Raw genomic sequence first — 275,961 nt, forward strand, 5'->3', positions numbered from 1 at the left:
TTGCAAATATGACATTTTAACGCATTGCATAAAGAATGTCAATAAGAACAGTGGCACAGACCTCCGTGTAAAAATCGCGTTCCGGGGGCACATCGATATGACCACTTTCACGAATAAAGAGGCAAGGGCTCAAGCCATTTAAGGCAATTTAGAAATCCTGGACAGGACGCGTCCTGGGAGAATGGTGCATATGGTCACCCTACACCAGGGATGGACAACTCCGGTCCTGGAGGGCCAGTGTCCAGCAGAGTTTAGCTCCAACCCTAATCAAACACACCTGAACCAGCTAAACAAGGTCTTTAGGATTAGTAGAAAGTTATAGGCAAGTGAGTTTTTATCAGGGATGGAGATAAACTCTGCAGGACACTGGCCCTCCAGGACCGGAGTTGTCCTTCCCTGCCCTACACTATTCGTGCACACCCCTACATTAAAAATTGCTATTGTATTCTTCTGAACAAATCATCATATTAGATGATTTCTGAAGGATCATGTGACACTGTAGAATGAAGCAATGGATGCTGAAAATTCAGTTTTGCCATCACAGGAATAAATTACATTTTAAAGTATATAGAAACAGAAAACTTGTAATAATATTTAAAAATGTTTCTACTATATTTGTGAACAAATAAATACCATGGCGAGCATAAGAGATTTCTTACAAAAATATTAGACATCAAGACCTCAAACTTTTAAATGGTACTGCATAATATATCATATTAATATGAAAAAAACAAAAAAAAACAAACAAGCTATACCTGAACAGAACCATATGAGATCTCTCCTGACAAACATAGTGAGATAGAGAACTCCATGGGCTGCTGCATACAGCATCACGTAATACGGCCCAAGAGTTTCCTGCAGGCGGATCTCCCACTCCCTCCTGTGGATGAACATGAAGAGAGTAAACATGCTGAGCTTCAGGAAAAAAAAAAGCTGTGGAAAGCAAAATCTTACCTATCTGGACAGCCTTCCTGAACCCCTATAATGTAGACGTCCTGTGCAAAGTCTGTGTCGGTTGGGAGCAGAAGATCATCTAGGTTGTATGGAAGCCCCTAAGAACGAGAGTGAGAGCTTCGAGCTACAGCTGCTATGTACTTCAACAAACAAAACATGATAAATGACAGTATTGTTCCACACCTTCTCTCCCTGCATGTTCCATGTGGCGACGTAGATACCAAGTCGTCGCTCTGGGAAGTAGCGGTCTAGCTCTTCTGCCCCCAGCAAGGCGCCGTTACCCAAAACACTGCCCTCCAGAAAACTCCTAAAACCATATGCAGGTACATTTTCAGGAAAACAATAAACAAGAACAAGAGTTTTGAAAAATTCTCTTTCTATCATATGTTACAATGTATTCATATAAACTGCATTAGGAAGACTTCACCCAAATGTTTTTAATGGTCATGCTGCCCTTTTCCACACAATAAAAGCATACAGTGGCCAGGATAGACTTTTTTTTTTTAATCTAAAAAGTAAAAAAGTACCATAAGAACTGTAGATTGTGTGTGGCATGGGTAAACCCTACATTGTGGGAACCAAACCTCTCAAGTATAGTAAACCCTTGCAAATATAAATATGGATGCAAGATAAATCAGTACCATATTGTTTATTAGCCAACTTTAGAGAATTTCTAAAGTATTTGTACTGCCCAATTTTGGATATAGGAGTCGATAATTTGTGTGTTTATGTACCCGATAACCGATATGCAGAACCGATTACTGATTTATTTACTGTTCTACTTCTGTTTTTGACACGATTACAACACCACTGAACTAAACAAACCATTTCATTTATAACAATCACTGCATTGTTTTCTGCATAGAAAACAAAAATCTTATTTACACAACAATAAATAGAGGGGTCTGAAAGTGCAAAAAATAAGTGCATTGTTACTAAAATTAGTAGTCTTTCAAGATAATTTTAAACTTCATATTAAAAAAATATTTTTTATTTATAAAAAGCATTAGCAGCAACACTAGTGTTAACAATAAGCAAAATAAATGTAGAATGTCTAATATTTTCAAGTGGAGAAAATAAATTAAAGACAGGAGTCATATCAACTTTGCAGAAATGTAATACTTCATTTTAAACTAGTTTTAGTAGATTTATTAGCCGTTTAATAGGCTAAAAAGTGAAGAATGTTAAATAACTGAATAATATTCTCTGGAATATAACAAACAAAACATCGTATTTATTCCATTTCTCAACTGGTATGTTATATCAGAATTATTAATGTTTTTTTGTTCTAGATTATGAAATATCTGCTGACAATGAGCTGTTCATCTATGCATTTACACAGAACTATACTCAAACTGCGATCGCTCGCGGAGATTAGTTGTGTTTACTTGGATGTTTATTAGTGAATTAATGGTTATATAGTAAATGTTTATATAATTACGGAGTTTTAAACAAGTGAATCTTGTTCAAAGTTACATGCGGTGGCCGTGCTGGAGAATTTCCTGAGCATCAACCCGCTAAGTGAACAGCAAAATGCAGATGACTTCACGAGTCTAAAGATGAGCATAGACAACAGAGAGAGAATTAAATTCAGCGCTTTTATTTCCAACATGTGCTCATTCACGGCTGTATTATTTAATTCTCTATTTCTCAGAGACAAGCTGCATAAACTAGCTACATTTCACGCCGTTGTCACGTCTCCCCTCAGATGTGCTGTAATGGCGATCCTGCGCGCAATTCTCAAAACACCCCACAAGATGGCGGCATTTATTAGTAAATCCAATATTACAAAACCGATATGCGATTATGGTAAAATGCTTAAATATCGGGGAAAATATAGGTGAATCAATATATCGGATGATCTCTATTCTGGAATCCACTGCTGATTCAAAATATATACTTTTGTGTGATTTGTTGATTAAGTTATTAATATTTAACCGATTTGAATAACTTCTTCAAGCTTATGAGATTTAGATCGTTATAGAATTACATGTCCGTTCACTGGAATGTAGTCTCTCTTTGTTTGTGAGAGAAGCACCCAACACATGTTAAAACATATATTTATTCTTCTAGCTGACTATGACAGCCTAGGTCACTGGGGTCACTCAAGCCTGGCTCCTATGTGACCAATTCACAGTTAAAGCATTTACTTTATTTTTCATCTTCAATCACTACAGAATAGTGACAAATATTATCTGAACCTCTCACCGAGAGAAACTACAGCTTATCATTATGTTGTGTTAATGTTTCCTGAACAAAGTTTCCTGAAAGTGTGAACGCACCCTTAACTGTAAATCCCCCACAACACAGACTGGATATTTAATTATGCTTGCATCACATTAAGAATTTAAGTAATTAATTTTATTAATTCTTAAAACTGTAAAAAGTCATTTTTAATCTCAAAATAAATATCCATTTTTCATATTGCACATTATTGTTATGATTAAATATACTTGTAGCATTGTTTGTTTAGTTTTTAAGTGTTTATTTATTTAGTCAAAATAGTATACACCTTTAATACTAGCCATGACATAAAAGTAATTAATTATCGATAAGCAGCTTATCGGTATCGGATCAAAATTTATTATCAGTGCTTAAGATAGCTTTGTGTGAGCCCCTGGTCACAATATGATCTTTCTGTATGGAAAAGAACAGTGAGAACATTCTTATAAACATCTCCACTTGTGTCCCATAGAAATATGCGTTTGAAATTACATGAATTTCAATGAATTTCATTTCTGGGTGAACCATCACTTTAAATCAACACATTAACTGTCTAATAGTTAGATAGTGTATTTCATATTTTCCTTGTATTAGTCATTTCACTTTCAAGCAGAACATGAATGAATGGACTGTTACAGTAGGTGCTGAACAAGCATCTCACTGATCCATTAATGCCCTATGCATTCACACTGCTTCACCTTTCCTCTTCAATCTCTCTCTAAATATCCAGCTTCACTTTTCACTTCACACAACTAAAGCTGTTCAGGTGACTCTTTAAGTAGCGACTCCAAGGGCCTGTACTCATTCCTGCAGGAACATTATTCATGATTAACTTTCTTGTGAAACACTGAATTTGGTTCATGCATTCACACAAAAATTCTCACATTCTGCTTTAAACAAAGTCCAAAAAGCTCAAATACTTGAACTCTTTAGACATTCATGTCAGCACGTGATCATGCGATCTTAAAACAGAGGATATGCTTTAGCAGTAACTTCAAATAAGTTGCAGAAAATAAGAAATGAATGAAAAAACACAAGCTTCTCACCTGTTCCTCACATCCCGGGGTCTGATGGGGTTCAGAACACTATAGGTGGACTTCATGGAATGGACAGAGGTATTGTCTGACACCATGGTGTCCAACAGCCGACTATCGCTCAGATTCCTCTGAAGCCTCTCCGACCGCCCCTTTCTCCCCACCACGCTGTAATCCAAACAATCCTTGTCAATCCGATTAGTTGTCCTTAAGGACGCGGAGGCTGCACTGTTCTCCAGAGGAGGATATGTCCCAGTGAGCTGCAGTGGGGACAGAATAATTCTGGACGGTTTAATTCGCTCTTTGTTCGGATCAAAATGCTCACAAGGGGACATGTCAGTCTCGGAGAAGCTTCCGGTCCTAATCATGAATGGTGGCGTCTCCATGGCTGGGAGATCTAGCGGACGTCCAGATGCAAGGCCCTGGCCATTCACTGAGGTGGTGTCTTTAAGCGAATCAGTGGAAGAGCCCATCTCTCCTGGGTCCGTCAGACTCTCCTGGCTACTCCTCAATCTTCTCCCCCTCACCTTCTCCTCAAATGAGATGTTTTTACCCCCCATGCCCAATCCCGCAGGCTTCGGAAGAGAGGGAGGTCGAGGCTGATATGGACTAAGCTTGGCGTCCTTGTTATGCTCATCCTGAAGCAGTTTGGTACCATCATATGGCTTCTTGATGTCTTTGAGCTCCTCCCTGTTGCTCTTCTCTGTTCTCAGGTCTACACTTCGAACATTAATATCTGTTTTACAAGCCGATTCTCCTGACCTGAGTTCTGCAGGGTTAAACGGGACGATGCTGTCTCCATGCTCACTCATCCTACTGGCAAACTTGGTTTTAGATGTAAACAAGCCCCATGGTACTTAATTGATTACATCCTGTGGAGAAAGTGAGGAAATTATTTTATAGATAAATTCTGATCATCACATAATTTAATATTATGCGCAGGTCTATGAATTTTGTGTGGAAAAAATAATTTTAAATCTAATTTTAAATTCAAAGGATTAGTTTACTTTAAAATGAAAATCACCCCATGATTTACTCACCCTCAAGTCATCCTAGGTGTATATGACTTTCTTCTTTCAGACGAATACAATCAGAGTTATATTAATAATAATCACCCTGATGCTCCAAAGCTTTATAATGGCAGTGCGTGGAAACCGCCTGTTTGAAACTCAAAAAAGTGCATCCATCTATCATAAACATACTCCACCTGGCTCCGGGTGTTAAATAAAGGCCTTCTGAAGCAAAGCGATGCATTTGTGTAAGAAAAATATCCATAATTAACACGTTACAAAGTAAAATAACTAGCTTCCCCCAGACAGCCTTTCCATGCACTGCCATTATTAAGCTTGGCAGCATCATGGTGATTATTAATATAACTCTGATTGTATTTGAATTAAAGAAGAAAGTCATATACACCTAGGATGGCTTGAGGGCGAGTAAAAATCATGGGTAATTTTCATTTTAAAGTGAATTAATTATTTAAATCTATTTAAATCAAAGTTTTCTTTAACTTTAAGTTTTTTTTGTTTTTTTTTAAATATGCAAAGTACCCCTTCCTTATAAAAGCAGCTAGCTATACATTAGTAGCTAAACTTTTTTTTTTTTGCTCTTATTTATCATTGTACTAATTGTTTACTTATTATAACACTAACTTAAATTCTCTGTTTTAAGTTATCATTCTATATTTTATTTTTTGCAAAAATACTTACAATAGAGGGGCATAAGTAGCTTTGGATAAAAGGGTCTGCTAAATTAAAATGTAATTTTCTCCAGTAAATAAGTTTTGTTCTACCCAATATTAACTTTAAATTGTTAAATTTTAAAAATTATTTTAAATATATATCAAAAATGGTTCCAAACAAATTTACTTGGAAAACTGCACTACAACACAAGAAAGATAAGAAAGAAAAATGTTGTAAAATCTTATTTCCTTTGACCTGCCCATTGACCCGGCCTTACAGTCTGTAAAATGGGATAAATTTGTACATTTTCAGTTTGAAAACTGGATCAAATAATCAAACTCAGGGTACGTTAACACACGACAACGAAGCACTAAAACGTTTTTTCTTTGCGTTTTCGCGCACAGACGACAACGTTGACAAAACAAATTCGCGTTTTTGTGAAGTTTACACAGAGACAATAACTATATCCTTTTCAAAAACTTGCACTTTGAAACAAAAGTGCAAAAGTTCGCGTTTTCAGGCCCCCAAAACGCCATTATTGTGTAAATGAACGTTCAAAACAGATAAAAAGTTTTCAGTTTTTAGTTGAAAACGTGTCGTGTAAACCTGTTTGTTAACAGCTAACGTTAGTTGTGCAGAATTACATAATCCATAGACAATTAATCCTACGTAAGACTGCATGACAAACAACGGAAAAGTAAACAATAATTAATAATCTAGCGAAATGTTTATTTAGCAAAATACGTATTAAACGGACGTTGTAAATTATCAACAACAATCATTGTAACTTACTAGTAACAACATTACAAACAGTATCAACAAAAACATTACAATTATTAATACTGGTATCCAACTTTTAACTAAGACTAAAAGACATTAATAATGAACCATCATGATCAGTGATTACAGCTGACTGAAATCCGTCCCTCACAGCGATGTAAAACTCACTGATGCCACACGATGGTCACTCGCACATCTGTAAAATGCCGCGTTTTGTCTTTGCAAAATTTAAATTATGAAATGGTGGGATTAAAATATTAAGATACATTTGAGTGAAGAATAAATTGACGCATTCTGAATATGAAATAGCTCTCCGTTACCTCTAGTTTGCTGAAGAGGCAAACTTACTGGACTTCCTTAGCAACCAAAGCAACCAACAACTTCTCAAGAGGGTGTGCTGACAGTCCGCAGTAGTGTATTATGGAACAGCGCCATCGTGCGGTTTTTTCTCGAGTTGGTATTATTTTCACAAACAAGTGGCCAATTTATAAAACTATCCACAGCAATATCATTCAGTAATATGAGAACCAAATGTAATGTTTTAAGTATGTCACTGAAAATTCCATATTGATTACTGTGACAGAGGATAGTATGCAAATGTTCAGATTATTACACTGATCTGTAGCTTTATCATATGTCAGTGGAGTATTATTGTCCCAGATGTTTCCAATTTTCCCCAAATTTGAAGAACTGAACGGATAATAAATTATAAAGTAAAGCATTTACAGTTTTTTCCAATTGCTAACACACAATTTTTCAAACTAGTCTGGTTTTATCAAAACACTTAACACAATTCACAAAACCACACACCCAAACTGCAAAATACCTCATATATCCTGCAAAATGAAGCACTGCAACCGAAACTACACAGAGCATTATCAAAATCAAACTTTTGCATGAAATGGCACACACTTCATTCATATTACCAGATTTTTGCCTAACCACCTACACACTGTTGGGCATAATGAAAAGCACCCCCATCTTTAGTATGCTTTGCCATAATACTAAAATATGTATCAGATTGTTCACATGCACAGAAATATTTGCAGATACACACACATGCTGTTGCAACATTTTTATTTTTTTTCCTTCACTACAGTAAACAAGTCAGTACAACATAAGCACAGCAGATATATTTACATGGGACGGAACAAAAATATTCTTACAAAAAAAGTAAACTGAAAAAGAAAAATTTCTGAAAAAAAAATATATTACAGTAAAAAAAGAGGCAAGAAAAATAATTAGGCAGCATCTTGCCGCACAGCCGGGTCTGGCCACAACGCCTCGTCAACATCACAGGCAATATCTTCCCTTGCCAGACATCGAGGGAAGAAGCGCCTTGAGTGCCTTATCCATCCCTGAATTGCACCCACATCAATCTCATCACATGCCTCTTCCATGGCCTGCACAAGAGGCATGCGCACAAAGGGCTGCCGGTCGTATACCTTCCACCGCCATGCCGAAAGAGTTCTTCGATGGGGTTCAGAAATGGGGAGTATGGTGGGAGGTATTGCACGAGAAATGTTGGGTGGTCAGCAAACCAGTTTTGGACTGGGGCTGCACGATGAAAGCTCACGTTGTCCCATACTACAACGTACCGGTTTCTTTGATGGTCTGCATCATTCATACGCTCTGGTGGTATGAGAATGTTGTGAAGTCTGTCCAGAAATGTGAGAATATGGGCTGTGTTGTATGGTCCAAGTTTGGCATGACGGTGGAGGACACCATGCATATTGGAGATGGCAGCGCACATTGTGATGTTCCCACCACTTTGGCCAGGAACATCTATAATGGCTCTGTGGCCAATGAGGTTTCTCCCTCTTCTTCTGGTCTTTGCTAGGTTGAACCCAGCCTCATCTATAAAGATGAACTCATGTGGGATTGCATGAGCATCCATTTCCAGTACTCCCTGAAAACAAAGAACAAAAATCACTCAATATGGTGTTATCCAGTACACTGGGAAACAATGTTGTGTGTAGTGTACTGCAGTCAATATAGTACTTACATCCACATATGCTCGTCTGAACTCTTTGTTTCTTTGAGAGTTTCTCTCAAACGGCACCTTATAAAGTTGTTTCATTCTGATTTGGTTTCGCTTGAGAATGCGAGCCAATGTGGACAGACTAACTCGTTGAATGTTGTTGAATAAGGTGTTGTCTTGGATGATGTGGCTTTGAATTTCTCGTAATCTGATTTCATTATTTTCCAAAACCAAGTTTACAATGGCAGCTTCCTGTACCCCGGTGAACATTTGGCCCCTTCCTCCACCATGGTGTCGTCTCTCAGTCCTTTAGAAAAAATAAAATAAAAATATATATAGGGCTTGGACAATGCAGCCTAAATATTTTCCCCCACAGTAGAGTACATTGTACAGGAAACTTGTACAGTTCATGAATGGCTGATGTCATACACTAAGTAAACAGGTGTCACCCAACTGATACACTATGACATGGGGTATACTACATGTGTACTACATGAAATTTTGGTTACATACCTGTTCTCCAGTCTAAAGGTCCGGATGACAGAGGCGACAGTAAAACGGCTCAAGTTTGGCTGCACTCTCTGTCCAGCCTCACGCATTGTCAACCCATGGTTGATGACATGATCTACTAAGGTTGCTCTGATTTCATTTGAAAGTGTTTGTCTTCTTTGGCCATGAACTCCTCTACCTGCTCTACCCCTACCTCTCACTCTTCCTCCCCCTCTTATTCTCAACCTCCCTCTTCCTCTTCCTCTCTCTGCAATGTCTTCCATTGCTGTGGTCTTTCCATAGTGCTTACATCCTGATTGAAGTGTTAACAATTAACCACTGAGGTGTTTGGCCAGGTGGCATATGTAATTGGCCAATTAGCTCATGTAGTGTCATTTTGAATGGCAGTGTTTTGAAATGGCAAACATGTGACTTTATGTCAGATTGTTGTGTCTTATGCAGAGAACTGTATTTAGTGAATTTAAAAAGTGCTATTTTGAAATGCAAAATGTGTGTAAAACAGAAAAGGTGTTTAGACTTTTGGAGACTTGAGAAGAAGTTTTGCTCTCTGTGTGTCAGTTTAAATAATTGTGCTGTGCATGTCATTTTAGTGTGTTAGCAATTGGAAAAAACTGTAAACACTTTTGACTGCCTTGGGTATTTTATTTCAATGAATTCAAAGATCGTTGTCATTTCCACAGTGAGTGATAATCTGCTGCCCTCTTGTGTTCGGATCCACATCTTTAGTCTGAGAGTCATTCATGTTTTTTTTTATTTATTTTTTTTTTTTTATTATGCAATGAAGAACAAGTACAATTACAAAGAACACAGGACAATGAGGGTTACAAATAATACTTCAAAAGGAAATTATGCATAGCTTAAAAGATTTACACCATGAAAGAGTCTTACATGCAATAGAATTATTAGAGTTTTTTACGAATTTACATACATATCAAAGTCTTTCCTGAAAATAAAAAAGTAGGGAGTTTTCTTTGAAAATTTGCATTTATGAATGTAAAATTTAGCACAATAAAGCAATAAATTAATAATAAATTTACAATGAGAAGGGTCTAAATTCAAAGAATAACCAAAAAACACAATTTTTGGGGTTATACAAAAGTTTGGATATAAATATTTTTTAACAAAATTTGAAAAATCAATCCAGAAAACTTTACAGTAAGTACAGTCCCAAAACAAGTGATTAATCGTTTCTTCATACTGAAGGCAAAAAGAGCAATTGGGTGATATACTATTATTAAATTTAGCAAGTTTATAATTTATCAGATAACAATTATGAACAATTTTAATAGAGACTTCAGCAACTTTATTAGATAAGAAGAATTTTTGTGGAAGAAGCAAAAACTCTTCCCATTCTATATCACTAAATATGTTATTCCAAAAACTCACACAAGCAGGTAAAGAAATCTGAGATCTATTAATAATTGAACAAATGTTTGGTCAACAAATAAGTTAGTGTTGTCAAAAAGAGGAGTGTCTAAAGAGCCTTTAGGGCCAGACTTTACTAAAGGTATAATACAATCAGGAATTGCACCAAACACAATGGCATATTCTCTTGGGGGGACTGGAAAAGAAAATTCTTGCATAAATTGTTCATAAGTAAAAAGAACACGACAATCATCTAAACGTTGACTGACTAAAAGTATATTTTTATCAAACCAATTGTGAAAAAAAAAAGAGATTTATTTTTATATCTAATATTTTTATTATTGCAAATAAAGTAGCTATGTGGAGAAAAATGATAATTATATATAAGTGACCAACTTATTAAAGCCTGTTTATGAAAACAGGATAAAGATAAAGGTATTTTAGAGATGTCAAAATTGCAGTGCAATAAAAAATGTAAACCTCCAGCAGAATTAAAAATATGATTTGGAATAAAATTCCAACAGGATGTGGGGTTGTTTGAAAATGCTTTTATCCATTTAACTTTAAATGAATTATTAAGAGTAGAGAAATCTACTAACTCAAATCCCCCCATAGCCCGATCAGCTAACATAACACTTTTTTTAATTAAGTGAGTTTTAAAATTCCAAATAAAGTCGACTATAATTTTGTCCAGCATTCTACAAATTTCCATAGAAACATCCAGTACCATTGCAGGATACATAACCCAAGATAACCCATCTGCCTTAGAAAGTAACACTCTACCTGTTATTGACAGATCACGCTGTAACCAAGAATTTAATTTGCGTCGGATAGAGACAATAAGAGGTTCAAAATTAAGCCTTGATCTCTTTTCTGATCTTTACATATAATGATACCTAAATATTTAACTTCAGATTTGACTGGGATGTCACAAATTTTAATATCAGTAGAATCTTTTATAGATAAAAGTTCACACTTATGGATATATTAAGACATAAACCAGAAGCAGATGAAAAAAACAAATTTTGTCTAAGGCTAAATGAACTTGATCTTCATTTTTTAAAAAAAGAGTTGTTTCATCAGCTAGTTGACTTATTAATACTGACCGGTTTGCCACAGAGATACCTTTCAAATTACTATTCTGAATGTGGATGGCTAAGAGTTGCATAGGAAGCAGAAAAAGATAAGGCGAGATAGGGCAGCCTTGACGAATGCCTCTCTCTATGTTGAACCTATGAGTAGTACCATATTGTAATTTAATTGAAGCATTGGCATTATTGAGAGTCATTCATATTATTAGTTTGAGTGCCCCAGGGATGACGCATTTTTGTAGGCAAAACCCGGAAGCGAGTTAGCATTTTAGGACTTCCGGTTCCAACACCGTAAAGTCTATGGGTTTTTTTAATGGGTTTTTGCTAAATCGCCTGAAATAAGGTCTGTGGTTAACAAAGCCTCTAAATACTTTCATGTTTTGATCTATGACATAAAACACACCAGTTATAACCCACTTGTGATTTTTTAAACTTTTACTGTGTCTTCAAATCGTCGGTTGCTAACAAATTGCTAAAAGGGACTAACTTACTTCCTTTGGCGGGGACTTTAGACGTCATCATTAAAAACGGGACATTTGGCCAGCATTTCTCATGAAAAAGTGGATAAGTATTCATACACAGCGCAGATCATAATCAGCGAGCATGTTTTTAAATAGAGTTGTTTTCTAAATAAAGTTTGAGGACGCTTGGTGGTGACGACGTTGATCCGCGACCATGGTGTGCTGTAGTCCGTTTATAGCCTACTGTTAGCTTTTTATATCTGACGACTTTATTTAGGCTTCAAAATCTATAAATGTTGTGTTAACTTGTAAAGATTATCTTGATAGACAAAATGTGTAAGTGTCATAACCCTTTGTTAAACACAGAGCTTATTTTCCGCGATTTTCCAAAAGTCTGTGGGAAAAATGCATAGGCTTTCAACTGAGGGAACCCGTGCACCACTAACTTCCGGGTTGGCTTACAAAAACAGTGCCTAAGGAAGTCGACCAGAAGTTGAAGTCGGCCGCGTGCCGCCATCTTGTAGCAGAACTTCACTTGCGTTAGCATCCCATTGACTCCCATTCATTTTGGCGTCACTTTGACAGTGAATAACTTTACATCTGAGGCGTTTAAAGACTCCATTTGTCCATTATTTATTTCCAAAGATACACGACAATGTATAAAAGGCTCCATTACCTTCTATGTTACATTATGGCCCTGTAGAAAGTTTTTGTAAAAATAGGCTAACGATTGCGTCATAACCACTCGACTCTCTGTCGCACATTAGAGAAATTACCGTACAGACAGGAGGAGAAGCTCGCAGGCAATCGGGGAGATTATCTTAATATGGCGTACTGGCGTTACATTTTAAAATACTATACAAACTAATTAATCAGAATACTTACTCCTGCTCACTCACGCCAAAGAACTCCCCGCTCAAGCTCGCCGTCTCTGCAAGATTAACGATGGCAGTTTGCACGCACAGCTACTAGAAGATTTACATCTGTCAGACAGGTTGCTGACGTCATCAAGCTTAGTTTGAGTCTGCGCGTCAGAAACGGAAGTGCTAAAAATCACTAAAAATGGGCTTCACTTGACTCAATTGAGTTCCGGATCAACGTCGTCACCACCAAGCGTCCTCAAACTTTATTTAGAAAACAACTTTATTTAAAAACATGCTCGCTGATTATGATCTGCGCTGTGTATGAATACTTATCCACTTTTTCATGAGAAATGCTGTCCAAATGTCCCGTTTTTAATGATGACGTCTAAAGTCCCCACCAAAGGAAGTAGTCCCTTTTAGCAATTTGTTAGCAATCGCTGATTTTAAGACACAGTAAAAATAAAAAAAAAATCACAAGTGGGTTACATCTGGTGTGTTTTATGTCATAGATCAAAACGTGAAAGTATTTAGAGGCTTTGTTAACCACAGACCTTATTTCAGGCGATTTAGCAAAAACCCATTCAAAAAACCCATAGACTTTATGGCGTTGGAACCTGAAGTCCTAAAATGCTAACTCGCTTCCGGGTTTTACCTACAAAAACGCGTCATCCCTGGGCACTCTATTGAACTGAAGCCAAAATGGGCCGATGAATGGGCGCTGACACGTTACGCAATACGTTAAAAAAAAAAGTTTGGAGTTTGGAGCCTGGGCATGCGCAGAAGGAATCGTCAGTGGAGCCTGGAGGCGGAGTCGGGTATCAAACTTCCGCCCAGACGACTGCGTCATCATTGATGTATTTTAAATAGACTATAAAAATTATACACAATTAAAAATTCTATCTATAAAATAATAGGCTATTCTGTTTCTAGAGCAATAATATTTTTGAAACAGCAAATTCAGAAGACAAAATCAATATAATATGCCACTAGAAACAACTCTAAATCGTCAGAAACGGTCCTGCCATTTTAAATCAAGTTCAACGTTACAGGAGATCGATTGCTGTAATTAGAGTAAGCTATCATTAGTTATGTCCTGCTAATTATTATACCCATAAAAATAATAAGTAACTGGCAGATAACGATCACCTGCTTTTTCCCGACATGGTTAACATTAGGTGTGTTATCTTAACTAATAACATTTATTAATTAGCTTATAACGCCCACATTTGATGTTACAGAAAAAAAGTTCAGTGATCCGTCAGATCCTGTAGGTCGGTTAGTACAGTTTACTGCTGAACAACTAATTTTGTTGGTGTTAAATAACAAAGAAATCGAAAATTAACAGTTAGTTAATACATCTTCAATCACCCCTCGAAGCTCCGACAGTCCTCAGACAAGCTGTCAATCAACTTCGAATCATGACACGCCCCGTTTCTATAGCACCAAATTGCTAGCTAAAATCTAAATCATCACAAAAACGAACAATTGAATATATATCAGTGTGATAACAACTACCTTAAATGACCAAAACCATCTTTCAAATGTTTTATTTGAAGCAGAATTAATTTTTAAGTTTTCACTGAAGTCTCATTCGACTGCATTGAGAGGGCGGGGTTTATGACCTGTACTGCATCTAGCCACCAGGGGGCGATCAAAGAGCCCGCAGCTTAACTTTTCAGGACGTATGAGACACACCCGAGCGAGACGCTTCCTACATGTAAAGCAGGAGGAGTTGAATCTGGCTCCAACCTCGCCCCCTGGATCTTGTGTTCTGCAGTGAGAATCATCTCAGCCAATCGGCAGTTAGCATCAAAAAAGTTCAAACTCCAAATATCTTTATCTAAAGCCTGAGCTTACCTGCTCGCCGTGATGAAGTTTAATGTCGCCAACAGCCTCTGTAGTTCGATTTAGCGACTTGTTAGCAACCATCGTTTTCAAGACATGTAACAGCTTAAAAAAAAAATCACAGGTAGGTTAATAATAATAATAATAATAAGTTGTATGTTGTAGAATAAAACATGGAAGTATATTGAGATTGTGTTAACCATGGACTTTATTTCAGCCTTTTAACCAAAAACTCATTGACTTTTGACAATGGAACCGGAAGTGCTAAAATGCTAACTTGCTTCTGGGTTTTGGCCTACAAAAATGCGTCATAGTTCCACTACTCTATTCTTAAATCTTTTTCTCCTTTTCCCATACAGGTTGCACTTGCAATGACTTCAGATTGCCTCAGGAGGACTCAAATACTATTCACCTTTTCTTGAATAATGTTTACATATTAACACATGATTCTTCCCTTCTAGGTATTATTCACTTATTTCTTTCAGTTTACTCTGAACTGAAGACGAACCAACACTAGTGATACTCTGAGTTCACCTTTTGAGTAATAAATTCACGCTGGAAATAATCATTAAATGTAAATTACCTTATTTGGTACTTCCTGAAAATGATGCTATACATTTCCCTTCTTGTTTCAATTTGTAAAAAAAAAAATAAAATAAAAAAATATATATATTTACATATGATTCCCTTGACATCATTTTTAAGTTTTCAAAATGAGTTCTCTGAATCAGCCTTTGAAGTTTTATTAAAAAATGTATACACGGTTTATTCCGCGTAGTTAAGCCTGTCCTCCACTGATGGCCTCTGGTTTCCTTCCCTGCTTACCGCAGTGTTATCTAGCCTTATGCTTTTTCGTGTAAGGTTGCAGTCTTGCCTTTTATGTGGCTTTGAGTGGGCATTCAATTAACACTTTAGGCTTGTTCAACTTCATGCAGTGCTGAGAGCCTATAAAAAACAGACCCCACTTCAATGGTATTTAAAAAGTATAGGCTTATGCTGAATTTTATTCTTGTACAAACAGATGCTGTATAGACCTATGTTGTGTCTGCAAACAGCTATGACTTTTTTTGTGGGCGGAGCCTACCTGGTGGCAGAAAAATGACAGTTCTACAGTAGCAGTCTGTGGAAGCCACAGAATTTAATTATTTAAAAAAATGTAATATAGAGTTTATATCTCACAGTTCTGACTTTTTTTCTCGTGAATCTGAGTTTATATCTCACAATTCTCGGAATGTCTTTTTTCCTTAGAATTGCAAGTTTATGTCCTGATTTTTCCCCCCTCAGAATTGTGACATAAACTCACAATTGCGAGTTATAAAGTCTGAATTGGGAAATATGAAAATTATTAATATTGTGAATACTCAAATGTGAATATTAGACTTACTGTTTACATCAAATTAATGCTTTAATAATAGACTAATCATTGCAGGCTTCATCTTACAACAAAAACGTCTGTGTTTAGCTTCAACGGACGTCTTCAGCGACGGTATTCTATAAAAATGAAGACTATATTTTCTGCATTCCGATTCTGACATCCAAAGGCACAACAAAACATTTTTCTCTTATCCTTTGGATTTTGCCCATACCCCACCTTTAAGAATGGAAGTAAAGCGATGCACCTGATGCTGGTAGGTCACGTGAGAGTAACAACATGTATTACATCAAATTTTATTTATACTGCCCATATTCATATCATATAGAGTGTACTTTTTCATAAGGTTCATTCAAATTCAAATGTAGTTTCTACACAGTATGTGATTTTGTACACATGAAAGTCACAGCTAAAAATGATTGCAGTTTCAGTTATTTTATTCTGGAAATGAAAATGCACTAAACAACATTCTCAATTATCATTGGTCAGTTCTTCTGAGTACAACATGCTTTACTGCTCATGGAAATAATTACGTTCTGCTCATTTATATTATTCAATCACATCTTACTGTACTATTGATAACCGGGGTTACACCAGAAATATCACATGAGCAAAATTGCTATTTTCCCAAATATCAGCACGATTGCAAACGTAATTTTAATATTTTCATTTTAACACAACAGTTCAATAAACAATAAGTTGATATTAATTTAAAATTTTAAACAGAGCAATGTCAATTTTGACTGTTTTTGCTCTATTTCATGAAGGAAAATAGTTCTAAACAAAGCAGAACAGAAAGCAACAAAATTACCACATCTGAGGTTCAGAAAAGTAGTCAAGACATTGTTTAAATAGTCAACGTAACTACAGTGGTTCAACCTTAATCTTATGAAGCGACGATAATACTTTTTGTGTGCAAAAACAAAACAAAATCAATGACTTCATTCAATACAGCTGGTGTTTGGACGTAAACATGGAAGTCCTGCACTGCATTCACTTTGTCAACTGCGTAGGCGACTGACAGGGAATAAGAAAAAATGTTGAATAAGGTTTTTATTTTTGTTTTGATTTTGAAAATTCTATTTTAATGATGTCTTTAGTACTTCTCTGGACCTTGAATGTGGTAATTTCATTGCTTTCTATGGGAGACCTCTTGGATTTCATCAAAAAATATATTAATTTGTGTTCCGAAGATGAACAAAGGTCTTGCGGGATAGGAACAACATAAGGGTGAGTGATTAATGACAGAATTTTCATCTTTGGGTGAACTAACCCTTTATTTATAATATGTATAGCTTTTATATAGTGCATAATAAAACAAACTGAACATAATTTATTTCATTTGTGACCCGCTCTGGCGAAATGAGTCGGAAGTTGCAACGTTCTATTTTAAGATATGGGCCGATGATGTGGAAAAACAATGAAAAAAATTGTTTTGGTTTTTTGTAAGCTAAGTTCAAAGAACAGACTTTCAAAAACAATCTCCCAAAGATTCGTAGTCCAGATAATTGAGTAAAGGTATTTAAATGGCTATTAAAATTTGACATGGTTTTACTAAATTCGCTGGAAATGAACTTCTCAACTCCTCTCCTCCTGTGACTGATGTTGGGGAAGTTAATAGATTAATAATCTCTCTCTCTCTCTCTCTCTCTGACTCACACAGACACACACACACACACACACACACACACACACACACACACACACACACACACACACACACACACACACCTCTCAAGCAAAAATGTAGCACCTCTGTTCAATCTTTCTGATTTTAGTAAATCTTTGTAAAAGTGCCTTATAAAATATTAATTCAAATAAATACTTTAAAATAATTTGAGCTTCAGCCTGGTTTAATAGCATTTACTTATATAAAAATGTCTTTGGTCAAATTAAGCTGTAAAATAAATAGTTTATCCCTTTAAATGCAATGGATTTTGAAAGATATCAACAAAAAAACGGGAAAAAATCTTTAAAAGCGATTTTCTCAGGTTTTCAATTGGAAAAAGAGGGCAGACGACCATAATTCAAATGGGTATATCTTTAAAAAAATTCAAGGTATGACTTTGACTATGATATCATTTTAAAGCTTATTGTCTCATCAAAATCTCAGTTTTGAAATTTGGGTCACTGTGACTCATTTTGCTGGATCAGGTCACATTTGATCAACTTAAAAATAATAATAATAATAAATATAAAAGCCTAAGTTAATAATTAAACATCATTACATTATTTTCATAGGCTAACGGAAATATTTGGACAATTAACACTTAATTTAATACATAATTACATGAAAGATTATTGTAAATACATGTAGGATAAGTACAAATGCACATATAATCTAAGCTATCATGCTAATCAGGTATCTGTATGCTAGTACATAACATACTGGCAATTTCAGTTTTATATCATATAGCCTACAGAAAAGTATAATTTCATTTTTTTCATTTTATACATCTATATTCAAATGTTCACATTTAAACATTAATTTCATAAAATTTTTTCCTGCTACTGTAATTGCAGTGTAAATACATCTAAATAATAATAGTAAAAATAAATAGTAATTTCTGTCAGTAGTGCACAATATTGATTGTGCAAATTGAACAAAAAACACATTTATTTAAATAAATACATAGATAAATAAATATGAATGTAGCCTAATTTAAAATTGTATGTATTACATAACTAACTTCATTTTTTATGAGAAGGCATGCTTTTCTTCTCACTTGAATACCTGCCCCCCCAAAATGTATGCACAGCCCTAAAAATGATACAATGTTTAAATGTTCCTAGACACACGTAGTGCACTCAGTCTGGCACGTGCCACTAATTGATCAAAACAATGAACCAAAGCGCGAGCTTGACCCAGTGACCTTGCGAGGACCTCGGTCAAGCAAGATTTCCAGGGGGTCACGCAAATTAGACAGGTGTTCAGTGCCCCAGACAGACCGCATTCCTGTCTGGAATCTTTAGACGGTTCCTCTATAAATACTGATAAGGGGTCATGGGTGACACACACCTGACTGACCGACACTGGACATGATGCAGCCCTCCTCTCCGACCGATCTTCGCCAGACGATCCCCGCAGCTGACGACTTCCTCATGTGGCGGGACTATATGAATCTTGGCAGGACTCTATCCCAACTCTTGGAGGAGCATCGCGACGAAAGGCAAGCCGTAACTGCGCGTGTCCCCCCCGCGGAGGGATTCATCACGAGAACCGGCTCTTCCAGCAGCACCTCCAGCACCAATGTCTCTTCCTCTAGCCGGGACCAACGCCGTGACACCTGCGGCTTCTGTCTGCAAAATGGAGAGAGTGAGGAGGTGTACATGAGTCACAGACTGAAAGCCCGAGACGGACGGATCCTCTGCCCGATCCTGCGGAGTTATGTGTGTCCTTTCTGCTCTGCGACCGGAGACTGGGCGCACACGCGCCAGTACTGCCCTCGGAGAGCATCGAAGACCAGCAGAATGTAAACCGATGGACTCTCACATATATTCGTGTCAAACTGTAAGTCTGTGTTCGAACTTCGAAGTATGTTATGTTGTGAAAATATGTTCAGAAACGTTGTTTTTACACACTAACGGTTGAAACTTGTTATATGGTTCCTTTCAAAATAAAAATATTTTTCTAGTATATCTCAAACACGTTTCAATTCTTGTTGTCTTTGCATTTAAATACGTTCCCCATTGTTATGGTTTGGAATTTAAGGTATCAAATAATTTGATTTTACAATTTCAGGTATCAGTTTAAAATCGGGGGTGTTATAGGGTTGCTTTACAAAAGCATCAATTATGAGAAAACCTCCTGATTTCATCTGTCAGTTTCACAAGGTTAGAAAAACTATTTGACTTAAAACATACTACTATCGTTAGGCTGAAATATTCCGTTGTTCTGGTAAACTGCAGAATATCTTATAATAAACTATCCATGCTTAATATTCCTTTCTTGCGCAAGAAAAGCAAATGAAAATTAATTTTGGCTTAACTTGGCACATTATAACAAATGATGTCAATTCATGTATAGTGTCATAAATAGTTTTCTAAACATTTATTCATTCAAAATATAAATATAAAAGTGTTTACAAATATAAAAATATACATACAAATGATTTGTTTTCCTGGGGGTCCGTCCACACGGAGCGCATTTCTGCAGAACATAAGATCCCACTATATATATACCGCTCTCCTCCAGAAAAATCGGCATATTAGAGGTTGCAGGGAGTGTTCGCCAACGTCTACGCTAATCAATGTAAGTCCACATTTGATTAATAATAAAGTCGAGATAGATTCATAATTTAGTGTACGCCTGTAAATAATTATCATAATTAAATATATGTTAAAGTTTTGAAAGTGTCCATACTTTTTGATTGTACCAAGATGTGTTTGATAGTCAGCTAACGTTATCCATTAACGGTAGGCCGTTTAATAGCGCTAATCAGATAACAGCTAGCGCGCACATGTATAACCAAAGAATAACACATGACTTGTCACTCGAGGGTATTCGTCGACGTCACTTTCCCGCCGAAAGCGCGCTCCCTCAGCTGGACTGAGTGGCAAAAGAAGCTGCTGCGTGATTGGATTTAATAGAGGAAAACGCGAGTAAAACTAACGAATTACACTAAAGATTGGAATTAAATGTGTTCCTTACAACTTGTCAAATAAACCTAATCCATGGATATTGACATGAAGCCAGGAGTCGTGTTTCGTGACATTTATATGTGGCTTGATTTAGACGGCGGGGAAATACATAAAGCAAATCTGCATGTGAATATTTTATATAACTACAATATAGGTAACGTTAGGTTTAAATCCGCGTAATCACTTATATCAATGTTATATCGTCATATTGTCCAGCCCTAAAACATATATATATAGTTTTATAGTATAGTTTTTGTCAGTGTTGTTTATTTAAAAACACACAATTATGCAGAATATTAGATCGAAAAGATTTAATTGATGAGTTGTCAACATAATATATAACAATACAATATATACGGTATGATTTTACCTCAAAATCCAACATTTTGACACAAAAAAAGATGTTTCTCTGCCTGGAGTTCAGATGTTTCTGTGAATTGCAGTGATCCATTTGCTTTTTTTCTGTTGCTTTCTGATTTTTTTTTTTAAAATATGCCTCAGGTTTTGTGTCAAAGCTATTTGTATAGTCAATCACAAAGCTCTTTCCTGTTTTGGATGTGTTTTGTCTGTTTTTCGCGACATTCACGCTGAAAACCAATGCTGCCGCTCAGTCTTTTGCCTCTCAGTGGACGTGACCGCAGCCGTAACGGTCGACGGTGACGTCACTTGCATACCCTCTATCGTTTTGAATGGGAGAAAGTGTAACGCGCAATCATATGGCGGAATAAGTCCCGCCTTCTAAATAAGAGCCAATCGCCGACTGGTAAATTCTTCGCGTCACTTCAGCGGCCGTTAGAATCAGACGCGCGCATTCCAGCTTGAAAAATACATTTTTTTTGTCATGATTCGAGCATTTAGAAACTAAATTAATGAGCCCGTTGTTGTTCAATTTCATTGGTGAGTTCAAATATGAAATTTAATCATAAGGTTGGCGAACAGTTTTGGAGAATTTGATGTTTCCCCATTAAAAGAGAGGGCATGATGCCCAGGATGCCCGAGAGGCGTTTCAAAGATGGCCGCCGAGTGAAATGAATTGTCTTAAAGGTGATAGAGATTTTTTTCGTCGACTGAGAATCCAAAGACTGTTACTGAGTTTTTGAAATGAGCGCAAAGGAAGGCCTCCCACAACTGGTCCGCGAGTATTGGAACACGATTGTTTACCACCGGCATTCGCTGTGTCGTGTTGTGGATTCATTATGTCGGACTCACCGCAGGTAACTCATAATCTTTGTTATTCCTGTCTCCTGACAAACATTGCATGCAGTGCCTGTAGAGTGTGGAAAGTTACTGGAGCGCGCAGCCGGGCTCTTCTCTCACAAGGAACGTCATGGCAGTGATTGACAAGCCAGAGGGCCAATCATTTATGCGATGATCGCGTAAACGATTGGCTGATGTTTTTAAGGCCCTACCTCGTGCACAGATGATGTATATTAATATTATTACTTTCAGTGCACCTAATAAATAGTCTTTTATCAGTTAGTAAAGACAGTTTCAAGTAATATTGCAAAAATTTATAAAACAAAACATCCTCTTTAGCACCTTTAAAGGGACTTTGGTATAACGATGCAGAGGTGATTTATCTAATTATCTAGCTAAAAATCTGGTATGTTCAGATGTTAGGGTAAGCTAACATGTGGATTGTTAAAAAAACTGGTACAGCCAGGTAATGTTACCCAGATAGCAAACAGACGTGGATTCAACGTTTATTTTTGGTTGTAAAGATCAGTATCAGTCGCCGATCAAATTTCAATGTTGATTCAACGCTCACTATTTGATCGGTACATCAGAACGTTATTACGTCGAAAATATTTCGATTCAATGACGAAATGAGGTTGTTTCATCAACAGATAGCTATGCTGGCGCATATGATCGAAATTACAAAGTCTATATGTTGAAACTTGGTTAGAGGAATCGGACATTGCATGCACTATAAATCCCTTTTCAGACGGAATAGGACGTGCATGTCTTTTGACTTATTTACGTTACTGATATAATTTTAATTCATTATAAAAACCCTATTTAAGTAAATTAAACAAGTTTAGCAGTGGCTATTTATAATAAATCCACATAAATGAGCAAGCGAAATCTAGCAGGCTCTTACTCTGACACTGATAATATGAGCAGTCCTCAAAGTTTCCGTGATTTTTTTTTTTTTTTTTTTTTTGTCCGATGCCATCCATTAAATGAAAGCATAGCCTACCGAAGATTGCTCAAACAGTATCGCAGGCAGGTCATAAAACACACGAGAAGGAGCGTTAATGAAAACCATGCAACATATCTGAAACACTGTTAATATGAAGACTTCAGATGCAAAAGCCTCTAAGTGCCGTCTGAAATTTTCTTCTAAAATGAGCATTTATCAAGCCCGTAGGTTCAGTAATTTCACTTGAATGACAATTAATAGGTCCTTTTCATTACCATTAAAGTGAAATAACTGAACATAAACATATAAGCTTGAGAAAAATGCTAATTTTATAAGAAAATTTCAGATGGCACTTAGAGGCTTTTTGCATCTGACGTTTTCACACATATACAGTATATATATATATATATATATATAAAGACTTCAGATATATGAAGACTATATATATATATATATATATATATATAGATAGATACATACATAGATACATGCATACATACATAGACAGATACATAAATAGATACATAGATAGATAGATAGATACATAAATAGATACATAGATACGTAAATAGATACATAGATACATACATAGATAGATGATAGATACATAGATAGATACATAAATAGATAGATAGATAGATATATCATGTAAAAAATATATTTTGAGTTTTTGGGTGAAGTGTGACATTTTTTTGTGAGATTCATCCAAAAAGGTACTTCAATGAAGGATGTTAAAATTATTTTTCAAACAGCTATTGATCAGAAATCATAATTATCAGGATTTGTGTTATTTCACAGCATTTTTAGAAAATGACCAATCATTTCTCTAGATAAGACTCTTATTCCTCATCTGGGATCATGTAGAGCTCTTTGAAGCTGCACTGAAACTGACATTTGGACCTTCAACCCGTTGAACCCCAGTGAAGTCCACTATATGGTGAAAAATCCTGGAATGTTTTCCTTTTCAACTGAAGAAAGAAAGACATGAAGATCTTGGATGACATGGGGTTAAAGTTAGTTTCATGTTTTGATTTGCTTAACCAACACTGTAACTTTGGGACCAAAGAAAAGAGTCTCATTTCAGGCTGTTTGTCTCACAGCGCTTGAAGACGGTGGTAAAGCGTGAGGCGGATTTGAAGATGCAGAAGATCGCAAAATGCTTCCATAAAAGAGGGCAGGACATGTACAACCGTTCGGTCATGACTGAACTCCTGAAGGAAGAGGACCGGCTCAAACGGCAGGAGGAGAGGAGGCTGAGGGACATTGAAAAGGTCTGCTTCTCTAGAGCTAAACCACTGCTAACGTTTCCCTGTGATAAATATATAACTTTAACTTTATTTATTCATTAGCATCAAACAGACACTAAACCTGTTTGTTAAAACAGTTCTTTTTCATCCTCTAAGATTTCACGAATGTGTTTTACTGTGAATCAGCATGTAATAGTGCTGACTGATATTGACAATATGATTTGTTGTTTGTCAGCACCGGCAGGCGCGCAGAAAACAGAACGAGATTATGATTCAGATTCAGTCAGCTATAGTCCAGATCCCAAAGCCTCCATGCTCGCATGTCAAGAGCTTCTGAGAAACACCATCAGTTTTGGAAAAGCAAGAGGCTCAGGTGAACAACACTTTTGACATCTTTTTCATGATAATAATAAACATTTAGCCCCATAAGCACTCATTATTGGAATATAGTATAGCAGTGATGTTATTGTTAACTAAAACTAAACTAATAACTAACTAAATCAAAAATGGGAAACACTTTACTAAGGTTTCATTAGTTAACATTAGTTAACATAAACTAACAATGAACAATACATCTACAGCATTTATTAATCTTAGTTAATGTTAATTTCAGCATTTACTAATACATTATTAAAATAATAAGATGTATTTAGTTAAAGCACTGTGAACTAACTTGAAAAAACCGTGAACAACTGTTTTTATTAACTAATGAGGCCTTATTGTAAAGTGTTACCAAAAATTGTGTTCAGTAATTGAAATAAAGCTGAAATAAAATAAAATATGAATATTAGATCAAAAAAATAAAAAACTTCTTTTAGTAAGTTGCTGAAAGGCAACATTTCTAATTTTTAAGTTGAAGAATTACAAAAACATAAAAAAGATGAATGTAAATATAAAAAAGACAAAACACAACTTCTAAAATGAAAACTGAAAATATAAAAATAAAAGCAAGTTTAAAATATTAATGTATGTAAGTATAAATAATACTAAAATAACCTTGCAGTTCAGCACTGTGATGCATAAATGCATAAATACTGTATATCTTTTTTTACATTACAGTAATGAGAATTACTGTACCATAAGGTCATTTGGTACAGTAATTCTATGAAATTGAAATGACACACATGTTGTGATGGTCATATTTTAGAAGAAAACCGGAATTTGATTGTGTGATTGTGACCCTTTAAGATGAAGTATGATTTTCAGCATGTTCATCGTGAGATAGAACAGTTTGAGAAGCACCAGAAGAAGATTTCTCCTGCTGGCGTTGAAACCTTTCTCTACAGGTATGTTTGCATAACGCTGAAAATCTAGGAATACAAACCAAAAAACCACACAGAAGCTACAAACAGCAGGCTGACATACCGTTCACAGTTCCTTCACTGACCGTCTACGTCTTATTGCACACGAAACTGGAAATACTTTTCTGATTAGGTGAGCTCTGGGATGTAACATGTACCTTTACCTGGATTTACAGTGGTCGTGTGACCCAGCCTATGAGTACAGGTGACAAAAAACAGTGGAACAAGGATTACATCGAGAACATACGTCAGCGTCTGGAGGAAGACTCTGCTGCCCGGGAACAGAGAGAGATGCGGAGACGACGTTGGAACAACTCCAAGCCCATGAGGCTCAGCAGGTGACCGCTTATTTCAACCCTGTAAAGCCTACTGCATCATATTTGATACGCACATTTCTAAGGCCTCTAAATTATCAACATGATCAAAACTTTGATGGAAAAGCTGTTGAACACAATCTACTACATGCCTTCTGTCATCTGATTGATAGTTTATACTTTTTTCGCAAGTAAAAGGCCTTTTAGTATATTTGGAAAAACGTCCCCCTTCAGGTTGTGCTTCACATGTCTGTCTGCTGTGAAATCTTTAAAAAAAATTTAAAGAAAACTTTAATGTTGTTCGTAATATTTCAGGGTGAACACTTACTGGACTGAAGCAACTTAGGATTACTTGATTATCTAAGTATAATTTTTTAAGTATATAAGTATAATTTTTTCTAAGTATCATGTTAAAATTTGAGTATCAAATATGATCCATCATACTTTTGAGGAAGGTTTATTTGTACATCTCTCAGTCATCATTGTTATATGTTATGTTATATGTTTAAAAACTACAGAGCTTTAATCATAAAACTAAGCATTTTAAATATCATCTTACTAAGACATATTATTATAATACTGGCATAGTTCATTGGTTCATACAATGCAAAATACTATGTTTAGATTCTTAAAACACACTTAAAAATGTATGAATGTCATGTGAAGTGTCAAACTTTTGGCCAGCAGTGTATGTCTCGATCATATCTGGTTCTTGCATTGATATTCTTCCTGCAGGAGGTATTGCGAGAGGAACAGATGGTCAGTCGATTGACGCGTCAGACGCAGCAGGAGAAGAGGATCGCCGTGCAGCTGATGCAAATAAAGCAGCAGAAAGAGGTCCTTCGACAGAACCGGATCTTCCAAGAGAGACAATACCAGGAACGCCGCCTTCGAGACTTCCAAGAAGCCTTGGATAGAGAAGCTGTGAGAGAACATACACATATACACGCATGCACGAACAAAACAACCCATAAGGTGTCAGAAAAAGGTTTTGAGTGGTTCTGATTATGATTGTCCCATCCGCTGTCCAGGTTCTCGCCCAACAGGAACGTCTCGAGCGCAGTGAACAGATTAGGATGGAGCATGAGCTTCACAAACAGCTAGTCGCCGAGCGCGTTCAGGCTCGCTATCGCAAGCACTTTGACATCTGCAGAGGAATTCTGGGACAGATTGTTGATCTGGCTACCAAAGCTGGAGAATATCGGCTTCTCACATCCAAGTATTTATGTCCCTGATCACACTAAACAGCAGTCATGGAGTTAAAAAAAACTCATATGATGAAAAATAAAAATGTTCTTGCTTTTTGAAATAAAAAACGTGCAGTGTGCTATGTTAATAACTTTATAGTGCATTATAATAAAAATAAAATATAGTGCAATATAGTTACATTTTTTTTTATAAAGACACAACTGTATGAAAGTGTGGAGTCAGTAAGATTTTTTAATATTATTGAGAGAAGTGTCTTATGCTCACCAAGGCTGCATTTTTTTTTACATTAATTCTCAAAAAGCGTGATATATAGTCGCAATTGCGTATACAGTCAGAATTCAGAGTTTAAGTTTAAGTTTATATCTTGCAATTCTAACTTTATAACACGCAATTACTTTATGTCTCGCTTCTGGCTTTTTTCTTGCAATTCTGTCAACAACTCGCAATTATGACTTTTTTCTTGCAATTGCGTGTTTGGCTGTCAATTCTGACTTTTTCTCTGACAATTCTGACTTCAAAAAATTTAGAGAACTGAGAAAAAAATCAGTTGTAAGATATAAACTCGCAATTGCAAGAAAAAAGTCATAATTGTGAGTTATTATCTCGTAATTCTGACTTTATTTCTTGAAATTGCAAGTTTATATAACTTTATAACTCGCAATTATGAGTTTATATCTTGCAATTCTGACATTATAACTCACAATCACAACTTTATATTACACAAAAATAGTCAGAATTGTCAGATAAAAAGTCGCAATTATCGTTTAATTTTTTTAAAATTCTGTGTCGGAAACAAGCTTCCATAGTTTTCTATATGAATATATTTTAAAAACAAATTAATTTCTGTGATGCAAAGCTGAATTTTCAGCATCATTACTCAAGTCTTCAGTGTCACATGACATGACCCTTCAAAAATAATGCTGATTTGCTGCTCAACATCAATTACTTATTATTTTTAATGTCGAATATAGTTCAGCTTACATGTCTTTTAATCAAATCCATCCTTGCAAAAAATGAATAAATAAAATAATCTTACTGACCCCAGACATTGGAACGGTAGTGTGTGTGTGAGGAAATAATATGATAGGTAAAACAAAATGCTTTAAAAAAAGGTAAAATGCCCATCTTCACTCTTTCCCAGTCTGATACCAGTGAAGATGATGCAGGAGTGGATGGAGCTGTTTTTCAGTGGTAAGCCGCTGTATGAAGTGGCCAGTGTGCAGCCCACCCCTACTGACCTCACACCAGAACAGATCATTGAGCTGGAGAAGCTCCATATACTCAATAATCAAGACTACAATGAGTATGTGGTAAGGACAGTATGTTGAGTTATTGTAGATGTAAAGTATTAGTGATAGTGTGTTAATAAAATAAATGACACATTTCACATTGAAGTACATAATCTGTGATCAATTATTTGCCTAAAAACCCTGTAATTGTTTCCTGTGAAATAACAATCGAGGGATTTTTCTGATTAATCGCGATTAATCGCAGCATGCGCACAATTCAATAATGAAATCAAGAGTAGTGTATTGCGTAATTTTATTCTTTCAAAGTACTGCTGTATGAACAAAAGTGCAATAGAGAATACGAACCGACGTCACACCTCGTTGCATGCCGGGGCGGCGCCACCATTTTGACAGGATCGCCCTCTACTTGTACTGAAATTAATACGGATTCTTGCTTACCTTTTGTTTTGTTTCTGCCATTATTTGAACGTTAACATTTTTAATGGTATCGTTTGCAGGGAATAGAAGCTATTTTATCGCATCGCATGATCATTTTATTTATTTATTTATTTATTTTCACTGAAGTTTTGTAGAATTTCGTTTACAGTGTTGATCCGTTTACCGTGTCGCACGCTGGACGCTCACCGCTGCTTCAGCCATCGTATAAATATCAAAATAAATCTATGTAATTAACACACTGAGAAAAGTCGATTCATTTATTTGTTGGAAACGTTTAAATGATGCTTAAACGAGCATATTGAGTAGACCTACTTGTCATTGTAATTCCCCTTTTCCACGATCACAGATGAGGAGAATCAGAGATTATGGGTCAAATTCAGCGGACAGACGGACACGAACACACTGTATTTTTATATTTATTTTAACAAATGACAACCACACTAAGCAATTTCCTACCTTTATAAAACCGTTATGAAGAAAATTTATATTAAAGTTTATATTTTGGTGTCATCCGTTTTTCTGCATATGTGCTTTATTTGTAAATAGAATTTGGTATCTTTAATATCAGTCTAAGTGCATTAAGCGTTTTCTTGAGATGACATGAGAGGAAACCGTTTAAGAAACGTGTTGCATTCATATTTTGGGCTCATTTGCGTATCTCCACACAGTATGCTTTAATAAACATGTACGGAATTGTTGGTCACATGAAGCGTTTGTTAAGCATTTGAATGTCCCCGTCAAGTTCTGCTAATTCACGAGCGCAGTGAGAGTCAGACTCGCAAAGGTAATGTTAATTATTAAACCAAACGAAATCAAAACGTTCAAAAACACTTAGCAATGTGATTCTTTTATTGAGTGATAAGCAGTGGGTACCTTTTTCCATTTTTCTGTCCGCACCAGATATTTTCTTTTTCGCGCTGTAGCTCTCTTAGGCACACAACAAATGCTTTCATTGGTTGAGACGCGTGATGACGCTCATCCCAAGCAGCCAGTAGCCTACTGATAAACATCCCGCCCCTCCTGTGACCCATGGTTTGTGTTGTATTCGGTTGTATCATTACAGTCTATCTATGTGTATTCAAACCGATTCAAACGCAGTGAGCAACGGACTTTCAAAATAAAAAGTACGTTAACGCGCGATAAACTAATTGTCGGCGTTAATTAATTAATGCGTTAACGCGATAAAAACGCGTTAACTTGTCCAGCCCTAATATATATATATATATATAATTTTGATTTTTTTTTTTGCCCGAAATAACATTTTTATCATACTGCCAAGAGTTTGATGTCAGAGGTGATACCTGGTCACCACTTGTAGAGCTGAATATGTTCACAAGAAGGTCATGTTTGACAAAGTAATAAGGTCAAGTCACATTTATTTACATAGTGCTTTATACAGATTGTTTCAAAGCAGCTTCATATTTATAAACAGGAAAATAACAGTGTAACGTAAAATTCATCAATTATAAAACCAATTTCTGCTGTAAATCAGCTCTACGGAAGACTATAGTGTCATTATTCATTTAAAGTCTTTTCAACTCAACTTTGATTCAAATTAGTTCAATAACAGTGTCGATGTTGCAAAGTTAGTGTCATTACCCAGCCCAACTGAGTTCTCGTCCTATAGTGTCAGTGCAGTTAAATATTACAATAATATTACTGAATATTTATTGTCTTTCAAACATTTTACAATGTGACAACAATGTAGAAATATGCATAGTGTCTACTGTTGTACATACTCTTTTAAATAAACAGTAAGCAATATACAGTACAGTGTATAATGTGTAGTGAAAGTTGTTCAATTCTGAGCATAGACATTGTTTTTTTACAGTAAAGATGTTTAGATAGACTCTAAAGGACCACAGTGACATACTTGATGTTTGATGTGTTAATATATTATACATTCATATTTCAGCTCTGGTCCTGCACTGTTAGAAAAACCTGCAAAGAGTGCTGAAGAAAAAGAATCTGAAATGGAGGATAAGAAGAAAACTAAAGTGTATGTGTGCTTTTAATTTTTGGATGTGTTTAAAAATAAGCATATTTATTGAATAACAGGATATGTTTGTGCTGTCAGGTTTCCATTGGTTTCCTGCAGATCTCCCACTTCTGAGCTCCTCAGACAGATTCTGCACCATCCTGATGAGAAACTACTGCAAGAGTTCTTCCAGACAGCACTCACCGCCGTCAGGAGCATGGTGTGTGTTTATATCTGTGTGTTGATTATAAGAAATATACAGTATAATAATGTTTTTGTTGTTTAGCTTAAAAATATGGGCCATATTTGTTGTTACTGATATACACCTTCTGACAGACAAATGCAATTTGTTTATTTAAAAAAAACTTGCAGCATCTTTCAGTTAAAGCAAGAAATATTCCTCTGAACAACATCATGTTTAAGTAATGGTGTCACTGTAGACGTAAATCCTTGAAAAGCCCTTTTTTAGGAACTCAATTTCTAAATCTTTACAGATTTGTTCATTGATTTGAGTCAAAATGCAGATAACAGTAATCGGTAATCTATAATTTGATTGAAAACAGTGGTTTAATGCTGTAAATTAAAAAACTAAAACTAAAAATTGCATCAATGAACTCATAATCACATATTAAAAACAGATATTTTTAATTTGTTTTATTATAATGTTGATTCTTTAATCAAAAACGATAGTTCCTACTCAGAATTCTGTTTGGAAAAGCTATGAGTTGTAAAATGGTGAAATACTCCCCTGTGCCGGCACATCTTACTTCACGTGTGTTTGCACACAACTGTGTGTCAGGTGTTGGCAGAGACGCAACAGCGAGAAGAAGAGGAAGGTGATGAAGAACAGAAGCAAATGGAGGCACAGAGAGTGCAAACTTCAAACTCTGCTACGGACAATAAGAAAGCAGGGAAAAAGAAAGGTAAAGACCCTCTACTCAATCACATGTGTGAGTTTCAGCTCTGTTATGTGTTGACACAAGGGTCTGTGTGTTTTAGGTGCTCCCACTCCTCCTTAGGTCCTCTGCCCACAGTGGTGAAGAACCCTGAGGAGATCAAGAGGAGAGCAGAGAGGAAGAGAATCAAACAGGAGTTCACAGCCGCACTGAAATGTGAAGGTACGCCGTGAGCTCTTGGCTGACATTGTCTTATAGTGCCTGTTATATTGTGCTTGTATATCGTTGTGTAAACAGTACAGAGCTTCAGGATGTTTGTATAAACAATAAGAATGTGCTGTGTTTGTGTGCAGAACATGCGGTGAAGCTGCGTCTGGAGCTGGTGAAGGCTCATGCGCTGAGAACCGTGAGCAGTCTGCAGCAGAGAGCTGAGCAGGGCTACAGGAACATGGAGGATAGGCTGGGAGCTCGCTTCCTGTCTGAGATGAACAGGTGAGAGGAGAGGAGGGGGACGGACGGGTGACGGCAGATCAGGAGAGGAAGAGAACACTGTCTCTGCTTTCTTGACTGAAATCCATTTAGCTGCAGAGATGAATGTAAATGATAAATATACTACTAAAAGGCATATCAGAATTAGCCAGATCACTCTTGAAACCAGAATAAAAAGCAAAAAATCTTTTTTTTCTTTTAAGATTAGCATAAAATTAATTCAGTACAACAAAAACCATAGTGTATAAAATCTTGTTTTGCAAGTCTTAGTCAACTTATTTTTAATTTTAATACTCACCAAGTCTGCATTTATTTAATCAATAATCCAGTTAAAACAGTAATATATTTTTATTTCCATTTAAATTTTTCTATTTTAATATATTTTAGAATGTAATTTTAGCAGCCATTATTCCAGTCTTCAGTGTCACATGATTCTTTATAATTTTTCTTGAGCAGCATATTAGAATGATTTCTGAAGGATCATGTTACACTGAAGATTACATTTAAAATATATATAGAAAAAAATAGAAATTGTAATATTTCACTATATTTCTGTTTTTACTCATTTTTTATACATTAAATCAAGTCAGACTTTTTCTTCTTCTTCAAAAAAAATATATATATTTTATTATTATTCCAAACTTTTGATCAGTAGTATATTTGTAATACTTGAAATATATTTTCTTCTGTTCATTGAAAAATTTGAGTGAGTGAGTGAGTGAAAGAAAGAAAGAAAGAAAGAAAGAAAGAAAGAAAGAAAGAAAGAAAGAAAGAAAGAAAGAAAGAAAGAAAGAAAGAAAGAAAGAAAGAAAGAAAAATAAGTTGACTATGATATGACTGGGACATATGCTTATGTCTCAGGACATTTACCCAAAAATACCATATGTGCTTTTCATCATACTGTACACATGTATATGTGCATTAATACGTTTGCATGTGTTTCCAGTATCGACCAGCTGACAGAGTTTGTGCGGAAGCACATTGAGATTGGAGTTCAGATCCATCATGAGCTCGTTCTGCAGAGCGCTGATTTCTGTGTGGATGGAGACACGCGTGTCGTGGCGAGTCCAGCATCCGCTCCACGCCGATCCCTGCTGGAGAAGCCCAAGAACTATGGAGTCAAATTAATGCCTTAAAGTTTTGCACAAAAATAAAGTTTTGTAAAACACAAAAAAGAATTGAGCTATAAAAAAATGAGTTTTGCAAACAAAAATAATAAATTGCAAAATAAAATAAAGTAGTGCAAAAATAAAAATATAATCAATTACAAAAATCAATGACAGCTGTAATCCTATTTTATCTTTGCCACATATTTTTCATGCTCAAACCTACAAAATCATTTGTAACGCTCATTTTATTCTGTGTTTCAGTCAAGCATGCGCTCACGATACCGGTTTTCTTTTGCGCTGCACTTTTCTGTGCGGATCTCTTTATGGCACTGGTTTGACGTGGGGGTGGAGTCAAGAAACGGGGGCACGCCCCCGCGAAACACGTCATCGGCAGGAGACGCAGATCGCAACAGAACAGGGCAGCGTTTCCCAAAAGCATCAGCTTTTGTATGGGAAACCAATGGAGCTACGATCAACTTAGGCTTACGATGCTTTTGGGAAACGCTACCCAGATCAGATCAAGCATAGAGACAGAGCGCATTTATTATAATCTGAAAACCACGCCCACCGGGGGACAAACAATCCAACCATCTCCATTGACTTTGTATTGCGTGAGGCTGCCTTCTTGTCTTTTCTGACTCATTACAATAAACAGAACAATGCCTAAAAGCTGCTGTGTGACAAGGTGTACAGCTAACAAGCTAAAAAAAAAGAAATACGTTTTTATAAGCAGTCGACCCCAAAAAACGAATGTTTAAGGACACAAAAGTGGATACAGGCAGTGAGACAGAGCGCAACGGGTCATATTACCATAAGAAATGCATTGGAGGGGGTCGTAATCGGTGACAACATATGCTAAACAAACCAACAAAAACAAACCATTCATTATTTTTCACCATGTCAAAGAATTATTACACCTGTCGCCGATTACGTTCCCTTCCAATGTATTTCGCGGGGGCGTGCCCCCGTTTCTTGACTCCACCCCCACGTCAAACCAGTGCCATAAAGAGATCCGCGCAGAACAGTGCAGCGCAAAAGAAAACCGGCATCGTGAGCGCACACTTGACTGAAACAGAATAAAATGAGCATTGCAAATGATTTTGTAGGTTTGAGCATGAAAAATATGTGGCAAAGATAAAATAGGATTACAGCTGTCATTGATTTTTGTAATTGATTATATTTTTATTTTTGCACTACTTTATTTTATTTTGCAATTTATTATTTTTGTTTGCAAAACTTATTTTTTTTCCGCTCAATATTTTATTTTCCTTTGCAATTCTTTATTTTTGTTTGCAAAACATTTTTTTATAGCTCAATTCTTTTTTGTGTTTTGCAAAACTTTATTTTTGTGCAAAACTTTAAGGCATTAATTTGACTCCATAAAGAACAGCACTCTCACAGTCCAACAGCTGCACATCCTCTGTGCTCAGCTGCACAAGACCGCCCCCACTGGTCAGAATCAGCATTACATTTCTGTCATTAGTTATTTTTTGAGTGAACAATTCCATTAATATTGTGTGCTAAACTGAATAAACAGATTAAGAGATAAACAGAACTAAGCAGAAATTAACTGAATTGAACATGTTTGAGTTGAATTTAGTAACTTTTTTGTATTATGTTTAGGTCTGCTGTGCAGTAATGAGTTGACTGAAGATTATAAGGACACATGAATTTAAAAAATGATGTGCACAGATAAATCATTTATAATAAATACTGCAATATTCCATAAAAAATTTGAATTGTGGCTGGAATCTATTCATTTTGAAAGTGTCTTCATTGCTTTGGCTTGGCTTCCTGCTTCAATAGAAAAAGCATCCAAACAGAAGAAAACTGTGCTTGTCAAGTGATTCCACAGAGTCTATAAATTTAGACTTAATCTGATTATAACGATAAATGTCAAATTATATGTACTAATATCCACAATATATTTATCAAATATGATACACATACAATTATTAAAGACAAATTATAAATTCAAAATTAGTTTGGTGGAGCTTCACAATAAGACAAAACGTGAAGAATACACAAATTTGAGATCACCAAAGTTAATACATCGTAACTGACAAAAACACAAATCATGTCAAATGACGGATTAGCCTGTTTGTACTCACATGACAATGAATGTGCTATTGTGTGTGTGTGTGTGTGTGTGTGTGTGGGTTGAAGAGCTGGTGTGTGTGTTAGCTCAGGGCTCGGAGATGCTGGATTGGCGTCAGTTTCTGCTCAGTGCTGCTCTGCCGTGGCCGTTTCCCTCTCAGATTCAGCTGTTAAAAACCCTCCAGCGCTTCAGAGCCGTCGACACTGCAGGAACTGGACTCATCACACAACAACAATACACACAGGTCTGTTAAACTCACACACAAACACATTCATACAGTAGTACAATCACTTCCACAGTTAATTTTATTTCAATTGCATACTACTTCTACAATTAAAATCAATTAAAACAAACCTCAAATATATTATTGTTCTACATTTCTATGTGTCCATCAGTTCAGTTTATCATCTGTTTTGTTCTGTGATCAGGTTGAATTGTGGTTTCCCAGTGAAAGAGATCTTCCTGTCCCAGATGATCCATCTGAATCTCTGCCCTAAGACAGACTAGCCAACCTTAAGAAGGTAATGACACATAAAGGATTTTTTACATTTTGAAAAAATTCACAAAACAACTGGCATTGATGTGCTTCTCAAACTGTTAGAAACAGTCTTCAGCTGTTAATTTCTAACACTGGGATCTTTCTGAGGTGCTGAAGCTCAGAAAGAGTTATTTTTGCTGATCAGTTTCAATAAATGTGCTTTTTGAGGAGAACACTTCTGAAGTTCTGAAGGCTGATTCCTCATGATTTGACCCTTTTAACGCTTTGAGCAGTAAAACATCACTTAATGCAGTAAATGCATTAATATTGATGGCTTTGAAACTTTGAGACTCTAATGTTTCTCTGATGTTCTGATCATATAATCTGTGTATGAACATGCATATGTTTTTTCCTTCTTTATATGTGCAGTTGTTCTTCAGTCTGTTTGCGAGCTCACACTCATCCCCGCTGATGCTGGACTATCTGAGAATGCTGCTGTATTTCTGCTGCCATCCTGAACCGTCTCAGGGCTTCACCAGAGCGCTGGGCCTCGTGATCAGACACACACTGCACTACAAACACACCGGCCCCCTTACAAAGGTAATCACACACATTTGTATGGCTATCTTTGTGAGGATATTCATTGTTATAATGCAATCATTATCCCCTTACCCTAACCTGAACTATAACAACTAAGTGCCTAACCCTGACCTAATTCTAACCTTAACCCTAAAACCTTATCCCTTTAATGGGGCATCTGAAAAAACTAGCCAAAACATCCTCACTTTACTCACTTTGTTCTCCCTCCAATGGTCTACAACTCAAGCTGGTCCTCACTAGGGGTGGTGAAAAAAATCGATTATTGATTAATCGCGAGTATGTTATGGACGAGTATGAATCGATTATTACATTTTCAAAAATCGATTTTTTTATTTATTTATTTAAAAAAAAAAAAAGTTTTATTTTGTAGAAAATGTTATACCGGGAGTTGAACGTCACGAACGCGCCCAGTTCCATTTAGCAAGCGCGTGTAACGGCAGCCAGAGCAGGTGTGTAAAATGGAAGAACCAGGAACAAGCAACCAACCGATCCACCCAGCTCCATCTGGGCTCAAAGCAAGTGTGTGGATTCATTTTGGTTTTCATGGCAGGAGCTCTAAACATGTTGATAAAACCAACACGATCACATGAGAATGCGTATCAATAGTACGAGTTTGTAATCTCGTAGAATATATGGCGTGCTTATGGTACGCGGATTTTTCGCGTGCATATGATACGCACTTTATGGCATGTATATGATACGCTCTTGGGTAGGATGGGGGTGGGGTTTTCGTATGTATAATACGCCATAAAGTGCGTATCATATGCACGTGAAAACTCATTTTGCCGTATATATTCTACGAGATTACAAACTCGTACTATTTATACGCATTTTCTTGTGATCGGGCTCGATAAAACGCATGCCGTCTGTCGACATTGCCACACTAAACTGAAGTACTGCGGCAATACGAGCAACTTGAGGGCCCACATTTCCCGCTTTCATCCAGAGGAGGCAGGGTGGGTTAAAGACGACCGCCTGAAATCTGTCATCCCACCGAATCAGCGCACTCTCCACGATATGACAAAATTGTCAGCACAATGGAGAACACTCACGCCACAACATGTGGACCAGCTGGTCTTTCTCCATAAGAATCTGGTCATTCCAGAGCTATGTATGTTTAGTACAACTTGATTGCTCACAAGTTAGTGTGTTGCATTTTGTCACTGTGTTCTACAGTACAGTATATAAGCTAAAGCTACAGTAAGTTGTTCAAAAATGTTCATTTTGTCTTCTTAATGATTAAATTGGACAATTTTCTTCTAGAAAGACAAGGTGTTCAGGTGGAGAAAACTTTTTCTTTACCTTGACATGTTTCGACTGCAACCTGCAGTCTTCCTCCACCTGAACACGTTGTCTTTCTAGAAGAAAATTGTCCAATTTCTACAGTATGTTGGTTCTGATCTACTTCCTAATTTATTTGTTATTGTTTAGTTCAGCTTGATGAGTCACAACACAATGTGATGTATTCATTTCTGTGTTCTACAGAACATAAGCTACATACAAATAATTCTGAAGTTATAACTACACGACACAGAAAGTGCTTTGAGTTGTTGTTACTCAATGAAAGAGTTAAGTAATTCAGTAGCTGACTTTTTTTAATACTGCAATCACTTTGTAGTGTATTTTCGTTTACTGTTGTGAAATGGAAAATCAATAATCGCTAATCGAGAATCGTTAATAATCGAAAATCGACTGTAATCGAATCGGGACTTCAATAATCGTAATCGAATCGAATCGGGAAATCAGACAGATTAACCACCCCTAGTCCTCACAGAGATAACTGTACAAACACAGTTAACAGACTATTCTGAGCTGATATTGGTTGAATTTCACAAAACCTGTCAAGACCTTGTTGGGGTCATATTTTATACCAAAATCAAAAGAGAACTTTTTATGATGATTAAGATTTTTGGCATCATAAGATTTTTATCACAATTAAGCTTATTAATCTTGCTTATTGTTTTCTACTTCATTACTGTAATGTGCAAAAACAATCTATAAATTACTCTTGTACTGGTTCAAACCACTGTGTTTCTGCTGTAGTCTGTGCCGTATATGGAGGGCGCTGTTGTTGAGGAGTGTGACGCTGCTGATGAAGAGGAGAGAGGGGTGGAGTCTGATGAAGTGGGCGTGTCAGTTGATGATGTGCTCAGAGTTCTGAGTCATGGAGATGATCACGTCTCTTCACATCTGAACCGCTTCCAGCCGAACCGCAGAAGCAGAGATGAATTCAGAGAGGTACAATATAACAACTCTGATCCAAAACTAAAAAGATCCATCAGCCAGTCCTCACCCCCATTTCATGTGAATTATTTTAATTCAAAATATAAACAAATGAGGAACTTTTCGATTTAAAATAGCAAGAAAGATGACAAAAATACTTAACAAATCATAAACATGATTCATAAACAGCTAACAATTATTAACCATAACCAGCAATGTGCATGTGTCAGTCACTCTCATAATTGTCTCATAAATGTAGGGCTATTTTGTGACATATTTGTGTGTCCAGTAGATGTTTTGAAGCAGAGCAACATAGTCTGTTGTTGTGTAGATCAGCAGATGATCCAGAGAGTCTCTACAGGACTGTATTCAATGTGTTGTCATGTGTTCAGGAGCTGCTGAAGGTGTTTATGGAGTTTGGTTTTAAGGGTGAGGAGAAGACACACTTTCCCAGCATCCCTTTCTGCAGGATCTAATGGAAGGATCTTCACAGTACCTGCTTCCTGTGAGTACAACACACAAACATGTGATCTCACACACACTACAGCAGAGCTCAGTGGTGAGAGCTAAATACTGTTCAAATTAAAATATAAAAATATATAATTTTAGTGATTTAATCAAGATTGCAGGAACTAAATGGATAAATTCTGATTCCATTAAAACACCCATTGAAACATTTTCAGAAGGTTTTGTGGCTTTTATTCCATGTTTCATGCAAACTTCCTTTCAATAGGAAATACATCAACACTGAACAGGAAAAATTCACTCGTCAAGCCTTTTGATTGGATAATTATTGTATTTTATTATGTGAAATAAAAATGAAGTGTGTATTTTTGCTAAAACATAAATGTGTTTTAATTTATTGTGATTATATGTCTTCTTTATAGGACATTCACAGAATTTTCCAGACCCAACAAACTGAACATCCTCAAAGCTTCTCAACATGATCAACACACACCAACACATGAATCACACAATGTACATGCTAATGCTAAATTCATCATGAAAGCATGAAGAACAGTGATCTGCTGAAATGACTTTAATAAACCCTAAATGTTTCTAATTGTATTTACTGTAGTGGAGATACACATTTGATTGTAGCTGTGTATTCTTGTCTCATATTACAGCGATTCTTTCAAATCGAATAATTTGGTGTATTTGTGATTCAGAGATGATTGAACATGATCTCTTACAACAAAAGCAAAATAATCAGATAAATCAATGTAAAATCAGCAAAAAAACTCAAAAACTTATGTGAAGTAAAAAGTAGATATTAAGAATATATAAATGAAAGATTTGTTATATGAATGTTAATGAATGTATATAAATACACAAGTATGTATGAATAACAATGTAAAGAAAATCTAATAAAGAATGAACTATAAATATATCTTTAGTCTATGCTAAATGAATAATATTCACTGTTCTGCTCTCTTTGCACAAGTCAGACACAGAATCACCTTTAGGTGAGATACATGACTTGACATTTGTCAAAAATAATGAAAACAGATTGTAACTTATGCTTTAGAACACAATCATTTCTAAAAAATTACATGAAAAGTAAGACCCCATAATGAAAGTAAATAATTTCAGTCTGATATTTAGGTCTCTCAGAATAGAAGACTTTGCAGTCTTCCCAAAACAACAAAACAAAAAAAGCATAGACGTGTGGACAGATCCATTCAAGACTCTTCAGAGTCTTCGGCATCATCCATCTCCGCGTCGGTCTGATTCTGTTTATCTACAGCCCTAGACATGTTGCTTTTATTGGTGTAGCGCTCTAAGATATTGACAATATGATGCAAACCTTTTATCTTAGCCTGTGCTTTGATGTGTTCCAGGATGGGCTGCATAGTAAAGCCATATTCCATAACGCTCCAAGTTTTTTTTTGTTTTTTTTTTTGTACTCATAGCCACCAGTGTGTATGCCAATCAGATTGCAGTCTACATCAAAAACTGGAGAGCCAGAAGATCCATGAAAGAAACAAGAGTCATAAGTAATCTGGTTGTCAAAAAAGTCCCATTTCTCTTCCACAGACTTTTGTGTCATAACTTGAATTAAATGGCTATTCTTAGATTTATGTTTGTTTTCAGCCTCCAGTCGTTTCTCTTTCTCAATGATGAAGCATGGGTCCATTTTCTTGACCCCCTCATGTGGATGTCCCACAATGCAGATCTGACCACTGTTAATAGGCAGGTTTGGACTGTAAAAACTGAGCAATTCAGGATACTCTGCAATTTCATCATCAGCATCCAACTCAAGAAGAGCATAGTCAAGATACCTTCCACTCTCAACATTTCCATAAGAGTAAGCTGCGAGTTGTTTAAATGGAATGCGTTTGATCTGTGAATCCATGGAATCTATGTCCATGTCTTCATAGTCAAATACAGCGGTGTACTGTGAAAAGTTAACTGTCGTAAGGTCAATCGATTTCCCAATAACATGAGCATTAGTGAGGATGAATCTGTTGAAGAGTAAGAAGCCGGTTCCAATGGCAGACTCCCCGACTCGAATCTGACACACAGAGTCAGAGAGTTTCATGAGCTTCTTCACTTTCTTCACCTCCAAGAAATTCTCAACACTTTTACCATATTCTGCTCTGAAGAACGTTTGGACCTCAGACTTGTTTTTTAGGTTCGCTCGCTGCTTTAATGTCTCCAGTAAATCTTTAAACTGATCACGCAGAATTCCCAGAATCTCTTCAGATTTGTCTATGGGTTTAGCTACATACTGCTTAGTTGAGGGATTGACTGACTTTGTTGTGTTTCCATCTTTTTTTTCTTGCGCAGTGTTGATGGGATTCTGGCTTGGGCCGGCATTTTCTGCCGCATCAGAATCTGAAGCTTCATTAGGCTCAGTTTTGACATGAGTCTCATCATCCTGACTGTCTGACAGATTGTTGTCACTGATAACAACTACCTGGAAAGACTTTTCGTTAAGCATTTTTGTTACAGGCATTGACAATTCATGGTTTATCTTTGGACCAGAAAGTGCACAGTGTTTCTTGAAAATTACTTTGTCGAATCGTCCATCACGTTTAAGAGCAGTTTTGATTTTCTCTCCTATAAATGCAAACACGCAAACATAACGAACATTTTTCCTCAAAGCTTCGCTCTTCAGTAAACATGTCACTCCCTCTCCTCCTCCTTTTTCAACCAAAAAGATGACTAATGTTTCAGGTTGACTTCTTTTACTGAGGAGTGAAGGATCTGCAGTTGTTTGTTGATTTGTAGAACTATTTTCATCCTTTTTGATGAAGGTTATATCTAAGGTTTCATCTTTTTCAATAAGACAGCAAGGGAAATCTGTCTTCACAGCAGCTCCATGATGGTCTCCTATGGATCTAAGGATGAGTATTTCTTTCTGTATGTTCTTTTCTTTTTCGATCCTGAAAATTTTTCTTGAATTAAGAGCCTCAAGCACAGTCATGGATGTTTTACATGTCACTGAAAAAGGCTGCTTCTTAGAGTTTAAACAAAAAATGAAAGAGTGCTCTTTCTCTTCGACATCCTGTTAAAATGAGAAAAAAAAAAAGTTATGTACACAAACATTCAAGTGAATTCCACTGAAGAAATGTTTGTAATGTATGATTAATTATGCATATATGTGTTACAGTCAGTGATCTACCTGCTGCAGATCTTTTAAGGGTTCCTCTTCAGCTTCTTTCTTAAATGATTGAGCCATCATTTTCTGGGAAAATGTCAACAACAGTGAAGTTAATGCAGGATTACCACTGTCTACATCTTTCTACCATAATTTAAATCATGAAAAGGACAGGTAAGTGCACAGTTACAACTCTATCACACCAAACATGATGCAAAAAAGAAAAACAAAATTCTTTTCACCCTGAGAGGGAAATGAAAATATAGTATACAGAACACCCAAAAACATCTGCTGTAATTGACGTTGCAATCTGTGATATTTTATTACAGTTCAAAGGGAATATTATTGATTTGTTACCATTCCATCTGTGACTTTTACTTTATATTTACAATGATAGTTGAAGAACAATTATTTCTATAAAATACTGTTTCCTAAAAGAATATCAAAAGTATAAAACCTAAGGAATTAACAGATATACTGTAGTATGGTTTATCAGTGTGTGTCCCATGTAAACACAGACACTGCATCCGAATATGCCTGCTTCTATACAATATAGTAGACAAAAACAGTATGTGAGCCGAGCAGTAGCCTATGTCCAAATTCATAGTTGTCATAAAACAGTATGTGAAAAGTACCCAGTGACCTTCTGAAGTACACATTCGATGAACACTTTACTGTCCCATGAGGCCACTCGAGAGGATTTGTGAATGGAAATGAAGCAATGTAACAGATGGTGTAAGTCAAGACAATGACAACAACATGGCGGATGTAGTACGTCCAAATTTAATTCATTCTACACACATTCATACTATATAGTACATCCTTTTTTAACGGTCGCAAATGAATGTTCAAGCCAATTTAGTATCTAGTATATAGTATGCAATTCGGATTTCGGATGCATCCAGAATTACATATTTGGTTCCTGGACATGGAAAGTTTAAGAACATCTGGTCTAGAGCACCCTGTTCTCTAGGGCAGCATGGGACACTTCTTGATCACAGCTTTTTTAGAGGAGTACCTTACTTCAGATCAAATGACACCTTTCTCACAACAACACTGCTCAAATCACTGATGCAGCTTCCATCCCAACTTGGTGTCATTGCCACTGTTGAAAAAACTGGAATTCATTATTATTTTATTGTTCTAAGCTAAAACTGTGCCGTTTTGCTGCTGTACAAAAGACATTAAAGTGTGTTCTAGATAATGTGGCTTTTTTATTTATTTGTGGCATAGAGAATTTCAGAAAACTTTAATATGGTGGCATTTGGATTTGGCTACTGATTACATTTTTAGTAAGTAATTGCTGATTTTATAGCCAATTTGGAAAGTTGATAGCCCTCAGACACTAGTACAGAATAAATTGTGACAAAGCTGTTTTGTGGGCCTAAAACACTATAAATCAAACATCAAATACACTATATTGCCAAAAGTTTAGGGACGCTTGCCTTTATGTGCACATGAACTTTAATGACATCCCATTCTTAATCCATAGGGTTTAGTATGGAGTTTGCCCACCCTTTGCATCTATAACAGCCTCAACTCTTCTGGGAAGGCTTTCCACAAGGTTTAGGAGTGTGTTTATGGTAATTTTTGACCGCATTTGTGAGGTCAGGCAGTGATGTTGGTGAGAAAGCCTGAGAGCAACCTATTCTTTCACAAATGTTTGTAGAAGCAGTCTGCCTGCCTCGGTGCTTGATTTTATACACCTGTGGCCATGGAAGTGATTGAAACACCTGAATTCAGTTATTTGGAGGGGTGTCTCAATACTTTTGGCAATATAGCGTTAACAGCTCTGATCCAAAACTAACCAGGGGCCTGTACCATGAAGCCAGATTAGCTGGCTAGCCAGATAAGTTTCAGATTAGTTTGCACCAATCCTGGGTTTTAGGTACCATGAAAATGACTTGGCTTTTAGTGGTGTTCATCACCATAGTAACTTGCGCTCCACAGCTAACCTGCTCCAGGGCAGGTTATGTTCTGGATTAGAGATCTCAAACGGAAATTGGACCAATCAGATGTGAGCAAAGTGATAGTGACACATCCAACGCAATAAAGTCACTCCGCCAGTTTCTCTTCCTCCAAATTAAAAGGTCACTATATAGTAAAAACAAATATTTAAAGATAAAATTGATAATTGGAATTATTTTATGATTTATATAATTAGTATATGATCTATATTGTTATTAATCCAGTACACACAAGCAATTTTAGTTTAACAGTTATTATTAAGCATTTAGTTTAAATGAATATTAATATATACAGATAATATGTAATATAAATGAGCTGTATATAAACTTTAAATATAACTACATGTGACCTTACATGTCTCTATCACTATATATTATCGACTAAATAAACTAACTTCACAAGTTTCACTTGCACTGATATAGCAAGATAATTTATTTTATTTTCTTCAATATAAATTATTTTAAATTCTTCATTTTGTTCAATCTCTTATCCTTCAGCAAACGAGTTTTGAATCGCGCTGGCTCTCTCGCGAGAAGCGAATCATTGTTTCTCTCTGTTGAAGGCATGTGATTGGCTGTTCACCACTGATGTCACGCAATAATGTGCACGTGCTCCACAAACTCAGGATCAAAGCCTGAGTTGACAGAGAAAGTTGATGATCAGCATCATGGTACCAACAAAGCCGGAGTCGAGTGGTTTGGTTTTGTCAACTCGAAACTAATCCTATAACCCTGAGTTTGTTCATCAACCATCATGGTACAGGCCCCAGATCTATCAGCCCATCCTCATCCCCATTTCATTTGAACAGTTTTAAATCAAAATATAAACAAATGAGAAAGTTTTAGATTTAAAACAGCAAACAAGATGGCACAAATACTTAAATGCATAAACATTGCTAACAATTATTAACCAAAGCCATCAATGTGCATGTGTCAGTCACTCTCATAATTATCAGAGCCATTTTGTGAAATCTTTGTGTGTCCAATATATGTTCACTGGAAAGTATCTGAATAGATTTTGAGCAACATAATTTGCGGTTCTGTAGATCAGCAGATGACCAAGAGAGTCTCTACTGGATTGTATTTCATGAGTTAGCCTGCCAAGTTAGCCTGAGTTAGCCTCGAAGGAGGCTCGAATAGAGGAGGAGATGGGGAGGAGGAGGGATGCTGAAAGAATTGTCGCTGGGATGACGCAGTGACTGCTGCTCATATATGCTCATAATGATGATTGACAGGACTGAATGTTTAAGCTCCTCCCATTTGGAACTACATTTAATGTGTGTTCAGGAGCTGCTGAAGGTGTTTATGGAGTTGGGTTTTAAGGGTCAGGAGAAGATTGATTTCTCCACACTTTCCCAGAATCCCTTTCTGCAGGATATAATGGAAGGATCCTCACAGTACCTGCTTTCTGTGAGTACAACACACAAACGTGATCTTACAAACACACTACAGCAGAGCTCAGTGGTGAGAGCTCCATGCCAAACAATGTTCAAATTAATATATATTTTAGTGATTGAATGATATCAACATTCCAGTCACTAAATAGATCAATTAAATTTAAAACATCCATTTGATACCAATGTCTTTAAAGTCACCATGAAAAACTTTTTCTCCCATGTGCCTCATAATTTTTAATCAAATAACTTTCCCCTCCCTCCTTCAGTGTCATCTTTTCTGATGACGTGTTTACTGGCATGAGGGCGGGGCAACCTGTCACTCACATGAGATCCACCAATAGCAAACAACAACATCCAATCAATTCCGCCCTACATTTTTTCTTGTTTGAGAAGCAATTTTACTAAAATATACGTCACAATATTGAAGACTAACTTCTGTCCAATAAAAAAAAGACAAAGAAAAAACAAATCAAAAAGGAATTTTGTGGCTTTTAATCCATCTTCCAGCCAAACATATGTGCTGCGTCCCAATTCGCATACTATGCGTCCTAAATAGTATTCGAAAAAAGAATTAGTATGTCCCAAATCGTAGTATGTTGAAATGAGTATTCCAAAGATACCCGGATGGTGTACTTTTTCCGGTTAGAATTCGAAGTACAGATCCGTGCACACTTCTAACGGCTAATATTGCCCATAACACATTGCGCTGTGGACGAGGATTCGATTAGAACTACAAATACGAATAAAAAGTGTTTAAAAACTACAAACATGACGGACGTGCGAGGTACGACGGTTAAGATAAAGGGGCTTGAATGATTAATAAGCAGTGTCTAACTTGACAAAAAGATATCTATTAAATGTTATCCACATTATATTTCATCTGCAACAGCATTGTGAACTTTTATAACGATGTGTTTGGTCATTAACTTTTAAATGCATCATGCAAAGATGAGGAGAGTTCTCTGCATGAAAGACCCATGACTGGCAGATCAACGTGCGACTACATTTCTCTCCGAAACGGTAGGATAATAAATTTAATTCAATGTGGAGGATTTTAACTGTGACAAGATGATTGACAGGACAGTTTAAACAGTTACAGGTTGAGTAACTAAGCAACAGAACGTCCGTTAAAGACGCTGTTATGACGAGGTAGTATGTCCCAAAACTTGCATACTCTTCTACTACACACTCAAAAGTATGTACTTTTTCTTTACAAAAACAGTACATACTTTTAGGACGTAGTATAAGTAGGCGAATTGGGACGCAGCAATGGTTTTCATAAGAAATATGTCAACACTCATCAAGCCTTTTCATTGGGTCTTTATTGTAATTAGTATGAGCAATGAAAGTAATTAATAATTCTGATTACATTTTTTCTCTACAGGACATTCACAAAATTTTCCAGACCCAACAAACTGAAGATCCTTGAAGCTTCTCAACATGATACACACAAAAACACTTTGAATCACACAAAGTACACACTAATAAAATAATAAATGTAAGTGTAATCAAAAGCTTTGGTTTTATTTGCTGCAGTTTACATCTAAAGTCAGCATGAAAACACAAATGAGGGAATTGCCCTTCAATAAACTGAAAACAATCTCCTTCTTAATGTATTTATTGTAGCAGAGATACATATTTGATTGTAATTTGTATTGTTTTCTCTCATTATAACGGTTCTGTCAGATCGATTGTTTTGGTGTACCGTACTTGTGTGAATCAAAGATGATTACAATGAAGCTTAAACATGATCTCTTACAACAAAGTAAAATATTAAGATGAAGTCAATGTAAAATCAGTAGAAAACATAAAAGATGTACAGTTAAAAGAATATATAAAATGCTTATAAAGAATATTTGAGTGAATGATTTGTTAAATGAAAATGGAAATATGAATGCACAAGCATATATGCAATTATAGAAAATAATGGCCTATAAAGATGGATTCCTGATGGATTGGTGGGATCTTCAATTAGGACGTAAGGCTCAGGTGTCTCTAATTTTCTTCCATTTTCCCATCTTCACTCTGTTGTTCTTGCTTAATGGGCACATTTGCTATGTATGCATCCTCAGTTTTTTTAACTGCTTGTATAGATGGAAATTCAGAGAGTAATTCTAAGATGTCACTTCTTGTGCTGACCTGTGTGACAATACTTTCCAGGATGGGCTGCATAGAATATGAAAACTCTATAACACTTCTAGTTTTTTCACCTTCTTTGTAATCAAAGCCACCAGAGTGCATGCCAATCAGATTACAGTGTTCATCAAACACCGGGGAGCCCGATGATCCATGAAAGAAACAAGAATCATAAGTTATCTGGTTCTTGTATAGATACGGCCAACATCCCCATGATACATATGGACAGGAAACATTCTCAGATATGTGTTTGTTTATACTCTGTAGTTGATTCTCAATCCCAATGATGAAGCAGGGGTCCATCTTCTTAACCCCACAACCTGGGTGTCCCACAATGTAGATGCCACCACTGTTAGGAGAGGGGGCATGCTTATAGCAACTGAGCAATTCAGTACAGTTAGCAGGTTTAACTGTGTTCAGTTCTAGAAGAGCAAAATCATGGCACCTGAGCTTGTCGTCTTTTTCATATCTGTAAGCAATAAGGTCACTCTTTACTGGCAGAGTGTTTGCCTCAGATCCAAAAACTTCATAATTAAACACAGCTTTCAGAGTCCCTGAAAGCTTAAGTGTGCGAGGAGCCTCTTGTGGGGAATAAACAAACTTCTCAACAACATGAGCGTTAGTGAGGATGAATCTGTCAAAGAGTAAGAAGCCGGTTCCTCTGGCAGAATCATCAACTGCAATCACACACACAGAGTCCGACAGCTCTATGATCCGCCTCACTTTGTTCACCTCAGTGAAACACTCAACAACACCTTTATCATAATCTTTTTGCAAGAACTCTTGAACCTGGGGGTTCTCTTGCTGATTTAGCTGATCCAATACATCTTTACACAGAGTCTGCAGAATGTTCTTAATGTCCGTGAAGAATGAATTTCCAGAATCACCAGAAGAATTTCCAGAAGTAGTCTGAGTTGCGTGCCCTTCAGTTGAAGGATCTGTGACCTTTGTCTTTTTCTCTTGAATTGTTTTTTGTTCTGTGTCATTAGGCTGAACAGACTCACCATCCTTCTTGTCACTACGTAAAGGCGCTATGTTAAATTTACTTTTTAACTCAAATTTCTTGCCAGCATGCAAATCTACAGTCAAATTTATTCCATGGTTGATTTTATCATCATCAACGAGATTACAATCATTGTTACAAATGCCATCAATAAATCTTTCATCACGCTGAAGAGCCTTTTTAAAAGTGTCTCCTTTGTGTGCAAATACACAAACATAGTCAATGTTTTTGTCTGAAAAAACACTGCTCTTCATTATTTTTTTCCTTGTCATGCCTCTCGTCCTGATGTAAAAGGTGACTAGGCTTTTAGGGTCAGTATCTGTAGTTGTTTCCTGGTTTGTAAATGCACATTTTTCAACTTTGTAGAAGTTTATTTGTAAGGTCTCATCCTCTTCAATGAGACAGCAGGGGAAATCTGTCTTCACAGCCGCTCCATGGTGTCTTCCTTTGGATCTTCGGATTATTATTTCCTTCCCCTCCTTATTACAACGCTTAAATTCCACATTCTCATTAAGTGCTCCAAATACAGTTTTGGATGCATCACAATCAACTTTATTTATCCCTCCACTTTTGATACGGAACAGGAAAGTGTGGAGTTTTCCTTCTGCATTCTGTTAAATTCAGAAAAATTATGTAAAAATAATTTTACCATCTACCACTAACCCATGTATATATACACAAACCAAGTAAACTAAGAACTTTGTAGTAGTCAATAAGGTTTATTTTGGTCAAATAGTTTAGTCTAAGAAGAGAAGTTCCATACTAGTGATGCGCGGGTCGGCTTTTTTTCCAACCCGCGGGTCCCGCTTTTATGAAATTATTTGGCCCGCCCCTGCCCGCCCCGCACCACTGTATCCATTTTTACAACCCGCCCCGCCCCGCCCCGCACCCGCAGCCATTAAATATACATACTAGTAAGGTGACCACCCGTTCCGCATTTCGCGGGACAGTCCCGAAATTGGGAGCTTTGTTCCGCGTCCCGCAAGACTTAAGTAGTGTCCAGCATTTCATTTACGTCTGTAGTTTTTTTTTTTTTTTTTTTTTTTTTAATCCCTGAAATTACAACACAACAGTAAGAAATATAATAAAAACTATGACTGGCAGGCATTTAAAAATCTGTTTGTGCAGCCGTCATATTCTAGCTGTGAAAATAACTAACCAATGCAATCATAGAGAGAGTGGACATCAACTCAGTTTACTCAGTAAACATCCAGCAAGGATTTATCTCACATAGCCTACTAGATAAGAACCTCAGGAGCTGCTCAAAGCTGCCTAAATCGATGATTTAAAGCATGTAATCATCCATTCTGATGGCAAATATTTCCAACGAACGGCAGCGATCAAGCGCCACACACGGAAATGGTCGAGCACCTACGGAAAAACGAGATGTTCTCCATTTGTTTTAACCAATACAAAATTGCGACGTTCAGACACGACTTTCTTCTCACGTTTATAGTTCATTTAATGCGGGTTATATGGCGTTGTTATAATGAAAAATGTTGAGAGCGCAATATTGTATCACGAGAGCGCATCAAATGCACGAGCGATCTCCGCTCACAGGCGGATTAACTGGACGCGCCCGCGCTCTCTCTCAGATATTACATCTGCGCGCTCAAAATTTGTCATCCTGCATGTGTAGCCGTGAATCTAGAATTTTATGTTGTATTTAATGTTCTGTTGTATTTAACATTAAATTCTGTTGAATTTAATGTTGCCATAAGAGCAACATTGTAGTGTGGGCACCCAACGGCAGAAACATTAATCGGCGCGTATGCCAAGTTTGCCAACAAGTGTAAATCACTATTTACATTTTAATTCACAAATGTATCTGTCTCACGTGGTGTCTCGCATTGTCCAGCAAAATCACATCTACTGTCCTGCAACAGATCAATAGCCAGGTGGTCACCCTACATACTAGGCATTGCAATATAAATGAAAACAGCCTTTATTTCAGCCTGAAAGTGCTTGGAAACATCGCCCTGTAAACAGGCAACAACACACGATTATGAATATGAACCATAAATCAGGTCATATTAATAACAAGATAATGATAAACATTTTCAACATTTACAAAGCAGCGTCTGTATTCATCTAACAGGCTAAATAATTTTTTATTTCAAATTTGTATTGGCCAACAGTTTACAGCTACATAACCACTGAACTTTTGTTTTATTTAACACACGGAAAATATGTCTTGACATGCTGGAAGTGCTCATTTTGTGGCTCTCGTGTTTGCATATTTTTTTCACACGAGTTTCACACGAGTTGCACTTCACGTCGTAGCGATAGCTACTGTCTCGATTGTCTCTTGCTGCAGCTATTTCTGAGAACCGGTCCCAAACATTAGATTTAGCAGCCTGAATTTTTTTTCTTTTAATTATGTAAATTCCCGACCTCAATTTCTCCCACACCTCGTCTTCCATCTGCACTTTTATTTCTCCGTTTTTGTTGTCGTGGCTGGCGCCGGGAGCTGCTTGGTGCGCCGCTTTCATGACGTGACGCCAAAGGTTTGGGGACATCACGCAAGTTATGTTGCTACGGCCTTCGTATTGTAACCTTATCAAAGAACCTAATAAAATATGAAAATCGATATTCCCAAATATTTAATATAGGCTATAGGGAATTGCACGCAACAAACATGGATTCCCATACGGTAAAAAAATATATTTTATCTGGCCAAAATATATTTTAAATATATGGTAAATATATGTAACAAACAGTGAAGTTCAATGAAATATATTTTTGAAACTGAAAATATATTTTGTTTCAACCTTCATATACTTAAAATATATTTAAACATGTATTTCAGGGGCAGGAAAAATATATTTATATATAAAAATATATTTCAGGGCGCAAGAAAATACATTTCCAATCTTACAGTCGACAATGCAAATGTGCGTGGAAGAAAGCCTTGCGAACAAAACTATCCATTATGTTTGAAGAATTATAAACACTTACAGAAAAACATGAATTTCCACATATTTTCCACATTGACACTTTGTTCACATATCTTCCCAAAAAATACAGATAGTGATCATGGCACCTCACAAATGTGTGTTTTAGTCTATTACTTATTAATTAATTCATTTATTTATGAATTTAATTGTAATTTATTGTCAGTGTAATATAGCGTTTAGATCTACATCAAATACAAATAAATAGATTAATAAAATCGCTAGATGTACGATGTCATCTGTGACGTAATTTGAATGGGAAACCACTAGCAGCGCTCACGGACTTCTGGAGTACTGCGCATGCGCGTCATTTTGAACTGTAACGGTCGTCAGTCAACCGGGAGTTCTCGGAGTAAAAGGTAAGAGCTAACGTTATAACTTTATTTTTAGTCGTCATTTTTCACATATGTAATGTTTATTGCTACTTTGAATGTATAATGTTTTATTGTCAAGGTTTTTTTTTTAACTTTATTTGTCAAATTAATGCCCCGTTTGTTTATTTGCTCACATGAGACGCATTTGATATTTTCAGATTTCCGTTTTAAAGTTAGTTGTTTTTAATTTGGACACTAGTGAAAACTAACGTTACACACAAAAAATGTTTAATATTTTTTTTAAATTTCAGCTGTAGAGTGTTTGGGAGACCGTGCTGCCTGCTGTTGTCGATCTATGATGCTGATAGTGGAGCCTGTAATGTAAGTTTTTTTTTTTTTTTTTCTTTTGCTAAATTTAATGTTTTACTAAACTTGTTAATTAGGCACACGTTATTTGCTCGTTATTAAAGTTCAGGCATATGCTGGTTTGGCATTAATGGCATTTCATACGCTCAATTTTTCTACTATTATTATTATTATTATTAATATAGCCTTACTATAATATAATTTTTATTCACTTTCTGCTGAATGACAAGCTGTTTTCGATTATCCAGTTGAGCCAGTGATTCAGTAAGTTGCTTGTAACAGAAGATGCTTATTTGTCACGACTTACAGGTTTACATGTGTCATTCATTACTGTAAAAAAAAATCTACTTTTTATTTTCAGTAGCAGAAGCAGAGACGGTATGTGCAACAGCAACAAGGTGAGAATGATGAGACACTTTTTAATTAAGCACTGTTAAGCAAATTATATTATTTTATTTGTGTAATTTATGAATTGATATGTTCTCTGCACTTGTGTTAATATCTGTTTCTGTCTGGAACAGGTGCGGGTCAAAACCCATCTGTCAAGACGCTTGTCCACTTGCTGTCCGCCCCACCAGCCCAACGATTGTGCTGGAGAACCACAAGTCACAGGTACAGGATAATGTTCATAGTCAAGTCATCTTCATTTCTGTGGCACTTTATACAAAACAGCTTCACAGTAATAAACATGAAATAGTCAACATGACCCTAGTTGAAGTGAAACACTAGGTGTGTGTTAGAAAAATACTAATATTTTAAAGTCTGTACATCCAAATGATTCCTCAAGCTTTAAAACACATCACAAATTACAACATGTTGACTTTGAGCCCATATTGGACAGTTGGCAAATCTGTAATGTAACAAATTTAACATAACAGTATTTTTCCAAAAACACACCTATTGTTTCACTTCAGAAGAAGTTGATTAATCAACTGAGGTCATGTGGATTACCGTCATGTTCACTTTGGTTTTTGACCTTCTTGCGTGAACACACAGAGATGGATTATTTTTCTAAATATCTCTGTTTGTATTCCACAGAAAAAGAGAATGTCATAATCAACTGGAACAGCATGAGGGTAAGTATCCCTTTGTTAAGTTAGCTTAACTGAGTGACTTTGTGATATTCCACTATCCCTTCATTTGTAAAAGTGAAAATGCAATGCAGAAGTGTAAAGAAAGGCTAATTCAACCTCTCCTCAATCATCAGTTTCTTTACTGTACTGTCTAAAACTATGCCCATTAAATATCTTTAAAATCCAGTATACCTGTAATTGTTTTAGTTCCAATGTAAACAAAAATATCAGGAAATCCAAAACTAGTTAGAAGACAAAGTGCATGCCCTCTGTACCTGTACTGATGTTCAGTTATTGTGTTTTGTCTTTTGTAGGAGTACAGTGGTAGAGACAGAGAAGAAGTGCCCTTGATGAGGAAACCATGGCAGCCATATATATGGTAAGTCAATACTTAGTGAAAGGAAAATTTACTAGAAACATAAAGTTAAAAAAATAACTGATTTTTGTCTCACAGTCAAGAAGAGATTTCCAAATGTGTCCAAAGAGGCTTTGAGGATTTGACGTGGGGAAACTGAGACTTCTTGAAAGCAAAAAAGTTATATTTGTTTGTATATTGTAATTTTTTGAACATTGTAAAGTATGTTCCTTGCTGATTATTATTCAAATGTTCATGTGTTATAGACAACAAATAAAAGTTTTTCAAATGTGACATGTGAATGTATTTTCTTGGGTTGAAATATATGTAGGGCAAAATATATTTTTAAATGCTTTTGTAAAATATATTTTGAAAATATATTTTTAAAAAATATACAAAAAATGGCCAAAAAATACATTTTAGGAAAATATATTTATATAAATATATTTGAAAATATATTTTTTAAAAATATACAAAAAATGGCCAAAAAATATATTTTTAGAAAATATATTTATATGTGAAAATATATTTATAGCGAATATATTTTTTGGCCAATTTTTGTATATTTTGAAATATATTTAAAAATATATTTGAAAATATATTTTTTTACCGTATGGGTTTATTTATTTATTTTGTTTTTAATGACCCGCCCCAACCCGCCCCGCAAATAAAGTGACAATTTCTTTACCCGCCCCAACCCGACCCGCGGGTTACCCGCGGGGTCCGCGGGTTATGTGACGACCCGCGCATCACTAGCGTACACCCCGACTGTTACGTATCAGTCGTATTATGTTGAGATTCACCTGTTCTTCGGAGGTCTTTTAAACAAATGAGATTTATATAAGAAGGAGGAAACAATGGAGTTTGAGACTCACTGTATGTCATTTCCATGTACTGAACTCTTGTTATTTGACTATGCAAAGATAAATTCAATTTTTCATTCGAGGGCACCTTTAAGACTTAATTTGTGTAGGGTGAATTAAGTCTTTTAAAGACCTTTTTAAGACCATCAGAAACCCTAGCATTATATTCCAAGTTTTCTAAAGCTATACACCTCTTGAGGCTTCAGGTTTGAATGTGTGCCAACATGAATGAATATTGAGATCTATACAGCAGAGTGGAAGATGTTGAGTCTGTCCCTCATCTATTGTATGACTTCAGAAGACTTGTGTAATAATATAAATGTATATGACCTATATAATAGCAAGTATAAAAGTATAATCAATATAAATGTTCTCTGCTTATAAAAGATTGTTTTTAGACCTGAAATTGGCATATATTGTGTTATATACTATTTATGTGATTTTAATTTAAATCTTAGATATTGTTTTAATGCAACCCCTACAAGATATTGTTCATTAAACTGGTGACCAGAATAGCTGTTATCTTTTTCACATTATAAGACTGAAATAGAAAGAAAAGTAAAATAGAGCATAATGGAAAACTGTTATATACATATTCTGTTATGTTTTGGTTTTGTTTTCACTCAGTTTACTCTGTTCCCCTTTGCCTGTATTCTGAGTTTCTAGTTAGTTTTCCTAGTTGTTAATTAATCCCACATCTGTTCTGTCTTGATTACTCCTTGTTTATTTAAGCCCTTAGTTTTGTCTTGTGTTAACGTTATATTCCAGTACATACTGCTTATGTTCCTGTTGTCTCTTAAAAGTTATTTGATCATCAGTTCTGCACTGTATTTCTCTCCCTTGTATCTGCACAGTGCATATTGTGACAAAAATGTACAACCCATGCAATTTGGTTAGACAATCTGGTCACATTTTGGTTTAGGGTCAAATTCTCACTATTAACTAATTAAGCTATTAACTCCAACTTTTGACTCAAACTCCTAATTACTGCTTATTAAAGTAGTTGTTGTTTAGGTATTGGATAGGATTAAGTGATGTAGAATATAGTCATGCATTAATATGTTCTTTATAAGTACTAATAAACAGCCAATATCCTAGTAATATGCATGTTAATAAGCAACTAGTTCATAGTGAGAATTGGACCTTAAACTAAAGTGTTGCAGACAATCTATAATATTAAATTAATTTTAAATTTAAATTTATTAGTATATGTTAAGTGATCTACCTGCTTCAGATCTTTGGAGGGTCCCTCTTCCAATTCTTTTTCATACAAATGATCCATTGTTTCCTGAAAGAATGCCAACAGGGTTTAAATACATTCCTGAAAGAATGCCAAAGTTTATGTATACTTTATTTATTTTTGTTGTTGTTGTTATTGCTGTCTAGGGCTTTCTATCAAAATTTTAGAGCAGTAAAAGAAGTTTAGTGTAAGATTAGCTTCTTTGGTCATGAGCTACATCAGCCACTATGTGAAATGTGAGCTTTGTGCAATGCTTGTGAAGAAACAAAACAAGAGCCTTGGATAAGGTAAATGTTCCCAAAAAATGTGACTGGGTATCCTTAAATTATTTTCATTTGATGTTTATTCATGTATGGCATCTATGCATGTAAGCCTATAGATATTTGAGAGATTTGCTGAATACCTGCCCAAAGTGCGAAAGCATGAAAAGACAACAGCAGATATATATATATATATATATATGAAAACAAATGTACAGAATTGTTTTTATTTATACATTTTTAATAAAATAAATGTTTTAGCCCAAAAATATCATCAATATATAAATTAGGCTAATCCCCCGACATGAAATTCAGACAAAGTTCTGAATTCATGTTGAATTCGAGGCTTTGAGAGACCCAGTGTCCGCGACACCAAATGGAATATCTGCTGGGTTTTAAATTATTATCCAAATAGGTGAAATAGCCGAGGCTACAGCCTAATTTTATATTTTCCACTAACAGAGCAAATGAGGGAAGCATCCCAAACGATTAATGTTAATGGGGCAGTCAAGCAAGCAGATTAATCAGGAAGAAAGCGGACACAAGGTAAACAAGCAGCAAAATTAGAGTTTGGAGCTTCAGACACGTTGAAACCCATTGGACTATAATATTATTATCAGTTATATTAATTTAGTCACCATTAACTTTTAGTTTGTTCAGTTCTCCCGCTCCTCATTATTAGATCATTTCGTTCAGATGCGCATCATTAATCTTGTTTGAGTCATATAAGTTCTCCCGACATTGTCATAGACCAGAAACCTTATGTTTTATCTTTTAAAATTATGGAAATTATTTTGCACTATCCTTCAAAATTCGGTTAACGGCTTTGTTCAGACCGAACTTCTCCCACAAACGGTCGATTTTTTTCAAGTCATTTGTTTTACTCTAAACTGGACGATCGAAAGTGCAAAATATTTTAGTACAATAATATATTGGATATGGCGAAATGTATTAATGTTTGAATAATGTAATATGATGTAATATGACTAAACACAAGTAGCAATTGTTTAAATATTATTTATTTAAATGATTATGGAAAGAAAACAGCAGGAGTAAGAGATCATAAGATGCGCAATATGTCAGGAGACATGGGTCAGACATGATATTGACCATGATATTGATCAAGTTTTGTTTTGTAGAAAGCCTTTCTTTAAAACTAATTTCGTCAAGCAAATAGCTAGCTGACAAAATGAGCCTAATCATGACATGGAGGCGCCGGCGGTCACCTTTGTTGCAAAAGGAGCGCGTCTCATAAATGAACCGAAACTCAGGAACTGTGTGAGAGAATAATCGCACAGGTTTTAGCCAGATTGCAAACACGACTTGCTGGCCCTCCAAAACAATCCTCCTCATTGCAGACAAAAATGGTCAGAAGGCTAGCCTATGCTGCAGGAGATATTGCTGCACATCTTCATTTTAGCAATCATAGCACAAATTAGAAACAATGGTCTCCACGATCAACTCACGATGCTTTTGAGAAATGCAGCCCAGAATAGTAACTTGATACTTATTTTGTATAGCCTACGCCTGGATGAGGTCATCCTCTTCAGCCAGCAACTGACCAAGTGACGGATGACACCGTCTCCCCAGCTAACAAATGGTTACCAGAAGGTTCCCTGCACGTTAATTTTTGGTTCCCAGAATGTTAGTTTTTGGTTCCCAAAACGTTTTTTTTTTTTTATTATTTTGTTTTTGGTTAGCTAGAAAGGTTTTCTTAATGGATACATAACGTTAGGTTTTTTTTGTTGTTTTTTTTTTTTTTAAATAACGTTATTATTTTAAGATTGCAAATGAGTTTTATAGCTCAATCAGCTGGATGTTGTCTTTCGATGGCCTTTGTATATGTTTATCATAAAGAATAATTACTAAGACATTTTCTGATATTGACAATGCAACTGAAACACCAAATTCAACAATATTTCGATACAACAAGGTGGATATCGTAAAAAAACTAGCTTGCAAAAAAAAAAGATTAGGGTGTTTTTTTGTTTTTTAACAGCAAGTACACTCTTTCAAACCCTGCTACATGCTTCCATGCATGCTGCACAACTTTTAAACACTATATCGCTTCTGTTAGGGACAATTCCTCGTTTTGGAAATATTACTAAAAGCTAGTGTTCAGTTTTTTTTACTAGCGTGAAAAGTATCTGGGTAATAAGTTGAATAAATGGGTAGCCTATCGCTGAACACAAATCTTAGTAAAGAGGTGCGATCTTTAATTAATATGTTGTTAGATGAAAATATCCACAAAGTTATAGGCTATTGTACATAAATATATCCTATCAATTCATACTCTTGGCTAAAATGATCCGTGCTGAATTGGTCTGGTCTGACTCAGTTACCATTGATTAGGTGAAAAACATTCAAACCTACTGGCTGTGGAAATCATGGGCGTGTCTCATTATACTATAAGCAAAACGCCATAAAAGACGCGCGCTCTGTGCAGCCAAAACGGCGTTTTTTACGGCGTCATATGGCAAGATGGACGGCGTAAAAAGCGGCGCTTTTCATGCACACTAAAACGCCGTCAAATACGGCGTCATTGACGTATTTCGCGCGTTTTTTACGGCGTTTGTAATTACAACGGCGTATTTTGCGGCGCAAATGCTGTTTAAAACGCCGTATTTGACGGCGTTTGATTGTAAACGCGATTAATAGCGTAATTCTGAACCTTTTGGCTTGCCATACAAAACAGTTCAACTTTTCGCCGCTGAGCTCTGTGACGATTACCCGCGCGGTCAATAGAAACGGGGCATCATATGACTAGATCTAGAACTCCCGCTAAAAGTTTTGAAAACTTCGCTTACTTTGCTCTGGCCTCTGGCCAGCTTAGCGCAAATCGCTTATATCTGAAGGCTTCGCTGAACCCAGCGGCCAGCACAGCAAATTCCACGTCCTGTGTGAAAAGGCCATAACGTGCATTAGAGATCGCTTACCATGCGTTCACACCGCCACCGGCCAGAGCTTCAAAATTCGCCCTGGCTGCCCTGAACACATGTTCACACCGCCGCCGGCGAGAGCGTCAACATTCGCCTTGGCCGCCCTGCCAACAACGCTGTACTGTTCATTCAAACCGCCGCCGACGGGAGGGTCAAAGCAGAGCCAAAGTAAATGACAAGTCGCGTCAACCAATCGGAAGCCTCTCAAGCGAGGACCTCTACATTCTAATTGGTTGCCGCCGAACCGCGTCATAGCTCATTACCATAAAGTTAACCTGATTTCAACTCTCCTCGACGCTCTCACCGTCCAAGACGCGCCGCGCCGCTCTCGCCGGAGCTCGCCGCCGGCTCTCATTGAAAATGAATGACTAGCGTCACTTTGACGCTCTCGCCGCCGGCGGTGTGAACACATGCGTTGCTGAGACGGTGATATTAAACGTTAAGCATTTCCTTTATAACGGTTTTCTACGGCAGGAAAATACAACGTGTATTTAAACCTGTTGCGTTCATATTCTGGGCTCATCTGCTTATCTGCACATAGTAGCCTATGCTATATTTGTATAGTGTTTACTGAGTTTGGTATTTTAATGCCACCTTATAAGCCGCGTTAAGCGTTTTCACGTTAAGCATTTTAGAATGTCCCTAATTAAACGCATACCTAAATTTTCGTGACATTGGTACAACTTTGCATTTTAAACCGGAAGAATGAAATAGCTCAGGAAAAAAAACACTTTTCCTTTAGTAATAAACTTAGCCTAAGTGATATTGTTGTTTTCAATGATGTCCAACCTGTACATAGGCTATAGTTAACATCCAAAAAAAAAAGTTTTATGGTTTCATGACCCTTTAAGAAGTTCCAAGACATTCCAAGTTTATATTCAAAATAGTGATCATGATTAAAAGGAAACCAGGAAATCTTACCTTGTCCAAGTTAAAAGAGAATCTTGTCGTGACTTCTTGAAGTAGTTCTTCTCAAAGTAGTTTCTGTGTAGCTACTTCGGTCCTCGCTCGCTTTTATCTGTTTTCCTGCTCCTCAGTCCACGCCCAGTTAAGGTAATCGAAAGTACTAGAATTTATGATGAAACAAAAGTTATTCACTTGCATAAAGTGGCAAGGACGAAGCTATGCCTAAAAAGTCATAATAATGGGCCTCTTCCTATATATTTGACACTAGTGATTTAAATAAATAAAAGCTTTATAAGGAAAACTATGCATGTTAGAATGCAATAGACCTATAACAGAATAAATTAATATAATGTACCCTTTATTGTGGGGTTTTATTTTTTATTTTTTTAATTCATGTGGGTTAATTGTAATCATGAAATAGTCCACTCTAAGAAGAAAAGGTTCAAAAATGAACCTTTTGAGGTTCCTGGCGATTGCAACTGTGGGGGAACCTTAAAAAAAGGTTCTAATTGGAACTTTCACTTAAAGGTGCATTAAAGACCCATTAAGGTTCCATTTTGAACCTTTTCCTTTTAGATAGCAATAACATATTAATAATAATTATACATTAACTATATGTCTTATATATAATTTATATAACTATCTTAATCCCATTGCACAATATTGAATAAAGAACACAATGTTTGTCTATAAAATGTTTAATACATACATATAAAATGTGAGCACAGGCACCAATGGACAGAGATTTGCTTGAAAAAAGGAAATGTTTTTTATCATTCAATCAAATAAATAAATAAACAATCAAATAAATTAATTCATTCTGCCATGTGGTGGTAAAAGGACTTTGCTACAGCCCTGTGTGAATGCCTACTGAAAGCACTTGAGATTTTGAATGTCAGAGACATTCTAAAACGCTTAACATAGCTTAATGTACTAAGAAAGTGACATTAACAGACCAAACTCTGTAAACATCATACTTATAAAGTATATTATGTACAGAAAAGCAGTTGCGCCCAGAATGCAACACTTTATTTACACGATAAGTGTTTTTTTCCCCTAGAAAACCATTGCTTAATGTAGCCTACAAATTCTGCACAAACCAATTTTTCTGTGGAGTATGCTTTATTAGTATAGTGTTTACTGAGTTTGGTCTTTTAATGTCACTGTTTTAGCACATTAAGCCACGTTAAGCATTTTCTTAATGGGAGGCTATCCTGTCATATTTTATGTTTACAGTCTGAAAGTGCTTATAGAGTCAAGAATGAGGCCAATCTTTTGTTAAGCATGATTATTTAATATAGAAAAAATAAGGCACAAACTTAGAAAAAAATAATAAGACAAAACAGATTTATAAAGAGATATACAATGTATATGTGGCAGCTGTAGGCCTATTTCTGTACAAACATCTTCAGAACTGAACAATGATGGAGCAAAGATATTTAAGAACAATGTTGAATGTTGTCTGTTTTCTTTCTTTCTGCGTTTGCTCAAAGTCATGCAGGTTTGAAATGATATAATGGTAAATAATTCATGACAGCATTTTCATTTTGTGTCTATCACTTTAAAATATTACATTAAGGATTTCTGGAATTGAAGCAGAATATCATTTATCCTTTGGAATCATACAGACACAATATAACAGATATCATGATGTAGTTTTCTGGTTGCTCCACAGCATATTAAACATACATGTTACACAAGGAACAAGTCAATAGACAATGACAATAATAGTGACAATGAATAGACACATTTACCTATGGAGTCACCCAGGATCATACAACTCTACACATAATTGAATGAAATTGTATATTAAACATGCACCCTCCAGAAACTTGCGTTCTGCAAGTGAACGGCGCCTTGTGGTGCCATCACAAAGGGGCACAAAATCACGGACCTTCTGTGGGTCTGTTCCTGGCTGGTGGAATGACCTACCACGCTCCATCCGAGCAGCCGAGTCACTATTTTCAAAAAAATGCTAAAGACGTATCTTTTTCGTCAGCACTTTGATTTCTATTCTTTTTCCATCTATTTGTGTATTTATTTAAAAAAAAAAATGCTTGCTACGAGCACTTTAATGACGGAACTGTGACTTCACACAGCACTTAGGCCTACATATGTTGTTCTCATGTTGATTTGATTGATTTTACTATTCTCATTTGTAAGTTGCTTTGGAGAAAAGCGTCTGCTAAATGACTAAATGTAAATGTAATGCCTGCATAATACCTGAAGATATATGAACTTTTATATTGCAGCCAACTAGATGCAGAGCACAGTAATTCAGTAGGCATTGATTGAGGACACGCGTTCATCCGTCGTCCAGCAAATCCTCATTCACGAAAGCCATTCCGCTCCGCTTCCCATTGTTCGGACGCTTTAATTCATTCATGCATTCAAGTCCAACTAATAATTTTCTCATTCGCAGCTCGCAGTGTTTGAATGCAGGGAAAACCCCGCCAAAGCGCCTGATTCGTCACGATTCGTTCACAAACGAAAAACCACTAATCCAAACACCTTTTGGTATCATCGGGTTTTAATCTTTGGAGATCATAGATACACACTACAATGTAAGATTTTTGGTATGAAAATTTATTCACAAATACGTTAAAAGAACATTTTATCCTTAACATAATTTGTTCGTTTTATTTACCAGTGAAAACACTGAAGTAGGCCAACATGCGTTTGCAGTAAAGTGTATGTTATTAATATTTTTGAGATAACCGAAATCATTCATGCTAGAAATGTATTATTTTTTTTAGATATATTTTGTCTTGTTTGAAAAAGTTACCTTATGTGAGTTAAAATAGCTTAAGCAAAAAAAGTGTGTATCGTCTGCTTTCCTTTCGGTGCGTTCCAAACGGGATATATCGCCCTTCGGAGTGAAAATAATTATGGCCGCCATATTGAAGGGTCGTTCCAAACCGAAGTGCTCAAAACTGGCCACTTCAAAGGGCCCTTCGGAATGAAGGATTTCAAAGGGTACGACTGATGGACACTTCATAAATAAATAAAGTAACGTTAAACAAAGGGCGCAGCTTGCACAATCTACTCCTCCTTGATTGTCTCGTTAGATGACGCTGAAGTGCGTTCCAAAAGAAGAGGGTGTAGTTTTTTTTACCCCTACATCCCTTCGAAGCTCTCACTCCGGAGGGTAAACCCTTTGAAGGGATTAGGGCATAGGGATGAGCCCTTCCGAATGGAACGCAGAGCCAGTGTATTCTGATCTCGTGCAGCACGCGCAAAAGTGTTCTTCTAGTGTTTTGGCGGGTTACAGACCATTCAAAAGCTGCCTACTGCCACCTACTATGTTGGAGTGAGTGAATGGTAAAATCAGAGAACAGACTTTGGTAAAATCATGGCTTCATTGATTTCTAGACCAGTGTCACGTAAGGCTAATCTTCTGTTTCTACCAATAAAGGTTTTAATTTTAATATATTTTTAAATATATTGTAATATTTTATTTAATGCAGCACACAACTAAAAACAAATAGAGACACATGTAAAAGATTTTGAATAAAAATACCATACAAATATAGCTAAAATATAGCAGAAATAGTCACAATGGATGCTAGATGCTTCACATACACTTTGATTAATAAAGAAATATATTTTTCTGTTGATCACTTGGCAATCAATAAATACAGTCCACTTTGATTTGATGAATTATGTTTTGTTCACCTCATAATAGAACAACAGATCCAGATGACTAAATAACACATTAGATAAATACCCATATATTGCTTCATATGTGATTATTTTACACATGAACCATGTGTAAAATAATAGGATAGGATTTGTACTTAAAAGCACTTGAGATTTTGAATGTCAGAGGGAGCACAAAAATAGAAATGGCTAAAAAAAAAGACAAATTCTATCCTTTATATCTCAAACTCTGAATTATTGTGAGTGTGAGCTGATTGATGACACCATTGCCATTTTTTATTGTGTTCTTTACAAACACACAAACCTGCCATTGAGCAGCATTAAAATATCAAGACATTTTTCCTCATTCAGTTATTCACAATTGTACAGAAAGGTAATTAAGATCTCAGGAATATTTGAGGTATTGAGGAAATGCAAACTAACAAGAACACAAATAAAAGAAAGAAAATGATCAAAACAGCTGCTATACAGATTTGTGACATCAAAAAAAGAAAAAGCACAAATTGTCCTTCAGTCAGTAGCTCTGAGCAGTTATTTAATATTAATTCAGAGACATTTATAATAAATAGAACATAACTGAAATAGTAAAACAGCATTCTTGTTATATGCATTCACTTTTTGATGAAGCAGATTTGAAGTTTACAGTACAAAACATGAGCTGAATAACCAAAATGAGATATTTTCTTCATGTTTTTATCAGTAACTTTAAAGTCTGAGCTGTTAAATAATGAACAATTAAACAAAATACTCAAACAAGACAGAAGCATTCCTCTAGGTCATTTACTGGTCAAACAAGTTCTCATCCTGAAAGTGAAAGGTCAGAGGTCAAAACTGAATCTTTAAACTTAAGATTCTAGAACTAACATGACACTTTTTCTTCCCTTTTCAGCCACATATTAAATGTTCCTCTACATGAAAAGCAACCGTCACTGCTGTGAAGATGCTGTACCTTCAGTGCACTGCAGTTTGTTGTTATTTTGGCTTCATCTGGAAGTAAAGGGACATTGGGAGGTAAGAGTAACACACACACACACACACACACACACACACACACACACACACACACACACACACAAAGAGAAACACAGAAGCATTAAAGCTCCTGTCCCTCACTGGCCACTGCAGCGCTATCACAAAATGTATTTAGCTGTGCTAATTAATTATGCATCAAATATTAAACATGAGAATATGCATTATAAAAACAATTCAGGCAAACTAATTAATAGGTGAAGAAAATCATAAGTGTTGGCACAATCTTTTCAATCTCTTTCTCTTTTCGTGGGTAAGAAGTGTGAATAAAAGGAAAAAAAAATCAGTAATACCTAAATATAATCAAAATATCTGAGGTTCTTAAAACTGTTTGTTGTTACGGATGATCAAAAACTGTTTTGTTTTTTTGAAAGTAAGTTCCTTGTTTATCCTGAGCAGTTACGGTTTTTCTCAATTGATTTGACACATTTCTCCAAACTCAGGTCACTGTTCTCAAAACAGATAACATAGTAATCTGAACACTTTGTGATTGTCCTAAACAGGTTATACATTTTCCTTCATTTCATGCAAATTTTAAATAATGCATCATTTTTTTCAAAACACTGTGCACAAAATTCCCAAATGTTTTCACAGTAGTTCATACATCCAACCAAAACTTTTATATATCAGGTGAAAACCATAGCAGCTCTTTTTATTGGTTTTACAAAAATCACAATCATTTGTGCACCATTTTCCAAACACAACAAACAAAACTCCATTATTTGTTTAAATCTCAGTATACTTGGAATGTTCTCAATTAGCCCCAAATAAATATCTGCTGAGTTAGTGATACACACAAGACAGAAAATGCACATTTCCTAATTGTTTACACAGCTATCTCAATTACAAAAACTATAAAAAGGGGAAAGAAAAATAACAACAACAAAAAAAAAAAACGCTGTACTGGGGCCGCACAACACAGAAAGGCTTCTAAACTGTTTAAACTCCCTCAATGAAATCAACTTTCTACAGGGTCATCAGGAGCAAACTGAGCAAAATTCTGTACTTTCACCATTCAGCACCAGTAAGAGTGGTTTGAGCATCACCCACATTTCAGGATGGTGTTCCTTCCAGCATATTCTTCTCTTGGATATGAAAAGCATATAATCACAACCCTTACAACCAAGTAAGTCTTCTTCAAGTGATGGAAGAGGCTTGTGGAGAAGTTGAGGCACAAGGATGTCAATAATAATCATGAAATAATAATCATTAATGCTGTATTTGTTATATTAAATGGTTTTATTCATTGTATTTGACATCTACATTCATCAAGAAGGTATAAAGTGACAAAAGATGACAAAGATGACGTTCTAAATGTATTTATTTTAGTGGAGATATATTTGATTGAATATCATTACAGTGATTGTCAAATCAATTAATTTGGTGTATTTGTGATTCAGAGAGTATTACTGTTAAAGCTTGAACATGATCCCTTACAACAAAGACAAAACATTCAGATAAATCAATGTAAAATCACTATAATACATCAACAGACATAAAAAGTAAAAAGAATATAAAATGCATATAAAGATATGAATGATTTGTTGTACGAGTGAAATGAATACGTATGGATATATGAATACACAAGCCTGTATGAATAACAATGTAAAGAAACTGTAAAGAAAAAAAAATAACAGATCTGCCAAATGAATAATGTTCACTGTTCTGCTGTCTTTGCACAAGTCAGACCCACAATCACCTGCAGGTGACATACATGACTTTACACTTGTCAAAAATAAGAGAAACCAAGCGTAACTTCTGCTTTTGAACACAATCATCTCTAAGAATTATATGAAAAGTGAAACCCCATAATGACAGTGAATAATGTCTCAGAACTGAAGGCTTGTTGTCATGTTTTTCCAAAGAAATGGAGATGTGTGGATGCCTTCAATCTTCCATCTCAATGTCATTCTCATTCTCTTGATCTGCAGTTTCATACTCATAGCTTTTATCGCTGTAGGCCTCTAAGATATTGACAATCTCATGCAAACCTTTTATCCTAGCCTGTGCTCTGATCATATCCAGAATGGAATGCATGGAATAGGCATATTCCACAATGCTCCTAGTTTTACCCTTTTCTCCTTTGTACACATATCCACCAGTGTGCACACCAATCAGATAGCAGTCTTCATCAAAAACTGGAGAGCCAGAAGATCCATGAAAGAAACAAGAGTTATAATTAATCTGGTTTTCATAAAAGTCCCATTTATCTTCAAAACTCCTCTGTGTAATCACATTAATGAAATTGATATTCTCAGATATGTGTTTATCTGCAGCCTCTTGTAGTTTTGTTTTCTCAATGATGAAGCAGGGATCTATTTTCTTGATCCCACCATCAGGATGTCCCACAATGCAGATCCCACCACTAGGAAGGGGGCCAGGACTAAAATGACTGAGCAACTCAGGACGGCCTGTGATTTCATCAACAGCATCCAGTTCAAGAAGAGCAAAGTCAAGATGACTTTTATTGGCATCTGTTATGTAACAGTAAGCAGCAATCTGTTTCTTGACCGGCACCAGGTTCACTTTTGAGTCCAGACGTTCAAAATCAAATGCAGCTTCTAAAGACTTTGTAGAAGAAAGCTTGTCTGGAGATTCGAGAAATTCCCTAACAACGTGTGCGTTAGTGAGAATAAATTGCCCAAAGAGTAGGAAGCCGGTTCCTCTGGCGAATCCCTCCACTCGAATCTGACACACCGAGTCAGAGAGTCTCATGAGCTGCTTTATTTTACACACCTCAGAGAAACTCTGAACACTTTTGTCATATTCTGCTCTGAAGAATGTTTGAACCTGAGATTTGTTCTTTAGGTTCTCTCGCTGCTTTAACGTCTCCAGTAAACCTTTATACTGGGAACGCAGAATTCTCAGAATCTCTTCAGAGTCAATTACTTTCGAGTATTTAGCTGAAGTATTTTTGGATTTCTTTGCGTTTCCCTTTTTGGTTTCTTCTGGTTCAGTGTTGACGGGATGCTGTTTAGGATCAACATTTTCTTTCAAATCAGCGGCTGAAGTTTCATTCATTTCAGGGCTGACGTCACTCAAGAAGTCATCTTGGCTGTCTGGCTGGTTTTTGTCACTGATAACAATGATCTGAAAATACTTTCGATCAAGATGCTCTACAGTGCTTGACATTACATGGTTTATCTCGCTCCCAAACTCACGGAGTGCACACTGTTTCTTGAATATTACATCTGTGAATCGTCCGTCACGGCGAAGAGCAGCCTTCAGTTTGTCTTCTTTGAACGCGTACACACAGACATCCTCAACTTTCTTCCTCAGCTCATTGTTTTTCGTTAAGCGTTTCACTTTCTCCCCTCCTTTTGTTTTAATGTAAAACATTACTAAGTTTTCTGATTCGTTGGAGAATGAAAGTCTTCCAGTTGTTTTTTTCTTTGTATCAACATTTCCAGTATTTTTGATGAAGGATATATCTAGGATCTCATCTTTTTCAATAAGACAGCAGGGGAAATCGGCCTTCACAGCAGCTCTAGGAACTTCTCCTTTGGATCTCTTGATAACTATTTCTTTATCCTTGTTGTCTTCTTTAATCTTCTTGAAAATCTTGTTTGTATTAAGAGCATCAAGCACAGTCTTGGATGTATCACATGCCACTGCATGTTTCTTGAATTTGTAGCGGAAATTGAAAGTGTGGCTTTGCCCTTCATCGCACTGTTAAATTCAAAAGAACAATAATACAAAAAACATTTATGAATAAAAGGTTTTCATAAAATGATTAGCAATATTGCATTATATTGAAATATATACAAATAATATATAGCAGGGATGCAGATCTGCACAATTTCCCAGATTTAATTTGGATTCACAAGTCACTGATCACAACAGTTCATACACTTTTTTTTTTTAATTCTTTAATTTAGGTGTATTTTTCATGAAGTAGAAGACTAGCCCACTGATTCGACAGTGATCTGCAGGACAGGAGGCTCAATACAGGTAAAGGCATATCAGTTGATAAGTACCAAGTATCATTAAAATTCACATACCTGCTGCATATGGCTTTTTGATGGACCGTCTTTAACTTCATCATTGAAAATTTTGTTTGTCCTTTCCTGAGTAAATGTCAACAAAACTGCATTGTTAATATGAGTCCACTAGTGCACACGGGTTTACTATCAAATTGTAAACTATAAGCACTGCAAAAAATGATCACTGTAAAAAGATATGGATTTTTTTGAGCAGCTATCATGCTTTGTTTTTTCAAAATGTTTTGGCTAGAGAAATTCCACACACACTTTTTCACAAGACCCTTAAATAATATTCATTCAATGATACAGATATGTCACTATTAGGCCGACCGATATATCGCATGCGATTGTCACGCGCATTTCGTCAGTAAAGCCGGTTCCCTGATTACCGCTAAATCGCCATCACCTGCTTTCAAATGGAGCGGCATTTAATAGACAGAGCCGTGGATCACTGACAAGCCACGCAATATCGCGTTCAATATCGCAGATGAATCGCCTTCGATAATGAACGCGATATTGCGTAGCTTGTCAGTGATCTACGGCTCTGATGCCGCTCCATTTGAAAGCAGGTGATGGTGATTTAGTGGTAATCAGGGAACCGGCTTTACTGACGAAATGCGCGTGACAATCTCCTGCATGCGATATATCGGTCAGCCCTAGTCACTATGCAACAAACCTTTAGAGGATCACGGCCATTGTTTCCTTTTTTCTTCCTCGTAAGATTTATTCTTTCCTAGAAAAATGGCACAAGTAACATTAAAATAGCATATTATTATTATAAATAACTGAACACACCTAAATACAATTTAGGACATTACCAAAATAGATTGAATGTTATGATATTGATACACAAATTAATCATAGACGAGTAAGGAAGCAGTGCATCCTCAATCCGTGACTTTTTGGCACGTGGCGAATGTGGATGGTGGGGCTGAGGAAGCATAGCATCACTCACTGCCAAACCGCACCTGATATGGCTCTGAGAATGAGGAAATTGCTCTTTTATTGTGAAAGCAGGCAGGACAGAAGTTGTCTCTTTTAGAGATAACAAAAGATTTTCCATACAGCCCTCCTCCAGGGGATGCAGCCATGCTCTCATGTCTCCTGTAGAGCAGCTTCCCTCATCTCTGGGCTGCCCATCTCAAGGCCGCTTAGATGGATGCTTGGAAGTCAGCAGCGGTGTGAGGGAAGGGCTGTGTTGCCTTCCTGCAGGATTCTCAACGTTGCGGCCTCTCCGGAGCAGGTGTAGACACTGCAGGGGGATGCCCTCAACAATGAGCAGACTGGGGGGAAGCCCACAGCGGCCTGGTGGCAGAGGTGTCACGCCAGGCAGGATTTGCTTGATGGTCTCTGTCAACTCTGCATCTGACCCAGCATGAGTGAACTCACCCGAAAGGGGGAAGCTCAGCATCATCTTCTGTAGAGGACAGTAGCCCGCTCTCCAATGCAGCCATCGATCTTCACCTAGAGCACTGAATGACATGCTGGGTCCCCCATGAGAAGGACCTGGCATCACCTGGCAGTTCAATGGCACATGAAATGGCAGAGGAGTGGGAGGTCAGTGGGGGCTGGCCTGGCGGAAGCTCTCCCACTGTAACCCTCAGGTCTCCAAAAGTGTTAAAGGTGCCGTGTGTAATTCATCTAACGGTGATGTTGCCAATTGCAATATAGAGAAGCTAAAGTGGCCAACACAGGACAAATATGTCCTCTGAGACAGCAGAGAGTAGCTTGTCAATCAAACTCACTCTGTAGAGCAGATTGTCCGTTTTGGGCTACTGTCGAAACATGCCGGTGCAAAATGGTGACTTAACATGTAAGGAGAGCCGCGGTGTATGTAGATAGAAATGGCTCATTCTAAGGTAATAAAAACATAACCGTTCATTATGTAAGGTCTTTATACACCACTGAAAACATACAGTAGAAATGTATATTATATTGCATTTCTGTCAATAGATCCTCCTAAAACATTGCACCTTTAACCATGCCTGTGGCTCTGCATTGTGCAAAGGCAGCATTCTGGGTAACAGCAGAGGGGACTTGTTCCTTAACGAGGAAGGTGAGTCTCGACCAGTGTCGACATAGTCATTATTCACACAATGAGGACATAAATTATCCATGAATGCTGTCTTAGTATGCTCTCGGACCAGGCATGTGAGACAGTGATCGTGGCCGTCAGATAAAGACGGGAACCTACCTTGTTGTCTGATTTGCTCTTTTAGAAAAAAAAGCCCTTTTTGACTGAAGCACCCAGGGGAGAATCACTGCACTTATCAATGCACTGGCAAAAACACCACTGAATGTGCCCTCTTCACCAGTCCAGAGAGATCCCCACACTGCAACTTTTTTCCAAGCTGATTTGGAAAGAGTGATCACTGCTGCAACACTTGGCTCTGAAGCAAATATCTCAACGAGTGGATGTGAGCCGCCATTTTAAGGGACTTTCACACCGTTCTAGGAACTCAGTTATAGGAACTATCCACAAGGGTGGTTCCCTGAGAACTAAATATTCCTCTAGGGCCATTTTCCTGGTTGCATTCGCACTGCCAGTAGTAAACTCTGAGGTGACGTAATCCATGCTTGTTGTGACTTTTATTTTGACTGTGCTGAGAAAGCTAGAACCTGAGCACACAGCGCTCCTATTCTCCATCTTCATTAGTTTATAATCTGTCTAATTGTCCTGTCAAATAGAACTGTTATACAGAGAAAGTAGACATCCAATCTCATAGGTGACCTATTTTAATCTCAAAAAGGTGAATTCTCACCATGAGGAGTTTGCATCTGTGACAACTAAAGTCTTTCCCAGTCTCTGCGGTGCATACATGCCAAAAAGTAGGTACTTCCACCATTAGTTCTAGGTACTATGAAATGGTTCCTCTGGTGTGAAAGCCCCTTTATATAACCGTATGTACCAAGGAGTGGATTGGCATACAAATTCCACACAAAAATAGAGGGTATGCACGTGACGTCACCGTCGACCGTTATGACTGCTGTCACGCCCACTAAGTGGCAAAAGACTGAGCGGCAGCATTGGTTTTCAGCGCGAATGCCGCGAAAAACACACAAAACACATCCAAAATGGAAAAGGGCTTTGTGATTGACCGTAAAAATAGCTTTGACACAAAACCTGAGGTAAAGACTGCCAAAAGCTACAGAAACAATCAGTGGCGGACTGGGACAGTAAATTTGACTCCACCCCAGGCCACCTCTGCTGCTGCAGTCACCACCACCAAATTCATGTGTCCACCAGCCTGCTAAACTTATAGGGTAACCCTATTAGTTGATGTAACAGGTAGAACTAAACAGGTAAACCCTCAAAAACTCACTAGGAATAGACCATCTATACTACCACACCAAAGACAAATATAAAATTGGCTTACACATTTTAAGAAGGGATAATAAAAGATACATATTCACATGTTAAAATATTTATATTTTATATATTTCCAATGCTCAACTCAAGTATATCAAAAGTATCAGAAACACAAACAAAAACAACACAAACACAAACAAACGGTTCGGGTTTGTTTCATAGTTTTAGAGTCACGGTTTCGGTACCGTTGTTACAACGGCGTTGTATGTGCTATATTTATCGGAAAACTATACTTTCAAATATATATATATATATTTTTTCTCATATTATTTAGAATATTCTAACTACAAAAAACAGCACAATTAAATATAATAGATTAAAGATACAAATAAAATAAACTGACTTAAGTTTTTTTTTTAGGGAGGTCTAGCATTAGTTTTTAGGTACAGAAATTGAATAAAGTAATAATGTAAAACAGCATTGCATTTTGGACTATACATTAAAGATTATTCTTTATTAAAGTTACAAAAGCTTTTTAATCAAGAGCAGTGAGTGATTTCTTCGTTGTTGCTGTTCAATTAAAATAAAGACTGTCACTTTAAGAGAATGCACTGATACAGTGTTCGTATTTAACAAGAGTGAATGGTTTGTCCACGGTTTTATTTATTTTTTTCATCGCTGTTGTTGTAATGTCTGGGAACCCAGAATGTTCATCCATCAACAGAAACATATATTAACTGAACCCTGATTGTTTTACGTGTTATTTATATTAAACCATATTACAGATGCTTCGTCAGATTTAAGTTGAACAGCGGTCCGAGCGCGTGCCGAACCGAGTGTGGAGAACCAAACGGATCGATTTTTTCCCCCACCCCTGGTAAATATTATGTAAATGTAATTCTGACAGACCCGTTCCCTTACCGGCGAACATGGCTGGGATTTTGCAGCAACTTGCTGCGTCTGTGGCCAGGGCTTTTCTCCTTTTTATGCGTTCTCTCTCTGCTCCTCCTTTGCGTTTACGCTCCATTTTTTGCACTATTTTTCAAGATAAAGCCTGCCTCTGGGTATAGCCGATTAGGCAGTGCTTCGCTGATGTTGGGTCATGTGGTGGTGTCATTTTCACTCCGCGATCGCCTGATTCGTAGATTCATAAGTGCGTCAATTAATTCGCAGTTGCATACAGCCTATTGCACGTCAGTCTGATCGACAGCACAGCGGCAGCCGGCAGGCCAGAATGACCATCAGGCCACCGGGAAATGTCCCGGTGCTCCCGATGGCCAGTCCGCCCCTGGAAACAATAAGCAAATGGATCACTGCAATTCACAGAAAGAGAAACATGGATTTGTAGTTATCATTTTGTGAAATTGTTGGATTTCGAGGTAAAATCATACCATATATATTGTATTGTTATATATTATGTTGACAACTCATCAATTAAATATTTTCCATCTTATATTCTGTATAATTGGGTATTTTTAAATAAACACTGACAAAAACTATACTATAAAACTATATATGTTTTAGGGCTGGACAATATGATGATATATATAACATTGATATAAGTGATTATGCGGATTTAAACCTACCTATTTTGTATAAAATATTCACAGGCAGATTAGCTTTATGTATTTCCCCAGCGTCGAAATCAGGCACATATAAAAGTCATGAAACACGACTCCTGGCGGCATGTTTATATCCATGGATTAGTTTATTTGACAGGTTGTAAGGAACACTTTCGAGCCAAACCTTTAGTGTAATCATTAGTTTTACTCGCGTTTTCGCCGTTTCCCCTATTAAATCCAGTCATGCAGTAGGAGTAGGTTCCTTTACCACTCAGTCCAGCTGAGTGAACGCGTTCTGGCGGGAAAGTGACGTCGATGCATGCACGGTTATTTCCTGGTTGTCGTTAAGCCAGCTCGGGCATTTCCGGAGAACTGTTCATTATGTACTCGTTGCACATCGACACAAAACCATCAATGGTTGACTTTTTAATGTTGTATTTATATTTTAATGCATTTATCACATTTACCTAATTTGCCAATAAACAGTTTTATGATTTCAATAAAGATGACGCTATTGGGACCATTTAAAAACGCTGTGTAGACACACACGCATTTTTCCCCCAGCACTTCAAATGTTGTTTTTAATGTGATGACCACAAACATTTGTTCATCCTTCTGAGATTGTCCTCATTGTAAAACCGAACGTTTAAAAAATGTAGGAAATTCAACATTTGATAGAAAACAGAAAACACTTAAAAATAATTACCACTTTAACCAGCAGGTGGCGGCAAAGCATTTATTTGCGCATATATCAGCCATTTAATCGTTTCTCAGCCTCTAATCGTTTTTCACTACGTTTTTGACTAAATATTAAACATTATAAATAACTAGGTTTAAAAATACATTTTTGTCAATGTGAAGTGTGAAGTATGAAGTACTCACAAAATCTTATAAAAAACAAATTTTCTTGTGAATGAATGACACAGAAAGCGATCACCACGTTTCCCTTTGTAAACACAGAAGCTGTCAGTCAGTGCAGCGCAAGATCAATGATTTCAGCGCACTTGTGAAAACACACATTTTGTTGAATTAATCTAATTAAAGTGCACAAAAAAATATTTAATTTTTGAAGCTTTTTTCACATAAAAGTGTGAAAACTGATGGGCGAAATGAATTTAGCCGAGGAGGAACACTAAGGTACGTCTTTATTAATTTATTTTTATGCTGTCTTACGTTTGAATAACTAAATTAATGCCATTGAGTTTAAATTTAAGTGACTATATTCTGATAATAAACTAAGTATTACACTACTGATGCTCAACACACCGGCAAATGTCATCTCACCGGCTTATATTAATGCGGAAGTTCTAAAGAACACTCCGTGGATATAGTCCATTCCATTGGCCGTTTTTATACAATTCCGAGGTGATTGTAATTCCCAAGCGAATCTTTATTTGTCAGCCAACAACATAAAGTCGAACGTGAGTGCCAGATAGGGAACTTTATTTCTTAGACCTGAATCCTTATTTTTATGACCTTACCTGTACATTATCACCAGTTTGTGATGCCCTTCTGGCTCCACTGTTGCGGTCAGTCTGCGTTTTCTAAAATAGACATTCCACAATCTTCACCATAAGCATTTAGACTTAGGCTAAACATTTCAAAGCAATGAAATGTTTAGCGCAATACAAAACATATAGAATGACAATAGCCAAGTTTAGAAATGTGAAAATCATGTATAAATCAAGTGCATAATATTTTGCATTTTGTCACCGGAAAAAAATCCAAAATGCTTTTGTTAGGCCCACTCATTTTCTTCTCTGGTGTTGATCAAGAAAGGGTGATGTTGGCAATTCAGCGTTTCTGTGAAAAGTACAAATGATGAACTCAAGATTATCTCAAAGAAATCTGATTAAAATCTATACTACATTACTGATGTATGCCTAGAGGAGCGTGGGGCACAAACTAACGGGGTTAGTTGTAACACACGTGGTTTAAATACTTCCACACACGGATGATACAACTGCCATTATCAACTTTTATAGATGTCTGCTGAGAAACCATGGGGAAAAGGTGAATGAGAGGAAGAGCCTGAACATTCAGAAAATATTATTTCAAGAAATGTTCAGCATTTGTACCTACTGGCTCGCCTATTTATCTCGTGTTCTTAGTGTTCACTGTCAATCCACAAAATTATTTAAATTTAAAAAAAAAAAAATCCATTAATTTATATGAAAGAAATAATAATTGTCTTATTGACAAAATATTTTAGTTTGTCATGTATATTTTTTAAATTAATTCAGATAACATGCTGTCAACCCTCCCGTTTTTTCCGGGTTTCTCACGTTTTTTAGCTCTTTTCCCGCTGTATTCCCGTAAAATATCCCGTATTTTTACGCTCTGATTGTGTTAACTCAGAACACGCAACTATCTGTCTGTGAAGTGGCTTGCACTTGGGTTGCTACACCTCCAGTCAAGCAGGTGGCAGTATACAGACAGTAGCTTAGGCTACTATCGAAGAAGAAGAAGACAGCTGCAGCAAAGGGCGGGAGGAAAAAGCAAAAGTAGCGGGAACTGAACTTCAAGGAGAGTAGAGTAACGTAGATGAGTGTGATGTGTGATGATAGATCAGGACGCCGACGGCCAAAATCACATACCCACCAACCAAAACCGAGGACATTATGCCGATATTTGACTAAATGGGAGACCACCTTCCACTACCTGACAAGCAGCCATGTAGGTCCAAATTATGCCTCTGAAGGGTGACAAGGTTGTCTTTACTACCTCTTTCACACATTCTTTCTGTCTGTCTCTTTCTCTGTTGCTTTCTCACTCTTACCCCCAACATTAAGCTAAAACATATTGTAGCAAATGAAAATGTGTAAGTAATGTTCATTTTGTTCATAAATAAAGCACTTTAAACGTATCCATTGGTCTGCCATTCTTTAATATATATTGTGTAGTTATAAACTCTAAGCACTAATCATTAACAGTCTTTTTTTTTTTTTTTTTTTAAGTTTGTGGGTAATAATCGTGCAAAAAAATCCCTTATTTTGGGGATGGATTCCGGGAAATCTCCCTTATTTTCAGTGTTCAATGTTGACAGCTTTGGGGCATGCTGTCACATTTCCCTTCCCTTCTTTCGGGGTAAATAAAGAAAAACGTATACACTGTATTAATGAAACAAAGACACATTTTTGTACCAGACACATATGAAATTAATGTGGAACAAATGAAATTCTCTGAACCCTAAGAACACAAACTGAGAAAGTCAAGCGTTAGTTTGTGCACCGCGCTCCATAATTCTCAGGTTTATATATTTGGATTATATATGCATAAAATGAATTTTCCACACAACCAAATCGCAAGATGATATCCGGGATGCTAACGGGAAATTTGCTGAATTATCAAGCAACGCGAGGAGATTATTTATAAAACTACCTTTGGATTAGTGTTTGCACTTAATATTTTTGAAAACAGTAGGTAAATTAAAGCTTGTACTGCACAGTATTCAGTAAGCATCTGATTGCAGACACTTTCGTCTCGTTCACCAAAGCCGCTCCGATTCCCATTGTTCGGTGAAGGACGCATTCATTGATTTAATGTCCAACCAATAATAGCCTATTCCCTTTCTAGGGCGCAGTCTTTGAGAGCAGCGGGGAAAAGCGCCTCACAACAGAGACGACCCTGATAGTGATTCGATTTGTTCACGAATAATAATCTAAACACCTTTTATGTTCAATGCAAGTTTTTTTGGGATTGTAAATGCTTTCACAAATAATCCACAACGCGCATTTGATCCTTTACATCATTGGTTTGTTTTATTACCATGTGAAAACATATTATAAGCTAGGTGTTTGCAGTGATTTAGGTTTAAATTGTTGAGATAATTGAAATCATTCGAGAAAACATTCATGCTAGAAATGTATTAAAAGTTGTAGTAAACATCTAGGGTAATAGTATTATATTTTGTTGAATATGATATTTTGTTACCTTATGTAAATGAAGCAGGAGAAAGTGCGTATCATCTGTTTTCCTATGAGTGCGTGATCTAAGTGCGCGCAAAAGATTTCAAATTCTTCTTGTGTTTTGACGAGTTACAGACCATTGTAAAAGCTGCATACTGCCACCTATGTTGGAGTGAGTAAAATCAAAGAACAGTCTATCTCTAGACCCGTGTCACGTTGAAATAATCAATTTCTACCTATAAAGGTTTGTGTTAGATTTTCCATACACACCTGGTCAGACCAGGTGTGCCAGACACCTATGAATTTACAGGTGCTGGTCATATAATTAGAATATCATCAAAAAGTTGATTTATTTCATTAATTCCATTCAAATAGTGAAACTTGTATATTATATTCATTCATTACACACAGACTGATATATTTCAAATGTTTTTTTCTTTTAATTTTGATGATTATAACTGACAACTAAGGAAAATCCCAAATTCAGTATCTCAGAAAATTAGAATATTACTTAAGACCAATACAAAGAAAGGATTTTTTAGAAATCTTGGCCAACTGAAAAGTATGAGCATGTGCAGCACTCAATACTTAGTTGGGGCTCCTTTTGCCTGAATTACTGCAGCAATGCGGCGTGGCATGGAGTCTATCGGTCTGTGGCACTGCTCAGGTGTTATGAGAGCCCAGTTTGCTCTGATAGTGGCCTTCAGCTCTTCTGCATTGTTGGGTCTGGCAAAATTGCATCTTCCTCTTCACAATACCCCATAGATTTTCTATGCTGGCCAATTAAGAACAGGGATACCATGGTCCTTAAACCAGGTACTGGTAGCTTTGGCATTGTGTGCAGGTGCCAAGTCCTGTTGGAAAATGAAATCTGCATCTCCATAAAGTTGGTCAGCAGCAGGAAGCATGAAGTGCTCTAAAACTTCCTGGTATACGGCTGCGTTGACCTTGGACCTCAGAAAACACAGTGGGCCAACACCAGCAGATGACATGGCACTTCAAACCATCACTGACTGTGGAAACTTTACACTGGACCTCAAGCAACATAGATTGTGTGCCTCTCCTCTCTTCTTCCAGACTCTGGGACCATGATTTCCAAAGGAACTGCAAAATTTACTTTCATCAGAGAACATAACTTTGGACCTTTTTGTCTTTAGCCCAGGCGAGACGCTTCTGACGCTGTCTGTTGTTCAAGAGTGGCTTGACACAAGGAATGCGACAGCTGAAACCCATGTCTTGCATACGTCTGTGCGTAGTGGTTCTTGAAGCACTGACTCCAGCTGCAGTCCACTCTTTGTGAATCTCCTCCACATTTTTGAATGGGTTTTGTTTCACAATCCTCTCCAGGGTGCGGTTATCCCTATTGCTTGTACACTTTTTTTCTACCACATCTTTTCCTTCCCTTCGCCTCTCTATTAATGTGCTTGGACACAGAGCTCTGTGAACAGCCAGCCTCTTTTGCAATGACCTTTTGTGTCTTGCCCTCCTTGTGCCCCCTAAGGTGTCAATGGTCATCTTTTGGACAACTGTCAAGTCAGCAGTCTTCCCCATGATTGTGTAGCCTACAGAACTAGACTGAGAGACCATTTAAAGGCCTTTGCAGGTGTTTTGAGTTAATTAGCTGATTAGATTGTGGCACCAGGTGTCTTCAATATTGAACCTTTTCACAATATTTTAATTTTCTGAGATACTGAAGTTGGGATTTTCCTTAGTTGTCAGTTATAATCATCAAAATTAAAAGAAATAAACATTTGAAATATATCAGTCTTGTGTAATGAAAGAATATAATATACAAGTTTCACTCAATTAGTGAAATAAATCAACTTTTTGATGATATTCTAATTATATGACCAGCACCTGTATACTCTACTAAGCGTACTTCAATACCTGTTCAAGCGGGCTGACGTCTCCACCAGTTTTGGGGCACTATCACCTGGTACTAAGCTCTTTAATGCTCCTCCACTAAACCCTATCACTTGAGAGTATAGAAGATCTCTAGTGCCTATTCTGCAGCGCTGCTCAATAACCAATGACTCCAGTTGTTGTCCTTACATGCTTTTAATCAAATCACGTCCGGAAGAGTTCTCATCAATCTCTCTCCAATCAAAGAATACAGCAGGTTTATAGGATTTCAGGTACATCTCACAGTCCCATGATCTATTACTCATAATCATTAGTCTTAATATTGGTTCAGATTTAAGAAAAACGACTTCCTCTGCCATGCTTACTGGCAGAGTAGCTAAATTTAGATTACTGAATCACAGGATCATCAAAAAAAAATATCACCGGGTTAATATTTCACTGATTACTCAATCAAAACAATTTTCATAGACTATTTTTTTATCTCTAGAAGGATGCGGTTTAGCCAGCACAGCAGAATTCTTCCACTTGTTACAACACACAGTCCTAGTGACTATTTCTCTATTTCAATGTAAGCTTGTTAGGTGTGTAAGAAAAAATAAATGTTAGACAAAAAACGTTAGTTCATAATTTATTAGTTCAAAAATAATAATATTAGTAGTAATATTAATAGTAATATTCTATAACTTTATACCCGATTATTTTGCCTCTTTGTCTAAGTTGCTTTTAATTAGTGATTTACCTTCATTTTCCCAAGAAGAATCTCTATTTTATAATTATATTTCAATGATATAATTAGTTAATTTGTCTATTCCATTTCCTTGCATCCCTGTATGTGCTGGTATCCAGCAGAATTGAAGCTAATTTATTTTTATTTATTGCAGTTCACAGCTCAAAAACAAAGAGACACATGCAAAAGATTGTGAATGAAATTACTAAGATCTGTTTTTGTACAGGCCTTATAGAAAATAGAAAATAAGGCAGAAATATAGTAATCAAAATTGATCCTAGATGCTTCACATACATATTGTTTAACAAAAAATATATATATTTTTCTGTTGATGACTGGCAATATATAAATAAAGTCTACTTTGATTTTATGAAAAACAGAAAAAAAGTAAATGGTTTCTGTAGTCAGGTTTTGTTGAGCTCATAATAGAACATCATGTAGAAAAACATATTCAGTTGACTAAATAATACATGAGATAAATACCCATATATTGCTTCATATCTGATTATTTTACACAAGATCCAGGTGGTGGTAAAGGGACTTTGCTAATGTTTTGTGTGAATGAAATTCAAATTATCAAGTACTTTATAGGCAGAGGTAGAACAAAAATAGAAATGGCAACTGAAATGGCAAAAAAACAAACAAAAAAAAAACTATGATTTTTAAACTCTGAATTTTGGTGTATGCAAGCTGACTGATGATACCATAGATTTTTTGTGTTCTTTAAAAACACTCAATCCTGCCACTAAGCAGCATTAAAATATCAAGACATTTTTTCTCTCATTCAGTTATTCACAAAGGTAATTAAGATCTCATGAATATTTATTTGAGGTATTGAGTAAATGCAAACAAACAAGAACACAAATAAAAGAAAGAAACAACTGCTATACAGATTTGTGACATAAAAAAAAAAAAAAAGCACAAATTGTCCTTCAAAATGTCAGTAGCTCTGAGCAGTTATTTAATATTAATTCAGAGACATTTATAATAAATAGAACATAACTGAAATAATAAAACAGCATTCTTGTTATATGCATTCACTTTTGATGAAACAGATTTGAAGTTTACAGTACAAAACATGAGCTTAATAACCAAAATGAGATATTTTCTTCATATTTTTTTATCAGTAACTTTAAAGTCTGATCTGTTAAATAATGAACAATTAAACAAAATACTCAAACAAAAGACAGAAGCATTCCTGTAGGCAGAGATGGGCAGTATTTTAATTAAATGTATTTAAAATACGTATTTAATTACTTTTGTAATTTGTATTTTCCTTAAAAAATCAAATGTAATTTGTAATTAAATACTTTGAGAGACAGTATTATGTATTTAAAAAATTTCAAATACATTCAAATATATTATTTTATTCTCGCATACAATAACTTTCATCACCAGGTTTAAGGGTAGGGAAGGTCATTTTCGGAGAAGCTAGCAATAGCGAGCTAGCTTTGCAAGCATAAGAATCCCAACCTCCCTTCAGAGCGTCTCCAAAGCCACGCCTCCTCCAAAACACATGAACACGCACAGCAGTGCAAAAGCGTCATGAGAGACTGCGTAAAACTACTTTATGTCTCAAAGCACATAACATTACAATAATAATGAACATAAACAACTTAGAGAGCACAGACCTGTAGCATCTGACTGCTGCACATTCATTTCGGCATTGATAGCGTTGCCATTGAAACGCAGTCACAAACCACTCTGAGTATAATGTCACGGGTTGCCATCTCTTAATTACAGTAGTTACGGCATGAACGCATCATAAGCTCATTGTTTTGTCTCAGGAGGAACTGTAACGGTGCAGTCACACAGGACATTGGCGTCAACGCTAAGCAATCTGATTGGCTGGCGCTTGCGTTGGTGCTTGAAAAGTTGAGAAATTTTCAACTGCTGCGGTGAGCAACGCGAGTCAAGCGACCCACAATTCAGTTCGGCAACACATGACATCACCCATTCAAAGTAAAAGAAAAGTGTTAACGCCTACGGCCTGTGTGAATGCACCGTAAAACGCGGCTGCTGTTTCGATTGTGGAGTTCATGAGTGATGTCTGTCTTACTTTGCATAGCAAGTAGGGCTGCACGATTAATCGCATGCGATTGTCACGCGCATTTCGTCAGTAAAGCCGGCTCCCTGATTACCGCTAAATCTAAATAGACAGAGCCGTAGATCACTTACAAGCCACGCAATATCGCGTTCATTATTGAAGGTGATTCATCTGCGATATGAACGCGATATTGCGTGGCTTGTCAGTGAACTACGGCTCTGTCTATTAAATGCCGCTCCATTTGAAAGCAGGTGATGGCGGTAATCAAGGTCAGAAGCAGGTAAAGAAGCTGCTTTTGTGCTCAGTCAAACTGCTTTAAGGTAAAGTATCTAGTAAAATATACTATCAGATATTATTCACTGAATTTTAAAAAGATTAACGCAAATGGCTAGAACTTGTAAATTTACTTAGACTGCTAGCTAAAGCATGACGTGCGCTGTCTAGCGATGCGCGGATCGCAGTTATATCCGCAGGTGAATTTCTTAGAATTTCTTAATTCTACTGTTAAATAGTTGTTAGTGATTTTGAATGCTTTGGCTATACATAACTGAGAGCAACTCTCTCTTACGTGTATCTAACTGCACTGTTACTCTCGCACTTGTGATTGTGTGTGAATTTTGTTTGTATTTTTATATTTTCAAATTACAAATTTCTTGTATTTTCACAGCAGTATTTTGTACTTTATTTAAATACATTTGATGAGTAAGTATTTGTAATTTGTAACTAAATTTTTGATATATTTGTGCCCATCTCTGCCTGTAGGTCATTTACTGGTCAAACATGTTCTCATCCTGATGGTGAAAGGTCAGAGGTCAAAACTGAATCTTTAAACTTCAAAATAAGATTCTAAAGAGACTAACGTGAGACTTTTTCTTCCCTTTTCAGCCACATATTAAATGTTCTTCTGCATGTAAAGTAACCGTCACTGATGTGAAGATGCTGTACCTTCAGAGCACTACAGTTGTGTATGTGGGGTTTGCTATTTTGGCTTCATCTGGAAGTAAAGGGACAATGGGAGGTAAGAGCAACACACACACACACACATACAGAAAACTCATACAAAGAGACACACAGAAGTGTTAAAGCTGCAGTCTCTCACTGGACACTTCAGGAAGAGTGTGTAGATTAAAAAGTGCAAACAGTTTCCCTTTATTGTTTTCTTTGTTCTCATACATCATCAAAGATGCGGCTACGAGATGCAGAGGTCGAGAGGTAATGTCCTCCAGCATACCTACAGAGAGACAATGACTTCCATTAACAATGAGAGAACTCCATGTTCTTCAATGAAATACTTGAAAATGCCTAATTTCCTAACAGTTTCTTCTTGTAACTTATACTTGAAATTGCCATTGTGTGCAGCAAATATCAATGATCTCATGATAAATAGCTTGTAATATTAACCATTTTTAAGTCACTTTCTGTAAAAGCATCAGTGAGTAAATGTAAATCAGCAATGTCTGTAGAAATCCCTGAATGTCTACTTAATATCACAAAAGGTAATTAGCTGAGTTATATAATATAATATATATATATATTATATTTTATATATACATTTACACACACATTTAATATACATATACATTTAAATATAGAAAAAAATTCTTGAATAACCAATTAATATTTATCTTAATATTCTCACCTTTAACTTTAAAGTCTGATCGGTTAAACAATGAATTATTAAAGGTGCAATATGTAATATTTCTGTCCGCTAGAGGTCGCTAGAGGCCTATTCAAAACAAAGGCGTAGCTTGATGACGCCAAGTTTGAGCGAGAAATCTTGGGTCTTCACATCACAGCCGGTGGAAATAATCGGAATAGGCCTTGGGAAGAAATCATGTTCATGGATGCGATTATTAACATTACTGTAGTATGAAGCAGAGCAGGAGCGAGTGTTGTGGAGCTGAACGAGGAGCTGGAGCGATTGCGCGACACTCGCCTCACGAGCAGCGGGACATTTATTATGACACAGTCGCCGGCGCCGCTTCCACTTTTCCAGTCATGAGTATGAGGTAACGCAGCTCTGTTTATCATATTAGATACATTTGAGAGTGTTGCGTTCGCTCGGCGGCTGCTGTGAGACTCTGTTACACACTGCTGTAAGATAGATCCATTTTACAATATCATATTAAATGCTGGATGACTGTGTTGATAAATGGCATGCAATTAATTTTAAAACGTATTGTATGATGGAGAAAATTCTGTATTACTGTTACTAAAAATAAAGCTGCATCTGATTATGCTATGTTAGCTATTTCACAAAACTTTTTCTCTGAGGCATGGTAAAGCATGGTACTCGCAAAAAAATCAAGAGAATTTGATTTAAACAATAAGACTAAACGTGTTGAGATATATAACTATAATTCGTTTTCTGTCTATAAATATATCAAAACAGTTGTTCCCTTGTCTATTAAAACATGTAATATATTAAAGCGTCTTTGGTGTTTCCAAGGTTTCCACAAAATAAAACCGGAAACTGAGGGTAACGCGATTGACAGGCAACTCCTCACACGTCCCGGAGCCTTGGTTAAAATTGCAATTTTCTCACAGTTGACAAATAGTTGGAAACATTTGGGATATTGTAAGTACTCAAGTGAACAAAATATAGAACACTTGCCTAGTGGTTTCTGGATATTTTACTGCAAAAATCTTACATATTGCACCTTTAAATAAAATAGTCAAACAAAAGAAAGAAGCATTTCCTGTAGGTTATTTACTGGTGGGTTTACCTTCTTTTTTACATGGGTAAAAAGTGTTGTATAAAAAATAACAATTTATGAATCCTTAAATATGTAAAACATTTAAATTTAAATATATTGTCAATGTCATATACCTATGGAAGCCCGTTTCCGCCACTAAAAAAAAAAAAAAAAAAAAAAAGCCACTTAAAAAAAAAAAGCCACTAAAAAAAAAAAAAAAAAAGATTAATTGCGACTTTTTATCTCAGAATTGCGAGTTATAAAGTCAGAATTCTGAGATATAAAGTCGCAATTGCGTGATAAAAAGTCAGAATTCTGAGATATAAAGTCGCAATTGCGTGATAAAAAGTCAGAATTCTGAGATATAAAGTCACAATTGCGTGATAAAAAGTCAGAATTCTGAGATATAAAGTCGCAATTGCGTGATAAAAAGTCAGAATTCTGAGATATAAAGTCGCAATTGCGTGATAAAAAGTCAGAATTCTGAGATATAAAGTCGCAATTGCGAGTTATAAAGTCAGAATTCTGAGATATAAAGTCGCAATTGCGTGATAAAAAGTCAGAATTCTGAGATATAAAGTCGCAATTGCGTGATAAAAAGTCAGAATTCTGACTTTTTTTCTCGCAATTAACTGATGGTCAGTATCTATGGAAGCCCGTTTCCGCCACTAAAAAAAAAAAAAAAAAAACGCCACTTAAAAAAAAAAAAAAAAAAAAAGATTAATTGCGACTTTTTATCTCAGAATTGCGAGTTATAAAGTCAGAATTCTGAGATATAAAGTCGCAATTGCGTGATATAAAGTCAGAATTCTGAGATATAAAGTCGCAATTGCGTGATAAAAAGTCAGAATTCTGAGATATAAAGTCGCAATTGCGTGATAAAAAGTCAGAATTCTGAGATATAAAGTCGCAATTGCGTGACAAAAAGTCAGAATTCTGAGATATAAAGTCGCAATTGCGTGATAAGTCAGAATTCTGAGATATAAAGTCGCAATTGCGTGACAAAAAGTCAGAATTCTGAGATATAAAGTCGCAATTGCGTGATAAAAAGTCAGAATTCTGAGATATAAAGTCGCAATTGCGTGATAAAAAGTCAGAATTCTGAGATATAAAGTCGCAATTGCGTGATATAAAGTCAGAATTCTGAGATATAAAGTCGCAATTGCGTGATAAAAAGTCAGAATTCTGAGATATAAAGTCGCAATTGCGTGATAAAAAGTCAGAATTCTGAGATATAAAGTCGCAATTGCGTGATAAAAAGTCAGAATTCTGAGATATAAAGTCGCAATTGCGAGTTATAAAGTCAGAATTCTGAGATATAAAGTCGCAATTGCGTGATAAAAAGTCAGAATTCTGAGATATAAAGTCGCAATTGCGTGATAAAAAGTCAGAATTCTGAGATATAAAGTCGCAATTGCGAGTTATAAAGTCAGAATTCTGAGATATAAAGTCGCAATTGCGAGTTATAAAGTCAGAATTCTGAGATATAAAGTCGCAATTGCGTGATAAAAAGTCAGAATTCAGACTTTTTTCTCGCAATAAACTGATGGTCAGTGTCTCTGTCTATAACAGTGCATCAACGATAGCTGTGCTGCCGTGAAGTCTGAAGCTGTTGGTGTATAAAATGTGCCACTTCAGCTTTGTCTGATTTATTGCGCCTCCGCCACAGCTGATTCTTCTTCTCCTTATGATTATTATGATATTGTTATTATCGTGCAAAATTCATTCGCAAAGTAAGAACTGTGAGAAATAACGTTTCACAGTAGTGAGAAAAAGTCAGAAATTCTGACTTTATATCACGCAATTGCGACTTTATATCTCAGAATTCTGACTTTTTATCACGCAATTGCGACTTTATATCTCAGAATTCTGACTTTATATCACGCAATTGCGACTTTATATCTCAGAATTCTGACTTTATATCACGCAATTGCGACTTTATATCTCAGAATTCTGACTTTATATCACGCAATTGCGACTTTATATCTCAGAATTCTGACTTTATATCACGCAATTGGGACTTTATATCTCAGAATTCTGACTTTATATCACGCAATTGCGACTTTATATCTCAGAATTCTGACTTTATAACTCGCAATTCTGAGATAAAAAGTCGCAATTAATCTTTTTTTTTTTTTTTAGTGGCGGAAACGGGCTTCCATAAGTATCTCTGTCTATAACAGTGCATCAACGATAGCCGTGCTGCCGTGAAGTCTGAAGCTGTTGGATGTATTAAAATGTGCCACTTCATCTTTGTCTGATTTATTGCGCCTCCGCCACAGCTGATTCTTTTTCTCCTTATGATTATTATGATATTGTTATTATCGTGTAAAATTCATTAGTGTATCCATTCTGTTAAAAACAACTTTTATTGTCCAAATACCTCGACTGTAATTTGCAGAATTGCATGATTCTACCCTTGAGTTGCAAAGTTAATGAAACATGATAGGTATTGGTTGTTTTAGTATTAAGCCCACTAGATGGCAGTAAAAGCTGTTTTTTTCTCCTTGAAACGCTGTGTACAAGGTTACCGTGGAAACATTCTATATGCATATATTCCTGCATAATGCATATGTCCGGAGACTAATCTTTATGTGTCTCCTCCAGTAAAATCAATATTTCTTTATTGGTAAATCGGCGCTAAAAATAATCATTTATGATGTCCTCTATTTTATGTATAAAAATAACAAAGCAGCAATCCTGATGGTCTATTTAATGTATAATAATAACAAAGCAGTAATCCTGATGGTCAGTCGCAATGAAAGGAAACGCAAGCAAAGTAAGAACTGTGAGAAATAACGTTTAACAGTAGTGAGAAAAAGTCAGAAATTCTGACTTTATATCACGCAATTGCGACTTTATATCTCAGAATTCTGACTTTATAACTCGCAATTGCGACTTTATATCTCAGAATTCTGACTTTATAACTCGCAATTGCGACTTTATATCTCAGAATTCTGACTTTATAACTCGCAATTGCGACTTTATATCTCAGAATTCTGACTTTTTATCACGCAATTGCGACTTTATATCTCAGAATTCTGACTTTATAACTCGCAATTCTGAGATAAAAAGTCGCAATTAATCTTTTTTTTTTTTTTTTTAGTGGCGGAAACGGGCTTCCATATATACCATACATTGTCTTTTAAAAAAAAGAGTTCTGAGTGACAGCATAAAAATGCATGAGAAAAACAGTGTTCTCAAGCTATTAGTTCCCATAACTGAAAGTATGTGTTTATATTGTGAGATATAGTACTACAGACCTCCTGTTATCTGTTTCCAGCGGTTCTTCTCCAGTAAAGTCCAATGGTTCAACGTCTTGTAGTAATTCGACCTTGTCGTTTCGATCTCTACGAGACTGAGCTGCACACACACACAAACCCAACGCTCTTTATCACATCTGACCGAGAAGTCAAAGCAGGAGTATTTTCCAGTAAGACTAACAGAGTGAATCCTCCTCACCTCTGCCAGAGTCTGTGCTGGAGCCATCCGTGTCCTTCAGCTCCGAGTACACACTTCTGCTCCTCCCGGCATATCTTTCCCTCTGTTCACTGTAGCGTTCCCTCCAATCCTGACAGACATATAAACAGGGTTCAGACAGGTACAATATCAGTGATTACCAGGGAATCATTACCCTCATCATTAACTGTGAGGCAGTTTAGGCAGAAATAAACTCACTCTCCGTCTGTTCTCGCCATCCTCTGTCCTCTGCCGTTTTCTTCTTTCTGAAAACCAGAGCAACTATTAGAGCATTTTAAAGACAATGAAATTATAACATGATATATAATTTTTTTTATTTGATATAATTTACAAATTTAACCTATAGTACCTCTCCGGATGAGTTCTCTCCCCTCGTCCACCAGGTCAGAGGTCAGATCATTCTCACCCATAAACTGCTGGAAGCCCAGCAAATTCAGACAGCGTGTGCCCAGACTAGAAAGAACAAAGGAAAAACAAAGAGCTAACAGCCTTCCAACAACAACAATCTCTATAATATTTCAAAGCTTAATATTTTATTGGAGTTACATCTCACCTGAAGTAAGTTGCAATGCAGAGCAGAACGATCAGCATAGGATAATAAATATAAAATCCATTAGCGATGAATGACAGGACCTGCATGGATCCCATTATCTATCATAGAGAGAGAGAGAAAGATTTGAGAGATGTGGCCTTAAGTATTAATGCAGCTGGGTGATATACTGAATATATATGATATAAAATAAAAATTAGGCAAAATAATTAATGTTGTTTTAAATATGCTTTTTATTTGGCAAATTACTTTTCCTATAGACATATTAGACAAAGATATTTTAATAGCATCTCTGACTTAAAGCACAGTAGCTAAAATAGTGGTCAAAACACAAATTCAGCCTTTTGTTTGCATTATCAATAAAAAGAGTTCACAGAAGTCGCCATATTGCCTTTCTAGTAAATTATGGTTTAATTTAAATGTAGTAAAATAAATATTGTTGTTTATTACCAATTATCGTTACATGCATACATTTAAATAAATCTAAAATATATTATTCATTTATGTTCTCATTTATAAACACCATTTTAAGCTATTTCAGCAAAATCATGAAGATATACTTTAAATAAAAGGATGAAAATATTAATCTTATAATTATTATAGTAATATAATCCAGCAAATTAAAGTCTTACATGCTAGTTGTAGATATGTTATCATATTTTCCCATAAGAGTGGTGTGTGACTCACTGAATTGTACGCTGTCTGCTTTCTCTCCTGATGGGAGATGGTGGAGTCCATGTGAATCACACCCAGAAAGTTCAAACACAGCGGAGGTGTCAAACGGCAAAACAACCTGTGCATCAATCAGAATTATATGCTGAATACTGATACAGAAACTCATCAAAACAACCCAAGATGGTTTTTGTAACAGTCACATGGTGTTTCGTACATGCCGCTGAACTGCAGGCTGTAGGCGTCCGTCTGGTGGTGAGGGGCCAGGTAATAGTAGTTAAAGACTCGGATCCGGAACACAGTGGAGTACACGCAGTAACACAAGAAGAATATGGTGACAAAACAAGCCATCTAGAGGACAAAGAAGATGTACAGGTTGTAGTTTTTTTTTTCTTTCAACCTCACAAACTACTTTTCACTAATAATAAGTCAACAATAAAAAGACTTATTTTTCTGATTCACATTATAAATGTCACATTATGCAAGTAAAATGGCTTGCAAACATCATTTAAGTGCAAAAATTTATATTCGCAAAGCACCAAGTAGACCTGTCTGTCACAATCATGAATTTTGTGTTGATAATTAATTGTCATTCAAATAATTGTGATTAACAATTTAATTCTGTTTTGTTCATGTCACTTACAGTGTAAACCAAATGTTTTTTTTGTTTTGTTTTGTTTTTTTACAAGGAATCATACATATAATAAAATTAAGAAATAAGCCCTAAGAAGCCATGGTTTACAGTGAATTTAGAGCAGCTAAGGGGCGTTGTTAGGCATGACACGGAAAGTTTATTCCACATACCTAGCAAGGTTTCATAAAATAAACATAAAATGTAATGCTATTGATAAAAACTATTATTCTTCCGCCAATGTACTTCTTCAGAAATGGAATGATTGCCAAACAAACAGACGCAGTGGCAAAGTAATATTGATAATAATGAGGACACAGGTGTATGTTTGTAGAGTAATTTACAACGGCTTCGAACGTGGCTCAACCAATCAGAATCGAGGACTAGAACTATTTTTATAATTTATAATAAAATAGGCCCATTTGATTTACTTTAATGCTGTAAAAAAATTAATATTATTTAATTTATTTAATTATTTATAATCTAATTTAATATAATATAATGCACTCTGATTAAACCCACAAACCTTTATTTCTTAGGAAGGACGATATTTGACTATCTCTGTGTACTTTAAAACATTATTCTTTACTCCCTGCCAGACTACCCTGATTACAAACTACACTGGAAAAGGAGACACCACGTCAATTATTGCGCTTATCTCAAATAATTGCGACTAAATCAAATAAATACGATCAGATGATTAATTGATAACTGCAACAAGCCTAGCACCAAATTCAAGTAAAAATGGGCTCTAACTTTTACCTCAGTGGATAATTTAGCATCAAAAGTACATCTAGGATGCCTAAAATGTAATTAAATATATTTGTAGTTTATATATTTATTAAACCTTGTTCTATATTGTTACTGTTTGCAATTGAAAACAGCTAAATAATCACACTGTCATAGGCTCAAATATTTTTTTAATAAAAATAATGCAAAATGTGGTTTTAAAGCCAAAACACTTGATGCACGTGGCAAAAAGCTCATTTTCCCAGCCATGCTGGAGCCAGTATGCAGTTTTCAGATTGGCTGTATACAGCCTTCTCCATTATGTGTGTAATTGTGCTTGTGTCCCTCACCTCTATGTAAACGTAGTTGTAGTCTCTCTCTGCGAGCTGGATGAAGACAGCGAAGAGAGACAAAACGGGCTGTGTGCTGAAGAAGGTGCATTCAGACCAGACCACGGCTGCAGAGAACATGCATAAAAGCACAGCCAGCACACGATAACACCAGCGCCGGAAAACACACTCCCAGTACCACTCTACAGGACAGAGAGAGATGCATGAGGTTATTACCTATACAAACTGTTCCTCTGAATCAATATCATAGCTTATAACATTCATTACTTAAGGTTAGTGATTTAAACAAATTCTTAACCTTCAATATAAATCTTTACTGTGCAACGTTTGTGCTTCGGACATGAATGAGACCTCAAATTGTGCAAATGGTGATGAGGTGTTCTGTTACTATAAGCGATCAGACTTGGATTACAAAAATCCTGCAGACCTCCATTGACAGAGGGGTCTGAGCCACTGAGAACAACTTAATCGCATATCAACGGCCAGAATTTCTCTTTGTCCTGTTCACGGGTAGTTGACAATAGTGATATGTGTGCTGAAATGAGCTAACCATTCCAAACATAAAAACTATAAAGAGTCTTTTCAAAGAAGCTTGACATTTGATAAGAAAACTATTGATATTTCTGTCAGCATTTGGCAAAAGACTGTTCTGCAAATATTGCAGTCTCGCTAAACTTGTGTGTTTTGGTGGAACAGTCTGGTCGCAGACCCAAGAGCATGTTTGACTGACATGTAATGCAACCAATCACAGTTTGTTTTGTTCCGCGTCATGTTTAGGGGCGTGAAAATGTAAAGTCGATGTCTCTGCAATAACAGACGTGCGTGAATCTATAAATTCAGAACGTTGTGCAAGTTTACCGCAACAATGGAACCACAGATTACAAATACTTTTGAAAATCCAGCGTTAAGTTGATCCTGGTTCCTAAGTGTTTATTGTCACAGCTGTAAACATGACAGCTTTCTTCTTCCATGAGGGGGTCTGGCATCACAGCATTTGTTTCTGGGACTAAACTAAAACTAGCTCCCAAACCTAGGACAGCTTAGAAGTCCTCTTGAGGTGAAGCCAAAGCATTTCAATCACCCCCTGGTGGCTGGCAGCAGCATTGGTCATAAAAACCCCGCCCTCTCCATGTAATCAAATAGGACTCAAGCCAAACTAAAAAATCCAGTTACACTTCAAATACTTCTTACTCCAAAGATCGTTTGTCATTTTAGGTAGTTCTTATCATGCAGATGTGTGTTCGAGTGTTAAATTTTTCCAGTATGTTTGGTTTTAGTTAGTTATTTGATGCTATAAAAATGAGGTATAACATCATGATTGACAGCTGTGCTTGTATTTGAGACTCGGGCTTCGAATAATGTAATCGGCAACCACCATTACTGGGATATTTTGGCTTAATTTTTCTACAGTGGAAGGAAGCGGAGAAGCGCTGTCCCATCTTTTTTAAAAGTCTATTGCATTATCACATGGAAATGCTAAAACCATGTTTTTTAATCACTCAAGTAATGTTAGTAAGTTTGTGCATGCGTTTATGAGAACTCTGGGAGCCCAAGGTCATGAAATATCTGGAAAAATTAAGAAAAACTAAATTATCATTTACAGGCCTGGAAAAGTCAAATGTTGCAAATGACGTCGTGATAATAAGAGAAGAAACAGTCTGTAATAGCACCCCTAATGGTAACACTGAGAATGTGCATTTGCATTACATTATGAATTGCATTTCGCATTACATTTTGGAACAGCATATGAAATTGAAGAAGTGTTTGTATTCACACATGCTTGCACAGAATTTGTTTGTGGGGTATTATAGACAGGATCGAGTTTTGGTGCACGGATACATATGACTAATGACGCATAACTGCTGGAATACAGATGTGTTTCTCACCCACACTGAATATATTGTCAGCGTGAAAAACATTTTAAATTGCTAAAAGGTCAATAGGAATGCATTGTTTTAAAGTCTTTTTATAGGCATGCTCATTGTGAAAGGGCCTTTACTCTGTTGAAGGATTACAGATCTCTATCGCTCATAAAAGGTGTTATTGTACTAAGAGCAGAAAGGTATTTTCGACTACAAAAGAAAGTGAATGTATTCACAGGTTTCCTCACCCACAGTGGGTGTGTACAGGTACTTGCTGATCCATCCAGGCGGTTCTGCAGAGGGGAAGCTATGAACAAACTGGTGGGTGGAGCTTGTCTCATTTTTGGCCACATCCTCTAAGTGAAAAGCCTCGTCCAATAGAATCTGCCACTGAACTTGTGTGCGGTTATGCCTCTGAACAGCATAGATCACCTGACAGGAGATATTAATACAATGCATAAGTCTCAATCATGAGATATTATTATATATAGCTGCAGTGTTTTTATTACCTGTTTATGTAGTTTCACTAAACTCTTTTTACTAGGATAAGGGTTTCCTTTGTCATCAAAATCCTCATAATCATCCATGTTTCTGCCCAATTTTTCCTGGTATTCTACAGGACACTGGGAAAGACATGAGGGTGTTAAGGCTCCACATTTACATCCGCACAGTCAGTAGGATGACGATTACATGAAACTTACCTTTCTGAGAATAGTGTCAATGCATTTGCGTAGAGGATGATTGTATTTGATTGTTTCATTAACTGTTCTGACATCCTGTAAAAGAGCGGACATTTAAGTGTGCATTTATTTTTTTATAAGATAATGCATGAACTTTGATCAAAGAAATGACAATCTCTCACCTCCATAACATCTTCCAGGTTTTCTTCGGCATCTGCTTTTTCCGTCATCAATTTTGCTGCTTTAAAGTACGTCTTTGCCAGCAGCTGCCCGTGGCACGATGCCCTCCAATAGGAGCGCGGGATTTCTACCAGGCCGTATCCCAGCAACAACACCAGCAGGAACAGCCCCCAGGTGTTGGCGGCGGTAATGCCAATCGTCCGCAAGTCAGACCTTTAAAAATGCGTTTAGTTCAAATATGTCAATTAGGAAAGAGAGATGTGCATTGGTCTACAAATGAAAGGAGTATTGTGATTGGATGAAGGGGAAAGAAGAGAACAGAACACTGACCAGGAGAGGTGCCACTTCGGAGTGACGGCGACGTAGATGAGCAGGGAGCAGAAGATAAGCAGGTATGTGCCATAGTAAATGGCGTTTTCTATCAGGGCTGTTTTTATTTTCCCTGAGATGGAGAATCCTCCTGAGCGTGCATACGACTGCATGAAGGGAATCAAGAGCCTGAGCACAGGGGAACAAGACGTTCAGTAAGAGCAAAATCTGTCATTGAATTTGTAATTAAACAAGTGCCATAAAAACAAAATGACCTATTGTCACTAATGCTACTGTTACTGGTCTGTCAGTAGTTTTTGTTATATGGAACACAACCCAGTTATTTCAGCAGCCTTGGTTCCAGAAGTATTTTCCCCATTTGTGTTCTTAATAGAATTTTTTAAGGTTCTATACTGTAAACCAAACTAACTAGCTGATTAATCATTTTAATTCAAAGTACCTGAAAATATATACTAATTTTTTTTTTTTTTTTGTGGGCATGAAGTACTCATTCAATGAAGCATAGCAAAAAACTAAACAAAAAAATATAGTACAATACCAAATTAATGACTGTAGTCATTAAATGATAAAATGTATTTATTTTTTTTATTTTTTTGCAATATTTTCAATTGCACAATATTTAAATACAAATACAAATATTGTATATACCTGACTGCATGATTTGAAATGCATCAAGTGACTGGGCTTTCACTTCTGAGCTTATTTGAGGTAATGTTTATTTCTGGTACTGTTCACATGTCGGTCAAAAATGACCAAATTGTTTTTATTTCAATGAAATGATTGTACTATATTTCGGTCTGTTTATTTAAAATTTTTTACTTTTAGGGGATTTTATGGTATTAAATGTTATTTATGCAGTAGTTATAATCAATTTATTCAATTTTTAATCTTTAATGATTTGGAGCAAAGACTTCAGTTTGGTCTATTTTTAAAAATGACACTTGGCAGATTATTGCTGAAGTGAAAATAACTTGAAAAACGTTTTTTGTAAGTTCATTGTAAAATTTTACATTTATTGTTATGAAAAATGCAAAAAAATACTATTTTGAATTTTTATATTTAATATATATTTTCCATTTTACTCTGAAACTGGGAAAATAAAAGCCATAAATCTAAACAAGCTGCGTCCCAAATTTGAGCTTTAGATCTCAAAAAATTAGCTCTCAGTAAGATTTTGTTTGGGCGCAGTACCAAACACTTCGACTAGATGAAATTTGCCTCATATTAATTTCCAAAGCAGTCCTTTGACCATGAACAATACATGGGACTATTTTTTTCCAGGACCGTTTAACCTTTTCAAATCATGTCCATGATTTTTTTTATGTGTTCGCATATCAAGTGCCAAAACCTTTACCGAGTTTTGTACCATTCCGCTGAAATAAAAAATTTAAAAAACAAAACGTAAAACTTTTCGGTGAAAAATGACCAAACAGCACCAAAGGGTTACTTTTTTGTTTTAATTGAGAGAAAATATTGCATTGTAGCTTAAAGGATTAGTTCACTTCAGAATTCAAATTTCCTGATAATTTACTCACCCCCATGTCATCCAAGATGTTCATGTCTTTCTTTCTTCAGTCGAAAAGAAATTAAGGTTTTTGAGGAAAACATTCCAGGATTTTTCTCCATACAGTGGACTTTAACAGTTACCAACAAGTTGAAGGTCCAAATACGTAATCACGTTGGAAAGGTCACGAGTGACGTAGGCGGAAGTACCAATCCAGTGTCTACAAAGCGAACGTAAAAAGACTAAGCCAAACGCCCTTTACAAAAAAACGAAAAAACAACGATATCGGACAATTTTGAACTTGGAGGAGAAAATGAGATGGAGTTTTTAGCCCTACTTCACGCGTGACCTTTCCAACGTGATTACGTAATGCGTGATGCAGAGCAGTGCGAGACGAGCATTTGTGGTTAAAAAGTATATACTTTTTTTTTTTTTTTTTAGAAAATGACAGATTGTCTCACTAGATAAGACCCTTATTCCTCGTCTGGAATCAGGTAGAGCTCTTTGAAGCTGCTCTGAAACTGACATTTGGACCTTCAACCCAGTCCACTTTAAGGAGAAAAATCCTGAAATATTTTCAAAAACCTTCATTTCTTTTCAACTGAAGAAAGACATACATAAAGATCTTGGATGCCATGGGGGTGAGTAAATTATCAGGAAATTTTAAATCTGAAGTGAACTAATCCTTTAAAACATTTAACAATATCAGAGCTCACAGTAGATCTGTCTCGAAAAGATGTTTATTTGCAGAACCCTTACTGTTGCACTCTATTGTGAAGAAACACAGGAATTTCTCTCTCACCATGTCAGAAACTGTGACGTCCAGTACACCACCCTCCAAAACACGGGAAGAATTCCATCTGGGATGTAACTCCAAGGCTTATGGCAAGACTTTGAGACCCTATAATCAGGAGAAGGTGGTGTGATGTTGATAAAGTTAATGTATAACCATATTCAGCATGTTAACTAAACATAAAAAGTCTTAGCACTATTTGTACAACAGTGTTTAAACAAATTTCAAGGCTTTATTTCTAGAGCTATTCATTAGATCAAAGCAAACCTCTTTACCTTTGTGTCGGAAATACCGAAGCGTTGGAGGAATTATCACGGATGAAAGTGTTGCTCGCCACAAGGTGGACCTGATTATCAATCTCACACTGGTTATATATGGTCTGCAGATGCACAAGGGAAACAAAACATCACAGGGGTTGAGAATAAGACAACAGATTTAGGTGTTTATAGTGTTTAGTAAGTGTTTCTTTTACCCGCAGGAAATGTTCTGAATTGCATGCTTACCATCTGTTGATCATGGCAGTCATGCATACACTAAAGCATGTTTTGTAAATGGCTCAGATAAGAGCATATGTCAAATGCCTTAATTATAAATGTAAACATCATTCCCCATTCTAACTCTACTTTACAGCGTTGTAAAGAGAATTTACTATAACTTTTCCCATTAAATTCCCAGTTATACTGCATAAATTTGATAAAGATTGCACAAAAATATATATATTTAAATGATTTCCCATGACTGCATTTAGCTCACACATACTGAGAACACTTGCAACCATTCAGTTGCCAACTACTAAACCACACCACCTCTAACTACGGTCTGTAACTGCTTTCAGGGATGCATCCAGAAGGTCTCACCGTGCTGACGTCCAGCGGGAGGATGAAGACGATGAGGAAGCACAGGAACCAGGCGAGGAGGGTGGCAAACAGGACCATCCGATGCTGCTTGCGAAAATCTCCATAGCGGTGCAACAGGAAGAGCGCGAGGAAGAACACCACCACCACCTCCAGCGCGAGCGCCACGCCACTCATCCTGACTGCTCTCTCTCTCTCTCTCTTTCACATGTAACCCGTCAAACTGGCACAAGACACGCCATTGACACAAGCACTGTTTGGATAGAGCAACTTCATCAAGATTCGTACATCTAATATTGACATTAATAACAAGTTAATCTAAGCCATAATAGCTGGAGTGTGTTTGCCAATGAATCAAACAGGGTGAATCTCACAAAGGATTTCCAAGGATAAATTTTACCCCCAAAGCAAAAGAAAAAATAAAATATTACATTTTAAAATGTATAGTGATACATAATTGTTTATCTGTGAATTCAGGGTGATTGGGACACTTTTTGGACTTGGAAAAAGTGTCCCAATCAACCTGAATTCACCCTATATATCAGTAATGAGAATTGGGAGGTTAGGATGCTTTATTGTTACTAATATAAATTAATTTTCTTTTTAGCAAATGAAACATGATTGAAATATTCTAAAATAAAATATGAAATAAATTAAAATTATAAAATAAATTTATTATTATCAATTAATTATTTACAGTCAAAACAAAATGTTTTCAGACACCTTGAAAATTGCATTCATTAATTCAGTTTATTCACTAAAGTTAAAAAAAAAGGTAATAAAATATGACAAAATCTCAGAGTTAAACTGTCAGAAAAAAAATAATCTTAATTATGTCAGATAACACTTAAGCAAAACGTGGTCATGTCAAAGTGTGAATAATTTTTGGTTCCAAAGTTTTATCAATTTTACTGGTAGTCCACTGTATGAAGAATTTTTGGGTATAATATGTCACAGCTTACTTTATTTTGCTATCCTATTTACATAAATGAACTATAGTGTCCTACTAGTAAAAATATATAAAAATATAAAAAATGTCTGAATAAGTTTTGGTTTGACTGTATATATATATTATATTATATTATATTATATACACATACATATATATTATTATAATTATATATATAAAGACATATATATTTAAGTATTGGAAAAATTATTGCTCTTAAATCAATTGTTAATGATTAAACGTGAATTATTAAAATATAAAAAATAAAATAATTCAAAGAAGTTTAATCATTTTAATTAATAAATAATAACACTAATTTACACTAAATTAATAACTAAACGCTAATACAAAGAACTAAAAAGAAAGTATCCAGAAACACAAGTTAAAACGGTGTCAAACTACTGAAATTACTATCGCTGTAATATCGTTTGTTTTAAATTATTTCGTTAAGGTTGAATAGCGAAAAATACCGGTCACTAAATGTATTTCGGACACGTAATCATTGCGCAATTAATAGTACAGAGTCAAAGAGCATCTGTTCTGTCACATCTATCGGAGGACTTTTCCGACACAACTCATTCTCTGACCGTCAAAAAACATTATGGAAAGACCTGGACAAATACTTACGAGTTTAACAGACTGTCAGGACGATATCTGAAGAAAGAGCTTAGGTCCGTTCTGAGTGAATGATCACATCTCGTGATAGAAATTATGCTGTCCGTGATATTTGTTTACAGAACCTCTTGACGTGACACGTAACTGAGCAGTGACGCGCTTCCTGTTCGCAGGATGCATTATGGGAAATGTAGTTTTTCACAGGTTTATATAAAGCCTAATTTTGTGAAGTAAATTTTTTGATTTAGTAACATGGAAACACGAGGTGATTAAAGATTCCTCCATCTATTATATTTTATATTACTGTATTTATATTAAATTACTTTTTTTTTTAATTTAAATAATTTTTGTTTTAATAACATGGAAACATGGACATGAAATGTGTTTATTTACATTGATTTAGGCCTATATTTAAAAAAATAATAATAATTTTGTAAAGTAGATTTAGTTTAACAAAAACACATGGAGATTTAATGTCCTTCAGGTTATTTTATTTCACATACTGAATTCAATTCAATTCAATTTAAAAATTATTTTTTTTTTTTTTTTTTTTTTACAATTTTGTGATGTAAATTTTAGTTTTAGTAACAAAATAAACACAGTTTAAAGGTCCCAGTTAATTTATATTTCAAGTGTTTTAGAAACATTTAAATGTCACCAACAAAGAAATGATATATAGAGTGACAGCTGATTTACAGATGCCAATCATTAGCCTACATGGAGTGCAAACTAGTCAATTTTCTAGACATTTTTGACTTTATACATCAAGAATAATTATTTTTTATATATAGGCCGTATTTTTGAATGAAGTTGAGCAAAATATGATGATAAGAGAAGAGTCAGAACGCTTTTCTGCATTGAAATCCTCTGGAACATTGTTCTCCGTTGCTTTGTAGAAGTTACTTGAAGGTCTAGATGTAGAAAAAAGCCCAGGCCGAGAGATCATCTGCCCACAGCGAGCCCAGAAAATGAGCACAAACTGCTCGGTCTTCCAACAAACACTGCACTTGACCGATCAGATCCAAACTCAGGTTCTCCAGTAATCTCAGACACAGATCCCAGTCCTCCATATAGTCTGTATTCCCCAGAGAGTCCAGCAGCAGAGAGACCATCACGTCAGCAGACCGGAGCCAGTCCTGAACGTTCATGTTCATAATGTATGTTCAGTACGTCCATGCACTGTCGAGCAGTAAGGAAAGAGTCAGATCAGCATTTCCAGTGGCCGCAGTTAACAGGTGTGTGGATGCTAAAGCCATCTGCTCCTCTGATCTTAAACCCCTTAACACCACACAAGGAAGCGCTTACTGGATTATGATGTATATAATATGGCAAAGGCATATTATCAGCATTTTATTGTTTTCCATTTTTATCTATTTTGCAGTTTGTTTTCCCTGCATTACTAGTATAGTAAATTCACAAATTATGTAATAACCATGATATATATAGGGGGACAGTTTTCCAGTCATCTCAATGGCAAAATCAACCTGAATTCACCCTATATAAAATAATAAATGTTGCCACTCATGAACAATATTTATATATATATATATATATATATATATATATATATATATATATATATATATATATATATATATATATATATATTATATTCTAGATTATTAGACATAAAGTAAAATATTTCAAGACTTTTTTGTTTTCATTTTGATGATTACAGCTTGCTGCTCATCAAAATCAAAAGATCAGTATCTCAAATTATTAGAATATTTAATTTCAAGTTCTTTTAAATTACCATTCTCGGGGTATAAATACTGGGTTTAGGTCAATAATCCCAACAGCAGTCATAGCTGACTTGACAGTTTTCTAGAAGACGATCATCAAGACCCTCTACAATGAGGGTAAGCCACAGAGGGTCACTGCTGAAAGAGCTGGCTGTTCGCAGAGTGCTGTGCCAAGACATATTTATGGAAAGTTGACTGGAAGGAAAAAGTGTGGTAGGAAAAGGTGTACAAGTGAAAGGAATGACCGCAGGCTTGAGAAGATTGTCAGGCGATGCCGATTTAAGAACTTAGGAGAGCTTCAAAAGGAGTGGACTGAAGCTGGAGTCAGTGCATCAAGAGCCACCACACACAGATGTCTTCAGGAAATGGGCTACAACTGTCACATTCCATGTACCAATCCACTTGTGAACCAAAGACAACGTCAGAAGCGTCTTACCTGGGCTAAGGAGAAGAAGAACTGGACTGTTGCTCACTGGTCCAAAGTCCTCTTTTCAGATGAAAGTAAATATTGCATTTAATTTGGAAATCAAGGTCCCAGAGGAAGAGCTGGAGAGGCACAGAAACCATGTTGCTTGAAGTCCAGTGTGAAGTTTCCACAGTGATGATTTGGGCTGCCATGTCATCTGCTGGTGTTGGTCTACTGAGTTTTCTGAAGTTCACAGTCAACGCAGCTATCTACCAGGAAATGTTAGAGCACTTCATGCTTCCTTCTGCTGACAAGCTTTATGGAGATTCTGATTTCATTTTCCAGCAGGATTTGGCACCTGCACACACTGCCAAAGGTACCAAAAGCTGGTTCAATGACCATGGTGTTACTGTGCTTGATTGGCCAGCAAACTCGCCTGACCTGAACCCCATAGAGATTCTATGGGGTATTGTCAAGAGGAAGATGAGAGACACCAGACCCAACAATGCAGATGACCTGAAGGCTGCTATCAAAGCAACCTGGGCTTCCATTACACCTGAGCAGTGCCACAGGCTGATCGCCTCTATGCCACGCCGCATTGATGCTGTAATTCATGCAAAAGGAGGCCCAACCAAGTATTGAGTGCATAGAAATTAACATACTTTTCAGAAACCTGACATTTCTGTTTAAAATATCCTTTTTTTATTGATCTTATGAAGTATATTAATTTTTTGAGATAGTGAATTGGTGGGTTTTTGTTAAATGTGAGCCAAAACCATCACAATTAAAAGAACCACAGACTTAAAGTACTTCAGTCTGTGTGCATTGAAATATTTAATACATAAGTTCCACAATTTGAGTTGAATTACTGAAATAAATGAACTTCTCCACAACATTCTAATTTATTGAGATGCAGCGTACAGTTGTGGTCAGAATTATTGGCACCCTTGGTAAATATAATCAACGATGATTGTAAAAATAAATCTGCATTGTTTATCCTTTTGATCTTTAATTAATAAAATTAGCAAAAATCTAACCTTTCATTGAAGGAAACTAATTGGAAGTGGGGGGGGGGGGGGAATCACATTATGAAATAAATGTTTTCTCCAAAACACATTGGCCACAATTATTGGCACCCCTAGAATTTTTTATGAGTAAAATATCTCTGAAGATTAGATTTTTGCTAATTTTATGAATTAAAATCAAAAGGATAAACAATGCAGATTTATTTTTACAATCATCTTTGATCATATTTACCAAGGGTGCCAATAATTCTGACCACAACTGGATATATATATAGAGTCATATTTTATATATAAAATATTTTAATATATATTTATAAAATAAAAAAAAAACTATTTAATTATATATAATATAATAAATATTATACATTATATATAATATTCTTTAAACCACTTCATGAGGTCCATTCTGCTTTTTAATCACTACTGAAGGATGAAATTAACATTTATTGGCTGATTTTCCTTGACCATTCCAAATAATATATACATTTTCTGCTGGTACAGTGTTCTTTATCCACTAGGCGGCGATATTTGGACTAACTCTTGAGTACACATTTAATCGATAAAGTTTGGACGCGAATGCCTGCTTTGTCCACCAGGTGGCGCCTTTTAGCTTTTTTCCCTCGTCCCAAATGACCGTGCACAATTCAATTAAGTTGCGTGTCTGTTTTTTTATTTTAAAAAGTAATTGTTTCATGTTCAAACTCAACAGTGACTTTGTAAACAATTCACCCGTGTAGTTGGTTTTGTCCTTCCCACGGCTGGATTTCAGGTCGTCTCATGCTGTGCTCTGATGAATGACAAAGAAATCAGATGCCTGAGAAGATCCATAAAGTGCTATTGTTACACCAGCAGCCTTTTATATTCTCTCCATTATAAACTGCTATTGTTAATCTTGGCTTATTAAATTCGTCAAACCACATCATTTAAGAATGAAAGTCGCTATTGGACTCTTGTTAGAGAGAGAAACCTAAAACATGCGGCGCACAAAAGCTGTGGCAAACTGATCCTGATTCTTCCCTTGGCTCCAGCCAGGCTGATCACAAAGTCTGAGCCTGTAGAGCAAACCACACAATAACCACCACAAACCCAGCCGGATCACTGCTTTACTAACTTATTTTGAACTATTTTAGACCTTATTAAGTTTAACTTATAAACATCTCCAGCTGTTCTAAATTAATTTGCATGCATTATTCAGTTCAGTATTATTTTAGTTTTTTTTTTTTTTAATATTATTATAGCTTTCAATAATGCTTTGAAATAGTTTTTATTTATACATTATCAGTTTTCTTTTTTTATTGTTAGTAATTTTGTTTTGTGCTTTTTGCCATTTTATTAGTTTATATTATGTATTAAATATATAGTTATATATTAAACATTTAAGCTTTATTTCAGTTTTAGTCCGTTTTTAGTTTTTATTTATTTAGCTATTTCCAGTTAGTGCTTCAACTTAAATAGATGACAAGAAGGCGTTCCCCATTTTTATTAATATTTTGAATTAGATTTTAAAGGTACAATATGTACATTTTTTGCAGTAAAATATCCAAAAACCACTAGGCTAGTGTTATATATTTTGTCCAGCTAATTACTAACAATATCTCTAATGTTTTCAACTACTTGTAAATCATGAGAAAATTCCCATTGTAAACGGTGACACGGGGCAGTGCAGTCGCCTGTCAATGACGTCAGTTACCTTTGTTACCGCCTTTACTGACGTAGAAACCACATGACAACAGTGCCGTGGACAAAAGCGGAAGTAGTGACTAGCGTCCAGCAAACCACTAGCTTGCTTCAAGCAGTTCCTTATTTACTTCTTGCACGTTTTATGGTGGATTGTGTTACTTATTTATGAAACATAATTACTGTTTACCATCTGCCGCTGGTTCTGTCCACAAAGACAGCTCCCGTAAACTCATGACCGGAAAAGCGGAAGCGGCGCCGGCGACTGTGTCATAATAAAAGTCCCGCTGCTCGTGAGGCGTGTGTTGATCAATCGCTCCAGCTCCTCGTTCAGCTCCCGCAACACTCGGTCCTGCTCTGCTTCATACTACAGTAACGTTAATAATCGCATCCACATGCATGAGTTTTTCCAGACTCCAATCCCTATTCTTTTGCACCGTCCGTTGAGATGGAGACCACATGTCCCAAGTTTCCGCTCTAAAACATGGCGTCATCAAACTACGCCTTTGTTTTGAATAGGCTTCTAGCGACCTCTAGCGGAAAAAAATATCACAAATTGTACCTTTAATTTGTACATATTTTTAATTAAAATTTCAAATTTACTTTCATTTTTAAGTAAATTTGCTTTTGTCATTTTTATTAGTTTTTGTTATTTTATTAAATATTAATCTATGCTGCACAGACCAATCGGCCTATGACATCAAAGTACCGCGAGAGCAATTGGAGAGCGAAAGGAAGATGCGACAGAGCTCGTAATAAAACAAGAATCAACATTGGGAAATGGCGAGAACTGAGGGATCTGATGTGCAGAGATGGCGCAGAGATGGCGTTTTTATTACTCAGCAGGTGAGTAAGGTATTTTATTGAACGCATACATTTAGCTCTCTAACAGAGTTCATTGTAAAGCATTATCTATTGTGAAGACTCATTTCATTATGGTTGTTGTAGCGCTGTGCTGGAATATATTTTCAAGGTAGTACCTTGTCTATTAATGAGTAAAGCTACAGTAATGTCTTCATTTCGCCAGCTTGGTTGGCCAAAGTTTAATGTTTCTCATCATCTTCAAACATCTAATTTACAGTCAATGCAAAAATGTTTGAAATTAGCTTTGTAGATAAACATAAACTGTGCTTATATGAATTTCGTTAGAAAACTAAGACTTTAAATAACAATACATATTAGAAATTGATGATTTTGTTCCAGAAAGCAGCCATCAAGTGTGAATCATACATGTTGCTCCTTGAATACAGTTTAAAAAGCATCCCAGGATGCACTTTATCATGTTTATTTAAAGGGATAGTTCACCCAAAAATAATGTCATTTATTACTCACCCTCATGTGAGTAATAGTACCGTTCCACACCCCTAAGACCTTTGTTAATCTTCGGAACACAAATTAAGATGTCTCTCTGAACCTCTCAAAATCATAAAGGTAAAACATATTATGTTCATGTGACTACAGTGGTTCTACTTTAATATTATAAAGTGATGAGAATACTTTTTGTGCGCCAAAAAAACAAAATAACGACTTTTCAACAATATCTCATGATGGTATCTTTTGTTTCGAATAAGTGATTCGGATCTCCTATCTCCTAATTCCTATCAAACAGCTGAAATCACGTGACTTTGGTGCTCCGAACCACTGATTGGATTCGTAAAGCTCTGAAGCAGTGTTTTGAAATCGGCCATCACTAAATATTGTTGAAAAGTCATTATTTTGTTTTTTTGGCGCACAAAAAATATTCTCGTCAATTTATAACATTAAGGCAGAACCACTGTAGTCACATGAACTGTTTTAAATATGTTTTTAGTACCTTTCAGTGGCTGTGCTCTCAATGGAGGCCTCACTGAGCCATCGGATTTCATCAAAAATATCATAATTTGTGTTCCGAAGATGAACAAAGGTGAACAACATGAGGGGGAGTAATTAATGACATTATTTTCATTTTTGGGTGAACATACTCATCCTCATGTTATTCCAAACTCATAAGACTTTCGTTCATCTTGGTAAAGCAAATTAAGGTGTTTTTAATGAAATCTGAGAGCATTCTGTCCCTCCATAGACAGTTATGCAAATGAAACTTTGATGAAACATAAAACTAATCCATATGAATTGAGCGGTTTAGTCCAAATTTTATGAAGACACTCGATCCCCTTACATGAACAGACTGCATTTAGGCTTATTCACATGTAAATATTCATCAACTCACACATCAGTTAAGGTAAACATAAACTCAAGCATGTTTGCTTGACACGAGAGAACCAATGAGATTCATTCTCGTGTGTTACGCAGCACGTTCAAGCTTCCACAAGAGATTTGTTCTTGTGTGTCAGGTTTGGTTGAGCTTCTGCTTATGTGAGTATAAGCCTAAATTAAATCTTAAAAATCATAAAAATTATTTGTGTTATTTCATTATTTTGATGACTAAAACATAATAATGAGTAGGTGTGTCCAAAGCTTGTTTAAGCACAAACACATGTGAATGCATAAGCACCAGATATCTGACAGGCTCATAAAGAGATCATATCGACAGCATACCACAGTCTTCTGACTTGGGATCAGCCGTGTTTCTTTAATTCAGTTCATGCATTAGCGTGACCGCAGGTCCAGAAGCAGTGTTTCAGTGAGTATGGCCCTTGATCTCCCTCCTTCTATTCAGAGCGAATGTACTTAGGCCTCCTTGTCCTGCGAGTGCAGCATAACAACAGTGCAGCAGCATGGGGAGGTTACGATTGAAGTTTGATCCTGGGAACCCCTTTGCACAATGCCATAGCTGCACAAAGCCGGCCCACAACTCCCTGCGTTCCCACTGTCTCTGTTCTCTGGAGGGTAGAGAAGAGAACGGATCGCATCACCTGCCCCAAATACAGCCCTCTCCCTTGGGAAACCCCCACCCTGTCTCACCAGTCTGAGATAGATGCCCATAATGCAGCAGAGAGGTAGACGGGTTATAAAAGTCTTCTTGGAACGGATGGACGGTGAACGAAAGTGATGTAATGTTGCCTGGGATCTCGAACAAACCTCTAAGTATGTACTGTTTGTGCTACAGACCTTATTGATTGAAGATGTTAGATTTATGATTTTCACCTGGTGAACGATACAAAAATGTAAAACTTTATTTATTATATACAATTCTTAAAAATATAATGAAAATTGTATATTATATTATATATATTTTAAATATATATATATTAAAAAAAAAACATTTTCATATTTTTCTGTTTTATTGTGGTGCTTCCTGAGTGCCAACATTAAATATTTAATAATATAAAAATATGATAATATATGTATAAATATAAAAAAAAAAAAATACAAGAAATTTTAAATATAAATTAAAATATAAATGTTTAAAAATACTTTAATATTTGAATTGTTTTGTGGCAACATTTAATTTATATATATATAATATTAAATATATATCTATTTTGTCATATTTTATTACAGAAATTTGTATTATTTTTCTTTTTTGATGTTTTATTGTGGTGATTCTTGAGACTGCCAGAGGAATCAGTCAGATCACACTGTTATGAAAATGCATGACTTGAGCAGATGCACATCATGCATCATTTACACCGGAAAATTAGCCAAAGTCATGTGATAAACACACTCTTAAATGATGTCATACTTCACATACATCCCCTGCCCTAAAACAGTCAAAGACATACTCTTACCTTATTTTAACCTCACTTTATTGATTCACCTGCAGGGACAAATCTATAAAAAAAAAACTGGTGACACTGCTGACACTTGCTGTTACAACGAGTACGGAAATTCTGAAATAAAACTACTATGAATTGGTTCTTCTCGTCTACATTCAACAAAAGCTGAAAAAAGAGCAGACACAAGCAGATGTTTCCCAGTCGTGCCTGTCGTTCCCAACCAGTGTTTCCATGGAAACTCCAAATCGCAGCTCCTAATTCAGACATCCCTCTTTTGTCATTTCCCAAAATGCCCTGACCCGCTGTGTGCTTGTATGGGTCCCTCAAACACTTTACAATGGCACACTCTATCAAAATGACTTCCTAACCCCTCGTTCACCCCTCCACCTATAGCTGCCTTTACTTCAGGGTCAGAAATAAGCTTTTTGTTTTTTTAATGACATTTACCACCCTAGAACTGAATATCAGAAGGTTTTTTTTTTATGAGGATTTTTTTTAAACATAATGATCATTTATGTCAGATACTTGAACAAATGAACTGAAATAACAATCTGAATAATTATTGTAAACTTAAAGCTGCAGTATGTAAGATTTTTGCAGTAAAATATCCAGAAACCACTAGGCCAGTGTTATATATTTTGTTCACTTGAGTAATTACAATATACAAATGTTTCCTACTATTTGTAAATCATGAGAAAATTGCAATTTTAAGCAAGGCTCCGGGACGTGTGAGGAGTCAGTTGTGTCATACCCGCATTACCCTCGGTTTCCGGTTTTATTTTGTAGAAACCATGGAATCACTAAAGATGCTTTAATATTTATGTTTTAATAGACAAGGGAACAACTGTTTGGTTACATTTATGGACAGAAAACGAATTATTGTTATATAGCTCAACTCTAATTCTCTTGATTTTTTTCGAGTACCATGCTTTACCATGCCTCAGAGAAAAACACTATTTTGTGAAGTAGCTAACATAGCATAATCAGATGCAGCTTTATTTTTAGTAACAGTGATACAGCATTTTCTCCATCATACAATATGTTTTAAAATTAATTTCATGCTATTTATCAACACAATCATCCAGCATTTAATATGATATTGTAAAATGGATCTATCTTACTGCAGTGTGTAACAGAGTCTCACAGCAGCCGCCGAGTGAACGCACAGAGTAACATTATAATATTTTCAACACACTCAAATGTATCTAATATGATAAACAGAGCTGCGTTACCTCATACTCATGATGGGAAAAGCAGAAGCGGACCTGGCGACTGTGTCATAATAAAAGTCCCGCTGCTCGTGAGGCGTGTGTTGCACAATCGCTCCAGCTCCTCGTTCAGCTCCACAACACTCGCTCCTGCTCTGCTTCATACTACAATAATGTTAATATTGCATCCATGAACATGATTTCTTCTCGATTCCTATCCTTCTCGATTCTTTTCCACCAGCTATGAGGTGAAGACCACATGTCCCAAGATTTCTCGCTCAAACTTGGCGTCATCAAGCTACGCCTTTGTTTTGAATAGGCCTCTAGTGGAAGAAAAACTACATATTGCACCTTTTAACATACAAAAATACAAAATATCACAATAAACACTGCTAGAATACAGTGTCTAGTAAATGTCCGGTCTTTTATGTTAGAATAGATACAGCTTTACAGATTTTGATGTAATCACTGATTTAAGTTTGTACTCTTGTAATTTACTTCATATTCAGTGTTTGTTCACACTGCGAGCCTTAATGCTCAATTTTTGTTCAGATTTTTTATTTTTTTTGTATAGCTGTTCACATTTTTGTTTTAAATGTGGCCAATATCAGATTTCCAGTGTGAAAAGACCATGATTCTGAACTGACCTGCATGAGAACGATACAAACGGGGCTGCCAGGTTTTTACCACAAAATATTGATTGTAAATTCAAAAATCACGTCATATTGCAAAAATCGTGTCATACGGAAGTAAACGTAAAAATTGATCTGATGATTCATGAATGTTCATCTTGAATGACGTAAATAGCAAAAATTCCGATATGACTGTTCACACTGGGGTTGCATTAGAAAACATCAGACCTGTATGGGATTTAGTACCAGATAAAGAAGTGGCACAAATCGGAATTGAAAATGTGGTTTGCACTGTTCACACTGTCATGAGGAAAACAAATACGAGTCACATGTGAGCAAAAAGAAAAAATCTGATTTGGGCCACATTTACCTGCATATATATTTATTTATTTATTTTTGTAGCTTAAGACCATAATTTCTTCAAAAGAATATTATGAAATATGTCAAATGATTCAAAAACAGAATAATTATTTATTTTTCAGTTTCCACTCCCACATGTGCAATTATGTAGTTTCTGTATCACCAAATTACAATTGCAATAATAATAATAAAAAAAAATAATAATAATAAATTAAAGATTCACAAAGCCACTATTTACACTTATCAGGGAAATCATCCATCGACCAACTTATTTTTTCCCTCTGCATATTAAGCAAGCCGGGATAGGAGAAAGTATTTTAACATGAGAAAAATACCACACTTCAGCAGGCTTACATTTGCCTAAAATTGTATAAAACTATTTTTTAACCATTATATCCATTGTAGAATTACCTGATACCACCATCAAAATCATCAGCTCATTGAACGTAATTGTGAAATAACTAAGGATGTTGCTCAGGGTTGCCCATCTCTTTGTGATGAGCCCCTTTAGGGCTTTTAGCAGACAGCGTTCAGGCTTATTCTGCTCACCTGAGCTTGTTTTTCTCCAGGTGAGGCAGAAGCTGCTGAAAAGGTGCTGAAAGTAACTGTGAGTATTTGGACGCACACACCCACACACACACCCACACACACCCACACAACCACGTTGGGTTTTCATGTTTTATGGGGACATAATGATTTATACTGCACAAACTGTATATTTTATCCCCTAACCCTAACCTGAAACCTACCCATCACAGAAAACTTTCTACATTTTTACATTTTCAAAAAAATCCCCATCATTTATTATGATTTATAAGCTGTTTTCGTCATTGGGAAGCTAAAATGAAGGACAATGATTTCTATAATTGGCATCTTTGTTTGGAACATTTTGTCCTTATAATGTGGGTTTACCTGAAACACACACACACACACCTACAAACACACACACACACACACACACACACACACACACACACACACACACACACACACACACACACACACACACACACACACACACACACACACACACACACACACAGAGATGACTTCTCTATCTATTCCAATTTCCAGCACTCTTAAAACACCAATGTTCCCTCAATAATCAACATGAAAAGATTCGAAACACAATTGTGATCACAATCAAAATGTAGCTTGTAATTATTTTTTATTGTCACATTAACCACTTGAGTCTTTTGTGCACTCAGAGTGTCTATTCTAACCGTAGAGAGTTCCTCTGTTATACTGTAGGTTCCCTTTTCACCAAACATATGATGAAACACTGTTGACTTCCTGGAAAAGAAAGAGACGGTGCAAACGGAGGCGGGAAAGAGTTATTATCTGATCAGCGGCCCAGATTTCACTCCAAGTCACACTGGGTGCCAAAAGCTAAACCACAGAATGTCACAAATCATCTCATTCAGCTTGATTGGTGAAGAAAGCTTTCAAAAACACAATAAAACCTTACAGAAAACTTTATAAACTTTTAAAAAATCTTTTTAAAACTATATTTAATTTTTGCACATATAGGCCACATGAGCATGAACTCATGTATTAAATAAATAACCTTTTTCTTTTTTAATATTTAATGTTTGGTCATACAGGCTATAGTTTATCACAGCAATAAACATGTTTTACATACATACATACATTAATTAATTGGTTAATTAATTAATTGAATAAATAACTTTTCTTTTTTACTTTTTTAAATTTAAATATATTTAATGTTTGCTCATTCAGGCCACTGTTTTTCATCACAGCAATAAAAATGAAATAAATAAACAAACTTTAATTTAGAACATTTTTTGTAAACTTTTAAATTAAAAAAATATTTAAAAAATATAAAAATATTTTAAAAATTTATATACATTTATTTTTACATTTTTTAAATATTTTTTTAATTTAAAAGTATATATATATATATATATATATATATATATATATATATTTATTTATAAAAATATAAAAAATAAACATGTAGGTCTATTACTTGAATAACACTGAATAATGAAACGAATAACAATTCTTTTTTAAACTTTAAAAATATGATATATTGATAAAATCAAGTCACTCCTACATTTTTTTTATTCTGTCGAATAACTTCTTTCACTAAGGAAATATGTCAAATTATAGAATAAAATGGGCTGTAAACAGCATTTTAACATCTACTTTAATGACAGCTTAGACTAGACCAGACATGAAATCCACAAGTTCATACAAAACCTGCAGATCATGTTTTGAGATCAACATGATCAACCTGATACCCAAAAAATCATCTTGGGCTTCAGTGGAAGAACAGTGGAAGATGTTTTATACACAGAAGTTCACATGAACAATGTCCCAAATTTGCTTTTTTCCAAATAATCACCTATAGTGGAGAATCTTGAATCTTTAATTTTATGTCCAAATCTTTAATTTTAGTCCAAAATGTCTTTCCACTTAATTTTTCTTAGAGCGGTCTTAGACATTTGGAGCTTGCTGCAAGTGAAAACAAACACATGCTTTTCCCTCCATCTCTTCATCTAAAGGGGCAGGAGGTCTTTCTGAAGACCCTCCCACAGTTGAGCTGGCAGTTCCTCCTCTCCCGTGTGTGAAAGAGCTCTTCTCTCTTTCAGCAGGCTCCGCCCCGTCTCATCTTCCCTCCACTCTGTTATTGGTTCTTCCCTGTCCTTCTCACTCACACCCTCCACGCTTGCTGTTCTTTTCCTCCAAACTCTTGCGCTTTTCTTTCTAAGTACACACTTCTCTCCGGTCTCTCAGCGTAGAGGATCTTTGTCACAGGAAGGGTTGGACTGAATCCTTTATTTTGACGTGAGTACACTACGCTGCGTGTTATTCTTCTGAATGTGGGTGTGAGTTTTCTCTGACCATGTGAGTCCAAGTGTGTGAGAGGGGGAGCAGTAGTGTTTGGTCTGGCTGTTTTCCTAACACACGTGGAAAGATAGCTGCAGTTCTCGGTAACTTGTTCGGGCTGTGTGCAGACGCATCTGGCTGCGTTTCAGAGACCTGTGCTGAAGTCCCTTCTAATAGTCATTTGCTGACACTGTTATAGAGTGACTGTGTGCATGCAATATGGTAAAACAAGTCCTGATTGAAGGGGACTTTAGTCAGATTAACAATTCCAAGGAAGCTTTAATTGGTTGAAAGGATCCAAACTTTGGACATTGGATGTGTGTCTTCCACACAAACCCCAAAAAATATCTAATGCAAATGTTAAAAACCTACAACAAATTTAGATTAGATTTAGGGTTTTAGTTTAATGCAAGCATCACCATTCTTGTTGCTCATCCTTCGGTGAATGTGATGTCACCAAGTATGGTACATCTTTGTTGATCCTGGATCAACATTCCAATCGACCAATCAGATTTGAGGGACAAGTTTACCATTTATGTCAAGTTTAGGCTTACATTATTCACATATCTTTCCCCTCTGATTTTAGGGATAAGTTAGGACTAAGTTTAGGGTGAGTAGGGTTAAAACTAAATTTTCAAACAGGAATGTGGTTCCAGGTTCAAAAAAATATGTTGATCCAGGAACATGTCTTACCTGGCAAAATCAGTGACCCTCCTCCTTCAGGTCAACGATTTGAACAAACCACTAACCCTAATTGTTATAATTTGTCTAGGTTTGATACCTCAAATCTGTTGAGAAGAAGTGTGTTATTACTTTTCTTAGAGATTTGATTAACAGTTTTCACATGGTAGATGAAAAATCTTTTAATTTAGTTTGATTTGCCACCATCTAGTGATGCAAACACAATTGCAATTCCTCACAACAACATGGCTGCGGCACGAGCAAGCGCCAACAAAACAATATTTACCTCGGTTATTATTACGATGATGGATATTGCATTAATGACGTTACCTATATGTTGTTCTCCGCAGTTACTGCCCAGAGCGGAGTGTTTCCCATCAAAAGTTCAGCGGCGTCTGGTGTGTCCGGTGTGGCGCCCCCTCCAGGCATGACTCAGAGTAACGGGGAGACGCGTCTGCAGCGCAGCAGAGTGCAGCAGCTGCGGGACGGCATCACTGAGCGCTCGCTGCGGGCCCGAACCTCCGTGCAGAACATCACCACTAATGACATCAAAGGCTTCTTCATTCGGAATGCTTTCGTCATCCTCACAGTCGTGGCCGTCATCATTGGTGAGATGATGTTTGATCTTATTTGTGCTTCCTACCCTGAAAGTGATCTTAAAAGTACCGTTTTTCGTGTTTTTTTGAAGCTTTGATTGTGTTTATAGTGTGCAATATAACATGTGTTCATGTTTCGCGTTTAAAAAAAACACAGTATTTTTCACATAATTAACTTATCTGTATACCGCTGTTTCCACGGTCATAAAAACGGGCTGATGACTTCCTTGTTCTATGAAGTCCATCCTTCAGAAATACGTAACGAGAATGCCAGCGGTTCCTGTGTTGTGATTCGACAGCAGCTTAGCGCTCCTTGCCCGGAAAGGTCACGCCTCTTACCATAACGTGGAGAAGCACGCGCTCAGAGTTATTGTAAACATGTCTTTAATTTTACCCTATTAATTTGAGCCGGAATCAGACCCGGTGATTGGACTGCGGGATGAAAATAGCAGCGTTTCGACAACATGGCGACAAACACACTCTACAAACGCAACTCTTGTGTATTCCTGTGGGCGGAGGTTAGTCAAAAAACTGTTTTAGTGACGTCATTAAAGAAGGAAGTAGAGGGATGTAGTCCAAACTGGCCGTTCGATGTAGGCGACTTCTGTTAAATAAAATATCTCGCTTGGCATTGAACTTTGAGCTTTAAAATTTTACAGATTTTATTTATACTCTAACAACAACATTACACACTAACTAAAGTTTGAAACATGGGATCACGAAGAACGGGACCTCTAAACAACAATATTATAATTGAATAAAATAAATAAATAAATATTAAATAAATAAAAATGTAATAAAAATACAAAATATGGAATATCAAATATGAAAGTGTATATATATATATATATATATATATATATATATATATATATATATATATATATATATATACACACATTTTTATATTTGATATTCCATATTTTGTATTTTTATTACATTTTTATTTATATATAGGCCTATACAGGGTTTTTCCTGCATAGAGAATTACGAGGCGACCACCTCTGTCACTTCGTCAAATTTCTTGCCGCCTCCGGCTGTCGAGTGTTGACAAAACTCAGACAGCCAGTCACATGCTCAGATACCCCTTTACCATGGATATGTTGCAGTTTCCCGGCCTGTGTCCATTCTCGAACCATTCCGCCCATCCCCATTGTAGAAAATGGGGTTCTGTGCCGAAAATATTGCTTTCACTCAGGCCCTACAACTTGCTGGCCTCAAACGGAGCTGCTCAGGACATTCTGTGAGAGCACACAAAAGTGATGCACGGATCGTGGTTATATCCACACCAGATAATCCGTTGGGTTAGGCAGGCCAAGTAATACAAGATAACGTTCCAAGTAATTGCAGGTGGATGAGAGATAAATCATTAAAGGAACACTCCACTTTTTTTGAAAATAGACTCATTTTCCAACTCCCCTAGAGTTAAACAGTTGAGTTTTACTGTTTTCGAATCCATTCAGCCGATCTCCGGTTCTGGCAGTACCACTTTTAGCATAGCTTAGCATAGTTCATTGAATCTGATTAGACCGTTAGCATTGCGCTTAAAAATGACCAAAGAGTTTTGATATTTTTCCTATTTAAAACTTGACTCTTCTGTAGTTAAATCGTGTACTAAGACCGACGGAAAATAAAAAGTTGTGATTTTCTAGGCTGATATGGCTAGGAACTATACTCTCATTCTGTAATAATAAAGGAATTTTGCTGCCGCTCCATGGCTGCAGCAGTGCAATAATATTACGCAGCGCCCGTGAGCCCCTGCTTGCACAGGGAACGTGCCTTGTTACCATGGAGACGTTTGTGAGAGACGCTGTGTAATATCATTGCACTGCTGCAGCCATGATACGGCAGCAAAGTTCCTTGATTATTACGCCTGAATGAGAGTATAGTTCCTAGCCATATCAGCCTAGAAAATCGCAACTTTTCATTTTCTGTCGGTCTTAGTACACGATTTAACTAAAGAAGAGTCAAGTTTTAAATAGGAAAAATATCAAAACTCTTTGGTCATTTTTAAGCGCAATGCTAACGGTCTAATCAGATTCAATGAACTATGCTAAGCTGTGCTAAAAGTGGTACCGCCAGAACCGGAGATCGGCTGAATGGATTCGAAAACGGTAAAACTCAACTGTTTAACTCTAGGGGAGTTGGAAAATGAGCCTATTTTCAAAAAAAGTGGAGTGTTCCTTTAAATGTGTTGATTTTAATAAAGACACTGAACTCTGATTTGGTGAAACGCAATGAATGTGCATCACTCTTGTACTTTTCGTTTTCAACATATTTCTGTTCAGGGAAAACCAATCAAGGAAAGCATATGCCTAGAGCACCTCCTAGTGGTCATTATATAAAACACAAAGGAACCCCCCCCCCATGAGATATTGCTTAAAAACTTAACAGCTTTAACTAAAAATATACACAGGCTTAACAGAAATTATTCTGATGAGTGTTTCTTCAACAATGATCATTTTAGTTTGAAGGGAGGGAAACCTATGTTTATAGGCTATTAAGGAAATGTAATTTTGCCAAAGAAGAACTTTTATTTTAGATATTTATTTAAAAGCAACCTACTTAAGTGCAATATGTTATTATATCATTATGCTTAACACTGAGAATTTGAATAATTATTTTGTGATGATCAGGTGCAAATATCTAAAATCAGAGAATATCGTAGGTTTGGGAAGTTGACGGGTGGATGATTTATTTTTAACAGCGGATTTGGGTGATGTTAGAGCTGATCCGCACATCTCTAGCGCACAAGCCCTATAGACTTTTTCTTTGTTCAGTTTGCAAACTGAACATGGGTTGAAGCTTTTAATTTTGAACTCTCAAAGTGCACCAAAGTGCATTCATATTAATGAATTTATCTTTAAAATGTAAAAAATTTTGTATGCCCCCGGAACCCCCTATAGGGACAGAGATACAACCACCATGGAAAACACACAATCCTGTGGGAAACACTGTATGATAAGTGTTCTCAAAATACAAATCTTATTCTCTTAATATTAAAATACCTAAAACACGTGCTTGTAAAAGCACTTTAAGCTTTATTCAGCACTCTTTATATATACTCTCTATACTTGGAAATGAAATTCCCAATAGTTTACTTGTCAATTTAACTTTCCTTAGTGATTTCTTCTGAGACTCGAGCATTACCATACCAGCAACTCACACAGAATGTCATGACGCTTTCAATAAAAGTCCCTTAAAACATCAAAAGCATTCTGCTATGGACATTAAAATACAACAGTTTCTTCTAGAAATACATCCTCTGTTGTAACTTCTTACTTAAAGGATTAGTTCACTTTCAAATTAAAATTAGCCCAACCTTTACTCACCCTCAAGCCATCCTATATGACTTTCTTCTTTCTGACAAAGACAATCTGAGAAATATTAATAAATATTCTGATGCATCTTATCTTTACATTGTTAGTGATAGGGTTCAATGAGCTGAAGAAAGCGCTTCTATCCACATCCATCCATCATAAACGTACTCCACATGGCTCCGGAGTGTTAATAAAGGCCTTCTGAAGTGAAGCGATGCGTATGTGTAAAAAAAATCCATATTTAAAAAAGTTATGAAATCGAATATCAAGCATCCGCCACACCGCTTTCCGTATTCAGCGTACGCAGAAAGTGTAAACCTCTTGCAGTTCAAAAAGCTTACATTACATTATGAGCCTTCCCTATTAAACTTACGAAAAAAGTGTAATTGACACGACGCCAGTTTACATTTTCTTCGTAACTGGCGGAAGCCCGATATTCGACTTCATAACTTGTTATATTTTTCTCTTTAACTCTAAAATCATTAACCATCTCCTTAGGAGGCATTTAAAAGGGGATTTGATTTCACCAATTTAAAAAAAATTGTATTGAAGGCTCACTAAAGCAGTATCATCAGCGTACTTAATGATGTATCTATTTAAAAAAAAAAACTAGAACATGAATTAGTATATAAAATTAATAATAATGGGGATAAGACACATCCCTGAGGTGATCCAATCGAAGTAGTCATTTTGTCTGAGATAGACCCTCCTAACTTAATATGCTGGGTTCTACAACTAAGAAAATTGATCACCCATGTAAACAACTTACTATCTAGTGAGAATTCTTTTGCCAAGGTATCTGCTATAGTGTACTAGGGGAAATACAGTTAAAGGCAGATGAGAAATCCACAAATAGAATTTTAGCATGAGTCTTTGGTTTCTCTAGATGTAAATGCAACAGATGCAACACTGTTAAAATTGCATCCTCTACCCCCCTAGAGGATTGATATGCAAATTGCAGAGGATCAATGAGATGTTCTGTTTCAGACACAATGTACTTTTCACTAAATGCTTAACTTTTCATCACTAGTGACATAAGTGCTATTGGTCGAAAATCATTTAATTCTATAGGTCTGGAAACTTTTGCCACTGGAACTATTTTAGATGTTTTACATAAAGCAAGGACTATACCAGTATTGTAGGAAGCACTAAAAATATCAGTAAAAACTGGTGCTAACTGAACAGAACAGTGTTTTAAAACATTACCGCATATCTTATCCAGACCCGGGCTTTTTCGGGGAAAAAATTACATTTCTTAAAGATCTGACTAACCTATAAAAATGAATAGGAGATATAGTCGTAGGTGATTGTGGTATCAGGACAGCATCATCGCCTCCCCAATCAAAACAACAGAAATACATATATCTTTTTCATCTACTTGCTTCTTCTTCGTCGTTTTAGGTATCAGTGTGTGCTCGGCAAGACCGTTTTGTGCTTGAGCGCCACCAAGCCGTGTTTTCCTGTAACTTCAGCAGCTCCAGGCACGTGTACAACACATATTACACATTATACCCACATATATTAGGCAAACTCAAATTTTATTTTATATGCGATTATTCGCGATTAATCTGTTGACAGCCTTAATCTTGTCAAATCGCTGGAATGTTTTATTTAAAAAGGCTAAAAAATGTAAATGATGGAAATAGGGAGGACAAAAATGAAAGTAAGGGCTTGTCTGCTACAATATGAGCGAACAAAACAGTAAACTTGCCCATACAAGGTGTAAGATGTGCAAAGCTTCTTCCCATTGTCGAATCCGTTCAGAAATATGATCTTAACTCAACATATATCTCAACATAACTAGGTAGAATGACCATATCTGTTAATCAGCCAATCAGGAACTGCTATTAATAATCTCAAAAATGCGTGATTAATTTTAGGGAACATGTTTAATACAATGTAATACAGGAATATTTAGCAAAAGTATTATGTTATGCCATCATGTATTCAACATCTTATATATTCAATTTCAGGAAACCTATATTTTTCAGTATTCTTATACATTTTGATGTCATAACAGAGGACTGAACCTCACCCATGTCATGATACTAAAATAATAACATAAAAGAATACTATTAAAGACGGCATAAATTAGAAGTTGCAGTCATCTTTTTTGCACTATATGATATATATCAGAGTGAATGGCTTTTCCAACAAGAAAAAATGTAGGGCGGGGCTTGATTTTCTCCATGGGAATTTGATTGGTTGGTTGTGGTTTGCTATTGGTGGATCTCATGTGAGTGACAGGTTGCTCTACCCTCACTCCAGTAAACACATCATCAGAGGGAAGGGGAAGTTATTTTGAAAGATTATTAGGCACATGAATTTAAAAAAATAATGATGTGCAAAATATTCCATTAAAAAAATAAGAATTGTCCATTTTGATTTCATGGTGACTTTAAAGAATTCCAAAAAGGAACACTTAAATGGAATTTCTATAGTAATTTGAAACCAATATGATCCAACTGGATAAACTAAAAAAATCTATTTTTGTAAATGATCCCATCAAACTGGAACAGAAATTCCATTAGCTTTCTTTTAGATTTGTTTTGACAACGACAGTACTGTGCCATGACATCAGCAGCAACACACCCAATTTCACAATCGTGACATTTAGTTTTTTCTGTCTCAGAATATTAAAATGTGTTACATAACAACATAAACACTCCAGTTAAAAAAAAAAAAAAAATATATATATATATATATATATATATATATATATATATATATATATATTTTTTTTTTTTAACAGACCCATTAAAGCTGCATTTGTGTTTCTCTCACAGGTACAATTTTGGGATTCGGACTGCGGCCATATAAAATGTCATATCGAGAAGTTAAGTACTTCTCCTTTCCCGGAGAGCTGCTGATGAGAATGCTGCAGATGCTGGTGCTCCCCCTGCTGGTGTCCAGTTTAATTACAGGTACGGTTCCACCGTGGCGCCACCAGGCACTGACCAGACATGGGCAACTCTGCCAGCTAAACCCAGAACAACATGAGTCTGAGATAAGCACATGATGCAATGGAAGGGGAAGGGCTGAATGTGATCTGGTCAAGCTCAAATGGGGCGACAGATTGATTTTATGTCTCACCCTTTGTTATGTCACTGGGGCAACTGAAGCAATTCAGTCTGTTTTTGCAGCTGTAAATGTATTTGTAAATAGATTTTTATAGTTGGTAAAACTTTATATGCATATGAAAATAATAGTTTAAGAAGGATTCAGTTTAGTTTTGAGATATTCAACAAGGCTGATCCTATGGAAGCTTGTTTCCACCACGGAATAAAAAAAATAAAGGATAATTGCGAGTTTATATCTTGCAATTCTGACTTTATAGCATGCAATTGCGAATTTATCACACAATTGTAAGAAAAAAGTCAGACCTGAGATAAAAAAAAGTTGCAATTGTCCTTTTTTTATTGCGTGGTGGAAACAAGCTTCCACTGATCCAACTTCTACACTGCTAAAAATATTTTCTTATTTTGTATTTTTGTCTTATATAGACAAAAATATGTCTTATATGTTTTGTTTTATATAGAAGTTATAAAGTCCAGTTCTGAGGAGAAAAAAAGACTGACTTTTTTTCTCAGAATTGCTAATTTTTATCTCCTAATTCCAACTTTATAACTCACAATTCTGACTTTATAATTGCAATTGCGAGTTTATATCAAGAAATTCTGAGAAATAAAGTCAGAATTGTGAGATTGTGACAATTGTGAGGAAAAACAAAAACAAAATTGTGAGACAAAAAGTTGCAATTACCTTTTTTTTCAGTGGCGGAAACAAGCTTTTTGTGTCTATTACAAATATATAAAAATTCTTAAACCAAGATACATTTACTTGAAGGAAAATGATTAAAGATATTAAGTCTCGTTTTCTGAAAAATTCTGTGAGTTTATGCTTAATTTAAGTGAGTTTAATGCTAAAATTAATTGTTTGTAACAAGAAATATCTGTCAGTGGAGTAAGAAACAATCTTGTTTTCCCTTTGAAATAAGTTTATTTTTCTTAACTCAGTGACAGATATTTTTTCTTGTTTCAAGAATAAAAATTATTATTATTATTATTATTATTATTTTTTTTAGAAACGAAGACATTATCTTAGTCGTTTTGCTTTTTTTGATTTAAGAATGTTTCAATATTTGGACTGGAAAACAAGACAAAATACTGAGTATAAAATCATTTGTTTTGTTTAAAAATAAAGGAGAATCGTAAGGAAGGATAACATAAGCTCTTTGAGGGGTCTGACCGGTTAAGGAAGTGGGAGCAGGTGAGAGTGTTTGTAAGGTCAGAGCTTTGATGGTCTTTTTCCAAACAGACAAGAAGTCAAGGGTCGAAGTGACCATACAGAGAAACGAACAAATGCTTCTTTCAGTCACCTCTCTCTCACACACACACTCTTTCTCTGTGTATAAATAGCATTTGCTGCCTTCTAAATAAAGACACAAACTGTTTCTAGACAGATTGATGGCTGCTGTGCAGCTTTATAGATTGACTATGGAACTAACACAGCTTATATTGAATGAAGAATACAATACTTTTAGTTTTTGTGTATCTTTGAAAGTTAAATAACTGCTTTAAATCTATAGAGTCCACATGTAACAGCTTTCACAAGCCATTTTACATACATAATTGGACATATCTCGGAGTGAAAATGTATGGCAGGACTTGATATTATCCATCAAAAATTGATTGGATTGAGAAAAGAGGATGTTACATACTAGAATGGAGTCAGATGGCTGAAGTGGAGGGGTTAAAAAAAGTTAAAGATATTCATAATGTCACCTGAAAATGAAAGAGGTGGAGCAAATTACTACATTTTGATGTTCACTTCTTTGGAATGACATTTACAATAAGACCTGAAATGTGTATTAATAGCCTATTTTGATTTCATATTGAGCTGTCTGTAAAGATCTTTTCAGATGAGCGATGTTTGTTTCTCTCTTGTTCTCCACTTGCACAGTCACAAGGCTGAACACCAATGACACAGTAGAGGCCTGTTCAGATCAAACGCGCAGAACATAAACATGCACATAAACACACGCACGTGGTGCATCACAGCTTGTTGTCGGGTCAGCCAAATCTGTAAAAGCCAAAACAACGACAAACTGTTCAATGGCTGCATGGTCATACATTTACTCGAATGTAAATACACTGTGATTTAAAGTGCTGTATATTGTCACTATAACATACTGTTTAATAGTAAGAGATAAAGAAATAGTTTTTATTGCTGTATAATAATAACCTGAGGGAATGAACTAAAAAAACAAGATCTTTGCATTTTCCGAAGAAGCTTTATTTTACAGTAATGAAAATCTAATTATATATACTGTAAATGAAAGCTTCTCTAATAATGAAAATCTGAACAGTATTGAAAATGTGTGTGTGTGTGTGCGCGCATGTATATATACATAAAAATGATATACTTAAACTTTTATGTTAGATGAAATTAATCATGATTAATCGATTTGCCAAAAGTTTTGTGACGCCTGCCTTTACGTGCACATGAACTTTAATGACATCCCATTCTTAATCCGTAAGGTTTAATATGGAGTTGGCCCACGCTTTGCAGCTATAACAGCCTTAACTCTTCTGGGAAGGCTTTCCACAAGGTTTAGGAGTATGTTTATGGGAATTTTTGACCATTCTTCTAGAAGCACATTTGTGAGGTCAGGCAGTGATGTTGGCGAGAAGGCCTGGCTCACAGTCTCCGCTCTAATTCATCCCAAAGGTGTTCTGTCGGGTTAAAGTCAAGAGTCAGTCAAGTTCCTCCACACCAAACTCCCTCATCCATGTCTTTATGGACCTTGCTTTGTGCACTGATGTGCAGTCATGTTGGAACAAGGAGGGGCCATCCCCAAACTGTTCCCACAAAGTTGGGAGCATGAAATTATCCAAAATGTCTTGGTATGCTGAAGCATTAAGAGTTCCTTTCACTGGAACTAAGGGTTCAAGCCCAACCCCTGAAAAACAACCCCACACCATAATCTCCCTCAACCAAAATTTACACTTGGCACAATGCAGTCAGGCAAGTACCGTTCTACTGGCAACCGCCAAACCCAGACTCGTCCATCGGATTGTCAGACAGAGAAGCGTGATTCGTCACTCCAGAGCACACGTCTCTAACTGCTCTAGACTCCAGTGACGGCGTGCTTTACACCACTGCATCCCAATGCTTTGCATTGCACTTGGTGATGTAAGGGTTGGATGCTCGGCCATGGAAACCCATTCCATGAAACTCTCTACGCACTGTTCTTGAGCTAATCTGAAGGCCACATGAAGTTTGGAGGTCTGTAGCTATTGACTCTGCAGAAAGTTGGCTACTTCTGCTCACTGTGTGCCTCAGCATGCGCTGACCCCGCTCTGGCCTACCACTTCATGACTGAGTTGCTGTTGTTCCCAATTGATTCCACTTTGTTATGATACCACTAACAGTTGACCGTGGAATATTTAGTAGTGAGGAAATTTCACGAATGGACTTATTGCACAGGTGGAAACCTATCACGGCACCACGCTTGAATTCCCTGAGCTCCTGAGAGTGACCCATTCTTTCACAAATGTTTGTAGAAGCAGTCTGCATGCCTAGGTGCTTGATTTTATACACCAGTGGCCATGGAAGTGATTGGAACACCTGAATTCAATGATTTGGAGGGGTGTCCCAATACTTCTGGCAATATAGTGTATATATACATACACATTATATTACAAACTTTTGTTAGATGCGTTGAATTGTGGGGACATTCTATAGGCGTAATGATTTTTATACTGTACAAACCGTATTTTCTATCGCCCTACACCCCTAAATATCACAGGAAACTGTGCACATTTTTACTTTCTCACAAAAACTCATTCTGTATGATTTATAAGCCTTTTGAAAAGTGGGGACATGGGGTAATGTCGTCATAAGTCACCCTCTCCTTTTAATACCTATGCCATACCCGTGTCATTATACACATTTATGTCCTGATATGTCACAAAAACGTGCACTCACACACACACTTATAAACTTTTTTATGTTAGATGCAATTAATCACGATTAATCTATTTGACAGCACTAACACAAACACACACACATTGTCAGCACTAACACACACACAAAGGGAAATCTAATGAGAAAGGCAAACTATAAACTTTTTTTTTTCTTTTGCAGTTAAATGTGACCTGTACATATTTTCATGTTTCATCCTCTGTGGTTGCTAGGGTGTTCTGAGTGGTTGCTAGGTGGTTGCTTACAAGTCTGTGATAATTCTGGGTCTGTAGAGGTGCGTTCACACCATGTCATAAATACCGTAATTACGAGATTTCAACATGTAAAAAGCATTCACGTCCTTGTACCACCTGACCGCTGCAAATTCATTTAGGCGTTGATGGTGTTGCCATAGGAATGCGTAATTGACAGTTGAGAGGTCGGCTCAGAGTAGAATTTCCTCTCGAAATTACAGTAAAGTAGTTTTTCACCCTTTTTATTGTTCACCAGGTGAAAATCATAAGCCCAATTGCTTATAAAGTAGTAACATGTTTTTCCTTCAAATTTGAGGAATCATTCATGTGTGGATGCTTCAGTGTTAGAGCCTTAAATATTTGATTAAACAGCTACTTGATGGAACATAGATTTAGTTTATCAACAAAATCTGGCCGTTCACAGACGGCCATGAAGAGTGTGCTCTCATTAGATGAGAATTTCTTTGTGAAGGGGTCGCACACAATTCGTCTTTGAAGACTGTGTGTGTGTGTATGTGAGGTAATTACTTTGCGGTATAGGAGAATAAGACTTTATAAGACTCTTGCAGGGGAAGTCATCGTTACCATGGAGACGAGAACTAATGAGAGCAGCAGGAAGAGAACATGACCTGTGCAGAAGGTTCCCAGGCCAGTGTGTCTGTGGGTGCTGGGGTGGAAGCTGAGGGGCTTTATGGGCTCAGGGGCAGTGAGATCACTACTTAGATCACACATGCACACACACACACACAATAATGGAAGACATACATAGTTCAATACAATGGCTGTTCAGTCCTATAGAGAGAAATGTTGAAGGGCAGTCGTGGTCTGTGACCTTTAGGAAATATACTGTTTTACTGCTATAGAGTCTATTGTGGTTGAACATCAATGTAGCTCTTTCTTTTTTTCTTTCTTTCTTTCTTTCATTTGTTTATCGTTTTGTTCTTTTTTCGTTTGTTTCGTTGTTTCTTTCATTCTTTTTCAGTTTTTCTTTCTTTCTTTCTTTCGTTTTGTTCTTTCATTCTTTTTCGGTTTCTTTTGTTTGTTTCGTTCTTTTTTGTTTGTCGTTTTCCTTGTTTCTTTTTTATTTGTTCTTTCACTCTTTCTTTCTTTCTTTCATTTGTTTATCGTTTTGTTCTTTTTTGTATGTTTCGTTGTTTCTTTCATTCTTTTTCAGTCTTTCTTTCGTTTTGTTCTTTCATTCTTTTTAGGTTTCTTTTGTTTGTTTCGTTCTTTTTTGTTTGTCGTTTTTCTTGTTTCTTTTTTATTTGTTCTTTCACTCTTTCTTTCTTTCTTTCTTTCTTTCATTTGTTTATCGTTTTGTTCTTTTTACGTTTGTTTTGTTGTTTCTTTCATTCTTTTTCAGTTTTTCTTTCTTTCTTTTGTTCTTTCATTCTTTTTCGGTTTCTTTTGTTTGTTTCGTTCTTTTTTGTTTGTCGTTTTCCTTGTTTCTTTTTTATTTGTTCTTTCACTCTTTCTTTCTTTCTTTCTTTCTTGCTTGCTTTCATTTGTTGTTTTGTTCTTTTTTCATTTGTTGTTTTGTTTGTTCTGTCTTTCTGTCTGTCTTTCATTTGTTTATTCTTTCATTCTTTTTTCGGTTTCTTTCTTTCTGTTGTTTATTGTTTTGTTCGTTCTTTTATTTTATTTGTTGTTTTTGTTGTTTTCATTTGTTGTTTTGTTCTTTCTTTCATTCGTTTCTTTCTTTCTTTCATCTGTAGTTGTTTTGTTTTTTCATTTGTTTGTTTCGGGGGGTTTTTTCGTTGTTTTTTTTCATTCATTTGTTCATTCATTCGTTCTTTCTTTCATTCTTTTTCTGTTTCTTTGGTTCTTTCATTATTTCTTTTATTTCTTTCTTTTGTGGTTTCTTTCATTTGTTTGTTTCGTTCTTTTTCACTTGTTTCTTTTTTCCTTCTTTCTTTCTTTCATTCGTTCTTTTGTTTGTTGGTTTGTTCTTTCTTTCTTTTGTTTGTTCTTTCTTTCGTTCATTCTTTTGTTTGTTCGTTCTTTCTTTCGCTTTTTTCGTTTGTTCTTTCTTTAATTTATTTCTTTAAATAAATTGTTAAATAAACAAGTAGGTAAATCACCTATCACCATTGATAAAATATTTCACGATTAGTCATTAGTTTTACTTTCATTTTCATGGACTTTTAGTTTGTTTCCTTTGTTTCATTTTCTTGTTCTTTGTTGGTTACCATGGTTTTTGATTAACTAGCACACCTGTTCATGTTTGAGTTCATTATCCTTGTGTATTTAAGTCCCTCAGTTCATTGTCTGGTGCTGTTTGTGCCATGCACGCTGTTTTGCTGTGTTTGCACTCGTTTGGAGATCTGTTTTGATTTCTTTAATAAACCAAGCTGCTATTTTGAACTACTTCGCCTATAATACTTTGCCTATGTAATACTTACTGTTTTACTATATTTTTCATCTAATAAATGCAGCTTTGTTGAGCATAAGAAATTTTTTTATTGACCCTAATCTTTTGAAAGCTAGTGTAGAATGAGCAGGTGTGTGCAAACGCTTGACTGTCACTGTATGTCTAGTATATGCTGTTGCTCACAATACTATATGTACATGCATGCACAGAATCATGTGAAACTAACTCATACTACAGTCTAATGTCACCTGTGTGCAGGTATGGCCGCTCTGGACAGCCGAGCGTCAGGGAAGATGGGTATGAGAGCTGTAGTGTACTACACCACCACCACTATCATCGCTGTAATCATTGGGATCGTCATGGTGCTCATCATCCACCCAGGAAAAGGCTCAAGAGACGAATTCAAAAAACACGAGAAAATAGAACAAGTCAGTCCAGCAGATGCCTTCCTCGATCTCATCAGGTATGATGAAGTTTATTTCTATTTCTTTTTTTTTTTTTTTTTTTACAATTTATTATATCTGGGGTTTTTATTTTTTTAAACTTTATATTATTTTTTGTTTTTTAACAGAAACATGTTTCCTCCTAATTTAGTGCAAGCTTGTACGCAACAGGTACGTTACTAATGCACGGAAAACACTAAAAATCTAGTTCCATATAAGATGGTAAAACCAAGTAACCGTGTCTATTCTCTCTACCTTCCACAGTTTAAAACACAGTATGCCAAGCGAGTGGTCACAGTTAAAATTCTGGTGAACGACACATTGTTCAGTTTGAATAACGGGTCACAGGAACTCAAACGTGAAGAGATGATACCAGTGCTGGGAACAGTTAATGGAGTCAATGCACTCGGACTTGTGTTCTTCTCCATGTGCTTTGGCCTCATCATTGGAAACATGAAGGAGCAGGGCCAACCGCTACGGGATTTCTTTGACTGTCTGAATGAGGCCATCATGAGGCTAGTTGCAATTATCATGTGGTGAGTGATTCAAAGAGGGAAAGTTCTCAGTTTTGAAGAAATGAAACTATGATGACCTGCCAAGATTTATTTTTATTTATTTATTTTTTTTCAACTTACTGGAACATGAAACAGAAAATGAAACAGAATTTATTGGGAAGAGTTGAACTGCTTTGCTTTTAATTTTTAAGTTCAACAGAAGTCCATCTTTTCATTTATTTATTAGTTAACATAATAATATAAATAAATAAATAAATAAATATATATTATATATATTTATTTATTTATATATCAGATATATATGTATATACACACATATATCTGAAAGATCATGTGACACTGAAGACTGGAGTAATGATGCTGAAAGTTCAGCTTTGATCACAGGAATAAATTACATTTTAAAATATTTGTTCAAATAGAAAACTAGAGTTTCATAGAAATAATGTTTCACAATATTACTGTTTTCATTATTTTTGATCAAATAAATGCAGCCTTGGTGAGCAGAAGAGACTTTAAACATTAAAAAACCTTAATGTTTCCAAACTGCTGATCGATTCAAATCAGTGAAGAAATAATTTTTTTTTAACAATTTTTTTTTTTTTTTAAAACACTTTTTGATCATTAACTTGAACTGATGTTCATAATACTGGAATAATACTTACTTTTAATAATCATAAAAGTAATTCATTTGGAATTTTTGTTGTACTGTATGTTTTTGATTCACTAAAAGTATTTTTTTCATTTGTTCCTTAATCGGACGTGTGTGTTATTTTGGTGTGCAGTCCACGAGGATGTCCTGTACACTGTTTTCTTTGCATCACATTCAGTATGGAAAGTTCTCAGTTTTGAAGAAATGAAACTATGATGACCTGCCAGATTTATTTTTATTTTTTTTATTTCAACTTACTGGAACATTAGCAAATGAAACAGAATTTATTGGGAAGAGTTAAACTGCGTTGCTAAGTTCAGCAGAAGACATTGCCTCCTCTCACGTGAGATACCCAAATTGTCCCTGCGTCCCAATGTCCATACTATCCATCCTTAATAGTATGTGAGATTAAAATAAGTGTGTGCCAAAGCATAGTATGTTGAAAAGAGTATGCCAAAAGTCCCCGGATGGTCTACTATTTCCGGTAGATTTTCGAAGTGTGGATCCGTTTTTCATCTGCAAATACCAATGTGGACTTTTATAAAGATCTGATTGGCCATTAAGTTTTAAATGCATCTTTATGCATTAATATGAGGAGAGTTCTCCACATGAAAGACTCGCGACTGCAGATCAACGTGCTGCATTTCTCTCCGATACGGTAGGAAATTAGCTAAATAAAATGTGGAGGATGTAAGATGATTGACAGGGAAGTTTACGGTGACTGGATGCGACAGAGAGCAAAGACTCAACTGTATGACGTGATAGTATGTCCCAAAGCTTGTCTAGTCTTTTGCTACACACTCAAAAGTAAGTACTTTTTGTTCACAGAAAGAGTACATATTTTAGGGCGTAGTACTATAAGTAGGCGAATTGGAACGCAGCAAATGACTAAAAAGTAATCCACCATTTTGTCCGACAAAGCAGATAGGAGTTAGAAGATTAGCCTCAGTGGAGTTAAACTTTTGTATATTATATTTTGTATATTGACATCTTTCCGCGTTTGAAACAACACTGATTCTCATGTTCATTCATGTTTATTTGATGCTATAAATGTAAGAGATGATCAGTTTACGAGCCTCTTGAGCTGAGGCGCTACAGCAACCTGTCACGACCATGGTCACGACACATTAAAGAAAACAGGTTTTATTGTTTGAATTTCTTAAAAAACTACAGTTTTAAAACTGGGACTTTGTTAAATATCATAAGTTACCTGCTTTGTCTTGTCAGTGTCCTCTTTGCTCCGTGATGCATTTATCACTGTGTGACGTGATGGGCCTGACAGCACCAGTCGACCAAAGCAACAGTAACTAGGGGGGGCTGGTCTTTGAGAAGGGTCAGTTCGGCTAGGTATACATCCGCGCTAAACTATCAAGGTGAAAGTCATCATAGCTTGTGTAGTATAGAGCCATCTCCCAACCCAACTTGGAGAATAGATTAACGGCGATATTTTTTTTATCGCGCGATAAGAGTCTCGCGTTAACGCAGCACGTTAACGCCGATAACGGCCCACCACTAATATATATATATATATATATATATATATATATATATATATATATATATATATATATATATTTATATATAATATGTGTATATATATATATATAAAAAAATAAAATTCAAATGTCAACCCAGGGTGCTTTTTCAGTTAATTTTAGCATACATTTGTTCCAGTTTGTTGCCGTCACTCTGGTGATCCTAATATTGCACTTGTGCCACATATATCACTCTGTTTTGTAAGAATTTTTCTGCCTGTCCTACCTAAAAAAACAAACAAAAGAAAAATCAAAGCACAGTTACTGGTTCATTTCGAATCAACATTGCGGGTGAAAAATAAAAAAAATTTAGTAAGGAAATCAGGTGGGAACGATTCACTGACTGTTTTCACACCTCAGGTACGCTCCACTGGGCATATTGTTCCTGATTGCTGGAAAGATAGTTGAGATGGATGATATATCAGAAATGGGAGGCCAGTTGGGAATGTACACCATCACAGTCATCATTGGCCTACTGATACATGCAGTCATCGTACTGCCCTTGCTCTACTTCGTTGTGACGCGTAAAAATCCATTTGTGTTCATCGCTGGACTTCTGCAAGCCCTTGTCACTGCTCTTGGTACCTCTTCCAGGTGAGCTTTTACACCCATACTACTACTTCAGCTTTGTTAATTATAATTACAATAATAAATATATATATATTCTAAGAGACTTCTTTCAAAAACTTTAGAAATTATATATATATATATTATTTTTAATGTTTTTGAAAGAAGTCTCTTAAAAGTATTTTTTTTTTCATTTGTTCATTAATTGGACGTGTATGTTATTTTGGTGTGCAGTCCATGAGGATGTCCTGTACACTGTGTTCTCTTTGCATCACATTCAGTACTGACCGGAAACTCCCATTCATAACAAGTCAAATATGATTTCTTTTGCCTTGGCGCTCCACCTTTTTGCGCAACATTTTCCTTTTGTGTTCCATGGAATAGTGTTATGTGTTTGGAACAGATGAGTAATGTTTAACAGATGAGTAAGTGACAGACTTTCAAATTTGCCATGTCTCTCCATAGCTCTGCCACTCTGCCCATCACCTTTAAGTGTCTAGAAGAAAATAACCATGTGGATAAACGAATAACCCGTTTTGTGCTGCCCGTGGGAGCCACCATAAACATGGACGGCACAGCTCTGTACGAGGCTCTGGCTGCCATCTTCATCGCACAGGTCAATAACATGGAGATGAACTTTGGAGAGATCCTAACCATCAGGTACAGATAGATATCATTTAAAAAAAAAATCTTTTATGACAGCATTTATTCAGTTAAGGCAAGGCACCACAGGTGAATAGAGTACAATTTGTGATCACCATACTTTCCCCAGTTAATTAACCACAGTATATCAAGACATGTGTAATACACATTTGAAATGTTGTTTAGATATGCAAATATCTATTTTTAAGATCTTATTTAAAAAAAAAAAAAAAAAACTCTAATTTGCATACTGGGCTGGAATTGGATGCACTGGAATTGGATGCAGGTTCTCATTTTACCACTCCATAAAACAGAAATACTGTCAACAGTCTGGAAAAATATTGTTTTCAGGAATAAAATGTCGATGTATGAACAAACCCTATATGAAAAAAACAGAATATAGATAAAACAAGTTTGGTGTACTGAATTGGAGATTTCTCGCTCAGTGCATGAGGGGAAAAATAAAAATTGAGAGAACTGCCTTTATAGATATTTAGTCTAACTGAAATCTACAAATGCAAATAGATAAAGTGTAATAATAATAATAATAATAATAAAACAGTTAAATGTGTATTTTGGATGTTTTTTTTTCCCCCTTCATAATATCAGAATTGACCAGTGCATGAATTTCTTTCTCCTGTTATATCTTGCCTTTAACGTTAACTTCTCACACCATTCAGTATTGTGTATATATAATGAAACCAAAAATTTTAGAATACATGCTTTGTGTCATTTTTAAAGCATCACAGCAACAGCAGCCAGCATTGGTGCAGCTGGAATCCCTCAGGCCGGCCTGGTTACCATGGTGATAGTGTTGACTTCCGTGGGATTGCCCACTGATGACATCAGTCTAATTATCGCTGTTGACTGGTTGCTGTGAGTACTATGTTTTTGTATTATAACAAATGTTTTAAGTATTTTAAGTAAGATTATCTTTCACAAGGCTCAATACATGCATGGCTTACTTTACTTAAAGGGTTAGTTCACCCAAAAATGAAAATGATGTCATTGATTACTCACCCACATGTCCTTCCACACCCATAAGACCTTCGTTCATCTCCGGAACACAAATAACAGGGAGTGTTATTGCTGGCGATGCAGGCCTCACTGAGCCATTGGATTTTATCAGAAATATCTTAATTTGTGTTCTGTAGATGAACGAAGGTCTTACGGGTGTGGAACGACATGTGGGTGAGTAATAAATGGGTGAACTAACCCTTCAAGTTTTGCACATCGGCCTTAACAAACAGACAGGGTTACCGCTGGAAATATTGAAGAATTTTCAGATTTATATTAATCTGTATAGCATTTTTCACAATACACAGAAAATGTGTTTATAATGTCTTAATATCTTCATGCCTTGTAATCACATTTAGCAGATTAGAGCTGGGTGATAATATAGTTTACAGATGTCTTCAGAACATCACAAGTTGAAATTCTCCCGTTCAGGGTTCCCACAGCTTTTGATGAGTGAATGTCCATGACTTTTACAGTCATGTTGGATTATGAATACTGACATTTTAAAAAAAGTAAAAATGTAAAGCAACATATACTGAAGCAAATCTCAGCTGTGTGCTTGTTTATATCATTGCAAAAATATTATTGCACATCTCTATATATAAAGTTGGATATCCAACTGCATCCGCATAAATACAGTACACTCACATAAAGTGATATACACTATATACTGTAGCAAATTTTCATTGCAAAATGTAACTTATCGTCTAGCTCTTTATACAAAGTTGTATATATAAGCATGTTCAACTTTATCTGCATGCATACAGTATACTTGTGTAGGGTGATATATACTATATAGCAAATCTCAACCGCTTGATTGCTTGTATCATTGTAAAATGTAAACTATATTATCGCCCAGCTCTAATCTGCTAAATGCGACTAAGGCATGAAGATATTAAATGGGCATAATTCACTTTTGTAAGGTGTTTAAACACAGATGTGTGTCCACAGTGTGTGTAAACAAGCCTATAATGGTAAAAAATCCACCCACTCCTTTTTTTATTATCCCTATAAATCATAAACAGTCTCTCTGAATAAGCGGTTCCAGATTTCCCCTTCTCTTACGTAAGAGTAGAGGGAAACTCCACCCATGACTGGTGACGATCTGCCCTATTAGCTTAGCTCCTCCCCTGAGTGAGCTGTACACAGTCCACCATGTATATCTCCTCGCCAGATCATTTAACAGCAGCATTCAAGTAAGAAATGTATTCTTATTAAAGCTACTAAAGTTATTCACTCAAGATGTGAAAGAACTTAGTTTAATACTCTCGGGACGCGCCGTCTGACATCCAGCTTTCTGTGCGCGTGCTTCAGATATGTGCATTCAGAAAACCATATCATAAGTTATGGCTTTAAAACGCATGCAAATAATTAACTTTCATGATGATGAAGAACAGCAATGTCACATGAGCGTGACCGCGATAGAGATTTTTTTGGCAGAGTATCCCAAGGCACAAGCTGTACAGGCTCTGCCCTCTTCTGGAAAGTGGGTGGGGAGCAGCAGCTCATTTGCATTTAAAGATACATGCACTAAAACAGCATGTTTTTCCTTCCACTGAAAAATGGGCATTTACAACATGTATAATAAATTATCTGTGAGGTATTTTGTGCTTAAACTTCTGGGGACACCCGAGACTTAGGCTACGTCTACAATAATCCGGATAAATTTAAAAACTGAGTTTTCGTCTAAAAACGCTCCGCGTCCACACTATCATTTTCAAACGCTTTCCAAAAGTTGCTCATCCACACTGAAACGTATGAAAACGCTTACATCCCCCTACTGCGCATGAGTAAAGCTTCGACCTGCGTCATTCCCGCTAGGTGTTTAATTTCTTTCCGGCTCTTTGAAACTTTGAGGCAATGTCGAGGAAAGGCACTGAGTCTTTTAAATGGACCGACAGTGTGGTGGAGTTGTTGCTGCGAGTAACACAGGAGTATAAAGTGGCCAAAGCAAGCGAGAATGTAGAATGGGAGACGTGTCTTGGCTGAATTGGTCATATGACTGCATCACATGAAAAATGCGTCATCATATTCAAAAGCCTCCGTTTTCACAGTCGACACTACGACGCGAAGACGGCATTTTCAAATTTATACGCTTTGGAGAGCGTTTTCCAAAAGCTGTTTTCGTTGACTTAAAACGCAGTCTCAGTGTGGACGGAAGGCCAAAACGGAGAGAAAAATATACGTTTTCAAACGAAAACGTATTAGTGTGGACATGGCCTTATATTACATCTTGTAAAAAGGGGACCCTTTAAGATATAATAAACATTAAAGCTGCTTTGAAACATTGCGTATTATGAAAAGCGCTATACAAATTGACTTCACATCTGAAGGCGCTTTGATGTAATGTTCCTACATGCAGACAGAACTTCAGGGCTGAGCAGGAAGTGAGATATTCCATCTTTCACATTTCATAACCCATAATCAAATGTACATATCCATGTAGCATTTGCTTCCAATGAGTTTTAGGACCCATTGAACAATAACACTCATATCCGATAGCATGTTCTTGACCTTTATTCCCACCACAGTCACAGCAGTCAGCCAATTCAAGTTCTGTCAGGGACCTTGTTGTCAGATTATGTGCTGGTTAAAGTGGAGTACAGAACAGAAGAGGCATTGTGAGGAACGTTCATGCTAGGAAAGACGTGTCAGGAAAAACACCACACAAGATGGAGGGACTGTTTTTCTTAAGAAGAGGCTACATGAGGCCCTCAAAACACAACAAAGTCTCAAGTGACATAGCGATCCAGATGTGTAAACATCACTATTGATAAGGAGATGACTTTGATAAGATTTTCTTCCAGCAATAATTCCAGCAATAATTCCTAAATCTGTTTGTTTTCATTGGCTATTTCAGAGATCGGCTGCGCACCACCACAAATGTTTTGGGCGACTCTATTGGTGCTGGCATAGTGGAGCACCTGTCCCGTCACGAGCTGCATTCTACCGATGCCGAGATCGGAAACTCCGTGGTGGAGGAGAATGAGACCAAGAAATCATATCAGCTCATCTCTCAGGAGAGCGAGTGTGAGAATGCCAAGAACCCTGACAGCGAGACCAAAATGTAACTGCTTGTTTCCTGAGCAGAAAACTGGATTTTTTTGTACAAATATTAGTGACTTAGTCAGACACTTATCTGATATTCATCTCAAATCTTTTTATATGCTTGTCAAAGACATCCAAATGTGATGAAGTCCATTGCACAAGTAGAGATGGACATGTGTGGTTCACAGCGGTCCTCTTTGAACTGTTTTATTGTAGAGTAAATGGATTAGATTGGTAGGAATCTGATTTCATTAAAATCTTATCAGATTGAATAATTTTCTAGATGCAGGTTTAGTTTTGTTGATTGTACTTGGGCTGGAAAAAAATACATTGTATTTAAATAAACAATGAATTACTTCTGATGAAATGAAATGAAATTTCTGTTTGTAACTGTGTGAGTAATGCTGAAAAAAGAAATAAGAGAAGCATGTTTAAAAAGGTTATGAAACACATGGGATGTTTTGGCAGCTTAAGCTGGAAAGTGAGGCAGTGAGTCCAGAAACAACAGTATAGTACAGTTTTCATGCTACACGATTTCAGCGGTCTTTATCTGTGAAGTCACTCTGACCATGCATGAATTGTTTTTGGACAAACTGTAAATTCAACTGATGTAATCATCTTATTTCAAGGCTTTTATAGATGACTGCCAGTCTGTACAAAATAAAGAAAACTATAAATAAAAAAGAGCATTTTTGGCCAGGACTGCTCACATTGCCTGTGTTCTTCTCAGGACGTGCCCTTAACTACTACTACTTTTTTTATTTTACACCCAATTTATTACAATGGCTCTTCATCTCTCAATCACTCACTGTAATCTACTATATTATCAAGTACATGGTGTTACCGTCTTAGAAAGAACATGTGATATGATCTCTGTGCATATCAAGACCTTGTTGACACAATTTTATCATCTCCTCCTTGACCTGTCCCAGCAATTTTTTTATTTTTTATTTGAGGTGAGTATAATTTTGCATGTTTAACTGAAAACACTTTAACACAATAAAGGTTCTTTATTGGCACTGATGGTTCCATGAAGAACCTTTACCATTAATGGAACCTTGACATTCCACAAAATGTTCTTTTAGTGGAAAAAGGTTCTTCACTCAAAAATGAACCTTTACTGTTGTTAGTGTTACTCAAACCATCCTTGTTCAAATTACTTAAAAACTCAACTACACAAACTTAAATTCACCCAAAAATGAAAATTTTATGTTTATCTGCTTACCCCCAGTGCATCCAAGATGTAGGTGACTTTGTTTCAGTAGAACACAACTGATGATTTTTAACTCCAACCGTTGCGGTCTGTCAGCCGAATAATGGGTGTAAATGGGAACTCCATCTATAAGAGTCAAGAAAACACGCACAGACAAATCCAAATTAATGCATTGCAAGGGACTGCATTATGAGAATTTAGGGATTAAAGTGTTATTCTATGTGTTTTTCAGTAAAGGGAAAGATGTTGTTAGTTTATGTTAGTGTTTAATGATCAGTTATGTTGGACATTTAGGAGTTTCTTTAATGTTTTTGAATTTTGTAGTTACCATCATGCAGAAGAGTGGCGCATGAGCACTCAAATACGCATCTTTATTGGATGGAATTCCTGCTCTCATTTTAGTTATTTTTTTGGAGTGCATATTGTTGAGCAGATAGTTAATTTAATAAGGTAAATTAAGTCAATAAATGTGTTCACCTTGTGTAATAAACTTATAAATTTAACATTATTAATGGCACATAAATATTATGTAACAGTGACAAATTCAAATGATTTGCATTTACTCAAAGAAATTTTGTCAGCTGTATTTGAATTTCTTTTGTTCATACAACTAAATTGTTATTTGTACAAATTACTCGATATTGTTGCTTGAAACCACTTGACACTTATTTTTTTTACTGTTCACAAAAAGGTTCTTTGTGGAACCAAAAATAGTTGAAAAAGAAATAAAATTAAATACAAAATCTAGCAGCACATAATCTATATTAGAGTTTTATCAATAGATTGAGCAAACACTGGCCCCAAAATGTGTTTGGACACTTATAGCCTACCTCACTAAACAATGTATGAATGTTACAAAATATCTAGACAAAGCAAGTTTATTCATATACACATAGTGTATAAAAAATACTATACATAGACATTGTAAGGAAAGAAGAAAAATAAAAACATACAATTGCCCATTATAAAATAAAACTTTTATATGTATGCATTTTGCACATGCTTTTATCCAAAGTAAATAATCAAATGAATAAAATTGAAGAAAAAGTAAGCATAAGAGAATATAAAGTTTAATAAATGAATGCAATCAGAAGAACAGTGCTTTCTTGAGCAAATGCACAGGCATTTTCATTCTGGACTTGAATACCATTGGGATAAATATGACATTTAATGGAAGTCATGCTATTATAAATACATATTTCATACAGCTACACAGAATTATTTCACTTCAAAAGACCAATAAATCCAAAGAAAGTAGTTAATAAACTACAGATGTGCCCGCTAGCTTTAATCGTTATACTAAGTCGCCACCCAGTGGTGAGAAGTGAAGATACAAAGGACAGGGCTCTATATCAAGTTACAGATAGACCCCTAAGTTCCTACAACGCTGAAGACTACTACCGGTTCCCCCAGTGTGTGTGTGTGTGTGTGTGTGTGTGTGTGTGTGTGTGTGTGTGTGTGTGTGTGTGTGTGTGTGTGTGTGTGTGTATGAGAGAGAGAGAGAGATTCTTGATTATTGATTATGCATAGGATGTTTAAGGCGTTCCAATATTCTATTCAATTATATTCTGTTCTAATATTCTATTCTGAGATTCATATAAATTATACATTTTGCTAAGGAATCCCATTATTTTTTTATATGCATCATACTTCATTTGTAATATACACTACCGTTCAAAAGTTTGGGATCGGTTAGATTTTTTTTATGTTTTTGAAAGAAGTTTCTTCTGCATTTATTTGATCAAAAATACAGTAAAAACAGTAATATTGTGAAATATTACAATTTAAAACAACAGTTTTCTATTTGAATATATTGTAAAATATAATTCTGTGATCAAAGTGATTTATCTCTGTGAATTTTCAGCATCATTACTCATTAACTCATCAATATGCTGATTTGACAACATAAATGTCTTTACTGTCACTTTCAATCAATTTAATGCATCCTTGCTGAATAAAAATATTAATTTTCTTTCAAAGCAAAATTCTTACTGACACCAAACTTTTGAACAGTAGTGTATAATGTTACAAAAGCTTTCTGATAAATAATAAATGTTTTTTGAGCAGCAAATCAGCATATAAGAATAATTTCTGAAGGATCATGTGACACTGAAGACTGGAGTAATTTTTAAAATGTATTCAAATAGAAAAAAGTTACATTGCAATAATATTTCACAATATTACTGTTTTTACTGTATTTTGGATCTGTCTATAAACACACACACATATTTTTATGTAAAAAAGATTCTTTTATTTTTGTTTTACATCCACATCAGTACATTTTATGTAATAGTGTTATTTACAATACATCATACGGATACATAAAACGTGATACATATACATTACATTTATATATATCACGTTTTATATATGCGTATATATGTGCATGTGTATATATAAAAATATACATAATTATATAATTTTATATATATATATATATATATATATATATATATATATATATATTTATATAAATAAATTATATATATATATATATATATATATATATATATATATATATATATATATAAATAAATTATATATATATATATATATATATATATATATATATAAAATAGTATGTGTATTACTTATAAAGTATATTGAAAATAACACTATTAATATGCCCTGATGTGGATGTAAAATAATAATAATAAAAAAATCTCTTGAATAATTGCGGGAAAAAATAATTACGTTATTAGTATTTGTATTTCCGGTCAACCTACAATTCCCTCTGACTAGCGACAAAGCATCAGTTGTGGGGCTTTTTGTTGCTAAACAAAGACGCAAGAAAATGTGTTTTGCGAACATTTACGCGATTAGTTAATAAGGAGCTGAATTAAACTCTGCTCCATGATGAAATGTTTTTAAAGTGTGATCAGAGACAGCCTGACCTCCCCCACCCCAGATAAAGATAGAGTTGGCTTGTTGTTAGCTGGCTCGGCTAAACAAACCCCGCTAGCCCGCGCTGATCTTTTTATAGCAGAGAGGGGGAGCCAGAGACTTACAGCAGACCGACAACCAAGCTCTCATCCCAACAACAGTCCCCTTATTTTTTTCTTCTTTGAAGTTACCCCAAGCTAAGGTAAATATGAAACCCTCTCACAATTCCTGCTAAGTCTATCTTCGCGTTCCCTTACCACATTTCGACACATTTCCATTTTGTTTTTCTCGACGGAACGGCTCTGAGGAGACGAACGTCGCAACGGCTCGGCTAGTCGTTCTCCTCCGGCGCGCCCCCGTGGCGGGAAGCGCGTGACCCGGCGTCGCGCTCGTGCGTAGAGTCCGAGGCTTCTGGGGAGCTCGCGGAGGCCTCGCGACACAAACACGGGCGAGTGTTTTTGTGTGGAAACTCAAACGGATTATTTACAAATATCCCACGCGCACTGTGATGACCGAAAACGTTTTGTCGCGCGACGTACAGCGTGAGGAACGAATGGAGGAAAGCAAAAAGTGTTTTTATTGTTCGCGAAGGGAGACAGAAAGATGTGCGTAGCCGAACTAGCTTTCGCGAATGTTTAGCTTAGCCGAGGCTATCGATTGTTAAGACTAAATGACTAAACTTTTGACAGAAAATTGTATATAAAATAACTGAATTTGTTATTTGAATAAGTAAGGACACAAGCGGCGCGGGTTTCTATAAAAAATTCACCTTTCAGATCAGAGCAATGCTAACTAGCGAGCATCTGCAAGGAATCTATTAAGTCCCGAGCTAACGCTTTGCTAATAGTCAAAATCATCTCTAATCATCTTTTATTTGCCCACGAACGGCTTGAATGCTTGTTATGGTAAATATTTACAATCTCTGGTGTTCATAACTTCTCTATGTTCGTCATGTTTTGAGTCATTACGGCTGAATAAACGTCAGCGAAACGCTTTGAGGATGAATGGTTCCTCTCTCCAGCGATCGACTTGTCAACACTGTGTTTTGGTCATTTTGTGACACCGTGTTTGTACAGATGTGATGCCTCACTCCACTGTATGACCTGCCAAATCCTTTAATAGCATCTTGCATCAACGATTTAGCGAATAATAACATAAATTAGTCACCGTCATAATTGCATTTAGAACTTAAGCAAACTGAAATTGGTTTTCACCTTGTTTTCGATATAAAATACACATATGTGATCGCTTTAGACGTTTTGATTTGTGTAGTTTTATTTTCTAGAACAGGTTTGATTATGAAATTATGCATTATGTGCATATCGCTGCCGAGTTGTTGTCATGAAACCTGCATGCATGCAAGCGATCGGAATGGATTCATGAATATAAATAAGTCAAGTATTGACATTTAAAGGGACAGTGCAACAGAAATGCCCGTTTGCATTTGTAATCTGCCCGTCAGAGATCATCTCTGGACTGTTTACCTTCCGAATACCGTTTCACATGTAAATGATTCATGAATATTAATGTATTCTAAATAGCCTGGATGCGGAAATGCATTCTTGGGATCTCCTTTTGATAACATGGAAGAGGTTTTTATGATTGTTTTATTTGAAATGCATTTAGCATTTGTTTTAACACAAACGAACGCAGCTTGTTGTCTTCTGAGCAGCGATGTAGTATATTGTTTTGCTTAAGTGTAAAATGTGTTTTTGTTAAATTATGTGAGTTCTGCTTCTTAGCATCTCCTCTTTTGTGCTTACTATGTACTGTCAGTCTCCCAGCTGTTATTGGTCCCTTCGGGAGACAGGGTTGGGCTTGCATATCTAATAGAGGGGTGTGTCTTCAGTCCATCCTCTGTCAGTCCAGAGTGGGTGTGTCCGTCAGGCTGTCTGCACTGTTTGTAGATGTTATCTCTCTCACATAATGCTCCTCTACATGGTAGTTGGTGTACATAGAAATCAATATACCTGTTACCGACAGTAAGTCTGAGTGGACTGATTCTGTCAGGAAGCATAGTGTCTGTTTTGAAACGAGTGTGTAATTTATGTTGATCTATTCAAGTCAATGCACAGAATTGTTTGAAAAGGCAAACATCCCATTCATAACCTCATGCAAACCCTCTTTCTTTTTGTAGGATTGAGTGAGATGTGAGGGATGGTCAGCGTATAAATATCTCTGTGGAACTCTGTGTGCATAAGACTTCTGTGCCCAGCCGTCAGTATGAATGGGGACATGCCACATGTGCCCATCACAACCCTTGCTGGGATCGCTGGTCTCACTGACTGTAAGTACACGCATCACAATACTCATTCTTCACTCTCCAATGGAGCACAATGGTAACTGCCCACATTTTCAGTGGATTTGGTTCTAGAATGATTTTTCCCATTCATTTTTCTGTAGTGATTTTACAAAAATTATACAATTTGGAGTTATAAGCCATGAACCAATATGCAAGATGAACCACAACACAAAAATTAAATTCTTTTGTCTGTGAGTGAACAATTCATCCCATGAGGCATTGCAAATTAGGTAATTGGGAAATAAAAATTAAGGTCAAATATAAAACTTGATTGATTGATTTTATTTTTTGTACTTACCAGTGACTACTAGGGGTGTGACGATACACTTGGCTCACTAGATGATAAACAATATTGGGTTCAAGAGAACGGGACAATATTTTAACACTATTTTTAAGAAATCTTCATTGACGAAATGTAAGACTGGAAGAATAGTCTTTTATTTGACTGAAGGTCACAATATGCAACACAATGTGGGTGTATTTTGAAATTTTTTAACTAATCTAGGGCTGTCATCAAAGATTATTTTGCTAATCAAGTAATCGGTTGATTATTTTGATGATTAATCGTGTAATCTGAAATTTTTTTGTGGTAATAAAACCAGACCCAAGTAAACAATAGCCTTTAAAATGAGTTAAAATACATATATAATAACAATGAGGCATTAATAATTGGTTAAAATAAAGTATCAGAAGCAAGTAATTGTATAGTTTTATTGAACAACACTGTTAAAATACATAATGTATTAATATTTAGCTTATGTAGGTTATGTGTTATATCTAGGGCTGTGCCGGTAAACTTCACAACCGTCAAGATTTTTTTTTTTGTATGCTAATGCTTTGTAATGAAGCACAAAGCTTTGTTTACAAAAGAAATAATAGGTTAGCAATTAAATGTTACATCACAGCCATGGCTGAATGAAAGGTACGTGAGCCTATAAATTTAAGCTTTGTCGGCTTCGTATTCTGTTTTGCGATCTGGACGCCCAGTTATCAGCTAATTTAACAATATTCCATTAGTTATTCCACTGGACATTTAATCTCTTGTTTCTTTTCCCAAATCTTCATTTTCACAAGGGATTATAAATGTTTCTTTCTTTGGTTTGTTTTGAATTAGGCCTTTTTTATTTGCATTCTTTACTGTGTAAAGTAGAAGAAAATGCTGTAGAACAGTTACCTTTTTGCTTGCATGTAACATTCTATTTAACACAGTTTGTGCTTGTTATTAGACTTGGTAAGGCACGTCATGTTTATTTGTATAGTGAATATCACACACGCTGGTGATTTTAAGTTTCGCTTTCTCTGGCAGCCCAAAATCAAACATAGCCTAAATGTCTTGGACCTGCAGAAGATAAAATTTACTTTTAAGACCTTTTACAACAAGTGTCAGTTGCTTGTAACATCAGGAGAACACATGAAGATATTAGAAATAAGATGGTCTCTTTCCTGCTCGTGTCCCACATCCCTCTCAAAGCACAGTGGTGTATGATGCATCTTTATTATTTTGTGTGTGTGTAATATATATATATATATATATATGTATATATATATATGAGAGACACACACACACACGTATATCTATATACACACACATATATATATTTATGTGTATATATAAATATGTGTGTGTATATATATATATATATATATATATATATATATATATATATATATATATGTATATATATATATATGTATATATATGTATATAATATTATATGGTAAAAAAAACTGCCACCGTCACAGCCCTAATTATATCAGATGTCTGCAGAGGGTGTCAATGGACTGGTGATTGTTATTGTTGTTACTCTTTACAGCATGATCAAATCCTTGTTTAATATTGGCCAAACAACATTTAATTCGAATGTCCATCTATCTTTAATGTTTGGCCACTTCTATACAATAGAGATGGTACAGCTAGGGCTGTGATGGTAGGCATGACAACCGCGTCGTGGAGTGTCACCAGCGGTAGCGTGACGTGTGTGTGTGTGTGTGTGTGTGTGTGTGTGTGTGTATATATATATATAATATTTATATATATATATATATATATATATATATATATATATATATATATATATATATATATATATATATATATATATATATATATATATATATATATATATATATATATATATATATATATATATATATATATATATATATATATATATATATATATATATATATATATATATATATATATATATAAATATATATATATATATATATATATATATATATATAAATATATATATATATATATATATATAAATATATATATATATATAATATATATATGTATATATCCACTCAGAGTTCGTGTTAACTGAAAATTTTCCATCATTTATGGATTTTTTTTTTAGCAGTGAAGGAAAAAATCTGCAGCCCATCCTTCATTTTGACAGATTACTGAGACGACAAAACATTGCAAAACATTTTTTAAACAGAAATGGTGGTGCGTTGAACACCCTGTTCTGATGACGCAAGAGTTGCGACTATGGCAGCTGAGAAGGCCATTCTTTGTGTTCTTTTTGAAGACTCTTCGGAGTCTGATTAAATCGCTATAAATACGTGTTTAATACTACAAAATGCGCTCAATGTTACAGTCACTGCCCTTGCCGTCCAGAATAAAAGAGAACATCCCAATTGAGTAAAGGGGAATTTGTGGAAACTTCTATTATTGTTATACATTGGACTTGCACTTCATGATGAAAAGACAAACATTTCAGGTGAAGGTTTATCCACTTCTTACCTCAGAGACTGTGTTGATCTATATTATTTTTATTGTGAGTATTAGGCTTATCATTATTGCTGATCACTGTTGTTGTGCTATATATAAGATATTGTAATATTTACATTCTATACTCCTCTGATTGTGTAAAAGTTTATTAAAGTGTCACTTCACAATACAGTAGCAAAATATATAAGTAGGTCTATAGTATTTTTATGTTACATTAATACCCATTGTGCGAGTTATCTCTTTAATACCGCATGGTTTCTGACACACCCACCAAACGAGAAAACGTATCTCAAACCCATTGCACACCGTTTCCAGGAAACATGTCGTTCAACCCGGAAAACGTAGCAAAATGTTGCGCACCGGTTTGAGCTTAAACGTGCCCCTGATGTTGCTTGTATTAACTTTAATTTCCACCCCGTCCAGTTTTTTGCTGACTATAAGTTTATGGTCAATGAATCGCTTTTCTGAGGTATAATGTTACTAGACATTGTTTGCAACACTGATTGAACTGACGTACAGATTTCGGTAAGCTACTGTATCTTTCAACATATTTTTTTATTTTCATTAATGTTTATTTCATTCTGTACAGTAGTAAAGAGGAAAGGATGTCCGTGTTCACTCACGATCCGTGACAAAAACTGAAAAATGACGCAGTCTTTAACTTTCTTTTTCTAATATAAATAAATGCATAGCCTATGCCTATTTGCTTATCCTGTAAGTTTGTGAATAAAAATGAAAATGTGGACAAAATCAAAAGTTATTTTTTTTATGATCCTGTCCATCTAAATGTTGTGAAACGCAAACTCTGATATAGATATATATATATATATATATATATATATATATATATATAATATAATATAATATAATATAATATAATATAATATAATATAATATAATATATATAAATACAGAGCTTCTACTTGCGGTGGTAGCTGGGTGAAAAATCCTCCTATTACCCACGGCACAAAAATGGTCTACTACATGTGACAAACAAATAATGTGTGATTTTAACAGTATTTTTATTTATTGAAATGAAGTTTAATTACATAGCATACTATTACATTTAATTACATACTAATATTATGCATTATTATGCATTGTAAATTATGCAAAATTGCAGCATTTAAATGGTTTTCCTTTTTGCTATGTTCTCCTTGCTGTCATATAGTGTCTCTCTCAGTGAATGGGACACAGATTTTACTAGTAAAATTTATAAAATGAATAATATATGTGTCAAATAATGTTCTTAGTCTTTTTTTTCTGTGGGGGAGACTACAATAATTTACTATGAATTAAATGGAAATTAAATTAAATACAATTTATTGTGTAACCAAAATACCAATAATGTCCAAAAGAAAAAACTTTCTTTGACTCTTACTTTGACTTTTGACTACTTGACTTTTAATTATAAACAACCCCGAAATACACCAAGACTTTTATTTTGAAATTTCTGCACTATTGCAGGCTGATCCTTCAGATTCTTACAACCGTATAAAACATTTTATACAAAGGCCATGAAGTAGACATTGTAATAATTTATCAACTTGAGTTCATTAGCAATAGCTTGGCATAATTCTGTGCTTTTCACTGATTGAGAATCACTTTGAAGCAGTCTGAACTAGGGCTGCACGATATATCGCATGAGATTTTCACGCGCATTTCGTCAGTAAAGCCGGTTCCCTGATTACCGTTAAATCTCCATCACCTGCTTTCAAATGGAGCGGCATTTAATAGACAGAGCCGTAGATCACTGAAAAGCCACGCAATATCGCGTTCATTATCGAAGGCGATTCATCTGCGATATGAACGCGATATTGCGTGGCTTTTCAGTGATCTACGGCTATGTGTATTAAATGCCGCTGCATTTGAAAGCAGGTGATGGCGATTTAGCGGTAATCAGGGAACCGGCTTTATTGATGAAATGCGCGTGACAATCTCATGCGATATATCGTGCAGCCCTAGTCTGAACATAGAGTCTGATGCGCTGTTGCGCGAGCTTGTAGAACACGCAACAGCGCACCCTTGTGACTTTGCAAAATGCAGCGCCCGTGGGAATGTCAGCGGGAGTAAACAGTTCTGATGCACACATAACGAGCAGGTACGAAATGACTAGCTATTCGATCGCGGATGGTTTCATTATCTTGCGCGGATAAATATTATTTAAATAAACATTCGTTTTTTTTCTTTCCACACAAAGATGCGTCATATAGCCAAAGTCCCGTTATTCTATAGTCTTTGATGTTACAAGCAACTGACACTTGTTGTAAAAGGTCTGAAGAGCGAGTTTTATCCTCCGCAGGAGCAAGACATTCAGGCTATGTTTGATTTTGCACTGTCAGAGAAAACAAAAGTAAAAATCACCAGCTATACAAATAAACTTGACGTGCCTTATAAAGTCTAATAACAAACACAAACTGTGTTGAATAGAAATTGACATTTTTTCCTGTTCTGTCCTACAGTGTCTTTTTCTACTTTACCACAGTAAAGAATGCGAATAGCCTATAATAGGCCTCAATGTGAACGAAAGAAAGAAATGTTTAATCCCCTGCGTGAGTGAAGATTTGGGAAAATAAACAGATTCCATGTTCAGTGGAATAATTAATGGAATATTGTTAAATTCTCTGATAATCAGGTGACCAGATCGCGATTCGCAAAACCGTATACAAAGCTTAAATTTATGAACTCATGTATCTCTCATTCAGCATGAACCAAAATATTTCCATGTCACATTTAATTGCTAACCTATTATTTCTTTTGTAAACAAAGCTTTGTGCTTCGCTCGTGTCATATTCAAGTAAATAATGCCACAGTCCTATCAGTGGATACCGAATATACCCGGGTTCTCGGTACTACCCATACTACAGAAATGCTGGTATCGTCACATTTTCAAAATTTCAGTACCGAAGTACCAGTACTTTAGACAACACTAATACCTTGAAAAATATCGACATTCGATACCATTTCGAAACCACAGGGAAAACTGCCATATATACCACCATACAGATAATTTATCATCTCATAACGTTTTGATAATTTGGGCAATTATGTTGTAATAGCTTACATAAAGCACAGGGAGGCTTTATTTGAACTACATTTACAAGAAAAAAGACAAGTAAACATTCAAATAAGCAAATTACAAACGACAGCACAAATAAATACAATAGAATAAAGAGACCATCCCTAATATATAAACAATAACATTATTCTTTGGGTGCCATGTAGTGTTATCCAAAGAAACAGGTGTTTTGCACATGGGTATATATATATATATATATATAATATATATATATATATATATATATATATATATATATATATATATATATATATATATATATATATATATATATATATATATATATATATATATATATATATATATATATATATATATATATATATATATATATATATATATATATATATATATATATATATATATATATATATATATATATATATATATATATATATAATATATATAATTATAAACCATTTTGTTTGCATATTTTCAGCATAAATAACTGCATTGTTGTTTTTACTATTACATTATATTGTTATAACATTTTGCTCATACTGTCCACTCCTTCCTAAAAGCTCATTTATATTATTTTATTTGTTTTAACGTAAATTTGCAATTAATGTTACTTTTTGGTCCTTTTTAATATAGAGTATTTAATTTTCTTCTGGTTTCAGAGTTTTTTTTCTTCTTTTCCTCTAATTGCTGATAAGAAGTTGCTTTCATGGACTATAAAAAGGGGTGTTTTACATTGGGTGCATCAGAACATCTCTGACTGCACTATAGGTGCCTTTTAGATTTTTACCGTGGGAGATCTTGTAATAAAGAAAGCATGGCCTTATTGCACTCTGTTTTTGTGTACAGTGTTGAACCAGCTGCCCCTGCCCTCCCCTTTACCGGGCACCACCACTAAGAGCCTGCTGTACAGCGGGCGTGTAGCTGAGGAAGTGGGCCGTCTGATGGGCTGCAGGGATGAAACTCTTGTCTCTCAGCTTGCCAGCAGCCTCAACCAGGTCTCCTCGGAGCACATGTGAGTTTCTGCTTACATTTGCCCTGTACATAAACCACACACCTGCATGCTTCCTCTGTCTCTGCCTATCTAAAGGCCTTGGTATACTTAATTTTCCACGCTCTGCTCCGTATTATGCACGGTTATGCCCACACAGCTTTCAAAGTGTACTCAACAGCGGATGGACGCGTTCGACACATGCGCAGTACAATTGCTTTTTTTATACTCTACCAGACGTCAGAGGGCAGAGTCGTGTCATTTTCAGGATGTTCACTCGGCAGGATAGAAGAAGAAAAGTAGCTGATCTGCCATTGCATGCGAAGTTTAGAACAAGAACCAAAACAGAAACGATGGAGAAGGATTTGCTGCTTTATTTACCGTTTTGTATCTCTTTATGGACTCTTATTGGACTACTGTACAGTACATCACAACTGTGTATATTGCCACCTAGTGGGTGCGTGGACAACCGTGGACCCCCGATCAAGAAAGCTACGTCATGTGGATAATGCGTGGAGTGTCAGAGAACGCGGACAGCCAAAACATACTTTGGGCTTAAAGGATTAGTTCACTTCAGAATTCAAATTTCCTGATAATTTACTCACCCCCATGTCATCCAAGATGTTTGTCTCTCTTTCTTCAGTCAAATAGAAACTAAGGTTTTTGAGGAAAACATTCCAGGATTTTCTTCATATAGTGGACTTCACTGGGGTTCAATGGGTTGAATGTCCAAATTTACACGATCCCAGACGGGGAATAAGGGTCTTATCTAGTGAAACGATCGGTCATTTAAAAAAAAAAAAAAAAAAATGTATATACATTTAACCACAAATGCTCAACTCGTAATCAGGTTGGAAAGGTCACGCTTGATGGAAGTACCACGGTAGAAAAACTCCTATCATTTTCTCCTCCCAACTTCAAAATCGTCCGACATCATTGTTTTACCTTTTTTTTTTTTTTGTAAAGGCCATTTCACTTAGTCTTTGGACATTTGTTTTGTAGACACTGGATAGATACTTCAGCCTACGTCACTTGTGACCTTTCCAACATAATTACATAATGCCTGGCAGAATAGCAGACTATTTAGATAATTTATTTACATGGGGGTGAGTAAATTTTATTTTTTCCCAAATTCATTGTTCTCCATTTTAATTCCTCTGGACTTTGATTTTAATGGTTTAATTAAATTTATTTTCAAAATCAAAATGGTTGTCTAATCATTTGAATTTATAAAACTTTAACAATATAATAGTAAGGGCTGGGAAAAAAAAAAATTGATTTCTCGATTTTAATCGATTCTCATTTTTACGAACCAATATCGGTTCTTAAATCCCAAGAATCGATTAGTCTAGTCTGTTTTCAGTTGATGAATAAGCAGAATATGTAGCGCCTCCCATCCAATAAATCGCAGTAATCTTTGTTACTTTTGATATGAAGCAAATCTCAGATTTCAAATGACATCCATCTTCTTACGAGATTCAAAAAATAAATACCGTTTTGGCGCTGTTTAATGTGACGTGACTGATTGCTTTAGTGCCTCAGTTAAAGAGAAGCGGCAGCACGAGTGCATGTGAACTTCCTCTCCTCCGCTTTAATACCAGTTACAGCGCGAAATAAACATGAATAAACATCTGAAGGTATGTTAAAATATACAGTACAACTTACCAATCATATCCGTATCATGTCTCGTGGAATAGCTCAGCCTCGGAAAGACTTCAATAAAACCACTTGTAAACAATGTCACGTAATGTCACATTTACCTCAGAAAAACCTATTCAGTGACCATAAACTCATTAGTCAGCTAGAAAAGTGTACTTTAGAAAGTAACATTGTAATAAATAGTTATATATTCATTATAATTTCATTATAAAAGTTCTTCAATATTTAATGCATGTTTGAATAAATCAGTTATGACAGCCACAATTTAAATGTTTGTATTTCAAAAAAACAAATTTTGTTTTATCAGTAATGTTTTAATAAACAGGAAGTTGTTTTATCAGTAATGTTTTAATAAAACAGGAAGGACTGCAGTTTAATATTAACAGTAGTCCATTTTACATTTAAGTGTACAAAAATTTGCCAAACTTTGAGAGATTCCATGTTATACGGAAAATTCAATTTTTATGACTGGATTCTGAGATTTCATCTGCATTTTCTGCTTTGTGGAAATCATGTACTCTGTCAGTGGTCTGTGTCTCAAATCTGATGTTTTCCACAGAGAGCTGAAGGACAGCCTGGGCAGTGATGATTTGGAGGGAGATGTTCCAGTTCTGCTGCAGCTTTTGCTGTCCAGGAACCCCAACATTTTCAGGAATAAGACTGCACCCAGCACTCCCCAGTATCCGGCCCAAGCAGGTAAGAGTCATTTTAAGCATATAGGGAAACTGATATTACTACAAGGTTAACAGACTGCACTTGCTATCAGTTCAACCTGAGGAAATGGCAGTTTTATGTACAAAACTGTGCTGTGTTTGCTTTTGTAATGCAGCATTCACGCAGGGTGTCGGCATTAACGCTTCTCGTTTACTTTGAATGGGTGACGTCATGCATTGCTGAACTGAATTGTGGGTTCCGTCGCGTCGCTTTACTCGTGTTGCTCATGGCAGAAGTTGAAGATTCCTCAATTTTTAAGTGCCAAGGCAGGCGTCAGCCAATCAGATCACCTTATGTAAACACTGTAGAGCAGTCGCTAATTGCATTCATGCAACACCGAAACATGATTGGCTGTTATCACTATAACGGTCATGTCAACACAAGCTTCAGACACGCCCTCCGTCAAGCGTTGATGCTGACGCTCCGTGTGAATGCAGCGTAACAATTCTAACTGATGGGTGCATGTGGTGGAAATTCACCTGTAAGATGAAGTCAGGTCACTCAGTAGTAAAAATCAAGCAATTTTATTTTTCTCATATGAGCCCAGATAGTCTTTCTTACAAAGTATTTATTTAGTACAATCATACATTTTCATTTAACATAGAACAAAGACTATTGCATTTGATTGGTTAAGTAAATGGATTTTCATCTACTCAAGTCTTCCTCTCTTCATCTTTATAAATATCATTACTCCCACCCAAGCATGTAATGATATGTGTGTCTGCCTACAGAATGTTTTATTTTCTCTCTACAGCTTGTGTCCTTCTGATAAGACAGATTCTGCCTCCCTTTTCTCTCCCAAAACATAGTTACCATTAGGACTACAGAAAGAGGCATTGTTTTTATGACCTTGTGATGTTCCATTATACTAAGAAAATAACTTTGAAACAACAGAGAAGAAAACCAAATGAATTATTTCTCCATAACATAACCGTTATTTTGTTAGTTGTGTGTTAAAACCATCAATATATAAATAAATGTTTCCACATCCAATATACTTGCCACTGCTCCATTTTTCAGTCTGCATTACATTGACCACATCACAGAACAATCCATGCTGATATGCGTCAAAATGTTGTGTGCGAAAGTTATACGTTGCAAACTCATCTATTTTAAAATATCCTGTTTTATGTTCTGTGACTTCATTGCGATGACATGACTGATTGATGTCATTCTTTCCTACTTTAGAAGCAAAGCTAGCCATATTTAAACATTTAGTAAACATACCAAGTAGTGTTTTGTTGTTAGAGTTTTGCGTTCCTGTTTGTGTTTTTACTCATCCAGGTCGTCATTCACATTCTTGTTTTTCCGCAGGTATAAGTCAGCAGTCAATGGCACCGCCGTATAAAATCACGCATGGCTCCATGCAGGGAAGCCCAGCCTCTGCCAATTACCAGCAGGCCTCTATGTCCCACAGCCCCTCTGGGTGAGCCTGCTTTCTAATTCAGTTTTCATGTGAAGGACTTGATTGTGCTTCTATTTGTGTCACGTCCAGTTGCGTTTTCTTACAAAACAAACCAACAACTGCTGTTATTTACTATTATAGCCAGCATCCAGCATTTTCGATAACAATGTTACGTGTGGGGTTTAATGCGGGATTTATTTCAGTATTTACACATTAATGCTATGCTAAGGAAAAAACAAATATAAATGTCAACATTGATGAGTCTGCTTGGCTGCTTGATGAGTCAGAATAAAACCTAAAAAATTATTGCTTAGTGTGAATATCAAATCTTGAAGGCTGCCTTGAATTAAATACATAAATGTACTGCATGTTTCAGAGTGAAGCGTGGCAGTGTTCATCACATGAGCAGCTCATGATCCATTGTTTTGCTGCTCCACACAAAGTTTGGGTCACTTGTACTGTGCATTTAGAGATGCAACAAATAGCTGCTTTTCCACTGTCGGGTCGAACGGTTCTCAACTTGTAATGAGAAGTTCTTCTAGACCAGCTGTTTTCAACAAAAGAGAAACTTTAAGAGCTCCCTGCAGTTTCACAACAAAATAAAAGTTGTAATATTTATTATTTTAATTTAGTAATTATATTGTAGTAATTTAATTTTCTATTAAAAAAAGATTATTGTTGTTACATTTTAATTCAAAATCACAATTTGTATCTGAAAAAAATCCCAATTAGATTTTTTTAACATAAAACATGATTAGCTTGATAATCATACATTTTATGTGTCTACCCTTTCATTTTCTTTCTTTTTATGAAGAAAATTGATTTAGAATAAATAATTGATGTTCATTTTTTTTTTTTTTTTTAATGGTTCAATTTTGGCAGGTAGGTTTAATAGTCTCTGTTGACCATGTCCTCTCCTGTTCCTTATGATAGGCGTTTTGTGTCGGGGCAGCCTGGTTCTGGTGGACGGTTTCTGCCTCAGCAGAGCAGCCCAGTGCCCAGCCCATATGCCCCCCAGAGCCCTGCTACTGGCTACAGACAGTACCCACACCCTCCAGCCTACAGTCAACACCAGCACCTACAGCAAGGTCTGCACAACATACAACCTTTACAGCAGCTCTTCCATGCAACAAGATCTTTCAAAGTTTTCTGGCTCATTTAGACTTCGTTCTGTTTTTTTCCAGGTTCAGTAGCAAGTCCGATGATTCCAGGAGGCATGAGAAATGTTCATGAGAATAAGGTAGAAATTTTAGGGGCTGTCACGATTACGAAATTTGGCTGACAATTAATTGTCTAAGAAATAATTATGATTATGATGAATAATTGTCAGTTTTAGGGCTTTGTCATACATTTTGTGTGCTTCATTTATTACATTTCAGAAATCATAAACTAAATCCTTTGGTGGTCATGTGCAGTGATTAATAAGAAAATAAGATTAATAAACTTGACACCTTTACATATTAAAGTAATTTATTCAATTCTGTAAATAATAGAAACCATCACAGTAGACTGATCATCACAAAAAAGGCTGTAAATGTTCTTCCCAAACAAAGCTCTCTCTCTCTCTCTCTATATATCTATCTATCTATCTATCTATCTATCTATCTATCTATCTATCTATCTATCTATCTATCTATCTATCTATCTATCTATCTATCTATCTATCTATCTATCTATCTATCTATCTATCTATCTATATATATATATATATAGATATATATATATATATATATATATTGCTTTATATATATATATATATATATTATATACACTCCACAAAAAAGAGAAACGTCCTCCCAAGATGCATTTTGGTCGCTCATATCACAAGTGGACAACTCTAAATATAGGTGTAAACATAGTGTGAAACATTTTAAACTTGTCCGCTTTCGACTACTTCCATTGGTAGTCGAAAATGCATTCGACTGGATTGCTTTCATAGTGGAAATGCTCAATGAATTCGAACAGCCACAAAAGACTGCCTACTGACCTAATGCGACATTATGGCCACTAGCCAGACGGGATTTAAACTTTTTTTAGGCTGAAGACCCAAGTTTGGTTTGAAGATGAAAGCACAATGTTCTCTCATATGTTTTCCATCATCATGGGCACATTCGTATGTAAATTGTGTGAGCTTATTTTGTCCATTAGCTCGAAAGATCTGAAAAAACAAACAAACATACATTTACCCACCCATAGACCCTCCCCTCAAAGAAATCAGGACAGAAGTGGTTGAAAGTGGACAAAAGAGGCACTAGGTGTAAAAACACTAGGTGTAAACGGGTATGTGTCTCCCATCGACCAAAACACATCTTAATACCAGCTGGAAATGGTCAAATTTAACAACGTTCACAAATATTTGACAAACAGAAATGGAATAATGAGTCCCTGAACAGAGCGAGGGTCAATATCAAAAGTAGCATATGGTAAGTAGCAGTCAGTATGTGGTGTGTCCACCATCTGCTTTAAGTGCTACAGTGCATTTCACCCTTATGGACTGAGAAAGATTTGCCATCTCTTGCTTTGAGATGTTACTCCACTCTTCCGCCAAGGCACTTGCAAGTTCTCAAATACATCTGGGGGTACATATGGTCACATTTGGTTTGGCACTGCAAGGACGATCAGCTGTCCTTCCTGTCTCCCTGTAGCATCTGGTGTCTTGCATTACGGACATTGCAGTTTATTGCTCTGGCCACATCTGCAGTCCTTATGCCTCCTGCAGCAGGACTATGGCATGTTCACACAGGTGTTCAGGGACCCTAGGCATCCTTCTCCTGGTTATATTCAGACTCATTAGAAAGGTCTCTTTAATGTTAAGTTATTGATGTTTAATGAAAGTTATTGGAACTGTGACAAGGACTGTTCCACAGGTGCATGTGCAAAAATTGTATATGGTTGACTGAACAAGCCTGAAAAACTTGTTTAAACACATTCCAATTAAGATCTGCAAAGCTTATATAGCTACTGGAATTAAAAGTGATTACCTGACCAAATTACTGGGAAATCAGCAGAGCAACATTGTTTGAACACAATAAATGTGCTTATCCGAAATACCCGTGGTTAAATCAAATAACCATGATCAGATAGTCTGTTCTCAATGTAACAGTCACTCCTTAAGAAGCTGTTCTAATTGTGTTATTCTCGGTAAACCCTTAGGATCAGATGAGGACGGGTTTCACGTCTCACATACTGCAGTCATCTCCACCTTACACCCCTCCTTGTGATGGAGCTCAAGACTTGCACCTGGGCTCCCCGGAAAAGCTACGCGGTTTAAAGCCTAATGAGGGAGAGCGGGACACCGCCGATAAGGCTGCAGTGTATGATATGGTGGGCTCACCGTCAAAAGACACACTAACTCACACTAAGCTGATCCTGAGGCAGTCACGGACGAGGCCAGCGGAGGTGGAGCTTGGGGGAATGTACCCGGGCTCAGACCCAGAAGGAGAACTTGTGGAGGCTCTGGCCGCGATAGAAAGAATGGAAAGTGAAGCGGCCATGGAAACGGACCGTGGCGCTAAAGAGGTGCAGGACAAAGGTATGTCATTAAACCCTTTGTCTTTAAAACTAATATTTGCACTTTTTTAATATTTGAATCTTCTAAAATAAAATACTTAAATGATATGGCAAATGGTTACTGATATATCACACATCCCTGAACTCTGTTCAGGCTGCACAATCAATTTAGCAAAACACTATTGTTAAAATTTTTGAAAGAAGCCTCTTATGCTCTCCAAGGCTGCATTTGTTTAATCAAAATTACAGTAAAAACTGTAATATTATGAAATATTATTACATTAAAAACTTTTAGTTTTCTATTTAAATGGGTGCTGTCAATAGATGAAGAAAATTAACTAATCGCACATTTTTCTGTAATTGATTACGATTAATCTCACATAAACATAGCTCAAAGCTGGTTTCTGTTTCAGTTTAGTTTTAAATGAATTAGTTTTGGCTCAACGTTTATATAGCTTTTTTTTTCTTTTCTTTTTTGTGGAGTGAGGGGAACTAAAATTCCTATAGCTATGTTTATAGTATAATGTTTGTAAACATTTTGCTTTATTTACCTGTAATTTACAATATTTATGAATGTAATAATAAAATGTGACTCATATGCTACTTATGTTTTTGTTTTGTTTTGTTTTTTTTCTCTTAACACTATTTTATATGGGTAGCTTATTTTTTAACCATGCAGCAAACGTTTTAAAATATCTTGAAAATTACTTTAATAATGTCTTATTACTTTTTAAGCCATTTAGCTGATATTAATCAGTCAGAATTCTTAATGTCAGTTAACCAGTTAATTGAGCATCCTTAACTGTCACGTATTATCAATTTAATATGTCCTTGCTGAATAGAAGTATTAATTTATTAAACAACAACAACAACTTTACATTGGTAGTGTAGCTGCAAAAATGTACAAATGCAAAATCAAATGAAAGAAAGGAGAAATTGAATTTTGCAAAAAGAAAATTAATTCTGTTTTACGACCTTGCTGTATTTTGACATTATTTTTGAAAAAATTCATAATAAAAATAACTATCACAGTAATGTGAATCTGAGAATCACCGTTGACAATAATAGGAATTATTCTCGTTATTATAGTGGACATTACTGTAATGAGAATTTGTGGGTAAAATATGACCTGGACACGTGAGATTCAATGTCCCGTGCATGTTTCTCTCTGTAGATAAGCCTTTGAAGAAGCGTAAACAGGACTCCCATCCACAGGAGCCTGGTGCAGCTGGCACAGCTGGTTCAGGCTCTGGGGCTCCAGGTGGGGGAGGAGGGGCTAATGCTGGGCACAGGCTGGCCCCTCAAGAGGCCAGTGCTGCGGGCACCAGTGCCAGCCGCCCGGGCCTGCAAGTGAGTTTGGAGCAAGCGGGAAGAGTGGAGGACGCATGCATGGGCATGCCTATCCCTGCCAGCGAGGCTCAGCGCTGGCCTCAGGAGCCGCAGGAGGGCGTCACCCCGAAGCCCGTCAAACACAAGCACGACCATGCTCCAGAACACCGGCATCGCCATGATGACAAGCAGCCTGATACCCCGCGGCAGAAACACAGACCTGAAGGTCGGCACGCCGACGTCAGCACGCAGCGTGAAGCTCAGTCGGGGAGTAAACCGGTCGAACTTCCTCCATACATGCTGGGTGAAAACACCAGTTCGGGAGCGCTTAAGAACTTCACCATTCCCAAAATCAGAAAAGGGGGAGATCACGGAGGCGGAGATCTTCCAGAGGGCTGGAAGCAGCCGTGTGTGCGGCTTGAGAGACTAGAACCTGAGATGGACGTGAAGAAGAGCGTCAAGCCTGTGGTTGTTCTGCAGAAACTCTCCATAGATGAAGTGCAGAGGCTCATGAGGGAGAGAGACTCACGTGGCTCCAAGTCCGGCAAGAACAGACTCTCCTCTGGGAGATCTGGGAAAGGTAGGGGAACTCCTTTTATCTTTGTCTCATTCCAGTTTGAACGACTTTCCCACTTTGAGAACATCATGATGTATTTTTTTTTTTAAATTGGACAAACAGCCTGGCAGGGAGAAATATTGCTTGGCTACTTGTGTGAGGGCAGTTATGCACAATGTTTCTTGGGTTTTCCAGCTGGTAAGAGCTGAACCATTACTGCTTTGGTTTTTTTTAACACTTTGAAATGGCTCTTATAAGTGGATGTCAATGACTAGTGTCTCATTTATATAGCCAGACTTTGTTGTGTGATGGGTAAGAAATGTAGAATACATAAAGGAAAATCGGTTGTAATAGTACTGTTAAATAAATGGTTGTATGTAGTTATTTATGTAGATATCTAAAAGTAATACTAAATGCGTAAAAGCTGATATTGTTGAATTGCTGTTGGTTTGATTGTCATGAACAGTGTTATTTTAGTGTTTAGCATTTATTAATATTTTGAATTAGCTTTTATTTTTATATTTTCAGTATGAATTTTGGTTTTAATTTTATGTGCTTTTGCCATTTTTATTTTTTCTTAATATTTCTATATAGCTTTAGATTTTATTTCAGTTTTTAGTTATTTTAATCCTTAAACTTAAATTTATTTTAATTCCATCATATGCCAAGGCATAATTTCTAATTTTATTTTACAGTGCCGTAGTTATGTTGTAATTACTCAAATAAACACTGAGTAATATTAATTAACTATGTGTACTTACTATAGAGTTACAGTTAGGGTTATGGATTGGTTTAGTTATGTGTAATTCCGCATAATTTACTGTTATTACAGGAGTAAGTACATGTAGTAACGTGTAACTACGGCACTGTAAAATAAAGTGTCACTGAATTCGGACCTAACAAAAATACAAAAAACTGTATTTAAAAACATAAAACATTCACACACATCATGTAACCAGTCCTACTCAACCCACTCCAAGTGGGATTCGAACCCGTGTCTCAGGCATGGGAGGTGGACTCACTGACAAGGACTCTAAAGACCACAGTCTCTAGTGTCAGTCGTTAGCGCACCTCTTGAGGACAGAGAAGTGATGTTTATTTGCACATAAACCATTGACTTACTAGCTTGCCTTTAAACATGCATATCAGGCTGTCATCACCTACAGAAGATTACAGTTATGGCCGTTTAAGAGCCTAATGATTTAACTCAACTATTTTGTAGTAAACAACCATCCAGATTTGATGGCCAACTTAATGAACAAAAACTTTCGGGTCTTTCTATATTACCATAATTATTGTAACAGACACACACTAACAGGGTTTTTCCTAAAATCCTGATCACAGCAGAAAAAAACACTTTAACAAGCACCTGTTTTAGGTATTTTAATATTAAGAGAATAAGATTTGTATTTTGAGAGCACTATCATATATACAGTGTTTCCCACAGGATTGTGTGTTTTCTGTGGTGGTTGTATCTCTGTCCCTGTAGGGGGGTCCGGGGGCATACAAAATTTTGTACATTTTAAAGATAAATTCATTAATCTGGTGCACTTTGAGAGTTCAAAATTAAAAGCTTCAACCCATGTTAAGTATGCAAACTGAACAAAGAAAAAGTCTATAGGGCTTGTGCGCTAGAGATGTGCGTATCAGCTCTAACATCACTCAAATCTGCTGTTAAAAATAAATCATCCAACCGCTCAAACCTACGATATTCTCTGATTTTTAGATATCTGCACCTGATCATCACAAAATAATTATTCAAATTCTCAGTGTTAAGCATAATGATATAATAACATATGACACTTAAGTAGGCTGCTTTTAAATAAATATCTAAAATAAAAGTTATTCTTTGGCAAAATTACATTTCCTTAATAGCCTGTAAACATAGGTTTCACTCCCTTCAAATTAAAATTGTTACTGTTTCATTACATTGTTGAAGAAACACTCATCAGAATAATTTCTGTTAAGCTTGTGTATATTTTTTGTTAAAGTTTTTAAGCAATATCTCATGGGGGGGGGGGGGGGTTCCTTTGTTTTTATATAATGACCACTAGAAGGTGCTCTAGGCATATGCTTTCCTTAATTGGTTTTCCCTGGATAGAAATACGTGACACACATTCCTTGTGTTTTACCTAGAGATCGACCGATATATAGTTTTACCGATATTTTTCCCGATATTTAAGCATTTTACCATAATCGGTTATCGGTTTTGTAACATTGGATTTACCGATAAAGGCCACCATCTTGTGGGTGTTTTGATAATTGCGCACATGATCGCCATTACAGTGCATCTGAGGGGAGACGAGACAGCTGCATGCACAGTAACACTGCTTTGCTGTAATTAGTAAACTTTATTTAACATAACAGCCATTAATGCACAAATTAGATGTTACATAAATGCCTGAAATGTAGCTAGTTTATGCAGCTTGTCTCTAAGAAATAGAGACAAGCTCACAGAGTCGCATAAAATAATCCATCAAGTCCTGTACCAATAAAGATGTAACTTTGCATGAATTAAATAATACAGTCATGAATAAGCACATGTTGGAAATAAAAGCGCTGAATTTAATTCTTTCTCTGTTATTTATACTCATCATTAGTCTTGCAAAATCATCTGCATTTCGCTTTTCACTCAGCGGGTTGATATGAAATGCTCCAGCACGGCCATGAAACTTTTAACAAGATTCACTTGTTTAAAACATGGTTATATTGTAAATGTTTATATAATTACGATTTAATTCACTAACAAACATCCAAGTAAACACAACTCTATGGAAATTAATTATTTATTATCTCCGCGAGCGATCGCAGTTTGAGTATAGTTCTGTGTAAATGCATAATCTAGAACGAAAAAAACATTATTAATAATTCTGATATAAAATACCAGTTGAGAAATGCAATAAAATACGTTTTGTTTATATTCCAGAGAATATTATTCAGTTATTTCACATTATCCAGTGAATTATTCTTCGCTCTTTGCTATTAAACAGGTTATAAATCTACTAAAACTGTAGTTTAAAATTAAGTATTACATTTCTGCAAAGTTGATATGACTCCTGTCTTTAGTTTGTTTTCTCCTTTTGAAAACATTAGACATTCTACATTTGATTTTGCTTATTGTTAATATTAGTGTTGCTGCTGATGCTTTTTATAAATACAATTATTTTTGTGATATGAAGATTAAAATTAACATGAAAGACTACTAATTTTCAACAAGACAACGAATCAGGCTTATGGGGCAGAATGCTGAAAGACTTTTCTACACTACAACCTAGTTCTGCTCAACTGGGAGTATTAAGCTACATTAAAATTTCAATGCTGTTTTTCAGGTGGTTTAGATTGTTTTATTTATTTATTTATTTTAATTGGTTAGAATTACTTTTGTGCTTTATTTTTTTTATACTTTTTTTTGCCTCATCGAAGCTTTTATTTTTTAAACAAAAACAGTTTAGTAACAGTGCACTTTTTATTTTTTTGCACTTTCAGACCCCTCTGTTTATTGGTGTATAAATAAGATTTGTTTTGTTTTCTATGCAAGGAGGGAGTGTTATAACAGTAAGTAAATATCGGTTCTGCATATCGGTTATCGGGCACATAAACGCACAAATTATTGGTATCGGTTCTAAAAAATCAATATCAGTCAGTCACTAGTTTTACCAAATGAGAGTTCCCTGTCTTTATTAAAATCAACACATTAATGATTTATGGCTCATCCCCCCGCGACCCACCCGCAATTACTTGTCCAACTCGGTGGATTATCTGATGCGGATATAACTGCGATCCGTGCATCACTTTCACACGCTCTCGCAGAATGTCCTGTGCGGCTCCATTTGAGGCCAGCAAGTTGTAGGGCCTGAGTGAAAGCAATCTTTTTGGCACGTAACCCCATTTTCTGCAATGGGGATGGGCGGAACGGTTCGAGAATTAACACAGGCCGGGAAACTGCAACGTATCCATGGTAAAGGGGTATCTGAGCATGTGACTGGCTGCCTCGTAATTCTCTATGCAGGAGACTGCGTGTTGAACTGTTCAAGTATAAAATGTTGTATGGTGCTGTTACTTAAATTGAGATCTCATTTTGGTTTTAGGTATTTTCTTTTGCTTGCGTTCTCTTTTAAGCTCCTACTTTTAAGCTCCTACTAAGGGGGCTTTCACACTGGACAAATCTGAGTCTGAGCGCAATTGTTCCTAGTCAGGGATCCAGACTGCGACCAAATGGTCGCATTTTGCTCGTTTTGCTGCACGGACCATTTATCTAGTTCAGAGAAAAAATAGCGTGGCGGGAGCTCAGAACAGGTACTCGATGGCTGATCTTGAGCATGTGATACCGTTGCTACACAGCGCTAGGAGACCCAGTGAGAAAGCAAAATTCGCTGCAGAATTAATAACATTGAAGGCTTTTCAATTCACAAATCACCAACATTCACCATGAATTTAAAGTAGCAATGCTAATTGAAACCATGGTATTGTGGCAGAAATGTTTTTCATTATTCTCAGGGTTTGTACAACCTTTTGTTCATACCAAACAAACTTTTATTTAAAAAAATAAAATAAAAGACATAAATTCTTCACTATAACCATTAGATGATGGCAGAAGAGCACTTACTGACTTATTAGCCATTTCCACTCCCTAATATATGGAAAAGTAGGAAGTCACAAAGTTTTATAAAAAAACAAAAACTTTTCTTCAAATTGTGACTAAATTACACAAAGCAAGTAAAGAGTGCTCCTTTTTATATTCACTGAAGCTGTTGGTCAGTTCAGTATGATACTATAAAAGAACAATCGGATATTTAATAAGAGTAGAATATTTAAATTTTCCCTATAAAAATTTGTTTTTTGCTCATAACTGTTGTTAATAAATGTTAATTTTATCTGCATCTGAATTCAAGATCAGTGCTTTTACTGTCAAATTTCCAATAAACAAATGTAATTTTATTAGAAACTGCACTTATTAATGCAAAACAATAGTAATATTATGATTAAATTAACTTTGTGATTAAAAATCCCCCCCAACACTACCAAATTAGGTGCTGGTGCCACCATCTGTAAAACTTAGTGGCACTGTTGCTACTGCTCTTCAAATATTAGTCTGGAACCCTGCCCCTGCTTCATTGGTCTGATTTCACACTAAACTTGATTTTATCGAACCCTGGTGCATTTGCTTTTATCTTGCACCATCACAAACATGCATGGTGCATGATAGAAAACGGGTCAATATATTTTGTTTTTTTATTAATTTGGTGCATTATGTGCAGAGTGAATCACGACACAGTTCCAGTGCAACCAAACTCAGACCACTTCCTACAGGTAGTTTTAGGTTCGGTACCCCAGTGCTCTCCCAGATTCACATGACAAATTTCACATTACCAATTTTTCATGTGAACCATGTACTGTCCCGTTTCAAACTGAACTGCCAGTGTGAAAGCACCCTAAATCAATGTGACAACAATGTAGGCAGTATAAGTTGAATGTAAGTCTTTGTGCACAGGTGGAATAGACCCGTCCGTGCTGAAGGATCTTCCTCCTGAGCTGCTGGCAGAGATCGAGTCCACCATGCCCCTGTGTGAGCGGGTGAAGATGAACAAGCGCAAACGCAGCACTGTTAACGAAAGGCCTAAATATGCAGAGGACAGCTCAGAGGATGAGGATTTCTGTGAGTAGCACTTCTTTCCACCACTACATTTGTCACTGTCATCTCCCGCACAAAGACGACTGCCAAATCAAGATACAGTGCTTAACATTACTGAACATTCTCTTAACTAAGTTAATGAGGTGCATCCTGAGATGCTTTGTAAACAGTGTTAATGGCCGTACATGGCAGATTCCTATGTAATAATAATTTCACCCATTTAAGCAAACTGATTGCTTATTGATTGGAGTAGAATTTAATAGTCAAATTTACAATAAATTTCCTAGTAAAATTGTTTTAAAAAACAGCAAGTAACACATTAAATTAAATTTGAAATTTTGATGTTGATAGACTGAAATATTGTTCTTTTAAACGTACTTCAGTAATCTTTGCTTTATTTACAACTTTAAAAAAAAAAAAATTTTTAAGTATGGAAATTCATAATTCTAAATCACTCACTTTCTCAGTCAAGTCAAAAAAAAGTCTGCCACTGTTTTCTGCCCCAGCATCTCGTAAACGTCAGAAGAAGGATCGTGATAGAACGTGGGAGTTTGAGGATCGAGATCGGAGGAGTTCAGGAGAACATCGAAGAGGAAATTACGACGCGCGCAGAGGCTCAGGCAGCCGATACGACGACTCTGATCAAGATTCTCCTCCTCCCAGCCTTAGCGATGGTTAGCAGAAAACAATTCTGTCTTCTGTCTGCACTTTAGTTGCATAATATACACCTACCATTCAAAAGTTCAGAATTCTTTTATGCTCACCACAACTGCCTTCATTTGATCAATAATACAGTAAACAGTAATATTGTTGAATATATTTTAAAATGTAATGTATATTTGTGATGCAAAGCTGACTTTTCAGCAGCCATTACTCCTGTCTTCAGTATCACATGATCCTTCAAAAATCATTTTAATATGCTGATTTGCTGCTCAACATATATTACCAATGTTGTGCTGCTTAATATTTTTGTGGAAACTGTGATACTTTCTCTCAAATGCTGTTCTTTTGAACTTTCTGTTCAAAGAACTCTGTGAGACAGAACTATCTTATCACATAAATATGTTTAATGTCACTTTTGATCAATTTACTGAAAAACAAGTCAGTCTCCATTACAATTTAATAATTAAATAAAGCCTCTGCTCCAAATTTTAGTGAAGCTACAGTGTCATCATATTATTTGAGATTTTTCTGAAATGTCCATTAGTGGTTGATTTGGCGATTTTTTTTTTTTTTTTTTTTTTTTTTTCCAGTTGCAAGACGTTTAAAGACGAAAGAGAAGCAGAAGAAGAGGAAAGCATATGAGCCTAAGCTAACACCTGAAGGTAAACCCTTTCACCTCCCTCATCATTGTTTTTTCCCTGTCAGAATGAAACTCATTAAATACCACTTGATTTTCCCACTTTTTTTCCCCCCAGAAATGATGGACTCATCCACTTTTAAGAGGTTCACGTTGAGTATTGACAACATCTTTGAGAATCTTGAGGATGTGGACTTTACTGCTCAGGGTACAGTCAATATGTCTCTTTTTTATTATATTTTAGATTCTACACCAAACTCTGTCTGTTTTTGAGTAAGGTCAGCTCTTACTCCGTGTTGATGTTTGTGTGTTCTCAGATGATGATGAGATCCCTCAGGAGCTGTTGTTGGGGAAACAGCAGCTAAATGAATTGGGCAGTGAATCTGCTAAGATAAAAGCCATGGGCATCACTTGCAGGGTAAGAGATACTCTTTTATGCGGTAAAAAAAAAAACCCATGAAATTGCACTCAGTTTTGTGGGTTTTAGGCTAGCCAGTGTCTATGAGCAATCTATATAATAGTGCATCTATAAAGGCCATCTATAAGAAAGTGCACTAAAATTTGAAAAACATTTAGTTTACAGTCTGTCTCTTGGTAAAATTGACCCAAAATATTGATGACTTATCTTGCTTGAAGGGAATTATTTTTGTAGAATGAGAATGCCCCTTCCCCAACACTGACAAGCTCTTTATAGGGTCTTTTCTGCCCTGTATTTGTATTATATTCAGTGTTTCCCAAATAGAGGTATGTGAAGTGACAGAGGGGGTGCGTGAGGAAAATGCTAAGTTTTGCTATTTATTTAATTCTACCTAACCTTAAAATAACATTAAATTCAAGCATGTATTTCTTCCATACCCCCAAAATATATATTTTTTTCTTTCTGATCTGAAAAATAATCAGGCTACATTACTGTCATTCTCGAGTATGTACCTTTGTAAAAGGGGGGTTTTTGCACAAATATATATACAAATATTTTATATTAATATAAATATACAACAAACAAATATAGGCAACAGAATGTGCAATAGAGATTTGATTTGAGTCAAACTCTATTTGATACAGAAACGTACCCTGTGTGAGTTCTATTTATTTGAACAAAATTATTTGACAAAAATTACAGTAAAAAGAAATATTTTGAAAAAAAAAAAATACAATACAAACTTTTCTGTATTGTAATGTATTTTAAAATGTAATTTATTCCTGTGATCCACAGCTACATTTTCAGCATCATTACTCCTGTCTTTAGTGTCACGTGATCCTTCAGGAATCATTCTAATATGCTGATTTGCTGCTTAACATTTCTTGTTACCAACAATACTTTTTTCAGTGTTCTTTGAACGGAATGTTCAAAAGAACAGCATTTATTTGAAATGGAACTCTTTTATAACATTATAAATATCTTTACTGTCACTTTTGATCAATTTACTGAATAAGTGTTCATAAAAAAAAAAAAAAATCCCCAAACTTTTGAACGATAGTGTACTTTTCTCGATTGTTAGTTTTTTATTGACCATTTTCTATCTTAACCAAATATTGTTAAGACTTAATCTTGTGTAGAGTATGTTTATTCACTACACATAAATCACTACACAAAAATTCCTGTTTTCTATAACATGTCAACTTTTGCTGTACTTTTATTCTGTGTTTTTTTTCATCTAATGCCCAGATTCCTTCTGATAAACTGGTGAAACTGTTGAACATCCTGGAGAAGAACATTCTGGATGGAGCCAGTCTTTCTACACTCATGAACCTTGTAAACAGAACTTTATTCCTTTTATTCATATTTGTCTCTCGGGTGACACTTTCATACTTCAAATGATGCATTTATTTTTGATCCTCTGCTTTTTCTCACTTTTGTCTCCTCTGCGCTTCATCAGGATAACGAGGGAGAGGACGAGGAGCGACTCTGGCGGGATCTCATTATGGAGCGGGTGACCAAATCAGCCGATGCGTGTCTGACAGCACTGAACATCATGACATCATCACACATGCCTAAAGCCGTGTACATTGAGGATGTGATAGAGAGGGTTCTGCAGTACACTAAGTTCCACCTGCAGAACACTCTTTACCCGCAGTATGATCCGGTCTACAGAGTTAACCCTAAAGGAGGTGAGACACTTAACTTCTGCTGAAGTCTGATGTCTAAATGGAACAAAGTTCAAATAATCACAAACAATTCATTCAGGCATGGAATACAGTGAATAGGTTTAGAGCAAAAAATTGTTTGACAAATGTATTAAAAACAGGTTCCAAAGTCCTTTTCAAGGGAAGTCTGTTCACTCGGCATCCATATTTGCAATGCCTTCGAGCAACCAAGACCAAGTACTATCTATTTGAATGGGGGAATCCTGAAATGTCAAAAACCACTTGCAGAACTCACAATTAAATACAATCTGACTTGAACTTTCCCATAAATGTTGTTTTTTATGCTCAAATGGCATTAAAAAAGCTTATTTTTTAGGCTAGACCAACCAGTGCGCATGTGCAGTCATAAGTGCACTTTTCAGAACGATGACTTTCTATACCAGCCAGAGCTTCTTACAGCAGCTGCAGTGACACGATGACCTTATCAATCAGCAATTGGCTCTTTTATTTAGAAGGCGGGACTTGTTCCGCCATATTGCACATTGCACTTTCTCACATTCATAAGTAATATGAGTGCACTGTCTTTCTGTATATAAACAAAAAGTCAGTATGATGCATTAATTGTTTGACATCTTGATTATAAAAAATAATCTCAAATAAAAATGTAAAAAATCATCCAAGTAAAATATTTTGGTTCAGTCTGATGGAGTTTTTAGAGATGTTTAGAGATCTTTTTAATTTTTTTAATAATAAATTAAAATTATACATTTTAAAGATTAACAATTATTATTACTAAAATAATAATGGTAATAATAATATTATTTGACATTTTCCATTGGTATTTACTGCCAGTGTTGTAATAAATAAAATTAAATGTGTTTGTAATTGTAAATTAACTACTAAATAACATCATCATCATCATCATCTGGTTACAGGTTCCTTGCTCAGCTCCAAGGCAAAGCGAGCCAAGTGCTCCACCGCCAAGCAGAGAGTCATCGTCATGCTCTATAACAAAGTGTGTGACGTAGTCAGTAACATCTCAGAGCTGCTGGAAATTCAGCTAATGACTGATACAACAATATTGCAGGTAGGAAATGATCGGTGCAGTGTCCTTGTGTATACTCTCTACGTTTTTGGCATTTATTCAATGTTGTATCACTCTATGATTTTGATAGTGTTTTTGTTCTTCTGCAGGTCTCTTCAATGGGCATCACTCCGTTCTTTGTGGAGAATGTCAGTGAGCTGCAGCTCTGTGCCATAAAGCTGGTGACGGCGGTATGTTTTCTTAGATTAGCAGCAAAACCCTGTGCATTCAGTCTATCATGTACTGAATACATTCTCAATATTTAAGATAATAGGGAAGAAATATTGCTCACCAGCCATTAAACTATTTTGCATGATTTCATTACTATGACAACAAAATTGTTTAGCTATTACAAAATCACCATTTTGAATTTGCTCCTTAATTTTGTCTTAATGGCAGGATTTTCTTTTCAACTAAAGAAAAAAAATCATACTGTTATTTTTATGTTGCAATATAAACCGTTTATTCTGTTGCAGTTTCTAAGAAAAAAATGTAATACATCCTTAAATTTGAAGTATGTAAGATAATTTGTTAAAATACATTCTCTTAACATCTATCACTATGGCATTCATGGATTTATCAATCACTTTCCAGCTCAAACTATAGCGAGAGTTTGGCTACTGTAGCAGGTGGAGTCGCTCGGCGTTTGCTCTAGACAGAGCGTTAGCCTGCTCAGTTGCTTACTTATGAGACATAACACAGCTAAAAGTATTCCTAATATGTTGGAGTTTTGTTGAGTAGCCTAATTTTGCATGTTGTAGTTCGGGTAGGTGACACTAGTGACACAAACTATATGCTTCACCTTCAACAACTGTATTATTTATTCGTTTAAGGCCAGTATATGTTTGCATTGTAAATTTTGTTTCCTGCTTGGTTCACATGTATCTGTATTGCAAAACTTGACACTAATGGAGGCATTTTGCTTCTCTCTGTGGCTCAGGTCTTCTCTCGTTACGAGAAGCACAGACAGTTAATTTTAGAGGAGATTTTTACCTCTTTGGCCAGACTGCCCACCAGCAAACGCAGTCTCAGGAACTTCAGGTACTGATATGACCACTTGTATTTGGATTGCAGCTCTGCCTAAACTGATCTGTGATAAACAAGCTTTTCCTGCATGTCGATTCTGTCTGTGTGTTTAGGTTGAACAGTAGTGATGCAGAGGGTGAGCCCATATACATTCAGATGGTTAGTGCTCTGGTGCTGCAACTAATTCAGTGCGTGGTCCATCTGCCCTCTGACAAAGACTCTGAAGATGATCACAGGAAGGTACTAGTTACTCACCCAACACCTCTTAAACTAGTCTTGCATTTTTACTATCACCATAACAGGCTACATTAACAATATGGATTAATCCATTTATCAGGTTGACGACGATGTGTTTATCACCAACTCCTATGAAACTGCCAGACGGACGGCTCAGAACTTTCTCACTGTATTCCTCAAGAAGTCAGAACATTCTTTCCGATATCTATTTTTGCTTTATGATATGTGTGCATTTGGTTCTTGCCGTACTCAACGTGTGTTTCTGTGTTGTAACTACATCTCAGGTGTGGCAGTAAACAGGGTGAGGAAGACTACAGGCCACTGTTTGAGAACTTTGTGCAGGACCTGCTGTCTACGGTTAACAAACCCGAGTGGCCCGCCTCTGAATTACTGCTGAGTCTTCTGGGTAGATTACTGGTAAGAACAGATTGAAACCAATCACATTGTCTGCACAACCTCCATCCATGCTAAACATGAAATTAATGCATATTTATGAACTCTTAGTTCATAAGTTTATAATGGAGTTTTGGGTGATTTGAGATTGTCATAACAAATATATAATATATATATATATATATATATATATATATATATATATATATATATATATATATATATATATATATATATATATATATATATATATATATAATATATATAATATATATATAATATATATAATATATATATAATATATAATATATATATATAATATATGTGTGTGTGTGTGTGTGTAACCAAAATATCTAATACAAGATGTAATATGTCTCGGGTATCCCCAGAATGTGTCTGTAAAGTTTCAGCTCAAAATTCCCAACATTATAGCATACTCCCCGTCCCTTTTCAGAAGAGGGCTGTGCCTTTACAGCCCGTTCTTCAGATACTCAGGCAACAACAAAATGGAGTGTCACACAGCCATAATGTCTGAAATTGTCAATACCAGTGTTCAGCCTTATACGTTTAAATCGGAGTCGGACATTGATAGAAAGACTTGAGAAGTAGTAATAACTTTTTGAATGCAACATGGTGTTTTTGAATGGTTAGTTGGCAAATTTATATACATTTATGTCAACTAACATCCTTTGTGTTACTTGTGTCGATGCCTTACTAGCAAATAAACATTCCTCTCTTAGTACAAATCTCTTACATTTACAGAAAACATAAACAGTTTGAAAAGTCAATCACCTTACTGTATTGTGCATAACAAAGGTACGGTGAGTGTTTTCGGGTTAAAAACAAAAATAATGACAAAGCCCTGGTCTTTGTGAATGCAGTCAGAGACAATGGTAAATTTAGCCACATTAGCCATACAAAGTGCTAACAAGCACATTCAGAAAAGCGATTTGCAAACATTCACAAAATATATAGTGCGATACTTGCATGTTCTGAATATTAAGTTGGATTACGAACAGTTGGTATTGATCCATCTTTGAGAATCAACTTTTGTGCAAATCCTGCTTTGTACGGACCCTCATTTGCAAAACAGTCAGGTATAAAATATATATAATATCATGTGTAAAGTTTGTAGCATTTATTTGTAAACAAAAACAATTTGAGTAACATAAGAAAATACCACAGTAGTGTTTCAGTGAAACATATACAAAGTTTATTTCTCCTTTAGTGACCCTTGAGCCTTCAAAATCTGTCCCTAGGTGCACCAGTTCAGTAACAAGCAGACAGAGATGGCACTGCGGGTGGCATCACTGGATTATCTGGGTACCGTAGCAGCCAGATTGAGGAAAGATTCAGTCACCAGCAGGATGGACCAGAAAGCCATTGACTGCATCGTCAGAGAGGTATATGCACCTTATTTCAAAATAAACATGCTGGTGCCTGTAGACTACATCTAATTAACAATTCACTTTACATTGTTTTATTAAATGTGTCTTTAGGGCTCAGAAGGAGATGAGACTCAGCGGCTGCAGAAAGCTCTGCTGGATTATATGAATGAGAATACAGAAACAGACCCTGCCCTCACTGTGAGTCCAACTAAGATGCTTTTCATGCCCAGTTACTTGTGTAGAGTTGTGTTCAGCCGATATAAGTTTTTCTAAGGTCAGGTGTCAACTAGGGGTGGGAGAAAAAAAATCAATGCATCCTGATTATCTCTCCAACGATTCTGGATCAATTCTGAGAATTTCAGAATCGTTTCTGAGTTTATAGTTTGTAACCGCAGATGTGCAATGACACTCTGTGTTTTAGAAACACCCGTGTTCTGCTTGCCAGTTCCTCATACACAAGAACCACTCAAAATAATCTTTCCTAAAGTTCAGAAAGGTTGAAGCTAATTACAAGGATGATTGCTTTTTTGCACAGGATATGTGCTGTGAGAAGTGTGTGCTTTGCTTGCTGTTATGCTTGTATGCGGTCTCGCCTGCTGGTATTTTCCTTACAAATGCTCTATGAAGGCATAATTTAATTTGGAATGCAGTGGGCTTATATATTAAAAATATGAAACTCACTGACAGAAGTCTGCTTTCGATTTTGAATGCTCACGTGCGCTTTGTGAAGAGTGCTCATGCCTGTGGCTGTGTGCGACTGTGTAATTATTTAAATCTACTTGTATCTCAAAATGGTTTTATAATATGAAAATAATGTAAACACAGTCAGTTATGTCTAAAAAGATTAAACGGAACAAAACATCTTATATTTAAAGTGATATCTGTGCAGAATGCAGCTTATTGGATATCCCGCTGTTTGTCATAATCAAACAACAGTGAAGCTGAGAAAAAGAAAAATCACAACTCATAGCTCTTGAATATATTTTATGTTTTGAAACTATATATTTAGATTTCTTAACATACAATTGTTTTCATTTAAATGTTTTAATTTGTAATTATTAAAAAAAAAAATATTAAAAATTACATATGTAATTTAAATAAAGGGATTTAAAACTTTTAAAGATTAAGTTGGTAAATGAATGAATGAATTAATAATATAAAAGTAGATCAGTGACTCCTAGAATCAGAAATCGAATCGAATCGGATCAGATCGTGAGGTGCCTAAAGCCCCGGGTATACTTCACTTTCCGCGCCCGGATGTGTCAGGCACGTCTTTCAAAGTATACTAACCAAGGATGCGCGCGGATGAGTTGTGCGCAGTGCAATTTTTTTCTATACTATTACCAGACAACCGGACATTCGCTAGGCAGGATCGGAGAAGAAAAATAGTGCAGCCACCATTGCAACATAGTTCAGAAGATACACCAAGAGAACAGGAATCAAAAAAGATGGAGAAGGCATGCTTTTGAGTTTACTCGTCTTATTTTTGAATCGTTCTTTACACACTCTTCTTCAACGACTGCACATTGTGCTCAGTACTGTGCGTATTGCCACCTAGTGGACTCTTCTTTCCTGCTTGCGCATGGACTGTTGCACACACACCGTCTGCGCGGTCTCAAAATTTGGGTAATTTTTGAATAATTTTCGTCATGCAGATGGCTGCAGACGAACACGGATGGCTGAAGTATACCCGGGGCTTAAAGATTCCCACCCCTAGTGTCAACATCTAGCAAGGTTGCCCTAATCAAAAGTTTAGACATGCATGACAGATTTTTTTCCTTATGATTTTTACTTTGTAAAAATCTTTAAGCTTCTGCTTAAATGTTTATAAGTAAAATTTGATGTAGATGTAAGAGAATTTTGATTTGTTTCATGTTTCATATATTATAATAATAATAAAGTTATTATTAATAGTTGTAATAAAAGAGATGCAAAAATTTATATTTTACTGAAACTGAATATCACATTGTATCACTGGTGAATAGTTTTTATTAAGGTAAATGATCTACTGCATGCACTTGCTCTGCGTTTTTTTTTTTTTTTTTTTTTTTTTTTTTTTTTTTTTCTCTCCTCAATCCTGATTTTGTATTATATCTGATTTTGTATTGTAGTTTGCACGCAAATTTTACATCGCTCAGTGGTTCAGAGACTGCACTACGGAAGCTGAGAAGGCCATGAGGACTCAAAAGGAGGACGACTCAGAGGGAACGCAGCACGCCAAAGAGCTCCAGGCTACCGGAGACATCATGCAGCGTGCCGAAACTCGCAAGAAATTCCTTCACTCTGTCGTCAAATCAACTCCCAATCAATTTACTACTCTCAGGTATTACCACACATGAATTTATGCTTCAATTATGTTATTCCTGTCTTGATCAAGACTATATTATAATGATTGGATTGTGGTATTAATGAAAAATAAAACTTTTGACAGGATGAATTCAGACACTGTGGACTATGAAGATGCCTGCCTTATCGTACGCTACCTGGCCTCCACCAGACCCTTCTCTCAGAGCTTTGACATCTACCTGACACAGGTGAGAAGATGATGGGTCTAAAATGTAGACGCAATCAGTTTCCACCTGGTATTAATGTACCTTTTGTGAAAAAGTACTAAAAAGCTAAGTATTTGTAAGTAACCTTGTCTGAAACAACTTAGTTTTTACCCAGTCTATTTAATCTCTTTGAAAGAGGGATAAACATCTATGAGTAGTGCAGTGATGAATTATTTGCTAAAACAATTCAGACCATGTGTGTGGAGCAGAATGCATTTGGATATGCATAGAGTGCATTTTCATTTTTGTATTTTTCTTTATTTTAGATTCTGAGAGTTTTAGGGGAGAGTGCCATAGCTGTCAGGACCAAAGCCATGAAGTGTCTGTCTGAGGTGGTGGCTGTTGACCCCAGTATACTGGCCAGGGTAAGGAATGCAACTCAAGTAAAACTGGCAGCACAAAACTTTAGGTAATTCTGTCAGAGTTGACTGTTCATGTCTTTGGTATGTTTGTCTTGTGTAGTCTGATATGCAGCGTGGCGTTCATGGGCGGTTGATGGATAACTCCACCAGTGTGAGGGAAGCAGCGGTTGAGCTACTAGGACGGTTTGTGTTGAGTCGACCTCAGCTGACGGAGCAGTACTACGACATGCTCATCGAGAGGATATTGGTATGATTTTAAACCAATACCTGTCTGATAGTTAAAGCAGCACAATGTAAAGTTTTGGACCACTATTCATATGGAACAATGTCTGTATATGTATTTGTATACACCACCGTTCAAAAGGTTTTATTTTTTTTGTGAAAGCTATTAATACTTTTATTCAGCAAATATGCATTAAATTGATCAAAAGTGACAGTAAAGACATTTATAATATTGCAAAACATTTTTATTTCATGTAAATGCTGTTCTTTTGAACTTTGTTCATCAAAGAATCAATAATATATCAGTTTCCATAAATATATTAAGCAGCACAACGGCTTTCAACTTTTTATATTAAATGTTTACGCCGATAGCCTAGTGGTTAGTGCAACGACGGCGACCCGAGTTCGATTCCCGTCTCGACGTTCTTGCCGATCCTGCCCCCCTCTCTCTGCCCAATGCTTTCCTGTCTGCTCTCTACTGTCCTCTCCAAATAAAGGCACAAAAAGCCCATAAATAAAAATTGTTAGAATTAATGGTGACCCATATGTACTTTTCCTTAACACTTTCATGTAAATTTTAGCCTGAACCCTTGATGTTAAAAATATGTACCATATACGTCTGGGGAACATTCTGGGGTGTTTTTCTGCTGTTTTGATTATTGTACATGTAATCCTTTAAGACATTTAAAGTGTTTGTTTGCGGTCTCTTCAGGACACTGGTATCAGCGTGAGGAAGAGGGTGATCAAGATTCTGAGAGACATCTGTTTAGAGCAGCCCAACTTCAGTAAGATCACTGAGATGTGTGTGAAGATGATCCGCAGGGTCAATGACGAGGAGGGCATCAAGGTGCAGTCATGTTCTCTGTTTTGTTTTGCATGAAAACCGCAAAGCTGAACTTTGTTGTGATAGGTTTGTCCTGTTAATAATTAAAGTTTGAGCTAACAGTCTTTCCCTCCCTGCAGAAACTGGTGAATGAAACATTCCAGAAGCTGTGGTTTACACCCACAGCCAGCCATGACAAAGAGACAATGAATAGGAAGATTCTCAACATCACTGATGTGGTCAGTATTTTTCACACTTTATATATATATATTATATGTGCGTGTTTGTTCATTTGTACGTTTATATATATATTTATTTACATGTTTATAAATGTTTATATTAGTGCTGTCAAAAATAGCGTTCTAACGCATGCATTATGCTTTCAACTTAATTGTTAAAAATATTTAATGCAGCATCCATTTTTTGTCATAATTTGGCTAGCGTTACATTATATGACCATGCTCTTATTCTCGCAAATGCTTTTAAACCATTCAAGCGCCACAAGACAATCAAGAACACGCTGTCTGTGAATGCGTAAAACACACAACTCGTGTGTACAGAAAGACGCGCACCAGTATTGAGTTATCTTTCGCGCTTGAACAAACAAACAGAATTATGCTAAAATGCCCGTTTTGTCGAGTATCCTCGAAAGAGCAGTCTGAAATGAGTTAAATAATGGCTTAAATGAACGCGTCAGATCCGTGTCATGTTCGGCTGTGTCATGTTCGGCAGTGGCAGCTCTTAAAGTCACAGCAGCCTAATAAACCAGTTGCTGTGATGGCTATCATTAATGTTAATCAAAGAACAAAGGTAACAGAGAAAATTGTAAAAATTGAGAAAATTCCTTTATGCATTGATGACTGTGAAGTGTTTGATAACTTTATTCAATTTCTGTATTTCCTACCTGTTAGACAGAAAGGCCACAGGTAAATGACATTTATTAAAATGGGTTTATGTGAAGATTGTTTTAAATTCACTTAAATTAAATATTTTTATTTTATTTTTTTAAAGCCTAGTAAATGCTGAAATTGATAGCTTTTAGTTATACTGTAATGTTGAATGTCTATAATTAATGTTTAAAAACAAAATTCATAGAGACATAATATTAGTGTCGGTACCAATATTAGCATCAGTGATAATGGCCTTCATTCATAAAAAGATGGCATTAAATAAATATTTAAAATATGCTTTCTTTAAGTTGTTTCTTTGAAGAACTCCATTAAAAAAAGTTTAGTCAATAGCAGTAAATGATTTTGTCTTTTGTTCTTTGATTAACATTAATGACAGCAGCAGGTTTATTAGGGTGCTATCACTTTAAGATCAGACGCACCTGATGCAGATCTGACACTTCAGATGCCCTCAAAACCCTTTATGATCATTTAATGACAGTCCCATATGGACTTTATTTAATTCATTTAAGATTGTGCTTATGAGGATACTCGACAAAGCAAGCATTTTGGCATACTTTTGTGTGTTTTTGTCTGTTCAAGCGCAAAAGAGAACTCAATGCAGCTGGTGTGCTGTCTGAAGCAGCTTTCTGTGCACATGATTCATGTGTCTGTCACAAAGAAAGGAGATTCACAGACAGGGTGCCAGTACAGATTTAAGTTATTTTTTGCAAAGTTTTTTAGCTGCGCTAATTGCGTAAAATATTTTTAACGTCTCAAACTGAAAAAAGTCAATCGTATATGTTAACGCGAATATTTTGACAGCCCTGTTATATGTATATATTTATATATTTGTTTGGTCTGACCACAAGTTTGATTCCATCTCTACCCCTGCAGGTGTCTTTTTTTACCTTTGTATTATTTGGCTCTAAATCACAGTATGTTTGCATCATCAGTGTGAGAACCCCCTGGCAGCTGTTTGTTGTTGTAGCTAGGTATCACTGGAGAAGGCATGTTTTTATTTCTTTGGCTTTACTACCAAAACATCAGACGTTCTAGTGGTGCTTGCATCTGTCTGGAACAGATGCTTTGCAAGATATGCAGAAAATGTGAGCTGCTCCCTGAAGGCAGTTTCTACAGAGACATCAGCAACGAGGAAATGCAATTGCTGCTCTTTTTGCAAGGCATCAGTTTCGCTTTCCTGGATTCGTTCATATGAATTGTACCCTAATGCTTGTTTTCAAGTGGACTTCAGTTTGGTTTCTTGGTGCACACTGAAATTAATTAAGCAGCTTTCACATAAATCAATCGGATAGATGTCAAACGGACTTGTGTCTGAATCAAAAGCTCTAGTGTGAAAATGCCTTTTCTTTGAAATATGCATCATCCCGAAGCTGATCTTATTCTTTTCTGTGCCTCAGGTCGCTGCCTGTAAGGACACTGGCTATGACTGGTTTGAGCAGCTCCTTCAAAACGTAAGTGTTTCTGTGACAAATACATTTACATCTGCCCGCCTCTACTCTGTAGCACTTCAGTTCACTGTTTTATTTTCTCTAGCTTTTAAAATCAGAGGAGGATTCGTCCTATAAGCCAGCCAGGAAGGCCTGTGTGCAGTTGGTGGACAATCTTGTGGAGTACATCCTCAAATATGAAGAGGCACTTGCAGGTATGCACATACTGCTGGACTTGGGAAATCTGATTTGTTACCATATCAGTACATTAACCTGCAAAACCAAAAAATGTCAAATACAATTTTTTTTACAAAAAAAAATACAAAAACTAAATCTAAAAAAGCATGTATGTGATTTGCAAATGTGTTTTTATTGAGGATCATATTTGATAAATCAGGCTTTTATGCCTCGTATAGTATGATATAGTGGGAATATGGAACATTTTTGGAGTCCCAAACTCAGCAAAAATTTGAATTTTGATGCAGTTGCTGATATTTATATGGCCAAAAGTTAAGATTAATTTTTTGTTTTATTATTAAAGCTCTGTAGTTTTAATTTTGTGGGCAAACATAATGCAGTGCAATACAATGATGATGTACCATACTAAAGGCATTTTACTTGTTGAAAAAGTATCTATCAATCAGAAAACAGAAGGTATGTAGTAGATTGTGTGCAACATGTTTTTCTGCAGAGTTTTGATCATGTTTTTAATGTAAAATCCTTAAATTTATGTAATTAAATGGCTTTTTGGGGTTAAAGTAGTTCATTTCAATTAATTGATTCAAAAACAAAGTAACTTTAAATTTAAGTGTTAAGTGTTGCTTTTTTGTAGTTTTCATTTATTTTCAATAGGGTGTTTGTTGCATTTAATGCAATTTTTGTTTAAATACTAAATTATTTAATAGATAGTTAATATGTTAATGTAATGCACCTAAATTCACAATCGGTTGATCAGTCATGATCTGTCAAGTCAATAGAAAGAACTTACCCTAGAATTTGTTTGTGATCTTAAATTTGTTCTTAGTAACTTTCCTAAGTTAAAATTACTTTAAGTAATTTTTACAAAATAAATTAATTGGCTTTTGTGATGCTGTCTGTGTGCAGAGCATAAGAGTGTGAACTCGACGCGGTTGGTCGCATGCATCACCACGCTGTATCTGTTCAGTAAGATCAGAGCACAACTGATGGTCAAGCACGCCATGACTATGCAGCCCTACCTCACCACCAAGTGCAGTGTAAGTGCACACTTCCTCTCTGCAAGCGGCAACTGCTAAGCACCACTTTCTACAGTGCAATATTTGAGGTCATTCTGCCATCTAGTGGCCGTATATTCCTAGTATTGTCATATTGTGCCAAGGTACACGTGTCAAAAGGTTTTTATTTATGTGTGTTTATGCATAATGTATTTTGTCATTTTCACAGTCTCAGAGTGACTTCATGGTGATTTGTAATGTTGCAAAGATCCTGGAGCTGGTAGTTCCTCTGATGGATCACCCCAGTGAAAGCTTCTTGACCACCATTGAAGAAGACCTGATGAAGCTCATCTTAAAATATGGCATGACGGTAAGTGATGTGCACTCTCAAACTTGTAAGCGTAAAAAAGGTACACACATAAGTATAGTAAAACTTGCTGTTTTTTTAAGTAATGGTGAAAATGTTAATCTTAAACTGGTTTAACTACTGGCTTGCTGTTCATTTGTATCATATTTCTAAACATACCACTAATTTCTTTCTCTCTTTCTTCTTTTTGCACAGGTTGTCCAGTACTGTGTGAGCTGTTTGGGTGCAATAGTGAATAAAGTGACTCATAATTATAAGTTTGTATGGGCCTGTTTTAACCGTTATTATGGAGCACTGACTAAGCTAAAGTTACAGCATCAGGAGGGTACGAACAACATGGCACTAGCTGCCACCAAAGCAGCCCTGCTCAGATCTCTCTTCACTGTGGGAGCTCTCTGCAGACACTTTGATTTCGACCTCGAGCAGTTCAAGGGCACCACTAAGGTATCGCAACCTTTCCCCATATGTAATTATACATGATTTTACATAAACCTGCTTGTACTTTACATGCAGCTGTGATTGCCATAACAACACAAATATTTCACTTAAAACAGCACTATATAAAATGTGCATTCTAAGAAAAAATAAAAACATTAATATTTGCATTATTTTTTATTTTCAAATATTAATCAAAATTACAAAAATGTGTTTTATTAAGTTTATTATGATATTAGATGATTTAGTTTAATGAGGTATGTTTAACTATAACTTTTATTAAACCTGTAATCTTGCACTGTTATTGGCAGGTTGTGATAAAGGAGAAGGTTTTGGAATTATTACTGTACTTCACTAAGCATGAGGATGAGGAAGTCCGATGCAAAGCCATCATTGGGTTGGGTAAGATGACTCATGTTTTTTTGTTGTTGTTGTTGTTGTTGTTTTTTTTGATAGTAATTATTTAAAATTCACATATACATATATATAATGTGTGTACATTCATACATTCATACATACATACATACATATATGACTAAACGCAACAAATCCATTTTATTTCATTAATTTGAATAAAAAATGTGTTTTCTTTACCAAGAAAGTGGCCAGATGAAAACCACTATTTTCTGATTCTAACTTTCACATAGCATCTTTTGGTTATAAAAACATAAAAGATTCAAATCTAGATTTTGATTTTCAAAGGTTTATTATAAAAACAGATTATTTTCCCCCCAAAATGCAATAAAACATGACAATTTTTTTTTTTTTTTTTTTTTTTTTTTTTCAAAATGCAACTAATCAATTTTTCTGTTTTTGTTGATCACAAAGTACAAAATAGATAAGGAAAACTAGGATGCTGGGTGTATTCAGAGCTCCGGCATTACTGTTTACAGTGCGTGGAATGGTGCTCTGTGATTGGTTGAGCAGATATATCAGAAAAATGACGGAAAAAACATGACAGACAACACGACGGATATCGCAATTTTGTGCAAAATTAATAAATTACATTTCAATATCGACCAGATACAATACAATAAAAAAAAAAAAAAAGCCCTTTATCGTGTTTTGGAACTTTTCATATATATATATATTATATAATGCACACATGGGTCATTGACGAATAAGGTTTTTTAAAGTGTAAAAAAAACCATAATGGAGATAAATTTAACACTTAGAAAAACTTCAAAATTAATTATGTCACTAAAAAAGTAATTTGGTATAACCAAATCTAGTTGTGCTACCTTACATACTTTGGATGTCATATCATTGTTTTTTATTATTATTAAGGCCTTTGGACAAAAAAATGACCTGTCGTGTCATTGACCCCCCCCCAAAAAAATAAAATATATATATATATATATATATATATGTATATATGATTTTTTTTTAATACAAAACTACCTGCGCAACTTTAGGCAAGTTTACATTGCTTAATCATCTAATATATATTTAATTTCAACTTTATTTCAATTACCGAAACAGTAAGGTTTAAAGGGACTATATGTAAGAATTTTCACGTATTAATTTGCTTTTTGTATTGCCAAAGTGTGAACCGCTTGTAACGGAACTTAAAAAATGAATCCTTCCCTGACTTCCCAGGATGTCTATGAAAGCCTGTAGACTGATTTGGATTTTTTTTTTTTTTATGCGAAGGACTCGGGCCAATTTCACTGGGATAATCCAAAGAATGTGACGGTTATGTGTGCTCCTGAGAGGCTCTCTTCCGTTCTGACACATGAAATGAATAAACTTATGCAATGTTCAGGATAAGGCCAAAAGAGCTATTCTGTACTGTAATATCAATGTGTCAGGCAAAGTAAAGGGATTAATTCAAACCACAGTCTCACATTGCCAGATCTCACATTGCTAGTCTCAAATATACTTTATAATCAAACTATCATAAGTGTAATTTTAATTACCTTGTCTGTTGGCATGATGCCAGTGAATTGCAGAGATCTACATTGCTACAATCAGATGCTTTTTTAACAGCCTCTGTCATTTTTGTTGAGTGTTTATTTTGTTGATGAGAGGAAAGTACACTGCACATATTTACATAACCTAATGGTCACAGCATATACTGCGTCGAAAAAAGGTTGGGTTCGCTTCAAAGACATTTCCAACTTTTTACTTCTTTATTTCGTCGTGAGTATATTGGGGGCCTTGAATCTTGTTCAGTCTCTTGTGGGTTAACTTAATAATAATAATGCAATAACTTGCTGGCTGCAGTTCACTTAACGACCTGAATTTCTGAATTCTACATACAGCCTCTTTTATTTTAGTTGACAGTAACAACACAATTGTTTACTTTTCAGCTTTTTGTTTCAGAACCATTTTTTGTCAGAATAATTTTGTACTGTGTCATAATTACTGAATAATAAATAAACCTTTTAACCTTTCTCTCTCTCTCTCTTGCATTCTGTAGGGTTCCTTTTCATCATGCACCCAAGTCAGATGTTCGTTCCAGAGGTGAAGTCTCTGTATAATGGGCTCCTATCTGATAAGCGTTGCACCATCACACTCAAGATCCAGGTGTTAAAGAACCTCCAGATGTATCTCCAAGAGGAGGACTCTCGCATGCAAGAGGCTGACAGAGAGTGTAAGTGATCCTGACATGATCATTCATAGGGCATTGCAGTTGCCAGTATAATTTTGAGGTTAACTGGAATTGATAAACTTCATGCTCTATAGACTCTGTTCCACCATTAAAGAAAGCTTGTGCTTTTATTTATTTTTTTTTTCAGGGCAGAAAATGTCAAAGCAGGAGGATCTGAAAGAGATGGGTGACATCTCCTCTGGTATGAGCAGCTCCATCATGCAGCTTTATTTGAAGCAGGTGCTGGAGTCTTTCTTCCACACGCAGTCCAGCGTACGACACTTCGCCCTCAATGTCATTGCTCTGACCCTTAGCCAGGGACTCATACACCCCGTACAGGTACACACACCCTCATACAGCAATACAGACATTATAAACACAGCATTAATGTCATTACTTGTCCTGCACAGAATTTTAACTTTTATGCATCCCAATCATTTGTATGTTGTTTTATTTTACCTTTTAGGGTTAGGGTTACTTAAATTACCTAAATTATAATTACAACACTATGTTCACCGGTTTGATTCCCAGGAAAAATGCTTATGAATAGGATGCAAATTAGGGGTGTAATGGTATGCGTATTCGTACCGAACGGTTCATGGTGCAAGTTCCAAATGGAAGTGATCATCCTTATGTGATCATCCCCATGTGAGCAGTCTCTCCATGTAAGCATTACAGTAGTATGTTTAATGTACCTGGAACAATTTAATAAGGTTGTGTAGCCATTAACAGTATCCTACACTATAGTTAACATGAACTAGGCCTAACAACACTGTTAAAGCCTTTTAAAATTTTGGCTTATGTAAATTTCCACAAATGCCAATTTTTATAGGTTATTAAAATAGTTACGTAGCATCATTAAGAACTAACATGAACTAACATTAATGGACAAAAGGGTTTTTTTGTGTTTTGTTTTTTACCCCCACTCTCTAACCACCTGAAGGTCGCGGTGTAATTCGCACCCTTACTAAGACACATTGGGAGAAGAATTTAATAACCCTATGAATGCAAATTAAAATGGAGAATCGAATTAATCGATTCGCATCGTATTTTAATGTGAATCGCCTCAAATCGAATCATTCTGAATTTGCAAAAATCGTTCTTTAATCGAATCGAACACCCATGAATCATGAATCGAATTGATTCGCTGTATACCCAAAGATTCACAGCACTAGTATGTAGCCATTTGGAATGCATTTGGCAAAAGGAGCGGCATAATTTCCTCATTATCTTCAGCTGGGATGTTCCCGTGACAACGCAGCGCCGGCATAAATATACAATTCAGATTTTTTAATGTTTTATATATAAAACTTTCTATATACAGTATTATATAGCATATTTTAAAATTAAAAACTTTTTAAAATATAAAATATATTTTTATTTGCAACAGTTAGGCAAAAGAAAAAAAAGAATTATGCCGTTAAAACAGCGACATCTGCCGACAGACACTGTGCTGCGTTGTCACGGGAACATCCCAGCTGAAGATAATGAAATTACGCCGCTCCCTTTGCCAAGTGCATTCCAAATGGCTACATATGGCACACGTGTGCCCTGCTCACATAGGGATGATCACATAGGGCAGTGGTTCCCAAACTTTTTAGCTTGGAGTACCCCCTGAAGGGATTACCATCCTTCTGCATACCCCCTCTCTTCCACTTAGACTGAAGTCACACCATTACCATTAAGGGACACTATTTGCAATATTTGTGAATGAATCATTGAATCATTGACTCTCACGATTCGCTCAAAGCCGCAGAATTGTTCGCGAAACAGATGCGTGTTGTAGTTCTGCTGTGGTTTTCGTTAGAACTATTATTTCATTGCAAAATAGAGTAAATACTGACAGTACTGTGTTTAAAATGTACGTTTTGTTTTTGACCTGTTGTATAATAATGTCACATTTGCAGTCATGTGGATATTTGGGAACAATTAGGTTCTTGCTCGTTATCATCATTAAATACAAGAACTCACACAAGGTATTTTTTTGTATCGGAGAAAGTTTTGAGTCTTAAATCGAAATTAATCCATTATCTCTGTCTATATTTGTTCTTCATGCGAGTAAGTGCTAAATCCCCACTTTTACAAAGAAGAACAGCAGTAATTTAGCGCGATTTTAAGGCAGCAGATTCTGCACGCAATCTAACATGCATGCTGCTTTTGTGGATGCAGTCATTTTTGACTGCAAATGATGAGGTAATTTGATTAAATGTACTGGATTTGCGACATTTTGGCAGTCGATTTTAGTATTATTTTAAGGTAGAATTAAATGAACTACTCAGCATTTGTTCGCGTACCCCCTTTTGTCACCTCACGTACCCCAGTTTGGGAATCACTGACATAGGGCATAGGGGTGATCACTTCCATTTGGAATTTGTCTCGTGAACCATTCGGTACAAATACACGTACCGTTACACCCCTAATGCAAATTAAAATGTTTTTGAAAGAAGTCTTTTATGCTCACCAAGGCTTAGTAAAAATAGTAATATTGTGAAATGTTTGAATTTAAAATAACCGTTTTCTGTTTGAATGTATTTTGTTGCAATTTTGCAAAATACATCCAATTAAATTTTTAAGCTTGCTATGTAAAAGTTTTAATTTCCTTAAAAAAAAACAAAAAACTTATGAATGGTAGTGTATGTAAATGTTCTTCCATAAAAAAATACATTTGACTGATTTGGACATTCTTTCAGCTGCAATTTAAGAGTGCATTATTATTATCACCACAATCCACATAGAAAATGTAAAAAAAAAAAAAAAAAAAAAAGGTGTAGGTTGGGTGTGGGCCTACTCATCACTGTCACAGCCTTGGCTGTAGAACTTGCAACTAACATGGACTTGACACTTTTCCTTCCTCCTTCCAATCAGTGTGTGCCATATCTGATCGCCATGGGGACGGACCCAGAGCCCACCATGAGGAACAAAGCGGACCAGCAGCTGGTGGAGATTGATAAGAAGTACACTGGATTTATCCATGTGAGCATCAATCTGCACACCTTGACACATGTCATATGCAGTATCATAATCTTTGCATAAACTGGATTCCAGTTCACTATTCTTATTGGTCAAATACATCGGAGCGGAGTGTAAGATTGAATGTACCATGGGATTCCACATTATACCATTTTTTATTTCATATTTTTTCTGCTAAAGTAGTTAGAATTTTTGCTAATTTTGCTATATATTAGGGATGTCCAGATCCGATCACGCGATCGGAAATCAGGCCCACGTGGTCACGTGGTTTCAGACTCGATCGGAATCGGACGTTACCTCCGATCAGGACTCGGATATATATGTATTAGGGGTGCAACGGTTCTCGGTAAAAATCGAACCATACGGTTCGGTACACACTTGCACCGCGGTCCATCTCAAATGACGACGCATCTATTGGTTAATATGGTTTGTTTAAAATAGCAATGTGGAAAACAGACAGACAGAGTTCAGATAATGTTTGTTTCAGTCGATGGATGCGCAAAACGTTACAACAACGATAATCAGAAAGCGTGGACAAAACAGTCACTCTTTGTAAACGGTTAACTGCGAGTGCCGTCTGCTCTCATGTCCAGTCATTTACGCCGTCATTACCCGGATGTTGATAGCGCGAGCGCAGGTGAGAGCTGAACAGCACACGTTGCTATCTGTGTTTAAACTAACTCATTTAAGCCTTGCTGATTTAAACCTTCAAGAACAAGACGTGAAAGAGAACTCGCGCGCTGTGAGAAGATTTGTGTGCGCTTATCCAAAGCGCGCACACGCTTATTTCAGTCAGCGCGCAAATACTGAGTTCTCTTTCACGTCTTGCGCTTCAGTTGACAAATTCATACAAAAACTATGTCAACATGCCCGTCTTAGCGAGTATCCTAGCAAACATAGTCGGTTATGTCTTAAGTGAACGTATATTAGTCGAGAAAGACAGCGCATGTGGAGCAGTATAGGTACTGGATCGTGCATGTCTTATAGGGAAAAAAACTATTCCTGCTGCCTGTTTTTAATGTTAAATCAAACAACAAATAACAAAGAAATCACTCACTGCTCTCGACTGAATAGTTTTTGTAACTTCAATAATGATTAATCTTTATTTATTTTATACAGTAAAGATAATATGCAGTGATATTTTATATTTGATTACTTTATCCATTTTCTGTACGTGAAAACGACTGTTAGATACCTGAAAAGCACTGTTACTGGATACTGCATCTGTTTTTTCGCTCTTCTTTATTCTTTTTCATGTATTATAGAAGTATCGGATCGGGACTCGGTATCGGTAGATACTCAAAATCAATGACTCAGACTCGGACTCGAGGGCAAAAAAACGTGATCGGGACATCCCTACTCTATATATATATATATGTTTATATAATATGTATATGTATGTTTATATAATATGTATATGTATGTGTGTATATTTATTTATTTATTTATTTTACCTACAGATGAAAGCTGTAGCAGGGATGAAGATGTCATACCAGGTGCAGCAGGCCATATTGGGTTCAACACGATCTGTGATCCGTGGTTTCCGTCAGGACGAGTCCAATTCTGCTCAGTGTTCCCACCTATACAGCATGGTCCGTGCAAACAGACAACACCGGCGAGCGTTCCTCATCTCACTGCTCAATCTCTTCGACGACAGCTCGGTTAGCAGTCTTTGTGTGTCTGTCTCTTCCTGTCGTTGGCTCTTTGTTGTGATGTTGAGACTGACCTTTTCCATCTGTCTGTCTTGTCTCTCTCTGTCCGAGCAGAAGATGGAAGTGAGCATGCTGTTGTTCATGGCTGATAATCTGGCCTACTTCCCCTATCAGACTCAGGAGGAGCCGCTGTTCATCATGCATCATATAGACATCACACTGTCTGTATCAGGCAGCAACCTGCTGCAGACATTTAAAGAGGTAAACGTGCTCAAGTGCTTGTGTTTGATCTCAACAGTTTGTGCAGCACACATTTGGTTGTTTTGTGAGCCTGTCACAGTGTAATCCAGCTCTACGAAGAAGCTGCATTTGAAGGATGGGGCAGTGCAAACTCACATCCTCGGTGTGAATGTAGCAAAATGCTGTTGCATAGAAGACATTTACATAGAAGTCTTGTGCAAGAAAACAATTTATTGCATAATAAAACCAATTGAATGTAATTTCTTACACTTGATTAACTGTTAATAAATAATAATAATAGCCTATTAAGTGAATAATTGAACATCATTCGTTTTTTTTTTTTATAAAAGAAATATTTGGACATTTAACACTTAATCTAACACATAATTACATTAAAGATAATTGTGAATACATGTAGGTTAAGTGTAAATACGTGTATAAACTAGCTATCAGGCTAATCGCGTATCTGTATGATATGCTAGTACACAAGCTACCTAATACGGACATAAGTTGAAACGGCATTTATCATAACATGATTTTGTATGAATTGTAATCGGGCCCTAAAGACAGTACCTATTAAAAGCAATCTGAATGGGATCATGTTGGGTCCTAAAGGCAGGAACGCACCAAGCCGACAGTCGGCCATTGGGCAGTTTTTGTTTTCTCAGTGTGTTTTGCACTGTCTGCTGAAGTTGGTCTTCGTCTGCTTTTTTTTCCGGCCGATTCGACATGTTGAAACGCCGTCGGAGCTCGTTGGTCCGTCGGGCCATCTGATCATTCTGATTGGCTGTTCAGCTACTGCCACCTGCTGGTAGGGAAAGGCATTTCATCTTACGCAGGCACAGAACGGACTTGCTACTTGGCTGTTGCCGTTAGCGTTGGTTTAGTGTGTCAGGCCAACTTAAGACCCAGACGCTGCCGACGTGAGCTAACCCCGCAGTCTGCTTTCGTCGCCATTAGTTTGTCGGTGTCAGCTTGGTGTGTTCCTGCCTTAATGGAGACCCAATTTTGGGGGGACCCAATTTTGACAATACAACGGCACTGTTTATTTACACGCGAGCACAGGATGAAGGCATGTCCAGCGACGCGACAAAGTTGAGATGTTTACTTTTACAGTATATTAGCATTATTGCAATGATGGTATTTATTTATTTAATTTTTCTAATTTAAATAAAATTATTTTGAACGGCTATAATTATTATTAGTAGTAGTAGTAGAAGTACTTTTTTTTTTTTTTGTTCTATTAAAAAAAATATATCAAATTGAATGGGGAAAAAAGTTTTTTTTTTTTTTTTTTTCCCATAGCTCGTCACATGCCTATATAATGTTCGTCAAGGTTTTTTGCACCAAAAACATTTTCGATTTACATTATCATTTTTCTCTTTCTGTTTTAGTCTTACAGGTAAAACAGGAGGTTGTTTTACTACTGTACCATGAAGTTTTCTACATTTGAATGACCGCTGTTATTACTGGCTTTAACACATTAGTAACAACATACTTTAACATATTAGATGCAAATATGGATTGTCATATGTTAATGCACTCAAGGTTTTGAGAAATTCCATCCTATTTTCTAAACGGGCTGTTTTTGTTCCAGTCTCTCGTTAAGGTTCCAGGCAGGAAGAGCAGGAAAAGGAGACGACGGCGGCGGCGGCCGCAGCAGCAACAGCAGCAGCAGCAGCAGCAGCAGCAGCAGAATGGCGCAGAGGAGGAGAGGGGAGAGCAGGACGAGGAGAGAGAAAGGAACAGCGGAGATGAAGAATATGACGGTGATGATTATGAGGAGGATGAGGAGGGGCAGCGAGTTAGGAAGCCCAAGCCCACAGAGGTTACCAGACAGTCGGAGTCAGATTCTGAATCTGACCTCGAGGATGCTGATGCTGTCATGGAGCGTCTCCCTGACGATGCATCTCCTCTCCTGGACTTTGCTAGGGCTTCACAGGGCATACTGTTACTGCTAGTCCTCAAACAACACCTTAAGAACCTCTACGGCTTCTCGGACAGGTAGCAAAACGCCCATCATGCACCTTGACAACTCCTCAAAATAATGATTGCTGTTCTCTCTTTATATACTGTATGTATTCTGCTCTCTCCCAATGCAGCAAAATTCAGAAGTACTCTCCCACGGAGTCGGCCAAGGTGTACGATAAAGCCGTCAACAGGAAGTCGTCGGTCATCTTCAGCCCACGGCAGACCATCGACTTTCTCCACAATGATGAGGTTCATGACGAGCTGACCTACGAGCTGAAGAGGAAGATTGTCAAACAGTACCTCGATGTGAGCTATACTTATTTTCTTCAGGAAAAAAAGATTATTAAATATTCTATTTATATCGCTATTAATATTATTTAACATTATTTGTTTTTTAACAATATTATCATAATTTTTACCAGTAATAATTGTCTCTGCAAACTTTCAAGGAAGCCACAGGATGACTTAAAATTATTTCAATTATATTATTAAAAAATAATAATGATTGTTTTCATATTAAGGTAATCAAACTTAATTGAAATGCTAAAAAACACTTAAAATTAAGATGAAATTGAGCCCCCAATTTTTTAGATTGACATACAGTTTTTGATACTTCAGTTTTTGTTAATAAAATATTGAAAAACATGCAACTTTATACACCACAAAATGTTTGGATGAATGGGGGAATGCTGATTTTTACCACATGCTCTGTTTGATTCTCAGTTTAAGTTGCTAATGGAGCACCTGGACCCTGATGAAGAGGACGAGGAGGGAGAGACGAGTGCAAACGTGAGGAATAAAGCCATCACCGCACTGCTGGGGGGAGCGGCCACAAGCCCCCGAAACCATCATACACTTGACTCAGAGGATGAGGAGAGTGACGGAGAGGAGAGGACACCAGGGGTGAGAGAACACACAGACAGCCCAACAGAGCCAGACTTTTGACTCTTGTCCTCGTCTGATTCTCTTAGCAGCTTATTCTGGCCAAGTACCACCTACTTAGACAGGAAGACTGTTGCATGTATCTTTTAATGCAAATGATTTGCTGCCCCCCATCCCGCTTTCCAGAAGAGGGCGGAGACTCTGCAAACGGCTTATTCTGAGACACTGCTTATGATTTATGGCGATTTAAAAAAAGGAGTGGGTGGATTTTTACCGTTTAAGGGTGGTTGTGGACACACTGCCGTCACACTTTTCTGTTCAAACACCATGTAAAAGTGAATTTTTTATAATAGGTCCCCTTTAAGAGTTTTTTTTTCCCCCCTCTTCACAGGCGTCTCGACGCGGGAGGCGCACGGGAGACTCTGCGGACGTGCTGTTGGCGAACATGAACGAGTCTGTCAGCGCGCTCGATATCATCGCCATCCACTGCCCCAAATACCGAGACCGGCCGCAGATAGCACGCGTGATCCAGAGGAACAGCGACGGTTACAACATCCACTGGATGGCAGGCTCGTACTCCAGCTCGTGGACTGAAGCGAAGCGCCGCGACGGACGCAAGCTGGTGCCTTGGGTGGACACCATCAGAGAGACCGACATCATCTATAAAAAAATTACACTCACCAGTGGCAACAAGCTCAACCACAAAGTGGCGCAGACTCTACGTTCACTCTACGCTGCCAAGGACAGGAACTCCAGCTAATAATACGTAAACACATGCACACACACGCACGCACATACCTCCCATCTCAGATTCTCTCAGCCTAATGCAACACACCCCACCTATCAGCCAAACATCTCCCGGGTCAGCCAAACATGAACACACAAACACGAGCGGCTATTCTACACTACAGACTCTTTCTCTCTCTGATGCACTCTGGGTCTGGTGGTGACATTTTGCCCTCTGCGCCAGGGTGCATCGTCGTACCGCAGGAATAAAATGTTTGGAGAAACATTGTATGGGTGCTCCTTCGCTGTTGTGCAGCAGATTTCTGGTTGTTTGATTTTTACTCCCAGTGTACCATAGTTTAACATAAAAATATTGTTTATATCTATAAAAGAAATTTAAATATATACTGAATGTTGAAAGAATTAGTTTGTTGATGTTTTTACTTAATTTCTTTCTTTTTTTCTCATTTTCTTTTCGGATTTCTTAGCGTCAAGCGGCTTTCTATAGCTTAGCTCCTTCTTTACTGGCTGATGATGATTCTCTCTGTTGAGCTGTTTGTCCATTTTGTACGATAGCACCGTGTGGCTGTAATTTATTGTGTATAGCATGCAGTGTCTGTGAGGAGGGCTGTGTCGAAGGAGATTTGCGATAACAGGTCGCCCTGCTCAGCATAAAGGGACCCACATGCCTCTGATGGAACAAATACTGCAATAAATTTTCTACTTCTCTTACTTGCAAGACTCATCCTGTCCGTTTGCAACTCTTGTTCACTTGCATTTTTTGCCATGCACACTTTTTTTTAAAGATTTTTTTATTGACAGGTATAGTGAAGAGAGGACAGAACTTTATGCGGGGAAGACACGTCCAGTGTGTCGGACAACTTGCTCATGGATCTTGTAAAGGTGCCCCAAGTATTTTTTTCTATTATTGAATTCAGTGAGAAATTAGCACTTTTTATCGTCACACTTAATTTTAATGTGTCTTTGTTTTAACTGCACAGGTAATATTAAGTAACATCATGTTATTACTGAGACAAATTGGTGTAGGACTTGCTCAGAAATTGCTAGTAAGCAATTAAACAGCAAGTAATGCAGTTAATTAAATGTGAAATTTTGGACTTGAAAGACTGAAATGGTATTTTCTTGTAAAATACTCCAATAATCTTTGTTTTGGTGATGGTTGCTTGTAATTATCATAATTTGCTGTTATTATGAAGTAGATGTAACAAGGGCACATTAAAATTAAGTCTTACCCTTTTTACGTATTTTGCTCAATTTAAAGGGGACCTATAATGCCCCTTTTACAAGATGTAATATAAGTCTTTGGTGTCCTCAGAATGTGTCTGTGAAGTTTCAGCTCAAAATCCCCCACAGATCATTTATTATAGCTTGTCAAATTTGCCCCTATTTGGGTTTGAGCAAAAACACTCAATTTTTGTGTGTGTCCCTTTAAATGCAAATGAGCTGCTGCTCCCAGCCCTCTTTCCAGAAGAGGGCGGAGCTTTAACAGCTCAACAACAACAAAGCTGGAGAATCTCACGCAGCCAAAATGAGGATTGTCAGTAACGGTGTTCAGCCTTACATTGTTCAAACCGGAGTCGACACTGATGGAGAGACTCAGGAAGAAGTTACAACTTTTAGAATGAAACTGAACGTTTCTGAATGGTTAGAGGATCAATGTATGTAGTTGCTGTGGAGTTGATTCAACTCATTAACTAGCAACTTTTGTGCAAATCCAGTGTTGAATTGATCCTCGTTTGTGAAGCAGTCCAGTGAAAAATGACAACATGGCATCAACACTCTACTACAACAACTCTTCCTCTTCTCTAAAGCAGCCCAACACGGGTGTTTGTAAATTTTAGGGTTAACCTGGGAAGGAGCTTGTTGTAGTCCCTACCTAAGACATCTTATTGAGAGATATAAAGTGACAACTAATATTTCTATTAGTGTTGTCAAACAATTAATCGCATCCAAAATGAGACTGTTTACATAATGTGTACTGTGTATATGTATATATAAATACACACATGTATTTAATAAATATTTACATGTGTACGTGTATATTTATATATAATTGATATTATATATAAATATATTTTTGTGAAGTATATACATGCATGTGTATTTATACATAATAAATATACACCGTACACGCATGTTATGTAAACAAACTTTTATTTTGGATGTGATTAATTGTTTGACAGCACTAATTTGTGTTTAATGTCAGTAGTCTGCTATACTGTGATGAAGATCTCACTGATTTACATTACAATCAAAATTTCATCTTTCTTGTTGTCCATATAAATATCAGCATCTGCACTGAATAACATATTTTTGCTCCGTTTGGGCCCCTGAACAAAACTGAAGTGTTTTTTTCTCCTCGAGTTTGAGTATGATCAAATTCTCACTATATCATACTATATGAGCCATAGATACTCAATAAAAACATATGCAAACTTTTTAGATGTTTAAAAATATGTATATATTTTAATTGTTCAATAAACTTCCTTTTTTATGTCATGCTTACAGGGTTAATATCTCTTTCCTTGATTCAACATTTGATCAAACTGTCAAAGATTATGACTTTATTGCACAAAATTGGGTTAAAAAAATATTGTTGAATTTAAAATGGCATACTAGCTTATACATGTATATCTTTACATGGCAGACGTAGTAAGCATAATTCTATTAGCCTGCTTGCCTGTGAGTTTTTCAACTGGATGAGACTTGAAAATTTGAATTAAACATGCATATTAACCTGTAAGATAGTAGCAAAAAGATTGATTTTGTTAATTGACCAATTCACCATTTACACTTAAACAAGAGTCTGTAAAAATAGGGCTGAATTTACTTTGTAAATATGAAGAAATTTTCCATATCTTTCACAGGTGTGTTTTACCCTTATTTTGAATTATGCATTGCATTATGTTTTAGGGTTACAGGAAATGTCTGTAAATTTAACAGATGATGTCTTGACAGAAAATTACATGTAGTTTTACTGTTTTCCTACACTTTTTTTTTTTTTTTTTTTTTTTTTTTTTAGTGTAGAAATTCCCTGAATCTTCCGTGTTTTCTATGACTGGAAAGCCTGAATACTGAATCCTACATGATTTTCTTTTTTACTTTCAAATGTGGCATGGTTCGTTTTTGCCATCTTGTACAAGAAAGCTGCTCCTGTACGGCTCCAGTTTTCATTCCTATAGCTCAAACAGTAGAGCATGCACATGTTCGATTCCTTGGGAATGCATGTTTTACACATCACGACATGATAAAATATCATCTGGTTTTTAGCTGGTCTTAAACTGAGGTAAATATAACCTCATATGAACACTACTGCATGACATATAATTATTTATTTAACAAAAAGCCAAAATGGAGAAGCCATGTGTGACAAACCAAGTACAGCCTATGATTTAATTGCTTGTAGAACCACCTTTTGCAGCAATAATTTGAAATAATTATTTTCTATATGACTTTATCAGTCTCTCATATTGTTGTGGAGGAATTTTGGATGCACTTGTAGACGGCTGCCCACGTCATGTAAAAAAACAACAGGACTCATCGGACCAGACAACCTTCTTCCACTGTTCCAAAATCCAGTTTGGAAGCTCATGTGCCCATTGTGGGTGCTTTCGATGGTGAACAGGGATCATCATGGGCACTCTGATTGGTCTACAGCTACACAGCTGCAGTGTTGACACATTCCTCCCATAACAATTTTGTGTGACTTGTACCACAGTAGACCTTCTGGTCCAAATGGATTGGCCTGCGTTGCCCTCATGCATTGAGGCTTGGGTGCTCAAAACCCTGTCGCTGGTTTGTGGTTTGTCCCTCCAACCACTGTTGGTAAATTCAAGCCTTGCTGTGAGATACTCTGACCCAGTTGCCTTGCCATATCAAAGTCGCTTAGACCATTTCTCCTGCATCCAACAGGTTGATTACGAGAACTGATTGTTCGCTTACCATCTAATCTACCCAGACCTTAATATGTGGCCTTGTTAGGAGATGATCAGTGATGTTCTCTTCACCTGTGACTGGTCATAATGTTTTGGCTCATCAGTGTATCCCAAGTTAAGGAAACTTTGCATGTAGTGAATTTACCCCCAGTGCAATGTGATCACAAAAATGTGATATACAAGAATACGTAGGTATGGATGCAAACCTTAATCTAAGTTCTTTTGTGTCATTATTTTCATTTATTACTATAGAACGTCACATTGCTTTACCTGTCAGCAGGTGCTGGAAACAAGGCGACAGGTGTTTGCTGCAATGGAAACATTTCCCTGTACGTCATTCTGGGAGAAGAATGCATGTTATGACTGGCTACAGCCTTCATCACAGAGAATATGTGATTTAAACTGATGAAAGAAGCAGATAAGTGTCCAGTTGTTGAGGATTAATGTGCATGAAATATAGATCAATGTAGGTTATGCATCCAGAATACATCATTAAAACGTTTAATTAATTTGTAATTAATTACAAATAATCCTAAACTGTATTTAATCCTTATGCAGTCTTCGTTTGGGAAGAACACTCAGGGTCTTCGGGGTCTCCACAGACCCCAAGCAACAAAATGCAATTTTGTAACAAAATACTTGTTTTTTTTAAAAACAAATGTAATTTTATTCTGTTTATTAATGTTTTTACTCCATGTTTGTACAGTTTTTGGAGGATTTATCATATTTTTTTAAATTTATATAAATAAATTAAAAATATATATTTTTAAAATAGGTTTTTATACAAAAACAGCTTTTTATGTAAAATTCACTTTATAAAAGACTCACATTTCTAAATTTCATTCATGGGGATAACATGGATAATTTGGCATGGTTTAGTGTAAGATTTTTGCCCATCTTTTGGAAAATGCAGTTTTAAAAGTAAAAAAACGATCATTTTTACCAGTAGAGGGCTGCAGAGCTCCACTATATGCTATGTGCTATTTGAATGACTGAAAGACATCTTTTCATAAGTTTTTTTCAGTTGGATTCATATCTAAATATTATGAAATCACAATTATAACAATAAAGGGTACTTTTTGTCAAAGTTTAGTATTTTTTGTAATGAAAAAAAAAAAAATAGTTTTTCAATATTGTTACATTATGATGAGACTCCACTGTGAAAATGGACAAAATTCATCCTCAAAATCAACATTTTGGAAAAATTAATTTTTTTTTCAGTACAAATGCTAAACTTAATAATAACGTAATAACGTAATTTTTATTGTTATAATTGTGATTTCATAACATTTAGATATGAACCCAACAAAAAAAAAAACTTATGAAAAGATGTCTTTCAGTTAGTCAAATAACATAGCAAATAGTGGAGCTCTGCAGCCATCTACTGGTAAAAGTGATTTATTTTTTACTTTTAAAACTGCATTTTCCAAAATATGGGCAAAAATCTTACACTAAACCATGTCAAATTATCCATGTTATCCCCATGAATGAAAGTTAGAAATGTGGGTCTTTTATAAAGTGAATTTTACATAAAAAGCTGTTTTTGTAAAAATATTTATTTATATAAATTTAAAAGATACGAGAAATCCTCCAAAAATGCACAAATATGAAGTATAAACAGAGTAAAATTACATTTGTTTTTTAAAAAGCAGTTATTTTATAACAAAATTACATTTTATTGCCTGGGGTCTGTGGAGACCGCCAAGACCCTGAGTCTACCATTTTTTTTTTTTTTTTTTTTTACACTAACATAAAAACAAGCTATCACTTTTTTTTTTTTTTTTTTTGTAGATCTAGAAGGTGTTAACAATGGTACAAAGTTTCATGTCATTTGGACAAAGAGAATTTTTTTTTTTATTTGAGCAAACGTCGTTCGGGGTCTAAAAAGACCCCAAAGACCCTATAAGGGTTAATTTATAATTGTTCTATACTGTCAAACCAAAACATGTTACCATTCTTAAATGCAGCGGCTTTCTCTTAGACTTCTATTACTTACTAAGTCCTTTGATTTTATTTTCCCAATCTGTATACTGTCCATACCGTAAATAGTATGCAAGTGCATCCTAAATTGTAGTGATGTGATGTACATGTATGGAAATAGTATGCGGAGCCCGCAAGAAATATTGTATCTTGCTTTTCAGATATTTACCCTTTGCAGTACAGAAGAGGAGTTTGTGATTGTTCTCTTTTCCACTTGTGCAAACGAATATGACCTCAAAGCATTTTTAAATAATTTTAAGAGCAGAGTAATATTGAAGTTAGCTACATGGTTATGTTTACATGTGAATGTAAGCAGTGTATGGCAGTTGGGTCTGTCGTATTAAGACGATTTAATGATGTAGTATGTCCTAATACTGGTGTACATACTCAAAACATATACTTTCCCATTACTAATGAAGTGCGTATTCTTAAAATATAGTAAACATATGCAGCACTGGTCTGCTTACCTGTTGTTTCATTTCCCTGTATTGCATATTAAATGAATCTTACAGTGAGTGTGTATAAATGAGTTAGGAATACCCTTTACATCTCTCTCTATACCTCAAGCAGATGCTAGAGATGTATTATTACTGCTCAAGTCTTCTGTTAACACAATGCACTGTAATGTGACTACTTGATCACTTCAGTTGAATGCTGCGGCCGTTCTTTTAGATGTTGACTTGTGAGCTTTAAATGCATCTGCTCTATAATTACAGATGAGTAAAAGAAGAAGAGGCTGGAGCGTCGAGTCTAGCTGCAGTTTTAAGCTTCAAGCTGAATAGAAAGAATGGCTGTATAGTATAGAAGAAATAGGTAAGAGACGTTTTCACACCACATACAGGAGGTGAGACGAGACTGTAAGGTCTACTGCAGTGGCTTTGGCATCTCTGAAAATCCTAGAAAGTCTTAAAGGGTTAGTTCACCCAAAAATGAAAATTCTTTTAATTACTCAACCTCATGTCGTTCCACACCCGCAAGACCTTCGTTCATCTTCGGAACACAAATTAAGATATTTTTGATGAAATCCGATGGCTCGGTGAGGCCTCTATTGCCAGCAGGAAAATGAACACTTTCAATGCCCAAAAAGCTACTAAAGACATATTTAAAACAGTTCATGTGACTACAGTGGTTCAACCTTAATATTATGAAGCGTCGAGAATACTTTTATAAAAATAAAATAAAATAATGACTTCATTCAACAATATCTAGTGATGGGCGATTTCAAAACACTGCTTTATGAAGCTTCGAATCTTTACGAATCTTTTGTTTCGAATCAGTGGTTCGGAGCGTCTGAACTGCCGAAGTCACGTGATTTTAGTAAAAGAGGCTTCATTACGTCGTAAGTGTTTCGAAACATTTTGAAATTTCAATGGTTCACGTTTTATTCACGCTCCGAACCACTGATTCGAAACAAAAGATTCGTAAAGATTCAAAGCTTCATGAAGCAGGGTTTTGAAATCACCCATTACTAGATATTGTTGAATAAAGTCGTTATTTAGTTTTTTTGGCGCACAAAAAGTATTCTCGTCACTTTTTTGATGCTTAATATTTTTGTGGAAACTGTGATAATACTTTTATTCAGCAAGGATGCTCTAAATTGATGAAAAGTGACGGTAAAAACATTTAAAATGTTACAAATGATTTCTATTTCAAAGAAATGCTGTTCTTTTGAACGTACTGTTCAGAAAAAAATCTTGAGGAAAAAAATGTATCTCACTTTCCACAAAAATATGAAGCAGCACAATTGTTTTCAACATTGATAATAATAATAAATGTTTCTTTAGCAGCAAATCATCATATTAGAATGATTTCTGAAGGATCATGTGACACTGAAGACTGGAGTAATGATGCTGAAAATTCAGCTTTGCCATCACAGGAATAAATTACATTTTAAAATATATTCAAATAGAAAACATTTTGTTTAAATACTAAATGTTTTACAAAATGACTGTATTTTTGATCAAATAAATGCAGCCTTGGTGAGTGTAAAGACTCCCATCTATTAAAACCATTAAAAACATCCTACAGACCTAAATCTTGACACGTGTCTTGTGACATCTCAGAAACATATACAATCACTTAACCTCAGAGCTGATTATAAATCTGTTTTGGTTACATATCATAAAAACATTTACACTCTATATTCAGCCTCCCTCTCATTCTCCCTCCTGTTTTCCTCTGTCTAGTTCTCACGTTACAGATTTACATCAGCTAATGACTAATTACTAATGTTACTCTTGACCTGGGCCTTTGTTCGTCATGTTGAGGTAATTGCATTAACAAGGTTGAGTCTTGTTGGCGGGTGTGTTAATGAAGTCATGTGTGGTGTGTGATGACACAGGTGAGTGTGGTGGCCGAAACGTGAACTCTGAAGATCAGATCACAAACACACTCCATATCTCTGGTTTCATTTTCTTTCTTCTTAATTTCCATCATCACTCTCTATTTATACATCTCTCTTCCACAAACCCAAGCTCTTTATTGTGTTCCCTTTCAAGTTATAAACTTACTGCATATGCTATAGTCTTTTTGCATGATTTAAATGAACTACAAATATCTCTCATGAACGTCTGATGACATGCATGTCACATATTTGATGTGATTTTGCTTCATGATATGATCACTTTGACGAAATTAAAGGGTTCACCCAAAAATGAAAATGATGTCATTAATGACTCACCCTCATGTCGTTCCAAACCCGTAAGACCTCCGTTCATCTTCAGAACACAGTTTAAGATATTTTAGATTTAGTCAGAGAGCTTTCTGTCCCTCCATTGAAAATGTATGTACGGTAGACTGTCCATGTCCAGAAAGGTGATAAAAACATCATCAAAGTAGTCCATGTGACATCAGTAGGTCAGTTAGAATTTTTTGAAGCATCGAAAATACATTTTGGTCCAAAAATAACAAAAACTACGACTTTATTCAGGCATGCTGTATTCAAGCTATTCTACATTGTTTGTATTTTGGTATTGGCATATTTTTTAAACTGGTGCGTTAGTGTGCATGTCACGGATATCACAAAAAACACTGACATAAAAGTGCATTACCAACGCCGACAGATGAAAGGATTCAATTGAATCAATTCAATGGAAAGGATTCCGGAAGAGAATACAATGCTGAATAAAGTTGTAGTTTTTGTTATTTTTGGACCAAAATGTATTTTCGATGCTTCAAAAAATTCTAACTAACCCACTGATGTCACATGGACTACTTTGATGATGTTTTTATCACCTTTCTGGACATGGACAGTATACCGTACATACATTTTCAATGGAGGGACAGAAAGCTCTCTGACTAAATCTAAAATATCTCAAACTGTGTTCTGAAGATGAACGGAGGTCTTACGGGTCTTACTTATCATTTTCATTTTTGGGTGAACTAAACCTTTAACATCTTAAATGACATTCTCAACCCATTTAACATTTAATCTGTTCATCATATAAAGTGATCGAGTCTCTTCAGAAAATTTGGACTTAACCGCTCAATTCATATGGATTAGTTTTATGATCTCTTTATGAACTTTTTGTAGCGTCAAAGTGTCAGTTGCATAGGCTGTCAATAGAGGGACAGAAATCTGTCTAAAACAAATTAAGTGTTTTAGAATATCCCACTATTTTTAATGATTGAAATACTGCAGCAGGTGCTGTATATGGATGACAGGTGCATTTTGTTCAAGTATTTTTGTTTTTCTTCACTTTAGATGAAAATGACAGTCCAGTGCTGCAATTCTATGGATGTTTTGCACTCCTGGACTCTACGCCAAGTTTATGGGTTAGAAACATCGTAAAGATGAATACATTTTTTATAGGTAATTTTTTATTAAACAGAATGAATTACAATGAAAAAATAACTTGGTGGGGAAAACATATAAATAGATATTTAAAAATGTACATAAATAGGTATAAATGAATTATCAAAGCCATTCAGTTGGGTTCTGTTTTTAACATTCAACATGATTAGTGGAGGTTAAAGGGATATTTCACCCAAAAAAATAAAATTCTATCATCATTTTCTCACCCTTCAAGTTGTTCCAAACCTGTATGAATTTATTTCTTCTGCTGAACACAAAAGGAGATATTTTGAAGAATGTTGGTAACCAGACATTGAATTCCAAAGAATGGGGAAAAAAATAATATGGAAGTCAATGGCCTCCATCACTGGTTTGGTTACTGACATTCAAAATATCTTCTGTTGTGTTCAGCAAACTCATACACTTGAGGGTGAGTAAATGATGAGACAGTTTTCATTTTTAGGTGAACTATCCCTTTAACGGACAAAAAGACACCACGAGAAAACACACTCCGCACACAAAATATCCTGTGTCTCATTTAAAATGCCTGTTGAGGAGACCAGCATCACTATGGGCTCCTTTAATGCTGTACGGTTTTATAACATCCTGCAGCACCGTTCTTGCAATTCCCTATCCTGTATCTTTCTCAGAGAAATGCAATCATGATGATTCCCTCAACCAAGTCATGCTCACACATGTAATAACCTGAAATTGCTCCTATTGATTTTCCTGTGCTGTCATTGTCTCCCACAGCTGCTTAGACACAGCCACATTTCCGTGCCGAGTGCCTCTCCATGATGTGGTATATCAGGTTGTCATCCAGGAACGACAGGTCGTCGTCGTATTCGACTGGTCGACAGCAGGCGGTGGGAGGGGAGCTGCGCAGAATGTTTTTCTCACCGCCGGCGAGGCTGGTGAGGATTTTGTCATAGTTTGTGAGGGAGTTTATACAGACGCCACTGCAGTAGCTGAATATCAACTCCTCCTGACTCCGGTAGCCCAAACCCAGATCAGACACCTTCAGCTGGACTTGTCTTAGTGCACATGCTCTTCCTTTTCCTTTCTCTCTCTCGTCATGACTCGGTCTCTTTCTGTGCGTCTTGCTACGGAGGAAACCCCTCCGTTTCGGAGATCTCTTGAATCTGTGGATGAAGGCTGAGTCGGGAGTGGGCAAGCTGTCTGGATGACACAGGAAAGAGATGTTCTCAACTTGGCACTACAGACAGATCAATCTGATTTCAAGCAATGTGCTAAAAATAGAGCAGTCTGAACCTAAACAAGGTAGTTTTATGTGGAAAGATCTTACTCTGTGTAAATGCATACTTTGAAAGGGTCATATCATAAAAGAAAAAAATTCCTTCATCTGAAAATTGAAGACTAGAAGAGTAGAACAGCATGGATTAAGGTACATACAATTTTCATAAATGTGTGCTTTATGGAGATAAAAAAAACATTTAGCACTGTACATAATATATAACGAATATTAATACCACAGATTGTCAGATGATACATTTTGTATAATCAAAAATAAAAGCATAAATACCTTACACAATCAAAGCAATCCTTGAAAAACAACCCTAATGAAAATTACCCATGCTTTTATTATAATAATGTTTGTGTGTGTGTATTGATTACCATTTGTATAACCACACAAATACCTTAAAGTATGGTTTTTGTAGAAAAACATGGTTAAATTTTGGTTACCACTGAATAACTACAATAGCCAAGGTTAAATTTTCGTAAGGGAAGTCTTGACCTAGAGAGTAGCTAGGTAGCTGCCATATATAGGTTTTATATTGTATGTATTAATATTCATTATATGTACAGTGCCATACATTCCAAATGCTTTTTTTTATCTCCATAAAGCACACATTTATGAAAATTGTATGTACCTTAAAGGGTCAGTTCACCCCAAAATAAAAATTATGTCATTTATTACTCACCCTCATGCCCTTCCACACCTGTAAGACGTTCGTTAATCTTCGGAACACAAATTAAGATATTGTTGATGAAATACGATGGATCAGTGAGGCCTCCATAGCCAGCAATGACATTTCCTCTCTCAAGATCCATAAAGGTACTAAAAACATATTTAAATCAGTTCATGTGAGTACAGTGGTTCAATATTAATATTATAAAGTGACAAGAATATTTTTGGAGCGCCAAAAAAAACAAAATAACGACTTATTTAGTGATGGCCGATTTCAAAACACTGCTTCAGGAAGATTCAGAGCATAATGAATCAGTGTGTCGAATCTGCTGTTCGGAGCACCAAAGTCATGTGATTTCAGCCGTTGGCAGTTTGACGCATGATCCGAATCATGATTCGATACACTGATTCATCATGCTCAGATGCTTCCTGAAGCAGTGTTTTGAAATCGGCCATCACTAAATAAGTCGTTATTTTTTTATTTTTTTTTTTGCACCAAAAATATTCTCGTCGCTTTATAATATTAATATTGAACCACTGTACTCACATGAACTGATTTAAATATGTTTTTAGTACATTAGTGGATCTTGAGAGAGGAAATGTCATTGTTCCCTATGCAGACCTCACGGAGCCATTTCAACTAAAATATCTTAATTTGTGTTCTGAAGATGAACGAAGGTTTTACGGGTGTGGAATGGCATGAGGGTGAGTAATAAATGACAGAATTTTCATTTTTGGGTGAACTAACCCTTTAATCCATGCTGTTCTAGTCTTCTACGAATAGTTTGCTCAGATCCTCCAATCAGGCGTCGTTGCTGTTCCTAAGTTCCTCCACAATTTCACTGATTACCTACATTGTTCAAAGCATTCAGCATGACATTTCTTTATTATTATTATTATTATTATTATTATGACTGCAAAGATTACAGAGATGACATTTATGATATACACTTTTGTATAGAGTACACATCGGCATGACATTTACCCTCTTGACAGTCAGTTACGAGTGACGTCACTTACCATACGAACACGCCCCATAAGTATAGCCACACCTTTGAGAGTATGAGGTATTTGCGGAACAAAAATGGGCGTTTCTGTATTTGTGGGTGTTTTCAAACTGTTGGGTATTTATATATCATGCAATGAAAATGATCCCCTTCACCCTCTGTTTATGGCCTCGCCCACTGATCATTAAAGGTGCCCTAGAACTTTTTTTAAAAAGATGTAATATAAGTCTAAGGTGTCCCCTGAATGTGTCTGTGAAGTTTCAGCTCAAAATACCCCATAGATTTTTTTTTATTCATTTTTTTAACTGCCTATTTTGGGGCATAATTAGAAATGAGCTGATTCAGGGTGTGTGGCCCTTTAAATCTGGTGCTCCACGCCCCAAGAGCTCACACTTGCCTTAAACAACATAAAAAAAAGTTCAAACCTATGGTTCAAACAGCTAATATAACCCTCAAAATGGATCTTTACAAAGTGTTCGTCATGCAGCATGTCTAATCGAGTAAGTACAGTGTTTATTTAGATGTTTACATTTGATTCTGAATGAGTTTGATAGTGCTCCGTGGCTAACGGCTAATGCTACACTGTTGGAGAGATTTATAAAGAATGAAGTTGTGTTTGTGAATTATACAGACTGCAAGTGTTTAATAATGAAAATAGCGACGACTAATGTCTCTGTGAATACAGTAAGAAACGATGGTAACTTTAACCACATTTAACAGTACATTAGCAACATGCTAACAAAACATTTAGAAAGACAATTCACAAATATCACTAAAAATATCATGTAATCATGGATCATGTCAGTTATTATTGCTCCATCTGCCATTTTTTGCTATTATCCTTGCTTGCTTACCTAGTCTGATGATTCAGCTCTGCACAGATCCAGACGTTCTGCCCTTGTCTAATGCCTTTCATAATGTTGGGAACATGAGCTGGCATATGCAAATATTGGGGGCGTACACTGTTACGTAACAGTCAGTGTTATGTTGAGATTCGCTTGTTCTTCGGAGGTCTTTTAAACAAATGAGATTTATACAAGTAGGAGGAAACAATGGAGTTTGAGACTCACTGTATGTCATTTCCATGTACTGAACTCTTGTTATTCAACTATGCCGAGGATAAATTCAATTTTTGAATCTAGGGCACCTTTAATGTCCTGCAAAGACGTGTACTTGACCTATGATGCTGATTGACAGGTTTCTGTGTAGGCATCGGAAATTCAAATGATAAATGAATTGTGATTGCATTTGAGTTTTGGAAAATGAAAATGATAAAGCAGACATGGTAATTGAGATTGCTGTTTAAATATGACTCGTAAGAGGTGGAAAATACAGTTGCAAATGGACTTTGCTTTTCCATTTGAAATTTGGCAGTCAGTGTGCGTTCGCGACAGTGAAATGCAAGATTTGCAATTGCATTTGGATTGTCACAGTTTGCAGTTTCTTTTGAAAATTGTCCAGAATATATTTCCATAGAGGCTAGAGAAACCCTTGGTTAGTGGACCTTGAGGACAAAAAGGGCCAATAAAAATGATATGACCCTTTTGATGTGCATTGCACATTGTGTTTTGACAGTATGTAAAGACTGTAGCGTTTTGATGTCTTTGTGACACGGTACCTCCATTGATAGCTATGAGAGGGCGAGTAGAGTCATCAAAGAGCCATAACGTGATATAGTTCGCATTATTCTGACAGCTTTGAGCAACAATGCTGCTTTTGTCCACAGGTACCAGGTTTTCGAAACACAGATGAGTTGTAAGCTGATAGAACTAGAGTAGTGTGTGTCTAATGTCCCACCCAGGTACAATGGGTCACCTGAAACTTCTTTACTTAACCATCACAACAGTATCAGGTGTGTCCTGAAATGTGCTTTATCACACCTGCGTGTATTCGTGTGACTTTAATAAGAATCAAATAGCTTCTCCTGACCTGAGTGACTTCTTGGCTGCGGATGTTTTATCGTATGAGCATCAGGCAGATTTTGGTTTGCTTTTCTCAGCAGGTCCAGTCTTTGAGGACACTGAGCGTGTGGTTGTGAATAGGGAGAGTGTCCGGCTTGGTTCGGGTCCTGTAGAAGCAGCGGGATGGACGACACGCAGCTCAGCATCAGTGCGCACGCCAGCATCACACCCCAGATCTTCATCTTACTCTCTCCTCAGCTCAGAGAGCCTGTGTCGGTCAGCACAAACTCACATCACACACATGACTTCACATTACACTACAGCCTTTATTGTATTGTAATTTAATACATTTATATTACATACGTTTATACAGCCCAGCTTTGTACCTCTTTTTTTTAAAAAGTGATTGAAAACATTAAAGCAATATATCAGCTAAAGGCACAATATGTAATTTTTCGCCACTAGAGGTCGCTTATTCAAAACAAAGGCGTTGCTTGATGACGCCTTGATTTTGCGGAATCATGGGAAGTGATGTCTTCGCGTCTACAGCCGGTGGACTGCACTCGGGAATGAGCTAATGTATTAAAGATTTATGAACATTACTGTAGTATGGAGCAGGGTGTGGTTGAAAGCCGTTGAAGCGGAACGAGGCCGCTGGAGCGATTGCTAATGAGAGATGAGCGTGACACACGACACGGCTCGAGAGCAGTGGAGCTTTTATTATGCCACAGACGATCCGGTTCTTCCGTTCAAGCATATGTGAGGTAACGCAGCGCTGTTTATCATATTAGATACATTTGAGTGTTGAAAGTTGTTATAATGTTACTCTGTGTTCGTTCGGCGGCTGCTATGAGACACTTGTCGCACACTGCAGAAAGCTAGATCGATATTAGTCATGGTGAAACTCGCGGTAAATCAAGAAAATGAGATTTAAACAATAAGACTTACTGTGTTGATCAATATAACATGATTAGTTTTCTGTCGATGAAAGTATCCAAACAGTTGCTCATCTGTCTAATAAAAACACATAATATATTAAAGGGTCTTTGGTGTTTCCACGGTTAAAACCGGAAAATTGAGGATAACACAGGTATGATGTCATTGATAGGCGACACACAGACACGGTCCGTGTCCTGGTTAAAATTGCTTATTTCTCTGGATTTAAATATTCTTAGAAACATCTGGGATAATGTAAGTACACAAGTCAACACAATATATAACATTGTTATAGTATTTTTTGCGATATTTTAATCCAAAAATCTTACATATTGTGCCTTTAAGATTGATATATTGCTTTTTGTGCAGTTGTTACAGCTGTTTTTATTGATTTACTTCATTTCTCTGGCTAGCACTTTGAGCTATTCTGAGAGAGGCACTTTATGAATTACATTTCTTATAATAATAATCATAAATAAATAAATATTTAGCTTATAGTAGGCCTATTATGTTAATATTATTAGTCAAAACACTTTTTAAAAAATACCCACAACTAGCCACTATATGAAAAAGGCACTTAGTAAATTAAATTTGTTATAATTAATGCTGACAATAATAATCATAAATGTATAACTTAATATATCCATTATTATTATAAAACAAATTAAAGTAATTAAAAAAATACCCACAACTAGCCACTAGCTACTATAGCAGGGCACTTTCTAAATTATATTTGTTATAATAATAACAGTTTAACTTAATAAAGCATTATTATTATCCCATATAGCCCCAAAACTATTTACATTAAGTTTTTTTTTTAAATACTCACAACCAGCCGCTAGTTACTATAATAATAATTATTATAATCTAACTTTATTTAGCATTATTAGTAGTATAAATAGTAGTAGTATATAGCCCCAATACTATTTAAAAGTAAAACTTTAAAGTAAAAAAAAAAAAAAAAACCTTTTTTATTATCAAAAATGATGATCAATGATGCTGTAAAAACTGTGAAAAAGATGTTTGATAACTCACCCGAGTTCAGCTCTGTGTGTCCGGCCATCAGCACTGATGATCACAGAGCCAAAGGAGCTTTCCCAAAACATTTATAAAATAAAAACCGTGCATATTATATTTCCTTTCATCTGACTCTCGTGTTCTTCTGCTGTCAGGAATCATCGCTCTCAAACTACATCAGCCTCTTCATGACTGCGGTTTATAATATATTTTTGTTGCTATGCATTCACTTCTAAAATCCGATTATGGTTTTTAATTGTATTGATTATTTAATTGTTCGGATTCAGTCTGAGTCCAGTTCATTCGCGCGCCAGCTGTGATATGCAGTGCGCGTGAACAGTGCGCGCGATCGAAACACGCGGAATGACCTCGTGAACAAAGCAAAGACTCCTGATATTATTTAAACGTGGTGGAATGGAAAGATTGCCAAAGATGAATATGCAGTAGCTCTATGGTGAAATTTATGCTAATTTAATTGTCGTTCACTCATATGAATTATTTTATTATTTATATTTAATTTAGCCCAGAGGTATTTTATCTCTTCAGCACGAAATTGTTGTAAAACGAACAGACAGTTTTACAAGAATTTCGTGCTGGAGAGATAAAATACAAATACCTCTATCCACAATTAACTAGCCTACATATATAAGAATTCAAATGTACTGTTATTTGCTTTAATTTGTTTGACAATAAATATATTAATAGCTAACAATAACCTGTTGATTATTGGATTTCCACTTTCCAGCTCGAGTTCAGAGCCTCAGCGCTCATTTACATGACCAACACTCCCTCTAGCGGTCAATAGTCTACAGTGCAGTGAAAACTAAACGTTACATCTGAACTAAGATTTGATTTGAATAGATGTTAATTTATAAAACCTGAGCAGATGAAGAGAGTTCAGAAATGTTTCTAAGAATGCTTTAAAAATAATTTTTAAGTTTACAGATTCTGAAATATCCAAAAGAGGTCAAAATCACACAGTTTAAAACAAACAAAAACAAACTGCTAATTTCATAGAATGACAAACAAATGTCACCTGTCAAATTATTTTGATGGTCAAGGCCTATTTGTTCAAAAAGTTTAATCTGGATCATAATGATCAGGTTATGCTATCCAGGATCAGGTAATCCGTCTTGTACTAGTTTTTCAAAGCAAAATGGGATTGGATCACCTTGATCCATATACACACTTTTTCAGATGACCTTAATCTGGAAATGGGATCAAATATCACAATAGGCTACTAAAGATCAACCGGTAGAGTCAGTGTAGGATCACTTTAAGTGTTTTATTTGAAAAGAAACCAAACAGCACAATAAAACACTCCCTTTCGTTTTCAAATTTCTTTAAACAGTCAGACTATACGGAGCCCCAATATGAGATTTGAGGGAGATCATTTGTGTGAGAATGCAAAAACACTGAAAGATAATTGTTTCTCCCATCTCTGTCCCTTTAGGGGCACTCTCTCTCTAACTCTCTCTCTCTCTCTCTCTATATATATATACATACATACAGTGGGTACGGAAAGTATTCAGACCCCCTTAATTTTTTCACTCTATGTTATATTGCAGCCATTTGCTAAAATCATTTAAGTTCATTTTTTTCCTCATTAATGTACACACAGCACCCCATATTGACAGAAAAACACAGAATTGTTGACATTTTTGCAGATTTATTAAAAAAGAAAAACTGAAATATCACATGGTCCTAAGTATTCAGACCCTTTGCTCAGTATTTAGTAGAAGCACCCTTTTGATCTAATAGAGCCATGAGTCTTTTTGGGAAAGATGCAACAAGTTTTTCACACCTGGATTTGGGGATCCTCTGCCATTCCTCCTTGCAGATCCTCTCCAGTTCTGTCAGGTTAGATGGTAAACGTTGGTGGACAGCCATTTTTAGGTCTCTCCAGAGATGCTCAATTGGGTTTAAGGCAGGGCTCTGGCTGGGCCTTTCAAGAACAGTCACAGAGTTGTTGTGAAGCCACTCCTTCGTTATTTTAACTGTGTGCTTAGGGTCATTGTCTTGTTGGAAGGTAAACCTTCGGCCCAGTCTGAGGTCCTGAGAAGGTTTTCGTCCAGGATATCCCTGTACTTGGCCGCATTCATCTTTCCCTCGATTGCAACCAGTCGTCCTGTCCCTGCAGCTGAAAAACACCCCCACAGCATGATGCTGCCACCACCATGCTCCGCTGTTGGGACTGTATTGGACAGGTGATGAGCAGTGCCTGGTTTTCTCCACACATACCGCTTAGAATTAAGGCCAAAAAGTTCATTCTTGGTCTCATCAGACCAGAGAATCTTATTTCTCACCATCTTGGAGTCCTTCAGGTGTTTTTTAGCAAACTCCATGCAGGCTTTCATGTGTCTTGCACTGAGGAGAGGCTTCCGTCGCGCCACTCTGCCATAAAGCCCCGACTGGTGGAGAGCTGCAGTGATGGTTGACTTTCTACAACTTTCTCCCATCTCCCGACTGCATCTCTGGAGCTCAGCCACAGTAATCTTTGGGTTCTTCTTTACCTCTCTCACCAAGGCTCTTCTCCCCCGATGGCTCAGTTTGGCCAGACGGCCAGCTCTAGGAAGGGTTCTGGTCGCCCCAAACGTCTTCCATTCAAGGATTATGGAGGCCACTGTGCTCTTAGGAACCTTAAGTGCAGCAGAATTTTTTTTGTAACCTTGGCCAGATCTGTGCCTTGCCACAATTCTGTCTCTGAGCTCTTCAGGCAGTTCCTTTGACCTCATGATTCTCATTTGCTCTGACATGCACTGTGAGCTGTAAGGTCTTATATAGACAGGTGTGTGGCTTTCCTAATCAAGTCCAATCAGTATAATCAAACACAGCTGGACTCAAATGAAGGTGTAGAACCATCTCAAGGATGATCAGAAGAAATGGACAGCACCTGAGTTAAATATATGAGTGTCACAGCAATACTTAGGACCATGTGATATTTCAGTTTTTCTTTTTTAATAAATCTGCAAAAATGTCAACAATTCTGTGTTTTTCTGTCAATATGGGGTGCTGTGTGTACATTAATGAGGAAAAAATGAAAGCAAATGGCTGCAATATAACAAAGAGTGAAAAATGTAAGGGGGTCTGAATACTTTCCGTACCCACTGTGTAATATGCAATTAGGTATGCAATGCAATTAATATTTAGAAACTACTTTTGACTGTCTCTGGTGATTGTGTCATTGTAATTAGTATACAGTGTTTTTTGCTATATAGGTGTAATTGGTAGCCTAATATGTACTTTATCTACTTTTTCACTGTAACGGTTAAACAAAAGTTCCAAATCTAAATCGAAATAAATGGTATATAGACTATGATTCTAGCAATGAATTATTTAACCATTTTTAAAGTTTCATTACATTTTGTTCCCAAAATCCACCCTGAATCCACCGTTCTCTTGGGATCAGGATATTCCTGATTTTTTGGATCAAAGTTTTCCCAATCCTACTAATAATATATGAACTACACAGCCAGCAGCCATATCACCCTGTATCCCAAGACTGGTTGCCCACTGAAGTTAAGCAGGGCTGAGCCTGGTTAGTACCTGGATGGGAGACCTCCTGGGAAAACTAGGTTGCTGCTGGAAGAGGGGTTAGTGAGGCCAGCAGGGGGTGCTCACCCTGTGGTCTGTGTGGGTCCTAAAGCTCCAGTATAGTGATGGGGACACTATACTGACAAAAAGCACCGTCCTTCGGATGAGACGTTAAACCGAGGTCCTGACTCTCTGTGGTCGTTAAAAAATCCCAGGATGTCCTTCGAAAAGAGTAGGGGTGTAACCCCGACATCCTGGCCAAACTTGCCCATTGGCCTCTGTCCATCATGGCCTCCTAATCATCCCTATACACTGATTGGCTTCCTCACTCTGTCTCCTCTCTACCAATAAGCTGGTGTGTGGTGGGCGTACTGGCGCAATATGGCTGCCGTCGCATCATCCAGGTGGATGCTGCACATTGGTGGTGGTTGAGGAGATTCCCCCTTCAATATGTAAAGCGCTTTGAGTGCCCAGAAAAGCGCTATATAAATGTAAGGATTATTATTATTATTATTATTATACTGAAGGTTTGATTCAGGTCAAAACCAAGATTATGTGATCTATTTTTTTCTTTTAAACAACCCATTTTCAAGATTTGGTCCAATCTAATCAGATTACATTTGAACAATTGGTCCCTGATTATTCCTGATTATTATTTTTTCCATAATAATGCTTATTATTCTGTTTTCTCTTCCTATCTTGGCCATTCCAAGGTACAGCCTACTGTATGTGATGTAAAGTTTCTGTCAGATTGTGAGGATGAGATCCCTTTTTAAAATTCCTTTTCATATTTGTAGTTTATTAACTGGAATCATTATAATTATCATTCAGAACATCAGGAAATGTACTGAATAAATAAATAGTGAATATTCAACAAGAAAATGTTGAAAAATCAGCACTTTTGCATATGACTCCCTCTTCCGGCCAAAAGTCTGAAGTGCAGGACTTGGACATTATAGTTATTACATTAATCATCTGTTGCTGTAAACCGCAAGAAGCCGCATATAACACACAATTTCCCCATACAGTTTTTTTTTCTGTGATTAAATTTCCAGTTAATGTTGTAAATAATATAATATAATAATAAATTAAATAATATAATAAATTAGGTATAATATTGGGGTTTCTGTGGAGTGATGAATCAGTTTCAAAGGTCTCTCTCTCTCTGTGTGTGTGTGTGTGTGTGTGTGTGTGTGAAGACTCGTCTTGATTACATTTTTAGGAAATTTGTAGCCCATTTAATTCCAAATTGCTATAAATTTAAATCTCAGTCATTACAGTGAATGTTGTCTCTAATTAGGCTGGTTAATCATCAAACTGAATTCAGATCTCCTTTGAGTTTAGCAATGGAAACAATGCAGATAATGCAGTGATGATTCTTGACGTAAACATTTATGAAAGAAATGATTGCTTTGAATCTGACAGCAATGAATTCCTCAATTTCCTGTAGAAAAGAGCTGGAGATTCCTCATATCCTCAAGGAGAACTGAGAGAAGAGAAAACATGGAAAGGACCAGGGTAGAAAAAGAGTGGATAATCTATCTATCTATCTATCTATCTATCTATCTATCTATCTATCTATCTATCTATCTATCTATCTATCTATCTATCTATCTATCTATCTATCTATCTATCTATCTATCTATCTATCTATCTATCTATCTATCTATCTATCTATCTATCTATCTCATAATAAGTAATTTAGTTTAAACTTTTAATACCAACCCTAAAGCCTATGAAGAATCCCCGTTCACCTGCACCTGTACCGCTCAAACTTTCCCTCCCGTCATCCTTCAGTCTGCTGTAGTATTTTATCGACCAGTCTCCGTGTTGCTATATTGGTCAGAGTTACTGAAGCGAGCTCAAGTCTCCATCTGTGTAGATTAGACCATTATCCTCTTAACTCCGAGTGTCCCTGCCTTCTCTCCTCACTGCTTCGCTCAAAAACACTGTCAAATAAGAAGAAACTTCGCGTCTGACGCTGACTGAGGGACTTTCGACAGCTGCCGCGCGCTCCGTGGATGCAGAAGTTCTTCAGAGTTGATCGCGCGCGTGTCGGGGCTCCTGAGGGGCCGCACATGAGGAGTGTGTCTGATCTCCAGCAGACAGTAATCGCATCAGACCGGCTTCACCGTGCATACAAAGACCTGCAACAGTCTAGATCGAAAATTCAGCGCTTTTTATTCTCTGAGTTTTTAAAATGAGGAACAACAGCATCTGAATCTCAGATTGACTCGATCAATATTTCAGAATTATAAAGGATTGAAAATGCGCCTCCCGAAGAGAGTGATGGTGCTTCTCGCATTGGTGTGGATGTGTAATATCGCTCTTTGCTCAAGAAAGTCTGGAGCACGGAAGTCAGGTGAGTGTCATTTTCATTACTGATGTTTTTTTGTTTGTTATTTAGTCGTAAATGTTTTTTTTTAATGGTGATTATTTGATTATGCAATACAGTGACCCCAACAAATAGGCTATTTGGACATGATGTCTGATGTCTTCAATGCAATATCTTCACAAACTTTTCTTCATTTTTTTTTTTTTTTTGCATCAACTAGTGTGTTAATTTCTCAGTTCTTCTCAAGTTCACAGGTGTTTTGCATCAGACCTTCCTTCTTTTATAACTAATGCAATGACATTTAAACATTTTTAAGCATGCATTAGGTGTCTGAATACTGTCCCATAATCGCACAGGATACATTTTTAGGCTATTCCGATGGATAGATGTACAGGTGATTTGTCACAGAGACATCTGAGGTCGCCGTCATACGGCAGGGTCAGCGCTGTATGTGGCACATCCATATGCCCTCTGGACGATCTCTTGCCCAATGCCCATGGCCAACAATTTACAGTAATGAAAACCATCAGTCATTTCAGATAAACAAGCCCTCCGATAACTGACACTTCAGATGAAATGCTGCAAATTGGCGCTTGTCCCTTTGGTACCCTTGGGTATATGGAGATACTTAACCTTAATGCGTTTTTTAGTGGTATAGCCAAGAAACTAGAAGCGATGTTTAATTTGGTGGTCCTGATTTATTAAAAGACTAACAAATTCAAGTCTACAGCCACATATAGGCAAGTTTGGTCCATTTCGTTTCAGATCTTAACGGGTTAGTTCACCCAAAAATGAAAATTCTGTCATTAATTACTCCCCCTCATGTCGTTCCACACCCATAAGACCTTCGCTCGACTTCGGAACACAAATTAAGATATTTTTGATGAATCCAAGAGCTGACTCCTCCACAGACTGCAATTTAACCACCACTTTTAAGGTCCAGAAAGGTAGTAAAGACATCGGTAAATTAGTCCAAGTGACTGCAGTGGTTCAACATTAATGTTATGACGAGAATTCTTTTTGTGCGCAAAAACAAAACAAAAATAGTGACTTTATTCAACAATCTCTTCTCTTCTGTGTTATTCTCTTATGCTGTTTACGTCCAGCGCTTCCAGGTTCTACATCAGAACGCCGACTCGTTATTGGCCGGCTCCTGCATCAGCATCACACACATGCGTCATCCTGTTCGCCTGAACAGCGTCGGCCAATACTGAGCCGGCGTTCTGACGTAGAACCTGGAAGTGCTGAATGGATTGAAAGTGGAGAAGTGGACTATTGGAAGTTGGTCTGGGTAAATGTAATTTCCTTATAAGTTTGATTGCATCATCTGTTGAAAAAGATCTTTGCCTGAAGCCTTTTCTCTTTAGTTTGTATCGACTCAAAGTTGTTAATGAAAATGAGACATTTTGGTCACTAAAGGCCTTTAAAAGTTTTCTTACCGTCACACAAACTTAAACATCAATTCCAATTTTGTTACTCAGTTTTCTGTTGCCTAAAAATCCATACCTTAATGATATCTACATCTTTCTAGGTTGTTCTCGAATTAAAGGGATAGTTCACCCAAAGATGAACATTGTCATCATGTTGTTCCAAACCTGTATGAGTTTCTTTCTTCTGCTGAACACAAAGGAAGATATTTTGAAGAATGTTGGTAACCAGACAGTTGACGGCACCTATTGAATTCCATAGTATTTTTTTTCTGGTTACCAACATTCTTCAAAATATCTTCTTTTGTGTTCAGCAGAAGAAACTCATACAAGTTTGGAAAAACAAGTAATGACAACATTTTCGACGGTAGACAGTGGTCAGCATGTACACCCTGACTGATCTGCATCTATGCAGCTCCATACACAACAAACTGTGATGCACGTTCCTTTCTATCAGAACCAGCATTAACTTCTTGAGCAATTTGAGCTACAGTAGCTCGTCTGTTGGATCGGATCACACGGGCCAGCCTTCGCTGATCCTTGGCCGCCCATGACCCTGCCGCCGGTTCACCACTGTTCCTTCCTTGGAGCACTTTTGATAGATACTGACCACTGCAGACCGGGAACACCCCACAAGAGCTGCAGTTTTGGAGATGCTCTGATCCAGTCGTCTAGCCATCACAATTTGGCCCTTGTCAAACTCACTCAAATCCTTACGCTTGCCCATTTTTCCTGCTTCTAACACATCAATTTTGAGGACAAAATGTTCACTTGCATGGTTATTCACTTCACCTGTCAGTGGTCATATTGTTATGCCTGATCGTGTGTGTGTGTGTGTATATATATATATATATAACTATTTCCACACAGTTGCTTTTGACCTTAATGTTCTTCTAAATAACACAGCATGGAACTTCAATAATAACCGTTCACTCGGGAATGGCTCATTATGTGACATCCTTCCTAAATTGCTTTCCATAAGTTGGTTTGTTTCATCTGTTATGGCTCTGTGTATTTGAGATTATTTCACATTCATTTCACTACATGTACAGCACTTACAGTGCATTATGTTTTGATTGTATTGTGCTCCAGTGACATGTTTGGTTTGTATGTTTTTAGATTAGTCTTGATTTAGCGGTTTATTTTCAGACAGCAGCATTTAAATTGCGCCACAAACGCCTGCAACTCATAACGGATAAATCAGAGCCAAGATCACATGGAATGTGCATCATCAAAGAGTGTATTAGTCATACTCCATCAAATTACTTGATTTCCCTAATGACTATAGAAACCTTTTAAGTTCAGTGTCTTGATGTGTTTATTTTGAGGGAAAGCAATATCTTGTAAATGATCTGAAAGGAGAGAGTGATGCAGCTTTAATGTTTTTCTGCGAAACCACTGCGAGCTCCATGAATGTGTCAGGATGAGATGATGATGATGGGTTCACAGGTGCACTGAAAAACACTGGGTTTCACAGAAACAATTTTGTTAACACTTTACATAAAGCTTTTATGTATGACGCATTAGAAAGGTATTATAATTAAATAATTGTAACCAAAGTTAAAATGCATTATAATATTTGCAGATTCTGAAATTTTGTCATGTGTTTTAAGTATTAAGTATTATTTATAATGTATTATAACTGTGTTACAATTATTAATGAGACCATTCAATGCAGTGTATGGTGCATCACAAGGCATAATTAATGCATTAAAATACTTTTATAATGCATTATATAAAGGCTTTGAGTAAAATGTAGAGATGCTAGTAAATGTCTCAACTAATTACAAAGAAACAGCATGTAAAATGATGTTGAATTACGTGTGAAATTTTAGGAAAACTAATAGTAAAACTGTAAAAGTAGAAAAACTGAAATATTTTCTTGTAAAATGTACTTCATTAATATTTGTTTCATTCACAACTTTGAAAAAAAAAATTTTTAGAATGTAGAAACAAGAAATGCAATATTCCTATATCTGTGTTGGAAAGTGAAAACCAAAACTAAAGCAAGTTTAAAGGGATAGTTCACCCAAAAATGAAAATTCTGTCATCATTTACTCATATACTATGGAAGTCAGTGGGGTTCATCAGCTGTTTGGTTGCTGACATTCTTCAAAATATCTTCTTTTGTGCATCAGTGCTGTAGGCATCAACTTTTTACTCTGAGCGAGAGATTTAGGAATGACCTTGTATGACTGCATCATCTGTAATGCATCTAAAATCAGTCTGTTTTGTATATATGCTTCTGTTTTCTGTTTTTGTCTTATGACCTTTCTCATCAATATCAATGAACTCAATCACATGAGTTACATTAATTAATAAGCGCTGTTTGCTAAGGTGAGCATCTGCAAGATCTGTCTTTTGTCTAATGTTTTTTAGTTTATTGTCGATAGGTATGAATGAACTGATGAACGATAAAGTAGTATTTTGTATTATGTTGTATTTATATGAAAGTGTTTCTGATTTGATCTGTTGTTCCGCTCAGAGAGGTTGAGTCCACCGCTGGACATTCAGCTGGAGACGGTGAACTGCACTGCATTCAGTGTCCGGTGGAAAATGCCCCGCAGACACGTCAGCACTATCACTGGATACAAGGTACACGTCCTTCCATCTTTAAATTGTAATGCTGTGCTTTAACATTTTTTAAAAAGTTGTTTTGTAACTTTTATATTGGTGCCTTTCAAAATATAAGCCTTCTGTTCATGCTGCCCTGCAGATTGCATAACATATTGATTGCTCATTATACTGGATGTCAGTGTTAACTGAATAACAGAGACATTGTCAGCAGCTCACTTATTTAATCAGACCAACCCTTTTTCCAATGATATGGTGTGGTATCAGGGTTATTTTAATATCACTGAAATACTATTTCATTTTTTTTTTTTTTTTTTTCTCCATATTTAATTTTTATTTTTGCCGTCACAATTCGCCACTTATATACGGAAGAGGATTATGGCCAAGCAATAATAATAATAAAAAAAAACATCTTAAGATTAAAGTTGTTAAATTTTGAGAAAAAACTAGTCAAAATAAAATGTCAAAATAAAATGTTGAGAATAAAGTCATTATATTACAAGAAAAAACTAGTTAAATTTCAAGAAAAAAGTCGAGATAAAATGTTGAGAATAAAGCAATTAAATTACGAGAAAAAATCATTCGATTATGAGAACAAATTCGTTAAATTATGAGAAAAAAGTCATTAAATTTTGAGAAAAAAGTCGAAATAAAATGTTGAGAATAAAGTCATTAAATTACGAGAAAAAATCATTCGATTATGAGAACAAATTCGTTAAATTATGAGAAAAAAGTCATTAAATTTTGAGAAAAAAGTCGAAATAAAATGTTGAGAATAAACTCATTAAATTACGAGAAAAAAGTCATTAGATTATGAGAACAAATTTGTTAAATTATGAGAACAAAGTCATTAAATTACGAGAAAAAAGTCATTAGATTATGAGAACAAATTTGTTAAATTATGAGAATAAAGTCATTAAATTACGAGAAAAAAGTCATTAAATTATGAGAACAAATTCGTAATTTAATGACTTTTTTCTCGTAATTTAACGAGTTTTTTCTCAGTTTAACAATTTTAATCTCAAGATGGTTTTATTTTTTTATTATTGCTTGGCACTAATCCTCTTCCGTACTTATACTATGCCCTAAAAGTACTGTTTTTGTGAAGAAAAGGTGCATACTTTTGAGTGTGTAGTAGGCAAGCTTTGGAGCATACGCATCAAAATTGCGTCTTTTAATTCAATTTTCATATAATATCTGAGAGTATCTTTAGTTCGCAATGTTGTTTTAGATTAAATATAATGTGAATAACATTGAATAAATATATCTTTTTGTCAGGTTAGATACTGATTATGAATTACTCAAAACCCTTTATCTAAAGGTGCGCACACAGCATGTCGTAATTACCGCAATTACGTGATTTCAACTTGTAAAATGCGTTTGCGTCCTCATAGAGCTCGTAATTACAGCTTGTAAGATGGGAATTGTTTGAGAGCTCCTACTTGTACGACGTGACCACTGCAGATTCATTGATAGTGGTGCCACAGAAACACATAATTCCCAGTCCAAGGAAGCGAACAGCTCCGAATGTCACATGTTGTCATCTAGAGACTATGGTAATTACGACATGGCGTGTATGCAGCATAAACCTCTTTACTTAACATTTCGATCTCACACATCCACTATATTTTTGTAGCTTTTTAACAGTTTTTATACGTGTTTGTTGTTCTGATCGAATCCTCGTCCAACACACAATGAGCCGTTAGAGTGTGCACGGATCTGCACATTGAATTCTAACCAGAAACAGGGAACCTTTGGGATGCTCATTTCAACATACTACAATTTGAGTCACTATTTAGGATGGCTAGTATGCGAATTGGGATGCAGCATGTTTGTATGGTTTTCATTTGAGTTAATTCTCTATAATAACCCTGGCTGGAATTTGATTACAAATTCTTTAATAAACAACTTTGTGAAGGAGGGACCAAAGCCACCATATTGAGTGTTATGATTTCTCCCATTCATATATATCATGAGTGCACCATCTGCCATCATCATACTGCAGATCCATTTGGTGCCACTAGTAGCGCAGAAACGACACACTTCTCCTTTAATTACAGAGAGAAGACTTTACTTCTTTTGTGAAGAAGTGAAGCGCTCGGATCTTTGCTCCTTTATAGTTGGAGGTTGGAGGTGTCCTCATCTCTGGTTGCTGTTAGGTTCTCTGTGTTAACTAATGTTAATGTTGTTATAGTTGCTTATGGGATAAAGACTAGCCAAACCCGTCAGGTATCTGTCTGAGTGAAGGCTCTCTTATTCTTCTGATTTCCACACTGGTGCTGTATAGATGTCACTACAGGAATTATTTGAGAGTGATGGGTTCCTCATGAAAATATTCATGTTAATATTTATTTATTTTACTGACCAGGTGTATTACACAGAGATGAGGAATAATCGTCCAACCAGCAATGCTGTTGTCCTGGAAGTCCCACTGAGTTTAGAAATGCTCACAACTGTATGTCCAACCTCTTTATTGTTCAGTAAACAAATAACTTTATTGTTACTAAATACAAATAACAATAAATGATTATATAATTATATTTTGTTTATGGTAATGAGATATAGTACAATATAGTACAGTTGAAGTGAATTCAGAACATGACTTTTGTCTTACAGGGGCAGTTTGATGGCCAGGCGAGCTTTGTGAGTAGATGTTCAATATCTGATTCTCTGTTAATGCCATATGGTGCTGTCTTGCATGGCAAGCTGTTCCCGTGTGTCTGTTAGGATGTGGTGATCGGGAACCTGAAGGTGGCCACGCAGTACCGTGTTAGTGTGGGGGCGTACGGCTGGGCAGGGGAGGGCAGACCCAGCATGCCCCGGGACATCAGCACTGGCTCTCATGGTGAGCAAACAAATCACAAAACATACATTTTGATCAGTATTACTTTGCTTTTAACTAACTGAATTAATCGACTTGCATGATGTATTTCTCTTATATTGTAGAAAAGTGCATGCCTCCTACACCTCCTACCCAACCTAATGTGGTCGCCGTGTCAGACACAGAACTGGCGTTGTCATGGCAACATGGAGACAGTGAAGGAAGTGCACCTGTGCTTTACTTCCTGGTGGCTTATATCAGGTAATTGTTCAGGTGATAGATAGATAGATAGATAGATAGATAGATAGATAGATAGATAGATAGATAGATAGATAGATAGATAGATAGATAGATAGATAGATAGATAGATAGATAGATAGATAGATAGATAGATAGATAGATAGATAGACGGACGGACGGACGGACATACAGAAGGATGGATGGATGGATGGACATACGGATGGAGAGTTGGATGGATGGACATACGGATGGAGAGTTGGATGGATGGACATACGGATGGAGAGTTGGATGGATGGACATACGGATGGACAGCTGGATGGATGGATGGATGGATGGAAATACAGACGGACAGTTGGATGGATGGATGGATGGATGGACGGACATACGGACAGACGGTTGGATGGATGGATGGATGGATGGACATACGGACAGACGGATGGATGGATGGATGGATGGATGGATGGATGGATGGACATACAGACGGACAGTTGGATGGATGGATGGATGGACATACAGACGGACAGTTGGATGGATGGATGGATGGATGGATGGACATACAGACGGATAGTTGGATGGATGGATGGATGGATGGATGGACATACAGATGGTTGGATGGATGGATGGATGGATGGATGGACACACGGACTGACGGATGGATGGATGGATGGATGGATGGATGGACATACAGACAGACAGTTGGATGGATGGATGGATGGATGGATAGATAGATGGTTGAATGGATGAATGGATGGATGGATGGACATACGGATGGACAGTTGGATGGATGAATGGACATACGGATGGACAGTTGGATGGATTGATGGACATACGGACAGACAGTTGGATGGATGGATGGATGGATGGATGGGTGGATGGATGGATAGATGGACATACGGACGGACAGTTGGATAGATGGATGGATGGATGGATGGATGGATGGACATACGGACAGACAGTTGGATAGATGGATGGACGGATAGATAGATAGATGGTTGGATGGATGGATGGATGGATGGATGGATGGATGGATGGATGGACGGACATACGGATGGACAGTTGGATGGATGGATGGATGGACATACGGACAGACAGTTGGATGGATGGATGGATGGATGAACATACGGATGGACAGTTGGATGGATGGATGGACATACGGACAGACAGTTGGATGGATGGATGGATGGATGGATGGACATACGGACGGACAGTTTGATAGATGGATGGATGGATGGATGGATGGATGGACATACGGACAGACAGTTGGATAGATGGATGGACGGATAGATAGATAGATGGTTGGATGGATGGATGGATGGACTGACATACGGATGGACAGTTGGATGGATGGATTGATGGATAGATAGTTGGTGGGATGGATAGATGGATGGAGAGTTGGATGGATGGATAAATGGATGGATGGATGGACGGACATACGAACGGACAGTTGGATGGATGGATGGATTGATGGATAGATAGTTGGTGGGATGGATGGATGGATGGATGGACAGTTGGACAGACGGATGGATGGACATGATAGATGGATGGATGGATAGATAGATAGATAGATAGATAGATAGATAGATAGATAGATAGATAGATAGATAGATAGATAGATAGATAGATAGATAGATAGATAGATAGATAGATAGATAGATAGATAGATAGATAGATGGATGGATGGATAGACAGATGGATAGAAAGATAGAGATAGAAATAGAAAAAGCTCAAGATTTGTACAATAGCAGCTTTTTCAAGTGAAAAACATTTTCAGTCGACTTCAGAGACTAAAATCTTCATTCGATTTCTTTTAAAGAATGCATTTCCTGAAAGTCTCTCTGTGTGTTTGTTGGCCTTTATTAAAACAAGACTGACTGATGTTTGTGCGTGTGATCTTTACCCTGTCAGGCCTTACTATGTCCAGATGACTCATGCAACTAATGCATTTCTGTGGTAGTTACTGTTCTAGAACACAACTAACCCATTCAGGCCAGTTCAGCACAGTCTGCATGACCACACACATCAAACCACCGACCCGCAGCACACAACGGCCTGCTGTTATGTGTGCATGAGCTCTTGATAAATGACTGACCGAGTCATTACATTTTAGAATAATAAAAAAGTCATAAAAACCAGGAAATACCACAAACTGAATTAAAGTGACCAAAATATTGAAAAAATGAATCCTCTCTTGTATTTGAGCTTCTTCTGTATCTAGATTCCAGCTCAGGTCATTAAAAAAAAAAACAAATACTTGTTTTCTTCTTTTTCCCTTTTTTTTTTCTTCTTAAATTTAAATAGCAGCTTTGTAAAGAAGTTCATACATTTGTTAACATGATTCATATTTATCATTGTATCCTGCTGTAAATCCATGCATGTGCATTTGAGTGTGAAATCGGCATGTTTGTAATACTCGTTGATAATTATGCAACATGACTGTGGCGTCCAGCAGATTAGGACACCCCCCCCCCACCCCACCCCCCGTTCCCCACCTCCCATCCAGAGACTGTCTGCTTCTCAGATTAACAACCTTTCACATAATCTGGGCACTGTAACAGAAGCGGAAGTTGTCATGGTTTGGTAAACTTATATAGTGGTGAACGGAGACTACAACAAATATAAGTTTTGCTTTCCCATTTATCTCAATACCAACAGAAACAACTCCATGACAGTGTTTCTATGACATTCCAAAAGAGGAAAAAACATTGAGAGATTGATTACATTGGTCAGAAGAGAGAAAGATGTCAAATTTGCCTCAGCCATTGTAGTAGAAACACATTTTTCTGTAATTTAATGCCCAGTTAAGAAAGTATAGGACCAGATTTAGCTACTAAACAGGGCAAATTAGCATTAGAGAGCAATCCCATAAAAGTGCGAATGGAGTGGAAGGTTCTGCGGGTGACTTACTGACAATGCGCAAATTAAAGCACACAGACGCAGTCGGATCATTTCCATAACGACCAACATAATCTACCAAGAGCAACACAAATTAGCGTCTAGTTTAAGACATGCTTTTTTTTGGGCGGTAAATAATGGTGCAAATACCAGTATATTGATTAGCGCAAACCTAAGTAAATCACCTTGCATGATTCATTTAAATACTCTCCTCCCATTAATTATGCAACTGAAAGGAAAACTCCTACAAATGCATATGCGTTAAGGTCAGCCTCAAAAATAACCCTGTCCACGCCTTTTCAGTGCTATTTTTTCATTGCATGTCTTTAGTAAATCCTGACATTATTTTTTTTTTAACACCAAAAGAGGGTTTACATTGGCACAAGCTGTAGGTAAATGTGATGTATATGTATGTGTGCAGGCCAGAGATGGACACAGAGTGGACGTACATCAGAGAGCCAGTAGAGTCGAACTCTATGGTGCTCAAGGGTCTGATGCCAGATACGGAGTACCAGTTTGTCATCAGAGCCGTGAATGCGCATGGGATCAGCCCTCCCAGTGCCATTAACAACCCTGTGCGCACACTCGGTAAGTTACAGTACAGGACATGACATTAGGAGACTCTCAGATCTGGTAATTGTAACCATTGCGCCCTTGATTTGTCCCTATAAAATGTGTATAGTAAGTTACTTTGGATAAAAGGGTTTTGTGTGTGCATGCTGGCTGGAGAGACCAGACTAATTAAATTAAGCATCTTAAAGCCTGCTCACTTTGAGGAAGACCCTCCTCTGTCACACAAACACACTGGGAGGAAGCTTACAGCTAGTTACCCGCCCCCAACCCTCCAGCAGACAGATTAAGAACATAGCCCCCCCCCCCAACAAACACACGTTTACAGTCCAATCACATCAGATCACACATACTCATTCAGCTACACAGTTTCAAGAAAGCATTGTCATAGTTTGGTTGGCGTCGACTTCACTCAAAAACATCTGGATCAACAGCACCTTGACCGCCTCACATGTACTGAATTGAGCATGGCTTTTAAATTATAATTAAATTCCTGCATTTGAATTGGGGTACAATTGTTAATTATATATAGAAAACAATATATTTTAAGTTTATTGCAAAATATGCATATATATATATATATATATATATATATATATATATATATATATATATATATATATATATATATATATATATATATATAAAGTATTTTGAGAGAGTAGAAAGATTGACTCGATTACCTCATTTGCAGTGCTTCGTGGGAGTGGGTTTTTGGTGCATGTTGTTTTTTTCAACTCTGGTGTAATTTATGTACAGCATCATGGGAAATGTAGTTTTTCACTAGGAATTCTGCTGTTAAAGGGATAGTTCACCCAAAAATGAAAGTTTGATGTTTATCTGCTTACCCCCAGGGCATCCAAGATGTAGGTGACTTTGTTTCTTCAGTAGAACACAAATGATGATTTTTAACTCCAACCGCTGCAGTCTGTCAGTCATATAATGCATGGCAATGGTAACACAATCTATGAGAGTAAAAAAAAAACATGCACAGACAAATCCAAATTAAACCCTGCGGCTCGTGACAACACATTGATGTCCTAAGACAGAAACCGAACAGTATTTATATAATTTTCTACCTCTAATACGCCACTATGTCCAGCTGCCTTGAGCGCATGAATGGCATCTGGTGCGTGAGGTGTGTACGCGACTGGCATAGTTTAAACATGGTGCCTGTAGTACAACAGTTGTTATACAAATGGAAGTAAACCACAAAAAAACATGGTTTTATTACATAAAAAAATTCATTTTGTAAGGGCAGCTTTACAAATAAAAAAGACACATACAAAGATCTTGTTCACATACCTCAGTTGGATGTGGAAAAACCATAGGCACAGCTGATGGTTTAAGTCATACGTGATCCTCTCCTGGGTATGTAAAATCATCAGGGGAAAAATGATCGCTGCAGACCATCAACTTTAGTATGTTAATGGATGTGTTGATATCCAGCCGAAGAGCAATCAACCATAATTTCAGGTGAGCAGGCTCAGAAGTTGGGAATACGTGGAAAGTCACCACTCCCGAATGAGTTTGCACGAGAGAACATAATCTTTTAGTTTTAAGTCGGTTTGAACAATCCGGATAAGTGAAAGTACCATTTTGATTAGCCGTCATACCTACAACGTTTGTGCACTGTGTAAACAATGAGTGACGTATACACATGAGAGATCACTTCCGGCACTTGCGTAAACTACACCAGTACTCCCCTCACGCATCGGATGCCATGCACGCGCTCAAGGCAGTTGGACGTAGTGGTGTTTTAGAGGTAAAAAATGATATAAATACTGTTCGGTTTCTCGCACAAACCGGTCGTTTCGCGTCTTAGGACATCAATGTGTCGTCACGAGCAGCAGGATTTAATTTGGATTTGTCTGTGCATGTTTTTTTGACTCTCATAGATGGAGTTTCCATCGCCACGCATTATACGACTGACAGACCGCGACGGTTGGAGTAAAAAATGATAATTTGTGTTCTACTGAAGTCACCTACATCTTGGATACCCTGGGTGTAAGCAGATAAACATCAAATTTTCATTTTTGGCTGAACTATCCCTTTAAATACGATTATTTAAAAAATAAGCTGAAATAACTCAGGCTGACGGCTGAAGCAAATACCATGAATTAACAACCTTGTGTCTCACAGTAGGCCTGTCTTTAAAGGTTTAAAAGGTATTGTTCAAAATCAATTTCCCTATGGAGAAAATAAATGGAGTTTTTACTTCTGGAACCCGACTGTTGCTCTATTGTGTGCAGCATGAATAAGCCTTAGATACTTTCTCTGTTTCTAACATGGTTTCTGAATCTGAAAGTCAGATGTGTTCTGAGCATGAAATCATGATTTTTTTTTTTCCTGTTTACTGTATTTATGAGGTCATATGAAAGAAGTATATGATACCCTGCTTTAAAAACAGGTTCAGTGGATGTAGGCAGTGGAGACTATGACATCTACATCTCAAACTCTGACAGTAAAGATGAGGACGGGTTTGAAACCGATGACTCCGATTATGACGTCTTCATTGAGGAGGTGAGTGATCTTTTATGTTTTTAAAGAAGCCTAAAACACATTGGAAGAGGCAAAACTCACACAGAAAAATTTGAGAACTTGGAAAATACATTTTAATTCATTTTTTTTTTTTCTATAAATACAACCATATAAATAACATCTTGTCACTCAGAATTGCAGTTATTTGATCTTTCTGATATTCTTCTCTGTGTTTTTTGCAGATAAAGTTTCCTAGTAGTAAGAAAAGCGGCAGGCGGTCTCAGCTACGCTCCCGCATCGGGACTCCGGGTAACGGAAATGTTATTTTTAGGATGCGTACACCTGCTTCCCAAAATATCACATCAACAACACCTATAACCATGACAACGGTCGCCAGCTCCACCTCCAGGACAACCACCATGCCTACTGTACTGACAGACGCCTCTCCTACTACGCTTTCTCCTACTGTGCCATCTCCCAGTCCGTCACTGACGCCATGGAAAGGGGAAAGACCCCGAGTCTATGATGTACCATGTGACGAGACGGTCTGCCCTCCTGACAGCTTCTGCATCAACGATTACGATACTGGCGGCTCTCGATGTCACTGTAACCTCGGCCGCCAGGGAGACCTCTGCTTAGAAGGTTGGTTACTTCTGTTTAAAGGAACACTCCACTTTTTTTGAAAATAGCCTCATTTTCCAACTCCCCTAGAGTTAAACAGTTGAGTTTTACCGTTTTCAAATCCATTCAGCCGATCTCCGGTTCTGGCGGTACCACTTTTAGCATAGCTTAGCATAGTTCATTGAATCTGATTAGACCGTTAGCATCGCGCTTAAAAATGACCAAAGAGTTTTGATATTTTTCCTATTTAAAACTTGACTCTTCTGTAGTTAAATCGTGTACTAAGACCGACAGAAAATAAAAAGTTGTGATTTTCTAGGCTGATATGGCTAGGAACTATACTCTCATTCAGGCGTAATAATCAAGGAACTTTGCTGCCGTATCATGGCTGCAGCAGTGCAATAATATTACGCAGCGCCTGTGAGCCCCTGCTTGCACAGGGAACGTGCCTTGCAACCATGGAGACGTTTGTGAGAGACGCTGCGTAATATCATTGCACTGCTGCAGCCATGATACGGCAGCAAAGTTCCTTGATTATTACGCCTGAATGAGAGTATAGTTCCTAGCCATATCAGCCTAGAAAATCACAACCTTTTATTTTCCGTCGGTCTTAGTACACGATTTAACTACAGAAGAGTCAAGTTTTAAATAGGAAAAATATCAAAACTCTTTGGTCATTTTTAAGCGCAATGCTAATGGTCTAATCAGATTCAATGAACTATGCTAAAAGTGGTACCGCCAGAACCGGAGATCGGCTGAATGGATTCGAAAACGGTAAAACTCAACTGTTTAACTCTAGGGGAGTTGGAAAATGAGCCTATTTTCAAAAAAAGTGGAGTGTTCCTTTAAGAGTGAATGTGCTGTGTGATGTTAATCACTACATATCTGATGTTTACTATATAGTTTTGTTAGATTACCAATGCAATTTCACTGTGGGCGGGGCTTCACAACACAAAAATTTTGCTGTAAGTGATTTTACCATTTTGCTTGCTTCCACCAGACTAAAAGGGAAGATAATTTAATAAAAGATATTTTGAAGAATGTCGGTAACCTTACTAATGTAAATCAATTGGGACCATCAAATGTTTGGTTATCCATATTCTTCAAAATATCTTTTTGTGTTCAATGAAAAATGAAATTCATAAAGTTTTGAAACAACTTAAGGGTGGGTAAATGATGACAGAATTTTCATTTTTTGGTGATCTATCCCTTTAAATTGTTAATGCTGGCAAATAACCATGGTGTAAGCGGGATAATCCATGGCTAGCTGTGCATTAAACGATTTTAATGCATGACATGGAGGCAAAGAACTGCCCGGCGCAAAGCGGAGGCATCCCTTACTTATTAAATGATGTAACTAAATTAGACCACTAAAAAGCTAACACCCTGCCCTCAAACCTAAACATGCAAAATAACCATGCAGAGAGCATTTCTGATTGGCTGGTTTGCTGACTATGTGAACTGTGACTGCTTTTTACAGAGTCTAGTGCTGTCAAAGAGGCAGATGTGATTTCATTCCTAATTTGTAGTATATTTTATGTGTGGTATTCATAAAAAAATTTAAGAAGATAATAATTTATAATGAATCATTGATATTCTGGAGTATTTTCATGATGCAATAGGCTTAGACTCATCTCTTTTTTAAGTTTAGTTTGATTAAATAAGATCTAAAACTTTAGAAATCTACTATACGCTCTCTCAGATGCTTAAAGAATTTGTCTTCCTTTTTTCCTCCATCTGTTTCTCTCGTCTTCTCTGAGGTCTCTATGAAGTGTTTAATCTTTGAGAATGGAGGTTTGCATGTGCTCCTGTATATTCCCCTGGCATTTTCTTTCTGTCTAACCTTTTCAGAGCAAGTACAATAACATTTTTAAACCAAGTTGACTCCACAGACATGAAGCCTATTGCTTTATTGTTCTACATCTCTCACAGTATTGCATATCAGTTTCAATATGTTTAAATGCAATATATATGAGTTTTGCTGAAAATTGCAATTTCTTGAAACCTCACTTTTGTAGTGAGCTGAACTCATTTTGAGTGTCAAAAACAACAGCAACAACAGTTTGGGTAATAAAAGCCTTGAGTAGACTACACATGGCATATATATATATATATAAACACATATTCCTTCAGCCTCTACAGAGCCCCGCATATGACATGCAAACAAAAAAATATGTATATCGCGGCCACATATTTTATGCTGCCTCTTGGCCAGGTCATCATTGTAAATGAGAACTGGTTCTCACGTGACTTACCTGGTTAAATAAAGGTTAATAAATAACATATGAACAATTTGTTCCCATGACTTTCTATTTATCAAAGAATAATGAAGAACAAAAAGTATTTGTGCACGAAAATATTAAGCAGCAACTGTTTTCAATAATGATAATAATAAGAAATGATTTCTGAAGGATCATGACACTGAAAATTCAACTTTACATCACAGGAATAAATGACATTTTACACTATATTTAAATAAAAAACAGTCTAAATTTAAAGTTTAAATTTGAATAATATTTCACAATATTACTGACCCCTAACTTTTCAACAGTACTTTTGTAGGTGACCTCAAATCTCATAAACATGGACTAAAAGCCACAAAACTTGGGCGAAGGGTCATGTTCTAGCACTTGTGGTACATCAACATGGCAGTAATGAACTATGGGATTTGTGCCCAAGAGATGAAACGCTCTGTAACCCCAACTCTGTCACAGAAGAAGCTGCAGAGCCAGAAAACTTGTCCAAGCGGATTGAAAGAAATCATTTTCCATGACCTTCAGTCACAGTGTTTGACTTTTTAGACTCCCAATCAATGCAATACAGTATATGGAGGGTGTGTGCATGCAAAAAGATTTCAAAAACGAATGTAACCTCATAGCTCTGTGTCCTACAGGTCTGACAGTAAATTTCCCGAAGTTCTATGGCTACTCTCACATGACGTTCGAACCTCTTAAAAACTCTTACCAGAGCTTCCAGATCAGCCTGGAGTTTAAGGTATAATCACACATATAGGCAGACTTTGAAGCGTTTGAGTGGTTTTTGAGACCGGATGCTCATGAATCACCGCTTTGACCTCACAGGCAGAGGCTGAGGATGGATTGCTGTTGTACTGTGGAGAGAATGAACATGGTCGAGGAGATTTCACCTCCCTGGCTCTTATACGGGGAAAACTACACTACAGGTATCTCCAATTATATTTAAGTCTTAATTATGGCTCTTGCAAACACTTGAATCTCCAAAATTTTTTGATGTTACTTTTCAGCTATGCAGATTTCAGTCAAGCTTTGTTTCGTAGCGAATTTTCACAATACATGTGCTCTGTATTTACTGTTCTGTGTATATATATGTATATATGTGTGTATATATAAATATATGTGTATATATATATATATATATATATATATATATATATATATATATATAATATATATATATGTGTGTGTATATATAATATATATATGTGTGTGTATATATAATATATATATGTGTGTGTGTATATATATATATATATATATATATATATATATATATATATATATATATATATATATATATATATATATATATATATATATGTGTATATATATGTGTGTGTGTGTGTGACCCTGGACCACAAAACCAGTCATAAGTCGCACAAGTATATTTGTAGCAATAATTATCGAAACAATAATTATCGAAAAAAATTATCGATTTTTCTTTTATGCCAAAAATCATTAGAATAATAAATAAAGATCTCTAAAGTTACTACTGCAAATATATCAAAAATGTAGTGTGTATTACATGTAATGTATTTGTGATCTTCTCAATATTTTGAATTTTTTTTGCACCCTCAGATTCCAGATTTTCAAATAGTTGTATCTCGGCCAAATATTGTTTAAACCATACAGCAAAGGAAAGCTTATTTATTCAGCTTTCAGATGATGTATAAATCTCACTTTCAAAAAAATTGACCCTTATGGTCACATATATATAGTTCACACATTAATATTTACATACTGGATTGTCACAGTTTTTTTTTGTTCTCATACTATTTGCTTGTATCGAATCATGATTTATCTTTGCATTGATATATATTTATCTATTAATATTATTTAACCTAAAACTATACCTTTACACCTTTTTTGGACAAAAATATATAATACTATACAGGTGCTGGTCATATAATTAGAATATCATCAAAAAGTTGATTTATTTCACAAATTCCATTCCAAAAGTGATACTTGTGTATTATATTCATTGATTACACACAGACTGATATATTTCAAATGTTTTTCTTTTAATTTTGATGATTATAACTGACAACTAAGGAAAATCCCAAATTCAGTATCTCAGAAAATTAGAATGTTACTTAACACCAATACAAAGAAAGGATTTTTAGAAATCTTGGCCAACTGAAAAGTATGAACATGAAAAGTATGAGCATGTACAGCACTCAATACTTAGTTGGGGCTCCTTTTGCCTGAATTACTGCAGCAATGCGGCGTGGCATGGAGTCTATCGGTCTGTGGCACTGCTCAGGTGTTATGAGAGCCCAGGTTGCTCTGATAGTGGCCTTCAGCTCTTCTGCATTGTTGGGTTTGGCATATCGCATCTTCCTCTTCACAATACCCCATAGATTTTTTCGATGGGGTTAAGGTCAGGCGAGTTTGCTGGCCAATTAAGAACAGGGATACCATGGTCCTTAAACCAGGTACTGGTAGCTTTGGCACTGTGTGCAGGTGCCAAGTCCTGTTGGAAAATGAAATCTGCATCTCCATAAAGTTGGTCAGCAGCAGGAAGCATGAAGTGCTCTAAAACTCCCTGGTATACGGCTGCGTTGACCTTGGACCTCAGAAAACACAGTGGACCAACACTAGCAGATGACATGGCACCCCAAACCATCACTGACTGTGGAAACTTTACACTGGACCTCAAGCAACATAGATTGTGTGCCTCTCCTCTCTTCCTTCAGACTCTGGGACCATGATTTCCAAAGGAAATGCAAAATTTACTTTCATCAGAGAACATAACTTTGGACCACTCAGCAGCAGTCCAGTCCTTTTTGTCTTTAGCCCAGGCGAGACGTTTCTGACGCTGTCTGTTTTTCAAGAGTGGCTTGACACAAGGAATGCGACAGCTGAAACCCATGTCTTGCATACGTCTGTGCGTAGTGGTTCTTGAAGCACTGACTCCAGCTGCAGTCCACTCTTTGTGAATCTCCCCCACATTTTTGAATGGGTTTTTTTTCACAATCCTCTCCAGGGTGCGGTTATCCCTATTGCTTGTACACTTTTTTTCTACCACATCTTTTCCTTCCCTTCGCCTCTCTATTAATGTGCTTGGAGACAGAGCTCTGTGAACAGCCAGCCTCTTTTGCAATGACATTTTGTGTCTTGCCCTCCTTGTGCAAGGTGTCAATGGTCATCTTTTGGACAACTGTCAAGTCAGCAGTCTTCCCCATGATTGTGTAGCCTACAGAACTAGACTGAGAGACCATTTAAAGGCCTTTGCAGGTGTTTTGAGTTAATTAGCTGATTAGATTGTGGCACCAGGTGTCTTCAATATTGAACCTTTTCACAATATTTTAATTTTCTGAGATACTGAAGTTGGGATTTTCCTTAGTTGTCAGTTATAATCATCAAAATTAAGATAAATAAACATTTGAAATATATATCAGTCTGTGTGTAATGAATGAATATAATATACAAGTTTCACTTTTTGAATGGAATTAGTGAAATCAACTTTTTGATATTCTAATTATATGACCAGCACCTGTGTGTGTGTGTGTGTATATATATATACATTTCTTTTTTTACTTTTTGTTTTCTCTGTGAATTTACATTGATTTAGTGATTATTAGTAATTGATCTGGACTATTATGTGCACAGGTTTAACTGTGGTACGGGGGCGGCGCAGATCGTGAGTGACAGCTCCATTGTGATTGGTCAGTGGCACACTGTCACAATATTTAGAGACGGCATGAATGGCTGGCTACGATTGGATAACGACACACCGGTATCAGGCCGTTCTCAGGTATGCATGCCTTAATACACAAACACAGAATACTGTGATATACGCAGTTGATTTTGTGTCATACACTGTATTGAGGACTATAAAATGCGTCTAACAACCTCTTTTCTTTGTCTCGCTCAGGGTCAGTACACTAAAATAACATTCCGCACGCCTTTGTTTTTGGGCGGAGCTCCGAATGCCTATTGGCTGGTGAGGGCGGTGGGGACCAATCGCGGGTTTCAGGGCTGTATGCAGAGTCTGATAGTCAACAGTAAAGCCACCGACATCCGACCCTGGCCTAAAGGAAACGCACTGAGTGGAGCAGACATTGGTTAGTTTGAGGATGACTATAAGCGTCCAAATAGGTTTTGTCTTGAGCTTATCTATTGTTTTCTGATCTTTAAACCTAACAGGTTCTTCATTTTGTCGAATGTTTTGCTAAAAGTATGCGTGTTTATCTTTCTATCGAATAAATGTCACTTGCTTTGCTATTTTGCTATCCTTTAATTTGTACTGGCCCCAAACTTTTTATCTGTAGAGTAGTGATTTTTGGGATCACTGTATATGTGTTCAAAGCATCTTCCTCTCTTCTGTGTGTTTCAGGCGAGTGCAGCAACAGTGTGTGTGAGAAGGTCACCTGTGCTAATGGAGGAATCTGCTTTGCCAACCGAGCGGATGGCTTCATCTGCCTGTGCCCTCTGGGCTACAAGGGCTTCCTCTGTGAGGAGAGTGAGTCACACGCACACACACACACACACATGCTTTGTGGTTGTGATTTTTGCATGTGCAAGCACCACTCACATTTTAACGCTCACATTTATGATTGCTATAAACTAACTTATGTCAAGCCAAGTCAAGTGGTTTTTATTGTCTCTTCTCTCCTGAACCCTTGTGAAAAAGAATATATACTTTAAAAAGAATATACATAAGTGTGAACTGAACTGTTTTTGGACACTTAATTGCATTACGTGCATCACTATAATGCATTAAAACTGTATTATAGTTTAAATTCAACTATTAAATGCAGTTATCTGAACTTTAGAGTGCATTTACAGTACAAGTACAGTAAGTACATCTGTATATGTAATTTCATAATTACTTCTATTGTCTTTGAAATATGGTGTGGTGTATTGTATTGTATTGAATGTACAAGCATTTATGGTAACTAAAATGTACTTTAATGCCATTACTTTTGAAAATTGTGAGTCATTTATTTAAATACATTTAATATTACACTTCTGTAATGATGAAGTTGCAATTTAGTATATTTAAAATATATTTACTTTAAATGTAATTTTAAATAACACACTAGAGTTAAGATTATAATCAAGTATTAGTATTAGTCATCACACTAAAATAATTGTACTTCTTTAAAGTATGACTAAATATTATTAAAACATAATGATTTAAAATGTACTTTAAAGTGAAACTTATAATATATTATTACAAAATGCAGTTTTAAGTTTGCTTAAGTATGTTAAGAAACAGTCATGAAAGTGTACTCTCTTTAAGTGCCCTTTTATTTCACTAATATTTTACTATCTGCAAGTACAATTTATTAAAATATACACATTCAATACCATTAAGCACACTTCTTTTTCACAAGGGAAGAAACGAAACACAATGTCTCTGAAACACCACAGTTCATAAACATAAACATATAATATGACTTACAAGACATAACATGCAGTTCACACAAATGAACAATGACAAATGAAGTAGTAATAATAATAAGTACAATTGTAACTGGACAGTATGATAAACATTTTTACATACACAATAAATACAGACAATATGAAGTTAAGCTCTGAACATTTATCAACACTTTTGTCCGTAAAAGTGTGGCTAGGTCAGAAAGAAGTAATTGCACAATCACAATTTCAGGTTCCAAAATATATATCATATCATATCATATATCATATCAAATATCATATCATATCATATATCATATCATATCATATCATATCATATCATATCATATCATATCATATATATCATATCATATCTCATATCATATATCATCATATCATATATCATCATATCATATCTCATATCATATAATATATAATATCATATTTCATATCATATCTCATATCATATATCATATTATATATCATATCATAACATATCATATATCATATCATATATATCATATATCATATCACATGTCATATCACATCCCATCCACCATCCCATCCCATCCACCATCACAATCACATATGCAAATTTGAACCACCAAACACAACCAGCCCTATTGTGTGTCATCACCTGATTTCATATGAATTTAAAGGAAAATCCTTCTGGTTCCAGGTTTCCTGTTGTCTCTACCGCAGTTTAACGAGAGCATGTTCTCGTACGCCAGCGCCCCCTGGCCTCAGCCGTCCCACAACTACCTTTCCTTCATGGAGTTTGAGGTGACCTTCCAGCCGACCAATCCCGACGGCACGCTGCTCTACACCGATGATGCAGCCAGCCGTGACTTCCTGTCAATCAGCCTGGTGGGCGGATATGTGGAGTTTCGCTTCGACTGCGGCTCGGGTGCCACTGTTATCAGGTTGAGTATAGTGGAACATTTTGAGTCTCTTTCCATTTTAGTAGATGACTGTGAATCCACGCTTGTTAAATATTGTGTAGGACAGGGAACAAAATCTTTGCTTCTGTTAACAGGAGTGAAGAGGCCATCGCTATGGAGGTGTGGCATGAGCTGCGTGTGTCTCGAACAGCAAAAAATGGCATTCTACAGGTAGACAACCAGAGACCAGTGGAAGGCATGGCAGAGGTGAAGAGATTTTTATGTTATTTTTAATCATATACAGTAGCATTTAAAAGTGTGGGGTTGGTACGTTTTTTTAATATTTTGGGAAAAAGTCTTATGTTTACCGAAACAGCATTTATTTAATCAGAAATGCAGTAAAACAGTGATATATAATTTAAAATCTTCTATTTTCTACTGTAAATTATTTTAAAATGTAATTTATTCCTGTGATCAAAGCTGCATTTTCAGCATCATTACTCCAGTCTTCAGTGTCACATGATCCTTCAGAAATCATTCTAATATGATGATTTGCTGATCAAGAAACATTTCTTATTATTATCAATGTTAAAAGCAGTTGTGCTGTGCTTAATATTTTTTATATGGAAACTGTTATACATTTTTTCCACAGGATTATTTGATGAATAGAAAGTTTAAAACTACAGCATTTCTTTGAAATGGAAATCTTTTGTAACATTATAAATGTCTTTACTGCCACTTTTGATCAATTTAATGCATCCTTTCTGAATTAAAAGTATTAGTTTCTGTCAAAAAAGTATATTACTGACCCAAAACGTTTGAATGGTCATGTATTTAGATTTAAAATGAATATATTCATGTTCCTTTACACATTTAGTACCAATGTACTACATTTAGTGCATGATTGACTGAAAACCTTTTAACACTTTTCACTTTGTATGGGCTATTGTGCATCAGTAAAAAAAATCTATTCTATCAGAAATAAATGTATAATACTAGGGATCTGAATGCTTTCTCAGGTCATTTTGTATGCATGTATGTATGTATATGTATGTGTGTATATATATAATATAATATTTGTTATATTCTATATTTATAACAACAAAACACCAATAATAATCTTTCTCTTTTTAGGGTGCATTTACACAGATAAAGTGTAGTTCTCCTCTCTATATTGGAGGAGTTCCTAATTATGATATTACTAAGACGAGTGCTGGCGTCCTGAGACCCTTCAGTGGAACTGTGCAGAAGGTACTGGAGTTTAGACTGTAGAAACGTATGGTAGAAACTAGTTAAAGATAGGAAAAACACCCAAAGCACCCTGACAACCACATAACAACATTAACAAATAATCATGATTTTTAATTAGTTTAAATTCAACTGCAGTTAATTCAATGTGAGACTGAAGATACGTAGTTAGTTAGTTAGTTTTCAATGCTGCAATTAAAATGTAAGCTGCATCAGAATCTGACTGCTTACTACTGTAAAAATGGTAAAATAATTTAAAGTCTTTCCTCCTGACCCAGATCTCTCTGAATGACCGCAGTATAGAGCTGAATCCAGGTCAGGCTTTTGGGGTGAACGTGTTGAACGCAGCTCACCCGTGTGTGGAGAACCCGTGTGCTAATGGGGGAACATGCAGACCGAAGTGGGACGGATACGACTGTGACTGTGCGCTTGGGTATGATGGGAAACACTGTCAGAAAGGTGAGAAAACACACACACACACACACACACACACACACACACACACACACACACACACACACACACACACACACACACACAAGTCTAAAGTATGTGCTCCTGAAGATCTGCCATCCAGGTCTTTAGTTTAACTCCAGTGCGAATCACACAAACCTGAAGCCGCTAATGCAGGGATATATTTTTAGAATGCAATACCTACTGTATATACTACTCATCCATTTACATTTACAGTAATGCATTTGGCAAATGCTCCTTTCCCAAGCGACTTTCGTTGCATTGAAAGTACACATTTTATCGTCCAATTCCATATACTAACATAGCAGGCAAATTTCCTCTGTGCATTAAAGTTAAATGTTATTGTTAACTAAGGGGTTAACTAAAAACTTAAACTGGTCATTGAAATAAAGCTGAAATAATATAAAATATAAATATTAAAATAAAGTTGAAATATAAAAACAAACAAAAAATAGAAATGTTGCCTTGTTGCCAACTAACTTTAAATAAGTTCAAGTACTAAAATGACTAAAAGTAAAGCTGAAATAAAAATTAATTAAAGCTATATAGATAAAAATGATTTTTTAAAAAATGCAAATGCAGACTACTTTGCATTACATACTATTTCACATTATATTATTAGTTAAACTCTGCTGGAAGGCAGATCTCCAGGAGCAGGATTGAGCACTAACTGAACACTTTCCTTCTGTAGTATATAACCAATATTTTGCGTTTGGCTTTAGACTGAGATGTTACTTTGATATTTTTCGCAGACTTCTTCTATAACACTTCAAAATCTTTCTTAAGCTTCTTTTATTCTGTTTTGTGCTCTCACTGTGCAGAATGTGGGAATTATTGCTTAAACAGTAAGTGCTTATGTCTCTCAGATGTCTGCTGTATTTATTATGATGTATGCTGCCATCTAGTGGACGTTAAAGAGCTGTGCACTCTCTGTCTTTTGCTGTATCAGCTGTTACTGAATCTATTGAGATCCCTCAGTTCACTGGACGCAGTTATCTGACATACGACAACAGAGATATCCTCAAAAGGTAGAGTGCTTTTGCTTTTACACCTATAACTGTAGTCAAATCAATATTCTTCACATGAAGTTTCTCTGCAAACATACATCCTAATATAACGGCGTCTGTCTCCGCAGGGTATCAGGTTCCAGAACAAACATGTTCATGCGTTTTAAGAGCACGTCCAAAGATGGTCTTTTACTATGGCGGGGGGACAGTCCAATGAGAGCCAACAGTGACTACTTGTCTCTTGGCCTTCAAGATGGAGCGCTCATTTTCAGGTATAACGAACGACATATCCGCTCATGCTTAGAGTCATGAGATTTTCATGCATTTTTGTAGACTATTTACAATGGAGGATTAAAAGCGTCCTCCTAACATCTCTTGTTTTCCCTACAGTTATAATCTTGGCAGTGGAGCCGCCACTGTGGTCATTAATGGCACATTTAGTGATGGCAAATGGCACAGAGTGAAGGCTGTCAGGTCAGACGTGTGCCATACTGCTTAAAATCATTATTCAGCATGTCTTTCTTTATGGATTGTCATATGTAGAGTAATTTGAGGGAATTTGAAAGGGCTGTATAGCTTTAGAAAGTTTCACCAAGCCTTTATGTTTGTCTCTGTTTGAAGGGATGGACAGTCTGGTAAACTAACTGTCGACGATTACGGAGCTAAAACAGGCAGATCTCCTGGTAAGATGAGACAGCTGAACATCAACGGCGACCTTTACATTGGTAAGAAGCAACTCAAGTTAATTGTAACGACGAAGATTAAAAACGGTTAGCATAAAAAGGAAGTTGTGATAGTATTTTCTTCCCTGTTGTGATGTATATCTGAGTGAAACGGCTTCTCGAACAAGAACAAATGTAGGGCGGGACTTAATTTTTATCTATGGAGAATTGATTGGATGTTTGTGGTTTGTTATTGGTGGATCTCATGTGAGTGACAGGTTGCTCCGCCCTCACGGCAGTAAACACATCAAGATATCTTGATTCGAGATTTTTAGAGGAACAAGAGTTTTAAAAAACTAGCGATGTGCATGGATAAATCATTTATAATAAATACTGCAATATTCCTGTAACTAAGTTCGTAAGTATGGGAAGAAGGAGGCGGGAACTGGCGAACATTCAACGTAACTTTAATACCAAAATAAACAAAGAACAAAGCGAAAGTAATGCCGCCAGACCCTCGCGGACGTCTGCCGGCCACACAAACATAATAAAACACAACTTAAAGTCCAGGCCTGGTCCTCTCTCGTCCTTCACGGTAGTCGCTCCTCCTTTTATGCTCCCGGAGCTCCTCTGTGAGGGACTCAAGGCCGGTGCGCCTCCCAGGTGAAGCTCATTAACACTCGCGCCACCGGCCTCGCGCCGTTCCCTCACGGCTCTCGCCCGCCCTGGTCGCCACAATTCCATAAAAACAAGAATTTTCAATTTTGATTTCATGGTGACTTTAATAATGCTGATAATAATGCCATGCAAGATTGTGTATGACATAAATTACACTAACAAAAGTTTTTATTGAAAGAATTTAATTTTTATTCAACAAGGGTGCATTAAAGGCACAATATGTAAGAGTTTTGGATGAAAATATCCCAAAACCACTAGAACAATGTTATAGATTTTGTTGACTTGTATACTTTATACCAAATGTTTCCAAGAATGTTTAAATCCAGAGAAATAAGCAATTTTAACCAGGACACGGACCATGTTTGTGTGTCGTCTGTCAATGACATCATACCTGCGTTACCCTCGATTTCCGGTTTTATTTTGTAGAAACCGTGGAAACACCAAAGACGCTTTAATATTTTATGTGTTTTATTAGACAGGTCCTTAGACCTGTTTGGATACATTAATTGACAGAAAACTAATTGTTATATAGCTCAACACAGTAAGTCTTATTGTTTAAATATAATTTTCTTGATTTACTCGATTTGATTAGCTCATCCATGAACATGATTTCCTCCCAAGTCCCATCGGATTCTTTTCCATTGGCTATGGATGTGAAGACAACACCTCCCATGATTCCGAAAAACACCTTTGTTTCGAATAAGCGACCTCTAGAGGCGAAAAACTACATATCGTGCCTTTAAATTAATCAAAAATGACAGTAAAGACATTTATAATGTTACAAAAGATTTGCATTTCAAATAAATGCTGTTCTTTTGAACTTTCTAAAGAATCCTAAAAAAAATTTACCACGGTTTCCACAAAAACATGAAGCAGCACAACTGTTTGAAATACTGATAATAATCAGAAATGTTTCTTGAGCAGCAAATCATCTCATTAGAAGGACTTCTGAAGGATCATGTGACACTGAAGAGTGCTGAAAATTCAGCTTTGATCACAGGAATAAATTACATTTTAAAATAGATTTGATAGATTTAAATTATAATGATATTTCACAATATTACTGTTTTACTATATTTTTGATCAAATAAATGCAGCCTTGGTGAGCAGAAGACAAAAAATCTTACTGAACGTTTGAACAGCAGTGTATGTGCAGGTATTTGTCTAATTCTGCTGGTGATTTTGATTTCAAATCTTGATTTCACTCTGTCTCTCCAGGTGGGATGAAGGAGATCGCGTTGCACACTAACAGGCAGTACATGCGAGGTTTAGTGGGATGCATTTCTCATTTCACTCTCGCCACGGACTACCATCTGTCTCTGGTGGATGATGCAGCTGATGGCAAGAACATCAACACCTGCACCAACTGAACACCTCAAAAACAACAGATCGCGAACATCAATAACTTTTTGCGACCCAAGAACAACATATTCATGTGTACTCTTCAAAAATAACCACCACAACTTATGAATATCAGGAACAGCAGCTCGCAAATATCACTGACTAAGATAATTAAAGACCCAAACATTAACCTCCATCTGATGAAAAGCATTTATCTTGGTGTGATGAAGATAAAGATTAAAGTGTTTTCTTCTGAATTCTCCATTATACACCAACTGCTGCAATAACAGCCAGAGTTGGAGTTTTTGTTTAGCTTCAGCACGGTCATTGAATTAACTGAAGGGTTTTCAACCATGTAACTGAATCACAGTAAATGTTATCTTATTCCGTAAGTGAGCATGCAGATGTTTGAAGGCAGGATGATCTCAGAGGTTATTTATTCTTTTTGCAATCAAAGCTACAAGTTACATGCTTTTTTTTCAAATCTACGACTTGATAATGAATCGGCAACCAATTCTTGTTCAAACCTAGTCAGGTGCATTTTCGTTATTCTCTTCTAGAGCAATGGTCGGAGCAACTGTATTTTTGTTTATCGTTTGTTTGTTTTTTATATCATTCATTTTTGTATCAGTATTTAGACTGTCGAATTAATAGATGAAGATTCATTCTGATGAATAGAGCTTTTGAAGAGTCAGGCTGTCGTAGAGTAGTAAATGTCTCTCTTCTGAGGTAAATCTTTGCACTGTAAGTTTTTAGGCTGCTAGTGGTGGAAGGACAAAGTGATGTGATTTTTTTTCTTTTGTATCAGAGGCTCTGCCTCTCTTTTCCTTCTAGCTACAAACTTTTATGAATCCCAAAGACTCTTTAGTAGCTACTGTAGCTCTTTATTTTTTACTGTAGCTCTTTATTAAGTTAATGGATGTCTGCAAAAAAAAAGCATCTCTTAATTTTTTCTGCCTTGATGTTTTAAAAGCCTATCATTTTGCCATCAAAAATGTGACTTACTGATTTTATTCATAAAATAAAAAGAATGTCAGACACTGAATTTAACACGGGTGTATCTTTACATTTATTTTAAAGTCAATTAGCAGATGCTATTACAGAGAGTTGTCGAAGCCAAATTATGAATCTTTTCTAAAGAAAGTCAGAACAGTAGATTGGGAGTCTTTAAAACGACATATAGCCTGCCCTACTGTTTTAAAGGTGCCCTAGAATTAAAAATCGAATCTATCTTGGCATAGTTGAATAACAAGAGTTCAGTACATGGAAAAGACATACAGTGAGTCTCAAACTCCATTGTTTCCTCCTTCTTATATAAATCTCATTTGTTTAAAAGACCTCAGAAGAACAGGACAATCTCAACATAACACCGACTGTTATGTAACAGTCGGGATCATTAATATGTACGCCCCCAATATTTGCATATGCCAGCCCATGATTGAGGCATTACACAAGGGCAGAACGTCTGGATGTGCACTGCTGAATAATCAGACTAGGTAAGCAAGCAAGGAAAACAGCGAAAAATGGCAGATGGAGCAATAATAACTGACATGATCCATGATAAAATGATATTTTTAGTGATATTTGTAAACTGTCTTTTTAAATGTTTCGTTAGCATGTTGCTAATGTACTGTTAAATGTGGTTAAAGTTACCATCATGTCTTACTGTATTCAAGGAGACAAGAGCCGTCGCTATTTTCATTATTAAACACTTGCAGTCTGTATAATTCATAAACACAACTTCATTCTTTATAAATCCAACAGTGTAGCATTAGCCAGTTAGCCACAGAGCACAGCCTCAAACTCATTCAGAATCAAATGTAAACATCCAAATAAATACAATACTCACATAATCCGATGTATGCATGCAGCATGCATGACGAACATTTTGTAAAGATCCATTTTGAGGGTTTTATTAGCTGTGTGAACTTTGTTTATGCAATGATAGAGTCGAGAGCTCGAGAGGGGGTGGACAGTGCGAGCAATTAAAGGGGAAGCAGCCTGAATCGGCGCATTTCTAATTATGCCTCAAAATAGGCAGTTAAAAAAATTAATAAAAAAAAAATCTATGGGGTATTTTGAGCTGAAACTTCACAGACACATTCAGGGGACACCTTAGACTTATATTACATCTTGTAAAAAAAACGTTTGATGGCACCTTTAATTATATTAAAACAGTGTTTTAATATTTATTTATTAAACGGATAGTTCCAGTCTTTAATTCTGATTGGTTGAGCCTCATTCAAAGTCACCTGTGAACTCATTACATCAGTATTACTGCGCCACTGCATCTGTGTCAGGGCCAAATGTACATCGACTAAATTAAAGTATGGTCACTTGTCACGTTAGTAAACATTTAAATATCACAAGTAGGCCTATTCTATATGCCAAAACTGTTATGTGTTGTTTCATACGGTGGTGGATAAAAATATGGGATGGGAGGAATAATAAACAAGTCAATGCTTTTGCGTTTTCTCGCAAATATATTGCATTCCCCTGAGAAACTTTGCTTTTGCTCGCAAAACCGCTGTGTTCTTTGACAAATAATTTAGCCTTCCATCTCATTTTTTTTTTCCGTCACCATGTCCCTTTAGTATGGAAGCTTATGGAAGCTTGTTTCCACCACTAAATAAAAAAGGTGATTGCGAATTTTTATCTCACAATTGAGAGATTTTTTCTCAGAATTGCGTGATATAAACTCACAATTGCGAGTTATAAAGTCAGAATTGTGCACTTATATCTCGCAATCCTGACTTTAGATGTAAACTCGCAATTGTGAGATGAAAAAGTCGTAACAACCTTCCATAGAAGCTTGTTTCTGCCACAGAATAAAAAAAAGGATAATTGCAACTTTTTCACACAATTAATTTCACACAATGACTTTTTTTCTCAGAATTCAGAGTTCTAAAGTCAAAACTGTGAGATATAAACTTGCAATTCTGACTTTTTTACCTCGTAATTGCGAGTTTATATCTCGTAATTCTGACTTTTTTTCTCGCAACTCTTAATTGCATGATATAAACTCGCAATTACCTTATTTATTTTTTATTCAGTGGTGGAAACAAGCTTCCATACTTTAGGGACTCCATGTCTAGTTGAAGATTGGTTTACTGTGGCGCAATATACAGTTTGGTTTGTGCTAGGACGAACCTCAAACATTTGTGATTTAGACCAAAATTTCCTGTAAGAAATGGTAAGAAAAGAATAAAATATTTCGAAATACTTTAGAATTAAATATTTATCTCGATTAGTGGCATTTTTTGCTTGATTTAGTCTACATTATTTTACAGTTTTACAGAAAGCTGTTTGCAGAAGTAGCACAAGTGTGTAAAGTACGTCAGAAATGTATGCACGGCATCAGTTTACTGTTGGGAATTTGTCGCGCCTCGCCGCACCCAGTGTAGACAGCATCACTGATTATAATGAGTTCTATTTGCTTTTGTGTCGTGTCGCACTGCTCGCGTCTGGTGTAGACATGGTGTTAGGAAAGAAGATTCAGTGGGGAACTCTTTATGCCAAAAAGGTTCTATGGAGAAACAGGATATTTAATTATTTACTAGTTAAAATGTATGTTTACGTTAATTAATTAAAACTAAAGGGAACCCCTAAAAGGGTTCTATATATATATGAAGCACCTAAAGGAACCATATATTCAACCTTTTCTTAAGAGTGAGATAGTTATGACACACCTGTGGCCAGTTGCATAAACTGCTTAGACTAGTCTTAAAACTAAAGTCATCTATTTTTTCTTCAAGACTGGTACTAACTTTGTAAAGTCAGTTACATAAAAAGGTAGATCAGTCTCATTTGAATCAGAAAAGTAAGACTGATTAGCCCTAACTAACTGCTAGTTGGTCAAACTAGATCTTAAGTCACAGTCTTAACATAGAGGCTAAGTTTATGCAACCGGCCACTGTTCTTTGATATTCAATGTTTATGCCTAAAAAGACATTTTTTTCTTCTTTTCTTTGCCCAGGTTGACACATTTCTCCACATGAAGCTGGCGTTTAAGCCGAACAGGGGATCAGCAAGTAATCAAAACTATTCATTCCAGATAAAAAAATTGCATGACCATTCATCTTGGCCTGAAATAGAAGTAATCCCAAGACAACAAAAGATTACAACATGACCCTGATAGCAAAGTTTAAAGCCATGGTAAATTATACATTATCTAATTTCACTGGGGAATAGATCGCCAGCCATGTGGAGTCAGAGAATTGACCAAGTCATGATCCATTTCCAATACCAAAATACTGCTTTCCAAGAAAATCTGTCCATCCCTCAAGACCAAAAAAAGAAAAAAAAAAGGATAAAAGATTGGGATTTAATTTCAAATTGACAATACAATTTGATTGAAAGCTGATTTTCTGTATGCAATGGGCAGATTTTTTAAGCAATGTTTTGATTTTGCACCTTGCACTCCATTGATCACTTTTCTGTTTGCTTCTGCGGTTTGCATTGGTGGAAATCACATTTCAACCTAACATTCATGTTATATGATGTAATGTCATTGTCCAGTTCATGCACCAATAATCCATCCTTCAAAACATTCTCTTGATTAAATAGACATTTAATTTTATATCAGCCACATTTAAATCATCGTTACATCAAAGCACGATGCTACAGAATGGTGATTTGTTAAAGACAGGCTAAAGAGGCTTACGTCTGCCTGTGTCTGTGTCACTGCTATAGAAACTTCAGATTGCTTTTGTGCATCACGCTGGATTCAGGATCCCTAAAGGTCTCCACTCATCTAAATGAGTTTTCGGCATCCCAATTTGCCTACTTACCCTAAATGCATGTACTGTTTTTATGAAGAAAAAGTAGCCTACATACTTTTGAGTGTGTAGCAGCCAATTTGGGACATGAACTCTTCATAACTGCGTCTTTAACGGACCTAGTTGCAAGTTATATGCATCCTGTCACCGTTTAAACTTCCTTAAATCATCTTTTCACAGTTAAAATCCTCCACGTTCAGTTTCATTTAATTTACTACCGTATCGGAGAGAAATGTTGTAGCATGTTGATCTGCCAGTCGTAGGTCTTTTCATGCATAGACTCTTGTTTGTGTAATGATGCATTTAAAAGTTAATGCCCAAACGTATCTTTATAAGTTTACAATGTTGTTTGCATATGAAGTATAATGGGGATAACGTTGAATAAATATCTTAGATACTGATTATTAATCACTCAAACCTCTTCTCTACTTAACTGTCAGTCTTGCACATCCGCCATGTTTGTAGTTTTTGTCACTTTTTATTCATGATTGTAGTTCTAATCGAATCCTCGTCCATTGAGCAATGAATTGTGATAGCTGTTTGAGTGTGCACTTTGAATTCTAATTGGAATTAATAGCGCATCCAGGTATCTTTGGGATACTTGTTTCAACATAGGCCTACTACTTAGACAATGTTGTCAAAACAATCAATCCCCATTCACATGGATCCATAAAAAATATTAAAATGCTGTATTCTGCTGCCAGGCCTGTAGTTGGCGATGTCACTTTGTAAAGAAACACTATGCGCCTAAATACTGAACACATTATACACATGGACCTGACGTCACCATTTTCACAAATTTGCATTTTTGTATTTTACACTGAGACAATAATGTTATTGTTTTCAAAAACTTGCGCTTTGAAACCCGTGTTCAAAAGTTTGTGCTTTCAGGCCCCCAAAATGCATTAGTTTTCCATTTTTAGTTGAAAACAGCATTGTGTAATAATTTTGAATAGGCTATTTAGGACGGATAGGACTATTTATCAGATTTCTGTTAAGAAACCATACATACATATATAAGTTCGGGCAAAAGATTGTACTCAGAAAGATATTTGAATGTTTTTGATGGTCTCTTCTGCTCACCAAGGCTGCATTTATTTGATCAAAAGTAAAACAGTAGCCTAATATTGTGAAATATTACAATTTAAAGTAGCTGTTTGAATATATTTTAAAGTGTACTTTGTTCTCGACTTTTTATCTTACAATTCTGACTTTTTTTCTCGCAGTTGCGAGGTTGCATCTCTTAATTCTTACTTTTTTTTCTCAGAATTACACGTTTATATCTCACAATCCTGACTTTAGATGTAAACTCACAATTGTGAGATGAAAAGTCGAAATTACCTTAGAAGCTTGTTTCTGCCACAGAACAAAAAAACGATAATTGAGACTTTTTCACACAATTGCGAGAAGTCACATTTCCGAGTTCTAAAGTCAAAATTGCGAGACATAAACCTGCAATTCTGACTTTTTTATTCTGACTTTCCTTCTTGCAATTCTGAATTGCGTGATGTAAACTCACAACTACCTAAGTTTCCATACTTTAGGGACTCCAGTTACATTAAAGGTGCCGTAGAACGTCTTTTCAAAAGATGTAATATAAGTCTAAGGTGTCCCCTGAATGTGTCTGTGAAGTTTCAGCTCAAAATACCCCATAGATGTTTTTTTAAATTAATTTTTTTTAACTGCCTATTTTGGGGCATCATTAACTATGCACCGATTCAGGCTGCCCGGCCCCTTTAAATCTCTCGCTCCCTGCCCCTCCCGAGCTCTCGACTATAAGTGCTGTTATACAGTGCATAAACAAAGTTCACACAGCTAATATAACCCTCAAATGGATCTTTACAAGATGTTCGTCATGCATGCTGCATGCATGCTTCGATTCCTGTGAGTATAGTATTTATTTGGATGTTTACATTTGATTCTGAATGAGTTTGAGGCTGTGCTCTGTGGCTAATGGGCTAATGCTACACTGTTGGACAGATTTATAAAGAATGAAGTTGTGTTTATGAATTATACAGTTTAAAACAGTTTAAAAATGAAAATAGCAACGGCTCTTGTCTCCGTGAATACAGTAAGAAACAATGGTAACTTTAACCACATTTAACAGTACATTAGCAACATGCTAACGAAACATTTAGAAAGACAGTTTACAAATATCACTAAAAATATCATGAAATCATGTCAGTTATTATTGCTCCATCTGCCATTTTTCACTATTGTTCTTGCATGCTTACCTAGTCTGATGATTCAGCTGTGCACATCCAGACGTTTTGTTCTTGTCTAATGCTTGAACATGGGCTGGCATATGCAAATATTGGGGTCATACATATTAATGATCCCGACTGTTACATAACGGTGTTATGTTGAGATTCGCCTGTTTTCCGGAGGTCTTTTAAACAAATGAGATTTACATAAGGAGGAGGAAGCAATGGAGTTTGAAACTCAATCATTTGAAATAGAAATCTTCTGTAATATAAATGTCTTTACTGTCACTTTTGATCAATTTAATGCACCCTCGCTGAATAAAAGCTTCATTTCTTACTAAAAATCATATTGACCCCAAACTTTTTTAAGGTAGTGTACATCCATCTAAGTTTATGATGTACGTTTATTTCTAAAAGCACACAAGCATTTTGCTCCCGCAGACCTCATCCTTTCCCATCTCTCAGATTAGTTAGAAGCTCTTATGTTCCAGGTTAGTTGGATTGATTCCTTGATCTATAATATAATCTGCTGGAGGCTGTCGTGTTGCTGTGAGCACGGTTGTCATATCGGCTGAATTAGAGTAATGCTGTTATTGTCAGTGAGGTTTTAGCTAAGATGTAGGATTATGGAGAGAGATATAATCCCACATCTTTCAATCCCACAGCGTGCCGTTGACTGCCGTGGAGAGAACAGAAGAGATGCCTGGATTACGCTGCTAAAGAGATGGATGAACAGAACATGCAGACCAACACACATGGTCTCTTAGGACTAACTATTAAGCTTTTTTTTATTTGCTTTTTGAAGGATAAAACAAGGTGATGACAGTTGAAAGTGTGTTTTGTGCTAAAAATTTTAGCAAAGCTTTGTATTTGTCAGATGTGCAACAACATGGCAAACTTGTTGACAATAAAATAAAGCTTGTCATTGAAATATTATTATTATTTTTTTAGATTCTTGCCTGTGCAGAACTTGCTATGCAGTTGTCTTTGACATTCTTTCTCCAAATTGAATATGTCTACTTTCTTAGTAGTATATGTCAAATATGTCTAGTATTCGTTAGGTGAAAAATACCCTGATGAACTACTGTTTCTGCTGAGATTCTGAAGTGCGCATCCAATGAAATTTTTACTTTCCCATGAGGCCAAGGGAGATACATTACTATATAAATGGCGGAGCACAATGTAGCTGACACCATAGATCACATGACAGTGCCAATATGATGGCATACACATCAGCATACATAGGCTCCTTCCAAGATTGCATACATTTTGAGTAGGTACTTCTTTTAAATAAGTTTGCTACCCTTAAAAAAAAAATAATGTTCTATGTAGTATGAATGTGTGTAATATAAATGTCTAAGCATACTACATTTGCTTCACTGACATTCACAACAACTCTGCTCCCATGGCCTCATGGGATAGTGGTGTACAATGGATGCACATTTCAGAATCTCACCAGACATAGAGGTCATCTGGGTACTTTTGGTCTACTGTTTTATGAATACTATGAATTTGGACATGCTATCCTTTTCATATACTTTTTTTTTTTTGCCCACAGTATATATATATATATATTACATGGAAAAACTAAAAAAAAAAAAATAGAAATATTAAAAAAACGAATAAAAATCATATAAAATCACTAAAAGTAAAATGAAAACTGAAATATAAACACACACACACACACACATATATATATATATATATATATATATATATATATATATATATATATATATATATATATATATATATATATATATATATATATATATATACACACACATATACACATTGTATTTGGTCTGTCTGTGATCAGGTTGCTTTGTCACACTTCTGAAGTTTGACCTCAGGAAACGTTCCTGCTGTTTTTTGACCTCAGCATCATGAATCTCTCCAGCTGTGCATGTTCCAGCCCTCATTCACTCTCTCTCATTCTGAATCTCCTTCTGTCACTCTCACCCTCTGACCTGTTTACAAAACACCTCACATGCATTACAGACCTGATGAACACGGACAGAAAGCACTGTAATCTATCTGTCTCATTTCATTGTCTTGTTTCTTTTTTGTTCAAAATAGGCCAAATGTGCTAGAAATTGGGAATATTGTGAAGGCATAAATAACCAGCTTGATGGATTTCCATAAATTGACGCAATTATTGCAATCGTGGGCTTCTGAGTGGAAGGAAATTTACTGATATTCCAGGAATGCTGGGAATCCCTAGAACTCCAGTACCACTAATGGAAAGAACTGCAATGGGGGCATTTGATCTGTTTAATATCATCTTTGTGACTCATGTGGCTTGTCTTCTCTTCTTCGAGTCCAAAGAGAAGAGAAGAGAATCTGAAATAACTTTTTTTTGTAATAATGTGCTGCTCGTCTGTGAGATGAGCGTGAGATTGCTCTAAAGACACAGAAAAGGATGGGTGGGACAGATGGAGAGAGGGGTGTGTCATGTGATGTGACATGACCAAACTGCTCCGACAAGTAGGTCGCTGTGAGTCCGTCTGCTGCTGTTACTAACAGTGTAACTAAACTCTCTTAGCCTGAGTAGAGACAGACAGAGGTAGTGATGCAGGACACTGAAGACGGAGAACATGCACTCAAGTTTGCTTTGTTGAAGTGTTCTTCTTCAGTTTTTGTATCTTGGTGTTGAGTTTGATGATGGAGCCTCAACGACAGATATACAAAAGACCGGACGTCCCGGATCACGTGCACTACATCATCGCCTTCCTCATCCTCATCATCGGCACTTTGGGTGTCACGGGCAACGCTCTGGTCATGTTCGCCTTCTACAGGTACGAGCGCTGAGGTGATGAACTGAAGCAAATGTCATGTAGCTCATCTCTGAACGTTTGGGGTTTTATGTAAAGGAACACTTTAACAAACGTTATTAAATTATATAATGCTTACTACATTAATGTACATTCATTCTGTTAAACTTGATTCATACACTTTCATTTATATTTGAGAAGTTGATGGTTATTTGGTTTGTGTCTAAGAAAATAGTCTAATACATTTTAAATATCCTTGTAACAATATAATATTAATATATTAATATGAAATCATTAAAACCGCATTCACAATATTTCTGAAAGAATTAGCAAAATGCTGTTTAAAATGTGAGTAGATATGTTGGAACTTTACACGGTTTCATTTGTTAATGTTAGTTATTTGTTAACATTAACATAATGTTAGTTATTAATTAACACCAAATTAGTTAACATTAACTTATAATGAACAATACATCTAAAGCATTATTAATCTAAGTACAAAAGGTCAACATTTTTATTAACTAACATTATTAACATTTTATTAACTAACATTATATATATGTATGTGTGTGTGTGTGTGTGTGTGTTAGTTAATAAAAATGTTCATGTTCATATACAGTGCATTATTTAATGTTAACAGATACAACTTTTGACCTTAAAAATGTTTTGAGCAATATATATATTGCTCATTGTCAGTTCATAGTTAATTATCAAAGTTAACCATGTGTTACCGATATGTTTAGACATGTTGATATGTCAGAATGTAAACTTTCCAAAAATATTCAATGTCATTTATCCATTAATATGTGGATGTTCATTATTGATCTGCTGGTATGGATTGTGTAATATTTTTTAATCATATACTGTATTCACATAGATATTTAATTTCAAAGTAATTACATTTAAATGATGACATGTCATGTAATAATATTCATAAAAGTATTACTGTTACAGTTGTGTTTAGTTCTGTCAGTTCATTGTGTTTTAGTTTGGTTTTCCCTGTGCTGGTTTTCCTGAGTTCTAATTCCTTGTTTCCATGGATAATTAGTTCTACACCTGTTCTGTTTTCTGTTGATTGTTCCCTTGTGTATTTAAGCTTTTAGTTCCAGGTATTGTTTATGTGAATGTGTAATTGCTATATCTATCTCCTAGTGATTTTTCTTTGTTTGATAAATACGTTTTTGATTCATCTTTGTTTGTGCGTGTCAAACATGTTAAAATTAAACATATTCAAATATTATTAAATAATAATTAATAAAAAAGTAATCTTATTATCATTATTTAGTGTTATGTATTTGTCACCTTATCTTATTATTTTTAGCATAGCGTAATTTTTTTTTACTCTTAAAGAGTTAAAATGGTGCAATATTTAAATGGATTTTGTTTTCAGTGAGTTATGTCATAAAATATATTTAAAATGAAGTCTTAAATTGATATAGTGACAGAGTTTCGACAGATCATCTCTATCAGCTTCTGGATAATGCCTCGAACATGTTATTGACTTTAATTGTTTTAGTGAATTGGGTCAGGTTAAAACTAGAACAGACAGTGAAATACTAGTAAAAAGCTTGTTTTCTTTTTACAGTCCCCATTTGCTCAGATTAAAGTTACGTATGTGAAACACCCTGCAGGTCACTGGACAGCCCTAATCCTCATTTTCCATAATTGTTTTCTCCTTTGTGTTCAAAATAGGCCAAATGCACTAGAAATTGGGAATATTGTGAGTAAGGCATAAATAACAAGCTTGATGCATTTCCATAAACGGATGCAATTATTGCAACCGTGGGCTTCTGAGTGGAAGGAAATTGACTGCTATTCCAGGAATGCTGGGAATCCCTAGAACTCCGGTACCACTAATGGAAAGAGCGGCAATGGGGGCATTTGATCTGTTTAATATCATCTTTGCCAAATAACTAATTTGCCTCCCACCTTCATTTTATGCATTTACAATGAAAGATTTTGTTTTACTTGATTATTGAACAATCATTAACAATAACGAACAAGTTAACAAAGATATGATCAGTCCATGTGTACAAAAAAATCTTATTATAACATCACGTATTTGCATTTAAATGCATTTAAAAGGATAGTTTATGCAAAAATAAAATTCTGTCATCAATTTCCCACTCTCATGTTCTTCCAAACCTAATAGGACTTTCTTTTTTATTCTTCTGTGGAACAGAAGGTTCCCATTGACTTCAACTGTATTTTTTGTCCATATAATGGAAATCAATGGGAACCAAAACCATTTCTTCAAAATATCGTCTTTTGTGAAAAAAGAAAAACACATAAGTTGAAGCAACACATAACATCTGTGTTCTTTCTGTTTTAACAATGGAAATGTTTGACTTGATTATAATGGGGTTTTTTTTGTTGTTGTTTTTTTTGCAGCAATAAAAAGTTGCGGAACCTGCCAAATTATTTCATAATGAACCTGGCGGTCAGCGATTTCCTCATGGCCATCACACAATCTCCAATGTTCTTCATCAACTGCCTGTATAAGGAATGGATGTTTGGGGAACTTGGTAACTGTTTTTTTTTTTGCATTCACACACACATATATATATATATATATATATATATATATATATATATATATATATATATATATATATATATATATATATATATATATATATATATTTACACCGATCAGGCATAACATTGTGACCAACTTCCTAATATTGAGTTGGTCCCACTTTTTCTGCCAAAACAGCCCTGACCCATTGAGGCATGGACTCCTCTAGACCCCTGAAGGTGTGTTGTGGTATCTGCACCAAGATGTTTGCAGCCTGTAAGTTGTGAGGTGGAGCCTCCATGGATCGGACTTGTTTGTTCAGCACATCCCAGACGTGCTTGATTGGATTGAGTGTTTGGATTGAATTTGGAGGCCAAGTCAACGCCTCAAACTCGTTGTTGTGCTCCTCAAACCATTCCTGAACCATTTGGGTTTTGTGGCAGAACACATTATCCTGCAGAAAGAGGCCAAAGCCACCAGGTAATACCGTTTCCATGAAAGGGTATACATGGTCTGCAACAATGTTTAGGTAGGTGGTACGTGTAAAAATAACATCCACATGGATGGCAGGACCCAAGATTTCCCAGCAGAACATTGACCAAAGCACCACACTGCCTCCGTCAGCTTGTCTTCTTCCTATAGTGCATCCTGGTGCCATGTGTTCCCCAGGTAAGTGACGCACACGCACCCGGCCATCCACGTGATGTAAAAGAAAACGTGATCCATCAGACCAGGCCACCTTCTTCCATTGCTCTATGGTCCAGTTCTGATGCTCACATGTCCACTGTTGGCTCTTTCAGCGGTGGACAGGGGTCAGCATGGGCACCCTGACTGATCTGCAGCTATGCAGCTCCATACGCAACAAACTGTGATGCACTGTGTATCTGACACCTTTCTATCAGATCTTGAGCAGTTTGAGCTACAGCAGCTCGTCGTTGGATCAGACCACACAGGCCAGCCTTTTCTCCCCATGTGAGCCTTGGCCGCCCATGACCCTGTCGCCGGTTCACCACTGTTCCTTCCTTGGAGCACTTTTGATACACACTGACCACTGCAGACCGGGAACATCCCACAAGAGCTGCAGTTTTGGAGATGCTCTGATACAGTCGTCTAACCATCACAATTTGGCTCTTGTCAAACTCACTCAAATCCTTACGCTTGCCCATTTTTCCTGCTTCTAACACATCAACTTTGAGGACAAAATATTCACCTGCTGCCTAATATATCCACCCACTAACAGGTGCCGTGATGAAAAGATGATCAGTGTTATTCACTTCACCTGTCAGTGCTCATAATGTTATGCCTGATCGGTGTGTGTATATATATATATATATATATATGTATATATTATCTCTATTTGTCCTTAGGATGTAAAATATATGCATTTTGTGGTGCACTGTTTGGCATCACCTCGATGATAAACCTGCTGGCCATCTCTATCGATCGCTACCTGGTCATCACCAAACCGCTGCAGACCATCCAGCGGAATTCCAAACGCAGAACATCTGTGGCCATCCTGTGCATCTGGCTCTACTCTCTGGCCTGGAGTCTGGCACCTCTGATTGGCTGGAGTAAGATTTAAATATTCTGTTCTATTATTTAAATATTCTAATGGGGTCTGAAAGTAGGTGTCATTTTCAGGCTATAATAAAGAAAATACAGGTATATAGGGCTGGTAAATGTGCTGGTTGTATGATGATAAATTCCATGACGTCTATTAAAAGCATAAATGAAATTGCTCTTACAGGTTCCTACATCCCTGAAGGTCTGATGACATCATGCACATGGGATTACGTCTCGCCGTCTCCCGCCAACAGGAGTTACACCATGATGCTGTGCTGTTTCGTCTTCTTCATCCCCCTGGCCATGATTCTCTTCTGTTACCTGTTCATGTTCCTCTCCATACGACAGGCCAGCAGGTCTGAGCTCCTCACGTACCCACTGGGGTCTTGAGTTTAAAGAGTGATCATTGAAAAGCATTCATGACTGTATTGTGTGTGTGTGTGTTTAGAGATCTAGAAAGACTGAGCTCCCAGAAGTCCAGCTTTGTGAAGCACCAGTCCATGAGGAGTGAATGGAAACTGGCTAAAATAGCGGCTGTGGTCATAGTCGTGTACGTTTTGTCCTGGGCTCCCTACGCATGCGTCACCCTTATTGCCTGGGCAGGGTGAGTGCTAAGCATGCACACATTTTCAGAAATGTGTATTCATACATTTGCATGAGACTTCACATTCATGTGTTCCTCATATAAGCTTAGGCAGCATCACTAAACCTATTGCTTATTCTTAGGATTAGTGAGTTAAACAAGCTTGTAACCCTAAGAATGTAGTTTGTGATACTCTATCGTTCAAAAGTTTGGGGTCCGTAAGGTTTAATACTTTAATTCAACAAGGAAAGGATGCATTAAATTGCACAAAAGTGACAGTAAAATATGTTATAAGGATTTCTGTTTCAAATAAATGATGTTTTTCTTCTTTTCTTTTCATCCCAAAATCCTTAAAAAAATTGATCTCAGTTTCCACAAAAAAATATTAAGCAGCTCAACTGTTTTCAATATTGATAATTATAAGAAACCAAATCAGTATATTACACTCTAAAAATTAATTCAGGGAACCTACTACCACAACTTAAATAAACGTATGTTTGCTAGTAATTAAATAATTTAAGTTATTTTGATGAGATCTGTTGACATAATCATGTTGATCATTACATCAACTTAATATTGTGTGTAATTTAAATAGAAATTTCTGTTATGTGTTGTTATGTCAAAAAATTGTGTTTATGCTACAAATTAAGTACCTCTAACTCAATGTTGTTGTTTTTTGGGTTGAACATAATTTCATTAGAAGTTACTCTCATAACTCAAAAATATTGATTTTTGATTTCTTATATTGATATTGAATGATTTCTGAGGGATCATGTGACACTGAAGACTGGAGTAATGATGCTGAAAATTCAGCTTTGATCACAGAAATAAATTACATTTTAAAATTGTAATAATATTTCACAATATTACTATTTTTTAATAAATGCAACCTTGGTGAGCAAAAGATAATCCTTTTAAAAACATTAAAATTCTCACTGACCCCTAACCTTTACATTAAATTTTATGACTACACGCATCAAGCTTAAACATCAGGATTATTGTTGGCGTCAATAGCCTCGTGGGCAGCGCACCGACATATAGCATCATTGCGCTTTGGGTGACCCGAGTTCGAGTCCCGGCTCATGGACCTTTTCTGATCCTGTCCCCCTCTCTCTTCCTCACTTTGCTTCCTGTTTGCATCCTATCATAATAAAAGCAAAAACGCCAAAAAATAAAACTAAAACTAAAAAAAAAAAAGCATCAGTATTATTGTCACATGCAACCATATGGGTTGTAAAGTTATGGCCTCGCACTGAGGCTACAGTCATGTGATGGAAGCCAAACAACCGCTCACTTGTGTTCACTAGACTGCTTTGTTGTTATCTGTTCTGTAGGCATCTTTCCTCTGTGATTAAAAGATACATTTGAATGAGAAATAATTCCCAAATACAGTATTTGCCCTAAATTTGAAAGTATAGTTCATAACATATCTTATATGTTGTGTTTGCAATATAATATTGGGTAAAATTGGGGTAGTTTCTGTAATGGGGGTACATTTTCTGTATAACCACATACTTTAAAGTATGAAAGTACAAAACAAAAAAACAAATATTGAACATTTCCATTATTGCCCAGAAGAAAAAAATTGACACACATTGATCTTTTAGCAGATTGTCACCTTATATGTGGTAAGTTGTCATAATGGGAAATCACTTTTTAGAGAAATTGATATTGATTTGAAGAAAATAGCTTTTTTTTTTTTTAAATTCAGAATTAGAGGTTTTCGCTCTGTTAAGTGTTGATCATATTTGTTAATTGTTTTGAGCAAAGTCACTATTATTGTTATTTGTGATCAATTTGAATATTGGACATTTTAGAGGACATGAAAATATAAAATGTTAAATAAAATAAGTATTGATGGAATTAAACTTCAGACTTAAAACCAACTACTGAGAAATAAACCTCAATACATGATGCATTCAAATAGTATACTTTACTGGATGCTACATTTGCTGTAATCTTTATATATAGAAGTGTTACAGTGTCTGTAATCTGCAAATCCCCCGATTACTACAGTTTATCTGGCACTTTTCGATTGTACATTTGTCTCATAGGTGTGTGTGTGTGGAGCTATAGTATCTCTTAAGCTCAGCACAGCTGTGAGAAGTAGGAAGTGATTATAAAACATTATAATCTCTCTTTCTGTCTGCAGTGCTGCACTGCTTCCCCTCTACACTTTCTGAATGACCTACATGTGTTCAAAAGTAACTACTTTTTCCTCGGTTTCTCAGGCACGCAAACATCCTCACGCCCTACTCTAAAACTCTGCCGGCGGTCATCGCCAAATCATCAGCCATCTACAACCCTTTCATATATGCCATAATTCACACCAAATACAGGTAAACGAATCATCAAATACACAATTACACAATCACACACACTTCACGCAAAGATAGATAAAGATAGATAGAAAGAAAGATAGATAGATAGATAGATAGATAGATAGATAGATAGATAGATAGATAGATAGATAGATAGATAGATAGATAGATAGATAGATAGATAGATAGATAGATAGTGGGGTGTAATGATGCACTAACATGATGACTTATAAAGTCTGAATTGCATGTTATAATGTCCAATTGTGTGATTTGCGAGTTAAGAAGTCAGAATTGCGAGACATAAACTCACAATTCTGAGAAAAAAGTCAATTCTGACTTGTGAGTTTATATCACGCAATTTTGACTTAATAAGACACAATTGTGTTTATATCACATAATTCTGACTTTATAACTCAAAATTGAGAGTTTAAATCTCGTAATTCTCAGAAAAAAGTCAGATTTAGTGGTGGAAACAAGTTTCCGTAGGTTTTGCATTAACTTCTAAATCTAATTATAAAGTAAATTTTCTACTCCAATGCATTTTTAAAATATAATCATTTACATAACTGCTGTCACTTGTTTTCATGACCAATTTATTTAAACTAAATAATCAAGACTGTCGACTACGGAAGAGGATTAGGGCCAAGCAATAAAAAAAAAATAAAACCATCTAGAGATTAAAGTTGTTAAATTTCGAGAAAAAACTCGTTAAATTTCAAGAAAAAACTCGAAATAAAATGTTAAGAATAAACTCGTTAAATTTTGAGAAAAAAGGTCGAGATAAAATGTTGAGAAAAAAGTAATTAAATTACAAGAAAAAAGTCATTAAATTACGAGAACAAATTCGTTAAATTATGAGAAAAATGTCGTTAAATTTCGAGAAAAAAGTCGAGATAAAATGTTGAGAATAAACTCACTAAATTATGAGAAAAAAGTTGTTAAATTACGAGAACAAATTCGTGAAATTATGACTTTGTTCTCATAATTTAACGAATTTGTTCTCATAATTTAACGACTTTTTTCTCATAATTTAGTGAGTTTATTCTCAACATTTTATCTCGACTTTTTTCTCGAAATTTAATTAGTTTTTTCCCATAATTTAATGAGTTTATTCTCAACATTTTATCACGACTTTTTTCTTGAAATCTAACGAGTTTTTTCTCGTAATTTAACGAGTTTATTCTCAACATTTTATCTCAAATTTTTTCTCGAAATTTAATTAGTTTTTTTCTCGTAATTTAATGAGTTTATTCTCAACATTTTATCTCAACTTTTTTCTTGAAATTTAACGAGTTTTTTCTCGTAATTTAACAGGTTTCTTCTCAACATTTTATTTTGACTTTTTTCTTGAAATGTAACAAGTTTTTCTCGTAATTTAACAGGTTTCTTCTCAACATTTTATTTTGACTTTTTTCTTGAAATGTAACGAGTTTTTCTCGTAATTTAACAACTTTAATCTCAAGATGGTTTTATTTTTTCATTATTGCTTGCCCCTAATCCTCTTCCGTAGTCGACACTAAATGCCTGATGTAAATGTAAAGCTACATGAGATATTATTCTCAAGTAGTTTTATTGAGATCTTTCCACAGTTGAAACACTGATTGAGAGATTACACGTAAACGCACCGATCCATCGCCTCTTCTTCTTCTGGTGTTTTTTCTGGTAGCAAACAGCGTTGCATTACCGCACGCAAAAACCCCTTCTAGATTGGAGTGTGGATCGCCTCTGACCGACTCTATTCATTCGTGCGACTGTATGCACCGAACCGTGACATCCGTACCATATGGTTCAGGACGAATACATGTAGCGTTACACCCCTAATAGATAGTAACAAAAGTCATGGCCAATTTTGTCCAATTTTACATCATTCTCTCTGCAGAGCCACATTAGCTGAGAAGGTACCAGGTTTGTCCTGTCTGTCTCGCTCTCAGAAGGACTGTCTCTCCTCCTCCACCAACAGTGATGCCTCCAGTGTCAGCAGACAGTCATCCGTCTTCAAGAACAAACTCCACACTGCCAATAACTCCCCTGCTATGGTACAGTAGAAAGGCCCATCTGTAGGCTTGTATTTGTAAGACTCACATGAGACTCCAGTCATATCAGTGGCCTATAGACCGTTGAAATCCCATGACCAGCTCAATGCTTCTCACTTTATCTCAGTACAGTTGCCGAATATGTGTCTGGTTTATTCTCACTTGCTGAAGGTTCATTATGGATCTATATTTTAGGGTGTGTTTATGTTTGTGTGTGAGATTGCAGGTAATGGGAGAAGTGGAGCTGGACCTGATGGAGAACAGGTCGAACGTGTCTAAAGTGTCATTTAGAGGCTTTTCTAGACGGCGGATCCTCAAATGCTCCTCACTGCTGATAGAGAAGGTGAGGTTTAAAGGTGCAATATGTAAGAATTTTGCAGTAAAATATCCAGAAACCATTAGGCCAGTGTTATATATTTTGTTCACTTGAGTACTTACAATATCCTAAATGTTTCCAATTATTTGTAAATGGTGAGAAAATTGCAATTTTTAAACAAGGCTCCGGGACGTGTGAGGAGTCGCCTGTCAGTTGCGTCATACCCGCGTTGCCCTCGGATTCCGGTTTTATTTTGTAGAAACCATGGAAACACCAAAGACGCTTTAATATATTACATGTTTTAATAGACTAGGGAACAACTGTTTTGATATATTTATAGACAGAAAACTAATTATTGTTATATAGCTCAACACGTTTAGTCTTATTGTTTAAATCAAATTCTCTTGATTTTTTGCGAGTACCATGCTTTACCATGCCTCAGAGAAAAACACTATTTTGTGAAGTAGCTAACATAGCATAATCAGATGCAGCTTTATTTTTAGTAACAGTAATACAGAATTTTCTCCATCATACAATATGTTTTAAAATTAATTTCATGCCATTTATCAACACAAGCCATCCAGCATTTAATATGATAATCGATCTATCTTACTGCAGTGTGTAACAGAGTCTCACAGCAGCCGCCGAGTGAATGCACAGAGTAACATTATAATATTTTCAACACTCTCAAATGTATCTAATATGATAAACAGAGCTGCGTTACCTCATACTCATGACCGGAAAAGCGGAAGCAGAGCCGGCGACTGTATCATAATAAAAGTCCCGCTGCCTGTGAGGCGTGTGTTGTGCAATCGCTCCAGCTCCTCGTTCAGCTCCACAACACTCGCTCCTGCTCTGATTCATACTACAGTAACATTAATAGTCGCATCCATGAACATGATTTCTTCCCGAGTCCTATCCCGATTCTTTTCCACCGGCCGTTGAGGTGAAGACCACATGTCCCAAGATTCTGCGCTCAAACTTGGCGTCATCAAGCTACGCCTTTGTTTTTTAATAGGCCTCTAGTGGACAGAAAATTCTACATATTGCACCTTTAAAGGTGCCCTAGATTGTTTTTTTACAAGGTGTAATAAAAGTCCTAGGTGTCCCCTGAATGTGTCTGTGAAGTTTCAGCTCAAAATACCCCATAGATTTTTTTTTATTAATTTTTTTAACTGCCTATTTTGGGGCATCATTAACTATGCACTGATTTTTTCAGCACGGCCCCTTTAAGAGATGCGTTCCCTGTGCCCCACCAGCTCTCGTCTATATACATCGCATAAACAAAGTTCACACAGCTAATATAACCCTCAAATGGATCTTTACAAGATGTTCGTCATGCATGCTGTATGCATGCTTCAAATTATGTGAGTAAAGTATTTATTTAGATGGTTACGTTTGAGTTTGAGGCTATGCTCTGTGGCTAACGGCTAATTCTACACTGTTGGAGAGATTTATAAAGAATGAAGTTGTGTTTATGAATTATACAGACTGCAAGTGTTTAAAAATGAAAATAGCGACGGCTCTTGTCTCCGTGATTACAGTAAGAAACGATGGTAACTTTAACCACATTTAACAGTATTAGCAACATGCTAACAAAACATTTAGAAAGACAATTTACAAATATCACTAAAAATATCATGATATCATGGATCATGTCAGTTATTATTGCTCCATCTGCCATTTTTCGCTGTTGTTCTTGCTTGCTTACCTTTTCTGTGCACAGATCCAGCCGTTAATACTGCCTTTCCTTGTCTAATGCGTCGAATGGGCTGGCATTATGCAAATATTGGGGTCATGCATATTAATGACCCCGACTGTTACATAACAGTCGGTGTTATGTTGAGATCCGAGTGTTTTCCGGAGGTCTTTTAAACAAATGAGATTTATATAAGAAGGAGGAAACAATGGAGTTTGAGACTCACTGTATGTCTTTTCCATGTACTGAACTCTTGTTATTCAACAATGCCAAGATAAATTCAGTTTTTCATTCGAGGGCACCTTTAATTCACTGACTTGTGTTGAAACATTATATAGAGTTTAAAATGAATGTAAAGGAAGGGGTGTGTCCATATAATTCAAGCTTGTTTGTGTTTGTGTTCTGTAGCCTCCAGTACAGATGAGAGAGTCGTTCAGTCTCTGCGAGCAAGATCTCGTGTCCGGTTCCCTCGCCATGGCAAGCGCACCGATGGTCATTTACACTAAAAAGAGCAGGAGTGCTGAATTGACCTCTGACCTTCCATTTAACCCTAACGACGACTCCGTGACCCACAGCTCCTCATACACTCCCACAATCATCATTAGTCCAGCCTCAGAGAGCAACTTGAGAGAAGATACAGTTGGAGAAGAAAAGTCTGGATCTCAGGACTCAAGGAACTTATTGTTCAACCTCACAAACATAAACTGTCCAGCAGAGTTAATGGAGAGTATGGAGAGATTTCTCACATGAAATGACCAGCACTGATCTGAGACTGTTAAACTAGATGTGCACAGCATGAAGGAAACAGCAGTGCTTGCAAATTAATAACGTTAACGTTTTCAGTTCAGTGTAAATGAGAGGTGAAATTGGAGGTGCTTTTTTGTGTACAACAATCAAACATTATTTGTTTTTATTGAAAATTTACAATTTTTGTCAAGTTTGTTTTGATTAAAAATCATATATTTGTACTTTCCATATGAATTTTCCCATTGTTCATGCATAGTGACAAACAGGTTTTTAGGAAAGTGGTGTGGGAGAAAATAAAATCTAAATACAATCTGTGTTTTTGTTTTTGTTTTGTCATCTAAAATATTTAGTATGTGTGATTTTAAAGGTACACTGTGTAACTTTTGGCCATCTAGTGGTTAAAAAACAAAACTGCAAGCATTTTGAGGAAGAATATTGTTTTAGTTGTACTTCGGCTCGGAGTGACTGTGGATGAATATGGTTCTTTCACATAACTAAAAAAGAGAAAGATTATCCTACTGCTCATACAGCATTTACTAGGCTTAAGAGATATAACCAGTTCAGATGGAAAGGATCTCAAGCTGACTAGATGAAGACGTTACTGTAGCTTTACTCATTAAGAGACACTGTATTTCCTTGAAAACAAATTCCAGCACAGCGCTACAACAACCATAATGACATGAGCCTTCACAATAGATAATGCTTTACAATGAACTCTGTTATAGAGCTACATATGGCAATCTGTTCAATAGGGTGCTTTCACACCTGCCTCATTTAGTTCGGTTGAATCGTACCAGAGTTCTTGCCCCTTTGGTGCGGTTCGTTTGGGCAGGTGGGAAAGCAGCAATCGCACTCGGGTGCGCACCAAAAGCGGACCTGCTTGAAGAGGTGGTCTCGGTACGCTTTCAAACGAACTCTGGAGCGGTTCGCTTGAGATGTGAAAGCAATCGACCCAGTTAACGGACCAACGAACCAAATTATATCATTTCATAACGGAAAATATGATATAAAAATCAGTAATGTCTGATTCTGTGAGTGAGCACATTATTTACCATATCTGAAAACCAACGAGCGCCTCTGGTGTGTAATTACACTTCTCCGTGCGAGAATGCTGTCCCGACGAAGTCTCAATTCCCGCTCTGCTTCATTAAAAAATTCAAATGGTCTCTCTCGACAGACACACGGACAACAGGTCGCCTACTAGATAGCGCTGGGAAATCCAGAGACGGAGAGAGAGAGAAAGAGCGCGGGTTTGAATTTGCCGCAGCAAATATGAATTAACTGCGGGAGAGAGCTACATTTATAAAGTGTTTGTGTGTGTCTGGACAGTTACAAATAAAGCCACAATAAACTCATGGAGCGAACTTATCAATCATTATTTTGATGGATGACGCAGAGAAAATTCTGACCAATAAGAGGACAGTTTTACTCCCATGTGACTTACCTTAACGCATTTTGGTACGCTTTGAAATTTTGCCATCTGAAAGCGAACCGAACCAAGAAAAAAAGCAACATTGTAACAAATTTAGTCCCTGTTTCGGAACAAAACAAGCGATCCATAGGTGTGAAAACACCCTAAAATAACTTACTCACCTGTCAAAATGCCATCTCCATGTCGCTCTTACAACATTTCAAATCCCTCAGTTCTTGCCATATCTGAAATGCCAGGCAAAATGTTGATTGTTATTTCGAGCTCTGTCACATTCTCTTTTTGCCAGCATATACTCTCCTCTGTTCAGCTTCTTCTTTTTTTTTTTTAAATTGGTGATTCCCTGAGGTTTGAGATTTTGCACTTAATATCAACGTTCCTGGCTAGTTGTTGTGACAACTAGCCTATGACTGTGCCATACACACAGTCAAAGGCCCTGTCCCAAATGGTACACTTCTATGCACTTTCGGTCTTGTGGACTTACAATTGCTGCCACATGCACGTGTCTCATTTGTCAATTTTAGGCTTCAAGAGTGCTCGTGAGCACACTCGATGCACAGATTGCAGACTTTTACTGAGTCTGCACTAGTGCGAGTTCCGTGGCAGACTTCTTCCCGACAGTCAAAGCAACATTACGTCATGAAAGTGCAGACTCCGAGGAAGACCGTGAGTGTTTAGGGTGCCATTTGGGACAGGGCCAATGAAGCCGGAGCAACTTTTCTCTATTTATGGATATGACAAGACACAGACATGCGGACATATGTACGTAATTTCCCGCAAAAACCATCCCAACAGGTCTAAAATATAAACACAACGGGCTTACCATAGTGAATCAAGATAAGACAAAAACAGAGAGATTGATTATGTGCTTTATATTCAATACATTATTAAAAAATGCTATCCACCTGTTTCCGCGGGGCGCTACTGTAAAAAAGAACGTGGGTAACGTACAACTTCCGATAAGGCGGCGGAAGTAGCATACCAATGGTATTTTGTGTGCTAATTAGCGAAGAGGCTAAGTGTTTTTTGGATCATTGTTTACTTTGTAAAGTTGCAAATCTTTATGAGAGATGTCGTTACGGTGTTCAGGGACAACATCTCAGTTTACTACATTACAGTTTTTTCCAATTGCTAACACACTAAAATGACATGCACAGCACAATTATTTAAACTGACACACAGAGAGCAAAACTTCTTCTCAAGTCTCCAAAAGTCTAAACACCTTTTCTGTTTTACACACATTTTGCATTTCAAAATAGCACTTTTTAAATTCACTAAATACAGTTCTCTGCATAAGACACAACAATCTGACATAAAGTCACATGTTTGCCATTTCAAAACACTGCCATTCAAAATGACACTACATGAGCTAATTGTCCAATTACATGTGCCACCTGGCCAAACACCTCAGTGGTTAATTGTTAACACTTCAATCAGGATGTAAGCACTATGAAAAGACCACAGGTGAGAACCTTTTTTTTTTACAACAACAATGGAAGACATTGCAGAGAGAGGAAGAGGAAGAGGAAGAGGGAGGTTGAGAATAAGAGGGGGAGGAAGAGTGAGAGGTAGGGGTAGAGCAGGTAGAGGAGTTCATGGCCAAAGAAGACAAACACTTTCAAATGAAATCAGAGCAACCTTAGTAGATCATGTCATCAACCATGGGTTGACAATGCGTGAGGCTGGACAGAGAGTGCAGCCAAACTTGAGCCGTTTTACTGTCGCCTCTGTCATCCGGACCTTTAGACTGGAGAACAGGTATGTAACCAAAATTTCATGTAGTACACATGTAGTATACCCCATGTCATAGTGTATCAGTTGGGTGACACCTGTTTACTTAGTGTATGACATCAGCCATTCATGAACTGTACAAGTTTCCTGTACAATGTACTCTACTGTGGGGGAAAATATTTAGGCTGCATTGTCCAAGCCCTATATATATTTTTATTTTATTTTTTCTAAAGGACTGAGAGACGACACCATGGTGGAGGAAGGGGCCAAATGTTCACCGGGGTACAGGAAGCTGCCATTGTAAACTTGGTTTTGGAAAATAATGAAATCAGATTACGAGAAATTCAAAGCCACATCATCCAAGACAACACCTTATTCAACAACATTCAACGAGTTAGTCTGTCCACATTGGCTCGCATTCTCAAGCGAAACCAAATCAGAATGAAACAACTTTATAAGGTGCCGTTTGAGAGAAACTCTCAAAGAAACAAAGAGTTCAGACGAGCATATGTGGATGTAAGTACTATATTGACTGCAGTACACTACACACAACATTGTTTCCCAGTGTACTGGATAACACCATATTGAGTGATTTTTGTTCTTTGTTTTCAGGGAGTACTGGAAATGGATGCTCATGCAATCCCACATGAGTTCATCTTTATAGATGAGGCTGGGTTCAACCTAGCAAAGACAAGAAGAAGAGGGAGAAACCTCATTGGCCACAGAGCCATTATAGATGTTCCTGGCCAACGTGGTGGGAACATCACAATGTGCGCTGCCATCTCCAATATGCATGGTGTCCTCCACCGTCATGCCAAACTTGGACCATATTCTCACATTTCTGGACAGACTTCACAACATTCTCATACCACCAGAGCGTATGAATGATGCAGACCATCAAAGAAACCGGTACGTTGTAGTATGGGACAACGTGAGCTTTCATCGTGCAGCCCCAGTCCAAAACTGGTTTGCTGACCACCCAACATTTCTCGTGCAATACCTCCCACCATACTCACCATTTCTGAACCCCATAGAAGAATTCTTTTCGGCATGGCGGTGGAAGGTATACGACCGGCAGCCCTTTGTGCGCATGCCTCTTGTGCAGGCCATGGAAGAGGCATGTGATGAGATTGATGTGGGTGCAATTCAGGGATGGATAAGGCACTCAAGGCGCTTCTTCCCTCGATGTCTGGCAAGGGAAGATATTGCCTGTGATGTTGACGAGGCGTTGTGGCCAGACCCGGCTGTGCGGCAAGATGCTGCCTAATTATTTTTCTTGCCTTTTTTTTTTTTTTTTTTTTTTTTTTTACTGTAATATATTTTTTTTCAGAAATTTTCTTTTTCAGTTTACTTTTTTTGTAAGAATATTTTTGTTCAGTCCCATGTAAATATATCTGCTGTGCTTATGTTGTACTGACTTGTTTACTGTAGTGAAGGAAAAAAAATAAAAATGTTGCAACAGCATGTGTGTATCTGCAAATATTTCTGTGCATGTGAACAATCTGATACATATTTTAGTATTATGGCAAAGCATACTAAAGATGGGGGTGCTTTTCATTATGCCCAACAGTGTGTAGGTGGTTAGGCAAAAATCTGGTAATATGAATGAAGTGTGTGCCATTTCATGCAAAAGTTTGATTTTGATAATGCTCTGTGTAGTTTCGGTTGCAGTGCTTCATTTTGCAGGATATATGAGGTATTTTGCAGTTTGGGTGTGTGGTTTTGTGAATTGTGTTAAGTGTTTTGATAAAACCAGACTAGTTTGAAAAATTGTGTGTTAGCAATTGGAAAAAACTGTAATATCACAATACAATAAACAGTTTTCGTGTCCTTAATTGCTCTTTACTTTACTGACCTTCCACAAAAGTGCTGCTGCATGACTAGAGCATCCTGACCCTGCAATACATGAACAACCCGCTGTCTGTACTTCACCCGTCACTGATGCACCAAAGCGATATTTTACTCCTAATGTGTCAGAGTCAGTCGCGTTTCCACTGTCATATATGCGATGCTAAAGGCTACTTATGTTAACCACTGCGATAATAAATACACACGTTTATGGAAAATATCAGAGACTGCTTGAGGAATGAAGACAATTCTTATGTTATTATAATCGTGTATTTATTTGGTTTAATGTTTTATCTGTCTCTTCCATGCCTGTTGATTCCTGACAAATGCATATCTTTCACAGATTCACACACTCCGGTTAACTCGTATAACTCATAACTCCTGTTGTCTTCTCATGAGCTCCCTCTGTTGCTCTGGCTGAAAGGATCCAGATAAATATAAATGCTCAGAAAAGTGACGTAAACATAGGGCATGTTATCAATATATTTCTAAATGTGTAAGCCTGCGTTCTTGTGATCGCAAATAAATGGAAGCATGCGCAACTGAATAGGTCTGTGTTTTCTTTTTATGTCAATATAAATATCAGTTAGATTTAACATGATTGATGTGCACTCCTGACATAAATTAATACATTACTATTACTGTAACTTTTTTTTATTGTAAAACATTGTTGAAATATTGATACCGGAATCTTAAATCTTTAAGTACAAAAACAAACGTTCGCAAGTTTGGATCGTTAAATCTTGAATGACTGTCAACTGTTGAATGAATGAGTGTCACGTCCAGCTTGTTTACTTCGAACCGGAAGACGCTCCCACGTTTGACGCAAGGCCTCATGGGGCGTAGGAAACTTGTGGATAAAAACTGAATTTAATAACCAAAAAGTAGACTACATGTATTTGTTTAATCAGCTTTTATCTAAAGCAACATAGAAATGACAAAGTAATATTTAGCTGTGTCCAACTTTTTGTACCATGAAAAATGACTGAATAGAAAATATATTACTCAATATAAAAAAAAAATTGAGTATTCCATGAGATTGTGACAATAAGTGACATCATTTGGACTCTTTCTACCTCATGACACGAAGGAATATACAGTAAATAATTCAGTTAAAATATCTATTTTTACAAATATATTAAGTATTTAAGTATATAATATATATACGGTGGCCGAGAGAGCTCAACGCGCTGCAAATGAGAAAACATCTTGATCAGTTTGACAACACATGCGCTGCAAACTCCACAACACTTACAAATAGTGAAACGCGCTGCAAATAAAGAAAACATCTTCATCAGTTTGACAACACATGCGCTGCAAACTCCACAACACTTACAAATAGTGAAACGCGCTGCAAATAAAGAAAACATTTTCATCAGTTTGACAACACACGCGCTGCAAACTCCACAACACTTACAAATAGTGAAACGCACTGCAAATAAAGAAAACATCTTCATCAGTTTGACAACACACGCGCTGCAAACTCCACAACACTTACAAATAGTGAAACGCGCTGCAAATAAAGAAAACATCTTCATCAGTTTGACAACACATATGCGCTGCAAACTCCACAACACTTACAAAAAGAAAAACGCGCTGCAAATAAAGAAAACATCTTCATCAGTTTGACAACACACGCGCTGCAAACTCCACATGTTTTCTTTATTTGCAGCGCGTTTTTCTTTTTGTAAGTGTTGTGGAGTTTGCAGCGCGTGTGTTGTCAAACTGATGAAGATGTTTTCTTTATTTGCAGCGCGTTTCACTATTTGTAAGTGTTGTGGAGTTTGCAGCGCGTGTGTTGTCAAACTGATGAAGATGTTTTCTTTATTTGCAGCGCGTTGAGCTCTCTCGGCCACCGTATATATACGTATTTTCTACAAAAAAAAAAAATAAAAAAAAAAAAATATATATATATATATATATATATATATATATATATATATATATATATATATATATATATATATATATATATATATATATATATATACAGGGTTGGGGAGTAACAAAATACATGTAACTTAGTTACGTATTTAAAATACAAAATTTGAAGTATTTCATTACAGTTACATTTTAAATAGGTGGTAATCAAATTACAGTTACATTTGAAAAGTATTTTAGATTACCAAAGTGATTACTTTGAATTTCATTCAAACATTAATGTAAACTGTGAAGGGTAATTCATGTAAACAGCAACTGGTGATTCTCTGAGTCTGACAGTCTGCAAAAGCATCAGCTTTTCTGCTAATAAGCTTCATTCCCCCTGCAGAATATGCAACATTTTAATCATTTTTAACCAAATAAGAATTGCAAGTTATTTTTATTTAGTACTAATATTTTAGTACTTATTTAGTACTAAAATATGCTATTCCACAAGACAAAATGACTGAATTTATAAAAATTGAAATTCAAAAATGTATATTGAATCTTGTCCTGTCATTACCTGATAATCCACGACTTTTTTCATGTTTTGCCAGTTGTTTGTGAGTCCCTTGTAACTGTAAAAAATGGTAATTGCAACTTTTTATCTCACAATTCTGACTTTTTTCCTTGCAATTGCGAGTTTGCATCTGACAGTTCTGAACTTTTTTTTTCTCAGAATTGCAAGGTATAAACTAATAAATGCAAGTTATAAAGTCAGAATTGCATGATTAAAAACTTGCAATTCGGACTTCTTTTCTTGCAATTCGGACTTTTTTTTCTGTGAAATTGCAAGTTTATATCTCAGAATTATGACTTTATAACTTGCAATTGCAACTTCACAGCATGCAATTCTGAGAAAAAATCAGAATTGTGAGAAAAAATTGTAATTACCTTTTTTTGTGTGTGTGTGTGTGTGTTACATACTTATTAGTATTCCAAAGTATGTATTTAGATTAAGTTACAGAACTTGGGTAATCTAACGAAATACGTTACAAATTTAATTTTAAAGCATTTTGTAATCTGTAGTGAAATACATTTTAAAAGTAACCAGCCCTGTAATATATATATATATACTACTGAGTGCTGTCTTAGTTTTGGCAAAGTCTATATATATGACAGAGAAAATCATTCCATATTGACACCCTTGCCAAATTTAATACAAATGCAAAGTGTAAAATGAATGTTATATAGTGTAGCGACAATATTGGCATTACACTGGCCATTGGACAACCCTACTTTCTAGATATTGAGATTTAATTATAATATTTATTTAATTTTTGGAAAAAAAAAAAAAAAAAAAAAGTAATTTTTGAGAGTATCGATCTTACCTATTCATGGAAATTGGCAAATATTCTAGAAGACAGAGAGCTTCATGTTCATTATCCATCCAGCAGAGGACGCTGCAGTGCCTGTCATCATTCTCATGAGCTTATAAACACATTTTGACCGGTATAAATGATTCACACAGTATAACTTTAATACAGGAATTGATTAACTTTAAGTAAATAGTGTAACTATTATGTCACTTTCAAGTACCTTAATATCAGCAACCCTAAACTGTGCTTCAAAGAGAATGAACCTAATTTAGAGCACATTGATTTCTAAACAGTCCCCTCATTCGTCTCTGTTGCTTTATAAGTGCATTAGCCCAGAGCATAAAATAAACTCTAATCCCTCACACTGCTCTTTCTACATTTAGCTGTTAGGAAAATTAGAGGGTAGTTTGAACCAGAGTACATTATTGATCCCCATTCTTTGTACAGATGCTAATAATAGCTTCTTTATGCACTGCCATTGGTCTATGTTTACACTACATCCTATTTAGCCCCCATTAACATCAATGTGCATGCTTTTAGACTGTCTATATGGGGGTTTCAACCTTCGTCTAACATATCAGATTGTTAAAACAGTCTCTAGTCTTTGTAAAAGCTGTCACACTGGGCCAGACAGGGCCTGAATGATTTATGTATATGTCATGCTGTAATGACTGTTATCTCTCTATGAAGGTAAGATTTGTTCTGTGTCATCATTAATCATTATTTACACCTTTTCTCACACCTGCTTTCTCTACATTAAGCTTTTTATTTCTTTATTAGTTTTTTAAATCTGAATCTTTTAAAACAACACTGTAAAACTATTTTGATTTTTTTTAAGTCAGAAATATTATTTAATAAATCTGACTACATTGAATTTTATTATTTTATTTTGTTTTTTATTTTTTATTTTATTTTATTTTTTACACACTTTGACAGGACATTCTATTTATAGTTCAATTTGTAAATTATTATTTATTTATTTTTACATAATTTTCTTTGAATCGTTTTTGTTTCATTTTATTTGAATATTTTATTTTTAATTTGTGCCAGGACATTATATTTATAATTAGTATAATCAATAAAAAATGTTTTTAAGTTATTTTTTCATCAGTGCAATATATCATATCAATTAAATATTTTGTATAAAATGTTATTCAGCTACATACACTGAATTGTTTTATGTTTGTTTATTTTTTTTATTACAGAAATGCATGGACAATATATTGGCTATAATAGTAGTACAAAATGTAATAAGCCTTGCAACGCAGCGTCCATATAAAGAAAATAATTTTTTTTTATGGGGTCTGCAGGAAAGTCTGTCTTTGTAATGTTTTACATTAATGTAATGTTTCATATAAAGGTCCAGCCCATGTTTATTGACGTCACTCGCGGAGGGAACATGAACCTCGCAGCGCCGCTGCAACTGCACACACGCGCGCGACGCGACGCGACTCATACCACAGACCTTCACACACAGGTAAGTGCAGGTTCATCACATGACACACGAGAGGAGAAAGTTTAAAACTGTTTGTGTGAATAAAGTGTTTTCAGTTAAATAGTTTTTAGTATAGTATGTTGTCACTCTAGACGGGGTAAGTTGTCACAGCAGCACTTGCTGTTTTCTGACAGTGATTTGAGAAGAATACGGATGTTTGAAATATGAAAAAAAAGAGCAAATTTTACCTCAACATGTCTGTGTTTAAAATGTATAACAGGATATTTAAAGGCTTTTCAGCCAAATGTGAACAGTAGGACAATTTTGAAACGTTATTTGTGAAAATATAGTTGTTTTGTTCAAAATACACATGAACATGTCCCTATAGGCCTACATAAATGTGTGTGTGTATATATATATATATATATATATATATATATATATATATATATATATATATATATATATATATATATATATAAACTTATATATATTGGTCCAAACCATGTTCTCTTTTTTTACGTTTTAGTTTGAATGTTCTTTCATTATTTGCCTTCTAGTAATGTATGCCAGTGTTTTTTGTGTTTACTTGTTTACCCAACAGTTATAGCAAAACTAGGATGTTTAGTTATACTAAATATGCTAATTTATGACAGTTTTATACGAAATTCACTGAAGAAATGAATGAATGCATGCATTTTTGTGTGTAAATTATGTTAGGTTTTTATCTTTGTGTTGATATAAGTTGCTCAATAGTAGTAACCACAACAAATGGAGTGAATTGAGTAAAATGAAATCAACAGTAAACTGAAATCAACAGCGATTAACATTTGGTTGTGTTGCGTTGAGCTGTAATGTCTCATTGATGTCTCAGGGGGCCCCATATGGATGGGGTGGATGTCATATGTTATGCAAGCTGGGGGCGGTGTCTGTCTTCACCCCCTCTGGATGAGCACATTAGACATGCAGCAGATTTAAAATTCATCCACTATATGTACATAAAAAGGAGATGTTTTACAGAATCATTTCTGTCAAGTGCTTGGTTTCATGAAGATATTTTTTCATATAAATGTTACTTATCTTTTTGAATGTTGCGGTTATAAAAATGTGCTTCATGTGGTAGGTCCCCCCCAAAAAAATTTAATTTATTTAAGACTGAATTAATTTGACTACATTAAATCATATAATTGGTATAATAAACCATACATTGTTTTTTTTGTGTTTTTTTTTTTACTTTTTCAGTACAATATTAACAAAAAAATCTAATAATACCTTGCCTTTTTGCATGAACTGTTTCTAGCTTCTTTGCAATGTCAGTTTGGCTTTATAATGTGCCAGTTTAGCATCGACTTTTATTTTTTTGAATGAAATTGCAGGCATGCATCACTGAGATCACTGACTCTTTCACAAAGACACGCAACACAAGCAGATGCTCAAATGCACAGACACTGTTTCATTATTTATTTTTAGCATGTAGAACATTGGTCCTTGTGAAGATCTGCTCACTCTTCCAGGAACTATTGCCTTTTGGGGGTTTAGTTATTAATAATGTTTAATAAGTCAAGCATTACTATTACTGTTGCTCGTATTTAGAGATTTGAACAAACCTCAAACCCTGAGTATTAAACTTAATTGTTACATACAGTGTTTATGCTCCAGACAAGAATGTTGCTGTTGCTTTTCCACATAGTTAGACTTCCAGGTTTGGATGTGTTGTGTGAGTTGTCAGCAGGTATCAGACGACTGAATTAGTTAGTCGTCTGGTGTAATTGCCTTGATTCAGTGCAGACAGATTGGGATTAAATTAGATTAGTGTTGAGTCGCATATAGTCAGACAGTTTGGTTGTGTTTATGTTCATGATATTTTTATTTAGAAATGTCTCACGCACACTGTAGTGGTACGTTAATGTAGTTAAATCACTTTGTAATGCTAATGTATCATATAACCTAAAACCAGTGGCCAGATGAAACACAACATAATGCAAAAATCTGTTTTCCTTGTGTATCCCAAGTCACTGGATCTATAATGGCATGTTGGTGGAAAAAACTGTAAACCATAGAGGCACTTAATCCGATAGCTATTGTGAGTGCACACACACACACACACACACACACACACACACACACACACACACACACACACACACACACACACACACACACACACACACACACACACACACACACACAGGCAGCATGTATTGTTCTCGTTTTGGTCTCAGCTGTTCTCACTCAAGCCTAAAGCTACTTACTGCCGCCACTCAGCATGTGTCCAAATGCTCTTTTGTGTGTGTTTGCATATATCATTTATCATATGTCACTATATGATTTCATTATTGTGTATGGCGGCACTTCTGTGGCAATGTGTGTGTGTGTGTGGTTCAGATAAGCCCTACATTATAGGGACAAAATCATTGTGCTTCTGGGGACATTTTTGGTCCCCATGAGGAAAACAGCTTATAAATCACTTATAAGTGATGTTTTTTGAAAATGTAAAAATGCAGAAAGTTTTCTGTGACGGGTAGGTTTAGGGATAGAATAATGATTTGTACAGTATAAAAATCATTGTAAAGTCTCTATAAAACATGGAAACCCTACATGTGTGTGTGTGTGTAAAGAGGGGAACACATGGAGTGTGATGAGTTTTAAACTATTGATATTAGATCTGGGTCAGATACCGGACAAACCCCTCACTCAACACAGACACACACATACACACACACACACATGGTCAATGATCCCCAGACCTCCTGAGGACTGAGACCTAATGGCTTCTCACAGTATTCAGACTTTGTTGCTGAACATTTTTCCCCATTCTTTCACATACATGGATGTGTGTGTGTGTGTGTGTGTGTGTGTTTGCGGATATATGATTTATATATGATTAAAAACTCATCTTTCCATTGTCCAGCTCGGAACTCACATCCTCTTCCTCTCATCCTCTTCCTCTCAACCTTCACTGCTGTGACAGGCAGCGTGCCAATAAATGTGTCATATTTTATAGATAGATTGTCAAATCAGTGGTTCGGAGCGTGTATAAAACTGGCAAACGTTATAAGTGTTTCGAAATTTCAGTGGTTCACCACTGGGGGGCGTGACTTTGGAAGTTTGATACACGCTCCGAACCACTGATTTGAAACAATAGATTCGTAAAGCTTCATGAAGCAGTGTTTTGTAATCGCCCATAACTAGATATTGTTGAATAAAGTTGTTATTTTGTTTTTTTGGCGCACAAAAAGTATTCTCGTTGCTTCATAACATTAAGGTTGAACCACTGTAGTCACATTAACTGTTTTAAATATGTTTTTAGTAGCTTTCTGGGCATTGAAAGTTTTAATTATCTTGCTGTCAATGGAGGCCTCACTCAGCCTTTGATCAGATTTGATCAAAAATATCTTCATCTTCATCTTGTGTTCTGAAGATGAACGAAGGTCTTACAGATGTGGAACGACATGAGGGTGACATGCTTTGTCAAAATTAAGTGTTATATAATGTTTTTTTGTACAAAATTATAAGTGGGAGATTTAGTAGTTATTAATGTTTTGGGTAACACTTTATTTTAGGGTCTTTTAACTACTTGCATATTAGCATGTATATTACTAGAATATTGGCTATTTATTAGTACTTATTAAGCACATATTAATGCCTTAATCTCCATGACCTTATTCTACATTCTTAATCCTACCCAATACCTAAACTTAACAACAAACTTAGCAGTAAATTAGGACTTTATTGGGGGAAACTCATAGTTAATAGTGAATATGTGTTCCCTATACTAAAGTGTTACCATTGTTATGCCAATTTAGAAGAGTTTCTGTTAATGTGGGTTTTTGGAGAGTTACCATCTTATTGACAAGTGGTGCATGCGGCTTGGTTTGAGATCAGTATCCTAAATGTTTTATATTGCTGTACTCATTCAGCAAGTGTTATATCATGCTATTGCTAACATGTTAGCAAGTTAGCATTTTCTGTATTATCTACTTATAACTAGCTAAGTTTCCATTACTAAAAATGTTTACGTTGAGATTACATGATACTTTTAAGTTAAATGTTTGAATTAGTTTACTCAAATATTTCAACTTTAAAAACAATTAAAATGTTTGAGTACAAAATAAAAATCTGCCAGTTCTGCTTACTCCAACTTTGAATTTCTGAACTTAAAAAGTTTGATGTAACTGATTGCCTCAATTTTTTGAGTTTTGCCACCTTATTTGGTTTTACAGTCCATCCATCCATCCATCCATCCATCCATCCATCCATCCATCCATCATCCATCCATCCATCCATCCATCCATCCATCCATCCATCCATCCATCATCCATCCATCCATCCATCCATCCATCCATCCATCCATCCATCCATCCATCCATCCATCCATCCATCCATCCATCCATCCATCCATCCATCCATCCATCCATCCATCCCATGTATTTGTCTGTCCATCTACATATCTATCATTAGACTAACATTGTCAGACTGACTAACAGAGATGAATGGTTTGATGAATAGATAAATTATACTTTATTTAGTATAATTTCCTATAGTATAAACAGCATAGGTTAAACATTACTAACATTGCTATAATTGTCCATTATGTGTATTTGTTAATGAGTGGGACATTTGTCTGATAGCCTCTGAAGAGCCATCTGAATAATGCTTGATGACAGTATGGATCCCATGTGGATCTCATCTCCATTCCAGTGTTTACAGCGGTCTTTTCCCATGGTGAATTATTGGACAATAGCAGCAGTAGATAGAGATACTGGCAGGCTAAAGCATTCCCTCTTAAAATGTGCCGAGTACGGGATGCCCATCTGACCCGTGGAACATTCCAGCATCTGATCCTGATCGTCTAATCTCAGAACCTTTGTTTTGGGTCCTAGTGGCTTTATGACGGTTCCTCCTTAATGTTTGGCAGCA

General features: G+C 36.2%; 9 protein-coding genes, 1 long non-coding RNA gene and 3 pseudogenes across 14 annotated transcripts in view; 7 read left to right on the forward strand and 6 right to left on the reverse strand.

Moving 5' to 3' along the window:
* Window positions 1-7,040, reverse strand: part of inpp5e (inositol polyphosphate-5-phosphatase E) — a 10,058-nt gene extending 3,018 nt beyond the window's left edge. The window contains exons 1-5 of one of the 2 annotated variants that reach the window (XM_067406980.1): window positions 6,994-7,040; window positions 4,224-5,083; window positions 1,138-1,261; window positions 955-1,052; window positions 756-880 (exon numbers count right to left, since the gene is read on the reverse strand). In XM_067406980.1, coding sequence (XP_067263081.1) covers window positions 756-880; window positions 955-1,052; window positions 1,138-1,261; window positions 4,224-5,023 — 1,147 coding nt within the window. In that variant the 5' untranslated portion in view covers window positions 5,024-5,083; window positions 6,994-7,040. Of the gene's footprint in view, window positions 1-755; window positions 881-954; window positions 1,053-1,137; window positions 1,262-4,223; window positions 5,084-6,841 lie in introns of both variants that reach the window. The other variant, XM_067406979.1, reaches the window with a different exon arrangement.
* A 12,160-nt stretch (window positions 7,041-19,200) lies between these two features.
* On the forward strand, window positions 19,201-46,987 carry LOC137035005 (sperm flagellar protein 2-like; annotated as a pseudogene).
* Window positions 39,364-60,071, reverse strand: LOC137034279 (serine protease FAM111A-like; annotated as a pseudogene).
* On the reverse strand, window positions 47,029-51,201 carry LOC137035006 (serine protease FAM111A). The gene is made up of 2 exons (XM_067408252.1): window positions 51,077-51,201; window positions 47,029-48,697 (listed from the first exon to the last, which is right to left on the reverse strand). The coding sequence occupies exons 1-2, from the start codon at window positions 51,199-51,201 to the stop codon at window positions 47,539-47,541; spliced, it is 1,284 nt and encodes a 427-aa protein (XP_067264353.1). The 3' UTR covers window positions 47,029-47,538.
* LOC137035102 (uncharacterized) lies at window positions 52,438-53,746 on the forward strand. Its single transcript, XR_010897030.1, has 3 exons — window positions 52,438-52,928; window positions 53,355-53,392; window positions 53,712-53,746. It is a non-coding gene; the product is annotated as an uncharacterized lncRNA (long non-coding RNA).
* A 5,803-nt stretch (window positions 60,072-65,874) lies between the features above and the next one.
* LOC137034479 (serine protease FAM111A-like) lies at window positions 65,875-77,529 on the reverse strand. Its single transcript, XM_067407425.1, has 6 exons — window positions 77,430-77,529; window positions 75,210-75,299; window positions 74,978-75,040; window positions 69,301-69,357; window positions 68,643-68,708; window positions 65,875-68,310 (listed from the first exon to the last, which is right to left on the reverse strand). The coding sequence occupies exons 2-6, from the start codon at window positions 75,246-75,248 to the stop codon at window positions 66,529-66,531; spliced, it is 2,007 nt and encodes a 668-aa protein (XP_067263526.1). The 5' UTR covers window positions 75,249-75,299; window positions 77,430-77,529; the 3' UTR covers window positions 65,875-66,528.
* A 3,269-nt stretch (window positions 77,530-80,798) lies between these two features.
* On the reverse strand, window positions 80,799-99,065 carry lmbrd2a (LMBR1 domain containing 2a). Of its 2 annotated transcripts, XR_010896954.1 has the most exons (19): window positions 98,929-99,065; window positions 97,356-97,605; window positions 96,774-96,877; window positions 96,508-96,606; window positions 94,202-94,369; window positions 93,874-94,084; window positions 93,713-93,787; window positions 93,521-93,634; window positions 93,260-93,443; window positions 91,150-91,331; window positions 89,657-89,790; window positions 89,455-89,560; window positions 88,771-88,868; window positions 88,567-88,670; window positions 88,416-88,462; window positions 88,200-88,308; window positions 88,001-88,100; window positions 83,141-83,272; window positions 80,799-83,035 (listed from the first exon to the last, which is right to left on the reverse strand). XR_010896954.1 is itself a non-coding variant. In XM_067407537.1 (18 exons), exons 2-18 carry the CDS (start codon window positions 97,527-97,529, stop codon window positions 83,209-83,211), a joined length of 2,073 nt encoding a protein of 690 aa, XP_067263638.1. In that variant the 5' UTR covers window positions 97,530-97,605; window positions 98,929-99,065; the 3' UTR covers window positions 80,799-83,208. The 2 variants fall into 2 exon arrangements, 1 of the variants encoding a protein (XP_067263638.1); XM_067407537.1 differs by having other exon boundaries at window positions 80,799-83,272.
* Window positions 99,066-112,276: 13,211 nt separating this feature from the next.
* slc1a3a (solute carrier family 1 member 3a) lies at window positions 112,277-135,802 on the forward strand. Its single transcript, XM_067406680.1, has 10 exons — window positions 112,277-112,436; window positions 113,510-113,767; window positions 119,862-119,999; window positions 126,925-127,129; window positions 127,238-127,280; window positions 127,374-127,645; window positions 130,169-130,402; window positions 130,841-131,035; window positions 131,759-131,893; window positions 134,895-135,802. Exons 2-10 carry the CDS (start codon window positions 113,587-113,589, stop codon window positions 135,103-135,105), a joined length of 1,614 nt encoding a protein of 537 aa, XP_067262781.1. The 5' UTR covers window positions 112,277-112,436; window positions 113,510-113,586; the 3' UTR covers window positions 135,106-135,802.
* Window positions 135,803-139,222: 3,420 nt separating this feature from the next.
* On the forward strand, window positions 139,223-191,814 carry nipbla (NIPBL cohesin loading factor a). 2 transcript variants are annotated; one of them, XM_067405769.1, is made up of 45 exons: window positions 139,223-139,380; window positions 141,316-141,465; window positions 148,110-148,275; window positions 150,470-150,606; window positions 151,939-152,050; window positions 152,963-153,117; window positions 153,214-153,269; window positions 155,183-155,561; window positions 156,714-157,448; window positions 162,916-163,080; window positions 163,563-163,730; window positions 164,310-164,381; window positions 164,475-164,564; window positions 164,674-164,774; window positions 166,023-166,109; window positions 166,234-166,465; window positions 167,377-167,528; window positions 167,636-167,716; window positions 168,466-168,566; window positions 168,665-168,791; window positions 168,889-168,971; window positions 169,073-169,205; window positions 170,441-170,584; window positions 170,681-170,767; window positions 172,681-172,892; window positions 173,001-173,103; window positions 173,388-173,486; window positions 173,584-173,730; window positions 174,418-174,552; window positions 174,669-174,767; window positions 176,837-176,890; window positions 176,973-177,081; window positions 177,971-178,101; window positions 178,289-178,429; window positions 178,622-178,870; window positions 179,173-179,263; window positions 181,284-181,457; window positions 181,603-181,793; window positions 184,320-184,427; window positions 185,885-186,085; window positions 186,191-186,337; window positions 187,914-188,320; window positions 188,419-188,593; window positions 189,011-189,190; window positions 189,561-191,814. In XM_067405769.1, the coding sequence occupies exons 2-45, from the start codon at window positions 141,402-141,404 to the stop codon at window positions 189,927-189,929; spliced, it is 7,149 nt and encodes a 2,382-aa protein (XP_067261870.1). In that variant the 5' UTR covers window positions 139,223-139,380; window positions 141,316-141,401; the 3' UTR covers window positions 189,930-191,814. The 2 variants fall into 2 exon arrangements, with proteins under 2 accessions (XP_067261870.1, XP_067261871.1); XM_067405770.1 differs by lacking the exon at window positions 139,223-139,380 and adding an exon at window positions 139,946-140,083.
* Window positions 191,815-200,381: 8,567 nt separating this feature from the next.
* Window positions 200,382-204,704, reverse strand: gdnfb (glial cell derived neurotrophic factor b). The gene is made up of 2 exons (XM_067408253.1): window positions 204,491-204,704; window positions 200,382-200,803 (listed from the first exon to the last, which is right to left on the reverse strand). Exons 1-2 carry the CDS (start codon window positions 204,702-204,704, stop codon window positions 200,382-200,384), a joined length of 636 nt encoding a protein of 211 aa, XP_067264354.1.
* Window positions 204,705-209,886: 5,182 nt separating this feature from the next.
* On the forward strand, window positions 209,887-210,003 carry LOC137035160 (5S ribosomal RNA; annotated as a pseudogene).
* A 2,259-nt stretch (window positions 210,004-212,262) lies between these two features.
* On the forward strand, window positions 212,263-240,859 carry LOC137034353 (pikachurin). Of its 2 annotated transcripts, XM_067407199.1 has the most exons (24): window positions 212,263-212,311; window positions 216,197-216,306; window positions 218,654-218,740; window positions 218,902-218,928; window positions 219,013-219,130; window positions 219,232-219,367; window positions 222,660-222,826; window positions 225,219-225,331; window positions 225,532-225,931; window positions 228,804-228,904; window positions 228,991-229,091; window positions 231,778-231,922; window positions 232,043-232,232; window positions 232,505-232,630; window positions 234,212-234,455; window positions 234,569-234,680; window positions 235,548-235,664; window positions 235,940-236,120; window positions 236,957-236,980; window positions 237,085-237,163; window positions 237,271-237,414; window positions 237,533-237,616; window positions 237,764-237,867; window positions 239,701-240,859. In XM_067407199.1, exons 1-24 carry the CDS (start codon window positions 212,263-212,265, stop codon window positions 239,850-239,852), a joined length of 3,111 nt encoding a protein of 1,036 aa, XP_067263300.1. In that variant the 3' UTR covers window positions 239,853-240,859. The 2 variants fall into 2 exon arrangements, with proteins under 2 accessions (XP_067263300.1, XP_067263301.1); XM_067407200.1 differs by lacking the exons at window positions 212,263-212,311; window positions 216,197-216,306; window positions 218,654-218,740; ... (10 more) ...; window positions 232,505-232,630; window positions 236,957-236,980 and having other exon boundaries at window positions 234,378-234,680.
* An 8,610-nt stretch (window positions 240,860-249,469) lies between these two features.
* On the forward strand, window positions 249,470-261,362 carry opn4xb (opsin 4xb). Its single transcript, XM_067406634.1, has 9 exons — window positions 249,470-249,603; window positions 251,971-252,104; window positions 253,465-253,668; window positions 253,845-254,016; window positions 254,109-254,264; window positions 256,475-256,582; window positions 258,444-258,600; window positions 258,824-258,940; window positions 261,021-261,362. The coding sequence occupies exons 1-9, from the start codon at window positions 249,470-249,472 to the stop codon at window positions 261,360-261,362; spliced, it is 1,524 nt and encodes a 507-aa protein (XP_067262735.1).
* Window positions 261,363-275,961: the final 14,599 nt, after the last annotated feature.

Source organism: Chanodichthys erythropterus, chromosome 13 (genome assembly GCF_024489055.1).
Source record: "Chanodichthys erythropterus isolate Z2021 chromosome 13, ASM2448905v1, whole genome shotgun sequence".
In the NCBI taxonomy this organism is placed as follows: Eukaryota; Metazoa; Chordata; class Actinopteri; order Cypriniformes; family Xenocyprididae; genus Chanodichthys; species Chanodichthys erythropterus.

Bases quoted from the DNA above. Each gene is read 5' to 3' on its own strand.
- LOC137035006 (XM_067408252.1), bottom strand. From the start codon at position 51,201: ATGTCCCCAAACCTTTGGCGTCACGTCATGAAAGCGGCGCACCAAGCA. The intron at 48,698-51,076 runs GTCGGGAATTTA...GCCTTTACGTAG, and splicing joins GAGGTGTGGGAGAAATTGAG to TGACAAGAAGGATGGTGAGT.
- lmbrd2a (XM_067407537.1), bottom strand. From the start codon at position 97,529: ATGAGTGGCGTGGCGCTCGCGCTGGAGGTGGTGGTGGTGTTCTTCCTC. The intron at 94,085-94,201 runs GTCAGTGTTCTG...GCATTTTTAAAG, and splicing joins CCGAAGTGGCACCTCTCCTG to GTCTGACTTGCGGACGATTG. The intron at 83,273-88,000 runs GTCTGTAGTACT...GTCTCTCTGTAG, and splicing joins CTGGAAACAGATAACAGGAG to GTATGCTGGAGGACATTACC.
- LOC137034479 (XM_067407425.1), bottom strand. From the start codon at position 75,248: ATGAGTGGGCCTAACAAAAGCATTTTGGATTTTTTTCCG. The intron at 69,358-74,977 runs GTAAGGTCATAA...CCATTTTTCTAG, and splicing joins AAACTGGTGATAATGTACAG to GAAAGAATAAATCTTACGAG. The intron at 68,311-68,642 runs GTATGTGAATTT...TGAATTTAACAG, and splicing joins CAAAAAGCCATATGCAGCAG to TGCGATGAAGGGCAAAGCCA.
- LOC137034353 (XM_067407199.1), top strand. From the start codon at position 212,263: ATGTGTAATATCGCTCTTTGCTCAAGAAAGTCTGGAGCACGGAAGTCA. The intron at 218,929-219,012 runs GTGAGTAGATGT...TGTGTCTGTTAG, and splicing joins TTGATGGCCAGGCGAGCTTT to GATGTGGTGATCGGGAACCT. The intron at 234,681-235,547 runs GTGAAGAGATTT...TTCTCTTTTTAG, and splicing joins CAGTGGAAGGCATGGCAGAG to GGTGCATTTACACAGATAAA.
- nipbla (XM_067405769.1), top strand. From the start codon at position 141,402: ATGAATGGGGACATGCCACATGTGCCCATCACAACCCTTGCTGGGATC. The intron at 170,768-172,680 runs GTGAGTCCAACT...TTTGTATTGTAG, and splicing joins AAACAGACCCTGCCCTCACT to TTTGCACGCAAATTTTACAT. The intron at 184,428-185,884 runs GTGAGCATCAAT...TTTTACCTACAG, and splicing joins AGTACACTGGATTTATCCAT to ATGAAAGCTGTAGCAGGGAT.
- slc1a3a (XM_067406680.1), top strand. From the start codon at position 113,587: ATGACTCAGAGTAACGGGGAGACGCGTCTGCAGCGCAGCAGAGTGCAG. The intron at 130,403-130,840 runs GTGAGCTTTTAC...GTCTCTCCATAG, and splicing joins GCTCTTGGTACCTCTTCCAG to CTCTGCCACTCTGCCCATCA. The intron at 131,894-134,894 runs GTGAGTACTATG...TGGCTATTTCAG, and splicing joins ATCGCTGTTGACTGGTTGCT to AGATCGGCTGCGCACCACCA.
- opn4xb (XM_067406634.1), top strand. From the start codon at position 249,470: ATGGAGCCTCAACGACAGATATACAAAAGACCGGACGTCCCGGATCAC. The intron at 254,265-256,474 runs GTGAGTGCTAAG...TCGGTTTCTCAG, and splicing joins ACCCTTATTGCCTGGGCAGG to GCACGCAAACATCCTCACGC. The intron at 258,601-258,823 runs GTACAGTAGAAA...GTGAGATTGCAG, and splicing joins CCAATAACTCCCCTGCTATG to GTAATGGGAGAAGTGGAGCT.
- gdnfb (XM_067408253.1), bottom strand. From the start codon at position 204,704: ATGAAGATCTGGGGTGTGATGCTGGCGTGCGCACTGATGCTGAGCTGC. The intron at 200,804-204,490 runs GTCAGGAGAAGC...TGTGTCATCCAG, and splicing joins GCAGCCAAGAAGTCACTCAG to ACAGCTTGCCCACTCCCGAC.